At 38.6% G+C, this 256,466-nt stretch overlaps 3 protein-coding genes, 1 long non-coding RNA gene and 3 pseudogenes across 17 annotated transcripts; 4 read left to right on the top strand and 3 right to left on the bottom strand.

Annotated features, from left to right (window-relative positions):
- Positions 1 to 46,678: 46,678 nt before the first annotated feature.
- LOC144580634 (uncharacterized) lies at positions 46,679 to 111,085 on the bottom strand. The gene is made up of 3 exons (XR_013530553.1): positions 110,948 to 111,085; positions 96,798 to 96,838; positions 46,679 to 46,806 (listed from the first exon to the last, which is right to left on the bottom strand). It is a non-coding gene; the product is annotated as an uncharacterized LOC144580634 (long non-coding RNA).
- LOC100399901 (THUMP domain-containing protein 1 pseudogene) lies at positions 97,765 to 99,404 on the top strand (annotated as a pseudogene).
- A 3,795-nt stretch (positions 111,086 to 114,880) lies between the features above and the next one.
- Positions 114,881 to 119,039, top strand: LOC118149974 (L-lactate dehydrogenase A chain pseudogene; annotated as a pseudogene). Its single transcript, XR_013530594.1, has 2 exons — positions 114,881 to 114,934; positions 116,065 to 119,039. The product of XR_013530594.1 is annotated as an L-lactate dehydrogenase A chain pseudogene (transcript).
- Positions 119,040 to 119,645: 606 nt separating this feature from the next.
- On the top strand, positions 119,646 to 121,021 carry LOC100895554 (60 kDa heat shock protein, mitochondrial pseudogene; annotated as a pseudogene).
- Positions 121,022 to 126,922: 5,901 nt separating this feature from the next.
- On the top strand, positions 126,923 to 156,975 carry HEMK2 (HemK methyltransferase 2, ETF1 glutamine and histone H4 lysine). 5 transcript variants are annotated; one of them, XM_017967167.4, is made up of 6 exons: positions 126,923 to 127,076; positions 129,235 to 129,321; positions 130,073 to 130,163; positions 132,458 to 132,541; positions 137,265 to 137,406; positions 156,684 to 156,975. In XM_017967167.4, exons 1-6 carry the CDS (start codon positions 126,943 to 126,945, stop codon positions 156,842 to 156,844), a joined length of 699 nt encoding a protein of 232 aa, XP_017822656.4. In that variant the 5' UTR covers positions 126,923 to 126,942; the 3' UTR covers positions 156,845 to 156,975. The 5 variants fall into 5 exon arrangements, with proteins under 5 accessions (XP_017822656.4, XP_002761379.1, XP_078214557.1 ...); XM_002761333.7 differs by lacking the exon at positions 156,684 to 156,975 and adding an exon at positions 138,565 to 144,173; XM_078358431.1 differs by lacking the exon at positions 156,684 to 156,975 and adding an exon at positions 138,565 to 139,005 and having other exon boundaries at positions 132,458 to 132,560.
- Positions 156,976 to 167,768: 10,793 nt separating this feature from the next.
- Positions 167,769 to 233,488, bottom strand: LTN1 (listerin E3 ubiquitin protein ligase 1). 6 transcript variants are annotated; one of them, XR_013530551.1, is made up of 32 exons: positions 233,375 to 233,488; positions 228,984 to 229,100; positions 227,870 to 228,073; positions 226,671 to 226,769; positions 225,233 to 225,463; positions 222,498 to 222,550; positions 221,603 to 221,783; positions 211,767 to 211,940; positions 210,975 to 211,165; positions 209,872 to 210,007; positions 207,089 to 207,913; positions 206,279 to 206,320; positions 200,254 to 200,446; positions 199,224 to 199,463; positions 198,157 to 198,310; positions 197,111 to 197,255; positions 196,531 to 196,717; positions 192,973 to 193,132; positions 191,613 to 191,717; positions 187,358 to 187,500; positions 185,800 to 185,935; positions 185,456 to 185,600; positions 184,040 to 184,253; positions 183,327 to 183,564; positions 182,923 to 182,997; positions 180,768 to 180,954; positions 175,814 to 175,985; positions 174,713 to 174,933; positions 172,117 to 172,311; positions 170,791 to 170,958; positions 170,021 to 170,173; positions 167,769 to 169,732 (listed from the first exon to the last, which is right to left on the bottom strand). XR_013530551.1 is itself a non-coding variant. In XM_054248949.2 (31 exons), exons 1-31 carry the CDS (start codon positions 233,414 to 233,416, stop codon positions 170,111 to 170,113), a joined length of 5,436 nt encoding a protein of 1,811 aa, XP_054104924.2. In that variant the 5' UTR covers positions 233,417 to 233,488; the 3' UTR covers positions 167,769 to 170,110. The 6 variants fall into 6 exon arrangements, 4 of the variants coding, with proteins under 4 accessions (XP_054104924.2, XP_008984783.2, XP_078214550.1 ...); XR_013530552.1 differs by lacking the exon at positions 228,984 to 229,100; XM_054248949.2 differs by having other exon boundaries at positions 167,769 to 170,173.
- Positions 233,489 to 242,449: 8,961 nt separating this feature from the next.
- RWDD2B (RWD domain containing 2B) lies at positions 242,450 to 251,615 on the bottom strand. Of its 4 annotated transcripts, none has more exons than XM_054248952.2 (6): positions 251,466 to 251,615; positions 246,424 to 246,541; positions 244,691 to 244,917; positions 244,527 to 244,594; positions 244,047 to 244,409; positions 242,450 to 242,958 (listed from the first exon to the last, which is right to left on the bottom strand). In XM_054248952.2, exons 3-6 carry the CDS (start codon positions 244,895 to 244,897, stop codon positions 242,724 to 242,726), a joined length of 873 nt encoding a protein of 290 aa, XP_054104927.1. In that variant the 5' UTR covers positions 244,898 to 244,917; positions 246,424 to 246,541; positions 251,466 to 251,615; the 3' UTR covers positions 242,450 to 242,723. The 4 variants fall into 4 exon arrangements, with proteins under 4 accessions (XP_054104927.1, XP_035139027.1, XP_054104926.1 ...); XM_035283136.3 differs by having other exon boundaries at positions 246,424 to 246,561; XM_054248951.2 differs by having other exon boundaries at positions 246,424 to 246,565.
- Between the last annotated feature and the right edge of the window lie 4,851 nt (positions 251,616 to 256,466).

Genomic DNA, 256,466 nt, shown 5'->3' on the forward strand with positions numbered 1-256,466 from the left:
ACTGCTTGGCGAAGGTCAGGAATAATGGAATTGTTTGCATAGATTTTTCTGGCATAGCCCAAGGCCACCACATAAACAGACACCATTATAAGGGAGGATAAAGGCTTAGAAGTTACCTCCAGAGCCAGGGTCAACCTTTCTTTGGATTGTGCAAGGTGTGGACAATCTGCTGAAATGATCCTTTACTATACAGTTTCACGGGGACCACCTAGAATTCTTAATACAAAAACTACTTCGTTCAAGATACAAAAATTGCTTAATCATTAACATAAGCATGTATCACATTGTAGCCATTCTCCCCTTTGACTTTTCAAAATTGAATAGTCTTAATCTTTGCAGCATGTTCCCAAGTGACAGTGACTTTATTCCTTTGGTTATTTACCTTCTTTATTTTGATTAGTTGACACATAGAGAACAGAACTGCACCCAGAAGTCAAGGTGCACCTAATACTATAATATACACATCATGTTAGGAAAATATATTGTGCCCAAAATATTTCCGTTTGATTCTCAACGTTTATAGGCACTCTAGGCCAAAGGAATGGACCTATATCTTCACAGAACAATCAAAGCCTAGATTCCTCTCCTGGCTAAATGCAATAAATCCAGTACATTCAGTATATACATATAGTTCAAAAAAGTTATCTATAAATACACTATCTTGTGCTTTCACTAACCCACAAATTATACCTACTCAATTATACCTATTCAAAAGGAAAATATAGTTAAATAAAAATTAAACCTTCTTCATGTCATTGAAGGAGACATGAATAATCAAAAAAAAACCTTAAGTAATAATCATAACATATGTAATAGGGAAAAGTTTTAATATCCTTCATATATAAAGAACCCATGAAAAGAAAACTGTTGAATGTTTAAATGTTTAAGTAAGCATGGGGATAAACAGAGAGTGACTGCTAATGAGTATGGGGTTTCTTTTTGGGGTGATAAAAAATGTTCTAAAAATGACTGTACTGATTGTTGCACAACTCTGTGAATATACTAAAATCTACTGAACTGTACAGTTTAGTGATTTGTATGATACTTGAATTATCTAAATAATTGTATACCAGTAGTTATATCTCAATAAAACTACTCTTTTTAAATGGTCAGTCACTCTGTCAACTAAATTAACAGCCAATATGTAAAATGTTATTTCTTTCCAAGTACTGGTAACAATGTAAAATAATGATCTCTTTCATACAGACAGCCCTGACACAGATTGAATATCCCTTATCCAAAATGCTTGGGACAGGAAGTATTTTGGATTTGGGATTTTTTTCAGATTTTGAAATATTTGCATGTATATAATAAGCAATCTTGGGGATGGGACCCAAATCTAAACACCTTATATACATAGCCTAAAAGAATTTTTTTTTTTTGAGATAGAGTCTCACTCTGTTGCTCAGGCTAGAGTGCAATGGTGCAATTTCAGCTCACTGCAACCTCTGCCTCCCAGGTTCAAGCAATTCACCTGCCTCAGCCTCCTGAGTACCTGGGATTATAGGCACCCACCACCACACCTAGCTAATTTTTGTATCTTTAGTAGAGATGGAGTTTTACCATGTTGGTCAGGGTGGTCTCCAATTCCTGACCTCAAGTGATCAGGAATCACCTAGCCTCCCAAAGTGCTGGGATTACAGGCATGAGCCACTGTGCCACTTTAAAGAATGTTTTTAATAATTTTATGCATAAAACAAAGTTTTGACTGCAACCTGTCACATAAGGTCAGGTGTGAAATCATCCACTTGTGGCATCATCTTGTTACTCAAAAATTTCAAACTTTATGATTTCAAATTTTTTAATTAGGGATGCTTAACCTGTAATATAAATTGGTACTTTTCAGGAAGACAATACAGCAGTAAGTATCAAACTTCAAAATTAGGCATGTTCTTTAACACAGCAATTTTACTGCTCACATTTACCCCACGATAAATTACAAATATGTTCCCATTTCTTTACTTTTACTTATATCCACAACATTTGCCATGTAACATTATGTATATTATCACTTTGATTCTTTCTATAGTCTTGTAACTTCTTGAAGCAATGAGATATTAGCAAATGTTACACAAAAAGAGGATTAAAAAGGTACATATTTCTGCTTACATTCTTACACCTCAGTCATCACTATGTGAATATGCCCAGGCTAGCCCGCTGGAGAATACAGGAAAATAGAGGAAGTCAAATCATCTTCATAGCCCCAGCCAACAGCTAGTCACTCCCTATACATAAGCAAGCCCAAATGAGACCAGAAGAACCACCCCCCTGAGCCCAGCCTAAATTGCTGACTCAAAATTTATGACCTTCTCCTGTATACACCATATTCCTTACGATGAGCATATTTTAGTCCTTCTAAAAGGACAGCCCATTAAAAATTTCATCAGTCAACTCATACTCATGCCTTATTTGATCTGAGAAAACTTTAAAGCTGAATTTTAAGATACTGTTTATAATCCTTGTTCACACTTTCCTTGTGGTCTTACATACTTGTTGTACCCATCTACCTTTAGACAACAAATTCATTATGGACAAGAACTTTGCATTATCTTTGATTCCTGGTACAAAACCCAGTGACTAGATGCTTGTTAAATGTCTGTCATATGAATAACTGAATGGGAATAAGATTAGGACCAAGAGCTCTAAGTTCCGGTTCTGGTTTCACCACTAGCAAATCACACCTCCATGTTTCAGTCTTCTCAACCTGTGAAATGGTAGAATATCATCGTATCTCTCAGCCTCACAGATTGTTGCAAAAACAAAATGATCTAATTTTTAAGTGCTTTGTAAAGTCTAAAATATTTTTCATCCATAGGTCAGATTAGTTATTGCCATTAAAATTTAATCTAATACCCCATTAAGGAATTATAATTCTTGGGTTGAATTATGGTGGTTCATGCCTGTAATCCCAGCACTTTGGGAGGCTGTGCCAGGCATTACCTGAGGTCAGGAGTTCTAGACCAGCCTGGCCAACATGGTGAAACCCCGTCTCATCCAGAAATGCAAAAATTAGCTGGGTGTGGTGGCACACACCTGTAATCCCAGCTACTTGGGAGGCTGAAGCATGAGAATCACTTGAACCCAGGAGACAGAGGTTGTAGTGAGCCAAGATTGTGCCACTGCACTTCAGCCTGGGTGATAAAGTGAGACTTGTATCTTTAAAAAAAAAGAAATTGTAATTCTTTAGAAATAGTGATATTCTCTGTTGCCAGATACATTAATGTAAGAAAGACTGATGATATTATTAAAATCAATTTTCAAAACTTTTCTGTATAGATAATAGTAATAACAGTACTTTTCTAAAAAAATGAAAGTCTTATAATACTTTCAGCTGTTGATATAAGTCTGGATAACACAAAGAAAAAAGCATAATATTAAAATACATTGGGTATTTCTACAGATTTCTCTTGATGCTGTATCTATCCCATTTAGAATGGGAAACAATACAAAATTAGAAAAACAATTCTTTCCAAAATAGAATTTGAAAAAGCTGATGACCTAATCTTTTAAAAGTTATCATCATGAAAAGGTTAAGAAGTGAATTTCCCAAAACAGATAACATGGACACAGATTTACAGAAGCAAAGAAGAAGAGAATAACTGCTGTTAGAACCATCATTTACAATCTTGCTATAAGAAGTCAAGATTTCTTTCTGTCTGTAATTTGAGGCTGTTCCTAGTGAAGGAACCATAGTGATGTTCATGACTCGATATGAGAGCATGGTCAATCTTAAGAGGATTTCTGGAAGCCAAAATCATGACTCTAAACCTCTTTAAGAAGGTTGATCAACTACAGGTGGAGCTGGGGGAAGGGGTGGCTCTTTATCTCTTTTCTTAAGAAAACAAAAACTCAAATAAAATCTATGAGAAAGGAAAACAAAGCATTTCCTGGAAAATGAACTGTAAAACTGGCCATGGTTTTGGTAATGGGATGTATTGATCAAACTTATAAGGAGAAAGAACATTCAATCCAAAATAAATGGATTTGATCTGGAATTTTCCTAGGGGGCCTAGAATTTAAATTTGTTCTGCTTGAAGGGAACCAAGTTAGGCTGGGCTTGGTGGTTCATGCCTGTAATCCCAGCACTTTGGGAGGCTGAGGCAGGAGGATCACTTAAGCCTGGGAGTTTGAGACCAGCTTGGGCAATGTAGGGAGACTCCAGCGCTACAAAATAAAAATAAATAAATTAGCTGAGGATGGTGGCACACGTGTGTGTTCCCAGCTACTTAGGAGGCTGAAGTGGAAAGATTGCTTGAGCCCAGGAGGTCAAGGTTGCAGTAAGTCATGATCACACCACTGCACTCCAGCCTGGGCGATAGAGTGAGACTCTGTCCCCAAATCTCTGCCAAAAAAAAGTGGAGGGTGGGGAACCAAGTTAACAACCAGATGAATTTGCAGTGCTGTTTTCTCTAAAAGTAAACTAATAAAAATTTCAAAGTGTACCAAGTTTAAAAATTGAGGAGCACATATGTAATTCAATGATAGAAGAGAGAGGAAGAACTCAAAGAAGTCTTCCATTGTCTTTGGGATCTAAATAGAAATCTAAATAACATAATTAAGACCCACAAATAAAATAACTCAGAATCACTCAAGACCAAGATCATTACAAGGAGTATACGACAATGGAAAGAGGAAGAAATGGGGTAAAATCAAGAGTGTGTGTTACAGGCTGGACATTATATCATCAGTGCAATAATGATCACTTACCAGTGGAAGGGAAAGAAATAATTTGAAAAACAAGAAAATGTGTTCTCAGAACTATCTAGCCAAGAAGGAATCCCGCTCTAGTTTTCAGGAAGACACAACATTGTCTGAAGTGGAAAAGGAAAGAGAACTTACTTTAATTGGACTGCTACATGGGCTAGACACAGAGCTCAGCATCTACATATGTTCTCTAGCAACAACCTGGTGGTAGGTATTACCCATTCCATTTCACAATGGGTAACAATTTAATGAGTGTTTCTTGTGTGTCAGAAACTACACTAAAGTCTTAGTACAAATGATCTCATTTAATTGTTTCCTCCAAATTATCCCATTTAATGTGGTTGGGAGTCAAAAAGAAAAAAGAGCATTATCTCATTTAAGCCTCACAATTCTGAGTGCCAACATTATCCCATTTTAAAGAAGCTCAGAATGTTTAGGTCATTAGTCTATGATTATACAGACATTCATAGTACAACTGGGATTTCAAGAACCCTGGGCTTCTTCCTAGCACATAGCTTATCTTCCCACTATACTAAACGAAAATTTCAAATGAGAATGAACTATAGAAAGCAGATAGAGACTGACCCAGGCAAGGTTTCTCATCCCATAAAGGAGAGGCACTGAAGGGAAGTTACTATAAAAGGCTCCTAATAACTTCTTTTGGTAATAATCGGATGGCCAGTTGATATATGATGTAATGCCCAATCCCTTTCACTAGGATGCATCAAACTGCCCAGCCCTGAGCCATCCCAAGGCAGCTTGGTTTAGGCCTCATACACTACTTCCTTCCTCTGCTTGGATGTAGGCAGAAATCATTGAATGAGTACATTCAAATAAAGAAGCAAAATGTCAATCTGTCTTGAGAATCATCAAGATGTTCATGGATGATTTGTATAAAGTAAGGAATATTCATAGAACAGAGATCTGAGTCACCATAATTAATTCCATAGCCATAGTGCACCCATCAAGTGTAAGTTGTGTACATCCTCATGGAGGTTACTCAGCATGGAAGTAGACATTTAATAAATAATTATAAGATAATAAATGCCATGCCTGAGAAGTGTTAGAGAACATGGAGGCTTAATATAAACTGGGGCCAGGACCAGGGCATCCATAAAGGCTTCCCTGAGGAAATTATGTTTAAGATATAACCTGAAGGGTGAGAGGGTGAGCAGAGGTTACTAAAGTTCGTGTGTGTGTGTGTGTGTGTCTGTGTGTGTGAGAGAGAGAGAGAGAGAGAGAGAGAGAGAGAGAGAGAGTGTGTGTGTGTGTGTGTGTGTGTGTGTGTGTGTGTAATCAGGGGTAGGGCTAGACAGAGAACATCCTTGAAAAAGGAAACAGCATTTCAGTATATACACAGGAAATAAAGAGCACAGGACATACAAGAAATTTTTTTAAAATTCAGGTAACTGGAAGAAAAGGGACAATGGGGAAGAGGCCAGGAGAGGCTGGAAAAATAGGCAAAGTCATTCTGACTTCATTTCTCAGCCTCTTGAGCTGATTTAACAAGTCTTCTTAGGAGAGATCAATCTGCTCTCAGTGTTCTGCCAAAATCCATTTTAAGAGCCTGCATGACAGAAGACCAGGTCAAACCTTAAGATCTCCCAAGACAATGATGCTGCCATCTTGGCCTTACGGAAAACAACCCACCAGTCCTTAATACCCAGACGATATTATGGTTCTGCCACATAGCTAGAAAAGCATAGTTTGACTTTCAAAATCAACATACAAACAAAAGAATTCTTCATGCTAATTTCTGAAGAATCGATATTTTTTATTCATTTTGGTAGGAATCTCAATATCTACTTGTTGCTGGGATTTTACACATTCACTATATACCCACCTCTTTAACCAAAATTTGTATTGTAATTGATCAACAGTTCCTTTCTTCCAAAACCCAATCAATAGGATTCTTGCAGAGATTTAGAGCATGCCAAGGTTGCAATTTCTGTATCTCTTGTATCAACGCATTAAAGAACAGTAATTGATAATATAATTTAACTTAGCAATTCTGCATATGTTTATGTTAAGCTCACATAAGAATTTTACAGAATATCACTTAATGAGATCTGGACCAAAAGTCCTCTTTTACAAGAAAAGCTTATAAAAACCTTAGACTCAAGCTTATTCTTGGTGCCCTGCCAAAATGTCTGAAACAAGTCTGAAAAATAAGTTGCCATGTCTAACGATTACAATTTCCATTTCTGCAGACAATTCCAGAAGCAGATGTGCCTGCTTCCATGTTTAAAATTTTTCTACATTTTACCAAATATCCTGTGTTAATCACTGAAAAAGTGAATTTAAGATTGCTATCTAATATCCAGATCTTGGGTGTGTATAGAAAAAGCACCCAATTAGTTTTCTAATTGGATTTTACAATTTATAGTTTTGTATCACCGGATGCATCCGAATAAATGCAGACAGTCAGAAAGATAAGGTCAAGGCAGAGCAGGAGACTGAAAACCACTGGTGAGAGGGGCTTGCAAAGATGAGACTCAGTCCATGTACAGAGGGAATATTCCTTGGGGCATGTTCTTGCATTTTACAAGACCCAGGTTAGGCTAAAAGTGACCAATTTTCACCAGAGTTTGATAAGGGGAAAATATATAAAACCATAACCCATGGGTACTAAACATAAAACTATTAAAAAGCAAATCCTTAGCTCAGGATAAATGTTAATGATAATCATCTGCTCTTAACTCTAGAAGATTGAGTAGTAGGAGATCAGAAAGGCTTTTGAAAATGACTGCTAGGGTTCCCCAGTAAAAGGCAATTTCAAGGAATTTCAGCATCATGGTGGATGGAAGGCAGGACTAGATTGCAGCTCTGGAAAGAGCACTATACAAAGGCTTGCATTGTGAATTTTAGCTCCAGCTTGACTGCAAGAACAAACCAGAAATCCTGAAAAGACCCACAAACCCTCTGAAGGAAGAAGACTGCTCCTGAAGGACCGGGGAGACATCCCAAATACTGTGAGTGCCCACCTGTGGAAGTGTGAAAGGGATACCCTCTTCTGAATACACACCCCCACTGGAGAAGCTGGAGGTCTGCTTGTGGAAGAAGTTTCTGACTTTTGCTGGAGGTGAGCCAAGTTGGAGAGCAGAGCTGAGTGAAATACAGGGGTAGAAGAAGCAACAGGAAGGCCCTGGGAGCTCATGGGTCCCCAAGCAGCCCATTCCTCCCTGACAACAGTGATCCATCAGGAGGGTGGCCAGAGGAGCAGTGGGTAAAACTCTATAAGGAAAAGGAATTCTGCAGCTGAACTTTGTAACAATTTGAATAGGGCGAGAAGCCTCCTGGCCAGAACTCGGAAGAGGGTGTGAATCTGGCATGCAGACTTTACAGGCTAGGGGGAAAATTAAAGCCTTTTTCTTTCATGGCTAGGAGGTGGAGCCCCGCCCCGACCTGAAGGTCCTTTCCTATCCACCCTGGTAGCAGAAGACAAAGGACATATAAACTTGGGAGTTCTAGGACCCCGCCAACTGCCTGTCCCTCTCCACATGACTACAGCCGGTGTTTTCTGGAAAGTGCCACCTCTTTGCAGGAGGCCAGCCAGCACAAAAACAGAGCATTAAACCACCAAAGCTAAGAACCCTTATGGAGTCCATTGCATGCTTTGCCATCTCCACCAGAACAGGCACTGGTATTCATGGCTGAGAGACCCATCAATGGTTCACATCACAAGACTCTGTGCAAACAACCCCTACTATCAGCTGGGAGCCAGGTAGACTGGCTGGGTGGCCAGACTCAGAAGACAGACAACAATCATTGCAGTTTGGCTGACAGGAAGTCACATCTACAAGAAAAGAGGGAGGCTACTACAGTAAGGGAACACCCCACAGGACAAAAAACAAATAAACAAAATTTAAAAAACAGCCTTCAGCCCTGGACCTTTCCTCTGACAGAGGCTACCCAAATGAGAAGAAACCAGGAAACCAACCCTGGTAATATGACAAAACAAGGCTCTTTAACACCCCTGAAAAATCACACTCGTTCAGAAGCAATTAATTAAAATAAGCGAAATCCCTGATTTATATGAAAAAGAATTCAGGAGGTTAGTTATTAAGCAAATCAGGGAATTATAAGAGAAAGGCAAAGCCCAGTGAAAGGAAATCCAAAAAATAATACAAGACATGAAGGGAGAAATCCTCAAGGAAATAGATAGCTTTAAAGAAATCAAAAATTCAGGAAACTTCGTGCACATTTTTAGAAATGCAAAGGTTTTGGAAAGTCTCAGCAATAGAATTGAACAAGTAGAAGAAAGAAATTCAGAGCTCAATGACAAGCGCTTCAAATTAACCCAATCCAAAAAAGAAAAAAGAATAAGAAAATATAAACAAAGTCTCCAAAAAGTACGGAAAACATATTTGTGGGAATAATAGAGGAAAACTTCCCTGGCCTTGCTAGAGACCTAGGAATGCAAATACAAGAAGAACAAAGAGCACCTGGGAAATTCATAGCAAAAAGATAGGCACACTATCATCAAGTTATCCAAAGTTAACACGAACAAAAGGATCTTAAGAGCTGTGAGACAGAAGCACCACACAACCTATAAAGAAAAATTTATCAAATTAACAGCAGATTTCTCAGCAGAAACCCTACAAGCTAGAAAGGATTGGGGCCCTATGTTTAGCCTCCTCAAACAAAACAATTATTAGCCAAGAATTTTGTATCCAGCGAAACTAGGCATCATATATGAAGGAAAGATACAAAACAAATGCTGAGAGAACTCACTACTACCAAGCCACCACCACAACAACTACTAAAAGGAGCTCCCAATCCTGAAACAAATCCCAGAAACCCATCAAAACAGAACCTCTTTAACGCATAAATCACAAAGAACCTATAAAGCAAAAATATAAGTTAAAAAGCAAAAACAAAAATAAAAAAACTAAAGTTCACAGACAACAAAGAGCAGGATGAATGCAATGGTACCTCAACTTTTAATACTAACATTGAATGTAAATGGCCTAAATGCTCCAGTTGAAAGATATAGAACCACTGAATTAATAAGGACTCACCAATCATCTCCTGCCTTCAGCAGAGTCACCTAACAGATAAGGGCTTACATACACTTAAAGTAAAAGGGTGGAAAAAGGTATTTCATGCAAATGGACACCAAAAGTGAGCAGGGGTAGCTATTCTTATACCAGACAAAAGAAACTTTAAAGCAACAGCAATTAAAAGAGACAAAAAGGGACATTATATAATGGTAAAAGGCCTTGTCCAACAGGAAAATATCCCAATCTTAAACATATATGCACCTAACACTGAAGATCCCAAATTTATAAAACAATTACTAATAGACCTAAGAAATGAGAAAACAGCAACATAATACTAGTGAGGGGCTTCAATACTCCACTGACAGCACTAGACAGGTCATCAAGGCAGAAAGTTAACAAATAAACAATGGACTTTAACTATACCTTGGAACAAATGACATATACAAAAGATATATACAGAACATTTCATTCAACAACCACAGAATACACGTTCTATTCAACAGCGCATGGAAATTTCTCCAAGACAGATCATGTGATAAGCCACAAAATGATTCTCAGTAAATTTAAGAAAATTGAAATTATATCAAGCACTCTCTCAGACCACAGTAAAATGAAAAATCAACTCCAAAAGGAACCTTCAAAACTATGCAAATACATGGAAATTAAATAAGCTGCTCCTGAATAAGCACTGGGTCAAAAAAATTAAGATGGAAATTAAAGAATTCTTCAAACTGAATGACAATAATGACACAAGCTATCAAAATTTCTGAAATACTGCAAAGTGCTAAGAGGAAAGTTCAGAGTCCTAAACACCTACATCGAAAAGTCTGAAAGGGCACAAACGGAAAATCTAACATCACACCTCAAGGAACTAGAGAAACAAGAACAAACCAAACCCAGACCTAGCAGAAGAAAGAAAATAACCAAGAGTAGAGCAGAACTAAGTGAAATTGAAACAAAAATTACAAAAGACAAATGAAAAGCCTGGTTCTTTGAAAAGATAAATAACATTGATAGATCATTAGCAGGATTAACCAAGAAAAGAGAAAGAATATCTAATAACCTCACTAAGAAATGAAGTGGGAGATATTACAACTGACGCTGAAATACAGAAGATTATTCAAGGCTACTATGAACACCTTTATATACATAAACTAGATAACCTAAAAGAGATGAATATATTCCTGGAAAAATACAACCTTCCTAGCTTAAATCAGGAAGAATTAGATATCTAAGCAGATAAGCGGCAAGACTGAAATCATGTTTTGACACTATTCCACAAGATACAGAAAGAAGGAACCCTCCCTAATTCTATAAAGCCAGCATCACCCTAATACCAAAACCAGGCAACAACATAGCCAAAAAGGAAAAGTACAGACCCTTATTTTTGATGAGCATAAATGCTAAAATTCTTAACAGAGTACTAGTTAACCAAATCCAACAACATATCAAAAAGATAATCCACCATGATCGAATGGGTTTCATACCAGTGATGCAGGGATGCTTTAACATATACAAGTCAATAAATGTGATATACCACATAAGCAGAATTGAAAACAAATATTACATGATTATCTCGATAGATGCAGAAAAAGCATTTGACAAAACCCAGCATCCCTTTACGATTAAAACTCTCAACAAAATTGGCATACAAAGGACAAACCTTAATATAATAAAAGCCATCTACGACAAACCACAGTCAACATAATACTGAATTTGGAAAGGTTGAAAGCATTCCTTTGGAGACTAGGGACAAGACAAGGATGCCCACTCTCACAACTTCTCTTCAACATAGTACTGTAAGTCCTACCCAGAGCAATCAGGCAAGAGAAAGAAATAAAGGGAATCCAAAGTGGTAAAGATGAAGTCAAACTCATTGTTTGCTGACAATATGATTGTTTACCTTGAAAACCCTAAGGACCCGTCCAGAAAGCTCCTAGAACTGATAAAGGAATTCAGCAAAGTTTTTGATTACTAATTAATGTACACAAATCAGTAGCCCTTCTATACACCAACAGCAATGAACTACATTATAAAACATCTCTGAAATCTCTTTGAATGTCAGTTTTCAAAACAAAAACTCGGAAATGTGATTCCATTTTGATGATAAACACCTGCAATAAACTAGGAATATTTTTCCAACCCACTGTCCTGGTTCCATTACACATCAAAGTGCTATTTGGTTAGGCGGGAAGGAGGGTGTTAATTGTTGTTAATGATTTTTATTATTCAGAAAAAATTTAAATCAGTGAAACATGCATTTGTCAAACATCAAGTGTCTTGCAGACTGCCACAGAGAGTACCAAAGTTCAGGTGTTTTGCTGATCCTTTGTTTTATACATTATGTGACTGTTCTAAGTACAACAGTTTCCATTTGGCATTAACCATGAATGACAGAGCAGAAGATTACCCCAGGGCTGGTGTGAGAAAAACACAACAGGAGTATCTGATAGAATAATTCCGGGCACAGAGTGAGGGATCCATCCATAGTCATTGAATGAATAAAGATTTCTATAGCTTTAGGATAAAATACTAAGGAAGGAAAAATGAATTCTGGGTTCATTGAGAACCTTTTGGAAATAGTTTAAATTATATTGTACATGTGTGTATTCTAAATGCATTTTTTGTATTTTCTAAAGAATATTTTGCAAACAAGGTAAAAGAAATGCCCCTGATGATAGTGTCCCCTTTGTGAGCCAGTGGTTGGACACAGAAAATGATGGATTAGGGAGAGCAGGTAGATCAAGAGTTCCCAACCTTGGCTGCATGTTAATATTACCTCAGTTGCTTTTTCAGAATCCCAACTCCCAGGTAACATCACACACTCATGAAATCAAAATCTGTGTGGGTAGAACACAGGCATCAATATTTTAAAAAGTGATTTCGTTATGCAATCAAGATTGAGAATAACAGACATAGACTCTAATTCTCTTCTTCTCCCATGGAATAGTGTGCAGAAAGCTACATTTGAGAAGAGGAATGGATGAAAACTCCCCCTGTATTTCTGAGACGGTGGGGCATTGTCCCTCCTGGGATAAGAAACTTTCACCTTTTTCTACAGTGTGTTCCCAAGAAGGAGGTGAATAAGGCAGAAATGAAAAATAAACATAATTCAAAAAAGGGCGGGGAGAGTGGGGCTAAGGGAAGCTGAGTGTTCTGTTTCCTTTTCCAATGAGATTCCTCTTATCGTGCTCTATTTGACATAATTGTACAAAAGTTAATGTTTAATAGAAACATAAAAATAATTTTAAGAAATCTGTAATAACATTTAGTGTCAGGGAAGGTCAAAGTTGAGAACCACTACTCTGGTGTCTTCTGTTTCTGGATTTATTTGTGCCTGGGTTGACCATGAGAGTCACTGGCAACTTTAAGCAGCAATAGGAGGATTGGCCAATCCACTGTGCTCAAATTACCAGAGTGACTCCATCTTTATGTGTATATATATAATATACACATATATATAATATATATACATTATATATATACACATATATAGGTATATATACATGTATATGTAATTATATATATACACATATATGTATATATACATAATATATATACACATATATGTATATATATTATGTATATATACATATATATTATGTATATATGTATATATATTATATATAATATATAAATATATTGCACTTTAGGTTCTGGGATACATGTGAAGAACATGCAGGATCTTTGCACAGGTACATACATGGCAATGTGGTTTGCTGCCTCTATCCCCATCACCTATATCTGGCATCACTCCCCATGTTATCCCTCTCCAACTCCCTACCCCCCACTGCCCCTCCCCTAGTCCCCCCCAACAGACCTCAGTGTGTGATGCTCCCCTCCCTGTGTCCATGTGTCCTCATTGTTCAACACCTGCCTATGAGTGAGAACATGCCGTGTTTGATTTTCTGTTCTTGTGTCAGTTTGCTGAGAGTGATGGTTTCCAGGTTCATCCTGACTCCATCTTGAATAAATGAGGATGAGAACTGCTGGTCTGTGTTCTCAGGTTAGGCATTCTTAGTCACAGGAAAAGACAGGAGGTTAGCAGGACTAGTATCACAAGATACAGATCATAAAGACCTTGCTGATAAAACAGAATGCAGAGGGAAAAAAGAAAAGCCCACCAAAACCAAGATGGCAATAAAAGTGATCTTTGGACATCTCCACTGTTCATCATATGCTAATTATAATGCATTAGCATGCTAAAAGACACTTCTCCCAATGCCAGGACAGTTTACAAATGCCATGGCAACATCTGGAAATTATCCTATATGGTCTGAAAGGGGAGGAATGTTCAGTCCTAGGAAATGCCTGGCCCTTTCCTGGAAAACTCATGAATAATCCACCTCTTGTTTAGCACATGATCAAAAAATAACCATCAAAATGTCAACCAGCAGCCCTTAGGGCTGTTCTGCCTACAGAGTAGGCAATCTTTTGTTTCTTTGCTTCCCTAATAAACTCACTTTCACTTTACTCTGGATTTGTTCCAAATTCTTTCTTGTTAGAGATCAGAGACCCCTCTCTTGGGATCTGGATCAGAACCCCTTTCTGATAACAAAATATTTTAAGCCCCCACAATGGGAAGGATGAGACTTACAAGCAAAAGCTCAGGGATTCCAGACTATTCAATGGAAGGTCCTTTGTGCCCTGCTCTCATGATTCTAAGAAACAGCAAACAGCATCCTTCAAGCTATCTCAAGTGATGAGGTCTTTCCAGGTGAACACTTGGTACAATAAGAGAAATGTGACTTTCACAGGAATCCCCAAATTTTGAAACGGTCTAACTCAGCAATAGCTATGTATTGAACCTCTCTGCCCCTAGGGTGGCATGGCAATGCTTCCTGTCTTGGTTTCTATCTGCTCAGCAACTGCTGAGCTTATCAACACTGTGTCTTTTCTACCTCACTATACCCGTTTTTTTCAGAGTACAGCTTCCTATGCCTTCCTAGGGCCCTCATTGTTTTCATCTCCATCTGGATCTTTTCAGTATTTGCTCCCAATGCTCAGGTAAATCAGAATCTCTCACAGGGCACCTGGGCATTGGTATCTTCTAAAGATCCCCAGAGGATTCAATGTGCAACCAAGCAGAGAACACCTGCACCAAAAAATAGCGGGTACAGGTAAGGCAACTTGGATTTATAATTACTGCCTTAGCCCAAAAGGAAGAAAACTGGAGAAGGTAACTCATGATGATTTCCATAATGCCTGGGAATTCTGTTCTCCTTGCATTTTGTTTTAATGCAATGTCTTGTTTCTCTTTCTATAGAGCACACATTTATTCATGTGGAATTTAGTATTTTAACTGTGTTATACTTAAAGGAAAGCAAACATGCCTTCTGAAGTGTTGATGGTCTCTGAGCCACTAGTCACAAGATTGGGGCTCTCTAATGAGCCAAGACTCCCATCTAGTGGTAACTACTGCTGAATTGCAAATACAAGTTTTCTCAACTTTTATTAATAACAAAACTTTTGGGGAAATGTCTGGTCAATTTCAATAACTCATTTGCCTAAAACAAAATCAACCTATTTGTCAAAACAACTTTGCCACTTTCAAACTGCGTGTGTAAATAACCCCAGGATAAGTTATTGCTATTTAATGGAACTTCTTGGAAATACACCTTCTTGATTCTGTCAAATAAGTGTGCTTTAGTGAATTCAGAGGGTGTGTGACTGATAAAAGTGGTTGTCATGAAATAGTTCATATACACCCAAAGTGAAATGACTAGTGATAAAGGATTAGAGGATGCTGTGGGTTGAGTGGTGGCTCCTGAAAAAATATGTCCACATCCCAATCCCCAAAACCTGTGAATGTGACCTTACTTGGAAAGTGGCCTTGGCCCACAAAATTATTGTGTTATGTAAAGGATCGTGAAACCAGATCATCCTGGATTATCCAGGCAGGCCCTAAATCTAACACAGTGTCTTTATAAAAGGCAGAGAGAAGAAGAGAAGAAACAGGGAGACGGAGTCAAAGGCAATGTGAAAACGACAGCAGAGACTGGAATCAATGCCACCAGAAGCCAAGAGGACATCTGAAACCACCAGAAGCTGAAAGAGGCAAGAAATCTCCACTAGAGCCCTCCAAGAGAACATGGCCCTCCTTACACCTTCATTTCAGACTTCCGGCCTATAGAACTTTGAGAAAATAATTTTCTGTTGTTTTAAGTCATCCACTTTGTGGTAATTTGTTATAGCAGAGCTTAGGAAACTAGTATGGTTTTCTCTTCCTTTCTTTTCAGTATACTTCAGAAAACAAGAATTGCATATTTGGAAATAACCTAGGTACCTAAAGATTTTTTTAATAATATACACGTAAATGCATTGCTCTACAATACTATAGGATGGCATTCAATCAACAGCATAAATACTTCACTGTCTACCTACAATTTTCAAAGGCATTTTGGATATCAAAATTTTCATTTCAGAAGTTTTTCACTACAAATACCTTAACTAAAAGACTAATCAATTAAAATTCTTCTTTCTAAGATAGAATATGAAGCAACAAGAGTTTTGCCTAAATATGGATGTGTGTAATGAGAATAACTCAAATGTCACGTCCAGCTGGGACTGCAGAGTCAATTCAACAGGAATGTTCCTGGGTTGTTTATCATGTGAAGTATTTGGAAGGTATGCGAACACTGTAAACAACAATGTCAATACAATTAAATGAAGGCATTCATAAAACTGTCGTTCAGATCAGCAGGTCATCTTGTAACTGCATATTTGAAAATTGTGGGGAAGGAGATGTACAAATAATCAAAAGCAGCAAATTCCCTCAGGAAATGTGGTATCCACATATTGTATGACAGGCTTACTTTTACTGAATAATGCATGAACATGTCTGTTTTAAATCATTCACTGACTACAAAGCTGACAAGTAACCACTGGAGAACAATGGGATTGGGCACCAGACGCCTCTATTTTATATCTGACTCCGTAAAGGCTGTTTCTTTCCTAAGAAACCAGGAGTTCCATGTAAAACGAGACTCAAGCAAAAAGTGTGGACTCTGTGGTATGCTAATAGGATGGTTCCAGTAAATGTGCTGATAGAATTCTGCAGCCCAAGAGTTTACAAAAGGGTGCCATTAAAGTCCAGACCTAGTGTCGTAGCACTTTGATGTGTCAAAGGGTTAGGTTCTGCCATTTTTCTGAACAAACACATTCAAATAGAACACTACATAAAAATTTAAAGGGTCTTGTAAGCCAAATGCAAGTTTAAGCAGATAATGAATATCCCTATGAGATGAAAGTGCTGTCTTTGTTGAATCAATTCCATTATTTTTTATACTTATTGTTTTTAAAATAATTAATAGATACACTGAGAAAGAAGGAAAGAAAGAGAGTTACTCTGATAATGATGGCTCTCATTTATAAATCCATGAAAAGTAATATCAATTTTCTCCCTTAATAGATGAGAAATCTAAAACTCAGAATGGGTAAGGAACTTGCCTCAATATGACAGAGCCAATAACTAAGGTCCTTCTCTCCCAGAGCCTGTGCTACTTTCTGGTTGATGCCAAAATGCTGCCTAATAAGGATGTCAAAAGAAAATCTTTCTATCAACTGACCACTGGTCAAGTGCCTCCCTTCTCCAGTTGCAACAGACTCTGCTGGAGTCACAAAGGACAAGGAACCTTGTCTCTTCATCTCTTTATCTGCAATACCTACCATGGTGATCATTCATAAGAAAGTACTCAATATGTGTTTACTTGGTGAATAGAAGATAAAAGGTACAGAAAAAAAGGAAAGAGCTCAGGAAAAATGACATGGAACATTTCAGAAGTATTTGCCATTTCCATGTGGAAATGTCAATCATAGATCAATATCCCAATCATGATGATTCATAAAATATATTAAAAGGAGCCCAGTGTCCAGGAAATGAAAACTATCTGCAGTGTGAGTTTGGAGCATAGGTTTGACAACTCCGAGGCTAATTAAAAAGGAAATTTGGTTTAGGATTTTGCAATTATCAGGTATATGACTATAATTAGTTATCCTAAAGCAATATTGAAGACCTTGGACTGAGTCTGATGATAATATTAGAAATCTGAGTGAGGAAATGATTAGCAGTTTGACCGTTTAAAGGTTGGTTCGTTGTTCCTTTTCTTTTAAAACTGAATCTTACTCTGTCACCCAAGCAGGAATGCAATGGTGCAATCACAGTTCACTGCAGCCTCTACTTCTTGGGCTCAAGTGATCCTCCCACCCCAGCCTCCTAAGTAGCTGGGACAACAGGTGCATGCCACTATACTCAGCTAATTTTTATTTATTTATTTTGTAGAGATGGGAGTCCCCCTACGTTTCCCAGACTGGTCTCAAACTCCTAGGCTCAAGTGATCCTCTCACCTTACCCTCCCAAAGTGCTGGGATTACAGGTATGAACCACTGCAACTGGCCTTTTGGTTGTTTCTTTAGATGTAACAATTAATATTAAAGGCACTTCAATTTAAACTTCAAATTGTAATTCAAGTTTTTTCCAGGGTCACTATTTTATATTTTTATATTTTTAGTTTATTCTAGGTTTGGTTGGTAACATACAAGTATTCCCTAGGCTGTTGGTTGCTCCTTCTGACAGTTTCTAGGACTGAAAATGTATCTTTCTCCCAATAGAGATGAGGACTTGGTAAACTGCCTTGGATGCCAAGATATTCTTGTTTTATGTACTCTCGGCAGAAGTCATCCACAACAATCTACAGACACTAACTCTTCACCAGGGCCCATGGCCAGCCCCACTGTCGGATGTACATTGCACTCCTGTTCTGAAGGAACAAAGGAAGGACAGGAAATGAGTGAAGCCAGTGAGGAAAAGTTTTCAAGGTAAGTTTCAAAAAGAAAAATGAAGGCTGGGACCTGTGGCCCATGCCTATAATCCTAGCACTTTGGGAGGCTAAGGTGAATGGACTGCTTGAGCACAGGAGATGGAGACCAGCCTAGGAAATATGGTGAAACCCTTTCTCTACCAAAAATACAAAACAAATTAGCTGGGCACAGTGATGCACACCTATAGTCCCAGCTGCTCAGGAGGCTGAGGTGGAAGAATCGCTTGAACCTGGGGGTGTGGAGGTTGCAGTGAGTGGAGATTGTGCTACTACATTCTAGCCTTGGTGACAGTGCAAGACTCAGTCCCAAAAAATAAAAATAAAGAAAAAGAGAAACATAGAGACTGAAGAATCCAATTCTCAATATGAAAAGATGGGAAAAAATAACTTAGATGAGAGCTATTAGCTTGAAATAGATACAAGATAATAAAACCCAAAATCAAAATAATGAGGAAAACTGGCTTGTGTAAAATAGGAGATGACAGTTAGAAGATTAAAAAGGTCTTGCCTCTTGTTGCTAAAAGGTAAAAATAAGGGATTCTGTGATATGTGGGTGCAAAAGGAGCTACTGAGAGGCTTAAAGGAGCATTTGGAGCTGATAAAGATAATCAAAGTTTCTATTGATTCTTATCTGCATGGCTGGACTTATTGATGACACCAAACATTCTTCCCTCGTGCTCCATGAGTTTCAATCCTTTAACTTCTAACTGGAATACCACACACCCTGCCTCCTTTTAGGCTTAATTTCTGCCAACAGCCAGTCCTGAGGCTCCAGGCAAGTGACCCTGTGTTATCATTCTGCTCTCCCTTCCTGAGGATGCCTCACCTTCATTCATCAAGCAGCAGCTGCTACTTTCAGTGCTTCTCTGCACAGGGAGTATAAACGGGTTCTGAACATGTGAAGCTCAGCTCGGGGTTTGGGGCGGGTGTTTAAAATCACTACCTCCATGCCTCTTGGCACTTCCAGATGAAATTCAAGAACAATCAAAATATAAACAGAACAGCAATGAACTTTGCAGACCTACTTTTTTTCACATGGTAACCTTGTGGCCTGGGGCAATTTAACTGATCTCTCTGTGCTCAGTTTACTCATCTTAAGATGAGCATATAGGTGCACCCACCCAATAGAGTTTCTGTGGAGAATAAAATGAGATGCTGCATGTTCAGCAGTCACTCTGTGCTAGACACTATGCTAAAAACTGAATAAGTGAGCCCAACGGTTTTTGTTTATTTATCATTGTTCTATTTATCACTCATAAAGTTTGGAACTCTAGAGCTTAAGTGGAAACTAAATAAGGGATGTCTGGCCACTCATTTTGTCTTTTTGATCCCTGTCCTGTGTACTTTGGCAGCCTGGACAGGAAAAGAAATGGTAGCATCAGAACTGTCAGTTAATACAGATGAATAGCAGTTGTGGTGGGGATCATAGCAGAAATTGTGCCACTAGTAGTAGAAGCTGTAGTAATAGCTAATACAGCTAATATTTTGTGATGAGTTTGTGCAAAAGACTGTGCTAAGGACACAAATCTCGATGCATTGCTCATTGCCACTACTCTTACAGCCAGAGATGTATGCGGCCTTGGGGCCGTTACATCTCCTGCAGCAAAAAGCATCCCTATCCCTCGCCAGTAATTTGAGATTTCTGTGCCTTCCTAAGATCTTTCAGGATGCTCTTTCAACGTGATGGAATCTTAATTTGAGTGCTGTCCTAGACAGTAAACTGACACTGAACTGGTGGTTTTCCAACTGCACACTGCATACCACAGATATTTCCAAATTCCACAGCACCTCCCTAGGACTGCCAGGGCCAGTGGCATGATCAACAATTTGGCTTCTGTATTAGTCCATTTTATGCTGCTGATAAAGACATACCCAAGACTGGGCAATTTACAAAAGAAAGAAGTTTAATGGACTCACAGTTCCACATGGCTAGGGAGGCCTCACAATCATGGTGGAAGGTGAAGGCACGTCTCACATGGTGGCAGACAAGAGAAGAGAGCTTGTGCAGGAAAATTCCCCTTTTTAAAACCATCAGATCTCATGAGACTTATTCACTATCATGAGAACAGCACAAGACCCGCCCCCATGATTCAATCACCTCCCACCAGGTCCCTCCCATAACATGTAGGATGAGATTTGGGTGGGAACACAGCCAAACCCTATCAGGGTCCAAGACTCAAACCCTCTTCACCCAGAGTGAGTCTGCATTCATCTATTTCTATGTTGTCCTCTCCTCATCATCACCTCATCGTAAAAACTTTGTAGAGAAAGAACTCACAGTTTTCAAATGACTGTGAAAGCCAATGCACTAAATTTGGTATTCTTCTATAAAATCACAATTCTAAACCCTCTGCACGATTTCATCAACCATATCAGTGCTTAACTCCGGAAGGTTTAGAGAGTCCTATGATATTTTCAAAAATGCTCCCTATGTGAATACAAAATATTAGTTTTAATTTGTCCTCTCATTTTTCTATCTGTATCTTTATTTTTGCAAAACTGTCCATATTTTTGATCAGGTAAAATGTTTGGCATGTCCAAATTTGGAATCTTAGTTTATGGTTTCATTTTTTTATGTAGTTCAGTGATGAGAAGGCCCAGCTTCAAGCACATAACCAGATACTCATTTTTCATCTCTCCAAGTGAGAGCATTTTCCAAGAACACTCAAGCCTAGCAGCATACACCCTGAAACTCACACTGCAGCTTTGGCAATCCTGTTTTACGCACATGATGCTGCAGTTTATGTGCAATCGTGCTTTTCAAGACAGTGAAACTCCTTGAATGGCTATGTCCATCAGTCCAGATCTACATTGCTTGGGAAATCAAAACACTGTCACCATGACTGAGTTATCTGTCCCTTGCTCCCAAGTGGGCCCCTTTGTTTTAAGCAGTGGTGCTTAAAGAGACGGACTGATCTCATGCTTACGTACATGTGAAACCCTTGCACTACACAATCTTGGATTGCTTCATATTGTAACAGAAAAACCAATCCAACCATTAATAAATCCAGTTAAAACAATGCTTTAAATGTAGTCTTTTTTAATACAGTCGAATTGAGGATAGAACATGAGAGCTCTATGTTCAGGACCCTTTCAGACCACACCCTGTGTTTCTTTGCATTGGCAGGTCCTGATCTGTACCCTTTATATTAAAAGTGTAATTATAAGTACATGTACATATATCTGTTTATCCACATTATATACAAATGTATATATATTTATCATAAGTATGTATGTTGTAGGTGTATAGATGTATCTATATGTATGTAAACATATGTGGGTATATGTGTATGCCTATGTGTGTATATATCCATAAATCTATGCATATGTGTGTGTATAGTAGAGGATTGTGAGAACTTACAGATTGCTAAATAATTAAATAATGCCTGTATTTTTTAAAAGGAGCTGTTTTTCAACATATAGAGTAACAATGTCAATTCCTGGATTAATACTCTTTTAGAAAAGGCTGGTTTTCAATGATTTCAAGCAGCTTATGTTATTCAGTAACAGCCCCAGCCTTCAAAAGTAGCCAAAAGAAAAGCAGAATAAATGGTCTCCTAAATAAAATGACCTGTGGGCCCATCATTGACGAAGTAGCCTTTTTTCTCATCTCATACAGTCTCTTCCTAATAAAAATGAAGTAGCATCATGAGAATGGTAGAAAGAAAGGGTGCACACAGAGGTTTATGGGGCAGGACAGGGTACCAGGGTTAGAAGAGATACCAGGAAAGAGAAAAAGAGCACACTGTGGAAGAAAAAAGAGCACCAGCTTCACACCTGTTCCTCAGGCCAGCTTTGCCAAAGTGTTCTGAGTACATGAGGTGTCCTCTAAACATTTATTAACTAAATGCACAGAGGGGCATGTTGACAGGGACTTAGTGTATGATGAAGGTGGCATCTCAAACCCGTGGGGGAAAGGTGCTACTCAGTAAATGGTTTGGGGACAACTGGGAGCCAACTAGAAAGAATAAAACTGGATTTATACCTCATATTTTATACCAGGACAAATTACAAATGGATCAATTATTTTATAGTAAAAAATATAACTATAAATATTCTTTTTTAAAAGGGATAACTTTGGGCTGGGCGCGGTGGCTCAAGCCTGTAATCCCAGCACTTTGGGAGGCCGAGGCGGGTGGATCACGAGGTCAAGAGATCGAGACCATCCTGGTCAACATGGTGAAACCCCATCTCTACCAAAAATACAAAAAATTAGCTTGGCATGGTGGTATGTGCCTGTAATCCCAGCTACTCAGGAGGCTGAGGCAGAAGAATTGCCTGAACCCGGGAGGCGGAGGTTGCGGTGAGCTGAGATTGCGCCATTGCACTCCAGCCTGGGTAACAACAGCGAAACTCTGTCTGAAAAAAAAAAAAGGGATAACTTCTTTGTAATCTTGGAGTTATAAAAATAAAGTATAATTTTGGACTAGGGGAGATCTTTCTAACTATAATTCAAAATCTATAAATAATAAAAGAAAAAATGATAATTTGATGACAAAACTTCTTCATGCACAGAAACTTTAAAAACCAATAAATAGGAAAATTTGGAAAAAATTTTTGAAATTTATATCACAAAAGGCTACTCTCCCTGATACACAAAGATCACCTAGAAATCAAGAAGAAAAAGACCAATACAATGTATAGCAAACGATATAAACAGACAATTCAGAGAAAAAGAGTGTAAGATTAGTTTAAATCATATAAAACTGATTGTTCAAAAGATTTGAAAATTGGCAATTTTAAATGATTTAAACAAATAGCTGTGAAACATATGAAAGAATGTTCAATAACACTTACAAGAAGAGAAAGGCAAATTAAAGCATCACTGTTGGATTAACAAAAAGAAATCCAAAAATTTGGAAACTCACTATTTGGTGAACTATGGGAAAACAGACCTTATCATTGGTATAAATCAACTTATCTTTGGGGACCAATTTAGCATATCTACTGAAATTATGCACACACACACACACACACACACACAAGCTTTGGCTAAGCAATTCTACTTTGGAGGTGTCCTGTATATATACGTGAGCAAAATGGTGAGTACACAATGTTACTCATTTCAGCCTTGTTTATAATAGCAAAAGAGTGGGAACACATAAGCAAGTGTCTAGCAATAGGGACCAGTTGAAAACATAATGAGTCACTGGTACAATGACTTTCTACACAGCTTGTAAAAAAGTAAGAGGAAGTTCCATATGTACAGCATATCTGTAAGATCTCCAAGAAACATTAAGTGGAAAAATTAAATACAGAACACCGTGTGTTGTATGTTACCCTCTGTGTAAAATAAGAGGTAGATAAATAAGACTCTACCTTCATATTTCTTTTCTATGCATAAATAAATTCTGGAAGGAGACAACATAAAAAACTAATAATGCCAGTTACATGGAGAGGAAGCTGGAATGGGGAACAGAAATGGCAGCTAGGCCAGGCATGGTGGCTCAGGCCTGTAATCCCAGCACTTTGGGAGGCTGAGACTAGTGGATCACTTGGGGTCAGGAATCCAAGACCAGCCTGGCCAAAATGGTGAAACCCCATCTCTACTAAAAAAAATAATAATAATAATACAAAAACTAGCTAGGCATGGTGGTGTGAGCCTGTAGTCCCAGCTACTTGGCAGGCTGAGGCAGGGGAGTCACCTGAACCCAGGATGGGGAGGTTGCAGTAAGCTGAGATCACATCACTGCACTCCAGCCTGGGTGACAGAGTGAGACTCCATCTCAAAAATAAATAAATACATAAGAAATGACAAATATATTTTCTGGTCAACCTTTTAATAACTTTAGCATTTTCAACCAGGTGAATGCATTACCTCTTCAAAACAATTTTATCTTAAAAATAAATAAGTGAGTCTTGTGACTGATTAATAAAGGATTTGGAGTAGATGTTTGATGATATCATTGACACACTAGATCATCTACATAAGTTGTAGGACTCGAAGAAAATTAAAACAGGAGGTCCCTTGTTATAAACTTTTTAAGAACTCCAAGATGGCAGCAGCAGATCATTAAGCCAATCATTGGGGCCTTTCTAAGAATGGGCTGGGAACCCACGAAATTAGCCATGGCTGCATACAACTGTACTCATCAGAATATAAATTCAGAATACTGAAGTGGTTCCCAAAGGGAAGCAACTGGCTTCTCAAAAATCCATGCAGCAGAAGTCTTAGAAAAAATCATTTCCCTTGATTTCACATATACTTCATGTTCTGTTGGTTCCTAAGCAATTAACCTGAATATATATGGGTGTTGATCTCAAGGGATTAACACATACATCCAAAAACCTCAAGCTTTGGAGACTAATCATCTTGGATTACAAATTTGTGATCATGCAAAAATCATAGAATCTTAACAAATGGTCTTTGTATACATAGTCATTTTTTGAAATAATAAGTTTTAATTTTATTACATTCAATTAAATTGTGAGACCCAAACAAATCCTGGACCACGGTGAGGCCAAATCTCAGCCTACTGCTACAGTGAAAGAATCACAGCTTAGCAGCCAGAAAGCAATCACAGCTTAGCAGCCAGAAAGGTTTTTTTTCAGGCTCTTAAGAAAATGCCAAAGAAGAAAATATATTCTTAATGCCCAGAAAAACATCTTTTAAACTCTCTCTCATCACTACTTCTATCAGATTCCTCCATAAAGCTATTAATAGCTGCTTCCCAAAACTCTCTCCTCTCCTTTACACCTCACCCTCAACCATACAGATTTTCTGTTCCTTACACCATTTCTTTCTACCTCTATTGCTCTTCCCTCTTCTCACTTGTTCAAATGTGAACCATCCATTCCTATTTCTTGGGTACCCCAATTAGAGTAATTGTCTGAATAATAGGGTTGGGTTGAGGGAGGCAGAACTTCAGAGCAATGCCAGCATTGTCTTTCATGGGCAAGAAGTTATACATACTTACAAATAATTTCTGTCCCTGTTGCAACTGCAATTATCAACATTGTACTGCTAATAGAATTTTTTTGAAAATGACTGTAGCATATTCCTTAGGAAATTCACAACAAAAGATTGTTTTGGAATGAAGAAATGAAGCACAAGTACTCTATCAATGTCTAAAAAATGAAGCCAAATTCTAAATGATCTTGTTCAATTAACATATGGTATTTATTAGCTTTATTTCCAGAAGATAAAGGCCACCTTCTTACGAAAAAGCTTTTTCCCATATCTTCTAGAATCAGGAAGTTCAGACAAATTTACTTGACTTTCTTGTTGTTCCAAGTAGCCCAAGAATTACTATCTGCAACTTTAGTACTGCTTATGTTTATCTAGAGTTGCTCCATTTCTTGAAAAAGTGCAAAACAAGATTTGAACATTTTGTAATTCAAAATAAAGACAAGAACAGCCAGATTTTCTTTTTAGCTGTCAACAGAAAAATTCCAGCAATCAGTTTGAATATGTCATATAATTAAATGTTGAGGCCAGGCACAGTTTGCTCACAACTGTAATCTCAGTACTTTGGGAAGCTGAGGCAAGAGGATCGCTTTAGCCCAGGAGTTCAAGACCACCCTGGGCAACACAGGGAGACTCCATCTCTGCAAATAACTTAAAAATAAAATAAAATAATAAGTAAATGTTGAAATCATTTTTAAAGGTAATACATATGCCCCTAAAATGGTCTCTCTGTGGTAAAGAGACAATGGCACCTGGTAGACTGATGGATCACAAACCAAAATCCTATCCAAAAGCTTTCACACTCAGAATACTTTATAGTCTGACATTAGACAGACCACAAGACATGCACACATTTTTTTTTATTCCTGCACACACAATATGGGAAGGGCTGGGAAGAAAACCAGCATTTATTGAGTGACAATTATGCTACATACCCTATTCTAGGCACTTTACATACTGTTTGTAATTCGTGTGTCTCAAAGTACCCTGAGAGTTTGATAAATCTACAGAAACCTGGGTGTCATTAAATATACAGCTTGCCAGGCCCCACCCCTGAAAATTCTGATTCACTTGGGCTAGGGTGGGTCCCAGGAATCTGTGTTTTAATAAAATGTACTCTTCATTGCAATGTTATAAAATTATTTTCCTTGTTTTTGACTTGCAGAAGCAAGGAAACTGTGAGAATTAAACAATTTATCAGGGCACCAAGATGACACAGGAAGAGTTGGGTATTTAACCTCAAGCAGGTTGCCTCTAAAGCTGACTTTATCACTGGGCCATGCGAAAGCCCAGTAAAACTCCATTTGCACTCTGTGACTGTAATAGTGGCTTCAGTTTCCCATCTATTACAGTTCTAGCTTCTCACAGCCTGTTTTCCCTCCCACCACCTGCCCATAAAATCCAGTACCATATTGGCTCTTAAATTATATTATTGGTCATTATATGACAAAAATTTACATTGCAACTTCAGCAAAAAGAGAAACTAATGAAGATCATATCCTATTTTCTATTTGTCTCAAACCATACCTTTATAAAGTAAAAAGCATTGGTTGAAACCAAAATGTTTGGGAATTACAACAAGCTATTCCTAATCGACACAACTTGTCAGAAATTTGGAGGCTGCCATCAGCTGAGTTGCTTCTCAAACAAAGCAGTTTCAGAGTGTGTTTTGAGTCCCTGATTCTTTTGGCTGGGCAGAGGATTCCATACAACTTTACACTGTTTTATTTAAAAGTTCTGCTGTCTTTTCTCTGAAACTAGTGTATTTATAGGTGCTATATGCTTTAAAAGTATACAACTATGAAAAATGATGTAACACTGAAACAAGCAAAACCTTGACGGAAAGCTGAAATTGAGATTGTCCAAAAACTCAGCCAGTACATAGTGTTTCTGCCTACTCTGATTTTTCAGCAGTTTTGTGATATCTTTTCCCTTGTTTGTTTTTGAGTACACACATCAGTATGTCCCATGGCGTAGTGTCTGTTTTCCAAAAGTCCAGAAACATGAGTCAGCTGTTCAACTATTATATACAAATTTGGTAAAATACCGTATTCATGGAATCTGAGTGTGTTTTCCAGGAATTACGTCTCCAGTGGCCCCACGTGACTGCCTGATCGGCCTGTGATGCCTCTGAAGTGTTCTGCACCTACTTTCTGAGGAAAATGTTGTCACAGTAGATGATTATGGGATTATGGGCTTTTAGTTATTCAGAATAAATCTACAAGGCAATGGTTTAATGAATTTAATATCTTGGGTCATGTAAAATGTATGCCATATGTAACATGACTATAACTTAAGAATATTCTTTTAACTCAGTAAACTTGGTAGAAAATCCTTGTATGAACCTGATATGGGTTAAATTGTATTCTCTCAAAAAAAAAAGTACATTGAAGTCCTAACCCCCAATAACTCACCATGTCACCTTATTTAGAAATAGGGCAATTGTAGATGTAATTAGTTAACATGAGGAACATGTAAAATCCAAATCCAATATGACTGTGGTACTTATAAAAAGGGGGTATTGGGTAGTCCCACAGAGGCTGCGCTGTCTGGCTGGTGCATCTTTTCTGTTCGGCAAAAGACAAAAAATTAAAATTACAAAGGGAAACTGGGACAGACATAGACATGTAGAGAGAAAAGGTTATGTGAAGAGACATCCAGGGAGAAAATGGACAAATGAAGATGGAAGCAGAGATTCAAGCTATGCTGCCACACACCAAAGAATGCCTGGGTTCACCAGAAGCTAAGAAAGGACAATGAAGGATGCTCCCCAGATGCTTCAGAGTGACCATGGCCTTACCAACCTCTTGATTTCAGACCTCCAGCCTCCATAACTGTGAGGCTAAATTTCTACTGTTCTTAAGCAACTCGGTTTGTGTCACTTCTTTATGGCAGCTCTGGGAAACTAAGAAAGAGCCCTTGCATGTACTTTTAGCTGAGAAATGTCAGAGGAAGGCAGGATTAAACTGAGGTTCCTGCTTAAGTGAATTTATTCAGCACAGAACTTTAAATGCTATTCAAATCGTATGACTTCCAAAGATATTACCTACAGTCATGACCACTTCCTGAGCTCCAGAATCGAATCTGCAACTACCCAAGGGTAGCTCCTCTTGCCTAACAGCAAGCATCTCAAAGTTAGCACAACCAAAGAAGGACTTTGCCTGCCCATACTTCTCCTAGTCTACTGCATCTAAGTAAAGGCATCACCATCCACTAAGTTATTTAAAGAAAAACCAGAAGTCATCCTGATACCTTCCCACCATATCCAGTCCATCTGTGTGTCCTCTAAATTCTATCTCCAGGTCAGTACCCTGGAAGACATACTCTGAGGTAGAGCTTAGCATACCGAATTGTTATTAGGGATTGCCCTCAGAATCAATACCCAGAGACAAAGGGAGAAGCTGCAATGCAATGCCGTGACCACACAGACCTCAGTTCATCCTACAAAGAACTCTGAAGCTGCGAGGGCCCCTACCTTGAGTCATCTTTACCCCCACTCAACTGACCAGTTAGTGAGTGCAGGTCATCCCTGAGAAGGGAATGTGGCCTTGGCTGATGTGGCTCTTTTGGCAGAGAGCAATTCCTGGAGAGAGTCCTTGGTGGAGAGTCATCAGCCTCCAAATTTTTCAACAGCTAAGGTAATAAGTACCTTGGTTCGCAAAAAGATCCGGATAGCATACCACCATATCTGGTACACTAGAAGGGAAAGAAGAAATATCCTGACCAGCTAAATCCTGTAAAACTAAATACCTGTGAAAATTCAGGAAAACTAATGACTAACTTTTTTTTCTGTCCATCCCCTCCATTTTCCAACTCAGCCAGTCTGTGTCCTTAATTTCAGGAAGTAGACATGAAAGAGTTCTTTAGAATGCATTTCCATCAGCCGGATCTTTCCAGAATGCTAACAAAACTTTAGGTTTATAAAGTAAGTTTGAGCAAAACAGAGAGCTAGAGCAAAGGACCTGAAGAGAGTACAGTGCATCTCCCAAAACCTTGAAACAAGACTGCCCCCAAGATGAAGAAACAGGAGACACAAGGAAGATGATGAGAGCAGAGAACTCGTGGGCCCCAACAAAAGGGCAGAATCTAAATTGGGCCACATGGGCAGTGACAAGGGCAAACACCTCAACAAAAACTCCTGTGAGGAGTACTGTTCCAGTGCTGTTTATGTTTCAAACCTCATTTCAGTGCCACATTACCTCGTTTACTGTAACTTTATAGTAAGTCTTGAAGTCAGGTAATGTAATTCATCCAACTTTGTTCTTCTTTTCCAATATTTTTGGAATGTTCTAGATCCCTTGCATTTTCCATATATATTTTTTAATTAGTTTGTCAAATTCTGCCCTTCCAAAAACAGCCTGCTGGAAATATGATGAGGATTGCATTGAATCGGTAGATCAATTTGATGATAATTAACATCTCAACAATATTGAATGTTTCAATCCACAAACATGGTATGTCTCCTTTTATTTGGGTCTTTTAAATTTTTCATCAGCATTGGTTTCTGGTTTTCAGCATAGAGAGCTTATATATTTATTTATAAATACATTATACTTTTTATATTATTATAAATGCAGTTGTTCTTTTATTTCATTTTTCAATTATGTACTGCTAGTATATGAAATAAAATCGATCTTTTATATTAACATTGTATACTGTGATTTTGCTAAATTCACTTATGAGTACGAGTTCTTGTGGTTGTAGATCTCTTAGAATTATTTATGTAAATAACCATGTCATTTGTTAATAAAGACAATTTTACTTTTTCCTGTCTGATCTTTATATTATTATTTAACAAAATACATTTCAACTTATTCAAATTTAATAGTTTTAATTAAGAGAATGATATTATTAATGTTCATTAAGGTAATCCATTTTTCAAAGTACTCAAGAACAACAGATCAAAACTGTCATTGCAGTCATCAAGCTGTATATACTCTTTTGTTTGTTTTTGCATAGAGAGTGGCAATAAAACAGAATAAAATTTTATCTTTAATGAATTGTGCCAGAGGAATTTACAATTACTGTATAGAGGTTATGTATTCATCACAACTTCAAATAATGAGAGGGATTGCAGATTAGCAGTATAAATTGGAGAAAACTTTTTGGAGAACAAGATATCTCAGCTAGCCTTTGAAGAAAGTTTAGGCAGTCAAATTAATGGTAGGAAAGATAGAGGCATAGAATAAGCAAAGGTAAAGAGAAAAATTGATGAAACAAGATCCAAATGCAGAGGCAAAGAACAAATCAGATTGTTATGAGAAATACTGATACCTAATAACAGAGGGTCTCAAATTATAAGCTACTGAGTTTATATTTTATGGTCCATTTATGTAAAGGTTTTTAAGTAGTGAAGAATTACAAGAGGAAATCTTCCAACTAGACCATAGCCAAAGAAAGCTTGAGCTCTGAGAGGAGATAATAGATATAAATACTTCTATAGTTAACAGTTCACCTAAGAGCTGAACAGTTTTCCCATACCAGTGTTTATGGAAAGCCAAATAAATAATTTACATTCTTGAAGATGGCTAATAACTTCATTTAAACTGCAACAGCTGGAAGTCCTCATGTCGAATCCTATAAGGATGGCTTAATACAAGGCTGATACATATTTAACATTCTGAAATGAGGAAGCAATTTCTGCTATGTGGATGAAATTATCCAAGACAAAAAAAATTGCATTATAGTGATTTTAAATGCTTTGATATACTGTGCTAAACACTCACAATAAATATATTAATTACAAAGTAGAATTCATAGACAGTTGGATCTATCTTCAATGCCATCCAAAGGGAGTATCACCTCTAAAATATTCAAGGAAATGCTTCAAAGAATGAGTAGCAGTTGATCCAAACCTTGTAACATTAACAATTTCTGGGCATAAGTTTCCTTGTATTCTCTCATTGCCTTACTCTTCTATATAACATCATGGTCTACAAGGTATTGAAATGGTATAAAACAAAACCATACTAGTCTGAATGACGGCAGCCTCCAGGGCCATGGAATATTCATAGATTCCCTCATCCCAGTGCCAATGCACTGCTCTGCCAGAAATGTGCTTCTCTCCATGTGGCAGTATCTATGTATTTAGTTGTTGGGGAAACTATCTCTGGTACAGTGCAAGATTAGAATACCCCAACAGGACACAAATTTTTTCTGTCCATTCAAAAAGTAGTCATTTCCATTTGGTCATTCAGCTTTCCATCAGGAAAACTGAAGCCACTCTAAGTATTTCAGTCAGTAATAATTTAATAGAAGGACTCGGGGATTTATAAAACTGTTGAAAGGACTGAGAGAGAAACAGTCATGGAAGCTTTCATTTACAGACAATAAATCAAAAATGGCATGAATTTGAAGAAATATCTGCTGGTACCAGAGTGGCCAAGCTCTCAGGAGCTCACTCAGTAACCATTTGCAAACCTCATTTCTGTCACCTGCCTCCTGGTGCAACTAAAGATCAGTGGCTCCTCTTTCATTTCTGATTTTCTGGATTCACAAATGTGCCTCACATTGGGATAATCTAGACTGGACCTTGCTGATGAAATAAACTGAGACCCAGAAGGCAGAGGTTGCAGTGAGCCCAGATCATGCCATTGCACTCCAGTCTGCATGACAGAGTAAGACTCCATCTCAAAAAAAAAAAAAAAAGACTTAAACTTAAGACCTAATATCATAAAGACCCTAGAAGAAAACCTAGCAATAACATTCAGGACATAAGATGGGCAAAGCCTACAAGACAAAAACACCAAAAGCAATGGAAACAAAAGCCAAAATTGACAAATAAGATCTAATTAAACTAAAGAACTTCTGTACAGTGAAAGAAACTATCAACCCAGTGAACAGGCAACCTACAGAATGGGAGAAAAATTTTGCAATCTATCAATCTGACAAAAGGCTAATATTCAGAATCCACAAGGAACTTAAACAAATTTACAAGAAAAAAACAAACATCCCCATCAAAAAGTGGGCAAAGAATATGAACAGACATTTCTCACAAAAAGATATTTGTGCAGCCAATCAACATATGAAAAAAAGCTCATCATCACTAGTTAATAGAGAAATGCAAATTAAAACCACAGGGGATAACATCTCATGCCAGTGATCATTAAAAATTTAGGAAAGGGGGATGATCCAACATGACCAAATAGGGACAGCTTTGGAGTGCAGTTCCCAGCGAGAATGCAGAGGTGAGTGACCACCGCATTTCCAAACGAGTTTTTACTGCCCACAGACCAGGAGATTCCCAGGTGGAAAAGTGCCACGAGTCTCCAGCATGTCTGTTTCAGCCAGCATGGTGGGTCTCTGCACAAAAACTCATACAAATCTGGGCAGCCATTTCAACTGGCACTTGGAACACCTGAGAGACAGAGTCGCCCGTTCAACTGAAAAAAGGGGGCTGAAACAGGAAGCCAGGTGATCTGGCTGAGCGGGTCCCACCCTGACAAAGACCAGGAATCTGAAATGCTCTGGATTAAGAGCTTCACAGCAAGCACAGCTGGATGCCGGATGGTCCAGCTCTGTGGGGGTAAGGGCATCTGCCATTACCAAGGCAATCCACCATTATTGAGGCAGTCCGCCATTAATGAGGCAGTCCACCATTACCAAGGCAGTCCGCCATTACCAAGGCAGTCCACCATTACAGAGGCAGTCTGCCATTACTGAGGCAGACTGCCATTACTGAGGCAGTTCTAATTATACCTCTATAAACAAAACTGCAAGGAAGTTCACACAGCAGCTGGGCAGAGCCCATGACAGCTCAGTAATGCCTCTGCTGGCAGACTGTGACTAGGCTACCTCCTCACTGGGCAGGACATCTCTGAAAATAGGCAGCAGCACATCAGGAACTTATAAATAAAGCCCCACCTTCCCAGGACAGAGCATCTGTGAAAAAAAGGAGGGGCATTCATGAGTTATGTTGCAGCAGACTTAAACATACCTGCTCAGCAGCTCTGAATGGAACAATGGAGGTCACAGCTCAACACTTGAGCTCCTATAAGGTACAGACTGTCTCCTCAAGCAACTCCCCAACCCACATATGTCAAAAGAGACACCTCATAAAAGAGAGCTCAGGGTGACATCTGGCGGGTGTCCTTCTGGAACAAAGATAATGGGAGAAGAAACTGGCAGCAACCCTTACTGTTCTGCAGCCACTGCAGGTTATCCCCAGGCCAGAAGGGTCTGGAGTGGACCTCCAGCAGTCCTACAGCAGAGACTGTTAAAAGGAAAACTAAAAAACAGAAAGAAATAACTTCATCATCAACAAAAAGGATGTCCACTCAGAGACCACATCAGAAATTCACGAACTACAAAGACCACAGATAGATAAATCCACAAACATGGGAAGAAAGCAGCACAAAAGGATTAAAACACCCAAAAACAGAACATCTCTCCTCCTCCAAGGGATCACAACTCCTCATCAGCAAGAAAACAAAACTGGATGGAGAATGAGTTTGATGAATTGACAGAAAGAGGCTTCAGAAAGTGGGTAATAACAAACTTCTCTGAGCTAAAAGAACATGTTCTAAGCCAATTCAAAGAAATTAAGAACCTTGAAAAAGGATTTGACAAAATGCTAGCAAAAATAAACAGATTAGAGAACAATATAAATGATCTGATGGAGTGAAAAACACAACATGAGAACTTCGCAAAGCATACACAAGTTTCGACAGCCAAATTGGCCAAGTGGAAGAAAGGATATCAGAGCTTGAAGATCGACTCAATGAAATAAAACAAGAAGTCAGCATTAGAGAAAAAAAAAAAAGAAGAAATGATCAAAGTCTCCAAGAAATATGGGATTATGTGAAAAGATCTAATCTATGTTTGATAGATGTATCTGAATGTGACAGAGAGAATGAATCCAAGCTGAGAAATGCTCTTCAGGATGTTATCCAGGACAGCTTCCCAAAACGACCAAGACAGGCCAATATTCAAGTCCAGGAAATACAGAGAACACCACAAAGATATTCCTCAAGAAGAGCAACCCCAAGGCATATAATCATCAGATTCACCAGGGTTGAAATGAAGGAAAAAATACCAAGGGTAGCCAGAGAGAAAGGTCGGGTTACCCACAAAGGGAAGCCCACCAGACTCACAGCAGATCTCTCAGCAGAAACCCTACATGCCAGAAGAGAGTGGGGGCCAATATTCAATATCCTTAAAGAACTTTCAACCCAGAATTTCATATCCAGCCAAACTAATTTTTATAAGTGAAGGAGAAATAAAATCCTTTATGAACAAGCAATTGCTAAGAGATTTTGTCACCACAAGGCCTGCCTTACAAGAACTCTTGAAAGAAGCACTAAATATAGAAAGGAACAACCAGTACCAGCCACCACAAAAATATACCAAGTGGTAAAGACCATCATCAACACAATGGAGAAACGGCATCAACTAGTGGGCAAAACAACCAGCCACCATCAAAAAGGCACACATAACAATATTAACCCTGAATGTAAATGGGCTAAATGCCCCAATCAAAAGACACAGACAGGCAAATTGGATAAAAAGTAAAAACCCATTGGTGTGCTGTATCCAAGAATCCCATCTCATGTGCAAGGATACACATAAGGCTCAAAATAAAGGGATGGAGGAAGATTTACCAGGCAAATGGAAAGCAAAAAAAAAAAAAAAAAAAAAAGCAGAAATTGCCATTGTAGACTCTGATAAAATAGACTTTAAACCAACAAAGATCAAAAGAGACAAAGAAAAGCATTACATAATGGTAAAAGATCAATGCAACAAGAAGAGCTAACTATCCTAAATATATATGCACCCAGTACAGGAGCACCCAGATATATGAAGCAAGTTATTTTTTTTTTATTTTATTTTTTTGAGACAGAGTTTCACTGCTGTTACCCAGGCTGGAGCGCAATGGCGCGATCTCGGCTCACCGCAACCTCCGCCTCCTGGGTTCAGGTAATTCTGCCTCAGCCTCCTGAGTAGCTGGGATTACAGGCACACACCACCATGCCCAGCTAATTTTTTGTATTTTTAGTAGAGATGGGGTTTCACCATGTTGACCAGGATGGTCTCAATCTCTTGACCTCGTGATCCACCCACCTCGGCCTCCCAAAGTGCTCAGATTACAGACTTGAGCCACCACGCCCAGCCTATAAAGCAAGTTATTAATAACCTACAAAGAGTTTCAGACTCCCAAAAAATAATAGTGGGAGACTTTAACACTCCACTGTCAATGTAAACAGATCAATGAGACAGAAAATTAACAAGGATATCCAGGACTTGAACTCAGATCTGGACCAAGCAAGCCTAATAGACATTTACAGAACTCTCCACCCGAAATCCACAGAATATACATTCTTCTCAGCACGACATCTAAAACTGACCACACAATTGGAAGTAAATCACTCCTCAGTAAATCACTCCTCAGCACCTACTCTAAAACTGACCACACAATTGGAAGTAAATCACTCCTCAGTAAATCACTCCTCAGCACCTACTCTAAAACTGACCACACAATTGGAAGTAAATCACTCCTCAACAAATGCAAAAGAACAGAAATCATAACAAACAGTCTCTCAGACCACAGTGCAATCAAATTAGAACTCAGGATTAAGAAACAAACTCAAAACCGCACAACTTCATGGAAACTGAACAACAAGCTCTTGAATGTTGATTGGATAAACAATGAAATGAAGGCAGAAATAAAGATGTTCTTAAACCAATGAGAATGAAGGTGCAATGTACCAGAATCTCTGGGACACATTTAAAGCAGTGACTAGAGGAAAAATTATAGTAAAAAATGCCCACATGAGAAGCAAGGAAAGATCTAAAATCGACACCCTATCATCAAAATAGGAAAGAGCTAGAGGAACAATATCAAAAAAAATTCAAAAGCTAGCAGAAGAAAAGAAATAACTAAGATCAGAGCAGGAGTGAAGGAGATAAAGACCCAAAAAACCATCCAAAAGATTAAAAAATCCAGGAGCTAGTTTTTTGAAAAGAACAAAATAGACAGACCATTAGCCAAATTAATAAAAAAGAAAAGAGAGCAGAATCAAAAAGATGCAATAAAAAATGATAAAGGTGATATCACCACAGATTCCACAGAAATACAAACGACCATCAGAGATTACTATAAACTCTATGCACATAAACCAGTAAGCCCAGAAGAAATGAATAAATTCCTGGACACCTGCATCCTCCCAAGCCTAAACCAGGAAGAAGTCAAAACTCCGAATAGACCAATAACAAGGGCTGAAGTTGAAGCAGCAATTAAGAGCCTGCCAATCAAAAAAAGCCCAGGTCCAGAAGGGTTCACAGCTGAATTCTACCAGACATACAAAGAAAAGCTGGTACCACTCCTTTTGAAACTATTCCAAAAATCCAAAAAGAGGGAATCCTTCCCAAATCATTTTATGAGACCAATATCATCCTGACACCAAAACCCAGCAGAGACTCAACAAAAAAAGAAAACGTCAAGCCAATATCCATGATGAACATAGATGCAAAACTCTTCAATAAAATACTGGCAAACCAATTGCAACAGCACATCAAAAAGCTTATTCATCACGATCAAGTAGGCTTCATCGCGGGGTTTAACATACACAAGTCTTTAACATAATTCACGAAATAAGCAGAACTAAAGACAAAAACCACAGGATTATCTCAATAGATACAGAGAAGGCCTTTGACAAAATTTAATAGCCCTTTATACTAAAAACTCTCAATAAACTAGGTATCGACAAAACATACCTCAAAATAATAAAAGCTATTTATGAAAAACCCACAGCCAATATCATACTGAATGGGCAAAAACTGGAAGCATTCCCTTTGAAATCTGGCACTAGACAAGGATGCCCTCTCTCACCACTTCTATTCAATATAGTACTGGAAGTTCTAGCCAGAGCAATCAGCCAAGAAAAAGAAATAAAGGATATTCAACTAGAAAAGCTGAAAGTCAAATTGTCTCTATTTGTAGATGACATGATTTTATATTTAGAAGACCCCATAGTCTTAGCCCAGAATCTCCTTAGACTGATAAGCAACTTCAGCAAAGTCTCAGGATACAAAATCAATGTGTAAAAACCACAAGCAGTCCAGTTCACCAATAAAAGACTTAAAGAGAGCCATATCAACAACGAACTGCCATTCACAATTGCTACAAAGAGAATAAAATACCTAGGAATACAACTAACAAAGGATGCAAAGGACCTCTTCAAGCAGAACTACAAACCACTGCTCAAGGAAATAAGAGAAGACACAAACAAATGGAAAAACATTCCATACTCATGATTAGGAAGAATTAATATAGTGAAAATGACCATACTGCCCAAAGTAATTCATAGATTCAATGCTATCCCCATCTGCCACACATCTACAACCATCTGATCTTTGACAAACCCAACAAAAACAAGCAATGGGGGAAGGATTCCCTGTTTAATAAATGGTGTTGGGAAAACTGGCTAGTCATGTGCAGAAAGCAGAAACTGGACCCCGTCCTGATATCTTTCACTAAAATTAACTCCAGATGGATTGAAGACTTAAACATAAGACATAACACCATAAAAACCCTAGAAGAAAACCTAGGCAAAACCATTCAGGACATAGGCATAGGCAATGACTTCATGACCAAAACACCAAAGCATTGGCAACAAAAGCCAAAATAGACAAGTGGGATCCTATTAAACTCCAGAGCTTCTGCACAGCAAAAGAACCCATCATCAGAGTGAACTGGCAACCAACAAAATGGGGAAAAATATTTGTAATCTACCCATCAGACAAAGGGCTAATATCCAGAATCTACAAAGAACTAAAGCAGATTTACAAGAAAAAAACAAACCCATTCAAAAGTGGGCAAAGGATATGAACAGACACTTTTCAAAAGAAGATATATATGAGGCCAACAAACATATGAAGAAATGCTCATCATCACTGGTCATTAGGGAAATGCATATCAAAACCACATTGAGATACCACCTCACACCAGTTAGAATGGCGATCATTAAAAAATCTGGAGACAACAGATGCTGGAGTGGATGTGGAGAAATAGAAACATTTTTACATTGTTGGTGGGAGTGTAAATTAGTTCAACCATTATGGAAGACAGTGCGGCGATTCCTCAAGGACCTAGAAATAGAAATTCCATTTGACCCAGCAATCCCATTACTGGGTATACGTCCAAAGGATTATAAATTGTTCTATTATAAAAACACATACACATGTATGTTCATTGTGGCACTGTTTACAATAGCAAAGACCTGGAACCAATCCAAATGCCCATCAACAATCGACTGGACACGGAAAATGTGGCATATATACACCATGGAATACTACACAGCCACAAAAAAATATGAGTTTGTGTCCTTTGTAGGGACATGGATGAATCTGGAAACCATTATTCTCAGCAAACTGCCACAAGAATAGAAAAATAAACACCACGTGTTCTCACTCATAGGTAAGTGTTGAACAATGAGAACACATGGATGCAGGGAGGGGAGCATCACACACAGGGGTCTGTTGCGGGGGACTAGGGGAGGGATAGCCGGCAGGAGGGGTTTGGGGAGGGATAACATGGGGAGAAATGTCAGATATAGGTGACAGGGATGGATGCAGCAAACCACATTGCCATGTATGTACCTATGCAACAATCCTGCCTGTACTATACATGTACCCCAGAACCTAAAGTGCAATAAGATATATTTTTTTAAAAAAGTTAGGAAAGAACAGATGCTGGAGAGGATTTGGAGAAATGGGAACGCTTTTACCCTGTTGGGGGGAGTATAATTTAGTTCAACCATTGTGGAAGACAGTGTGGTGACTGGTGATTCCTCAAGGATCTACAACCAGAAATACCTTTTGACACAGTAATCCCATTACTGGGTATATACCTGAATGATTTTAAGTCATTCTGATATAAAGACACTTGCACACATATGTTTATTGTGGCACTATTCACAGTAGCAAAGACTTGTAACAAACCCAAATACCCATCAATGATAGGCTGGATAAAGAAACTGTGGCAAATATACACCATGGGATGCTATGCAGCCATAAAAAGGATGAGTTCGTGTTCTTTGCAGGAACATGAATGAAGCTGGAAACCATCATTCTCAGCAAACTGACACAGGAATGGAACACCAGATATGCATGTTCTAAACCGTAAGTGGGAGTTGAGCAGTGAGAATACATGGACATATGGAGGGGAACATCACACACTGGGGCCTATCTAGGTGTTGCAGCAAGGGGAGGGATAGCATTAGGAGAAATACCTAATGTAGTTGAGGGTTGATGGGTGCAGCAAACCACCATGGCACGTATATAGCTACGTTACAAACCTACACATTCTGAACATGTATTACAGAACTTAAAATATAATAAAAATATATATTGATATAAAAATTTTAAAGGGGCAAATATATATATTAATTATAAATATATATAATGTATTTCAGAACTTAAAGTATAATAAAAAAATATAAAAATTTAAAGGGGCAAATATATGTATTTATTTACTATATTAATACTTATATATTTACCCCTTTTTAAATTTTATTTTATATATGTATAATCACTCCTATCCCAAATTACATAAAAAGCCAAAGAAAAGAAAACGCTTCAAAAAAATTCAGAACCATGTTAAAAGAAAAGAAATCTGAAGACATTTTGAGAAATTTCTGAAAGGTAGTGAGAAAACAAATTTTTATCTTCAGAATCATAAAACTAAAGAAGTCTCAGCATAAAATACATGCAGGAGAAAGCTACTTGCAACGTAGGAAGTCCCAGAGTCAATATATTTTTTAAAAAATAGGGAAGGGGCTGGGTGTGGCGGCTCATGCCTGTAATCCCAGGACTTTAGGAGGGCAAGGCAGGAGGATTACCTGAGGTCAGAGGTTCAAGACAAGCCTGGTCAACATGGTGAAATTCCTTCTTTACTAAAAATACAAAAGTTAGCCAGGCATGGTGGCACACACCTGTAGTCCCAGCTAACTGGGAAGTTGAGGCAGGAGAATCACTTGAACCCGGGAGGTGGAGGTTACATTGAGCCAAGATTGTGCCACTGCACTCCAGCATGGGTGACAGAGCAACACTCCATCTCAAAAAAATAAAATAGGGAAGACTCTGAAGGCAGCTTTGAAGATGCTAAGCTGGATAGTCTCTCCCACATCCTACAAACAGCTGTCACAAAAAATGGCAACTGGAGTAAAGCACCAATATTAGCTTCAGAGCCCCAAAACACAGGTGGTGTCTAGGTAAAAAACGACCCAGGGAGGAAGAGGGTAACGCCTTACATGGCATTTTTCACCAACAGGACATTCCACGCTTTCAACACATTCACTGAAGGAGAGCTACAGTTACCACAATCAGCATCTTCAAGCATGTGACAAAAATGAGCAAAACAAAAATGAAAATTACCAAATATTTGAGAAAAACCAACACCATCAAAAGTAGCACCAAATCTAACCAACTGAATAGATGACATCTGAGAAAACAGAATTAATAGAAGAATTGAGGGAGGGAGGTTTCTACAGTAAAACATACATATAGTTGTTATGGATGAATTATTATTTCCCCCAGAATTTATATATTGAAGCTGTAAGCCCTAGTACCTCAAAATGTGATTTTATTTTGAAATAGGACCTTTGAAGAGTTAATTAAGGTAAAATGAGGCTGTTAGTGTGGACTATAACCCAATATGACTGAAGATTAAGGCACACAAAGAGACACCAGACATGTGTACATCCAGAGGAAAGATCAAGTGAAAGGGCAGCAAAAGATGGCATCTGAAGCCAAGAAGAGAGGCCTCAGGGGAAATTAATTGTGCTGGCACCTTGATCTTGGGCTTCTAGCCTACTGAACTAGGAGAAAATAAATTTCCGTTATTTCAGCCACCCAGCCTGTGATACTTTGTTCCTAGCAAACTAATACAACAGTGATATTCTCAGAAAGAAGTTAGGAGAATATTACCAGGAAAACAAACTAAATAATTTGGAAATTTAGAATGTGATTGTTAAAATTAATTTGTGTCAGGATCTATATCCCAGATAAAAAATTTAAAATTTTTTAAAGTTATCCAGCTGGACACAGTGGCTCATGCCTGTAATCTCAGCACTTTGAAAGTCTGAGGTGGGAAGGTTATTTGAAGCCAGAAGTTCAAGAGCAGCCTGGGCCACAAAGCGAGACACTGTCTTTACAAAAAGAAAAAAGAAAATGAAAAATTTGCCATGTATGGTGGCACACGCTTATAGTCCCAGCTACTTGAGAGGGTGATGCAGGAGGATGGCTTGAGCCCAGGAGTTGGAGGCTGCATTGAAATATAAGCACCACTGCACTACAGCCTGGGAGTCAGAGTGAGCTTGTCTCTTAAAAAAAAAATTAAAAGTTACCTAAGAGAAGATATATAGCTGAAGAATAAATTAGCGAGCTGGGTGATCAAGTAAGCAATTCTCCCAAAATGCTGTGCAAAGAAAGTGAGGTAGAAAGCGTGGAGGAAGAGAAGGCATGGAGAATGCACCCAGGAATTTCAGCAGTGCCTGGTAAGTGTTCCAGAGTGAAAACAGACATAATAGAAGACATGAGACGATAACTTAAAAGTCACTGAAGAAATTTCCTCAGAGCTGAAGAAACACATAAATCTTTTCGTTGGAATGGACCATCAAATGTCATGCAGAGTGAATAAAAGAACCACAGCAAAACATCACATGAAAGTTCAAAATCCAATAAAAAAGAAAATGCTAAATACTTCTGTGGGGGCTGATTATAAACTCATGAATGAAAATTAGATTACTATGTGTAATCACAACAGCAACACCGGGTGCTAAGAAATGTTGGAATATTATATTTGAAATTCTCAAAAAAAAAAATCACATTGAACCTAGAATCTCATTCCCAGCCCAATTTTGAACACAAAGTAAAGACATTTTCTGATATGCAAGGACTCAGAAAGCCTATTTGTTTACCCTTTTGGAAATAGTTTCTCAAGGATGTACTCCAAAAAAATTAAAGATAAAATACAATGAAGAGGAAGATATGGAATACAATAAATTGTAGAAAACAAAGTAAAAGTAGCTATTTCAAAATTTAGTGATGTACTATTTTTATTTAATAAGCTTTTATAATCCAAATCACAAGTGATCTCACTATGATAAGTGTAGGATTGGGCAAAGAGGACAAAAATGGGATCAACTTCTCTTATTTGGGAATCCTGTTTATTAACTCAGATTTTAACTGAAAAACATAAGCTTAAGTATTTATTTTTGAGAAATAGATACCCTTTTAAAGTCATTAAGAAAGGAAAATGAAAGATTTCTTTGAGAGTAGTAATTATACCACATAGCTGCTAATAAATGTCTGATGGAGTGAAGAAAATTTGTCTATAAAAGTAGCAGGGAGCCATGACCCTTCTCAACTGCCCATCCTATCTCTTGGCCATTACTGTTGGGAGACAGTACAGTAATCAAAAACATAGATGGGGCTCAGGTCCCAACTTCCCATTTACTAGCTGTGTGTCCTTAGTCACGATAGTTACTATCTTGGAGTTCTGGTGTATCCATTGTTAAAGTGAAATTAGTACCATCTTGTAAAACTGCTGTGTAGATAAATAAGTCAAGTCTCTCTTGGTGACCAACCATCTGCATGTAAGGACAATGTGATGGTTAATATTGTCAACTTGATTGGACTGAAGGATGCAAAGTATTGTTCTTAGGTGTGTCTGTGTGGGTGTTGCCAAAAGAGATTAACATTTGAGTCAGTGAACTGGGAAAGGCAGATCCACCCTCAGTCTGGGTGGGCATAATCTAATCAGCAGCCAGTGTGGCCACAGAAAAACCAGGAAGAAGAACATGAAAGGATTAGAATGGCTGAGACTTCTGGCCTCCATCTTTCTCCCGTGCTGGATGCTTCCTGCCCTCAAACATCAAACTCCAAGTTCTTAAACTTTGGGACTCTTGGATCTTCTACCACAGACTGAAGGCTGCACTGTTGGCTTCCCTACTTTTGCGGTTTGGGGACTTGGATTGGCTTCCTTGCTCCTGAGCTTGTAGATGGCCTATCATGGGACTTCACCTTATGATCATGTGAGTTAATATTCATGAATAAACTCATGTGTGTGTGTGTGCATGTATATATATATATATATATACACACATACACGTGTGTGTGCATGTATATATATATACACACATACACATGTGTGTGTACATATATATGTATGTGTATATATATGTGTGTGTGTATATACATATATATATCCTATTAGTTCTGTCCCTCTAGAGAACCCTAACACAGACAGGAATATAGAGTAATGTCTAGACAAAGCCTGAGACCCTCCTCACCTCCAAAGCACCTTCTGTTTTTCTCTCCTTCCCCTTCTTTGCCCGACCTCTCCAAAGGAATTTTCAGCCAATCCATACTCTGGGAAAGCTGCAGGGAGAAGTTGGCCTGATAGGCTTGCCACAATTGGACCCCACTGCAGTTTCCTTGGAGCCTCACAGGACTGCACCACAGTCCATGGGGCTCAATATTAAGCTCTGTCAGCATCAGCTTAGTTTCACCATTAATTGCTACCACATTGAGGCAAATGACTATGGTTTTCATGGCCTCCCCGAATCATGTCAGCTCATTCCTACAAAAAAAGTGGACCAAAAAGAAAGAAAGTAGGATTCATTTCTTAGTGCCAAAAGTAACATAATTACAGAGGAATGTTCTGGCTGATTTAAAAGTTGCTTTTTGGTATGTTGACCTAAGATCTATATTTGCTGTTTTGTTTTCAATGTTCTTCCTCACATGTCCAGTCTTTACCATTTCCAGGGCTAAGAATTGTGGGTTATCTATAATCAGTCATTAATGTTTTCGTTACCCTCAGTTGGTGAATACTTAAGAAACTGGAAATTCTCGAAGCTCTGGTAGTTGCTCAAGGAAAAGCCAACAAATAATAGGGTATAGAAAAGCCTCAAGTAAAACTAGATGGGTATTGTTGGATACCCATGACGTAAAGATATACAAAGTCTTCTGTGTTGCTGAGTCAAAATGTGCCATCAAGCTACACAACAACCATGCAGTTTATTAGCTTTAAAAAAAAAAAGGCCCTGGTCACTTAAATCCCTGCCATTCATGTGCATATACATATTTTTATATGCTTTATGTAGGAAGACTTTTAACTTTTTTTATTTAAGCATAGGTAAATGTTATATAACCAAAAAATTCAATTAACTCAAATACATGAGAATATTTGGGCAATATTTTGATTTATTGAATTTCTAGTTAGTGGAGGATTTACCAAAGAGTTCCTTTAGCTTTCCACCTTTATTTTCTAATGATTTCTTTACTAAGTTTTCCCAGGTCCTTTGCTCAATAGCTTTATCTCACTTAAGGTACATAACTTTTTAACCAATTAGTTCTTACTGTAAAAGCCTCAGAAATATCATTCTGGCTGCCAGTTTATTAAGTGATATGAATTCAGGGGGTGACAATTTATGTCATTTTCATAAAAAGTTAAATGTACAAGAAAATTTCCAGATTTCATCAGGATATACAAATGCTTTAAAGTATGGAGTTCAGGGAACTTGACCCCACAATATGGTTCCCTGGAATAATGAATATTTTGAACTAAAGGCCTTTAGAGATCAACGGATTTTAGAAGAGACTTTTTCCCTATCTACATAAAGACCAGACAGGCCCATAAGGAGAAGGATTGTTTTCCTCTCGTACCTCTTGCCTCTCAATCCTCTGCGTCTCCCCAACAAAAGCTAAAGTTCCCTTGTCTGCCTTAAGTCTGGACATACTAAAGAAGAAAACAATGGCCTTTGGTCCCTTCCCTGAGTTTTCATTAACTGAACTCATATTGCAGGAAGGAAGACTAAAAGTTGTCAACAAACATCGACAGACTTTTGTCACAAACTATTGTCCACTCTGTGGGCCCAAAAGACCACTGTATGTTCTTCAAGCCCACAGATTTCCCCTAAAAATCATTTACTATCACCCTCAAATCATCCACCTTTCCCCATTTCCCTTCCTTCTAAGACGTAGAGTATATAAGCACCTGTGTCCCATTTGAGTATTGGACAATCACCCTGCAATTCCCTTCATGCACATAATAGTAATAAATCTGTGTGCCTTTTTGTTTATTAATCTTTTCGTGAGTTGGATCTTTTAGCAAACCTTTCAAGCTTTCCCTTCACCCCTACAAAAAGTGTGTAGCTTTTGGGTTACTGTATTTCTGGCTCTTATTTTTGAATGTCTTCCATAAAGGGGTTTTCTGTGTCTTATAAAATGTGGGGAAACTGAAATGCAGGGAATCTGAAGCAATCATGCGTTTTTGTTTGACCTCCTATGTGAAATACACAAGTAAGGTGGTTTCTCAACACATACATCAAGGGCTGAATTCCAAAAGGTATCCCAATTGTCTGAGCACTCTCCACTAACAATTAGTGCATTCCTTTCCTCTTACTTTTCCATAAACCAAATGTTTTCATTTCTTATATTTACAATTCTATGACTCCTAAGAAAGACAGTAAAGCATAAACAGTAAATTTCTGAAATGTCATTTTTGTCTGACTTTGGACTTATTCCATTGTTCCGTTTTCCTTGAAGATCCTCCCTGCCAACCTTCCACTCTACCCACCATCACCCCACCCTGGCCCCCTCCATTTGGTTCACTAACACCTTCCAAAACCTACTTCAACGTCTAGCACTAATTATACTGCACCATAGAAGAAGAGGGTGTGGGCTCCAGAATAGACAACCTCAGTCTGAGTCTCTGCTGCCCCACTGAGGGATTCTTAACTTCTCTGAGCCTGTATTTCTTCATCTGTAAAAGTGGAGATAATAGCAAAACTGGGTAATCTTCTGGAAATATTTAAATGAGTTGACCTTTGTGAAAGAAGCTGACTCATAATAGATGCTCAGTAAATTCTAGTTTCTCTTCCCCAGTTTGAGGAATTTGGAAGGAAGAATAACAATGATTGTGTCTATAAACTCATACCACTTTTCCACCACATACCTTTAACTTAACAATATAAATGAAAGTTCAGTGGCAGAGTGCCAAAGAAAAGAAGCTGACATGTTTATCCAAAAAAATCAGTAGAGACTTCTGCCAAGTTTCCAGTCTCAGAAAACCCAAGAATACTCTTCCCAAGAATTTCCAGTGCCCCTCCCCCAATTGCTAATAATAGGACCAACAATTTTGACATCTGTTTGCTGCTATAATATATTAGTGACTCAATCTTCAAAGATAAATTTAATATAATAAAATATATTCAAATTAAAGTATAATTTAGAAGGTTTTTGTACAGATCAGAAGGTACTTCGAGACCTTGCCTTTCCTCTGCTTGTTGATGGCAACACTTACTAGTTCCAGTTGTTTTCACCGTCCACGTCTTTGGATCTGGATTCTGGAAGTTTACTTCAGTAATACCTCCTGGAGGACCAGAAAGTGAGATAAACACAAATATTAGCATAATCGAATGAGGCAATATGGACAAACGACTGCAAAGAAGAGAGATGCTCTATTATGTAGACTATCACCTTCTCTGTTCCCCTTTTATGGATATTTCATGCTGCTACAGAATTCCAATCGCCAGTTTAGCCACACTCTGAAAAGTCATTTTCCTTTTTGACTTATAGTGGAGCCAATCGGTTCACAAGCATTCAGGGAGGTACACGCTGGGACAAAGAAAATAAAGTATTTTTTCATTTCCTTAGCAATTACGAATTTACCTAATGATACCATTCCAAACTGAGCAGAATATAAGGTTCAGTTATTTTAATCATTTGGCAATTGTGGCCTAAGTCCTATTACAATATTAAGATACCCACAATTTAAATCGCAAAGCATATGAAATAGTAATTTGCTTTAAAAATGCTGAATTTCTTAGCCCATGTTCTAAAAAGATATCGTAAGAGACCAATTGTAACAAAAAATTTATAGAACATGTGTGGAATAAAACATGTAAGGAATTTCTCCAGTTTATTTCCTTAAATGAGCCACACCATAAAAGTGGCTACAATGCCCTCTTATTTATATATATATATAAATAAATACACACACACACACACACACACACACACACACACACACATATATGTGTGTGTATCCCTGAGCCCTAGTAATTGTTGGATTGCTGGACTAGCTTTGCTGTGAAAAAGTTGAGGAACTCCAGCTGGAGCCATTCCTTTCCCCAGTTATCACTGAAGGTTATATTTAATTATCTAGCTGCGTGGCTATAATTAGCATCAACAAAGCTCTGTCCCATAATGACTTGATATATAAACTTTTGGGAAGCCTATTACAATTTAGAGGAACCATCTGAAATATATTCCACCCAACAGCTAATCCCAGAAATTAATGTCCATTCAATTTCCATTCTCCCCCACTTCTAATGTGTTTGTGTACTGCTTGCTGACAACTGTAATATGTTTGTAGTACAAACAGTACTTTGAATTTTTGAATTTGGGGTTTAAATCTGTTCAGGCTCTCTCATGTGGCTGGAATGTTGGCATGGCTCAGAAAACAAAAGTCAACTGAAAAAAAAAAAAGTTGGTTCCTCCAGGAAGAGAGATGGCTATCAAGTTTGACGAATGTACTGTAATGTGAACAGGGCAGCAGGGCTCGTTCTGGTAAGTGATTGCTATAAGCTTTTGCTTGTCTTGGACTTTTGGCCTTTTGCTGCAAACAGGGTGGGCCTTGTTAAACTGCCAAGTTGACATCCAAAGGCTTTTGACAATTTTATATCCAAGGCTTTGCTTTTCTGTTGTGATTTTTCAACAGGAAAGCTCAAAGTGCTCTGGGGATTTTCATTTCTGAGGCCATGATAACACTTAGAAAACTCCATGGATCATTATTGGCTGAATCCATGCCTAGAAATTAGGTTTTAAGAGAAAGAAAAATAACTGAACAAAAACATAGATTCGGATATCACAGTGTGCTCTGCTAATTTCTTTTGGCTGGTTCTTTGTTTTTTTTAAGTTTACATGGGATCTTTGTTTCCACTGAACCATCTCAGACATGGAAGCACAAAGCTAGGTTACAACCTAATCCACGATGTGGGGTTATCTTCCCACTGTTGGGGCATTTTCCAACTGGTTAAGCATCTGAGTGAGCACTATAGAGATGTATACTGAGCTCTTCTATTACCTTGTCTGTATCAGGCTTAACTGAGACACAGATAATTTTAAAAGTAGCCTGCAAATCCTAGGAGCTAGCGCTCTACAATGTAAGAGCTAAAATCATTGTCTCTTGGACATAAATCAGCAGACTTCATTCAGCACATGTTAAGGACCTGCCATATGTTAACCCTCTACTAACCATGTGTTATATACTGTGGAAAAAAAAAGTTGGCAGGATGCGGTGGCTCATGCCTGTAATCCCAGCACTTTGCAAGACCGAGGCAAGCAGATCATGAGGTCAGGAGTTCAAGATCAGCCTGACCAACCTGGTGAAATCCTGTCTCTACTAATAATACAAAAAGTAGCCAGGCATGGTGGTGCACACCTGTAATCTGAGCTACTCAGGAGGCTGAGGCAGGAGAATCTCTTGAACCCAAGAGAGACGAGATCATGCCACTGCAACCCAGCCTGGGCAACAGAGTCAGACTCTGTCTCAAAACAAAACAAAACAAAAGTCAGAGTTGAAGGTTTCTAAAAGTTACCTGATCTGCCAATCATCTCCATCAGAACCCTCAGGTAAGCCTGTGTATTAAGCAGATTCCTGACTCCCACCCCAGATCTACTTGAATGGAGAAGGGGGCTAATTTTGCATTTTTATAAGTTTCTCCCAAATGATGCTTACGAGTAATGTTTTATAACTATTCTAGACTCATGATTCTCAAACATGGCTGCACATTTGAATCACCTGGTGAATTTAAGACCACCAATGATGAAGTACCACAGCAAATCAAGTAGACCAGACCCTCTGGGGTGAGGGGAGCCTGGGCATCAGTCATTGTTGTTGCTGTTGTTGTTAAGTCCCCACGTGACTCTAATGGGCATTCAAGGCTGCAAACCATGGTTCTAGACTTTAGGCCCTATCAGAATTTATAACAGGAAGAAATCACTTCTATCTGAAGTGGTCAGATACTACTTTTCATTTCCTCTCATATCTTGCAAAAGACTTCACGTTCTCTTGGAAAAGTGTGTGTGTATGAGTTGGTTATTATTTTTAAATTGTAGCACCCATCCAAGAAACAACTTTTATAAATACCACTTAATTTTATTTATCCTCAATTCATCTGCTGTAATTAAATTAGAAGAAAAATTTATTAGTATTCCAATTACAGATAAAGCAAAAGATTACTACTTTGCCTAAGATCACACAATTCTGACTCCTTTGGAGTTGCTTCCCAGAAATAAAAAGAGAGAGAGAGAGAGAGAGAGAGAGATTCTTTGAACAGTCATAGTTGAAATGTAACCTATTCAATACTAAAAATTGTTCAAATAATTAGTCCATCTATATTCCATAATGGACAGTCTTCCTTTTGGCTTTTTTGTTGTTATAAAGAAGGGCATATCCAAAAGGGTCAATAATTCTCCTTCTATTTCTCTATTTTTCTGTCTCCATAAGGCAACATCACTGAATGTATTCATAGGCTTGCTCAGTTAGGGTTTTTAATGCCTCCCTCTTTGCCCAGAATGTTCTGTTTTAGTACTGAAAGTTCTGTGTCCAGTTAACCCCTGTCTTGGGCAAACCTGGACAGTCCCTATCAGCAGTGGAAAAAACAGTGCTTTGCAGATCTCTGTAAGAATGGGAGTTTAAGGTTGGTTAGGAAGATCAGCCAGACCAGCAATGGGCCTGAGAGTGAGACAATAAAGATTCATGAAGGTGAGTAGACTTGGCTTCAGGCTTTGAAGTCTAGCTGGGGAGGCACAGTGCACAACCTAGGGAAGAGGCTCTCCAACTTGAGTGTGCATTACTATCCCCAGGAGGTCTTGTTAAAACACAAATTGCTGGGCACAATCTCCAGAGTTCCTGATTCAGTAGGTCTGGAGAAGAGCCTAGAATTTGCATTTCTAACACATTCCCAGGTCATGCTGATGCTGTTGGTCCCAGGATCACACCTTGAGAATCACTGCTGTGGGTGCTAGTCTAGACTTTCAGTTGAGTATAAGAAATAAGTGTGAAGGTAATGTCTTGGCACCAGGGAGCTAGCAGCCCACATTAGGTAGAGATACAAGCTAAGAACCGAAGGCAGGACTGAAAGCACTGAGCCAATCTGAGCTAACATGGGAGGACCAGGCTAAGAGGATATGGAGTACTAAGCAGATCAACAAAACAGAAGCTCCATCTTAAAGAAGTATGACCAAGATCTTTCTATTGGATGTGGGTGTAAGGTGGGGTGTTGGCCTTAGGAACGAGGCAAAATTCAATGCGTAAGCAATCATTCAGGAGCGTAGACTTAATGACCAGTCACTGGAGCTTCTGGATTAGGAATTTTTAAGATCCCCTGACAACCATAAAAGTTAGGTAAACTATCCTAGTTTTCTCAGGAATTTCCTGACTTTAGCACTGAAAGTACAGGGCCTGAAAACCCTCAGTCCTGAGACATCTGGTCACCCTAATTGTGCTCTCAGGAGACTGGAGCCTAGATCCACCTACATTTCTGGGTCAGATGGCTCCAGCCATAAGAAAAGAAAGCACATATGAGAAGAGGAGGGGCCAGTTGAAGAATGAGGGAGAGACCCAGTATGCTCATTGCAACCTACAGCCTTCAAGAGAGGATGAAAGGGCACCCAGAAATATGGTCTATAAATGCTGAAATGCATTTGCTTTAAATGGGCAAAACACGTTAAATGACTCCACAGGCCTGCAGTTTTTCTAAACTCATGAAAGTGGAAAAGTTCAGCACAAACAGAACCATCCAGACACCCCGTAGATGGAAGTCTCCCTCACTGCCTTTTGACAACCATCACACACACTTAAGATCTCATTGTAAGTATAGCCTTAAAGAGCCCTGATAAGTACACAACAGTAAGGGAACAAAAAAAATTGTAAATATTAGCAGAGTATCCCATGTTCTTTTGGTTTCCTTCACACACAAAAATAAACTAAGCAGAATGAACACATAGTTCAAAATAATTAAAACACTAAAGAATATTTAAATCTGGGGAAAAAATCTCTCTGTTGGGAATGTGGATTTCACCTAAGATCCTTAGTGCCATTCCCAGCATGCCAGAGTTATTTCAAATCTCTTTCATAACCAAATACTAATATTCCACCAGAATGGGGTGCATGAGGGAGGGCCACTATTGACAGTAACACAGCCTACTAATCATGAGAACTCTTTTAAATGTTCTTTACTAACGTTTCCCACAAACTGTAAAAAATTATAACAGAAAACATTTAACAGTAACAAAAATCATCACCAGGGAAAGTACCTAAACCATCGCAAAATCCAAAAGCAAACATTGAACTAATCCATCCTCCCAGCAACTAACTCCTGCAAAATGCTGCTTATGTGGAAATAATCTTCTCAATCACACTTAAAATATTCACGATGATAATGAACTTTAGCCTTGGTGGATTGAGTGTTGCAATGTGCTGAGACTTCATGATCAAGGAGAATCTGGCATAACCAGCATCTTCAAAATGCAAGTACCCTATATCCTTCTGGAATGAGCCATGTCATCCAGTAAGTAGGTTGAAACAGAGATCCAACGAGAAGACCATCCCAGAGCTGAAGTGGGAGTTCAGAGCAGACTGGAGAAGACTGAAAATCTCCTAGATAACCTGGGAGAATATGCCAGAAGAAACAGGAATTTGCCCACCCGTTCAATCTTTCATTCAGCAGATAGCTATGATGTGCCATCACAATGCCAGACCCCATGCTAGGCAGAAAGGCTACAAAGTATAGCGGGACTGCTTTCTAGACATTTATAATCACATAGGGCAAGCAGACAAATTAACAAACAATTACAGTACCTCTAAGATGTTTTATAATAAAAGGATATATGCAACCTCAGAGAAACAAAGGAGAGAATTTTCCCCAACCTTTGTATTGTTCAGTGCAACTGTTTTTGATACCTGAGAGTTAAGCCCTTCCTTCTCTGAGGCTTATTATTTGAGTCACTTTTGGGAAAAAATAATTTTTCTGCTTCTCTGAGAGATCAGAGTCTCATCAAATGTTATTGTGATTCTAAGACTGTCAACAGCTACTATTTAGCAAACACTTATTATGTGCCAGGCACTACACTGGGTGTTTTACACACATTACTGCACTCAATCCTCAGTCCTGCGTGACAGGCAGCATGCTCTTTCCACTTTAGAAATCAAGGGGAAATGAATCACAATGGGATTAACTAGGTTGCCCTGGTCTGTCAATGATGGGGCCAGGAAGTGAACACAGACAGTCCACTTCATTTTCAAGATCTTAACCACTATGTTAAAATCACTTATGTAGTGAACTATTAGAATTTCTATATTGATTATTGGTTTTCTATGGTTATAATTGCATGTGTCTAGTTTTTGCTTTGATGAGTTCTTGCGAGAAATTGCATGCTGCTTTTAATACTTCCTTGAGTTTATAATTTGCAACCACTTTATTTAAACTAATCTCCGTGGGCCTTAACCACAATAGCTGCAATTTATTGAAAACTTGCTCTGAGCCAGTATATATCATCTCTATTGAGTCTCATAGTTCTCTTTCTCTGAGGGGTATGTATATAGGTATGTGTGTATACTTATATTTTTATATGTGTATATATAATGTAGAGCATCAGGTAACTTACCCCTGGTGGCTTAGGCTACAGGTCCTTCACTAGCATAGGCTTTTACAAAATTCTAGAAAGCGTCCTTAGAAACACATTTGCACAGTCATACATTTTCTTATCTATTTTTTAAAGAGTATTTCAAAACTTGTGTAAAGGTAATACCCACAAAGCCTGATCCAACCCTGCAGGCCACAGGTGGTGGAACAGGATTTGTGTGCAGGTGTGCCCAACTCTAAGGGTTGAAACCCCAAAACACAGTAAGTAGGGAGGAAGGGTTGGAGCAGCAGGATTTAGATGTACATGTTGAGCATCATGACAGATTCCAACCTAAGGAAAGAGGGAAGTTGATTTAAGGGGCTTTTCTCCTCTAAAGTGTCCTTGAAGTCCTCGTTTTAATGCTTCATGTACCGACAAGAAGTAGAGAATGTAGGTAACTCTGATACCAATGAGGCTCAAAGAACTACTGGCGAACACTCACAATAGTGGCACCGGTTCTAAACAACACATGTGTAAATAAACTGAAGCAGCCTTCAGCTTTTTCCAAACTGAGAAGCTACTAGATACCAAGCAGATCAAGCAGACTAAAAGCTGACTATAAGGCACTTAGCTTAGGTAGCCTTTGGACCATAAATCCATCATTATCTGAAAGTTCAGCATTGACCAACCGCTGTCAGAAAATGTTTCCTTTCTTCCAGAAATTTTATGCTGCTCACCTTCCAAAAGTTTCCAGGGGGCTTGTTGCTCTTTCACCCAAATAACCAACACTTTGGAAATATCCATCTCTGTAAAGAAACCCACTCAGCCGCAACCTGGTTTTCTTTTTAATTCATTAAGCCTTAGAATAACATCTTTCTTGGTTAATTATAATTGCAATATTTGATAAAATATATACACAGTGATTATTATAAGCAAGGAGAGGAAAGGCTGAAAATGAGTGATTTTAACAAGAGCTTTAACAATTTTTAATAGACCTGCATTCCTTTACATTCCTGGTGTTTCTCAAACTTTAGTGGGTTTAAAGTTCATCTGGGGATTTATAAAAATTGCTGACTTCAAGAGTTCCTCTCAAAATTTCTAATTCTGAAGGCCTGGAGGGATCCTCAACAATCTACATTTCTAACAATGATTTTGATGAAGATGGACTGCAGCTGCCTCTTGAGAAATGCTTCCTTACAACATGCAAAATTGCTAATTACACAGTAAGCACTTAGGCATCTACCATTACCCAAGTCTTGCTAGTTGTGAGTTGCCTCTTGGTATCTGCTAAGGTTTGAACATGTCCTTCAGAAAGCATATGTTGGAAACTTGACCTCCAATCCAACAGTGTTTGTTGGGAAGTAGGTCCTAATAAGAGGTAATTAGGCCATAAGGGCTCTGCTCTCATGGATAGATTAATGCCATCAATTCGGGAGTAGGTTCCTTACAAAAGAACAAGGTCAGCCACCTTTCCTCTCTCTCATCCTCTTTTTGCCCCTCTGATGTCTGATGCCTTCTGCCATGAGATGACACAGCAAGAAGGTCCCTGCTGCCAGTGCCACCATCTTGAACTTCCCAAGTCAGGAACTATAAATCAATAAATTTCTGCTTATTATAAATTATCCAGTCTCAGGTATTGTGTTACAGCTGCACAAAACAGACTAAGACAATATCCCATTCTCAGCAGCAGCAATTCTTTTTAAGACAAAGCTCCATGAATTTGAAGACATCTGGGTAGAGAGAGTTAATTATGTCTTCTCAAAAAGGTATTCTCCCTAGACCAATTAGTTTACAAGAACATACACTCTCTACCTGTTTCTAAAACTTTGGAAAACAAAGATGTGGTTCACATCAGAGTGAAAGTTTCACTGATACTGATTATAATGAAATATGTTTCATTTTGGCCAACTGCCATGAAATGTCCTGCTCACTTGGAGAAAATTACTGGAAAAATGGTAAGCAGAGGTCCCAACTCCCAATATAGACTCTTAAGGGGCAGAAGAACTGTCTGCTCCCTGTCAGAGGGTGGGCTTTTCCTACACTAAGATCTTAGCCACACTTTGCCCCCCTGAATCTTTGCCAGAGACTAGTCCTCCAGGCTGGGAGTTATCCCATACAGGTTCTTTTTTTCATCCCAAGTAAACTGGAGTCCAATTATGTTATCTAAAACTGAGAACCCTGGGTATGGTACATCCAGATACTTACAGCAGAAAATATCTGATACAGTTTGGTTCTGTGTCCCCACCCAAATCTCATGTCGAATTGTAATTCCCAATGTTGGGGGAGGGATCTGGTGGGAGGTGACTGGATCATGGGGGCAGATTTCCCCCTTGCTGTTCTTGTGATAGTAAGTTCTCACCAGATTTGATAAATGTTTAAAAGGGTGTGGCACTTTCCCCCTTCACTCTCTCTTTCCACCATGGTAAAACATGCTTGCTTCCCTTCACCTTCTGCCATGACTGTAAGTTTCCTGAGGCCTTCCAGCCATGTTTCCTATAGTCTATGAAACTGAGTCAATTAAACCTCTTTCTTCACATATTATCCAGGTCAGGCAGTTCTTTATAGCAGTGTGAGAAAAGACTACAATATCTTCAAAACGTTTTTTATTTTTTAAAAATGTAGATGGGTAGCAGAAAGAAAAGAATAGAAGGGGAAAGGCAGAAAGAAAATGGACAATTAGTATTCTATCCATCTGTGGAAAACTTTTAAAAATCTGTATTGTCTTCTATCGTGATTTCTTTTGGATTCAGCTTTGTAGATTTATGAGCCCATGGCTCCTGATATTCAGTAAATGAGTAGAAATCAATTTCTAGGGACAGGAGGGATGCCACGTGTCATAGCTACACAAACAGAAGAAACTTAGTGATTAAAAGGTCACAAAGAACAGTATCAGCCAGAAGCAGTGGCTCAAGCCTGTAATCCCAGAACTTTGGGAGGCCAAGGTGGTCAGATCACCTGAGGTCAGGAGTTTGAGGCCAGCATGGGTAACATGGCAAAATGCTGTCTCTACTAAAAATACAAAAATTAGCAAGGTATGGTGGCAGATGCTTGCAATCCCAGCTACTCAGGAGGCTGAGGCAGCAGAATCACTTGAACCTGGAAGGTGGAGGTTGCAGTGAGCCAAGATCACGCCACTGCACTCCAGCCTGGGTGACAGAGCAAGACTGTGTCTAAAGAAAAAAAAAAATAACAGTGTCACCTTTCAAACAGTGATGGATTCCTAATACCTATAGGTTGAGTATTGTCACACTGATGTCCCACAGCTGTCTGTATTCTGTGTCATTTTTACTATATGTACACAAGAGAGAAAACAAAAACAAAAAAACACTATTTAATTCAGATTTTGTAATGTATATAGTATAATTGTTTACCAAAATATCATATTTGTAGGAGGTGGAAAGTTTAATATACTAGCAAACTGCTAAAGAGAATTTACTATTCTTTTAACAAGGAATGTATATGTATGCAGCACTCTCGGACTTTAAAAGCACCATTACTATACATAAAGCTTTTTGATTTGCAGTTTTTCATCATAAACCCAACATAGCAAAGCCCAGACACCAGGCATTTTTCCCTGGAGTCACTCTGCCTTATTATCAGGACTGGACTTAAGTATCCTTCCCTGGAAAGTGCACAAGATTTCACATCGTAGGGCACACATGCTGGAGGCAGTACAAAGAGGCACAGTCATGTTTCAGGATGTGGTTTTAGCCAAAGGTGATACAATCACAAAGCTGGATTGAGAGAGGAAATAACAATCAGGAGCTGTCTTGAGTGTGTCCCGGTTACCTGGAGTCTTCTTGTTCTTCTCTCTACCTCTCCAAGAGTCTCCATTACCACTGATGTAAATAATTAGTAACAAGAGCCGGAAGCAAAAATGTTGAAATACTTGAGCTCGTTTGGTCACAAATTTAATAGCAGTAGTAAACTAACAAATGAATCATTGAATTGAGGGCAGATTCTGCCGCAACAAAGAACTTGTATCATGATATAAATTGAGAAGATTGTTCTGAGCTAGCTCCTCCTATATTCAGAGTTAAAACTCCCTCTAAACACCATATTCCACCTAAGAACCATTAACTCTTCCATTCTCACATCCTCGGTGACAAATACTCACACTCTAAATATTTGGCTTATCTCACTTATCCATTGCTAGAGGATTTAATATATAAGTGTTACATATACATATAGACTACTAAGTTAACCATAACCATTCATGAGTTGATTCGTATGTTTAAACAGCAATGACGAATTGAGTGCCTGCTCTGAGGGAGCGCAAATTCAGATTCAGCTGATATTTTTGGAGTAACACCCATGTACTAGATATTGAGCTAAAGACTTTATTTTACGTAGGTGCCTATCATGTGCTTGGTACTGAACTAGTTACTTTAACACATTATCTCATTTGGTCTTAGTAACAAAAATTCGCATTTTTATTTTACAGATAGGAAACTAAGACTCAGAAAAGGTAAGTGGCTTGCCTGAAGTCATAAATTAATCAATACTTAAAACTGGCTTTTTGGTCCTGAGTCTTCTCTCTGGCTCTTTCCAGTTGGTAATATTTTCTGTACTCCAGCCTGGGCAACAAGAGTGAAACTCTGCCTCAAAAAAAAAAAAAAGATAATCCACCCATGATAAACTGGGCTTCAGATCAGGGATGTAGGGATGGTTTAACAAATGCAAGTCAATAATATCTGGTGTGATACACCAGATAAACAGAATTAAAAACAAAAATCACATGATCATTTCAATACATACATACATTCAACAAAATCCAGCATCCCTTTATGGTTAAAACTCTCAACAAAAATCAGCATGCAAGGGACATACCTTAATATAATAAAAGCCATTTATGACAAACGCACAACCAACTGAATACAGAATGGTAAAAGTGGAAAGCATTCCCTCTGAGAATGGGAACAAGACAATGATGCCCACTCTCAGCACTCCTCTTCAACATAGTACTGGAAGTCCTAGCTAGAGTAAGCAGACAAGAGAAAGAAGTAAAGGGCATCCAAATCAGTAAAGAGGAAGTCAAACTGTCACTGTTTGCTAACAGTATGATCATTTACCTTGAAAACCCTAAGGACTCCTCCAGAAAGCTTCTAGAACTGATAAAAGAATTCAGCAAAGTTTCTGGATACAAGATTAATGTACCCAAATCAGTGGCTCTTCTATACACCAGCAGTAACCAAGCAGAGAATCAAATCAAGAACACAACCACTTTTACAAAGCTGTAAAAAAAAAATAATAAAATACTTAGGAATATACCTAACAAAGGAGTAGAAAGACCTCTACAAGGAAAACTACAAAACACTGCTAAAATGAATCATAGACAACATGAAAAAATGGAACCACATCTCATGTTCATGAATAGGTAGAATCAATATTGTGAAAATGACCTTACTGCAAAAAGCAATCTACAAATTTAATGCAATCCCCATCAAACTACCACGAACATTCTTTACAGAATTAGAAAAACAATTCTAAAATTCATATGGAACCATAAAATAGCCTGCAGAGCCAAAGCAAGACTCAGCAAAAACAATAAATCTGGAGGCATCACACTACCTAATTTCAAACTATACTATAAAGCCATAGTCACCAAAAGAGCATGGTGCAGATACAAAAATAGGCACATAGACCAATGGAACAGAAGAGAGAACCTAGAAATAAACCGAGATACTTACAGACAACTGATATTCAACAAAGTAAACAAAATCGTAAAGTGGGGAAAGGGCATTCTTTCAACAAACAGTGCTAGGATAACTGGCTAGCCACATGTAGGAGAATGAAACTGGATCCTCATCTCTCACTTAACACAAAATCAACTCAAGTTGGATTAGGCCCTTAAACCTAAGAGCTGAAACTATAAAAATTCTAGAAGATAACATTGGAAAAACCCTTCTAGACATTGGCTTAGGCAAGGATTTCATGACCAAGAACCCAAAAGCAAAATAAAAACAAAGATGAATATCTGGCACCTAATTAAACTAAAGAGCTTTTGTGGGCAAAAAGAATAGTCAGCAGAGTAAACAGAACCCACAAGTGGGAGAAAAATCTTCACAATCTATATATCTGTCAAAGGACTAATATTCAGAATCTACAATGAACTCAAACAAATCACCAAGAAAAAAAAATGTTATCAAAAAGTGGGATAAAGACATGAATAGCCAATTCTCAAAAGAAGATAAACAAATGACCAACAAACATGAAAAAATGCTCAACATTACTAATGATCAGAGAAATGAAAATCAAAACCGCAATGCAATACCATCTCACTCCTACAAGAATGGCCGTAATTAAAAAACAATAGATGTTGGGATGGATGCAGTGAAGAGGAACCCTTCTACACTGTTGGTGGGAATGTAAACTCGTACAGCTGTTACGGGTAACAGTGTGGAGATTCCTTAAAGAACTAAAGCAGAACTACCATTTGAGTCAGCAATTCCACTACTGGATATCTACCCAGAGGAAAAGAAGTCATTATTCAAAAAAGACATTTGCACAAGCATGTTTATAGCAGCACAATTTACAATTGCAAAATCATAGAACCACTCCAAATGCCCATCAATCAGCGAGTGGATAAAGAAACCAACGTATATATTCTATATATATGTTATATATAAATTATATATATTATATTATATATTATATACATTTTATATATATTATATATTTTTATATATATTCTATATATTTATATATATATAGAAAAGAAACTGTGATATACATCATATATTCCACATATTTATATGATGGAATGCTATGCAGCCATAAAAAGGATGAATTAACAGCATCCAGAGTGACCTGGATGAAAACGGAGACTATTATTCTAAGTGAAGTAATTCAGGAATGGAAAACCAAACATTGTATATTCTCACTGGTATGTAGTAGCTAAGCTATGAGGACACAAAGGCGTAAGAATGATACAATGGACTTCGGGGTGTTGCAGGGGAAGAGTGGGAGGGGGTGAGGGATAAACAACAAGAAATACGGTGCAGTGTACACTGCGCAGGTGATGGGTGCACCAAAATCTCACAAATCACAACTGAAGAACTTATTCATGTAACCAAATACCACCTGTATCCCAATAACTTATGGAAAAATAAAAAACCCTAGACTCCTAGGCTATGAGGGCTTTGCTGACAGACAACATTTTACACTTGTTTCAACTCGTTGCTGGAGGAATTAGGCACGTTCTGTGCAACTCCACTTGGAGTGGTCTCTTGGAAACTTGAGGCTGGTTTCCTTTGGATTTAGTCCCATGTGCCTATTCCATTTGCTGATTTTGCTGTACATCCTTTAACTACAATAAACTTTAATTGTAAGCATTACAACTTCTGAGTTCTGTGAGTTCTTCTAGAAAGTCACTGAACCTGAGCGTGGTCTTAGGGATAGACACCTAACACAGTATCTCAAAAAATAATTATGAAAATTAAACAGTAGCATACATATCAACTATTTGACATAATGGCTAGCCCAAAGTGTTCAGTGGGTGTTATTAGTATTATTATTATATATTACATTATTTATTCATGTATAATTATATCTTATTATATCACATATATAACTAACTCAGTTTTCTATACATTCTTAATAAAAGATTGAGATAATTCTTTCTTGTCTTATTGTTCCTTAAACATTGATTTATCTCTCTCACCCTTTGTTGGTTTTGCTGTATTTCTACTGACTACATGAACTAATATCCTAACTTCTGAGACTATCAACAGATGCTATGAAATAACTGGATGCTTGTTAGCACTTGGCCTGATAGCATTTGATTGTGCTTTCTACTGTTCCTTCCTGATGACTTGTAGAGAATAGAACCAGGTGGTATCTGGAAAGTATTTGCTCATGTGGCAGTCACTGTTGATTGCCTACCCAAAGCCATTACCTCCTCTCCCTGCCTAACAGAAGCTGAGTTTTGTTCAGCAACAATGTGCCTAGTCCCAGAGGATAAATCTTGGCTAGGCTAAACTAGTGCTTTTAGTAGCATTTCCTTTTGCCAATGATTTATTTTAGGCGATCATAGGACCTGGTTATGAATGAGGAGACAAAGGTAGAATATCCTAGTAAGCAACAGGGAAAGATTTCCTCCTCTGTTTATGTACAGAGAATCAGGTAGATATTAGAAGGGTCCATTTGCTCCTCTAGTTGCCCAGGTTTGGAGAGGAATATGTGAAGACCTGCTGCTAAGTGTGCAGTTGTTATCCCAAGTCTACAATGAGAGATAGCATCAAATTACTGGAGATAGAAGAAGGGAAGATAGACAGTTTTGTCTCGATACAATTGTTGAATTATAACTTCGTAACTACTTATATTTAGACTTCCTTTAAATGAGAAAAGGTAAGGCTCATTTTGTCTTGTCACTGTTGGCTGAGTCTTCTCTTACATGAGACTAATAGTATCCTCATGTACTTGAAACACATGCAGTTTCCACATGTGTTTTGTGAAGACAAATTATGCACAGCCCTGTATTAGTCCATTTTCACACTGCTATAAAGATACTACCTAAGACTGGGCAATTTGTAAAGGAGAGAGATTTACTTGACTCACAGTTCTGCATGGCCAGGGAGGCCTCAGGGAACTTACAATCATGGCAAAAGGCAAAGGGGAAGCAAGGCAGTCTTCTCATGGTGGCAGAAGAGAGAGAGAAGAGGGAACCATCAGACATATCATGAGAACTCACTCACTATCCTGAGAACAGTATGGGGGGAAACAACCCCCATGATCCAATTACCTCCCACCAGGTCTCTCCTTTGACATGTGGTGATTACAATTCAGATTACAATCCAAAATCATATTAAGCCTTTATCTGGGAATTCTGAAAAGGTAGCACATGTGCAATTCAAATTTAATGATCTTCCAAAAAAGACATACTCAATAATAACTAACTTCAATCAGAACCCAATAATTTTTGTGAAGAAAGGTAAGAAGATAGAACCAGAAAGTTACTTTCTCTCCTAAGGCATGTCATGGTCTCCTTTCAGGTTAAAGATCTTGATTAAACATGAGTTTTTCTATGCAAATAAGCCATTTCTCTGGATGTGAACTCTGAGGAGTATATTTTATGTTTATATTGTGGATATTACTATTCACAGTTGGGAAATGAGAAATGAACATTATTTTACATGCCATTTTCCTTTGCCAATTTCTCTGAAGGGCATCGTGCTTCACATAGTAGTAAAATGTGTAATTTGGGACTGGGAAGCCACATAATATGAAATGATTGTTTTTAAGAAATTTTAAGGAAATTTGAATTTTTAAAATGCTCAAAAATAAAACATAAATCATATATTTATATGCAGTATTAAAAGGTATTATGATGTGATTGTTTTTAAATCAAAGTTTTAATAATCTATTGCTTATTTATGGGTTATATAATACTGACTTCCAATATGTAAAGCAATAAGAAAAATGACAGGGAACGATCCAAGATGGCTGATCGCTAAAATCAAGGGATTGCAGCTCCCAGTGAAACCTCAGAGAACGAGAGGACGCCACACTTTCAGACAAATTTTGGTTGCTTACGGAGCAGAAGATTCCCAGTGGAGGAGCTCCACGGGTTGCCAGGGCAACTCTTGTGGCTGGCACAGTGGTTTTGCTGGCACCTCGGCGAAGCAGCTCTCTATGCAGAGTAAACGGGACTGGTTCCCCTTCTGACCAACGTTTGGAGGAGCCACACGAGTCACCAGCGCGACTCTTGTGGCTGGCGCAGTGGTTGTGCTGGCACTCCTGCGCGGCAGGTCTTGGTGCAGAGTAAACGGGACTGGTTCCCCTTCTGACCGAGGTTTGGAGCTCCGGGAAGGCAGAGTCGCCTATTACAGACTCAGGAAGGAAGCCAGACTGGAGATTCCCAGGCAGAAAAGCACATCAGTCTTAATACCGCTTTGGCCGGAGCAGTGGGTTGCTCATATTTTGGCCCTGGGAATTAACAACTTGGATGTCCACTCAGAGACCTAATTTGAAAGTTGGTAATTAGAAAGATGAGAGGTGGATAAATTTACAATGATGGGAAGAAACCAGTGTAAAAAGGCTGAGAATACTCAAAATCAGAACTCCTCTCCCTCTAAAGAGGTTCACAGTTCCTCATCAACAAAGAACAAGACTTGATGGAGAACGAGTGTGTTCCAGTAACAGAATTAGGCTTCAGAAGATGGATAATAAGAAAATTCTGTGAGTTAAAAGAAGATGTTGCAGCCAATGTAAAGAAACTAAGAACTTTGATAAAAGGTTTGACGAAATCCTAATGAGAATAGACAACTTAGAGAGGAATATAAGTGAATTTATGGAACTGAAGAATACAATGCAGGAATGCCGAGAAGTATGCACAGGTTTAAATACTTGAATTGTTCCTTCAGAAGAAAGGATATCAGAGGTAGAAGTCCAACTTAATGAAATAAAATTGGAAGACAAGATTAGAGAAAAAAGGATAAAAAGGAATGAGCAAAGTCTCCAAGAAATGTGGGACTATGTGAAAAGACCAAATTTACATTTGATAGGTGTACCTGAATGCGAGGGAGAGAATGAATCCAAGCTGGAAAATATTCTTCAGGATATTATTCAGGAAAATTTTCCTAAACTAGCAGAGCAGGACAATATTCAACCCCAGGTAATACAGAGAACACCACAAAGATATTCCTCAAGAAGAGCAATCCCAAGGCACATAATCGTTAGATTCACCAGGGTTGAAACGAAGGAGAAATTACTAAGGGCAGTCAGAGAGAAAGGTCAGGTTAATTACAAAGGGAAGCCTGTCAGACTTACAGCAGATCTCTCAGCAGAAACTCTACATGCCAGAAGAGAGTGGGGGCTAATATTCAACATCCTTAAAGAACAGAACTTTCAGCCCAGAATTTCATATCCAGCCAAACTAAGCTTCACAACTGAAGGAAAAATAAAATCTTTTATGAACAAGCAAGTACTCAGAGATTTTATTACCACCAGGCCTGCTTTACAAGAGCTTCTGAAAGAAGAATTACACATAGAAAGAAACACCAGTATTAGCCTTTCTAAAAATATACCAAAAAGTAAAGAGCATCAACATAAAGAAGAATTTACATCAATGAATGGATAAAACAGCCAGTTAACATCAAATGGCAGTAATCCTAAATTTAAATCAACTAAATCCCCCAATCAAAAGATACAGCCAAAACCCAATGGCATGTTACATCCAGACCCATTTCACATGCAAGGATACACAAAGACTCAATCAAAGGGATGGAGAAAGATTTACCAAGCAAATGGAGAGCAAAAATAAATAAATAAATAAATAAATAGCAGGAGTTGCAATTCTTGTATCTGATAAAATAGATTTTAAAGCAACAAAGATATAGTGGTAAAAGGATCAATGCAACAACAAGAGCTAATGATCCTAATACCCAGGTACATAGAGCCTTAGACTCAATGAGACAGAAAATTAATAAGAATTTCAAGGACTCGAACTCAGATCCAGAACAAGTAAACTTAATAAATATTTATAGAGCTCTCCACTTTAAATACATAAAATATACATTATTGTCAATACCACATCACACCTACTCATAGGTTTAAATGAAACATTGATCGGCCATTATTAATACCCATTTTTTTTAGAATAAAGCATTTCCATTCTCTCGCCCTCTTTTTCTTCCTCTTTCTTCCTCTCCTTCACTCCTTTTTTTGTTCTTTCCTTCTCTCAAAATAGGAAAAAAAAGAAATCAACTTGTAGACCCCTAGATCCAGGTCAGCAATGCCTCTCTCATTACTTGATTTCCTTCCTTCCCTTCTCTCCCTCCCTCCCTCCCTCCCTTCCTCCCTCCCTTCCTCCTTTCCTCCCTTCCTGCCTTCCTGTGTATATATATATACACACACACACACATACACACAAATATCAAGCACCCATATCCTCCATAGTGGTCAACTTGATAAGCTTTAATTGTTTGAATTTCTTATTAGAAATTTTATTCACAGTCAATAGCATCTGATTTTAAATATCCTCAACAGTGGCTGATGGTCATTCTTTTGAAGTGAAGAAGCTATCCATCTGCTTTTTTCTCCACTCTTCACATTAGCCTAATCCATACTTCTTTCCATGACCATGTAATCCCACATAGAAATTGCATGTAATCCACACAAGTGTTCATTGCAGCACTATTTACAATAGCAAAGACCTGGAACCAACCCAAATGCCCATCAATGGACAGGGAAAATGTAGCACATATACACCATGGAATATTATGCAGCCATCAAAAACGATGAGTTTGTGTCCTTCGTCGGGACATGGATGAACCTGGAGACCATCATTCTCAGCAAATTGACACAGGAACAGAAAATGAAATACCGCATGTTCTCACTCATAGGTGGGTGTTGAACAATGAGAACACATAGACACAGGGAGGGGAGCACTACACACTGGGGTCTGTTGGGGGGAATGGGGAGGGACAGTGGGGGGTGGGGAATTGGGGAGAGATAGCATGGGGAGAAATGCCAGATATATATAAATGTGATGGGGAGGAAAGCAGCAAATCACACTGCCACGTGTGTACCTATGCAACTATCTTGCATGTTCTTCACATGTACCCCCAAACCTAAAATGCAATAAATAAAAATAAAAATAAAAGAAATGTGCATGTGAGTCTACATATATAAGTATTATTGTTTATTTTACAAAAAGGGATCTTAAAATTTGAACATCTTGTTTCCTCATACTTTTGTGTGGAACACTTCAAATACATGGCCTTACATATGAATACTACAATACTATATATATATACACACATACTTTTGTGTGGAATACTACAAATACATGGGCTTACATATGAAAATTTTTCTTTCTATGAAATAGAGCCCAAATACTGGAATTGCTGGGCCAAGAAGCACACATATATTTTAAATTTTAATAGATGTTGGCAAATGGCTTTCCCAAAACCTATAACACCTCATATTTTTCCCAGCCATGAGACTAATCCTTTCCCTAAATCACCAACAGTAATATTTATTATAACTCTTCCATTTTTGTCTTGATTGATGTAAAATTACAGTTTCTTTTACTTTAATTTACATTTTCCTTACTAGCAACAAACTTGAGAATCCTTTTACATGTCTTTTGGCCATTTGGATTCACAACTCTTTGAGCATTTTTAAAAATTGGATTGTGTTATTCTGGCCAAATGTTCAGCTATTTGAAAAAATTAGTTACAAATATTTGTTATAAATTGAATGTCTACTGTTTTGTTTATGATATCCTTTGTGATATCAAGGTTCAAATATGTCTATCTCTTCTTTTACAGCTTCTGGAAAAGATGCTCTCAGTTCATACCTTTTTATACATTCTATTTTCTAGATCTTCTTGCAAGGTTTTTACAGTTTTATTTTGACCATGTGAGCTTCTCAGCCATCTGGAATTTATATTTAAAGGTAGAATAAAATGGTAATCCTCTTTTCCTTTCTTCCAGATGGATTATCAGTTGTCCAAACATCATTTATTAAATAATTGACTCATTCCCCACTAAAACGAACTACTACTTTGGAAATATATTAAACTCATCTATACTGGGTGCTATTTCCGCAATGTATTTTATTCCTTTGCCAATACCACATGATTATGATGCGGTAGTTTTACTATTTATACTAATATCCAGTCAGACAAGACCTCTCACTATTCTTCCTTTGCATATATTCTCAGCTATTCTGAAGCATTTATTCTTCAGTATAAACTTTAATCTTCTTTGGCCAATCATCCCTCCAAAGAAAGCCAATTCTAATTTGAGTGCCTTACATTTATACGCTCATTAGGTGTGTGTATTTAATGCTTCTGTTATTAAGTATTTCTACTCAACGTGATCTGCCTTTTCATTTGTTCAAATCTTATTTCTTTCAGTAAGATTTTATATTTTTCTTTACATAGTTACTTTTCTTGTTCAATTTATTACTATTTTATATTTTTCCAATACTTGTAAATAGAAATTTTTTTCTCACTTCTATTTCTAAATATTTTGTTAAAACAGAGAAAACCTGTTGCTTTTTAAAAATGTATTGGCTATTAATCTCCTTACCAAATTCTTCTGTTTTCCTTAAAACTTGTATTTTAAGTTCAAGTGGTATATGTGCAGATTTGTTACATGGGTAAATTATGTGTCATGGGGTTTCACGTATAGATAATTTTGTCACCCAGACAACCAGCATAATATCCAATAAATAGTTTTTGAATCCTCACCCTCCTCCCACCCTCTGCCCTTAAGTAAGCCCAATGTTTATTGCTCCCTTCTTTGTGTCCGTTTATACTTCAATGTTTAGCTCCTACTTATAAGTCAGAACATGTGGTATTTAGTTTTCTATTCCTGCATTAGTTTGCTTCAGATAATGGCCTCCAGCTCCATCCATATTGCTACAAAGAACATAATATTATTCTTTTTTTTTATTTTTTATTGGATTTTAGGTTTTGGGGTACATGAGCAGAGCATGCAAGACAGTTGCATAGGTACACACATGGCAGTGTGCTTTGCTTTCCTTTTCCCCTTCACCCACGTTTGGCATTTCTCCCCAGGCTATCCCTCCCCACCTCCCCCTCCCACTGGCCCTCCCCTTTTCCCCCCAGTAGACCCCAGTGTTTAGTACTCCCCTTTCTGTGTCCATGTGTTCTCATTTTTCATCACCCGCCTATGAGTGAGAATATGCGTTGTTTCATTTTCTGTTCTTGTGTCAGTTTGCTGAGGATGATGTTTTCCAGATTCATCCATGTCCCTACAAATGACACAAACTCATCATTTCTGATTGCTGCATAATATTCCATGGTGTATATGTGCCACATTTTTCCAATTCAGTCTATTATCAGTGGGCATTTGGGTTGATTCCAGGTCTTTGCTATTGTAAACAGTGCTGCAATGAACATTCGTGTACATGTGTCCTTATAGTAGAACGATAGCAAAGACATGGAATCAACTTAGATGCCCATCAGTGGTGGACTGGATAAAGAAAATGTGGCACATGTATACCATGGAATACCATGCAGCCATAAAAAAGAATAATATACTGGGTATATATCCAAAAGACTATATTATTAAAAGAATAATATACTGGGTACATATCCAAAAGACTATATTATTAAAAGAATAATATACTGGGTACATATCCAAAAGACTATATTATTCTTTTTTATGGCTGCATGGTATTCCAGGGTAAACATGTGCCACATTTTTTTTATCCAGTCCACCACTGATGGGCATCTAAGTTGATTCCATGTCTTTGCTATTGTGAATAGTGCTGCAATAAACATAGGAATGCATGTGCCTTTATGATAGAAATGATTTCTATTCCTTTGAATATATACCCCAGTAATGGTATTGCTGGATCAACTGGTAGTTCTGTTTTAAATTCTTTGAGAAATCTCCACATTGCTTTCCACAATGGCTAAACTAATTGACATTTCCACCAGCAATATGTAAGTGTTCCTTTTCTCTGCAACCTTGCCAGCATCAGCTATTTTTGACTTTTTAGCAATAGCCATTCTAACTAGTGTGCGATGGTATCCTGCTGAGGTTTCAATTTACATTTCCCTAATGATTAGTAATATGGAGCATTTTTTCATATGTTTGTTAGACACATATATGTCTTCGTTGTTTTTTTTTTTTTTTTTTTTTTTTGATGAAGTTTCACTCTAGTTACTGAGGCTGGAGTGCAATGGCACAACCTCGGCTCACCGCAACCTCCGCCTCCTGGGTTCAGGCAATTCTCCTGCCTCAGCCTCCTGAGTAGCTGGGATTACAGGCACACGCCACCATGCCCAGCTAATTTTTTGTATTTTTAGTAGAGACGGGGTTTCACCATGTTAATCAGGATGGTCTCGATCTCTTGACCTCGTGATCCACCCGCCTTGGCCTCCCAAAGTGCTGGGATTACAGGTGTGTCTTGTTTTAAGAAGTGTCTGTTCATGCTCTTTGCCAATTCTTGTTTTACTTTTATTTTAGGTTCAAGGGTACATGTGCAGGTTTGTTATACAGGTAAATTGTGTGTGGCAAGGGTTTGGTATGCAGATTATTTCATCGTCCAGGTAGTAAGCATAATATCTACTAGGTAATTTTTGAATCCTTGGCCTCCTCCCACCGTCTACCCTTAAGTAAGCTCCAGTGTCTGTTGTTCACATCTTCATGTCCATTTGTACTCAATGTTAGCTCCCACTTATAAGCAATAATATATGGTATTTGGTTTCCTGCTCCTGAATTAGTTCACTTAGAATAATGGCCTCCAACTTCATGCGTGTTGCTGCGAAGAGCATTATCTTTTTTATGGCTACGTAATATTCCATGATAAATATGTACCACATTTTCTTCATCAAGTCCACCATTGATTAGCATCTTCATCAAGTCCACCATTGATTAGACATGATTGATTCCATGTCTTTGCTATTGTGAAGAGTGCTGTGATGAACATATGGATGCATGTATTTTTGTGGACAATTTATATTACTTCAGGTATATAACTTGTGATGGGATTGGTATTTCTGTTTATGTTCTCTGAGAAATCTCCAGACTGCTTTCCACAGTGGCTGAATTAATTTATATTCCCATCATCAATGTATAAGCATTCCCTTTTCTCTGCAACCTCACCAGCATCATTTATTTCTTGGCATTTAGTAACAGCCATTCCGACTGGTGTGAGATGGCATCTCATTGTGGTTTTTATTTGCATTTCCCTAATGATTAGCAATGTGGAGCATATTTTCATATGCTTGTTAGCCATGGGTATGTTTTCTTTTGAAAAATGTCTGTTCGTGTTCTTTACCCACCTTTTAACAAAGTTGTTTGTTTTTTACTTATTAAGATCCTTATAAACTCTGTATATTCGATATTTTTTGGACATATAGTTTGCAAATATTTTCTCCTTTTCTGTAGGTTGTTTGTTTACTTTGTTAAAAGTTTCTTTTGCTGTGCAGATGCTCTTTCATTTAATTAGGTCCCATTTGTCATTTTTGTTTTTGTTGCAATTGCTTTTGGCATCTTCATCACAAAGTCTTTGCCATGGCCAATGTGCAGAATGTTATTTCCTAGATTTTCTTCTAGGAATTTTATAGTTTTAGGTTTTACATTTAAGTCTTTAATCCACCTTGACTTGACTTTTGTGTATGGGAAAAGGTAGAAGTCCAGTTTCGGTTTTCTGCGTGTGGCTAGCCAGTCATCCCAGCACCATTTACAGAATACAGCGAGTCGTTTCCCCATTGCTTGCTACTGTTGACTTTGTCAAAGTCATAGATGTGAAAGTTTATTTCTGCGTTCTCTAACCTGTTCCATTGATCTGCGTGTCTGTTTTTGTACTAGTACCATGCTGTCTTAGTTACTGTAGCCTTATAGTAGTTTGAAGTCAGGTAGTGTGATGCCTCCACCTTTGTTCTTTTGGCTTAGGATTGCTTTGGCTATTCAAGCTCTTTTTTTGGTTCCAAATGAGTTTTAGAACAGTGTTTTCTACTTCTATGAAAAATGTCATTGATAGTTTGACAGGAATAGAATACAATCTATAAATTACTTTAGCAGTATGGCCATTTTAATAATATTAATTCTTCCTATCCATTAGCATGGAATGTTTTTTCATTTGTTCAGGTTGTCTCTAATTTCTTTTAGCCATGTTTTGCAATTCTCACTGTAGGAAAATTCTTATTTTTAAATCTAGTATTATTTACCATGGTTTCTTGACTTTTCTAGGCATACAATATTATCATCAAAAAGAGAATTATTTGATCCCTTTGTTTTAAGGTTATATCAGTAATTTTTTTTATTCTCTTATCTTACTGCATTCAGTAGCCCTTCTGAGGTAATGTTAAATAGAATGATAATGAGTGTCCTCCTCTAGTAACTAATTTAATTAAAATAGTTTTAGAATTTTAAAATTTTAAGTATTTTATGAATGGCTTTATATATTCTAGTTTCATTATATTCTATTTTACTTAGCAATTTTATTAGAAATGATTCATTTCTTTCAAACTCCTTTAGGCATCTATTGATAAAATTACAGTCTTCCTTCAATGTGTTGTTATAATAGATTATGTTGATAAAATTTCCCAATATTCAACACCTGAAAATCTAAAAGAAAAATCTGCTCTGTGAAATGCATTATTCTACCCACTGATTGCTACTGTTGACATACCTGACACCACAAACTATGAATACACACATGGAGGTCCACCCCAGTCACTGCTAGTGTGAGTACAAGCACAGACACCAGCAACCCTGCCCCTGCCTGCACCCTGCCACTGGTACAGGTGCACACAGGAACTCTGCAGCCCCACTCCCACCAGTACCCCACCCCAGGTGACACACATGCACCCCACTCTGCTGCCCCAGCTACTGGCATGTATGAGTTAGCACAGATCCTACAGCCATCACCCAGACAATGTACTTTGGCCAGCACCACCCAGCAGAGTGTTTGGGCCAGTGGACCAGGAAGACCTCAACCCCTCCATCATAGAAGGTTCCTAACTTTGAGGGGCAAGAGAACAAAGCCAGGGGCCCAATACCAGCCCCCCGACTCCCACTCCCGAGTTACAGTATGTAGAACAGGAATGCTGAGCTGAGGTTTGGCTCCCTGGTATCTTCCAGGGAAAAAAAAGTCAATTGAACCCACATTATACCACAATCAAACTCCCAGAGCATCAAAGAAGGTAAAAGAAAAAACAAAAGAAAAAAGCCATCCAAAGGATATCAGCTTCAAAGACTGAAGGAACATCAGGCCACACAGATGAGAAAAAAATAGAGCAAGAATTCTGGAAACTCAAAAAGCCAGAGTGTCTTCTCACCTCCAAATGTCTGCACTAGTTCCCTAGCAGTGATTTTTAACGAAGCTTAAATGGCTGACAGAAATAGAATTTAGAATATGGTTAGGAGAAAAGATCATTGACATCCAAGAGACAGTCAAAACCCAATCCAAGGAACCTAAGGGATGCAATAAAATGATACAAGAGATAAAACATGAAATTGCCATTTTAAGAAAAATAAAACTGATCTGATACAGCTGAAAAACTCGCTTCAAAAATGTCATAATACAATAGTAAGTACCGACAGCAGAATAAACCAAGCTGATGAAAGAATGCCAGAGGCCGAAGACCAGTTCTCCAAAATAACTTAGACAAAAACAAGGAAACAATAAAGAAGAATGAATAAAACCTCCCAGAAATATGGGATTATGTAAGGGACCAAATCTGTGACCATTGGCATCCCTGAAAGAGAGAGAGAAAGCAAGCAACTTGGAAAACATATTTGAGGATATCATCCATGAAAATTTTCCTGTCCTAACTAAAGAGGAAACATTCAAATTAAAGAAAGGCACAGAACCCCTGTGAGATACTGTGCAAGACAATGATCCCCAAGACACATACTCATCACATTCCTCAAGGTCAAAATGAAAGAAAAAATGTTGAAGACAGCTAGAAAGAAAGGGCAGGTCACCTACAAAGGAAATCCTGTCAGACTAACAGCCAGCTTTGCAGCAGAAACCCTACAAGCCAAATGAGACTGGCTACCTATATTCAGCATTCTTAAAGAAAAGAAATTCTAACCAAGAATTTTACATCCAGCCAAACTAAGCTTCAGAAGAGAAAGGGAAATAAAATCCTTTTCAAACAAGCCAATGCTAAGGTAATTTCTTACCACCAGAACTACCTTACAAAAGGTCCTTAAGGGAGTGCTAATTATTGGAACAAAAAACAATTACTGGCCACCACAAAAACACACTTAAGTACATAGACCATTCTATTAGTCAGGGTTCTCTAGAGGGACAGAACTAATAGGACAGACATATCTATAAAAGGGAGTTTACTAAGGGGAGTTTATTAACGAGGCCCTTATCTTCTCTTCCTCTATCAATTGATTATAGGAAACTCCCCATGAAGCTATCAGTGCAGGCTTGGAAAGAGAAGGGGAGAAAAGGCAAGGTGGCAGGACTGGAGACCATGGGCATTTGAGCCACTTGCTCATGGAACTTACTTGTGCCCTCTTGACCTGCTCAAGCCCAGTCACGTATATTCAACTTCCATTTGATAATGGAATGCTGCTGGGCACACCTTACCTATGGCTGGATGGATCAGAAAACACCCAGATCGTGATAGGCAGTTTAAGTCACATGGTGACTTGATGACCCAGAGTCAAACATTCAGTTTCTACCAAATCCCAGTAACAGGCAAAGCTGTTTCTTAAAAGGAGAGTAGTTATCTGCAGAAAATGGCAGGGCCTTACTCCAAATCCTAGAGGCCTCCACTGTGATTCACCTATGGGGGCCTGCCAAAGGCTCCCAACAGCATCCCTATCTGCTGCTGACACCTCAAGCACCATTGGATCTGCTGGGTCATATGGCCCAAGTGGAAGAACAGCTGGCACAGCAGCCTGGACCTGTTGCAGAGCCTTCTCTTATTCTGAACCTCACTCAAAAATGGCAGCCTTTCAGGTCACTCAATAAATCAGCCAGTGTAACACACTCAAATAAAGAATGTGTTGCCTCCAAAATCCAAGTAGGCCACTAGGAGTTGTGTCTCTTTCTTGGTTGTAAGAGGGGCCAAATGCAGCAACTTACGCTTCACCTTAGAAGGAATATCTCGACAGGCCCCCACATCACTGAACCCCTAGGCATTTTGCTGAGGTAGAAAGTTCCTGAATTTTAGTAGGATTTATTTTCCATCCTGTGGCATGCAAATGTGTCACCAATAAGTGCAGTGTGTCTGCTTCTCACTCACTGGATCCAATCAGCATAATGTCATTACATAATGTCATCAATGTAACACACCAGTGTTATAGCTTGTGCAAGGGAAAAGTGATCAAGGGCTCTCTGAATAAGATTATGACACAAAGCCGGAGAGTTAATATGCCCCAATGTAGGACAGTAAAGATATATTGCTTGCCTTGCCAGCTGAAGGGAAATTGCTTCTGATGGGTCTTATGAACAGGAATGGGGAAAAAGGCATTTGCCAAGTTAATAGATACACACCAGGTATCGGTTGTGTTAAGTTGCTCAAGCAATGAAACCACATCTGGTACAGCAACTGCGATTGACTTTAACACCACGATTTCTCAAATAACTCAGTAGATAAAATTAAGATAAGGATGGTCATTATTGACATCTGCATTGGTAAACTGAATGATCAGGTGCAAAGACTAGCTCAAAGCACAAATAAAAATGTAGGCAACTTGAATGCAAGATTTGAGGATCCTTACCATAAAAATAACTGGAGATTCTTAAGGGGAAAAAAAAGCAGAGGGAAGATAGGCAATCATTAAATACTGAAAAACAATTTATCTAAAGTAAATACAGTTACGAGACCTTAGCATGAAGATCTTTCCAAGTTGAGGGCTTTAATGATAAGATACACACCAGACATGTCCTGAGGGAATTCTGGAACTTTCATAGTGAAGAGAATATTATAGGCTTCTAGGCAGGAATAACACATAACTAACAAAGGAATATATGAACAAAACATTGGACAATGGAATCCTCTGTTATTTTTTAATTAATACTGAAAGCTGACTGATACTGAAAGAACATAAATTAAAGAATTACAACCTAGGCCAGGTGCTGTGGCTCACGCCTGTAATCCCAGCTCTTAGGGAGACAAAGGCAGGAGGCAAGCTTTAGCCCAGAAATTCAAGACCTGCCTGAGCAATATAGTGAGACCCTATTCTCCAAAAACAAAGAAGAATTGCAACCCAAAGTATTCTCAAAAAGATGATTGACCTGTCAGAGTGAAAGAGAGATATGTCGGGATAAATAAAAATTCATAGAGTATGTCAGCCATTTACCTCTTGATTTTATTTTGTTTTGTTTTTATGTTTTAGAGAGTTGCTCAGACACCCAGGTTGGAGTGCAGTGGTGCGATCATAGCTCCCTGTGACAATGAACCCCTGGCATGATCCCTTTTAAAAAATTTCTTGAGAAAAGACTCTGAGCAATAAATGAATCACAGCAGAATGGAGAAAACAAAGAGCCGTTCCCTTCCCTTCCTTTCCCCTCTTCCTGTCTTCCTTCCTGTTTTCATCTGTACATCTATCTGAATAAGAACATAGTATCTCAAAATGTGATCTATTAGCAAGTCTCTTGAAAGAGGAATGATAAGACATTTCTAATATGTACTATACAAATTCAGAAAACTTAGCAGCTGGTGATTGAGGGCACAATGGAAAGTAGAAGCATCCCAAGGTTCTCATTGGTGCAGAGAATGAAGCTGGGGAGGAGAGAGGTGAAGTGAAGGTAATCTATAGGCTTCAACTTATTGGAGTTAAGGAAGAAGTAGAGGTGAAGTAGGGCATCCTGGTGGGGAAAAACAGTGGTTAGGGACATAGTTGACAGAGATTGTCATAGCTATTTGCTATGTACAAGAGGATAAAGCCTCACTTAAGCAGTGTTACAGGCTGAAATTGAGAATTGAGCAATGAGATATGAGACATATTCAAATAAAAAGAAAGGTGGAACCTTGCGGCTGTTTTGTTGTTAAGTCACATAAAGATAAAACCAAGGACAGAAGATCTTTACTGTAGGTTTTAGGCTGAGTGGGTCAGCATGACCTATGAAACAAGAGGCCCGTTCCTGTTGAAAAGTCAAGCCAACCACAGCACCTGATGCAGTCTGGACAGTGTCTGTATGAACAGTGGGCCGTGCAGGAACTCTGTTCTTAAAACATAAATACCTTTGTGACATACGTGTGTGCCAGTCAAACAGTATAAAGACTTAACATAGAGTAGCTCACAGAATCTCTTTTCCTAAAGGAGGAAAATCTTTGGTTATTCTTAATAAGACCCAGAACATCTATGTTCTGACAGGACTGCAGGTAATTTTATGTAACAAATGGCAATATCAATAACAGACAAGGTGAAATGTAAAGTTAAATGCACTGAAGAGGTTTATATAATAATGAAAGAAACACTTTATGAAGAGTATATTACATGTATAAATCTGTTTCTATTAAGTGACACAGCAGCGAACTACATGAATAAAATTTTAGAAAATAAAACTATCACAAGAGACAAATTATTTCTCTTTCAGAATTGCACAGGTCTAGTTAAAAACAAGCCAAAAAAAAAGTCATACAGAAAAGAATCATACAATCAATAAACTTTGTTTAATCGATGTACATTAAACTTTACATCCTTCCAACGAAGAATCTTTCTTGTATATGTTTGTGGAACATTTTCAAAATAGGTTTTGTACTTGTATGGTGCTTAGTCTCAGGAAAACCTCAACAATTTTAAGGTAGAAATTTGTAGTCTATGTTTTTTTAATCAAATTCAATAAAATTAAAGAACAAATTCAATAAAATAAAGAACTTTATACAAAGTTTGCTAAAAAGTTTAATCTCCTTGGAAATTAATAAGCATATTTCTATATAACTCTTGGATTAAGCCAAATTTAAAATGGAAACTATAAACTGTGTAAAACAGTGAAAAGGAGGATACTTCTGAAACCACTGGGAGCCATTCAAAGGTAACTTGGAGGAAAAGTTTTAGCTTTAAATGCCATCATTATTAGAAACAAAAACCAAATAGAAAAATGACTCCACTTAGTAAATCATAAAATTTAAAAAAAAAAGCCAGAAGAGTTGAGTTATAAGAAGTAAAATCTAAAATTGATGAATAAAAAGTGGAAAAATAATAAACATTTCCAAAATTTACTTTTTAAATACCTATAAAATAGTTGAGCACATTATGGTCCTGATTAAGAAAAAGAGAAAAATAATAAAGATTAAGAATGAAAAAAGTATCTGTAATCTCAGCATTTTGGGAGGCAGAGGCAGGAGGATCACTTGAGCCCAGGAGTTCAAGACCAGCCTGGGTAACATAGTGAGATCTCATCTATTAAAAAGAACGAAAATATAACTATGTAACAAACCTGCACATTCAGTACATGTATCCCAGAACTTAAGATTTAAAAAAAAGACTAAACACATATACACACAAGATGAAAAGAGATACATAATCACAGATAAGGGTTTAAAATTATTATTATAAGATAAAAATGACTCAAGATGGATGAAAGACTTAAATCTAAGACCTGAAACCATAAAAATTCTAGAAGATAACAGCGGAAAAACTCTTTTGGACATTGGCTTAGGCAAAGAGTTCATGAGCAAGAACCCAAAAGCAAATGCAACAAAAACAAAGATAAATAAATGTGAATTAACTAAACTACAAAGCTTCTGCATAACAAAAGAAATAATCAGCAGAATAAACAGACAACCCACAGAATGGGAGAAAACTTGCAAACTATCCATCCAACGCAGGGCTAACATCCAGGTCCTGCAAGGAACTCAAACAAATCAGCAAGAAAGAAAAACAAATAATCTCCTTAAAAAGTGGGCTAAGGACATGAATAGACACTTCTCAAAAGAAGATATACAAATGGGCAACAAACATATGAATAAATGCTCAACATCACTAATTATTAGAGAAATGGAAATCAAGACCACAATGTGATACCACCTTACCCCTGCAAAAAATGGCCATAATTTAAAAATCAAAAAATAATAGATGTGGGCAAGAATGTGGTGAAAAGGGAACACGTTTACACTGCGGGTGGGAATGTAAACTAGTACAACCATTATGGAAAATAGTATGGCGATTCATTAAGAACTAATGGTAAATCTGTTTGATTCAGCAATCCCACTCCTGGGTATCTAGCCAGAGGAAAAGAAGTCACTCTACAAAAAAGATATTTGCAGGCCGGGCGCGGTGGCTCAAGCCTGTAATCCCAGCACTTTGGGAGGCCAAGGAGGGTGGATCATGAGGTCAAGAGATCAAGACCAACCTGGTCAACATGGTGAAACCCCGTCTCTACTAAAAATACAAAAAATTAGCTGGGCATGGTGGCGCGTGCCTGTAATACCAGCTACTCGGGAGCCTGAGGCAGGAGAATTGCCTGAACCCAGGAGGCGGAGGTTGTGGTGAGCCGAGATCGCGCCATTGCACTCCAGCCTGGGTAACAAGAGCGAAACTCCGTCTCAAAAAATATATATATATATTTGCACACGTTTACAGCAGCACAATTCACAATTGCAAAAAATATGGAACCAGCCCAAATGCCCATCAACAAATAGATGTTTTAAAATGTGGCGTCTATATATGCCACGTGGAATACTCTTCAGTCATTAAAAAGAATAAAATAATGACATTTGCAGCAACCTACTCTAAATGAAGTAACTCAGGAATGGTAAACCAAACATCATATGTTCTCACATATCAGTGGGAGTTAAACTATGAGGAGGCAAAGGCATAAGAATTATATAATAAACTTTGGGGACTCAGGGAGAAGGGGAGAAGGGTAGGAGCGGGTAAAGGATTAGAGACTGCACATTGCTTTTGTCCGTCATCCAAGCAGACTGCAAGTATACACAGCTTGGTTGATGGGTACACCAAAATCTTGGATATCAGCACTAAAGAACTTATTCATGTAACTAAACGCCACTTGTTTCCCCAAAACCTACTGAAGTAAAAAGAAAAAAGAAAAAGAAATGCATGCAACTCTAGGGTAACATATTTGAAACCTAGAAAAAATAATTTCATTCACAAAGGCGGAAGTTGGCCAGGCATGGTGGCTCATGCCTGCAATTCCAGCACTTTGGGAGTTCAAGGTGGGTGGATAGCTTGAGCCTAAAAGTTAGAGACCAGCCTGGGCAACATAGTGAGACCCCATCTCTACAAAAAATACCCAGATTAACTGGGTGTGTCGGCGCATGCCTGTAGTCCTAGCAACTCAGGAGGCTGAGGTGGGAGGACACTTGAGCTAGGACCGCACCACTGCAGTCCAGCCTGGGTGACAGAGTGTGACTGTCTCAAAACAAAAAACAAACAAACAAAGAAACAACCCCTCCCCCAAACACAAAAAAGAAAAGAAAAATTACTAAAACTGACTTATGAGTAGATTAATTCATAAAGGTAAAGGAAAGGTGATCATAAATTTAATTGAAGGTGCCATGATCAAATGTTTTTATAACTGAGATTTAGCTATTCTTTAAAGAGTAACATAATATTATTTGAACTGTTAAAGAAAAAAATATTTCAAAAGAAGTTTTTTAATTAAAACTTTTTTTTCTTCAACTTCCACTTTAAGTTCCAGGATACACGTGCAGGATGTGCAGGTCTGTTACATAGCTAAGTGTGTGCCATGGTGGTTTGCTGCACATATCAACCCATCACTTAGATATCAAGTCCAGCATCCATTAGCTAATATTCCCGATGCTCTCCCTCTTCCCACCCCTGACAGGCCCCAGTGTGTGTTGTTCCCCTGAATGTGTCCATGTGTTCTCATCATTCAGCTCCCACTTATAAGTGAGAACATGTGGTGCTTGGTTTTCTGTTCCTGTGTTAGTTTGCTGAGTATAACAGGTTCCAGCTCCATCCATGTTCCTGCAAAGGACATGATCTCATTCATTTTTATGGCTGCATAGTATTTCATAGTGAATATGTACCACATTTTCTTTATCCAGTCTATCAGTGATGGGCATTTGGATTGATTCTATGTCTGTTATTGTGAATAGTGCTGCAATGAACATACATGTGCATATATCTTTATAATAGAATGATTTATATTCCTTTAGTGTATACCCAGTGATGGGATTGCTGGGTCAGATGGTATTTCTGCTTCTAGATATTTAAGGAATCAGCACACTGTCTTCCACAATGTTTGAACTAATTTACATTCCCACCGACAGTGTAAAAGTGTTCCTTCTTCTCTGCAACTTTGCCAGCATCTGTTGTTTCTTGACTTTTTAATAATTGTCATTCTAATGGGCTTAAGATGGTATCTCATTGTGATTTAGACTGACATTTCTCTAATATCAGGGATATTGAGCTTTTTTTCATGTTTCTTGGCCACATGAATGTCTACTGTTGAGAAGCGTATGCTCATGTCCTTTGCCTGCTTCTTGATGGGGTTGTGTTTTCTTGTAAATGTAAGTTCATTGTAGACTCTGGATATTAGACCTTTGTTAGATGGATAGACTACAAAAAGTTTCTCCCATTCTATAGGTTGCCTGTTTACTCTGATGATAGTTTACTTTTCTGTGCAGAAGCTCTTTAATTTGTCAATTTTTGCTTTTGTTGCAATTGCTTTTGACATTTTTGTCATGAAATCTTTGCACATGCCCATATCCTGAATGATATTGCCTAGATTTTCTTAGAGGTTTTTTATAGTTTTGAGTTTCATATTTAAGCATTTAATATATCTTGAGTTATTTTTTGTGTAAGCTGTAAGGAAGTGGTCCAGTTTTAGTTTTCTGCATAGGCTAGCCTGTTCTCCCAGCATCATTTCTTAAATAGGGAATCTTTTCCCCGTGGTTGTTTTTGGTGGGGTTGTCAAACATCAGATGGTTGTAGGCATGCAGTTTTATTTCCGAGTTCTCTATTCTGTTCCATTTGTCTATGTGTCTGTTTTCATATTAGTAGCATCCTGTTTTGATTACTGCAGCCTTGCAGTATAGTTTCAAGTTGGGTAGTGTGATGCTTCCAGCTTTATTCTTTTATCTTAAGATTGTCTTGGCTATATTGGCTCTTTTTTGGTCCCATATGAATTTTTAAATAGTTTGTCTAATTCTGTGAAGAATGTAATGGTAGTTTAATGGGAATAGCATTGAATCTATAAATTACATTGGGCATTATGGCCATTTTTATGATATTGGTTCTTCCGATTTATGAACACAGAATGTTTTTTCCATTTTTTTGTGTCCTCTCTGATTTCCTTGAGCAGTAATTTGTAGTTCTCCTTGAAGAGATCCTTTACTTCCTTTGCTAGCTGTATTCCTAGGTATTTTCTTCTCTTTGTCACAATTGTGAATGAGAGTTCATTCATGATTTGGCCGTCTGCTTGTCTGTCGTTAGTGACAGAAATGGTAGAAATTTTTGCACATTGATTTTGTATTCTGAAACTTTGCTGAAGTTACCTATCAGCTTAAGAAGCTCATGGGCTGAGTCAATGGGGTTTTCTAGATATAGGATCATGTCATCTGCAAACCAAGATAATTTGACTTCCTCTCTTTCTATTTGAATACACTTTATTTTTTTCCCTTGCCTGATTGCCCTGACCAGAACTTCCAATACTACGTTGAATAGAAATGATGAGAAAAGACATCCTTGTCTTGTGCTGGTTTTCAAGGGGAATACTTCCAGCTTTTGCCCATTCAATATTATATTGGCTGTGGGTTTGTCATACATGGCTTTTATTATTTTGAGGTATATTCCTTCGATACCTAGTTTCTTGAGTTTTTAACCTGAAAGGATGTTGAATTTTCTGCGTCTATTAAGATAATCATGTTTTTCGTTTTTCTTTTTTTCTTTTGTTTTCTTTTCTTTTCTTTTTTTTCTTTTTTTGAGAAGGAGTCTCGATCTGTTGCCCAGATTGGAGTTCAGTGGCACATTCTCCACTCATGGCAATCTTTGCCTCCCAGGTTCAAGTAATAATCATGTGGTTTTTGTCTTTCATTCTGTTTATGTGAGGAATTGCATTTATTGATTTGTGTATGTTGAGCCAACCTTGCATCCTGGGGATGAAGCCAATTTAATAGTGGTGGATAAGCTTTTTGATGCACTGCTGTATTTGGTTTGCCAATATTTTATTGAGGATTTTTGCATCAATGTTCATCCGGGATATTGGCCTGACATTTTATTTGTTGTTGCTGTTGTATCTCTGCCAGGTTTTGGTATCAGGGTAATGCTGGCCTCATAAAATGAGTTAGGGAAGAGTGTCTCCTTTTCAGCTGTTTGAAATAGTTTCAGAAGAAATGATACATTTAGGGACTCAATTTCTTCCTGGTTCAGTCTTGGAAGGATGTATGAGTCTAGGAACTTATCTATTTCTTCTAGCTTTTCTAGTTTATGTGCTAGAGATGTTTATAATGTACTCTGATGGTTGTTTGTATTTCTGTGGGGTCAGTGATGATATCCCCCTCATTTCTATTTGTGGGGATTGTGTCTATTTGATTCTTCTCCCCTTTTTTTATTAGTCTAACTAGTTATCTATATATTTTTTTAACCAGCTCCTGGATTTGTTGATTGTTTGAAGGGATTTTTATGTCTCTGTCTTCTTCAGTTCCACTCTCATCTTGGCTACTTCTTGTCTTCTGCTAGCTCTGTCGTTAGCTTCCTCTTGGTTCTCTAGTCCTTTTAGCTGTGATGTCAGATTGTCAATTTGAGATCTTTCTAGCTTTTTGATGTGGGCATTTAGTGCTATAAATTCCCTCTTCACACTGCTTTAGCTGTGTCCCAGAAATTCTAGTAACATTGTCTCTTTGTTCTCATTAGTTTCAAAGAACTTCTTGGTTTCTGCCTTAAGTTTATTATTTACCCAGGAGCCATTCCGGAGCAGGTTGTCCAACTTCCATGTAGTTGTGTGGTTTTGAGTTAGTTTCTTAACCTTGAGTTCTAATTTGATTGTGCTGTAGTCTGAAAGACTGTTATGATTCTAGTTTTTTTTGCATTTGCCAAGAAATATTTTACTTCCAATTATGTGACCAATTTTAGAGTAAGTGCCATTGGTAATAAGAAGAATGTATATTCTGTTGGTTTTGGGTGTAGAGTTCTGTAGATATCTATCAGGTCCACTTTATCCAGAGCTGAGTTCAGGTCCTGAGCATCTTTGTAAATTTCCTGTCTCAGTGATCTGCCTAATACTGCCTAATATTGTCAGTGGTGTATTAAAATTTCCGAGTATTGTGTAAGAGTCTAAGTCTCTTTGTAGGTATCAGAGAACTTGATTGATGAGTCTGGGTGGTCCTGTATTGGGTGCACATAGATTTGGGAAGGTTAGCTCTTCTTGATGATTTGAACTATTTATCATTATTTAATGATCTTCCTTGTTATTCTTAGACCTTTGGTAGTTTAAAGTCTGTTTTGTTGGAAACTAGGATTGTAACCCCTGCTTTTGTCTGTTTTCCATTTGCTTGGTAAATTTTCCTCCATCCCTGTATTTTGAGCTACGTACATCTTTGCACATGAGATGAGTCCCTTGAAGATAGCATACTGATAAGTCTTGACTCTATCCAGGTTGCCATTCTGTGTCTTTCAACTGCAGCATTTAACCTGTTTACATTTAAGGTTAATATTATTATGTGTGAATTTGATCCTGTCATCATGATGCTAACTGGTTATTTTGCAGATGTGTTTATGTAGTTGCTTCATAGTGTCACTGGTCTACGCATTTCAGTGTGTTTTTAGTGGCTGATAATTGTTTTTCCTTTAGCGCTTCCTTCTGGAGCTCTTGCTAGGCAGGCCTTGTGGTGATGAATTCCCTCATTTGCTTGACTGAAAAGGATCTTATTGTTCCTGTGCTTATGAAGCTTAGTATGCTAGATATGAAAATCTGGTTAGAAATCCTTCTCTTTAAAAATGTTGAATATTATCCAGGAGCTGGTTTTTTGAAAAGATTAACAAAGTAGACAGACAGATAGCCAGATTAATAAAAAAGAAAAGAGAGCAGAATCAAACAGATGCAGTTTAAAAATGATAAAGGGGATATCACCACAGATTCCACAAAAATACAAACTACCATCAGAGATTACTACAAACAACTATATGCAAATAAACCAGTAAACCTGAAAGAAATGGATAAACTCCTGGACACTTGCATCCTCCAAAGCCTAAACCAGGAAGAAGCTGAAACCCTGAACAGAACAATAACAAGGGCTGAGGCTGAGGCAGCAATTAGTAGCCTACCAACCAAAAAAAGTTCAAGACCAGATGGGTTCACAGCTGAATTCTACCAGACATACAAAAGGGAGCTGGTACCACTCCTTCTGAAACTATTCCAAACTTTCATTCACAACACAAAAAGAGGGAATCCTTCCCAAATCATTTTATGAGACCAACATCATCCTGATACCAAAACCTGGCATAGACTTGACAAAAAAAAGAAAACTTCAGGCCAATATCCATGATGAACATAGATGCAAAAATCTTCAATAAAATACTGGCAAACTGATTCCAACTGTACATCAAAAAGCTTATCCATCACTATCAAGTAGGCTTCATCTGGGGATGCAAGGCTGGTTCAAAATACACAAGTCTATAAATGTAATCAACCACATAAACAGAACCAAAGACAAAGACCATATGATTATCTCAATAGATGCAAATAAGACCTTCAACAAAATTCAACAGCTCTTTATGCTAAAAACTCTCAATAAACTAGATACCCAAGGAACGTCTCAAAATAATAAAAGCTATTTATGACAAACCCATAGCCAATATCATACTGAATGGGCAAAAACTGGAAGTATTCCCTTTGAAATATGGTGCTAGACAAGGATGCCTTCTCTCACCACTCCTATGGTATTGGAAGTTCTAGACAGAGCAATCAGGCAAGAAAAAGAAATAAAGGGTATTCAATTGGGATAAAAGAAAGTCAAATTGTCTCTATTTGCAGATGACATGATCGTATATTTAGAAGACCCCATGGTCTCATCTCAAAATCTCCTTAAACTGACAAGCAACTTCAGCAAAGTCTCAGGGAACAAAAGCAATGTGCAGAAATCACAAGCATTCCTATACACTAATAACAGACTAACACAGAGCCAAATCAAGAGTGAACTTTCATTCACAATTGCTACAAAAAGAATAAAATACCTAGGCATACAACTAACAAAAAACGTAAAGAACATCATTTAAAGGATGTAGTTTAAGGGAGAACTACAAACCACTGCTCAAGGAAATAAGAGAGGACACAAAAAGATGGAAAAACATTCCATGCTCATGGTTAGGAAGAATCAATATCATGAAAATGGCCACACTGCCCAAAATAATTTATAGATTCAATGCTAACCCCATTAAGCTAAAAATGACCTTCTTCACAGAACTGGAAAAAAAAACCTTAAACTTCATATGGAGCCAAAAGAGAGCCTGCATAGCCAAGACAGTCCTAAGCAAAAGGAACAAAGCTGGAGGCATAATGTTACCTGACTTCAAACTATACTACGAGGCTACAGTAATCAAAACAGCATGGTACTGGTACCAAAACAGAGATATAAACCAATGGAACATAACAGAGGCCTCAGAGGCAACACCACACATCTACAACCATCTGATCTTTCAAAACCCTGACAAAAACAAGCAATGGGGAAAGGATTCCCTGTTTAATAAATGGTGTTAGGAAAGCTGGCTAGCCATGTGCAGAAAGTGGAAGCTGGACCCCTTCCTGATACCTTACACTAAAATTAACTCCAGATGGATTAAAGACTTAAACATAAGACCAAATACCATTAAAAACCCTAAAAGAAAACCTAGGCAAAACCATTCAGCACATAGGCATAGGGAAGGACTTCATGACTAAAACACCAAAAGCATTGGCAACAAAAGCCAAAATAGACAAATGGGATCTAATTAAACCCCAGAGCTTCTGTACAGAAAAAACAAAAAACAAACAAAAAAAAAACGCCATTAGAGTGAACCAGCAACCAACAGAATGGCAAAATATTTTTGCAATCTACCCATCTGATAAAGAGCTGATATCAAGAATCTACAAAGAACTACAACAGATTTACAAGAAAAAAACAAACAAATCCATTCAAAAGTGGGTGAAGGATATGAACAGACACTTTTAGAAAAAAGATATATTTGAGGGCAACAAACATATAAAAAAATGCTCATCATCACTGGTCATTAGAGAAATGTTAATCAAAACCACATTGAGATACCATCTCACGCCAGTTAGAATGGCGATCATTAAAAAATCTGGAGACAACAGATGCTGGAGAGTATGTGGAGAAAAAGGAACACTTTTACACTGTTGGTGGGAGTGTAAATTAGTTCAACCATTATGGAAGACAGGGTGACAATTCCTCGAGGACCTATAAATAGAAATTCCATTTGATACAGCAATCCCATTACTGATTATATATCCAAAGGATTATAAATCATTCTATTATAAAGATACATACACACATATGTTCATTGCGGCACTGTTTACAATAGCAAAGACCTGGAACCAACCCAAATGCCCACTGATGATACATTGGACAGGGAAAATGTGGCACATATACACCATGGAATACTATGCAGCCATAAAAAATGATGAGTTTGTGTCCTTTGTAGGGACATGGATGAATCTGGAAGCCATCATTCTCAGCAAACTGACACAAGAACAGAAAATGAAATACCACGTGTTCTCACCCATAGGCGGGTGTTGAACAATGAGAACACATGGACATAGGGAGGGGAGCATCAGACACTGAAGTCTGTTGGGGGGACTAGGAGAGGGACAGCAGGGGGTAGGGTGTAAGGAAGGGATAACATTGGGAGAAATGTCAGATGTAGGTGACGGGGATGGAGGCAGCAAACCACATTGCCATGTATGTACTTATGCAACAATCCTGCATGTTCTTCACATGTACCCCAGAACCTAAAGTGTAATTTTTAAAAATGTATATATATAAGGAAAGAAAATTGCTTCTAACACCCATATACCTTGGTGTAATTACCAAAATAAGAATAATACCTGTATCACATAAATTAATGAGCTATATATAAATTTATTTTAATTTGGGGGTAGAATATTCTGAAAAAAATAGAAACTGAGATCAAAGGATCATTGATTTTGGCTCTCACCTTTTAGGAGGTAAGTGATTATATCACATTTAAGCTTAATTTCTTCCTTAGAGGCCCATCTCCAAATACAGACACATTGAAGGAATTAGGGCTTCTGGGTATGAATTTTGGAGAGATACATTCAGTTCATAACACACAACTTAATTTTTTTAAGTCTGAACGTAAATGATGGAAATAGCTAAAACATGCTAAATATAAATGCAAAAAAACCTGCCGGGCGTGGTGGCTCAAGCCTGTAATCCCAGCACTTTGGGAGGCCGAGGCAGGTGGATCACGAGGTCAAGAGATCGAGACCATCTTGGTCAACTTGGTGAAACCCCATCTCTACTAAAAATACAAAAATTAGCTGGGCATGGTGGCGCGCGCCTGTAATCCCAGCTACTCAGGAGCCTGAGGCAGGAGAATTGCCTGAACCCAGGAGGCGGAGGTTGCCGTGAGCCGAGATCGCGCCATTGCACACTCCAGCCTGGGTAACAAGAGCGAAACTCCATCTCAAGAAAAAAAAAAAAAAAAAAACCTAATGTTATAGACTGAAATTTGTTCCTGCAAAATCAATATGTTTAAATCCTAGTCCCCAGTGTGATGGTATGAGGAGGTGGGTCTTTCGTAGGCAAGCACATGAATGTGGAATGCTCATAAACAGAATGCATGCCTTTATCAAAGGATCCAAGAAAGCTCTCCAGCTCTCTTTCTGCCATGTGAGGATACAACGGGAAGATGGTAGCCTGTAACCTGGAAGAGAGCCCTCACTCCAACCCAAATGCTGGCACCCTGAACTCAGACTTCCAGCCTCCAGAACTATAAATCATAAATATCTGTTACTTATAAGTCACTCAGTCTATTGTACTTTGTTATAGCAGACCAAACTGACTCAGGATGTACCTACTAAACTTATACTGTCACACAAAATAGGTGTTCAGGTAAAAAGCTTTGCTAACGATAAAAAGGAACATTTCCACAATGATAAAAATTCAATTCACCAGGAAGATATCATTATTCTGAAGTTGGTGACCTACTAGCATAAGTTTGAATTCTATAATGCAAAAATGGAAACCACTAAAAAAAAAATAGAATTATCTACCAATCATAGTGGGAAACTTCAACACACCTCTCTCTGTAACTGATAGAACAAGCAGACAAAAAATAGATAAGTAAGGGCATAGAAATTTTAAACAATGTGAAAGTCATCTTTAAAGTGCTAGGACCAAAACAAAGAAAAAGATAATATATGTCCTTATATATTATAGGGCAGTAGCTGTAGAGGCATACATTATCTTTATTCTCAGTTTCAATTTTGTTTTACAAAAGAAGAAACCAAGGCTCAAAGAGGTGAAATAACCTTACACAGTCCAAGTGGTAGAGCCAGAAAATTCACTGTTTTTAAAAGTTTAGTAGAACTCACCAGTTAGTTTCTTATCAAATGAAGGATAATATATGCCCCTACAGCTACTGATATTGGGGCAAAGATAAGTCTATCAATGTTTTTGAATTTGACTTAAGGAAATAGATATTAGGTCTTGCAGGCATGAGAAAGGTTTCTTAACATGATGAAATCCAGAGAAATCCAGCTACTCAGGAGGCTGAGACAGGAGAGTCACTTGAACCCGTGAGGTGGAGGCTGCAGTGCGTGATCGCACCACTGCACACCTAGTGACTCAGAATTATTCTAGAAAATATAAGCAAAAGATGTGAGATAGCAGTGAGGAAGAGAACAAAGTGACATAAAGCCCACATTAAATTATTTAGTGCAAGGAAAATAAGGGCATTGAAAAACATAAGAACTCAATCGAAGAAAATAAATATGGCCAGGCATAGTGGCTCATGCCTGTAATCCCAGCACTTTGGGAGGCCGAGCCCAGTGGATCACCAGAAGTCAGGAGTTCAAGACCAGCCTGGCCAACATGACAAAACTGTTTCTAATAAAAATACAAAACAAGGCAGGAGAATTTCCTGAACCTGGCAGGCAGAGGCTGCAGTGAGCCAAGATCACCTCACTGTACTCCAGCCTGGGTGACAGAGTGAGACTCCATCTCAAAAATAAATAAGCCCAGAAAAAAAATTCGATCTATCCAATTAAAAGTGGGAAATTCCATGTGTGTACCTATGCAACTGTCTTGCATGCTCTGCTCATGTACCCCAAAACCTAAAATCCAATAAAAATTTTAAAAAAGAAAAAAAAAAGTGGGAAATTAAAATGATAGTCAAAAACTTCCCTTCTCAAAAAAAGCACATCCAGGTGGTTTCACGGGTGAGTTCTACCAAAATTTTAAGAAACAATGTATTTTCTGGCTCTACCACTTGGACTGTGTAAGGTTATTTCAACCTCTCTCAGCCTTGGTTTTGTCACTGAAAATAAAGTGCTTAGCACAGTGCCTGGGTAGAAAGCATTCAGTAAATACTATCATTTCTATGATTTTTACTACTTTTACTACTATTACGATTGCTATTTCTACTACTATTATTTCTGTATCCTTAGAGCCTCCTGAGTCCCCGATAGCTACTGATATTGGGGCAGAGATAAGTCCATATATATTTTTAGAGCCAGAGTCTCACACTATCACCCAGGCTGTAGTGCATTGGCATGATCTCAGCTCACTGCAACCTCTGCCTCCGGGTTCAAGCAACTCTCCTGCCTCAGCCTCCCAAGTAGCTGGGACTACAGGTGTGTGCCACCACTCCCAGCTAATTTTTTGTATTTTAGTAGAGACGAGGTTTCACCATGTTGGCCAGGAAGGTCTCAATATCCTGACCTCATGATCCACCCACCTCTGCCTCCCAAAGTGCGGGGATTACAGGCGTCAGCCACCGTGCCCAGCCCCATCAATATTTTTTAATTTGACTTGTAGAAATAGATATTAGGTCTTGCAGGCATGAGAAATGTTTCTTAGCATGATAAAATCTGAAGAAAAAAGTTTGAATTAATTCCAAAGTAAATCAGAAGTAGTATTTGGTGGCACTACTAATGGAGCTGAATGCATTAGAAAATGTCAGTTATAAAAACTGACTGATCTGGATGTAAGAGTAAAATTCTTACAGAATTACAGTAAGTTAGAAAGAGAAACAGGGTGGGAAGAGTTCATTCTGGTCAGTGATCGTGTTCATACTGGCAGGAACAAGGAAGGACATTGCTAACAACATGACTACTCCAAGCCCCGACATCTTTGCTTCTGTTCAGTAGAAAGCAAATTTCAATTGGAAGTTTGGCTTTGCATACAGTCACTGCTCAAAAAACGTTTATCAATTTTGGTTTGTCAATTTAGCAATTTCAATAGCTTTGTCAACTTATCAATTAGGTCATTCAGGATTTGTCACTCTTCTTCGGATAGCCATCATTTCCAAAACTGACTTGTTTACTAATATCAGATCCTCAGACTGTAAAGACTCTACGAACAAAGTGAAATTCACAGCAGGGGTTTGTGTTCCTTGTTATGAACAAAGAAAAGAAAATTTGCATTATAATCATTCTCTACAAAGACATGGTGACCAAACTACCTTTCCAGAAGCTTGACTTGAAAATGTAGTAGGGTATTTATTGAGAACAAGAGAGATGAACACCTGGACAGGCTGGAAAACATATGAGGATAAATGCCTGAGTTCATAGCAAAATGGTTGGCAAGAGAAAGAAGGTTACTGGGAAATACACAGAAAATTCGGTTACAAATGTTCCCACCAAAGTTTCACTTCAAAAAACAAACAGTGCAGACTAGTCAATGTTTCAGAATGGAAAAAGAGTGTACCTTAGGAACTAATTTAGGAGGATATTTTAGTTCTCTTGCTTTGTTTTTTCAATCAATCATGTGACTATTTTGTATATTTCCTTTCCTTGGGGAAATATTCTAACTCTGATCCAAGGTTTTTAAAGCTATTATATCATTTGTAAAATATCTTTGGTTTGTGAATTCACAAAATGTTCTTAACCTCAGAGAAAATAAATAAGTTAGAGAAAATTAAAATAAGTCCAAATCATTAAGTACATTTTTTGAAATCCCTCAAGTGTAGGAAGAATGTAGGTGGAACAGAACAACAGTCAGGCTTGGGCCAGAACCTGGAGAAATCTCCGAAGATGTCAAAAATGATTTCATATGAAGAGTTGTGTTCTTTTTTTCTTTAGAACTTCTACAAAAGCAGAGGAAGAGTTGGAAAAAAACATAAAGAAGGAAAGCTTATCAGAATTCAAGTTTTGGCAAGAATACTTTCCAAAGCCCATCCTACTTGCCATCAACAATAATTTAATTTCAATCAAATCAAAGAGAAGGTGCCATGCTGGGTGCTGAGCTTATATAGACATATGAACAAGACTGTATTCTCACCCACACAAGCTGTTTAAGATGATGAAGCTGGGTTAAAGATGAAAAATTATACTATAATATGTTATGAGATTATAACATTGTAGAGAGGATTTTCAAGCCATCTTCTCCCAGAAGTCTAAGTGAGAGGAGCTCTACCTCTCACCTGTTTAAGGCCTTCCTATTCCTCAAGGGCAGCTTTAGTCCCGCATCTGGTTCAGACCCTCCAAAACTTTCCAGCCCATTGTTGTTTACATCACAGATGTGACACCATTGTAAACACCTCTGGATTTGGGTTATAAAAACAGGTAAGGAGTGCATGTTACTCTGAGGGAGAAGACAGCATAGTACGCAGAGGCAACAGAACAAAGCGGCCAAGAGCATGGATTCCAGGGACAGCTGACTTTGCTACAAATCCCAGGATCACCACTGGGCAACACTGAAAAAGTTACTTAATCTTTCTAAGCCTTAGTTTCCCCATTTGCGAAATGGGAATGTTAATAGTTTCTACCTCATGGAATTGTGAGGATCAAATGAGGCAGCAATTGTACTTAAAATAGTAGGAGGCAGGCCAGGCGTGGTAGCTCACACCTGTTATCTCAGCACTTTGGGAGGCTGAGGTGGATGGATCACTTGAGGTCAGGAGTTCAAGACCACCCTGGCCAATATGGTGAAACCCTGTCTCTACTAAAAATACAAAAAATAGCTGAGTGTGGTGGTGCATGCTTGTAATCCCAGCTACTCAGGTGGCTGAGGCAGGAGAATCACTGCAACCCGGGAGGTGGAGTCTGCAGTGAGCTGTGATCGTGCCACTGTACTCTAGCCTGGGCAACAGAGTGAGACTCTGTCTTAAAAAACAAAAATACTAGGGGGCACAGTCAAGCACTGTGGCACATGCCTGTAATCCCACTTACTTGGAAGGCCAAGGTGGGAAGATCAGCTTAGCCCAAGAGTTTGAGTCCACACTGAGCAACATAGAAAGAACCTGTCTCTAAAGAAAAAATGAGAGAGACAGAGGATGGATATTACACATATAAATGTTTGTTAGTTATGACTAATGTTCATTCATGCATTCCACAAATGTTTCTTAGGTGCATTTTCTCTGCAAGATGCTGTTCTAGGCACTAGATCCCAACAGTGGATAAAACAGACAAAATTCCAGACTTCATGGAGTCTCCATTCATATAGCAACCAGAAAACAAGCTCTATTGGGTAAGAGAGCATATAAAATATCATTTTGTATTTCCCATGGTGCTTTACACAAAATAGACAACAAGAGTCTGTGAAGGAATTCGAAGTAGAAGAAGGAAGACATGCTTGGAAAATCTTATACTCCTGGGCAAAGAAGAAAAACAATTATGTGAACAAACCAATTGTATCCCATGAAGGTCTTCTAGAATCTAGTCCTTAAATATTTCATAAAATTCAACTCCTTGGCAATTTAAGATAGAACGAATTACACAAAGTTTCCACTGCACCATGACACACTTTGCTCACGTGGCAGAGGAGTGCATAGCATGGAATACACTTCTGGATTGTGACGTTCAGCCAGGTGAGCTCAAGTAACTTGTGTTTCATGGCCTTTCAGTCTGGAACAAGACTGGCTCCTTGATCTTAGAGCTACAGGTTGATCTCAGAGCTCCTTGATCTTGGAGCTGCAGGAGGCCAGGGAGGCTTGGGGATGCCTAGCTAAGGAGTTTCACTTCTTTAAGACTTGGGTTACTATTAAAACACATTCTTCTAGGATAGTTCATAATTTGGGCTATTAACAGTTATTCAGTCTTCACAGAAATAAGGACCAGATATATTCTTTTTTAAAAAAAAGAACTTTGGCTGGGCACGGTGGTTCATGCCTATAATCCCAGCATTTTGGGAGGCCAAGGAAGGCAGATCACTTGAGGTCAGGAGTTCGAGACCAGACTGACCAACATGGTGAAACACCCTCTCTAGCAAAAAAAAAAAAAAAAAAAATTAGCCAGGCATGGTGGCATATACCTGTAGTCTCAGCTACTCGGGGAGACTGAGGCAGGAGAATAGCTTGAACCCAGGAGGCACAGGTTGCAGTGAGCTGAGATCATGCCACTGCACTCTAGCCTGGGCAATAGAGCAAGACTCCATCCCAAAAAAGAAAAAAAAAAAGAAACAAAGAAATTCCGCCTAATAGTAAAAATAGTTTTGTTCATTGTAGGCAACTGGAAGCTACAACTTCGCACACATCTAGAGTCTTAACAGCAAGTTTTTAGAATTGTAGAAAAACTTAGACGTAGCTTGAAAAAATACTAGCCTAGGAGGTCGAGAGACCTGGGTTCTAGTTTTGACTAAGTAAGCTGACTGAACTTAAACAACAAAAATAATTCTCAGGCCCTAGTTCCCACAACTATAAAATGTGAGTTCTTAGGTATTCCTTTCATCTTTATTTTAAGTATTTATGAAATAATTATCCATCATATGCCCACCTCTTTCAGACAATATTTAGAACAACAACCTTGTATGATAGTGTCTTCATCTTTTTGTTCTACTACCACAAAAGATCTGAAACTGGGTAATTTATAAAAAACAGTATTTTATTTTCTCACAGTTCTAGGGACTGGGAAGTCCAAGAGCAATGCATCAGCATTTGGTGTCTGGTGAGGGCTTTTCTGCTGTTTTCTTATATGAGGAAAGTCAGAAGGTCAAGAGAGACTAACTCCCTCCATCAAGTTCTAGTTTGATGGCATTAATCTATTTATAAGGGCAAAGCCCTCACGACCCAAACACCTCCCAAAGGGACTCACCTTTCAGCACTGTTGCATTGGGGATTGAGTTTTCAATACATGAATTTGGGGAAAACATTCAACCATGGTAGATAGTTATATCTGGCATTGAGGAGATTAAAGCTCAAAGAAGCTCATTTATTTACCCAAGTCTATGAAATATGGGGCAAAGGTATGATTTAAGGTTATCTGCCAACTAAGTCACATCCTCTTCCTCCCAAAGTAAAGGTGCCTTCAATTTGCTAGTATATAAAACGACTCTGGGTTTTAAAAGAAAGAATGACAATTACAAAAACTCTCATTGCTTACTTGACCATTTTGCTTAAGATTCACTCAGCTCTGTCACTTACCTATGGGGCAATTTCTTTATGGTTATATTTCTGAGGTGAATAGTTACAAAGTTGTCTTACCTAGAGAGGGTATCTGAGTTTCATTGAATGGAAATTCAGAAGTTTTGCTCTCAAATAAAGGGAACCTTTATCTTCCTTCCACTTGTGTCCCAATGATTATGAAGAAGTATAATCAGAAAGTAGGATGGCATGCAGATCTAACTTATCCATAACAAACTCTCAAGGTCTGTCATATCATTCAGTGTGCCAGTCACACCTTAGCAAAAGGAACCTGTCTACCCATTCCCTCACTGAAGGAAGGGTAGCCTTCTTTTCTTCTTCCTTTTTTTTTTTTTTTAGATGGTGTTTTGCTCTTGTTGCCCGGGCTGGAGTGCAATGGCGCGATCTCAGCTCACTGCAACCACCGCCTCCTGGGTTCAAGCAATTCTTCTGCCTCAGCCTCCTGAGTAGCTGGGATTACAGGCATGTGCCACCACACCCAGCTAATTTTTCATACCTGTAGTAAAGATAGGGTTTCTCCATGTTGGTCAGGCTGGTCTCGAACTCCTGACCTCAGGTGATCCTCCCGCCTTGGCCTCCCAAAGTGCTGGATTACAGGCATGAGCCACCATGCCCAGCCAAGGGTAGCCTTCTTAATTAACATCTTTAATTAGATTAGGAGTAAAGGCCTGTCTGTTCCATCACCAGCCAATCCATAAACTAGTCGCTGGGCTAAATGTGACCTGGCCAATAAGTCTGTCCCCAAACTGGCCTGTTCCAGGAGTCTCAATTATAAAATACAGAAAACACAAGTCCTTTGGTAGCCAAGGGAGCACAGAGAAGACAAGAGATGTACAGTGTCTTCATATTAAAATTGGATGCTCAGAGTAAAATTAATGGACTTCTACATCTGCGGATCCCAGACTTGTCTTGGGTTCCAAATCATTTCCCCCTTTCTGTTCCATTTCCACGGAAGTTGTTCTATTACAAATCTTGCTCTTGGATTTTTAAGAGATAATCTTTCTCACCAATGTGTGTGTGCATGTGTGTGTGTGTGTGTGTATCATAATGATATGCTAAAATTCTTTTAATTGTTGGAATAGATGACTATTCTTTAAAACCAAAAGAACTAAATAAAACTCTGTACAACTATTTTGTTAACTATATACTGTAACTCTACTCTGTTAAATAACACTGAAATTAATAGGGATTTTGTACCTGGTCTGCCAATTCCAAGGCCTGATTTATAATTCCTGCATTATACCACCTGAATTTTTTTTCCACTCCCGCTGGCTCAATTATAATCATTTAGATCAGAATTCGGTAGGACCTTCCAGTAAGAGACATCTAGTACCCAACTTATGTCTCAGCCCAAAGACTACCATCTTCTAAGACCAATTCCATCTTCTTGGGGTTGAATTTTAAGCATTTTGTTTTAATCTATCTATAATTGCTGTACCACTAAGAAACCGAAATATTTTAAGTCTGATAAAACTATATGTAAAGATACGTGGTGCTGATCATTTATAAAAGCAATGACTGCTCTTCCAGTAGGGCAAACAGGCTTCTCTTTACAGAATTCTTTGCTCACATAAAGAAAATTGACCAATAAAGTTGAGCCGGAGGGTTTCTAACCTCTGACTTATTCAAGGCACTCAGCCTTGTTGATTTTGCTTCCATCAACAGTAATGAGTTCTACATACCTTAGAAAAAAACAAAGCACTTGGTTATTTCCCAGATTCTCACTCTCAATGTTTCTACCCCTCCTGGCTCATCTGATGCTTGGAGGAATCCTTCTTTACATTTTCTAATTTAATGTTAGTATTTCCTTCTTTGGCTCATTAACTGCCCTCTGGTGCAGGTTAACCAATGACCCTAAAAGAGGTCTCCAGTTACTCTGCAAGGGTGATGAGCAATTCTCACCCTGCACTTCGGCCAACAAAAATGTTGTGCCGTTTTACAAGCAGCAGAAGTCCCAGAAGGCCACACAGTTCCATGGCCTGATATATGCAGAGGAATAATAAAAAATTTTGTGGCTCTGAGGAAACCAATCAATCCCAGGAGTGCCTCAAGGCAGGTAAAGCTGGTGTGTCCTCACTCAGCCTCCTGCCTTGACAACTTTAACTGGGAACACTTAAACTTGAAGCGCATGGTCTGTAAATATAAAAACAGTCCTGGATTTGAGATAAACACATGCACCAGATTCTACCTGTATGCATTCATAAGTAACTGTATCTTATCTTAGAAATCAGGGGAATTGTTTATTCAAGCTAAGTTAATGAATGGGATTTTTTTATATTCTTGCAAAGCCAAGAAATATATACTCTGTTACCCATTGGGAAAAAAGGACATTTGCTAATGGAAGTCCAGTTAGGATGTTATCCTCTAATAGCTGACTTCCATCCTATCCAAGTGCTCTTTCAAAAGTATTCCCTATTCCTGATAACTTTTCTTTTTTTCTCTCTCCTTTTGAGACGGTCTAACTCTGTCTCTCAGGCTGAAGTGCAGTGGCATGACCATGGCTCACTACAGCCTCAACTTCCTAATCAATCAATCAGTCCTCCCACCTCACTTCCCAAGTAGCTGGGACTACAAGCACACACCATCACATCCTGCTAATTTTTTTGTATTTTTTATAGAGACAGAGTTTTACCATGTTGCCCCGGCTGGTCTCAAACTCCTGGGCTCAAGTGATCCACCTGGCCCTGATAACTTTTCTGTATATATACCACAATGATAAATGTACACAGGGATTTGTCAGGAAGTGGGGAAACATTTCAGAGGTTACTATTTCATTAAAACACCTTAAGTGGTCAATACTTACACCAATTAGTAGACACAGACCATAGATGCATGTGGCAGTCCCTACAAAATAAAGTAAAAATCTGGTTATGGGTCGGGGGGGGATAATCCAAATAAGTTAAAGAGAAATCCTTCCACTAATAATCATTTATGACACTTATTTACTTACTGAAATTATAAACTTTGTATAAGTTTTCTTTTTTTTTTTTTTTTTTGGAGACAGAGTCTTGCTCGATCTCCCAGGCTGGTGTACAGTGGTAATGATCTCAGCTCACTGCAACCTCTGTCTCCTGGGCTCAAGTAATCCTCCTCCCTCAGCCTCCCAAGTAGCTGAGATTACAGGCATGCACCACCACACCCAGTTAATTTTTGTACTTTTAGTAAAGACAGGGTTTCAACATGTTGGCCAAGCTGATCTCGAACTCCTCACCTCAAGCCTCACCCACCTCAACCTCCCAAAGTGCCAGGAATTACAGGTGTGAACCACCATGCCAGTCTAAATTTTCTTAATAGATATTTTTTCATGCTGAGTGTCAAACCATGAGTCTTATGTCCTAAGTGATATTTAGCATTCCCTAAATGGTATGGAGTGCCCAGAAGGCAATTTTTTTGGCTTTTACAAAATATTCATCACTTTACTATATGTGTGTGCATGTGTGTGTGTGTATATATATGCCCCATCAGTGAGAGCCAGGGCTACAGGGCATCCTCATCAACTGCAACGTGAACGAGCACAAGTGTGTGGAGGCCCTACAGTCTGCTCAATGCATACGGCGACAACATGCATAAACCATGTATATACACACATATATATACACATATATAGTAAAGTGATGAATGTTTTGTAAAAGACATATATATATACACACACACATGCCTAATATACACATATATGGTTTTTTCCACATCGAACTCTAAGGTAATCACCACACAAAGGAAATTGCTTTTGGATCCTGTTTAGTTTCCTGAGATTTCGTGATCATACAAACATGAATCTGATCCAGGAAACTGCACTGGCTAGATGCCTTCATAAAACACTAACAGGATTTCAGAAGAAATTTGTTTCTTCGAAAAGAGAAAGATATGATGTCCACGAAACCTTTGTGAGAAGACAAAAACACTTAAGTGATTCAAAACTACCCTTATGGTTTGGAGGTAAAAAGGCCTGCTGCAGTGGCTCACGTCTGTAATCCCAGCATTTTGGGAGGCCAAGGTGGGCAGATCACCTGAGGTCAGGAATTCGAGACCAACCTGGTCAACATGGCAAGACCCTGTCTCTACTAAAAAATACAATAATTAGCTGGCATGGTGCGTGCCTGTAATCCCAGCTACTCAGGGAGGCTGAGGCAGGAGAATTGCTTGAACCCGGAAGGCAGAGGTTTCAGTTAGCCGAGATTGCGCCACAGCACTCCAGCCTGGGCGACAGAGCAAGATTCCGTCTCAAAAAAAAAGGCATATGTATCCCAAATGTCGAAGCCATCATGCTTCTTCTGTTCATACTCCTAAACCATATAGAAGTTCGCAGGGAGGTGAGGATGCCACAGCAACAGAGAAACGTTTCTCTTTCCTCTCAGCTCGCACACACCATGGCGGCCCCCAGTCCTGCAGCCTACTCAGCCTGGCTACAGGAAGCGCGAAGACAAGGCTCAATTTGTGCTGGCCAAGCGGGCTGGGTGCTGCAACACCAGCGGGACCCATCAGTGAGAGCCGGGGCTACAGGGCATGCTCATCACCTGCAACTTGAACGAGCACAGGTGCGTGGAGGCCTGCAGTCTGCTCGACGCATACGGCGACATATATAGACCAGAAAAGTTTACAGACAAGGATCGTCCCTCTGGACGTGAGGGAGAAGATGATGTGGAGGCTGCCTTAAAGAAAGAAGTTGGTGACACTAAGGCATCTACAGAGATGAGGCAAAGAAGATGCCAGTCAATGGAAAGTGGAGCAAATAACATCTTCATCAAGACACTTGGGATAGAAGCTGAGAAATTGGTACATCATATTCTCCAGGATATGTACAAAACCAAGAAGAAGACTCAAGTTATTCTATGAATGTTACCCATCTCAGGCACATGCAAAGCTTTTTTAGAAGATATGAGAAAATATGGAGAAATGTGTTTGGAACCCTGGTTTAAAGCTCCAAACAAAGGGCATTTCAGATTATGTACAAATCTCTAAATAATAGTCACACAAATAAAGAAGAAGTTATCAGAAAATTGGCAGGAATCGTGTGCACCTTATTCAGAACATAAAGTGAGTTGCACTAATCCACAGTACATAGTGGTAGTAGAAATAATCAAAGCTGTCTGTTGTCTGAGCATTGTGAAAGATTATATGTTGTTTAGAAAATACAATTTCCGTGAGGTGGTGAAGAGTCCAAAGGATCCATCACAGCTTAACTGAAACCAGAGATATGGGAAAGAAGCTAACCTGGAATCTACTGATAAATCAGATCAAAACAACACAGCAGAAGTTAAAAAATAACCAGCAGGTACCAGAGAATACTGAGGAGCTGGGGCGGACAAAACCAATGTCTACTCTGCAGGTGGTGAATGAGGGAGGAGCCAAACCTGAACTTGCAAGTCAAGCCACAGAAGGATCCAAGTCAAATGAAAATGACCTCTCCTAGGAGATCATTTGGTGTTGGAGGTGGGTTTCTCAATGGGGGTCCTAAGAGATGTTGCTGGAGAAATTGTGACTACAAAGTTTTTTATTTGTGTGCTGCATGACGCTGTTCTCACAGTAGTGAACAATGATTGTGCAGCCCTGTTAACCATTTTCTTAGGGATCTTTCAGCCCTTTTGGTATTATGTATAGGCAGACCCATGTGCTACTATTGCAGAGGGAAGGATGGGAGGAGGGGGACATCGGCTTCTCCCAGGCTCCTCTTATGCAGTGTCAGCTGACTTATGGCGTGAACTGACTGTGAAGTAGAAAATCAGAGTGAAGTTTTCATTCTAAGGAAGGAGTTTTTACATGCCACAACTCAGCTGTCCCTCAGCCACTTTGTTGTAAACATTGCAAAAATGTGGATCATGGGGGTTAGAAGTGAATTCTTTGGTGAAGTTTTTGTACTTTTCTGATTTTCTTGTTTGGTTATGTCTGTTTTTATATTTTATTAACATTTGTGTGTAACAAAACTGAAAGTCCAGTGCTGCAATTTTGGAAGGCAAGATGTGAGAAAGAAGAGAACCATTTTAGGTATAGAGCTACAGACATTTCTGAAAAGGTTGGTGATGAAGAATTTCAGTCTTCAGAGCATAGCTCAGTACACTAGTGCAACAAGGGACACAAAGAAATTCTGTCTCTATAATGAAAGCTACTTCTCAAGCGTTTTATATGGACTCGGTCCAGGTTGTCCTATCCCATTGTGCACTGTCAGTGGCATGCAACTTACAAAACTAGCAATCATAACTATAAATCACAGCCACTCTACAAGAAAGGAAATTCACTATTTTCAAATGGCTTTTGGACTATAAAAACAGTAAGGCTTTTGTTCAAAAATCATGTTTAGTCAAAAGGTTTAGGAAGCAAATTATTTAGCAGCAGAAATTAGCAAAGGAAAATATGCATAGTTGGTGAGAATCTAATAATAACATTCAAATGCTGGGGCAAGATGCAGTGCAAAATTTAAAAGACTTTATTTATTGAAAAGACTTGATTTATTGATGATATCTCATATGATCCTAAAAAGGTTTTGTGTCATTAACTGAAAAGCAGCAGCTTTTCTATCCAGAATGATGAATCAACAAATCTCACTAATATTTGTCATGCTGTCACTAATAAGACTTGCAAATGATGAATTTACAAAATGAAGGCCAATGTATAATGTTGTAACAACGTATCTGATAACCAGAGGTCTGCTATCTACACTCCAGGTGCTCCATCAGTGGTTGTCTCCATAAGTCATTTTCCATCATTATAAAAATAGGAAAGAGGAAAAGATCCAAGACGGCCCTTTCAGGAGCAGCTCAGGATTGCAGCTCCCAGTTAAAGTGCAGAGGGTGAGTGGACGCCGCCTTTCCAGATGGATCTTTAAGGCCCACAGACCAGGAGATTCCTAGGCAGAGGAGCCCTACAGGTCGCCAGCAGGGCTGTTTTGGCCAGCACGGCTGTTTTAGCCTGCACCGCTGTTTTGCCAACTCCACAGTGCGGCGGCTCTCTCTGGTTGCCCTTTAAGCTGGCCAGGAGATCCCCGGGCAGCACCATTATTTCAGCCAGCGCAGTGGGTCGCCACACGGGAAATCACACAGATCCCGGCGCCTTTTCAGCAGATGACTGGAACTCCTAGGAGAGAGTCAACAGTTCAACTTAAAAAAAAAAAAAAAGGTTCTGAGGCAGGGAGCCAGGTGACCAGGCTCGGTGGGTCCCACCCCCACAAAAACAAACAAAAAAAACAGCAATTGGAAATGCTTGGGGTAGAGAGTTTCAAGGCAAGCAAAGCTGAACCCAGGATGGTGCAGCTTGGTAGGGGAGGGGTGTCAGCCATTACCGAGGCACTCCACTCCTATGGAGGTAGTCCGCCATTGCTGAGGCAGCTTGCCATTGCCGAGGCAACCCGCCATAACAGAGAGAGTCTGCCATTACAGAGGCGGGCCACCATTGCCAAGGCAGTTCTAACCACACCCATGGAGTTTACAGGACTACAGGGAAGCTCAACAGCAGCAGGGCAGAGCTCAGCAAAGCCTCTGCAGCCAGACAGAGACTAGGCTGCCTCCTTGCTGAGCAGGGCAGCCCTGAAAAAAAAAAAAAAAAGGCAGCAGCATGACGGACACTCATAAATAAAGCCCTAACTCCCCGGGACAGAGCACCTGGGGAAAAAAAGGTGGTTTATGAGTTCTTCTGCAGCAGACTTAAATGTACCCGCCTGGCAGCTCTGAAAGAACAATGGAGCTCACAGCTCAACCCTTGAGCTCCTATAAAGAACAGACTATCTCCTCAAGCAGCTCCCTGACCCCCGTATATCCAAAGAGTCACCTCACAAAAGACTGATCAGACTGATATTTGGTGGGCATCATTCTGGGACAAAGACAGCAGAAGAAGAAACTGGTAGCAACCCTTACTGCTCTGCAGCTGCTGCAGGTGATCCACAGGCAAGCAGGGCCTGGAGTGGACCTCAGCAGTCCTACAGCAGAGGGGCCAGACTCTTAGAAGGAAAACTAAGAAACAGTAATAACTTCACCATCAACAACCTGGACGTTCACTCAGAGACCCAATCTGAAAATCAGCAACTACACAGACGACAGGTGGATAAATCTACAAAGATGGGATGAACCAGCACAAAAAGGAGGAAAACATCTGAAACCATAACACCTCTCCTCCTACTTGGGATCACACCTCCTCACCAGCAAGGGAACAAAGCTGGATGGAGAATGAGTGTGATGAAATGACAGAATCAGAATTCAGAAGGTGGGTAGTGAGAAACTTCTGTGAGCTAAAGGAATATGTTCTAACTCAATGCAAAGAAACTAAGAACCATGAAAAAAGATTTGAGGAAATGATAACAAGAATGGACAACTTAGAGAGGAAAATGAGTGAATTAATAGAGCTGAAAAACACAACATGAGAACTTCGCGAAGCATGCACAAGTTTCAACAGCCAAATTGACCAAGCAGAATAAAGGATATCAGAGGTCAAAGATCAACTCAATGAAATAAAATGAGAAGGCAAGATTAGAGAAAAAAGCACAAGAAGAAATGAACAAAGTCTTAAAGAAATGTGGGATTATGTGAAGAGACCTAATCTACGTTTGATAGGTGTACCTGAATGTGATGAAGAGAATGAATCCAAGCTGGAAAATACTCTTCAAGATATTATCCAGGAAAACTTCCCAACCTAGCAAGGCAGGACAATATTCAAGTCCAGGAAATACAGAGAACACCACAAAGATATTCCACAAGAAGAGCAACCCCAAGGCACATAATCGTCAGATTCAACAGGGTTGAAATGAAGGAGAAAATGCTAAGGGCAGCCAGAGAGAAAGGTCGGGTTACCCACAAAGGGAAGCCCATCAGACTCACAGCAGATCTCTCAGCAGAAACCCTACATGCCAGAAGAGAGTAGGGGACAATATTCAACATCCTTAAGGAAAAGAACTTTCAACCCAGAATTTCATATCCAGCCAAACTGAGCTTCATAAGTGAGGAAAAATAAAATCCTTTGTGAACAAGCAAGTACTCAGAGATTTTGTCACCACCAGGCCTGCTTTACAAGAGCTCCTGAAAGAGGCACTACACATAGAAAGGAACAACCAGTATCAGCCACTCCAAAAACATACCAAATGTTAAAGAGCATCAACAAAATGAAGAATCTGCATCAACTAACGGGCAAAACAGCCAGCTAGCATCAAAATGGCAGGATCAAATTCACACATAACAATATTAACCCTAAATGTAAATGGACTAAATGAACCAATCAAAAGACAGAGACTGGCAAATTGGATAAAAAGCCAAAACCCATCGGTGTGCTGTATCCAGGAAACCCATCTCACATGCAAAGATACACAAAGGCTCAAAATAAAGGGACGGAGGAAGATTTACCAAGCAAATGGAGAGAAAAAAAAAAAAAAAAAAAGCAGGAGTTGCAATTCTCATCTCTGATAAAAAATATTTCAAAGCAACAAAGATCAAAAGAGACAAAGAAGGCCATTACATAATGGTAAAAGAATCGATACAACAAGAAGAGCTAACCATCCTAAACATATATGGACCCAATACAGGAGCATCCAATACATAACGCAAGTTCTTAATGACTTACAAACAGACTTAGACTCCCACACAATAATAGTGGGAGACTTTAACACTCCACTATGAATATTAGACAGATCAACCAGACAGAAAATTAACAAGGATATCCAGGACCTGAACTCAGACCTGGAACAAGCAGATCTGATAGACATTTGCAGAACTCTCCACCGCAAATCCACAGAATATACACTATTCTCAGCACCACATCACACCTACTCTAAAATTGACCACATAATTGGAAGTAAATCACGCAAATGCAAAAGAACGGAAATTATAACAAACAGTCTCTCAGACTAAAGTGCAATCAAGTTAGAACTCTGAATTCAGAAACTAACTCAGAACCACACAGCTTCATGGAAACTGAATAACTGGCTCTTGAATGTTGACTGGATAAACAATGAAATGAAGGCAGAAATAAAGAAGTTCTTCCAAACCAATGAAAATGAAGACGCAACATACAAGAATCTCTGGGACACATTTAAAGTAGTCTCTAGAGGAAAATATATAGCAATAAGTGCCCACATGAGAAGAGTGGAGAGATCCAAAATTGACACCCTATCATCAAAATTGAAAGAGCTAGAGGAGCAAGATCAAAAAAACTCAAAACCCAGCAGAAGACAAGAAATAACTAAGATCAGAGCAGAACTGAAGGAGATAGAGACACAAAAAACCCTTCAAAATTTCAATAAATCCAGGAGCTGGTTTTTCGAAAATATCAATAAAATAGACCACTAGCCAGATTAATTTAAAAAAAAAGAGAGAATAACCAAACAGATGCAATAAAAAACGATAAAGGGGAAATCACCACAGATTCCACAGAAATTCAAACCATCATCAGAGTATATTACAAACAACTCTATGCACATAAACTGGTAAACCTGGAAGAAATGGATAAATTCCTGGACACTTGCTTCCCCCCAAGCCTAAACCAGGAAGAAGTCGAAATCATGAATAGACCAATAACAAGATCTGAAGTTGAGGCAGCAATTAAGAGCCTACCACACTAAAAAGCCTGAGTCCAGATGGGTTCACAGCCGAATTCTACCAGACACACAAAGAGGAACTGTTACCATACCTCCTGAAACTATTCCAAATAATCCAAAAAGAAGGAATCCTTCCCAAGTCATTTTATGAGAACAACGTCATTCTGATACCAAAACCTGGCACAGACTCAACAAGAAAAGAAAATTTCAGGCCAATATCCATGATGAACATAGATGCAAAAATCTTCAATAAAATACTGGCAAGCCAATTGCAACAGCAAATCAAAAAGCTTATCCACCATGATCAAGTGGGATTCATCCCGGGGATTCAAGGCTGGTTCAACAGAGGCAAGTCTATAAACGTCATTCACCACATAAACAGAACCAAAAACAAAAACCACATGATTATCCCAATTGATGCAGAGAAGGCCTTTGACAAAATTCAACAGCCCTTTATGCTAAAAACCCTCAATAAACTCAGTATTGATGGAACATATCTCAAAATAATAAAAGCTATTTATGACAAACTGACAGCCAATATCAGACTGAATGGGCAAAAACTGGAGGCATTCCCTTTGAAATCTGGCACTAGACAAGGATGCCCTCTCTCACCACTCCTATTTAATATAGTACTGGGATTTCTAGCCAGAGCAATCAGGCAAGAAAAAGAAATAAAGGGTATTCAAATAGGAAAGGAGGAAGCCAAATTGTCTCTTTTGCAGACGACATGATAGTATATCTAGAAGACATCATCGTCTCAGCCCAAAATCTCCTGAAACTGATAAGCAACTTCAACAAAGTCTCAGGATATAAAATCAATGTGCAAAAATCACAAGCATTCCTATACATCAATGACAGACTTAAAGAAAGCCAAATCAAGAACGAACTGCCATTCACAATTGCTACAAAGAGAATAAAATACCTAGAAATACAACTACCAAGGAATGTAAATGACCTCTTCAAGGAGAACTACAAACCACTGCTCAATGAAATAAGAGAGGACACAAACAGATGGAGAAACATTCCATGTTTATGGTTAGAAAGAATCAATGTTGTGAAAATGGCCATACTGCCCTAAGTAATTTACAGATTCAATGCTATCCCCATAAAGCTACCAATGACCTTCTTCACAGAACTGGAAAAAACTACCTTAAACTTCATATGGAACCAAAAGAGAGCCCACATAGCTAAGTCAATTCTAAGTAAAAAGAACACAGTGGGAGGCATCACACTATTGGAATTAAAACTATACTACAAGGCTACAGTAATCAAAACAGCATGGTACTGGTACCAAAACAGAGATATAGACCAATGGAACAGAACAGAGGCATCAGAGGCAACACAACATTTCTACAACCATACAATCTTTGATAAACCTGACAAAAACAAGCAATGGGGAAAGGATTCCCTGTTTAATAAATGGTGTTGGGAAGACTGGCTAGCTATGTGCAGAAAGCAGAAACTGGACCCCTTCCTGACACCTTACACTAAAATTAACTCCAGATGGATTAAAAACTTAAACATAAGACCTAACACCATAAAAACCCGAGAAGAAAATCTAGGCAAAACCATTCAGGACATAGGAGTAGGCAAGGACTTCATGACCAAAACACCAAAAGCATTGGCAACAAAAGCCAAAATAGACAAATGGGACCTAATCAAACTCCACAGCTTCTGCACAGCAAAAGAAATAGTCATTAGAGTGAATCTGCAACCAACAGAATGGAAAAAAAAATTTTGCAGTTTACCCATCTGGGCTGATACCCAGAATTTACAAAGAACTAAAACAGATTTACAAGAAAAAAACAAATAAGCCCATTCAAAAGTGGGCAAAGGATATGAACAGACACTTTACAAAAGAAGACATCCATGAGGCCAACAAACATATGAAAAAATGCTCATCATCACTGGTCATTAGAGAAATGTAAATCAAAACTATATTAGAATGGCAATCATTAAAAAATCTGGAGACAACAGATGCTGGAGAGGATGTGGTGAAATAGGACTTTTACACTGCTGGTGGGAGTGTAAATTAGTTCAACCATTGTGGAAGACAATGTGGCGATTCCTCAAGGACCTAGAAATAAAAATTCCATTTGACCCAGCAATCCCATTACAATCGGTATATATCCGAAGGATTATAAATCGTTCTAGTATAAGGACACATGCACACGAATGTTCATTGCAGCACTGTTTACAATAGCAAAGACCTGGAATCAACCCAAATGCTCATCGATGATAGACTGGACAGGGAAAATGTGGCACATATACACCATGGAATATTATGCAGCAATCAAAAACGATAAGTTTGTGTCCTTTGTAGAGACATGGATGAACCTGGAGAACATCATTCTCAGCAAACTGACACAAACAGAAAATGAAATACCACACGTTCTCACTCATAGGTTGGTGTTGAACAATGAGAACACATGGACACAGGGAGGGGAGCACTACACATTGGGGTCTGTTGGGGGGAATAGGGGAGGGACAGCATGGGGTGGGGAGTTGGGGAGAGATAGCATGGGGAGAAATGCTAGATATAGGTGAAGGGGAGGAAAACAGCAAATCACACTGCCACGTGTGTACCTATGCAACTATCTTGCATGTTCTTCACATGTACCCCAAAACCTACAATGCAATAAAAAAAAAGGAAAGAAATCCTGGTGTTGATGTTACAGCACACTGCTTTCTTCACAGAGATGCTGATATCAAAAACTTGAAGATACAGTGACATCCTGAACACTCCTACAAAACGGGTTACCTGTATCAAAGACCCATTTATGCAAAAAATGTTTTAAAAAATGCCCCAAACAAAAGCCTGGGCGAACAGCACATAAGCCTCCTGCACCATGCAGACATCCAGTGGCTCATCAGAGGAAGAGTTCTCTACAGGATATTTGAGTTGAAAGGTGAATTGCCAGAATACCCATAAGAAAACAGCAAACTTTTACTGAGTGCTTTGGAAATGAAAAATCGCTACAGAAACGAGCCTATTTAGCAGATGTTTTTCATCACATGAACAAATGAACAAGTCTCTGAAAGGTTCTGGAGAAAATATGTTGTCTTAAAGTGAAAAGAGTCTTAGATCTAAAAGGAAACTGACTTGCCACCTTGCCAGAGAAGTTCTTGAAATTTTTCTGTGACACTTGGACTTGAAAATGAAGGGTACAACTCTCAAATCTTGCTATAACCCAACTGGAGGAACCACAAAGCCCAATTAAATAGTATCTTCTCTCCTTTTTCCAGCACTAGTGTATGACTGTATGAGGAACCCTTTCTCTAAATCTACTCAGCTTGAAACTTTATCTCTGAAGGAAGAGAATGAACTCAGCCCTAGACTGACAGTCCTAGATTTCTGTGAAATAATATTCTTCAACTTAGTGTTCATACTCACATACCATAAGGGTTCCCTGCAGGGGTTTCCTAAAATTGAAAGTTATTTCAGGCATATTTTGGGGTAAAACAATTGAAAAAGGCAGACACCCACAAAGTCTGCAAAGTAAATTGTCCAGATTAAAAATATTAAGGAGCTGTAAAGTTAGCTTGTGGAAATGGGCTTATCCTTAAGTTTTAAAAAGTTAGGAAGTAGTAAAAATGTTAGGCTTCCTGCACAAGTGGCTACGTTTATTTTATACCCAGTGAATATGGAACTATATTTTTATCCTCCTAGCTAGTGCTTCTGTTTGGTAAACCAGACGAGAATGATTTGAGAGAGACAAAGAGAATAGGCAGTACCTTCTTTCTATAGCCTTACATATTTAGAATGTTAATTCTTCTTCTTTTTTTTTTTTTTTTTTTGAGACAGAGTTTTGCTCTTTTGTTACCCAGGCTGGAGTGCAATGGTGCGATCTCGGCTCACTGCAACCTCCGCCTCCTGGGTTCAGGCAATTCTCCTGCCTCAGCCTCCTGAGTAACTGGGATTACAGGTACGCGCCACCATGCCCAGCTAATTTATTGTATTTTTAGTAGAGATGGGGTTTCACCATGTTGAGCAGGATGGTCTCGATCTCTTGACCTCGTTATCCACCCCCCTCGGCCTCCCAAAATGCTGGGATTACAGGCTTGAGCCACCGCGCCCGGCCTAGAATGTTAATTCTTAATGACATTGAAGTTACCTGGAAAGGATTGATAAGAGGATTATTAATATCATTTAGGGGAATAGGGAGGATAGGATTTTGGTGCCTTCTTCAGCAGACTTGCTCCAAGACAAGGATTCTTTTATTTTTATAGTGCAAGACAAAAGGTTTGGGAAAAAATTGGCCATCTGCCTAAGGAACATACAACCCTGTGGAACTAAGCTCTTTTTCCTTTCTGAAAGCTGCTACTCTATAGAAAAATTTTGATTTCATAGTTTGTTTTTCATTGCCTTTTATATTTATCTGTATTTGGTAAAGCTTGGTTGTCATACAGTCTGTTCTTTCCCAGTTACAAAATCCTGTGCTCAGTGGTAACCTTAACTCATTGGAAGACTTGTTTTCACTGACATTTGAGCATGTTACTTTATACATGACAGGATTCCAGGGTAGCAAGTGAGTGCTTTTTATTCTCCTTTATTTTTTTTTTTTTTTCTTTTTAAAAAATTATGTCAGTTTAAAAAAAAAGGAAACTGCAATCTTGGGGTTTAGAAAACTTGTTTCACTCTATAGAGGCAGGAATGCTGAACTGCGTATTTTAAAACATGTCTCTCTAAGGTCAAACACGGGTTCAAATGTTATTTTCACTTGTGTTTTGCTTTTGGTACAGCCCAATATTGAGCTTGTTTTTCCATGGCTCCTGATATTTCCAGAAAAATCCAAATAAATGTGTTCCCCCCTACCGCCCCAAAAAAGAAGTTTGCCAGTGGTCGAGGAAGCTCTAACCTAATCATTCCTTTGGTAGCATATTCTATTCCTAACCAGATACACTTGTTAATGAAACCACAAGTTTTAGGTTTTTCCTAATGGCTTCAACTGGGTGATTTTTATCCAAGCAAGCTGCCTTCTGTTTTTTAATTCTATGTCTTCCCTGTAAGTATTCTTATACTATAGGGAAAAAATATGTTTTTCATTTTGCCAAAAAAAAAAATAAATACCTAAATTGAGGTTTTTATAGTAACAATGTCTTCATAGTTACAGACTACCTTTCCTTCCTTTTTTTAAAAAAAAAAAAAGGCAACAAAACGTGTGCAAAGATCACTTTCCCCTACCACGGAAAACCCTGCGTCTCCCCATCCAAAAACGCCACCTTTGAGCTGCCAACAGGATTTCTCACAATCCCTTAGGCTTTCCTCCAGATAAGTTTTGCAAAGTCTGACTTAACTCACCACAGTTTAACTTAATATTTGTAGAGGTCAGACTCTAGCAGAATATGTCTACAAAAAAGGGAGGTACTAGTGGTTAAAATGCTTAAAATATATATAAATAAATCCATTAACTCTCTCAACTGCAGCAGTCTAATCATTAATCAATAATCTATCAATTGACGTAACCTAGGTTATATTAATTTCATCATTACATAGAATTCATCTGTTTAGAACAACGTTGTCCAATAGAAATAAAATATGACCCACATATGTAATTTAAGTTTTCTGTAACAGCATTCATAAAGTTTAAAAAGTTAAAATTAAATTAAAAATTTTTTAAGTTAAAATTAAAATTAAATTAAATTAATTTTTATTTTATTTAACCCAATATAGCCAAACTAGGATCATTTCAACATGTGATCAATATTTTAAAATTATCGCCAGGCTCAGTGGCTCACACCTGTACTCCTAGTACTTTGGGAGGTGGAGGCAGGTGAATCACTTGAGGTCAGAAGTTTAAGACCAGCCTGGGAAACATAGTGAAATGCTGTCTCTACTAAAAATATAAAAATTAGCCAGGCATGGATGTGTGTGCCTGTAGTCGCAGTTACTTGGGAGGCTGAGGCAGGAGAATTGCTTGAATCCAGGAGGAGGAGGTTGCAGTGAACAGACATGGTACCACTACACACCAGCCTAGGTAGCGGAGAGAGACTCTGTCTCAAAAAAAAAAAAAAAATTAAATCATGAAGGTATTTTGCACTCTTCTCTGCAAAATCCATAGTGTATCTTACACTTGCTGCACATCTCATTATATTCTATTTCCGGGGCACAGTAGCTCCAAGTTGGGTGGAGAGTGCGGGTCTAGAGGGAGCAGGGTTAAAGGATTAGATGAACGCTCTGTGAACACTACCAGTTCTACCAGCCTTCGATGTGCCAACAGATGTCAGAAGGTTAAATTCGTCTCTTACATCCACTTATGTTTGTCTCTTTAGAGATTTGACAACTATGTGTAAAGTTTAAATTGCTTTTAAATTGGTATTAGTTAAGAAAATAAATTCGTTAAGAAAAAAATCCATTGATTTGCTGTATTCGTCTCCTACTGCTACTATAACAAATTATCACAAATTCATTGGCTTAAAACAACACATATTGACAATCTTACAGTTCAGGTGATCAGAAGTCTAAAATGGGTTGGCACAGCGGCGTTCCTCTGGAGGCTCTGGGGGGAATCCATTTCCATGCCTTTTCCAGCTCCTAGAGGTGGCCTGCATTCCCTGGCTCAGGGCCCCTTCATCCATCTTCAAAACAAAACCAGCAGCATATCATCTTCAACTCTCTTTCTCTCTCCATCTCTCTCTCCCCCATCTCTCTCTCTCTCTCCCCCCCCGCCCCCCCAACATCATACTCCTATCCTATTTCTGACTCTCTTCCTCCTTCATAGGAGGAGGCTTCTGATAACATTGAACCCACCTGCTTAAGCCAGGACACCCTCCCCATTTCAAGATCCTTATCTTAATCATGTGTGCAAACTCTTTTGCCTAAGGTATCATATTCACAGGTTCTGGGGATTAGGATGTGAATATCTTTGGAGGGCCACAACAGACAGAACTGTCTACCACAATGAAATAGGCTCATATGCTCAGCTCAGATGTACAGGGGAGATTTTGTAACATCTATAGTTATAGCTATGGCAAAGACCAGCTATGCCCCAGATCAGTGGTCCCCAGCCTTTTTAGCACCAAGGACCAGTTTTGTAGTTTTGTGAGAGACAATTTGTCCATGCTCAGGAGGTGGAGGGGATAGTTTCAGGACAAAACCGTTCCACTTCAAGTCATCAGGGATTAATCAGAATCTCATAAGGAGCACACCACCTACATCCCTCGCATGCACAATTCACCACAGGGTTCGTGCTCTTATGAGAATCTAACGCAGCCGTAGATCTGACAGGAGGCAGAGCTCAGGCAGTAATACCCATTCACCTGCCACTCACCTCCTGCTGTCCAGCCCAGTTATTAACAGGCCACAGAGTAATACCGGTCCATGGTCCAGGGGTTCTGGACCCCTATCCTGGGTGACTCTTTGTTTCAAGGAATATTTCATAAAAATTAACATGTAGAATAATAAATATTAGACACATGCTTGGCATTTGTGTTTAGTAAATGAATGTCACAGTTTCTTCAATTAAAATATATATGCTTAGGGAAAGTCAAGATAGTAGGCATATGAGTTGAATCTGGAAAGAAAGACTCTTTAGCTGTGTGTTACCTATTTTTTAAGCTGCTGTTCCAAATTTGCCAGGAAAAATCTTCACCTTCACACTCAAGTAATTAGCATGGAGTGTAATTTCTCACAAGGATTTGATAAAGTCTTTTAGAAGAATTTACTCTTTGCTAAATATATGTGATGAGGTAAAAAGCATCTTAAATCAATAAATATTCAGTAAGAGTATTATAAGGCACAGTGCCCAGTTCAACATGTACCATAACTTAAACTATAAATTTAACTTTCTTAAGAATGACGAGTACTTTTTAAATTTCTCTTACTTAGCAAATCAGTGCAAGCAAACAGGTAATTTTACTTACAAACTGTTCATTGATTCCACTCGAATACTGCCCTTTAATGCTTTCTCTTCCATTTAACCTTATTGGGAGGTTCTATTTACACACTGAAAGAGAAAATTGAGGCCACAATTCCAATTTGAAAACGTGTCCCCAAACTGCCTGGGCCAGCATCTGAGTTTGCACCACCCCTGTGTGCTCAGGTTCCAAGTCTCTTGTCCTAGGAGAATGGACAGATGCACCTTGACTTGTGATGAGGTTATGTCACAATAAACTAGTTATAAATTGAAAATATATTAAGTTTAAAATGCACTTAACACACCGAATCTACAGAATATTGTAGTTTAGACTAACCTTCTTGAAATGTGCTCAAAATATTTACATTAGCCTACAGATGGGCAACATCACCTAACAGAAAGTGTATTTTATAATAAAGTGTTGAATATCTCATGTAATTTTTTGAATACTATACTGAAAGTAAAAAGATGACTAGGATGACTATATGCGTACTCAAATTACAGTTTCTACTGAATGCTTTTCACTTTTGCACCATCAGAAAGTCAAAAAAAGCATAAGTGGAACCATTGTTAAGTTGAGGACCATTTCTATTCCTCAGCTCATGCTGCCATAACGCAGTACCATAGACTGCGTGGCTTAAACAACAGACATTTATTTCCACAGTTATGGAGCCTGGAAGTCTGAGATTAAGACACCAGCATGGTTAGAGCTACGTCCCTCTTTCTGGCTTTCAGATGGCCGCCTTCTCACTAAGTCCTCACAGTGGCAGAAAGAGACACAGCAAGCTCTCCAATGTCCCTCAAGAGTACTAATCCCATGATGAGGGCATGGTGTCACGACCTCATCTAAACTTAGTTATCTCCCAAAGGTCCCATCTACAAATACAAATACCATGACATTGGGGGTTAAATCTTCAAAATATTAATTTTACAGGGTTGTAATTCAGTCCATAGCATGGAATATGCAGGACCTAGGCAAAAAGGGGCTCAGGGCAGTGGAACTAATCTGACAAACTGGATCAAACTCAGCCCTTTTCTCATCCTCCAGCTTTCCTGGTGGCTGTGGGGAGAAGAGTAAATATGATTACTGCTGAAAGCTCATTTCTCAGGTTCTCTAAATACATGTTCAATGCGCAACCCTCAAAGGGAATTTTCTACCCAAAACTGTAGCTTTGTAGCTTAACAATTATATTTCTGAAATGATGCCTAGGGAGACTGAGTTTTCTTAAGTAACACCTCTACAGAGCAACCAAAAGCCTAGCTAGCAAGATGACTTTCTTGCCTAATTTTACTTTTTAAAATATTTTTCCTTTTCTTGAAATAGTACTAAATAGGGTGTAGTTTCACAAGCCAGGGGGAAGAGTCACTTACCGATTCTTGAACTAAAATAGCACTGTGCCAAAAAGAGAAGTAGATGATGAGTATTTATCACAACTACTTTAATGAAACTCAATTCTAGAAAGACACTAAATTTCATTCATTGTTTGTCTAAAGAGAAAGTGCAATGTTCATTGCAGCACTGTTTACAACAGCAAAGACCTGGAACCAACCCAAATGCCCATCAATGGACAGGGAAAATGTGGCACATATACACCATGGAATACTATACAGCCATCAAAAACGACGAGTTTGTGTCCTTTGTAAGGACAGGGATGAACCTGGAAACCATCATTATCAGCAAACTGACACAAGAACAGAAAATCAAACACCTCATGTTCTCACTCATAGGTGGGTGTTGAACAATGAAAACACATGGACACAGGGAGGGAGCATCACACACTGGGGTCTGTTGGGGGGAAATAGGGGAGGGACAGCAGAGGGTGGGGAGTTTGGAAGAGATAGCATTGGGAGAAATGCCAGATATAGGTGATGGGGAGGAAGGCAGCAAACCACATTGCCATGTATGGACCTATTCAACAATCCTGCATGTTCTTCATATGTACCACAAAACCTAAAACACAATAAAATAAAAAATTAAAATTAAAATTAAAAAAAAGAGAAAGTGCAAGCATAGTAATTAACGGGCAAGACGGCCAAAAAGTAACTGTGCTAGTGCTTTGTTCCAGATAAACGCAGTGTAATTATTATTCTTGTGAATTTCAGTAAAGCATGATTTAATACTACAGCAAGGGTGCCATTAAAACGTGGGTATTAACTTTCCAATAATTTCTAGAAATTGAAATGGAATCTGTTTGGCAATAACATGACATTTTAACACCAATGAAAATATTTTATGTAGTTATGTAAGTGATAAAAATAAATGCTTTATAAAAATTTATCCAGAAGGACTTATAACTAGGAAAAACAATCATAATTAACAAGATGTTGTGAAGTGTGCAGCAGCCAAAGACAACTTTTAGACCAGCTGAAGGTGATGAGGTCATTTCTGGTCCTAAGTTCATAGGATCTGACCACCTGTAGAGATTTTTTTTTTAAAGCACTTAAAAGAATTAATTTTCCAAATATGGAGAAGCTGAGAGAGTCTCCCTCTTTTACGTGACTTTCTATTGTGCCAATGTAATGGAATCAAATGCACACTTCAGCTTGTTAAGCAGCTGTTCCTATGGAGCAGGAGTAAATGTGTAAACTCTACCAGTACCAGCTGGAAAAAAGAACGTGAATCTATTATTTCCTAATGTATTATGAAGCCTAGATTTTGTTTCCAGGATAGAATGTATCCAAAGCAAGCAAATTAAGAGAAGGATTGTGAAATTATCCAGTGGATTAGGAACCATCTTGACATTTCAACTGGCTGATACAAAACAAAGCTATACAGGCAGGTAACCATGCCTCTTGCTGCATTAGCTGTGCAGAGTCCACTACGATATTGAAGAGATTCTTTTTACTATTTTTAACTGAAATCATTATAGCACAAGACTCTTAACCACAGTAACAGCAAAGGAACAAGAGGCGATTTTATTAAGTATATGTCTTTTTTTCAATATGAACATTACTGATCTCTAAATTCATAATGTCTACTGAGGATTTCTAAGTCAAATAATAATAACTATGATAATAGTAATAATAGAAGATATTTCATCAAAACATGTATATATTTTGACTCTACTTTTACATAAAATTTTAATAAAATTATACTTCTAAGTATTACCAAATAAGGACAGAATGTTTTAGTGTATTGTAGCGTTTTTCAAAACAAAACTTATTGTTTAGAGAAGTTTTAGGTTCACATCAAAATTGAATACAAAGTACAGAGAGTTCCCATCTATACCCTGCAATCCCTGACAGACACACATAGCCTCCCCAACTATCAGTGCCATATATGAGAGTGGTACATTTGTTACAATCAACAAACCTACATTTATACATGTTTATCACCCAAAATCCATAGCTTACATTAGAGTTCATTCTTGATGTTGTATATTCTATGGCTTTGGAAAAACGTATAATGACATGTATCTAAAAAATATAGTATCATAAACAATCGTTTCACTCACTGTTCTAAAAAATCCTCTATGTTCTACCTAGTTATATCTCACTCCTCCTTAACCCCTGGCAAGGACTGTTCTTTTTACTGCCTCTATAGTTCTGCATTTTCCAGAATGTCATATAGTTCAAATAGTATAGTATATGGCCTTTTAAGATTGGCTTCTTTCGCTGGAGCAGCTGCTGCTGAGTGCTGATCCCATTGCTGTGCACCCCCAACGCCTGCCTGACTTGCATTCCTGGTTCCTTTTGGTTCCAAGTCCAAAACGTCAACTCTCAAGGATCAGCTGATTCATAATCTTCTAAAGGAAGAACAGACCCCCCCCACACACAGAATAAGATTACAGTTGTTGGGGTTGGTGCTGTTGGTATGGCCTGTGCCATCAGTATCTTAATGAAGGACTTGGCATGTGAACTTGCTCTTGTTGATGTCAAATTGAAGACAAATTGAAGGGAGAGATGATGGCTCTCCAACATGGCAGCCTTTTCCTTAGAACACCAAAGATTGTCTCTGGCAAAGACTATAATGTAACTGCAAACTCCAAGCTGGTTGTTATTACGGCTGGGGCACATCAGCAAGAGGGAGAAAGGCATCTTAATTTGGTCCAGTGTAACGTGAACATGTTTAAACTCATCATTCCTAATGTTGTAAAATACAGCCCGAACTGCAAGTTGCTTATTGTTTCAAATCCAGTGGATATCTTGACATACGTGGCTTGGAAGATAAGTGGCTTTCCCAAAAACCATGTTATTGGAAGTCATTGCGATCTGGATTCAGCCCGATTCCATTACCTGATGGGGGAAAGGCTGGGAGTTCACCCATTAAGCTGTCATGGGTGGGTCCTTGGGGAACATGGAGATTCCAGTGTGCCTGTAGGAATGGAGTGAATGTTGCTGGTGTTTCCCTGAAGACTCTGCACCCAGATTTAGGGACTGATACAGACAAGGAACAGTGGAAAGAGGTTCACAAGCAGGTGGTTGAGAGTGCTTACGAGGTGATCAAACTCAAAGGCTACACATCCTGCGCCATTGGACTCTCTGTGGCAGATTTAGCAGAGACTATAATGAAGAATGTTAGGCAGGTGCACCCAATTTCCACCATGATTAAGGGTCTCTGTGGAATAAAGGATGATGTCTTCCTTAGTGTTCTTTGCATCTTGGGACAGAATGGAATCTCAGACATTATGAAGGTGACTCTGACTCCTGAGGAAGAGGCTCGTTTGAAGAAGAGTGTGGATATACTTCAGGGGATCCAAAAAGAGCTGCAATTTGAAAGTCTTCTGATGTCACACCATTTCACTGTCTAGGCTGCAACAGGATTTTAGTTGGAGGTTGTGCATGTTGTCCTTTTTATCTGATCTGTGATGAAAGCAGTCATATTTTAAGATGGATTGGGAAAAACATCAATTCCAGAAGTTATAAATAGGAATGGTTTGTAAAGTCCTACAGCTATATTCTGATGCTGGATGGTGGTAACCTTGTGTAGTCCTAAACTGGTTAGTGTGAAATAGTGCTGCCACCTCTGAGGCACCACTGCCAATGCTGCACATGCTGCAGTTGCCCCTTGAGCCAGAGAGATGTTCATTTGTTATATAACTTCCTGGCTCCTTCACTGAACATGCCTAGTCCAACAATTTTGCCCAGTCAGTCACATCCTGGCATTCAGTGTATTGATCCAATATTGCATGTCTTGTTCCAAAGGATCTTATTTTGTAAACTATATATATCAGTAGTGTACATTACCACACAATGTAAAAAGAGCTACATATAAACAGTGCAACCAACTATCCAAGTGTTACACCAACAAAAACCCCCAATAAACCTTGAACAGTGAAAAAAAGAAGATTGGCTTCTTTCACTTAGCAACATGCATTTCAGTTTTCCCCGTGTCTTTTTGTGGATTGATAGCTTATTTCATTTCTTTTTAGTTTTAAATAATGTTCCATCTTTTGGCTGTACCACAGTTTATTTACTCATTCACCTAGAGAAGGACATCTTGATTGCTTCCAAATTTTGGCAATTATGAACAAAGCTGTTATAAATATCAATATGCAGGTTATTGTGTGGACACACATTTTCAACTCATTTGAGTAAATACCAAAGAACACTATTGTTGGAGTGTAGGGTAAAAGTATGATTGGTTTTGTAAGAAATTGCCCAGCTGTCTTCCAAAGTAGCTGTACCATTTTGCATTCCCATCAGCAATGAATGGGAATTCTTATTACACATTCTCATCAGCATTTGTTGTCAGTGTTTTAGATTTTGGCCATTATAATAAGCGTGTAACAATATCTCAGTGTGGCTTTAATTTGCAATTTTCTAATGCCACATTATTTGCATCATCTTTACACAGGCACATTTGCCATCCACATCTCTTCTTTGGTGAAGTGTCTATCCACGTCTTTTGCCTGTTTTTTAATGGGGTTGTTCCTTTTCTTATTGTTGAGTTCTAATACTTTACATATTTTGAATAGCTGTTCTTTATCAGATATGACTTTTGCAAATATTTTCTCCTACTCTTTCATAGTGGTTTTTTTTTTTTTTTTTTTTTGAGACGGAGTATCGCTGTTGTCACCCGGGCCGGAGTGCAATGGTGCGATCTCAGCTCACTGCAACCTCCGCCTCCTGGGTTCACGCAATTATCCTGCCTCAGCCTCCTGAGTAGCTGGGATTACAGGCACGTGCCACCATGCCCAGCTAATTTTTTGTATTTTTAGTAGAGACGGGGTTTCATCATGTTGACCAGGATGGTCTCGATCTCTTGACCTCGTGATCCACCCACCTCAGCCTCCCAAAGTGCTGGGATTATGTCATAGTGTTTTAAGTGTTGGTCAACCTTGAGGCTTTAGAGAAACAAAAAACAATTTGAACAAATTATGTGGTTGTAAAACTTTAGAACCATTCTTGAAGATGCCTTTAAAATGATCTATGGGCTGGGTGCAACGGCTCATGCCTATAATGCTAACACTTTTGGAGGCCAAGACAGGAAAATTGCTTGAGCACAGGAGTTTAAAACCAGCCTGAGCAACATAGAGAGACTCCATCTCTACAAAAAAAATTAAAAATTAACTGGGTGCAATGGCATGTGCTGGTAGTCCCAGCTACTTGGGTGACTGAGATGAAAGGATTGCTTGAGCTAAGGTGTGGAGGCTGGAGTGAGCTGTGATGGCACCACTGCACTCCACCCTAGGTGACAGAATGAGACCCGGTCTCAAAAGAAAAAATAAAAATAAATAAAAAATTTATCTATGTTAGATTATTATTTCACTAACTATACTGTGAAAGTTGTCAGAATCAAAATGGAGTCGCTAATGATAAAAAAAAATAAAACCACACATGTAAACCTGACATACCAAAACCAGACAAGGACACACACACACACACACACACACACACAAACTATAAGCCAATATCCTTGATGAACATAGATGCAAAAATCCTCAATGGAATATTAGCAAACTGAATGCAACAACACATTAAAAACATCATTCACCATGATCAAGTGGGATTCATCCCAGGGATACAAGGATGGTTCAGCACGTACAAATCAATAACAAACGTGATATATCATGTTAACAGAACCAAGAACAAAAGCCATGTAATCATTTCAATAGATGCTGAAAAAGCATTCAATAAAATTCAACATTCCTTTATGATAAAAATGCTCAACTTGTTGTGGGTAAAAATACACAGAAACTGGGTACATATGACAAACCCACAGCTAACATCATACTCAACAAGGAAAAGCTGAAAGCCCTTTCTTTCAGAACTAGAAAAAGCCCCCTCACTCGCCACCGACAACCTGCCTCACCTGTGCAAACCCTGCTGCCATCCCACAGAAATGCTTCAATTACCCACAGGCTTTTGACAGATGAGACCAGTGTCAAGGGTCCTGGGTCCTTATCTCACTCAGGTTTATGCCAAAGATGTAAAATTTGGTGCAGACGCCCGAGTCTTAATGCTAAAGGTATAGACCTTTTAGCCAATGCCATAGCTGTTACAATCAGGCCAAAGGGAAAAACAGCGGTTATTGAGCAGAACTGGGGAGGTCCCAAAGTAACAAAAGATGGAGTGATTGTTGCAAAGTCAATTGACTTAAAGAATAAATATAAAAATATTGGAGCTAAACTTGTTTAAGATGCTGCCAATAACACAAATGAAGAGGCTGGGGATGGGCATGCTTAATTGCCAAGGAAGTCTTCAAGATTACCAAAGGTGCTAATCCCGTGGAAATCAAGAGAAGTGTGATGTTAGCTGTGGATGCTGTAATTGCTGCACTTAAAAAACAGTCTAAACCTGTGACCACCCCTGAAGAAGCTGCTCAGGTTGCTACAATTTTTGCAAATGGAGACAAAGAAATTGACAACATCATTTCTGATGCAATGAAAAAGGTCAGAAGAAAGGCATGGTGGTGGGCACTACTTGGGAGGCTGAGACCACAGAATCACTGGAACCTGGGAGGTGGAGGCTGCAATGAGCTGAGATCATGCCACTGCACTGCAGCCTGGGAGACAAAGCAGGACTCGATCTCAAAAAAAAAAAAGATGAATTTGTGCCTTCTATCTGAAAAAGTAGGATCTGCCCTAGGCTGGGTTTTTTCAAGAATGCAGGGGAGAACATGAGGTCAGGCTCCCAGGGCCAGAGCCATGGCCAGGCAGGTATAAACTGGACATGGGCCAGACATGAGCCACCAGGGCATCTGCCAATACAAACAAGCTTCCTCTGCAAGGGACACCCTGGTCAAGTCAGACAGGCAGGCATTAGGCCATTTGCCTGGTAAAGGAAGTATCCTGAGAAAGGCACACTGTAAACACCACATCCAGCTCCCTCCACTTTTGGTTAGGGCAGGGTTGCTAGCCACTCTGTACCAGACCCCCAGTTTAGCTGGGGACTTTGAAAGCGCTATTCCCTGCTTCTCAACACTCATGAAGCCAGAGACCCAGCAGTGAGGAGCCTCAACATCACAGCCGTTTGGAAAAAACAACTTTGTTAGCAGAAATAGTGGAGGCAGAAGAAGTCAGCCTCTACTCCCGGAGTGTTCCGCTTCTGCCCTCCAAAACTCATATGGCTGTAAGTGATAGATGCGACCCTAAATCCCATCTAAAAGCCGAGCTTCAAGGGCATCTAAAACATGTAGCTTTGAGGGTTCCAGCCTCAGTCATTCAGGCAGGCGTGCGCAGAAGGAGAGTAGAAAAGATACCGAGTGAGGTGATGTAGGCTCCCACCCATCCTGAAGAGAGCGCAGAAAGGATATGACTCTCAGAGGGAAGCAAGAGTGATTCCAGGAGAACTCCAAGTGTCAAGGCCTGTGGACACAAGGATCTCCAGGTAGACTTGGAGCCACCACCAGGGTGACTGACTCTATCAACGTTAGAGCAGTAGGCTGCCCGAACTCCCCTCTTTGAATGGAGAACAAAGACAGAACTGAACAATTGGTTATGAATGTTGGGTGAGAGGCCATGATTCAGAGGAATAGAAACTCCTTCTCTAAGAGAAGCTGGTGGTATGTCCTCCATGGCAGCAAAACACCCCCTTGTCTGAAATCACTGGAAGCTGAGCGTGGTCTGCATACCACCTTCCTATGCAGGCCAATAGAGCCTCAACGACGAAGGGAGCATGCAGCCAGGAATCACACATCTGAAGTAGACAGACACCAAGAAAGAGAGATACACAACTTAATGAACAAAGCAAATCACTTCACACAGTAGCATTTATGCAGCAGACAAATGAGAACTTTGAACAGGTATAAAAACTTAGAGATACAAGAACAGATACAGCATCCACGAAACAAGATATTTTTAAATATTAGAAAAAATGTACTTACCAAATAAAAATCCCAATAAATAATCCAAAAAGTAGCGTATACTCAGCTGATGAGAGGACATGCTAGCTGAAAGCCTGAATTTCCCTCAAAATGGAAGAGAGGATAATGGGTGCTTTGGTGTGCCACTCAGAGCCCCCTCTAGGGACCAAGGCACTCATTCTACCATCTATTGGCTGTTGACGGGTCACATCTAACTCCCTCTCTAGGAATTCTCCTCAGGAAAGAAAGCTTCTTTTCCCAGATAATATCCCCTCCCAAAAGTATACTTCACTTGGATTTAGCACAATCTGAAGTGTCAGCCCAAGTCCAAAGCTCCCAGCAGGGTCAGCTGAGGTCTTTGTTGCGATTGTGTCTCAGGTCAACTTCTCCCTCTACCTCCTACCCGACTTTTCTCTCCACTGGCTGCATTCAAGTGTCCATTTGAGAGTCTGTTTCTGGGTAACCCATCTATCTAAGATAGACAGAAAGAACAAAAACAAAAAGACCTGAAGACATCTAGATATTTGTCCTTCTGTCTAATTGGATTTCTAGGAGACAAGAACAGAGAATGGAGGGAAGGGAAAACCAAAAGTTATCAAAGTAGATTTTCCATGAATGAAAGAGACTGATCAGATTAAAGAGGTTCACCAACTGTTTGACAAGATGAAAAGAAAAAATATATGTATGCATATACGTGTTGTATTAGTCAGTGTTCTCCAGAGAGACAGAACCAACAGGATGTGTGCATGTACAGAAAGAGATGTATTTTCAGGGATTGGCTAAGATGATTATGGAGGCTGACAAGTCTCAAGATCTTCGGGGGCGGGGAGGCAGCAGGATGGAGGCAGAGGAAAAGCCACTGTTGCAGATCAAACCCAAAGGCCATGTGCTGCAGAATTCCCTCCTGCTCGGGGAAAGTCATACTTTTGTTCTACCTAGACCTCCAAGTGATTGGATGAGGCCCTCTCACATTATAGAGTGAAATCTGCTTTCAAGTTCACTAATTTGAATGTTAATCTCATCTAAAAACACCCTAAAACATCCAGAATAATGTTTGACCACATAGCCGAGAGATGTGGCCCAATCAAGTCAACGCATAAAATTAACCATCACACATATACATCTACTATGAGACTTTCAGAAGACCAAAAATAAACACTTCCAGGGTTAAATAAATAAATAATCGACAAACAAATAAGACTGAATTGCCATGATATCTCATTGATACAGAAGGGCTGGGGTCCTGGCTAAAAACCTCACCCTTACGCTTGGAACTTGGCCCTAAGTGAAAGCAGCTGATCTTGTTTTTCTGCCCAAATGTTGCCTTTTTGGCACAGCACACCCCAATCCTGTGCCCATAAAAAGACTTCAGCTGGCAGAACAACACAAGCGGCTGAGCAGCAGGGATACAAGTGGCTGAGTGGCGAGCAGAGAAGGAGCTGAGTATCAGAGACTACAGATGCGGCTAACTTCAGACAGTGCAGCTTCCGGGAAAGTTCATCTTCCTCCCACACCATTCCATTTCTAACTCCCCATCCTGCTTCCCATCTGAGAGCCATTTTCATCGTCTAATAAAATCCTGGGGGGAATAGGGGACAGTGGGGTGGGGAGATGCTGGGGAGGGATAGCATGGGGAGAAATGCCAGGTGTGGGTGAAGGGGAGGAAGGCAGCAAATCACACTGCCACGTGTGTACCTATGCAACTATCTTGCATGTTCTGCACATGTACCCCAAAACCTAAAATGCAATAAAAAAAAAATCCTCCGCATACACTACCCTTCGATCTGTTCATGTGACCTGATTCTTCCTGGACACCAGATGAGAACCCAGGTTCCGAGAGGGAAGGGGGTTGGATGCTGCTGTGGGGCCCGCACAGAACCTACTCTCGCCAGAGAGGAGTGACCAGCCAGTTCCAGTGTGCATTCCCTCTGGTTCCCACACTCACTTGCGCTCCCTCTCGCAAAAAGTGGCCAGCAGCAGGCTGAGTGAAACAAGCCACGCCAATTCCTGCCCACGAAGGGGGTCAAGGGAACCATCTCTTCTGATCATCAGCAACATTGAATGTTAGGAAAACACTGGAGAGTTATCTTCAAAGTTATGAGGGAAAATTATTTTCTACCTAGAATCCTTAATATATAAAAACTGTTTCTTAGGTTGAGGACCGAAATAAAGACATTTGGGATGTTACTCTGGAAACAATTAGCAGAGGATGTATGCCAACTAAATATAAGTCATAAGAAAAAAATACGGTATACTATAAAAGTGTGGATCAGAGAACTATTAAAATATGTAGTTTTTTTTAAAGCCAGTTTCATGCCCATAATTCAGGAGACTTGAGAGACTGCGGTGGGAGGATCCGTTGAGGCAAAGAGTTTGAGACCAGCCTAAGCAACTTAACAAGAACCCATTTCTAAAAAAATTAAAGAATAAAATAACATATGTAGTTAAATCACTGTTAGTTGTTTTTAAAACTTAATAAGTATCTCCAAAATTTTCAGATGATCTAAACATGGGAGGGGGGGTTAAGGGACACTGGAAAAAAAAGAAAAGCATGCCAGAATTTGTATCTTTATTAAGAGAAGATGTGACGCTTACCAATGGCAACACTGAGAAAAATGTGTGTGTGGTGGCTCCTAAATGCACTGACTGGTGTCCTTACAAGGAGAGAAAGCCTTGGAGACACAAAGACACAGGAGAGAAAGCTAAAGAAAGATGAAGGAGCGATGGGAGCTCCGCTGCCACAAGCTGAAGGTGGCCAGGGATTGCTGGAAACCACCAGAAGCTGAAAGACCAAAAGAAGGATTCTTCCCTTCATCAAGGGGCATGGTCCTGCCAACACCTTCATTTCAGACTTCTAATCTACAGGACCAGTAAGAATAAATTTCCTTATTTGTTTACCCAGTTTGTGGTAATTTGTTACCACAGCCCAAGAAACTAATAGAGTAGATAATTAACTTCGAGGAAGAGCAAAAAGGTGTGCAAGAAAGCAAACATACCTGGTATAACACACGGGTCAGATTTCAGTAGCATTTATATAAGCAAAATAATGTTAAAATCAAAATACAATTTTTTTTGAGATAGAGTCTCCATCTGTTATCCAGGCTGGAATACAGCGGTGTAATCTCAACTAACTGTAACCTCCACCTTCCAGGTTCAAGCAATTCTTGTGCCTCAGCTTCCTGAGTAGCTGGGATTTCAGGCACCTGCCACTACACCAGGCTACTTTTTGTATTTTTAGTGAAGACGGGGTTTCACCATGTTGACCAGACTGGTCTTGAACTCTTGACCTCAAGTGATGCACTCTTCTTGGCCTCCCAAAGAGCTAGAATTACAGACATGAGCCACCGTGCCAAGAAATTTTTTTTAAAACCATGGTACCGGCCGGGCTTGGTGGCTCATGCCTATAATCCCAGCACTTTGGGAGGCCAAGGCGGGTGGATCACGAGGTCAAGAGATCCAGACCATCCTCGTCAACAAGGTGAAACCCCGTCTCTACTAAAAATACAAAAATTAGCTGGGCATGGTGGCGCGTGTCTGTAGTCCCAGCTACTCGGGAGGCTGAGGCAGGAGAATTGCTTGAACCCAGGAGGCAGAGGTTGCAGTGAGCCGAGATGGTGCCATTGCACTCCAGCCTGGGTAACAAGAGCGAAACTCCATCTCAAAAAAAACAAACCATGGTACCATGGTTGTGAAGAAAGGGAGCAGGGGACTGGCAACTGTACGTGTTTATTAGAGACAGGAGAATTATTCTTACTTCCAGTCATAGAAACTCTATAGATAATGCTTAATGTTTAAATATGAAGTACTATTATAAGGTTAGTATACAGAGATATGGAAATGAATGACAAAAGAAACAGATAAAAGTTGAAGGTGGTCTTCTGAAGAGAAATTGGATGTTGGGTGCTAGAAAATGCTGCTTTTTCACAGTAAATTACGTAGAACTATTTGCCCTATTAAACTATTTATCAACTTTCACAAACTAAAGACAAAACTTAAGGTAAAATAATCAAAAATGAATAATTTACAAAGAAAGAAACAAATGAACACATTCCTAACATTAAATAGCAATGAGACCGATTTAAAATAAACAAGTAGAGAAAGAACACTGATTTCATTTGTAATATTTTAGTTCTTGTATTTAAAAAATATTTTGAGAAAGCATGATAAAATACTGTCATTTCTGGGTTTAAAACTCAGGGTTTTAAAATTTGTAACCTGGCTGGGCACATTACAGGCTCACGCCTTGTAATCCCAGCACTTTGGGAGACTGGGGCAGGTGGATCACCTGAAGTCAGGAGTTTGAGACCAGTCTGGCCAACATGGAGAAACCCCGTCTCTACTAAAAATACAAAAATGAGCGCGGTGTGGAGGCAGGTGCTACTCGGGAGGCTGAGGCAGGAGAATTGCTTGAACCTGGGAAGCAGAGGTTGCAGTGAGCCAAGATCGCCACTGAACTCCAGACTGAGGGGATAGAACAAGAGTCTGTCTCCAAATAAATAAATTAAATTAAATTTGTGACCCAAATACTTTTCTGTATTTTTATTTCTCAAATGTAAAAAACTAGCTGTAAAAATGTTTCATTGGAACAAACCAGAAACCGACTCAAAAAGAATGCAAATACCTGAATAGTCTAATAACTTATAGAAGATGTTCCAACACATCAAAGATCCATCCATTCAAAAGGCACCAAGCCCAGCCAGTTTTATGGTTTTTTACCTAATGTTCCAGAAACAGTGTCCTAACTAATACAATGAGGATAGCATAATCGTGATAAAAAAATCAGAGCCAGATTATTAACCTCCCAAATTCAGCAGTGTATTAAACCACATCATCTTGCTTGAGTGAGGTTTATAAAAGGAGTGCATTCATGATTCCTCAGGAAGGCAATTTATATAAAGTACAGTAAAAAATCAAATGAGAAAAGTCTTCATCTGTATAGTGTAAAGCTTAAAGTTCAGCTGACAAAAAAAAAAAATAGTAAAATTTATTATATATTTTTTCAAATCCTTGTAAACTAGGAATAAAACAGAATTTCCAAACATCATTAGAATGAAGAAAGAACATTCACCTTAGTCAAAAACAACTCAGAATGTACACTATCAGGTTCTAGTTCACAGAATAAAATTTAAATGTTCAAAAAAGGAATGCAAATGTCAATGGTAATAGATTATACAACTGTCTACTTAGAAATTTCAAGGAGGGCCACAGACAAATTTAGAATTAACACTCAAGAACACACTGGTCCCCCGGAACCCCACCCCGCTTCCCAGGCCTGTGACCGAAGGCGTGCGCATGCGCGAGCCTGGCGCAGGCTCGTGGGACGCACCGCAGGAAGATGGCAGCCCTGAGTTTCCCCACGCCATTGCACGGACACGTGGGCCGCGGCACCTTCAGCGACGTGTACGAGCCCGCGGAGGACACGTTCCTGCTTTTGGACGTGCTCGAGGCAGCGGCTGCCGAGCTGGCAGGGTGCGAGGAGGGATGGGGCTCTGACGGGAGAGGGCTGGGGCGTTCTGAAGAAGTGGCGATGGCGGAGGACTGGGACGGTGGTTGTCGCCGCCCTGAGCCGGAGGAGGCGGGGTCCACTTGCAGATGATTGACAGCAGGACGCCCTAACTGAGTATTTTCCTGTGGATACAAGTAATGAGTGTGCCGAGGACACATCTCCTTTGCCAGGCAGCTGCTCTGGTTTCGAGCTCCCGATACCATGCAAAGACGTACCTTTTCCTGTCACATGTTAATCTGAAGAACACCAGTCCCTGAGAGAAGCGGTAGTGTAACACGTTTGGAAACAAAGTGTTCTGAAAACATTGCTTATTGATATTAATTTTTAAAGCATTAAATATTGAAATTTCGTGGTATTGAGTTACTCAGCACATAGAAAGCACCCTCTAGCAATGGAAGGACCCAAACATGAAAGAAAGTTATGTTACTGGAGTGGGGAAATATTTTTAAACCCATCGAATAGCATAGTCTATCACCAGCCAGTCCTCACATGTGGCTACAGAGCACTTGAAGTGTGGCTAGTGATAATGAGGAATTTTTCATTTAATTGTTACCAAAAAAATTTAAAAAGTTACATGCTGCTAGCAGATCATAGTCTACCCTAGCACTTTACAACGATTTCAATGGATTTGTTGAAGTGATCGCCATCTATTTTAAATCAATAGCAGAAAGAATGAATACTGACGTTGTGATTTTTAAATCCAAGGAATTTGAGTTGTTAGATTTGTTTGAAGATAAGACTTGAACTGGATTTCCTCAGCATGGAACAAACAGCTGTCAGGTTTCAAAGATCTATATTGTATTTATTTATCCCTCTTAAATTTGGTCCTATTTTTCCACGTATAAAATGCCCCAGCTCTTATTAAACTTGTCTTTCATTGTAGATGATGGAACGTTTGGATTTACTGGAATACAGAGTGGAACAGGACTGTTTTATAACTTGTCTTTTTTTCTCTAGATAGCCCAGAAAGATTTACGAGCACAAACTGCACTGCAAAATATGCTGTAAAAGGAACCGATTTGGTTATAAAGCCTTGGGTTATTTCTAGTCCTGGAATTCTAATTATTTATGAGACCATGATAGTTATTTTCAAAGAGAAGCCACCTGGTGAGATTCACAGACCTTACTACCACCTAGTAAAGACTTGTCAGATGTGCAGACTGGTTCCAAAAGTTTAAAACCTCTGGAGCTTGTTGCTGGGTAGTTATTTGGGGAGTTTAGTGCTAAAAATTTCCCTAAATGCCATCAAGCTGATCTTGTAATGGGGATAATTTATGCTTTTGATGCATGTATAACATTATACAGGCCTGGCACTGTGGTTGTCCTAACTACTTGGGAGGCTGAGGTGGGAGGATCACTTGAGCCCAGGAGTTAAAGGCTGCAGTAAGCTATGGTGGCACCACTACACTCTAGCCTAGGTGACAGAGCAAGAGGCTGTCTCTAAAAAAGAAACAACTTCCAAGATTATAGTCAAGAAAATAAATTTAATGGAAAGATAAAATACAGTAGAATGAAGATTTTATAGTTAACAGCATTCTAAGATGGTTAACATTTGAAAAGCAGCAGATACAATTTTCCCAATTAGCATATAGCTGTACAGAAAAGGAATTCTTGTCCTGCTCTAAGTCTATTATTAGGGGACATTTTAATTCTCTAGGATATACGGCTCTATGAATGTTAGGTATTAAAAGATAGAGGTACTTTTTTCAAAAATAAATTTTGTAATAATACAAACCCTACCATTTTAGGAAATACTAAGCTAAGAGCTTATTGTGTGAAGGAATGATGTCTTTCATATTAATATTTCCAACCCTAGAGTAACATTTTTCAATACTTTTTAATGTAATGATTTGTTGAAATTAACTGAAAGCCATGTTTGGTAATATATAACTTTTATGGACTTAATATAACATACTCAAAATAGTAATAATTTTGAGTTACACAATATTAAGTACAAAGTAGTTGTCAGAGCTTATGAATTTCCTTTCTGTTTTTGTATATTTGCAAGTGAGTGATGATGCTAGAGAAATATACATGCTAGAAATAAAACTAGCACAAGAGTTTTCTGTTAAGAGTATTTTGATTCTACTGTAATAATATTTATTTTGGTTTTTTTTTTAGAGTGGAAATATGCCTGGAAGTAGGGGCAGGGTCTGGTGTAGTTTCTGCATTCCTAGCCTCTATGATAGGTCCTCAGGCTTTGTACATGTAAGTATATCATATTCATGTAGATCTTCCACTGACAGGTTAACTATGATAACTCGAATGAAATAATTTTTAAGTAAACACTATGTATCTTATAGTATTTAAGTGTAGTAAGAACCCAGATTACAGATTATGCTTCTCTAAAGATTATTACTTTATGTTTCAAACTGCTCCATCATACAGCATAATTATAGAAGCAGCATAATTTTAGATCATCTCTAAATTTGATTTGTTTCTTAGGTAAATAATTTGATAATTATAAGAAATTTAAAGTTGCTTAAATTTATTTATAGAAAAATTAGAGAATATAGAAAAGTATAAAGAAGAAAATTAAAATCACCTGTAAATTTTACCATACATAGTCCAACTGTGTTTCCTTCTTTTTTTTTTTCATTTCCTATGTTTTTAATTTAATTTTCTCTAATAAGCATTTTCCTATCAAAAATTCCTTTCAAATTTCATTTTTGGTGACTACATATTACTCCTTCATTGGATGTATCAGAATTTCATAAATTCCTTCAGATGTGTGTGCATGTATCTGCATTCTTCTACTCTTGGACATTGTATCAGTATAGCAGTCTTTTTCATCAATTGAACAAATCCTTGTTCTCTTTTTCTTTGCCATTATTGAAAGCATTCTATTTTTTTTCTAAATCTCTTCTGGGTAGAATTAATGGAGCATCCCTTGAAATTATTCAGTAACAGATTTGCCTTGTGGACATAGGATATAGTTTCCTTCCATTTCTGTTTATAGGTGCACTGATGTCAACCCTGAGGCAGCAGCTTGTACCCTAGAGACAGCACGCTGTAACGGAGTCCACATTCAACCAGTTATTACAGATTTGGTAAGCTATTAATCTTTGTCCAATGATAATTTTATGTTCAAATAAGGTTAAGATGTTTTAGGACAAAGATACTTTGGTAAGTAATTAACTTTTGACCCACTAAAAAGTATACCCCATACCCCATACAATGTAATTCTTCATTGATGTAATCCATCTTTTCCACAATTCAAAAGGAATTTATATTAACTTATGTGAATCAGGCTTCTTTAGTCAGAAGTGACAGTGAACCCAGTTCAAACTGACGTAAATACAAAAAGTTAGTCCAGGTGTAGGCTCATGCCTTTAATCCCAGCACTCTGGGATGCCAAGGCAGGACAATTGCTTGAGCCCAGGAGTTCAAGACCAGCATGTACAATATAGTAAGACCTCATTTCTACAAAAAATAAAAATTAAAAAAAACACCTGGGTGTGGTTGTGCACACCTGTGGTGCCAGCTACTTGGGAGGCTGAGGTGGGAGGATCGCTTGAGCCTGGGAAGTCGAGGCTGCCATAAGCCATGAGCCATGATCATGCCTCTGCACTCCAGCCTGGGGGACAGAACAAGGCCTTGTCTCAAAAAAAAAAAAAAGAAAAGAAAAGAAAAGAAAATGATGGCTTCAGCACAGCTACTTCCAGGAATTCAAATAATGTTGTAGACATCTTTTTCTTATCTCTGAACTTCTTTCTGGTGGTTCTATTCCTAGGCAGTCTTTCCCTTCATGGTAACAAGATGTTTGCATATCTATATCTTATTTCTCAGCGACTTCCCAAGGAAAGAATCCCTTTCTATTCAGTTACTCTGGAAGAGGCCCCAGATGAGTATTATTTGGATCAACTTGGATTATGTGCCTATCTCTCAACCTTTTGCTGTGGCCAAAGGAGATTTGAGTATGGAGATGATTGGCTTCAACCTGGCTCACAGTCCCATCCCAGGAGCTGGGTTGGGATAAACCCTGCTCAGGCCACTTAGATCAAGAATGATGGGAGGTAGAGCTTCCCTAACAAAAGTCAAGGAAATTAAATCAGAAGAAAGGGGCAGTGGGTCCTCAGTAGAAAGGGGCAGTGGGTCCTCAGTAGAAAGGGGCAGTGGGTCCTCAGTAGAACTGCACAACCATCATTGTAAGAAGTTAACATCACACATTTTCAAGCGGCAGTTGTTAAAATATTTTATATAAGTAAGTTAATTTTAAATTTGTGGGTTTTTAATTTATATGTGTGATATACCTTTTTATAGGCAAAAATAATAATAGCATGCATCAGGTAGACATATGAAATACAAAATACTTCTGTGTTCCTTAACCTGCACTTTTCTTATGATGAGGGTAGCTTTCCTGTTTTTTTTTTTTTTAATTTACAAATGATTTTGTACCTTAGAAGGAATTACACTAAAGAGATAAGAAATTATTTTCATATTATTATAAGTTGTTACTGCTAATAAAAACTAGAGAATCAAGACAGGCACTCCAGTGATTTACATGAGATTCATGGGGTGATTTTTTTTTAATTTTAAAAATTTCTTTCTTTTTTTTTTTCTTTGAGACAGAGTCTCACTCTGTCACCCAGGCTGAAGTGTAGTGGCAAAATCTCAGCTCACTGCAACCTCTGCCTCCTGGGTTGAAGCAGTTCTCCTGCCTCAGCCTCCCAGGATTACAGGCACCCACCACTGCGCCTGGCTAGTTTTTGTATTTTTAGTAGAGACTGGGTTCCATCATGTTGGCCATGGTTGGCCAGGCTGGTCTCAAACTCTTGACCTCAGGTGATCCACCCACCTCAGCCTCCCAGAGTGCTGGGATTACAGGGGTGAGCCACCAAGCCTGGCCTAAAATGTCTTTAATGTGTCCATAATTAGTATTAAGTGTTTTTGATAGAATGGTGAAACACCAGGGATAGAAGAAATTATAGAACAATATCCAGTAAATTATAGTAGGTATATGTAGAGACATGGGAAAATTGTGAAAATATTAGCAAATATACTTGCAAACTTGTATCCAGGTCTATATTGATTATACAGAATTAGAGTTTGCTTCCTTATTTCATCTTCTAAACGTGAACCCAGAGTATAAATATATATGCTGTTGAGGAGTACAGGCTTTTTATATTCATTCTGATAAATAGTCTAATTTTCATATTTTTATTTAATTGCATATATTATTTATCTGAGTGAAAATTTAAAAATATTTAACTTCATTTCTCTCCACAAGTGCAGCCCCAACACATTATTTTCCCAAAAATATGGGAGATGATTTTTAAAGATTGATTTATCAATTATTTAATTCAGAGTTTAATGTAAAATTCTCACTGTTGAATACATTTAGGTTAAAGGCTTGCTACCAAGATTGAAGGAAAAAGTTGATCTTCTGGTGTTTAACCCCCCCTATGTAGTGACTCCGTCTGAAGAGGTAAAACATACAACAAAATGTAATTATTAATATTTTCAATTATTTTGTTTGTAAAATCAAATGAATGACAGTCTATGACGTCAGTCAGCTGCTACTATCACAGACTACTCTGATTTTACTCCTAATTGTCAGCAATTGGGTCCTATTAATAGACCGAGGAAAGGAACCTTTGATGGAAATACAAACTATGATACATATTTATCATTAAAAATCACATTCAAATCAGGCCATGGAGTTTATATTCATATATTTGACTATATATGTACATATATATTATATCCTTTATCATGAATAAAAAAATTTACAAAACAAAATGTTTTAACTGGCTGGGTGTGGTGGTTCACACCTGTAATCCCAGCACTTTGGGAGGCCAAAGCGGGCAGATTACCTGAGGTCAAGAGTTCAAGACCATCCTGGCCAACATGGTGAAACCCCGTCTCTACTAAAATTATAAAAATTAGCCAGGCGTGGTGGCACACACCTGGAATCCCAGCTACTTAGGAGGCTGAGGCAGGAGAATTTCTTGCGCCTGGGAGACGGAGGTTACAGTGAGCCAAGACTGGCCACTGCTCTCCAGCCTGGCTGGCAGAGTGAGACTCCGTCTCAAAAAAAAAAAAATGTTTTAACCAACGTTAAATTCACGTGGGAATTCCTTCTGAACGTTTCAGGTTTCCTACTTTCTCAGGTATTTCTAAAAAGTGGAAGAGTGGAACCAATTCTCATTTCAGATAGGGAAAAGAAATAATCTTGAAATATATTAATTTTTTAAATCTCAGTGATGAAGAGGTAAACAACATTAATCTTTTCCCAGGAATGGTCAAAGTTTAATAATGGGCTAAGACTCGCTTTCCTTTCATTATTATGTTTTTTATTCTTTGATAATTATTCCCTGGCAAGGCTGGTAAACATTACATTCACCTCAACACCAAGATGGGAAAGATTCATTTGACTACTGTTGCTACTGATGGCAGTTAAACAGTGAAGAAGCTATTGCTCTGCTGCTGATGAACTCATATGACAAGGAAGTCATAAGGTGAACAGCAGTTGAGGGAAATGCAGCTTAATGAAGCTCTTTAGAAAAGCATTATCAAACTGGTGGGAAGACTAATCAATGAAAAGGAGATTCTGGGAACATGGTGACCTGAATGGGTTTCCTTTCTTCCATGTTTCTAGCCCAGTGCTTCTGAGCCTTACAGATACTGGGACATATAGATGATTGAGTGTAGGCAGTGCCTTGGGCTTTTCTGCTGTTCCAAAGGAGTGAAAAACTGTCATATTCTCATGAGCTGCGCAATTAGCTAGAAAGCAGGATCAAAATACAACACAGCAAAGATGTCTTGGAGCTTCAAAATATGTTTTATACAGTAAAACATTAGGCAGTAAATTAAAAAAGAATGTGATCACTGTGAAGACCTGAATCAGTGGTCTGGAAACCCAATGAAAGAAAGATTTCAGTGCACAGAGCATGAAAATATGGAGAAGAATTCAAAAAGGTAAAAGAGACTCAGAGATTAGATCCAGGAAACATTATATACAAATAATAAGAGTTTGTGTTTATAACAAGCTGTGGCTATACTTACTAATATATCCAGAAACATGAAATTAGATGCTGTTGATTTGTGCCAGCAGCACAAATAGGGAGTTTAGCCCAGGAGAAAAGCAGAGAGAATGCCAGGAAGAGGAAGTTTTCAGATGGAAAGTCTTAAAGAAAAACAGAGGAAATGATACATTTCCTAATATGATTCACTTTGTGGAAAATTGTATTGAGAAGCTTATGATAGGTGTGGGAATAATCAGAGTCAAAAAAAATTAAGCAAATGGACCTAGTGAATGCCCCTTAACAGCCAACTAAGATGTAACTTTTCTCCTGGAAAATATTATATAGCTCTTAAAAGAATGAATTTACAGTAGAGACAGGGTTTCATCACATTGGCCAGGCTGGTCTTGAACTCCTGACCTCAAGTTATCCACCTGCTTTGGCCTCCCAATGTGCTGGGATTACAGGTGTGAGCCTCCACACCCGGCCTCGATTCACTTATGAATTTTCTGTAGTCATAAAAACAGGGTTTTGAAACATTGAAGATGATCTGGCCATGATCTTTAATCTTCAGAATCTTTGTTGATGTCATCAGCATTGACAAGAAGGGAGAGAATTTCCATCTGATCTGTGACACCAAGGGTCGCTTTGCTGTACATCATATTACACCTGAGAAGGCCAAGTACAAGTTTTGCAAAGGGAGAAAAATCTTTGTGGGCACAAAGGGAATCCCTCATCTGGTGACACATGATGCTTACACCATCTGCTACCCTGATCCCCTCATCAAGGTGAATGATACCATTCAGATTGATTTAGAGACTGGCAAGATTACTCATTTCATCAAGTTTGATGTGGTAACCTGTGCATGGTGACTGGAGGTGCTAACCTGGGAAGAATTGATGTGGTCACCAACAGAGAGAGGCACCCTGGATCTTTTGACATGGTTTACATGAAACATGTTAATGCCAACAGCTTTGCCACTTGACTTTCCAGTGTTTTTGTTATTGGCAAGAGCAGCAAACCATGGATTTCTCTTAAACCGAAGTAAGAGTATCCACTTCACCATTGCCGAAGAGAGAGACAAGGCTGGCGGCCAAACAGAGCAGTGGGTGAAATGGTCCCTGGGTGACATTAGATCTTTGTACATAATTAAAAATAATGTGGCATGATTAATAGCAAAAAAGAAAAAAGAATGAGTTAGAACTATAGCAAACGATAGAAGATTTATAAAGCACTGGTGAATGAGAAAAGCTAGATGCTAGTAAGTGTACATCCTGTCTTTGTAAAACATGGCAAAAAAGAAAAACCTATGTGTGTAGTAGAAGATAGGGGAAAGGCAGACAGACAAAACAGTAAAATCAAAACGTGGCATTTTTTTCTTCAAGCTCTGTTCAACTTACAGATGTGGCTTTTTAAAAGCAGGTATGTAAACATTTCTCTTCATAAAGGTATACGTGTATAAGGTTTAGCTATAAAGGAATTATTTTTAATAAGGAAATATATGCTATATTAAATGAATAAATAGAAGGCACTATTGTGTAAAAATAATTTAAATTAAAATATGGACATAGGACCCAAGAGAAAATGTTGTGTTAGGGTTAAAGTAACTTCTGAGTGACACCTTCAAAACATTCTTTAATCTTGAAAATAATATACAAGGCCAGGCGCAGTGGCTCACACCTGTAATTTCAGCACTTTGGGAGGCCGAGGCAGATGGATCATGAGGTCAAGAGATCAAGACCATCCTGGTCAACATGGTGAAACCCCGTCTCTACTAAAAATACAAAAAATTAGCTGGGCATGGTGGCACGTGCCTATAATCCCAGCTACTCAGGAGGCTGAGGCAGGAGAATTGCCTGAACCCAGGAGGCGGAGGTTGCGGTGGGCTGAGATCGCGCCATTGCACTCCAGCCTGGGTAACAAGAGCGAAACTCCGTCTCCAAAAAAAAAAAGAGTTTGAGACCAGCCTGGCCAACATGGTGAAACCTCACCTCTACTAAAAATACAAAAATTAGCTGGGTGTGGTGGCACATGCCTGTAATCTCAGCTGGCTACTCAGGAGGCTGAGGCAGGAGAATCTCTTGAACCTGGGAGGCAGAGGTTGCAGTGAGCTGAGATCATGCCATTGCACTCCAGCCTGGGTGACAAAGCAAGACTCCATCTCAAAAAAAGAAAAAGGAAGAAAAAAAGAAAATAATACACAATAGAGCAGTCATGGTGGTGGCTCATGTCTAATAACCCAACACTTAGAGAGGTTGACCTAGGAGGATCACTTGAGGCCAGAAATTCTTGACCAACCTGGGCAACATAGTGAGAGCCCCATTTCTACAAAAAAATTTAGAAATTAGCCAGGCATGTTGGCTTGTACCTGTAGTCCTAGATACTTGGAAAGCTGAAGTGGGAAGATCACTTGAGCCCAGGAGGTGGAAGCTGCAGTGAGCCATGATCATATCACTGCATTCCAGTCTAGGTGACAGATGAGACAGACAGACAGAAAAAAGAAAGAAAAAGAGAGAGAGAGAGAGAAAGAGAAAGCAAACATACAATGATAAGGATCTAAATACTGTATAAACTCTCATGGATTTTGTTTCTAAAATATAATTAGATTGTTAGAGGAAACATGCTTCAGTATGCCTTTATATAATGTATAATAAGAAATGGGTTCCTTAGAAAAGGTCTATGTGTTTCACACTTTAATCTACAAGAGGGCCAAATGCATTGGGACACTTTGAAACTTTGTTTCTGTACAGTAGGTCTCTTATAATACAAGCTCTTCCTTCTAGCTTCTTTCTATATTAAATATAAAAGCTACTCAAATCTCTCAATTTAAGCATTGTATTAACAGTAATAACTATTACTAAGCCCTTGATATATGCAGGGCAGTGTTCTAAAAACTTTAAATATACTTCTTCATTTATTCCTAACAGTGGATAAAAATCTTTTATTATTTTTCTGATTGTACATATGGAACTATTTTATTTTCTAATTTTACAGATAAAGGAGGAAAGTAATTCACAAACACGATTACTAATTTATCCATGGTTACACGCTAGAAAATGATGAAACTTAGATTCAACTTTACTGCTCCTTAGTCAGCAGTAAAATGCAAAATATATACTTGTTTGGTGATATTACTTGTCAAGAAGATTCAGTTTGTGCTCTAAATCAAACTCTAATTGTTCACAGGTAGGAAGTCACGGAATAGAAGCAGCTTGGGCTGGTGGCAGACATGGTCGGGAAGTCATGGACAGGTTTTTTCCCCTGGTTTCAGATCTCCTTTCACCAAGAGGATTATTCTATTTAGTTACCATTAAACAAAACAACCCAGGTAATACAGACCAGTTTATTGTCTAAGTATTTACGTTGCTGAAATCAAAACTTATTAATGTGAAATACTATAATTTATAAGATAACATGGCATGTTAATGAATCACTTAAAACAGTTAATCACTGACAGTAGCCAATACAGATGTAAATTCATGTTGAAAGAGAAAAGAGGTTTTTAGAAGTAAATTTTTCTGATTTTAAAAAGTATTGTCTTCTCTTTTCCCCATTAATAACCAAATATTCAAGTACAAAAATCTCTAATTTTTCTTCAAATACCTCTCACTGTCAGTATTATGAATTTTCTCTCTACCTTCTAGTCTTAATGCCCTTGACAATGTGCTGTACTCTTTAGTTCGTCTGGAGTTTTATCATGAAAGCTATTTTATTGTATAGGTTTTTATATCTTTGTTTCATATTGCTTTATAACTAAATTTACGATAATTTTTCTTTTTCTGTACACCTCGTTTGATTTTTAGATTATACTAGAAATCCTCAGCCTTTCAAATCACATGATTGCTAGTTTTCTCTTGCTTGCATTTCTTTCTCTTTCCTTCCTTCCTTCTCTCCCTCCCTCCCTCCCTTCCTCTTTCTTCCTTTTCTTTTCTTCTTTCTTTCTTCATTTTCTTAGTTCAGTCTTCTTAGTTTTATTTATTTATAAAAGGAAGAAAGATCTTAGCTTTATTTATTTATAAAAGGAAGAAAGATCTTCGTAGTTTTATTTATTTAAAAAAGGAAGAAAGAAATAAGCTACTACTTTCACTCTCATTGTGCAATGTCACTATTCAGTTTGTCCACACTTTCACTGGCTTTTGTCATCCAAAGAGAAAGATATAGGGCAGAGATTGGAGCCAAGCAACTAAAAAAACTGATCACTTGCTATAACAACAAGGACGATTAACGTTTCCGCTGGGCCTAAAATAGGCCATGATTGCAAAGCAAGCCATTCATTCTGATTACAATTACCAGCAACACTTGGAAAATACAAAGTGCTCCCATCTAGCTGAAGACCATGTTAGCTTTACTAGACATTTATCTGATACACGTTGTTTTGTCAGATGAATACAGCTTACAAATCATCTGTGTTTATCATCTTATTAATTGCTTAGTGATCATGCACACTACCAAATGACTTAATGGATTTTACCTTTTGATATTTTAGAAGAAATTTTGAAAATAATGAAGACAAAAGGTCTACAAGGAACCACTGCACTTTCCAGACAAGCAGGCCAAGAAATTCTTTCAGTCCTCAAGTTCACCAGGTCCTAGCATACAATGTGTGCCCAGAGCCACTGGAAACTGAATACATTTAGCATATTTTGACACTGACGTCATTCATTAGTTAACAAGGAATTTTGCCAGAAATTTCTCATTAAAACAAGGTACAAAGGTGAAACATTCCTTTTTACTCTCTATAGAGTTATTTGCACAAGTACAATTAAATATGTATATTTATAATATGCATTTGAAATATGAGTTATGTATGAAATATTTCAGCATTATTTAGTAGGCAATGGAATTGACCTGGCAAATGTCTTTTTTTGTCATACCAGTCAATAAAGGCAGTTTGCTTTCAGAAGGCAGAGCCAGCAATACACCTTAATTGTCCTATCTCCAGCATGTCAGTTCTCCAACCCTGCGTCATAATTCAGTTCAGGAGGATCCCGATTGCCTTTCCCTTCCACAGACTATTACACTGATTTGTTACATGATGACATTATGCTGATTGGACCTAGTGAGCAAGAAGTAGAAACTACACTAGACATAGGAGAAAGACATTGGCATCAGAGGGTAGGAAATAAATATGACTAAAATTCAAGGACCTTCTAGCTTAGTGAAATTGGTAGGGATCCAGTGACATGGAGCACGTTGAGATATTTCCTCTATGGTGAAGGATAAGTAGTTGTATCTTGCTGCTCCTGCAGCTAAAAAACAGGCACAATACTTAGTGGGCCTGTTTTGGTTTTAGAGGCATCATTTTCCAGTTTCGTTAGGTTACTCTGGTCCATTTACCAAATGACTCAAAACGCTGCTAGTTTTGACTAGGGCCCAGAACAAGAAAATTCTCTGCAACAGGTCCAGGCTGCTGTGCAAGCTGCTCTGCCCCTTGGACCATATGATCCAGCAGATCCAGTGGTGTGTAAGTGGCAGTGGCAGATACGGATGCTGTTTGAAGCTTCTGTAGGTTTCTATAGGTGAATCATGGTTTAGGATTTTAGAGCAAAGCCCTGCTATTACCCACAGATAAGTAGTCTCTTTTTGAGAAACAGCTCTTGGCCCGCTATTAGGCCTTAGTAGAGACTGATACTTTATGAGTCACCAAGTTACCATGCAACCTGAGCTGCCCATCATGAACTGGATGTCATGTGGCCCACCAACACACAAAGTTGGATGAGCACAGCAACACTCCATCATCAGATGGAAATGGTATACACATGACTGGGCCCGAGCAGGGCCTGAGCAGGCCCTGAAGGCACATGTAAGTTACATGAAGAAGTAGCTCAAATTTCCATAGTCCCCACTTAGGCTCCCTGCAGAACGTTCTCTCTTTCAGCCTGCATCTGTGGCTTCATAGGGACTTCCCTATGATCAGCTGACAGAGAAAGAGAAGACTTAGGCCTGGTTTACAGAGGGTTCTATATGATATGTAGCTACCACCCAAAAGTGGACAACTGCAGCACTACAGCTCATCTCTGGGCCATCTTTAAGGACAGTGATGAAGGGAAATCCTCCCAGTGGACAGAACTTTGAGCAGCCCCCCTGGTTGTTGACTTTGCTTACAAGGAAAGATGGCCAGATATTCAATTATATGCCAATTCATGGGCTGCGGCCAATAGTTTTGTTGGATGGTCAGGGAGTTGAACATAACTGAAAAGTTGGTGACAAATTTGGGATGAGGTATGTGGATAGACACTGAATGGGCAAAAAGAGTGAAGGTATTTGTGCCCCATGTAAATGCTCACCAAAGGGTTAGCAAAGAAGGATTTTAATGAAGTAGACAAGATGACCTATTCTGTGGATACCAGTAGGCCTCTTTCTCCAGCCACCCGTCACCACCCAATTGTCTCATGAGCAAAGTAGCCATGGTGACGAGGATAGAGGTTATGCATGGGCTCAGCAACACAGACTTCTATTCACAAGGCTGACCTGGCCAAGGCTACCTCTGAGTGCCCAGTGTGCCAGCAAAAGACCAACACTGAGCCCTTGATATGACACCATTCCCCAGAGTCATCAGTCAGCTGCCTGGTGGCAGGTTAATTACATTGATCCACTTCCACTGTTGAAGGGATAGTTTTGTCCTTACTGAAATAGAACTTATCTGGATACAGATTCGCTTTTCCTTCATGCGATGCTTCTAAAACTACCATCCATGGACTTACAGAATGCCTCATCTAAGACCATGGTATTCCACACAGCATTGCAAGGAACTCACTTTGCAGCATAAGTGTGGCAATGAGCCCATGCTCGTGGAATTAACTGGTCTTACCATGTTCCCTACTATCTTGAATCAGCGGGCTACATAGAGCAGTGGAATAGCATTTTGAAGACAGTACTGGCACCAGCTATATAGCAGTGTCTTGTAGGGCTGGGACAAGGTTCTCTAGAAGGCTGTCTGTGCTCTGAATCAGCATCCAGTACATGATGCGTTTCTCTTATGACCGGGATTCACAGGTCCAGGAATCAAGGGGTCAAAATAGAAGGGTCACCATTAGTCCTACTGACCCACTAGCAAAATTTTTGCTTCCTCTTCCTATGACTTATGCTCTGCTGGCCTAGAAGTCTTACCTAGGGTGGAATGTTTTCCACCAAGAGACACAATAATGATTTAATTGAACTGGAAATTTAAGACTGCTCCTCAGCGAATTTGGGCTTCTTAATGTCTCTAACTCAATAGACAAAGGAGTTATAGTGCTGGCTGGGTAATTGTTCCTGATTACCAGGTAGAAACTGGACTGCCACCCTAGTAGTGGCAAGGAAAGGTATGTCAGGAATACAGGAGATTCCTTAGGGCATCTCTTAGTGTTACCATGCCCTGTGATTAAGGTCAGTGGAAAACTACAGCCTAATCCAGACAGAACTGCTGATGACCCAGGCCTTTCAGAAATCAAGGTTTGGGTCACCACCGGGTAAGTACCATGACCAGATGAGGTGCTTGCTGAAGGCAAAGAGAATACAGAATAAGTGGTGGAAGAAATACCAGCTTTGATCATATAACCAGTCACAGAAACACAGATTGTGATTGTGAAAAAAAGTCCTCCATATTTTGCTATGACATTTTGTGTGTATAGCTGTCTTCTTTCTTATCATTTCCTTATTCTGTAACATAAGATGCATTGATTTTATATCATAGTGTTTAAATATTGTTAATTTTTTAAATTGGCTCCAATGCTCAACCTTGATTAATTTTATATCATAGTATTTAAGTTATGGGATATCAAAGAGAGAGTAAACATCACACGAAGACTTTACCTCCTCTTCTGGGAAATGGGTTAGTGTGTCTTGGGTAGAATGCTGGATTGTTAATCCTGTTAGATGGAATTATGACCTTGTTATTATCTTTATGTGCCAATTAAGTATGGTATAAGGAGATGTGTATGGGTGCCAAATTGACAAGGGCAGACTTGTGATGGTTAATTTTATATGTCGACTTGAATAGTCACAGGGTGCCAGATATCTGTTTAAACATTATTCCGGAGTGTCTTGAGTGTGTTTACAAAGAAGATTCACATTTGAATTGGGGGACCCAGTAAAGGAGATTGCCATCCCCAAGGTGGATGGGCATCATCCAGTTTGTTGAGGGTCTAAATAGAATAAAAAGCAGAGGAAGGAAGAATTCACCCTTTTTTTTCCTTCCTGCCTCACTGTTTGAGCTGTGACATCTCATCTCCTGCCCTCAGATGGATTTATATCATTGGCTCCCCTCGTCCTCATGCCTTTGGACTCACACTGAATTATACCACAGACCTTCCTGGGTCTCCAGCTAATAGATGACAGATCATGGGACCACTTAGCCTCCATAATCATGTAAGCCACTTTCTTGTAGTACTGGTAAAAGATATATTAGACCAATCTATAAAATGGATAGCTGTGAAAGAGAAGGGAGACAGCCATATTCCTAGGCAAATAGGGAAGAGTCCCCAGAACCTCCAACTTGCCCAGGTCATTGTGCACAGGTGGCTTGCCTAAACATGCCCAATGTGGAAAATTCCATTTCTCAACACATGTGCAATAAGGGAAATAAATCAATGTGGACTGGCTTAGACTAAGCACCTGCACATGCACTGGAAGAATGGGATGGAGCCACAAGGAATTTGTGCCTTATGCAAGGAAGAAGCCATGCCTCTTCAGCGCCTGAGAGAGGCCTGGCATTCCATTTGTGAGGTGGAAAACCTGCAAGAAGGACCCATTTTTTTGTGGAGAGCTTACATAGGGTGGAATGTTTTATACTAAGTGACTCAATAATGATTTAACTGAACTGAAAGTTTAAGACTGCTCCTCAGCCACTTTGGGCTTTTCATGCCTCTAACTCAGTAGACAAAGGAGTTACAATGCTGGCTGGGTGATTGTTCTCGACTACCAAGTAGAAACAACTACCAAGTAGAAACTTTCACTTAATAAATTCTGCCCTCCTCGTCTTTCAGTGTGTACGCATGCCTAATTTTTCCTCATTGGGTGACAAGAACTCCAATTTAACTGAACTAAGGAGCAAGATATCCTGCATCAGCTACATTAATAGTTGATTGTACTGGATAGAGTAGTATCCCCCCCGACAAAATTTGTGTCCAGATGAAACCTGTGAATATATAATCTTATTTAGAATTAGGGGCTTTGGAGATGTAATCAAGTTAAAACAAGGTCATACTGGATTAGGGTAGGCCCTAAATCCAGTATCACTTGTGTCCTTATAAGAACAGGAAAATCTGAACACAGTAACAGAGACATAGGGAGGATGCCATATGAAGACAGAGGCAGAGGCTGGAGTGATGAGTCAACAAGTGAAGGAAAGCTGAGGGTTTCTAGAAACTACTAGAAGCCAGAAGAGCAAGTGAGGATTCTTTCTTCAAGCCTTCAGAGGGAGCATGTCCAGCCCACACCTTTATTTCAGATACCTAGCCTCAAGAACTGTGAGAGAATACATTTGTTTTAAGCCACCCAGTTGTTGGCTCTGTTACAGTAGCTCTCAGAAATGAATACGCTGAGTACAAACTTAAAAGCATGATTAAGAATACACATGGTTTGGATTTGTGTCCCCACTCAGATCTCATGTTGAATTTTAATCCCCTAATTTTGGAGGAGGGGCCTGGCGAGAGGTGACTGGATGGGGGTAGACTTCCTCCTTGCTGTTCTCGTGATAGTGCATTCCTACGAGATCTAGTTGTTTAACGGGGAAGGGAGTACTAAACACTGGGGTCTATTGGGGGGAATAGGGGAGGGACAGCGGGGCGGGGGAGCTGGGGAGGGATAGCCTGGGGAGAAATGCCAAATGTGGGTGAAGGGGAGGAAGGCAGCAAAACACACTGCCATGTGTGTACCTATGCAACTGTCTTGCATGTTCTGCACATGTACCCCAAAACCTAAAATGCAATAAAAAAGAAAAAAAAAGGGGGTGTAACACCTCTCTCTTCTCTCTTCCTCCTACTCCAACCATATGGACCTGCCTCCTTCCTTGCCTTCTGTCATGATTTTAAGTTACCTGAGGCCTGCCCAGCCATGTTTCCCATACAACCTGTGGAACTGTGAGCCAATTAAACCTCTTTTCTTTATAAATTACCCAGTCTCAGGTAATTCTTTATAGCAATGTGACAACAGACTAATACACTAAAGAATGATAAATGTTTATACTTCTTCAAGTAGATACAATTCTAAACTTTACTACAACTTGTAAAATTGCTTCAAAGAGAAATACGAGAATAAATTTGCAAGTTGATTATACAGGAAGATTTTAAATAGTCTGTCTCAATTACTACTACATCAAGGAGACCAAAAAGACAAGAGGAGATTTGAACAATAGCAGTGAGTTTGGCATCATAACTAATATAGAACTCTGAAACTAACAATCGGGAAATACATATTCTTTTTCAAGCACTCATGGGATATTTATAAACATAATTACATACTACACCAAAGTAAGTCCCTATAAAATTTTAAAAATCAGTATGATATAGCTAGTCTTCTCTGACTATAAAGTATTTAGGTTATAAATTGATAACAAAAATAAAATTAAAACTCCTCATACATTTACAAAATTTAAAACAGGCTTCTAAACAATTCATATGTCAAAGAAGAAATATGACATTTTAGGCCAGGCGCAATGACTCATGCCTATAATCCCAGCACTTTAGGAGGCTGAGGAAGGCAGATCGCCTGAGGTCAGGAGTTTGAGACCAGCCTGGCCAACATGATTAAACCCCATCTCTACTAAAAATATAAAAATTAGCTGGGCATGGTGGCATGCACCTATAATCCCAGCTACCTGGGAGACTGAGGCAGGAGAATCACTTGAGCAGGAGAGGCAGAGATGGCAATGAGCTGAGATCGCGCCATTGCAGTCCAGCCTGGGCAACAAGAGCAAGACTCTGTCTCAAAAAAAAAATCAAATGACATTTTGAAAATTACTGAACAGAAAGTGAACTAATGTAAACTGTGAACTGTAGTAATAATCTATCATAATACATTATTTGCATCTTGCATTACTGTGGTACATCTAAAAAATAATGCAAGATGAAAATAATTGCGGGGAACTGTGCGTGTGTTTGTAGTCAGGGAGAGGAGGTTCGTGCAAACTCTGTTTTTTAACATGCGTCTACAATAAAACTCTCTGTACTTTCTTACCAGTTTTCCTGGAAAACTAAAACTGTTCTAAAAAATATTTAAAAGTAAGAGAAAAAACAAAGCAAACAAAAAGGCAACATAATGATAAACAAAAACTTCAGGCTAGTGCTAACCAATGGGATGAGAGGAGGTAAAGATGGCTGGGAGAAACGCTAGAGGAGAACCAGGCACCCAGCTAAACACCGTAAAGGGACTGCAATGTCCCAGTTCTGAAGTTGGAGCAGAGGGTTTTTTGGGTGTGAGTCTTATTATTTTAAATTTATGTGAACTGGGCCATGCACAGAGGTTCAACTGGTGTACCAAGTTCCTTAGTAGTGACACAAAAAGTTTATTGCTTATGCATTTTGTAATCTAATGTGCTTTGTCCAGGGGACAGAAAGTGTTGTATTAGGTTTAGTTATTCAGACACTCAGGATCCTTCTGTTTTGTGCCACCGTCACATTCAGCCTGTTACCTCTAAGTTAAGATCCTGCATGAGAGATTTTTGAGCCAGTCCTAGAAGTAGCATAAGTGACTTCAAATGCCAGTGGCCAGGACTCATTCAGATGATTCCAATATAGTTAAACTGTATCCCCAAGAAGAAGAAGTAATTCTTGTAATTCTTTCCCCTAAATAATTCTATTAGACAAGTAAAACCTTAACAACAAAACCAGATAAGGGTTATATAAGAAAGGAAACTGTTGGGCCAATCACATTCACATAGAGGAAAAAAAGAATAAAACTTCAACAAACTAAATCTAGCAGTATATATAAAACAGATGACACACTATGAGCAAGTTGAGTTTATCCCAGGAATATAACCATGGTTTAATAGAAAAATCTATAAATTCCATTTATCATTCTAATAGGTTAAAAGGAATAAAATAACACATTATCACCTCAACAGATGTGGACACACATTTGTTGAAATTCAATGTACCTGGCAAACTGGAAGAGAAGGAACTTTCTTAACCCAATATGCTCTGTATACAAGAAACTGGCAAATACTCTGAAAGCAGAAATACTGGAAGTATTCCCTGTAAAAATCAAACACAAGAGAAAATTGCCACCTATCACCACTCCTATTCAACATTTTCACTGGAAGTCCTAGCCAGCAAAATAAGAAAAGAAAAATGAAAGGGAAAAGAATAGAAAAATATGAACAAAATTGTCAATACAGATGATAGTATTTACCAAGAAAACATTTTAAAACCACTGACTTATTAATCATAATAAAAGCGCTTAGGAAAGTGGTTGCCTATAATAAAAATATTCAAAAATCATTTGTATTTCTATACATTAGTCCCCCAAAGTAGGAAAAAATAATAATACCACTAAAATGATAAACAATAAGGCATCATGGAATAAACATAACATGTACAGGACTAACATGCAATTAGATAAAAAAACTTTTTTTTTTTTTATACAAGGTCTTGCTCTGTCACCCAGGCTGGAGTACAGTGGCATGAACTTGGCTCACTGCAACCTCCAACCCCCAAGCTTAGGTAGTGCTCCCACCTTAGTCTCTTGGGTTGCTGAAACCACAGGTGTGCACCACTACAACCATATAATTTTTTGTATTTTTAGTAGAGACGGGGGTCTCTCCATGTTGCCCAGGCTGGTCTTGAATTCCTAAGCTCAAGTGATCCACCTGCCTTGGCCTCCCAAAGTGCTGAGATTACAGGTATGACCCACCACGCCCAGCCTAAAAAACATTTTAAATACCTAAGTAAATGGAAAATTACTTAAATTACTTCCTGTTTATGACTAGGAAGACTCATTATAAAGATACCAATTGTTCCTATACTTAACAGTAAAATTCCAGTCAAAGTCCCAAAAGCGTTTTTCATAAAACCTGAGCAAATGACCAAGAACGGCCTAGACACTCCTAGATAATAGGAGGAGCATGAGAGAGCTTGAAGTACTCAGAAGCCAAATACTTATTATTAAACAACAGTAATTAAGTCAGTTTTATACTGACCCAAAGATAAACTGAAACAGAATGAAAAGTCCATCTAGAAACATGTACCTATATAGAAATGTATGAATGATGAAATGGAACTGCAGAAATGGAATAGTGCTGTACAAGCGATTATATTCAAAGGGAAACAATAAAATTAGATTATTACCTCACACCATATATAAAAGTTCACTTAAATGGATTAAGTTATAAATAAAAAGCTTGAATTTTAAATTTGGAAAAAATATAGGAGAATATTTTTATGACAATGGAATGGGAAAGTATATATATACAACCAGGAAGAATCACAGATCCCAAAGACTGATAAATCCAGTTACAGTAAAGAGTTTCATTCATCAAAAGCATCATAAAGAAAATTGAGGCTGGGTGTGATGTAATCCCTGTGCTGTGGGATGCCAAGGAGGTTGGATCCAGCCCAGCCCATCCATGTTGCCCCCCTAAGACTTGAGGCAAGGGGAAACTGATGAAACATGCTGTTGCTCATGCTAACTATTGTATTAATACTATGAGTAATTAAGCTCCTTGTCTCTGACACAAACGCTTTGTCTTTTTCTGCCAACAGTGAAACTGTGGCAGACTTAATTTGTCAGGTTGCAAGTAGAGTAAAATCTCAGGTCCTTTACATTTCTCGACAGTGCAGTGTCCTGCAATTTTCCCTTGCAGAACTTCCTTTAGTTCTGCCTTACTGGAGTCAATGATTTTTCACTTGCCCTTGGTGATGGCACATTTGGAATTTTAATAGATGATAAAAATATTTTTATAAATGTCCCAAACTGAGTTTTCTGCTTAATAGTTTTGTGCAGTTTCTCCATGTTCATGAGTTATTCACTCATTTTCACTGTTATATTCCACTGTTCATTTATTCATTCTTTGGTCAACGAATTTTAGCTTGTTTCCAGTTTTCCCTATTATGAATAATGTTTCTATAAACATCTCTGTACATGTCTGTTGGTACTCTAGTATCAATACCTAGAAGTGGAATTTCTAAATCATACACTACAGTTACATTTCAATTTACCCGATAATGCCAAATTGTTCTCCAGAAAGGTGCCAGTTTACTTGCCAGCAGTGTCTATGAGTTTCTGTAGCACCATATCCTCACCAATATTTGGGACTGTTACACTTCTTAGATTTTTCCAATCCAGTAGATATAATATTGATTTATATTTTCCTAATGAATAATATGGTTGAATTTTTCATGTTTGTTAGCCATTTAGATATTTCTGCTGTATTGTCATTTAAGCATTTTTGTATCAGATTTCTGTTGTCTTTTTACTTGCTGATTTGTAAGAACTAATTCTTCATATATTCTGGCTACTAATCTCTATATTTTACAAACATTTTCTTTTTTTTTTTTTTTGAGATGGAGTTTCGCTCTTGTTACCCAGGCTGGAGTGTGCAATGGCGCGATCTCGGCTCACTGCAACCTCCGCCCCCTGGGTTCAGGCAATTCTCCCGCCTCAGCCTCCTGAGTAGCTGGGATTACAGGCACACGCCACCGTGCCCAGCTAATTTTTTGTAATTTTTAGTAGAGACGGGGTTTCACCATGTTGACCAGGATGGTCTCGATCTGCCGACCTCGTGATCCACCCGCCTCGGCCTCCCAAAGTGCTGGGATTACAGGCTTGAGCCACCGCGCCCGGCCTTTACAAACATTTTGTATTCAAATCAATTGTCTCAATTTTCATTTGTTTTTTTGAGACAGCATCTTGTTCTGTCACCCAGGCTGGAGTGCAGTGACTCAATCTTGGCTCACTGCAAAATCTGCCTCCAGGTTTCAAGCAATTCTCATGCCTCAGCCTCCCAAGTAGCTATGATTATAGGAATGTGCTACCACACAAGCCTCCGGAATAGCTTGGACCACAGGTATGCATCACCACAACCAGCTAATTTTTGTGTTTTTAGTAGAGATGGGATTTTCACCATGTGAAACTAATGCTTATTAGATTGTAGAGAAGAATGCATGCTCTTTAGCTATTTATTTTTTTGAGATGGGAGTCTCACTCTGTTGCCCAGGCTGGAGTGCAGTGACATGATCTTGGCTCACTGCAGCCTCCACCTCCTGAGTTTAAGCAATTCTCCTGACTCAGCCTCCCGAGTAGCTAGGATTACAGGCATGTACCACCATGCCTGAGTAATTTTTGTATATTTAGTAGAGACAGGGTTTTGCCAAGTTGGCCAGGCTGGTCTCAAACTCCTGACCTCAAGTAATCTGCCCACCGTGGCCTCCCAAAGTGCTGGGATTACACACATGAGCCACCATGACAGCCTGTTTTTTGATTTAAATGTGCCTTCTCTTTGCATTGAAATATGTTCACTGTGCAGGCATTTTTAACATATAGTCCAGAACAAAAAGAAGTTAGTGCCTCACTTTCAAGACATGGAGAAACACAAAGAGATTTATGGAGAATTGCCTTCCAGTGGACTCAGCTCAGAGACAAAGGACTGAGCGCAGTGATACATGTGAACAGGGCCTTTAGGTGACTATCACAACTGTGTGGCAAGAGTCCCAGAGACCAGGTCCTCAAGCTCAAAGGTCACTTTCCCCATTATGAACCTGCCACAGTAGGATAATGGTGGGGATTCTGGCAGAAGGGTAGGGCCTATTAGTCCAGTCTATTCTTAAAGATAAATGGCACCACACCTAGGCCTATGCCAAGCATCTAGTTTCAAATAGGTGAAGATTAGGAAAACCGAACCACTTATCATTTCCAGAACTCAGGACACATTAGTGAGACTCCTGCAGCTTGGTGGCCCTGCCCTAACCTATTGTAGCTTCAAGATGTCATTCATGTTGTGTTGATCTAGTCTGCAGGCAGGCAAACTGCATCTGATAGGCCAAATCTAGACCACAACCTGTCTTTGTAAATAAAACTGTACTGGACTACAGTCACACTCATATTCACTTTTGTCATACAATGGCAGAGTTGAGTACCAGTCCATAATATCTAAAATATTTATTATCTGGCCCTTCACAGCAAAAGTTTGCTAGCCCATGTTCTAGTTAATCAGGAAGAAAACAGAACAATGGTTCTCCTAAATGTTGGCTACACATTCTAATTGCCTGACTATATTTCAAAATATGTTGATGCCAGGAACTCCACCATATATCACTGAATCAGAATATCAGAGTGAGGGCTGGGAACTGGTATCCTTTCCATCCCCCCCGACTCTAAAATGCAGCCAGGTTTGATAACCATGGGAATAGAGGCTTTATGACAAGAGGCCTGAACCCTTTACAAGTGTAGTGATGGCTGTAGAAATCTGAATCTTACTCCCTCATCTCAGAGTAAGGGAGAAGGAGAGGCTTACACTGGCAGTGCCTGGGCTAGCCCTGACCTAACCCCATGGATACAAACATTGGCCTGAGAAAGAAGAGTGCCCGAGCCAAAGGCCATTTGATCCCTTGCTTTGGCACTAGCTGAGAATACTGCCACAATAGTTCATACAAAAGTCAGAGAATTAACAGGTGGTGTCAATTTCTATTCTCAGAAGGGAGGCATAACCTGTATTGATGGGTCAAGTCAGTCCTTGAGCACTTAGTGGGCCTATTCCATTGAAGGTGCAGATAATCATTAGTGAAGTATGCTCAAATAGAGGGTTCAAGATGCAGTGGCTGGCATATGTGACATGGTACTAGTGCAGAGTGGGAGTTAACATACTACAGTTATGAGTAATAGAGAATCCCAGCTGATGATTCAGACTTTGAGAATAGGTCGTAAAAGGCATTACAAGCTGGGCATGGTGGTGCACCTGTAGTCCCAACTACTCCAGAAGCTAGGGTGAGAGGATTACTTGAGACCAGGAGTTTGAAACTGCAATGGCTGCATCTGTGAATAGCCACTGCACTCCAGCCTGTGCAACATAGCAAGACCCCGTCTTTAAAAAGAAAAAAAAAGTCTTTACTGCATGTTGCATGTGTCTTCACTGTCTTAAAGCCACTCATTGTGGCAGAAACCAAATGCCATGTCTTGGAGGACATTCAAGCAGCCATGTGGTGAGGGACCATAGTCTCCCACTTACAGCCATGTGCATGAGCCATTTTAGAAGTGGATCCTCCATCCCCAGTCAAGCCTTCAGATGACTGTAGATACAGCTGGTATCTTGACCTCACATTTGTGGCAAATCCAAATAGAAAACCACCCAGTTAAGCCATCCTCAATTTCCCAAATTTCTGTCCCACTATGTCAGATAATAAATGTTTACTGTTATTGTAATCTGCTAAACTAGTAATAGATAATTAATACAACCATCAGAAATAGCTATTTAATATTGGGCTTTTTAACTTAACTTTTAACATGGGGCATAATATTATCAGATGTTTCACCTTCAAAATAAAATTTTCAAAGGGAAATTTTACACTTGAGTGTGAGCTGGACTTAGTGGTTCATTTCCAAGGAATAGAGTATGGAAGGGAGAAAACGATTTCTTTTGACATATCTGACATCGATATAAAACTGGGATCAAGTAACTGCAAAATTCTGCTAATTAAATGCATCAACAGTAATTGCTTTTCATATGTGATATAAAATTGTTAGAAAATAATTTTAGAATAATTATCTTAGTGAAGAATCATGCTTCACCATACGTAAGTGTACCTTTTGCAGTAGCATGTGATAAATCACTCTTTGAGCACAGTCACCTTTGAATAATTATGAATTTTTGAAGTAGATGAGACTGTTCATTTTGTAAAATTTGCTAAGTACTGGTATCTCCCTGACTCCTTCCCCTGATATATGGTAAGTGTTTTCTTTCTTTCACAATTTTCCATTGAGTTTAGACAAAATAAAACCAAAACTTAGGAGTTGTTAGAAAAGGTTTGATGTTGTGACAGGACACTTACAGTCAATTACAACATAGGCTCAAGAAGGCTCAAGTATATTTAAAACCTAATTTATGACAAGCAGCAAAGCGAAAAATAATGTTACTTTGCTGAAGCATATTTTTTGTTTTAATAGCCTGTTTTAATTGTTCTGTAGTTCTATTAGTATGAAATGTGTGTGTAAGTTGATAACTACAAAGCCATTTTGATTGACTGAATATCAGACTTTGGGTAAAATCATAAATTATATGGGCATCAAAATCAATTTCAGATTCATTTTGGCATCATAGCTTTCTTAAGTTAGAAAGAACACTCTATTTAGCATATAATCTGTACATGGATTACCTGCATTGTGGGGGTTTTAAGCATGTCCACTCATTCTTTGACATTTCTCTGTCCAAAAAGCGAAGTCTGCTTCTCTAGCACTTGAGTGTGAGCTGGACTAAGTGGTTCATTTCCAAGGAACAGAAGAGGAAAGGGCGAAAACAATAACCACATGAAGTACATGTACATTTATTTCAAAAAATGACAAAAACCAAAAGAAAATTATAAAATTGAAAATTAATCTCACTTATGAATACACAGAACAAGATTATCATAATTTATTTGTAAATGAAGATTCAAAATGTGAAAATAAAATATTTTAAATCCACAAGTATATTATTAGTAATACTACTGATCATGACCAATTTGGTTTTATGCCAGGATGCAAGGATGGCTCAAAATTATGTAATCCACCATAATAGAGAAGTGGGAGTGGGGAACTACTTGCCATCTTAATATATGTAGGAAAAGTATTTTGTAAAACTCATCATCCACTCAGGACTTAAAAATATTAGCAAATAGAAACTTCCTAACCTAATATAGTGGAAGTAGCTAAAAGCTGGGGATATCACATTTAATGACTTAAAATATTCCATTTTAAAGTCAATCAAAAGACAAAGGTAACTGCTAAGAAGTCTTGCCAGCTAAGAAAACAAAGTAAGATGTGAAATTCATAGGCACTGTTTTCAAAACTTAGGCAGACTATGACAGTTCATTTTTTGCAGGCATGAGAGGGAGTATGTATTGGGATAAAGGAAGGTTAAATGAAGGGAAGTAATTTCCAATAAATGTAACTACTTAATTATAATCTTGTGACAAACAACTACAAACTATTTTTAATAATGCATTCTTTCCATGACAGAAAATGTAACCTTTTCACTTTGTAAAAGCTGTCAGTTCAATTACTAGGGAAGAATTAGGCTTTGATTACATAGAATTTCTATTTCATTTCTTCCTTTTTTCCAGCAACGGCTAGATTCCCAGCAACAGAGTCTCTGGAAGATCTTACCCAAGGAGGAAGGCAGTTTTTTCCAACATTTCTAGCATTATGACTTGGTTGGCTCACCTGCAAGACAGTGTCACATGCTGTTCAGATTTCTTAACACCAAATCTAAAGTTGAGAGAGAGTTGTGTTGTTTTTTGCTGAGACAGAGTCTCGCTCTGTCACCAGGTGCCATGCTGGAGTGCAATGGTGCGATCTCAGCTCACTGCAACCTCCGCCTCCTGGGTTCAAGCAATTCTCCTGCCTCAGCCTCCCGAGTAGCTGGGACTACAGGCGCACGCCACCCCCCCGGCTACTTTTTGTATTTTTAGTAGAGACTGGGTTTTCACCATGTTGGCCAGGATGGTGTCGATCTCTTGACCTTGTGATCCGTCTGCCTCGGCCTCCCAAAGTGCTGGGATTACAGGCGTGAGCCACTGCCCCTGGCCGAGAGATAGTTTTTAATTTCTATAAACCTGTCAATAAAGATTGGCTGGTATGTTTAACTCTGGTCTGGGACCCTGCTAGCTAACCTTTCACTTACCGAATTTGCCAGAAGAGTATCTTCAAACTTTATCACCTACATATGGATAAATAAAATTTAGGAAAGTATGTACACTTTCATGTATTTTTAAGTTGATAACTAACATTCATCATCATCAATTTAATTAAGTGCAAATAAGATACTTTCCAGTGGTATACTGTAAATACTTCCATTTTCAAAAATAAAAACTTTTATGTCTTTCTTTTAAGTGTAATAGAATCTAAGTACCATAGCAATTTGATTCCCACCATTATCAACGTAATAAACAAGCTCTTTAATAGTCAGACATTAAACATCATTCATTGGATCTTTGTTTACATTTTGCTTTCCTCGCAGAATTATAGTATATTTTAGTGCTTCAAATATTTATCTCGTAAGGTACTTCTCTGCAACAAATATGAATAGAAATTAAAACAATTTAATTTCCTATGACTAAAAGGCTGTATTAAAAACTTTTATCTAAATTATTACAATAACTATTAGAACACAGTAGATAATATCACAAATAGGAAAAATTTTATACATAAATATTAAACATAATAATCTTAATGAAAATTCATCTGAGAATCAAGACCAATTTGTAGTGTTTTTCAAGACCATCTTTCCACGAGTATATATTAATTATAACTAGAATATGGTATCAGCCAACATAAATTATATTCCCATTTTTCCTATCTATAGATGAAATCACTTTTAATGTAAAACAAATAGATGAGAAGGAAGTTTTGTTCTAACTTTTAATTTTCATGGGTACATAGGTATATATATTTATGAGGTACATGAGATGTTTTGATACAGGTAAGCATGTATAATCATCACATCATGTAAAATGGAGTATCCATCCCCACATGCATTTATCATTTGTGTTACAAACAATCCAATTATATTCCTCTAGTTATTTCCTCTTTTTGAGGTGGAGTTTCGCTCCCGTTACCCAGGCTGGAGTGCAATGTCGCGATCTCAGCTCACCGCAACGTCCACCTCCTGTGTTCAAGCAATTCTGCCTCAGCCTCCTGAGTAGCTGGGATTACAGGCATGTGCCACCATGCCCAGCTAACTTTTTGTATTTTTAGTAGAAACAGGGTTTCACCATGTTGACCAGGATGGTCTCGATCTCTTGACCTCGTGATCTACCCGCCTCGGCCTCCCAAAGTGCTGGGATTACAGGCTTGAACCACCGTGCCCGGCCTCCTCAAGTTCCTTTAACTTGTGCAATTAAATTATTGACACAGTCACTTTATTTTGCTCTCAAATGCTCAGTTTTATTCATTCTACTTTTTGTACCCATTAGTCATCCCCACGTCCACCCCCTACCTCGTCTCCTGTCCCATTACCCTGAGTCTCTGGTAACCATCCTTCTACTCTCTATCTCCATGAGTTCAATTGTTTTAATTTTTAGATCCCACAAATAAGTGAGAACATGCAGTTTGTCTTTCTGTGCTGGCTTATTTCACTTAGCATAATAACATCCAGTTCCATCCATATTGTTGCAAAGGACAGAATCTCATTCTTTTTAATGGCTGAGTAGTACTCCACTGTGTATAAGTACCACATTTTCTTTATACAGAGAATGAGGATTTGTAATAACTCAGTCCTTTGTCACTCAGTGCCACTGCATCCATCAATTTTTTAGTTCTATGTCCAAAATGAAATAAACTTTAATGATTTATGGCTGACAGCCTGACTAGGCTTTTCTTTAATTTTATTGAAAGCAAATAACTGAAAAAACCAGTGAGTGGCAAAAAAGGGTGTTAGCCATTATTGGAGTCTCTTTCGTAACACATTTCAAATGACCTGTATAGACTCCAAGGAGTTTGTTTTGCTTTTCCCATCTTGACAATTATGAAACTGAGACAGATGGGTGAAAATTATGCCTTTCTTTAAAAAAAAAAGAAAAAAGAAAGGACATATGTGAAAGGGGAAGGTGGGAAGAGAGAACCAGTCTGAGACAGGTATATAAATGGGAAGATCAAATTTTGGGAAGAGTACAGAGGAAATGAGAATGGATTAAAATTCTCCTTGCACAAGAGCCTCTTGAAAAGTCTGCGTGTGCACTATTGGGCTAACCCCTGTTTTAGATATAAGGGTACACACTATATCTGGGATTTCAGAATGAATATATATCAATTAGTATTTCTGTTAATGAATTAAGGTGCACTCACTTGTGCACACTGGCTGAAGTTAAACTGATGAACTTATCTGGAGAATGGAGGGGTGTACAGTGAAGTGAAAGGCAATCATTACTTAGTCAAGAAGCCCTTTTAAAGGGTGTCCTAGTCTTAACGATAAAGACACTGGTGAGGATTTGGCCAAGGAAAAACTTTAGCCCATGGATTGACTTGTTTGTATGTTTTCTTACCTTGCAATAAATTGAATATTATAATGTCTCTTAAGGTGAGTCTCTTTTGTTAATTAAAATTGTCATAAATCTATCAATGTATACAAGTTAAAAAAAAAAAAAGTTAAATTCAAACTAAAGTGCACAGTGAGTTTCTGAACCAAGCCAGATGGTATCCTGGTTTGAAGAGATCAGATAAAAAGGGAATGTGCGATCCACAGCTGACTTCACCAGTGCTTTCACATTCCAGCCTCTGTCCAACTAAGCATGAGAGGGCGGGCGAATGCATATAACAGCTCATGAAAGGAAAATAAATCTTGGGACCCCAAAATCACTAAGCTAAAGGGAAAAGTCAAGCTGGGAAGTGCTTAGGGCAAACCTGCCTCTCATTCTATTCAAAGTCATCCCTCTGAGGCTCACCTAAGATAAATCCATATCTGATTGCTTCCTCTCTCCTACTGTTTATGTGAAAATGCAGATTCACCGAACCAGACTAAATTGTATATTCAGTGGAAGGCTGATCAAAGACTCAAGAATGCAATCTTTTGCCTCTTACCTACTTCTAACGTGGAAGCCCCGACTTTAAGTTGTCCTGACTTACCAGACCGAACTAATGCACATCTTACACATACTGATTGATGCCTCATGTCTCCCTAAAATGTATAAAAGCAAAATGTACCCCTGACCACCTTGGGCACACGTCTCAGGACTTCCTGAGGCTGTACCATGGGCACATTCTTAACTTTGGCAAAATAAACTTCCTAAATTGACTGAGGCTTGTCTCAGATATTTTGTGTTCACAAGCTCTACATGGATTTAAGGCATAGAAGGTAGAGGTTTCCCAAAAGTGCTCAAGCAGGGACACAAAAATATTGTATGTGCATATATGATTGCTATAAAGGTTATACTTATGTATAAATGTTATAAAAGCAAAGACAAAGAACGGAATTGACATTCTAAGACTAACTAGGTAACTGCTTCTCTCTAGTGGGAGCGTTTGTCATTAAACAAATTGTGGGGACTTCTCTGATTTAGAATATACTTTTGTCAGGCCAGCTACTTTACTTAAAAATTAGATACACTTACAGATATAGACACATAGATGAGGATATCTGCTTAAACAAGAGAGCCACCAAGGCAGTAAGAAATTGAAGGGTCAAGACCATGTCCAAAAGGGAAGTGCAAAGGTGAGAATGACATTTAGCACCTATTTTCCCCTGAGGCAACTCAAAAAAAAAAAATTGAGGCAATTCATAAACAGTAGCCTAAGGTTAAGAAGCTAAAAAGTGGGACAAAATGAGCAAAAGAATGAGGCCCAGAAGTTTAAAAGGTAAGCAGAATTTTAGGCTGTCTTACATGTCTGGGAATACAAAAAGAAAACCAGCAATCTGAAATGCTCTGGACTGAGAGTTCAACAGCAAGCATAGCTGGACCCAGGACGGCCCAGCTCTGGCGGAGGGAAGGTCATCTGCCATTACCGAGGCAGTCCACCACTACCGAGGCAGTCCACTATTACCGAGGCAATCCACCATTACTGAAGCCATTAATGAGGCAGACTGCCATTACCGAGGCAGTTCTAATTATACTTCTATAAATAAAACTGCAAGGAAGTTCGCACAGCAGCTCAGCAACGCCTCTGCTGGCAGACTGTGACTAGGCTACCTCCTCACTGGACAGGGCATCTCTGGAAAAAGGCAGCGGCACATTAGGAACTTATAAATAAAGCCCCACCTTCCCAGGAAAGAGCATCTGGGAAAAAAAGGGAGTTATGAGTTCTGCTGCAGCAGCCTTAAGCGCACCTGCCCAGCAGCTCTGAACAGAACAATAGATCTCACAGCACAGCACTTGAGATCCTATAAGGGACAGACTGTCTCCTCAAACAGCTCACCAACCCCCATATATCCAAAGAGACACCTCATAAAGGAGAGCTCAGGCTGACATCTGGTGGATATCCTTCTGGGACAAAGATAACAGAAGAAGAAACTGGCAACAACCCTTACTGTTATGCAGCCACCACAGGTGATCCCCAAGCAAGCGGTTTCTGGAGTGGACCTCCAGCAGTCCTACAGCAGAGGTGCCTGACTGTTAGAAAGAAAACTAAAAAACAGAAAGAAAGAACTGAAAAAAAGGGGGCTGAAATAGGGAGTCAGGTGATCTGACCCGCTGAGCCAGATCACTATAACACCTCTCCTCCTCTAAGGGATCACAACTCCTCACCAGCAAGAGAACAAAGGTGGATCAAGAATGGGTCTGATGAACTGACAGAAAGAGGCTTCATAAAGTAGGTAATAAGAAACTTCTTTGAGCTAAAAGAGCATGTTCTAATCCAATGCAAAGAAACTAAGAACCTTGAAAAAAAGGTTTGACAAAATGCTAACGAGAATAAACAGCTTAAAGAAGAATATAAATGAATTGATGGAGGTGAAAAACACAAGAACTTCACAAAGCTTACACAAGTTTCAATAGCTGACTCAACAGAACAGAAGAAAGGATATCAGAGGTTGAAGATCAACTCAATGAAGTAAAATGAGGACCGGGCGCGGTGGCTCACGCCTGTAATCCCAGCACTTTGGGAGGCCGAGGCGGGTGGATCACGAGGTCAAGAGATTGAGACCATCCTGGTTAACATGGTGAAACCCCGTCTCTACTAAAAATACAAAAAATTAGCTGGGCACGGTGGCGCGTGCCTGTAATCCCAGCTATTCAGGAGGCTGAGGCAGGAGAACAGCCTGAACCCAGGAGGCGGAGGTTGCGGTGAGCCGAGATTGCGCCATTGCACTCCAGCCTGGGTAACAAGAGCGAAACTCCATCTCAAAAAAAAAAAAGAAAGAAAGAAAATGAGAAGGCAAGATTAGAGAAAAAAGTGTAAAAATAAGTGAACAAAGCTTACACAAGTTTCAATAGCCGAATTGACCAAGCAGAAGAAAGGATATCAGAGATTGAAGATCAGCTCAACGAAATAAAACAAGATTAGAGAAAAAAGTGTAAAAAGAAATGAACAAAGCTTCCAAGAAATATGGGATTATGTGAAAAAACCTAATCTAATAGGTGTACCTGAATGTGACAGAGACAATGAATCCAAGCTGGAAAACACTCTTCAGGATATTATCCAGGAGAACTTCCCTAACGCAGCAAGGTAGGCCAATATTCAAGTCTAGGAAATACAGAGACCACAACAAAGATATTCTGCAAGAAGAGCAACCCCAAGGCACATAATCATCAGAATCTCCAGGGTTGAAATGAAGGAAAAAATGCTAAGGGCAGCCAGAGAGAAAGGTCAGGTTACCCATAAAGGGAAGCCCATCAGACTCACAGTGGATCTCTCAGCAGAAACTCTACAAGACAGAAGAGAGTGAGGGCCAATATTCAACATCCTTAAGGAAAAGAACTTTCAAACTAGAATTTAATATCCAGCCAAACTAAGCTTCATAAGTGAAGGAGAAATAAAATCCTTTACAAACAAGCAATTGCTCAGAGATTTTGTCACCACCAGGTATGCCTTACAAGAGCTACTGAAAAAAGCGCTAAACATAGAAAGGAACAACCAGTACCAGCCACTCCAAAAAACATCCCAAATGGTGAAGAAACTGTGTCAACGAATGGGCAAAACAACCAGCTAGCATCAAATTGGCAGGATCTAATTCACACACAGCAATATTAACCTTAAATGTAAATGGGCTAAACGTCCCAATCAAAAGACACAGACAGGCAAACTGGATAAAAAGCCAAAACACATCAGTGTGTTGTATCCAGGAAACCCATCTCACATGCAAGGACACACATAGGCTCAAAATAAAGGGATGGAAGATTTATCAAGCAAATGGAGAGCAAAAAAAGAAAAAGCAGGAGTTGTAATCCTAGTCTCTGATAAAATAGACTTTAAAACAACAAAGATCAAAAGAGACAAAGCACATTACATAATGGTAAAAGGATAAATGCAACAAGAAGAGCTAACGATCCTATATATATATATGAACCCAATACAGGAGGACACAGATACATAAAGCAAGTTCTTAACCACCTACAAAGAGACTCAGACTCCCACACAGTAATAGTGGGAGACTTTAACACTCCACTGTCAATATTAGACAGATCAACAAGACAGAAAATTAATAAGGATATCCAGGACCTGACCTCAGATCTGGACCAAGAAAACCTAATAGATATTTACAGAACTCTCCACCCCAAATCCACAGAATGTACATTCTTCTCAGAACATCACACCCACTCTAAAACTGACCACATAATTGGAAGTAAATCACTCCTCAGCAAATGCAAAAGAACAGTCTCTCAGACCACAGTGCGATCAAATTAGAACTAAAAATTCAGAACCTAACTCAGAACTGCACAACTTCATGGAGACTGAACAACTGGCTCTTGAATGTTGACTGGATAAACAATGAAATGAAGGCAGAAATAAAGATGTTCTTTGAAACCAACAATAATGAAGACACAATGTACCAGAATCTCTGGGACACATTTACAGCAGTGTCTAGAGGAAAATTTATAGCAATAAATGCCCACGTGAGAAGCAAGGAAAGATCTAAAATCGACACCCTATCATCAAAATTGAAAGACCTAGAGGAGCAAGATCAAAAAAATTCAAAAGCTAGCAGTAAGATCAGAGCAGAACTGAAGGAGATAGAGACATAAAAACACCTTTCCAAAAAATCAATAAATCCAGGAGCTTTTTTCAAAGATCAACAAAATAGACTGTTAGCCAGACTAATAAAAAAGGAGAGAAGAATCAAATAGATGCAATAAAAAACAATAAAGGAGATACCACCACCATTTCCACAGAAATACAAACGACCATCAGAGATTACTACAAACAACTATATGCACGTAAACCAGTAAACCTGGAAGAAATGGGTAAGTTTCTGGACACTTGTACCCTCCCAAGCCTAAACCAGAAAGAAGTTAAAACCCTGAATTAACCAATAACAAGGGCTGAAGTTGAGGCAGCAATTAATAGCCTACAACCAAAAAAAGCCCAGGTCCAGATGGGTTCACAGCCAACTTCTACCAGACATACAAAGAGGAGCTGGTGCCAATCCTTCTGAAACTATTCCAAACAATCCAAAAAGAGTGAATCCTTCCCATATCATTTTATGAGACCAACATCATCCTGATACCAAAACCCGGCAGAGACTGAACAAAAAAATAAAACTTCAGGCCAATATCCATGATGAACATAGATGCAAAAATCTTCAATAAAATACTGGCAAACCAGTATTTTGACTGCAATAGCACATCAAAAAGCTTATCCATCACAATCAAGTAGGCTTGATCCCAGGGATGTAAGGCTGGTTCAACATATGCAAGTCTATAAATGTAATTCACCACATAAACAGAAGCAAAGACAAAAATCATATGATTATCTCAATAGATAGAGAGGGCCTTCAACAAAATTCAACAACAGATTTTTATGCTAAAAAACTCTCAATAAACAAGGTATTGATAGAACATATCTCAAAATAATAAAGGCTATTTATGACAAACCCACAGCCAATATCATACTGAATGGGCAAAAACTGGAAGCATTCCTTTGAAATCTGGCACTAGACAAGGATGCCTTCTCTCACAACCTCTAATCAATACAGTATTGGAACTTCTAGCCACAGCAATCAGGCAAGAAAAAGAAATAAAGGGTATTCAAATAGGAAAGGAGGAAGTCAAATTGTTTCTATTTGCAGATGACATGATTGTATATTTAGAAGACCCCATTGTCTCAGCCCAAAATCTCCTGAACTGATAAGCAACTTCAGCAAAGTCTCAGCATACAAAATCAATGTACAGAAATGTCAAGCATTCCTATACACCAATAACAGACTTAAAGAGAGCCAAACCAAAAATGAACTGCCATTCACAACTGCTACAAACAGAATAAAATACCTAGGAATACAACTAACAAAGGATGTAAAAGACCTCCTCAAGGAGAACTACAAACCACTGCTCAAGGAAATAAGAAGACACAAGCAGGAAGATGGCCAATCACTAACATCTCAGGATTGAGCTCCCAGCGAAAGCTCAGACAACTAGAGGACGCCACACTTTCAGACAAATTTTGGTCGCTCACAAAGCAGAAGATTCCCAGTGGAGGAGCTCCACGGGTCACCAGCGCAACTCTTGTGGCTGGCGCGGCAGTTTCATTGGCACCTCAGCGCGGCAGCTCTCAGTGCAGAGTAAACGGGACTGGTTCCCCTTCTGACCGAGGTTTGGAGGAGCCACATGGGTCGCCAGCGCGACTCTTGTGGCCGGCGCAGCAGTTGTGCCAGCACCTCAGTGCGGCAACACTCGGTGCAGAGTAAACAGGACTGGTTTCCCTTCTGACCGAGGTTTGGAGGAGCCACACAGGTCGCCAGCGTGACTCTTGTGGCTGGCGCAGTGTTTGTGCTGGCACCTCGGCATGGCAGCTCTTGGTGCAGAGTAAATGGGACGGGTTCCCCTTCTGACCGAGGTTTGGAGCTCCGGGAAGGCAGAGTCGCCTATTACGGACTCAAGAAGGAAGCCAGACTGGAGATTCCCAGGCAGAAAAGCACTATCAGTCTTAACGTCGCTGTTTTGGCCGCCGCAGTGGGTTGCTCATATTTCGGCCCTGGGAATTAACAACTTGGACGTCCACTCAGAGACCTAATTTGAAAGTTGGTAATTACAAAGACGACAGGTGGATAAATTTAGAATGATGGGAAGAAACCAGCATAAAAAGGCTGAGAATACTCAAAATCAGAACACCTCTCCCTCTAAAGAGGATCACAGTTCCTCATCAACAAGGGAACAAGACTTCATTGAGAACAAGCGCATCCTATTAACAGAATCAGGCTTCCAAAGATGGATAATAAGAAACTTCTGTGAGTTAAAAGAACATGTTGTAGCCCAATATAAAGAAACTAAGAACTTTGAAAAAAGGTTTTGATGAAATCCTAATGAGAATAGACAACTTAGAGACGAATATAAGTGAATTAATGGAACTGAAGAATACAATGCAGGAACTCCGAGAAGTATGCACAGGTTTAAACACTTCAAATTGTTGAAGCAGAAGAAAGGATATCAGAGGTAGAAGTCTAACTTAATGAAATAAAACAAGAAGACAAGATTAGAGAAAAAAGGATAAAAAGAAATGAACAAAGTCTCCAAGAAATGTGGGACTATGTGAAAAGACCAAATTTACGTTTGATAGGTGTACCTGAATGCGATGGAGAGAATGAATCCAAGCTGGAAAATATTCTTCAGGATATTATTCAGGAAAATTTTCCTAAACTAGCAAAGCAGGACAATATTCAACCCCAGGTAATACAGAGAACACCACAAAGATATTCCTCAAGAAGAGCAATCCCAAGGCAGATAATCGTTAGATTCACCAGGGTTGAAACGAAGGAGAAATTACTAAGGGCAGCCAGAGAGAAAGGTCAGGTTAATTACAAAGGGAAGCCTATCAGACTTACAGCAGATCTCTCAGCAGAAACTCTACATGCCAGAAGAGAGTGGGGGCCAATATTCAACATCCTTAAAGAACAGAACTTTCAGCCCAGAATTTCATATCCAGCCAAACTAAGCTTCACAACTGAAGGAAAAATAAAATCTTTTATGAACAAGCAAGTACTCAGAGATTTTATTACCACCAGGCCTACTTTACAAGAGCTCTGAAAGAAGCATTACACATAGAAAGAAACAACCAGTATTAGCCTTTCTAAAAATATACCAAAAAGTAAAGAGCATCAACATAAAGAAGAATTTACATCAACGATTGGATAAAACAGCCAGTTAACATCAAATGGCAGTAATCCTAAATTTAAATTGACTAAATCCCCCAATCAAAAGATGCAGCCAAAACCCAATGGCATGTTACATCCAGACCCATTTTCACATGCAAGGATACACAAAGACTCAAACAAAGGGATGGAAAAAGATTTATCAACCAAATGGAAAGCAAAAATAAATAAATAAATAAAAAGCAGGAGTTGCAATTCTCATATCTGATAAAATAGATTTTAAAGCAACAAAGATATAGTGGTAAAAGGATCAATGCAACAACAAGAGCTAACGATCCTAATACCCAGATACATAGAGACTTAGACTCACTCAATGAGACAGAAAATTAATAAGGATATCAAGGACTCGAACTTGGATCCAGAACAAGTAAACTTAATAAATATTTATAGAGCTCTCCACTTTAAATACACAAAATATACATTCTTGTCAATACCTACTCATAGGTTTAAATGAAACATTGATTGGCCATTATTAATACCCTTTTTTTTTTTAGAATAAAGCAACATTTCCCTTCTCTCTCTCTCTTTTTCTTCCTCTCCTTCACTCCTTTTTTTTCTTTCCTTCTCTCAAAAAAAGAAAAAAAAAGAAATCAACTTGTAGACCTCTAGATCCAGGTCAGCAATGTCTCTCTCATTGCTCGATTTCCTTCCTTCCCTTCTCTCCCTCCCTCCCTCCCTCCCTCCCTCCCTCCCTCCCTTCCTTCCTCCCTCCCTTCCTCCTTTCCTCCCTTCCTGCCTTCCTCTCTTCCTAAAAAACAAAAAATAAATAAAAAAAAGAAGACACAAGCAGATGGAAAAACATTCCATGCTCATGGTTAGGAAGAATTAATATTGTGAAAATGGCCATACTGCCCAAAGTAATATACAGATTCAATGCTATCCCCATCAAGCTACCTATGACCCTCTTCACAGAACTGGAAAAAAGCACCTTAAACTTCATATGGAACCAAAAGAGAGCCCGCATAGCCAAGTCAATTCTAAGCAAAAAGAATAAAGCTAGAGGCATCATGCTACCTGACTTCAAACTATACTACAAGGTTACAAAATAGATGGGAAAATTAGAAAATTAATTATAAACTATCTTAGTAATTACATTATATAAATTAAGTAAATGGTACAATTAAGAAGAAAAATTGTCACACTGGATAGAACAGATTATACATTTTAAAGGCATGCTTTAGAAAATTGTGGTCCTCAGTGGAACAGAACAGAAACCTCATAAATAACACCACACATCTATAACCATCTGATCTTCGACAAACAGAACAAAAGCAATGGAGAAAGGATTCCCTATTTAATAAATGGTGCTGGGAGATAGCTAGCCATATGCAGAAAACTGAAACTGGACCCCTTCCTTACAGCTTATACAAAAATTACCTCAAAATAGATTAAAGATTTAAATGTAAAACCCAAAGGCATCAAAACCCTAGAAGAAAACCTAGGCAATACCATTCAGGACATAAGCATGGGCAAAGACTTCAAGACGAAAACGCCAAAAGCAATGGCACAAAAGTTAAAATTGACAAATGGGATCTAGTTTAACCAAAGAGCTTCTGCACAACGAAAGAAACTTTCATCAGAGTGAACAGGTAACCTATGAATGTGAGAATCGTTTTGCAAGCTACTCATCTGACAAAGGTCTAATATGCAGAATCTACAAGAAACTTAAATTTACAAGAAAAAACAATCCCATCAGAAAGTGGGCAAAGGATATGAACAAACACTTCTCAAAAGAAGAAATTTATGTGGCCAACACACATATTTAAAAAAGCTCAACATCACTGATCATCAGAGAAACGCAAATCAAAACCACAATAAGATACCATCTCATGCCAGTCAGAAGGGTGATTAAAAAGTCAAGAAACAATAGGTGCTAGCAAAGCTGTGGAGAAATAGGAAAGCTTTTACATTGTTGGTGGGAACATAAATTAGCTCAACCACTGTAGAAGACAATGTGGCGATTCCTCAAGGATCTAAAACCAGAAATACCGTTTGACCCAGAAATCCCACTACTAGGTATATACCCAAAGGATTATAAACCATTCCACTATAAAGACACATGCTATGTTTATTGCAGTAATATTTACAATAGCAAAGACTTGGAACCAACCCAAATGCCCATCAATGATAGACTACATAAGGAAAATGTGGCACATATTTCCATGTGCCATGGAATATGACACAGCCAGAAAAAAGAATGAGTTCATGTTCTTTGCAGGGACATGGATGAAACTGGAAGCCATCATTCTCAGCACACTAACACAGGAACAGAAAACCAGACACCACATTTTCTCATTCATAAGTGGGAACCAAACAATGAGAACACATGGATACAGGGAGGGGAAACATCACACACTGGGACCTGTTTGGGGGTGGGGGACAAGGGGAGGGAGCGCATTGGGACAAATACCTAATGCATGTGGGGCTTAAAACCTAGATGACGGGTTGATAGGTGTAGCAAACCACCATGGCACATGTATACCTGCATGTTCTACACATGTATCTCAGAACTTAAAGTAAAATGTAAAAAAAATTAATTCCAGGAACATTAAGCATATTTTGAAATTTAAAAGGTTTAACAAAATATAATGGAATTTTTTAAACCTCAGTTAAGTAACAAATTTTTAAAACCTAACATAAAAAAGGCTCAATCATAAAAGAAAAAATTATCTGATTAGATGTAACTGAAAAATTCTGTGAGATTAGAGACAGTCACAGAAAATGTTAAGCCACATATTAGATGTCCTATGAGATAAGGCATTATAATCAGTAAGAATATAAGTAATCCAGCAGAAAAATAGGCATGGATAATGGACAAAAACCTGTCAAACAATGACCAACAAATATATGAAATGTAAGTAGGCTTCTTAATGAAATATAAGTTAAAACAAAGAGCTACCATCTCATAGCTTTCAGACTGCAGAATTTAAAAATTCCAATAAGACGAAGTATTGGTGACAAGACAGGAAAACCAGAATGCTCTTAAACTGAGTTTGAGAGAGCAAACTTGCATAACACTTCAGAGGGCAACTTGATAACATCTAAAGTGACAGCGCATACACATCCTACTACCCGAAATTCCATTTTTTTAAATGTATGTATGTATGTGTATATATACGTATATATTTTCAGACAGAGTCTTGCTCTGTCGTCTAAGCTACAGTGCAGTGACAAGGTCTGGGCTCACTGCAACCTCTGCCTCCCGGGTTCAGGTAATTCTCCTGCCTCAGCCTCCCTAATATCTGGGATTACAGGCGTGAACCACCAAGCCTAGCTGATTTTTTTTGTATTTTTAGTAGAGATGGGATTTCATCATGTTGGCCAGGCTGGTCTCGAATTCCTGACCTCAGGTGATCCTACTGCCTCAACCTCCCAAAGTGCTGGAATTACAGCTATGAGCCACCATGCCGGGCTGAAATTCCATTTGTAAACGAGTATCTAGCACATCTGCATGAGGTGACATGATCAAGAATGTAGACTTGCAGCACTGTTCAAAATGGCAAAAAAATAACAATTTAGACAACCATTAATTTTTCACTTAATATGTTGTTTAGTGTCATATCATTTATTGTAAGTAAACTGATATAATACTAAACAACATATTAAGTGAAAAAGGTTACAAAAGATTACATACAGTAAAACACCATTAATATAACTTTTGTTAATTATTATATATTGCTTCTAAATAAAAACACATGGTAAAGAATAAAATCTTAAATAGGAAGGAGTCGCACCAACTTCAGAATAGTAGGTTTGCTCTACAGAGAAAAGGAGGAGGATGGCACCAGGGAGAAGTACAAAAGAGTAACATTTTATTTCTTTAAAAATCAGAAGCAAATATGGCAAAATAGTATGTGAAGAGTACAAGGGCATTTATATTATTTTTCTGTATATTTGAAATTTTCTTAATTAAAAAGAATTTTAATGGGCACATATGGTATAACAATCAAATAATAACATTAATTACTTGCACCACAAAAATGGATCAAATAAAAACATATTATTTAAGCTACAGAAACTTAGGTACATACATTAGAGCATGTGATAAGAGTAAAAAATAAATTTTAAAATTTGCAATTTACTTTGGGTTTTAAATTAACAATTTTGCTAATGTTGCTAATCTCATGCAATTTTAAAATGTCCTTATACACTAAAAGTTTAAGGGCTGCTATCCTTTTGTTAGAGTTGTCAAAGCTATACAGATACAACTTTAATGTGGTATCCTGAATTTCAGTCTCATTTTGGAAAGCTTTTCCTTTAGCATATAAACAGTTAACAAGCTTGACAACTATACTTACAAGTCTTAAAGAAATGTATTAAGAGTCCTAAGTATGAAGAGCAGTTATTTAATTATAACTACTTAATTATAGTATTTCACCAAGAATCTGATGCTCTAATACTGACATGGAAAAACAATGCTCCATTATTCCATTTTCTTTTCTGCTTGGAGTTTGAGTCAAAAGCCAAGATGTACCAATACTGGAAAGGTTTTAAACAGTCTTATTATAAAACCATTTTTAAAGGAAAAGTATATAACTTTCACAGGGAAGTAAAACAATTGTTTGGGACTGCTATGTCAGAGAGAGACATAGAAAGACAGAGAATATTAAAGAAAGGGGTTAACGAGGTAGTAAAATTTTGCTATCTGTACTTCACTTACTAACTCTCAGAGCCTCAGGGCTAGAAGTAATAAATATTTTACAGAAAAATGTAGGAGGCAAACAAAACTGGGCAGGACACTGCATCTATAAATACAACTCAAGAGATCTATAACTCACACATAGTACTTCACTCTCAACTATAATCCTCTGATCACATTCATACTATTTCAACAGTCATTTTACCCAGTAGATGGAAAGCAGTTAATTTTATTTTTCATGAATTGTTTTTGCCAATTAAACATATGCAATAGAGAAGATTAGCTGAGCTCTCAAGTAACCTAGATATGCAATATGCTATTTCCATGTAATGGAAGACTGCAATCAAATTATTCCAAGTTCTGAGCTTCCACACTTTTATATTTTGGGCACAATTTTTAAGAGTGTCAAAAGACAGCTTTTCACTTATTCCACTTCAGCCTATTATACTGAATTTTACTTAGTGCTAAAATCCTTTTCTTTCATTTTTGAAGGCTGAAAACATTTGCTCCCCAAATCTCTTATTTAGTGTAACTTTGCTTACAAAATTAAAAGCCTCCTGCAATATTTTAAATGTTTTGTTTTTTCCACTGATTTTTTTCCTTAATTCCCTATCCAGTAACGGCTATAAGCAATTTTCCACTGATTTTTAAGTTTCAGCAATACTCATTTATTTCTCCCCCTCAATAGAAGCATAACTGCCATGCTGCTTCATGAATGAAATAATAAACTGCCATTTCTCTCAAATTCTCACCCTCTAGAGACTCACTCAAACTGAGCAATAAATTACTGACAAGTTTACAATTCAAATTCCTATATAGAAATAATTCTTCCACAAGCAAAAGGTCAGCATCAAGAATTTAATTTTCTGAATTTCACAACCCTTGATGAATGGAGGCACCTTAAAGTTCAGTTTACACTCTTTTATACAGGATTTCAGAGCATGCTTCCAAATAGCTTAAGACAAGCTATATTAATAGTTTAGTGTCACTTTATCATTAAAATAATCTACAAATATCAGAATACTACTAATTTATTGTCATGACTAATAAATAACTCTTAAAATACCTATAGATGTAAATCAGCTCTCTCAGTTCATTTTGCTTCACTTGGACTATCTGAAAACACAGATCAACAAACAGAATGGGTTTATCAATAATATAGTTGTACAATCTTTCACAAATTCCAATTCTGTAATTTAGGGGGTTTTCTTATTTATTTTTAAATATACAAAGAGATTAATCCATTAATATAAATATTTTCTCTCAAATATGTAATATTCTTTTGTAAAAGAAAGTTCCCAAACATTTACAAAGCAATCTAAAGTTAAGTAAACCTGATTTTAAGATTATTATGCTAACCAAAATACTTTTTCAGAGAAGGTCCTATTTAAAAGTAATGCTCACTGGCTTCCCCACATCCACACTTTAAGACGGATCCAAATCCAATGCCTTTGCTCGACATACTTCAGGGATCACCTCCAATGAAAAAACATCTTAGAAAAACGTCTCACGACAGAGTGGACAAGTAGATTTGTTGCTGGATGTAAACCATTTGTACTGAAAAAGAAAAGGTTTTAAGTATTAGAAGAACTTTTTAAAGTTCTCCTCTTATATATATCAAAAAGTACATATACATTTAAAGTAACCTTTGAATGATAAAGTAAAAAGGGAAGAATACTAACATTTTTGCTCTTTCTGTTAATCTCCAAAATCAACACAAATGAGTATTACTTCTGAAGGCTATACTAAGTTCTTTCTACTTAGGCTTATGTACACAACCACTAAGATATAAGGAAGATCTCCTGTGAAACAAATGAACAAATGGCAACTTTTTTTTCAGTAAGTTTAAAAAGAGCACAGGGCTCTGATGCCAGATGGCTTCTAGTACCAATTCCTGTAGTCTCCTTCATGGTATAGATCTCATAAGACCTTCTACTTCTTGAGTGGTAAGAGGTCACTGGAAACACCCATTTATTAGAGGTCCTTGATTCTACCAGTCTCAGCAAATTGCAAATTATCTTTTATAGGTTTTTAAAAATCACTTTTTAGTATATCTCTTATTAGCTACAATTAAGTTTAACATATATTTTCTCTACCAAAGTTAGACATTGTGTGTGCGTGTGTGTGTATAAAACACATCAAATATAAGTGCATTAATTTATCTTTAGACTTACCAAGCAGGCTGAATGGAATTTTTTCTTGCATGTTCTACAGGCTTTTTTAGGAAGGGAATAGTTGAAACCGTGAATGACCGAGAAACAGATCATGCAATCTTCAACACCCTCAAAACGTTTGTCTACATTATTTTTCCATAAAGCTAAGCCTTCCATAATACTTCCATTCTGTTAACAAGAAGAAAAATAAGTCAGTATACATTGATGACCACCAATTTTATTTTTATTCAATTTTGCAAATTTTAAGGTTGAATTATAATTCTGAAAGAAGAGAATCTGCTTGGCTATGTTCATATTTCCTTTCATGAATGTTGGTTTTTAAAATAACCTCCCAAGTTTTAGGAAGCAGATGTAATTTTTCTCCATTAAAGACATACTTTAAAGGCTTCCAGACCAATATTTACAGTGTTATAGTCTCAGCTCATTGCTTGATAAAACTCTCTCAATAATTAAATAATTTAGGTTAGTTCTTCTAATGTTGAACTGAAAATGATGAAATTATCTGATTTCAAACGATTTGTTCCAGTTCTACAATATTGATGAGCACATTTGTTTTAAAATAGTTTTTCCTGGCTGGGTGTGGTAGCTCACACCTGTAATCCCAGCACTTTGGGAGGCCAAGGCAAGTGGATCACCTGAGGTCAGGAGTTGGTTGACTACCATGACTAACATGGTGAAATGCCATCTCGACTAAAAATACAAAAAATAAGCCAGGTGTGGTGGTGGGTGCCTGTAATCCCAGTTACTCGGGAAGCTGAGGCAGGAGAATCGCTTGAACCAGGAGCAGAGGTTGCAGTGAGCCAAGATTGTGCCATTGCACTTCAGCTTGGGCAACCAAAGCGAAACTCCCGTCTCAAAAAAACCCAGTTTTTATTACTGTAGAATGCCTGAGATACAGTATGCAAACAGAACTGAAGATTTAAAATGTGTTTAGAGGTCAAAAGGTTTTCAGAGTACTGGGACTTCTCTAACCAAAGAAGAGTTGAAATGTAAGAATTAAAGTTAAAGTAGCTCAGAAGGCATTCATCTCCAGTATTTTTCAGAAGATCCTCTCTCAATTTCCTTAATATCACATATTGTTCTACATCTTCTACAATGTTAATGAAATAAAGTCAATCCCTCTCAAACACCAGAAAATAAATTACAGAACCGTAAAAAGTAAAACAGAAGGGCAGGTTTAATCCATTTAGGGATATGTCTATGTTTAAGGAAATTTAGTATCGGTTTTTATCGTAAGCAGAAAAGATATACTTTATGTTTAAATGCCCTTTTAAGTTGATCATCTTTTTCGAGTTTGTAAAGCCAAATGTGTGAACAGGAACTTACCTGATGGGTTAGGTAAGTGCTTAACTGCAGCATCCAGTTCCGCCACTGCTGAACGGCCACTCCCACTCTTTTCCCACTTTCTACAGTTATTGAACCCAGTGGATAATTTGAGGGCAGTTGTATTATAAGTTCAATAACTATGTCTTCAATAGTGTAAGTAGCCATTACCTCTCGAGTAGTAGCTCGAGCTTTAACCTACAACACAACAAAGGATATTTTGTTTGCTAAATTCCTTTCTTTCATCCAGAAAACATTTTTTGTTTTCGAGATGGAGTTTCACTCCTGTTACCCAGGCTGGAGTGCAATGGCGCAATCTCAGCTCACCGCAACCTCCACCTCCTGGGTTCAGGCAATTCTCCTGCCTCAGCCTCCTGAGTAGCTGGGATTACAGGCATGCGCCACCATGCCCAGCTAATTTTTTGTATTTTTAGTAGAGACGGGGTTTCACCACGTTGACCAGGATGGTCTCGATCTCTTGACCTCGTGATCCACCCGCCTCGGCCGCCCAAAGTGCTGGGATTACAGGCGTGAACCACCACGCCCGGCCCCAGAAAACATTTTGAGAGGTTGACTATTAAAAGCTGAGCCTTCTTTCAAGGACAATGCGAGTAAACACATCCACTTATCTGACATGAGATAATTAAGAAATAGGTTTAAATATCTGCCTGGTATGTTTTCACAGCGATTTCATGATATTCAAAGTTTGTTTTAAAAGCAATTAATTGCTCATTTTAAAAAGGTTTTATTATATTAGGTTTGTCACATAATAGCTCAATAATCTTTGAATAGATAAATGACAGAATGGGTTATTATCCCTTCTCTTCCACACCCACAGTATCAAATGTCACTTCTCTAACAAGTCTTTCTCTACCATATTATTCTCCTGAGCATTGAAGCCAACCATCAACTGCCAGAACATTTATAGTTATTTGTTTGGTTTTCAAATATTGCAAACTCAACATAAAACAAACACATTATCATCCTTTACAAACTTTGTCTTCTGAATTTCCTACTCCCAGGCTAAAAATCATCATAGCATCATTTTAAATTTCTGCTTCTACCTTAGCCTAGATATTAACTAATGGTAAGTTTGGCTAAATCACTAGCACAAAATCTCTCACATCCCTCTCTTTTACATTCCCACTGATACTGCCTCAGTCAGGTCCTAGTCCTTGGCTCCTAATGTCCACCCCAAGTCTCCTCTAACCATTCATTTGAATCCAAACTGTCTGCCAACAGCTCATGCTATAGACAGTGGTCGGAGCAATTTCACAGATTATAACTCTGACCATGCTACTGCCTGAATGAAAAATGTTCAGTGGCTGAACTGTACCACTTTTGACTGTTTTTTGAGGCCCTTCCCAACACACCTCTAATTCACTGTTGAATAGTCTATTCACCTTTTGGGACTCCTACTCATTATCTGGGTTGGAATACTGCATTATTTCTTGGACAATCACTGAAATGACATTCTCATTTCTGTGCTCTTTGCTTTTGCAATAGCATTTCCTCTATATTGCCTTTCCCTTCATTTTCCCTATAACAAAATCCTGCCCACCTCAATGTGATTTTCTTCCATAAAATCTCACCCAATCCCCCTCAGCCAGATGAATCTGTCCCACTCAGATCATGAAGCATTCTCTCTTAATATGCTACTTTCCAATGCAAAAATCATTATCAGTATTGCTCTTTTCCCTTTATTAAACAGAATCTGGTCCTACTAAACTTCATTTCCCTAGTGAGCGGTACACAGTGCTTGGCATCTATAAGTATTCCAATACAGATTTTGAATGAACTAATGAATGCTTAAAAACTATTTGGTGGCTGAAATGGTTTGGAGCTGCATCCCCGCCTGAATCTCATGTTGAATTGTAATCCCAAATGTTGGAGGTGGGACCTAGTAGGAAGTGACTGGATCATGGGGGTGGATTTCCCGTGGGTGCTAGTCTGGTAATAGTGAGTTGTCATGAAATATGGTTGTTTAAAAGTGTGTGACACCTCCCACCTCTCTCTCCTGCTCTGGCCATGTGATGTGCTGACTCCTGTTTGCCTTCTGCCATGATTGTAAATTTCTGAGTAACTGGGATTACAGGCACCCACCACCACACCTGGCTAACTTTTGTATTTTTTTAGTAGAGGCACGGTTTCACCATGTTGCCCAGGCTGGTTTCAAACTCCTGACCTCAAGTGATCCACCCACCTCAGCCTCCCAAAGTGCTGGGATTATAAGCATGAGTCATTGCACCCGGCCTAAACCTCTTTTCTTTATACATTACCCAATCTCAGGCATTCCTTTATAGCAATGTGAGAATAGACTAGTATGTAATAAAATTATATCACAGTCTCAATCCACGCATGAAGTAATGTTGAGATTTGATACACAAATGAGAAAATAAAATAGGCTGGTCTTGAACTCCTGGGCTCAAGTGATCTTCCCACCTTGGCCTCCCAAGTGTTGGGATCACAGGAATGAGCCACCACTCCTGGCCACCAATTTCTATAAATTGAGTCAAGAACTACAGTCTGTTATGATATTCATGATAGACATACCCAATATTAAAATAACTTTTCTAGAGAAAGTCAAGACAATACTAACCGTCATGCCATTAAATAGTTGTGTACTTGTCTGTACAGAAGATATTTCTTGAAAAGAAAGTACATTGCTGACATACTTGCTTGTAAATCTATCCACAATATTGAAAACACGCTTCTCACTGCTATTCCACCACAACCTAACCATAGCAGGCAAGTCTTTTAATGTCATATGATAGACTGAACAAGCCAAGTGTGGAATGTGGTATGGGAGAGTTGCAGTTTCTGAGGAAGAAAGCAAATTCTTGGTTAGTAACATATATTTCTTATAAACAAACTAATATTAGTATTTTCCTTAGAAAGTGATCCTTACTTCCTCAATAATAGTGCTATAGCTCATAAAACAAAACCAGAGAAACCAGAACTCTAGAGTATGAGCATCCTTTCACACATTCAAAATTAACCATAAGAATGCCAAATTAATTTTTTTAGAAAGTGAAAATCCCAATTAACCCTGAAAAATCTACCTAGAAACAGAATTCTATATTTACCATGAAAGACCACAAATCAAACAGAATACACATATTTTAAAAAGAAGGAAAAATTAAAGACGCCTGGTGTTATAAATTATGAAAAGGAGTTTGGCCTCCTTTATTTTCCCCAGAGTTTGCTGAGCTGCTGTACAGAAGTCTTGGAATACCCAACTCAATACTCACAAGATACAGTCCATCCTAGGATCTCCAAGGCATTTAAAAAATTCATATTCTTAGTAAATTGTTTTCAATAGTGTAGTACAACCAGATACATGCATATCTATCCTCTCAGCTAAAATGTGAGCTCCCAGAATGAAATAAATTTTATTCATCTTAATTTCCCTTTTTATATGCCTATAAAATTTTATTACATAACAAATATTTGTTTACAGAGTAAAAAGTTAATAGTCTCACCACACTAAGCTTCAAAAATGTATTAATGGCCTCATAGTCTTACAGGTAAAATCTAATTATTTGTCCTATTTAGAACAATATGGAAAATGACGAATTTCAACACTCTCATAGCCAGGACTCACTTCTGGGGTTATTCTCCACATTCCCAGGGAAAAGTTTAATTCAACCTAGTCTGAATCTAGTGTCCAACAAAAAACATAAACACATATCTTACTGACCTCTAATGCTCAGCTGCAGCTCCTCAGTAAAGAATGTTTTAGGGTCTTTATTTGGGACCTCAATTGCTGTCTCTGCATAGGTTGGATTTTCTGGCATAAGCCTGAACAGGTGATAGAGCAATTTATTCAAACTCTTTGTTTTCCGAAGATACATTGAATACAGAGCCCGAAGCTAGTGGAGAGCAATGAATCTGTTAGTAAACCAAATACACCAAGATAATTGGTATAAAGAACAAATCAAAGTATAACAAATTTCCCTTCCTTATAAACTAGCAGACATTCTCCCTATTCCCACATTATTATAACATATGTTTCTAATACCTCTCTCAAAGTGTCTCCCTGTATCACAATACACTCACCTTGGTTTAAAGTATCTTAGACAAAGAAATCTATTCAGCATTCCCACAGATGGCTCGCTCACTCTCCTCCCAAGTCTTCCACACATTCCTTCCACACCATTGTCCTTAACATTTCAAATTTCTATTTAAAACTAATCCCATTTTTGTGGCTGACCTCACCCTGTATCAAAAACTCCGATGACCCTTTAGGACAGAGAGCACAAACTAGTAGTCCAAAAGGTCTTGGGGGTCTTCTCAGAGTTGTTTTTTCAATCAGGAAATTGCACATAAAAATATGGATTTCTGGTTTCTCTTTTAAAAACAGGAAAACGAGCCGCTCCTGGAAGCATGACAGGTAGCTATGTGAGGCCTGTGCTTTACAACTCCTGCTTTCCCCCAATAGCACAGCTTGCATTTTTCACATTCACTTTGCAGTTCTTTGGTATCTGTATTGGTTTTAAAATGATTTCTTCTACTTTATCACATATCTCCTCATGGTACAAAGACACTATTTTCTTTTTTAAAATTTTGTATTTTTCATTTTTGTGGGTACACAGTAGATATTTATGGGGCATATGAGGTATTTTATAGGCATATAATATGTAATAGTTAAGTGGGGTGTTCATCACCTCAAGTATTTATCCTTTCTTTGCGTAAAATACACCATTTTCTGAACACTATGAATACTTAAATACGAGGATCAAGTCATAGGATTTCAAATTGATTTTTAAAATATGTTGACCAAAGTACCCTTACCATCAAACTGAATGTCACCACTGAAGGATGAACATCCCAAATCTGAAAATCCAAAATCCAAAATGCTCCATAATCTAAAACTTGTTGAGCACCAACATGATGTTTAAAGGAAATGCTCCCAGAGCATTTCAGATTTTCGGATCTGAGATACTATATCAGTACATGTAACAAAAATATTCCAAAATCTGAAATCAGAAACACTACTGTCCCAAGCATTTTGGATAAGGGATACTCAACCTGTAAAATAATACAATAACATTATATGGCTCCTGAGATAAGACACTGAGAAGACATAACAACTTGTGAAGTGAGTACTCTTGCTGAAAATTAACCAGAATCTAATGAGGAGACAATCAGACAAATTCAAATTGTATGACAGGCTAAAAGCAGCTGGCCAAAACAATGACAAGAAAGAAAAGAAAGGTATAGGAATTATAGGTTAAAGAAATTTAAAAAATATGGCAAACAACAAACATGAACAGAGAAGAAAATAAAACTATAAAGATATTACTGGGACAACTGAAAGTATCTAAATAAAACTTAGGTATTATTGCATCAAAATAAATTTTTTGAGTATAAAAATTATATTATGCTTATATAGAAACATATCCTTGATCTTAGGATGTATATGCTTAAATACTTTTGGTAAAGCATCATAATGTCTGCAACTTACTTTCAAGTAGGTCAGCAGAAAAAAAGTAAATACAGTAAAGTATGTGCAAATGTACCAATACGTTAAAAATGTGCTGATCTAAAAGTCTATGTGACTTTTCATTGAATTATTCTTCCAATTTCATTGTAAGTTTAATTTTTTTCAAAATAAAAGTTGGAGATTTTTAAAAAATTAATCAGCAATATCAATGGACTTTAAGAAACACACATATATGACCCAACAATTCCACTCCAAGATATACAGCCCAAGTGAAATGAAAACATATTTCAACACAAAAGCTTATACATGAATGCAGCTTTATTCACAATAGCCAAAAAATGGAAACAAACCTAAATGTCCATTAATAAACAGATAAACAAAATATGGTATATCTATAAAACAGAGTATTATTCAGCCACGAAAGGAAACGCAATACTTATGATACATGCTACAGTTTGACAAAAATTGAAAACAATATACTAAGTGAAATAAAAGCCAGACACTAAAGACCAGATATGTGAAATATCCAGAACAGGCAGATGCATAGAAACAGAACACAGTTTAATGGTTTTCAGGAGCTGTGGGGTTTGAAGGGAAATGGGAAGCGATTGCTATCAAGTACAATGAAATTTTGAAAATGCTCTTAAATAATGTAGTGGTAATAGCTGCACAACTTTGTGAATACAGTCAGCCCTCCATATTCATGGGTTTCACATCTGAAAATTCAACCAACCGCAGATTGAAAATATTCGAGGGTCAAAAAAGTGATTTTTAAAAATCTAGTACAACAATAAAAACACCACAAATTTCAAAAATGCAGTATAACAACTATTTCAATAGCATTTACATTGTATCAGTGATAACTAATCTGGAGATGATTTTAAGTAGTATACAGGAGGATGTGCATAGGTTAGATGCTATTTTATATAAAGAACTAGGGTATTCACTGGGGTGGTGGACATGGGAGGGAGCCTGGAAATAATCCCCTGCAGGTATCAAGGAATGACTGTATACTAAAAACACCAAATTCTATGTGCTAGGTGGGTACATTTTATGGTATGTGCAGTATCTCAGTAAAGCTTTATAAAACAGTCACAAAAACATACACATGTATATGTACAACATTTTTTCAGTTCAAGCTGATTTGCTAGGAGCTTTTTTTTTTTTTTTTAGAAAAAAAGTTAACCCATGATTTAGGAACATTTAAAGTTTTCTGAAGAAAAATTCTGTTTATTTCAGGACTCTTCTAATTAGTATTATTTAGCAGGATATTCTGGTTTATCTGCCCACAGCTCAGTTCAAGTTTCAGACGCAGTAATCATAAATGCTGCTGTATAATTCTGCACCCTAACCCAATCCCAGCTTAACAGAAAAGGCAAAGCAAGGCCATTTTCCTAACTTCTGAATCTAAAATAAGAACAAAACTCTTAAACACAAAAGCCCGAATCTGCTGCAATTTTTTAGAGATTAACAATATTTTAAGAAATTAATGTAAAAGCCCAATAAGGAGCTCTTGAAATATATCATCAGCAAATAAAACTAGCTTAAGTCATAAAAATAAGTGACAGTCCTGAAGAGAAAACTAATCAGTTTAACAACTAGATCAATGCTGCCTCTGTGATTTGATTTTTCCCCTTAGATATACAAATACAAAGATGCAAAAATTGGTATCTTTGTACCAAGGTATAGGTGACAAACAACAACATAATTTATGATTTTAAAATTCTGAAAAAGTTTCATTGGAAATGAATGCCATAAATACTTCATCACACTAAGTGATAAACCACATCTCTTTGTATTGACCTACCAAAGAAGGCACATATTTTACTAGGTTGATTCAATGAAAGATTGATGGAAATTTGGATCTTTCTTGTTCTTTTTGAGACAGGGTCTGCCTCTGTCGCCAGGTTTGAGTGCAGTGGCATAATCTCAGCTCACTGCAACCTCTGCTTCCTGGACTCAAGCTATCCTCAAGTGGGATCTTTCTAAAAGAAATAAAAACTAGAGAGAGAGCTTTCCAGTTTCTTCTTGGACAAGGTCTTACTTTCTAAACTTGAGACAACAGAGACATCTAGTGGCTACTAGAATAATTTGGGCAAAATATTTTAGGTATTTTCCCCATTTAGATAACAGTCTGAATTATTACATGGGTTATGTTTCACAGATCTTTCTCCAAACAGTGATTTTTCAAGTAATGTAAATTTCCAATGACGTATTAAGTGAAATCTCTACAACCGAGTGAAAAACTGACACCCCCAAAAAAAAAACAGAAAAAACACAAGACCCAATCCTTTTAAAATCATTACTATGATAGTACAGAATTAAATTATATAAATCTTATTTCCTGGCCGGGCGCGGTGGCTCATGCCTGTAATCCCAGCACTTTGGGAGGCCAAGGCGGGCAGATCATGAGGTCAAGAGATCAAGACCATCCTGGCCAACATGGTGAAACCCCGTCTCTACTAAAAATACAAAAATTAGCTGGGCATGGTGGTGCATGCCTGTAGTCCCAGCTACTCAGGAGACTGAGGCAGGAGAATTGCTTGAACCCAGGAGATGGAGGTTGCAGTGAGCCAAAATCACACCACTGCACTCCAGCCTGGCACCTGGCAACACAGTAAGACCCTGTCTCAAAAAAAAAAAAAAAAATCTTATTTCCTGAAATAAAAGAACCCGGTGACTATTCAGTTAGAAAAAAACTGATCTGGCCACATATCAGACAAAGTAAATACTTTTGCTGGGAGGGGTGAGGCATAAGGGACAGGAGTAAACTTACTAAGCAGATTATCTGAAGGTAGCTGGATAAAATGAGATTAGGTTGGGCGCAGTGGCTCCTGCCTGTAGGTCAAGGTGGTTAGATCGCTTGAGCTCAGGAGTTTGAGACCAGTCTGGGCAACATGGTAAAACCCCATCTCTATAAAAAATATAAAAATTAGCCAGGCATGGTGGGTCACACATGTAATCCCAGCTACTTAGTGAGAAGATCACTTGAGCCCAGGAGGCAGAGGTTGCAGTGAGCCAAGATCATGCCACTGCACTCCAGCATGGACAACAGAGTGAGACCCTGCCTCAATTAAAAAAAAAAAAGATAAGATTAAAACATAAGGCACTTCCCTTTTATTAAGTTGAAGGGAAGGAAGGTATTTAGAACAGTGTCAGAGAAGCATATTAGGACAGAACTATTGAAAGTTGTCACATATTTATTTACCTGTGATGAAGCAGCTTTGAAGAAAGTTAGTATTAATTTCCAAGTGAGAAGGTATCCCAGAACATAACAGAAGTCTTCACTCAGTGGTTTAATAGTAACTATCTGTCCAACGGGAATACACCCCAAAACATTTTCTAATAAATCCTCTTGAGTGCTAAGAAGAGACATCAGTGCTGCTGGTGGTGACCTAAGAATCAATGATTAAACACCCGAAGTTTTCTTTATAACTCATTCCTTAACAAATTGACAGTATTTGTAGACTTCAAGTATTTTAGAAAAATTTCTCTATTTTCCAAAAACCTTCTACAAATTTTCCTCTATTGATCCAATTTTAACTTCCAATCTCATATAACAGTAAAATCAAAAAGACATATTACAGCACTTGAAGGAAAGACATTTTTAGAAAACATCTATTTCAATTTTCTGTTTTATAAGTGAAAAAAGAAAAAAAAAAACCACACACTCAAGGAAGCCAAATGATTAGTCCAAAGTCCCTCCGTTAGTCGGGGAAACTGTTACGGATTCAAAAATCCTACCAAGCCTTTTATCATCCTTTATAAAAGATAAAGTGAAGATTAAGACTTCAAACTTTATCACTTCATCCTAGTTTCCATTTTATTGCATATTATCTACTTATTTAGCACTATTAAGAGATGTCACAATCACATAATTAATCAGAATGATAAACACAGAAAATAATTATGTGCCTATTTAAAAACTCATGATTACATCTCTTTTTAGGAAAATAAATGTATCATTCAGATTAATTCACAATAATGTAAGTTAATTTTCTTCTTTACTGAACTACTCTACTCATTTATACTTTCAGGTGAACTTATGAGATTTTCAAAAAGTAAAATACGTAACTCCCTTCTCTATGAAACTCTAGCCTGGTTCTCTCCTTTTACTTCCATGATCGTTCTTCCCTTGTGGGTTCCTTCTCCCAGCCCAGAAGTACAGGCCTTCTCCAAGCTTCTGCCCTTGGGTCTTTTCCTTCAATACCTCCATCTCACGTATCAAGCCTCTATATTCCATACTGATACTCACTACATCTTCTAAAATACCAGCTTTGAAACCTCTCCACTTTTCACACTGCCCTCCGTGCATTGTTATTTAACTTCTGGAATCACCTCCACCTCTGCTTGCTTCTTTTTACAATTCATCTTTCACATTGATGTCAGAATCAGCTGGTGGTGTCCTATTTCCTAACAAATAATGCCCAAATCTTCCCGGAAAAGTCATTTTTAAGGTCATTCATTATTGGGCCTCTTTAACTACCCTTCCAGCTTTATCTTCCATTATACCCTGCCTACTTTATACTCACTGATTCATTTATTCTTTCATTCAACATACTACTCATGATATCTGCTATGGGCCAGGAAGCATTCTGTCCTAAAGCATTCTGGCCGATTTCTCTCTCAGAAATAAGAGACAGAAATTCTTGCCCTCACAGAATTTATATTCCAGTAAAGAAAGACAGTGTCAATAAAAGTATACATTAAGCGGTAACTACTCAATATTCCCCAAGTACATCCTCACATTCACGATTCAGTGACTTTGTACATAATGTTCTCTCAACTTATATTATCTTTCCTGTCCTGGAGAAGTGCTACCTAACCTTAAAGGTCCAGTTTAAATGCCTCTTCCTCAAAAGAAAGTCTTCCTTTCCTGATGTACATTAATTGTGCCCTCACAACATGCTATCTTACATAGGCCTAACTGACATGAAAAAAAAAAAGTTATCTTTTTTTTTTTTTAGCACTTATCATATACTATATTTTCTATAAAATGGTATCATCTGTATAGGATTAATCCCCTAAGAAAAAGAAAGTGCTCACTAAACACTGTATTAATACTATCCACAAAGTGGATGCTCAACAGATATTTGAACTGATACACTCTTTCCAGAGCCATTATATGGCCAAAGAAAGTTTTACTAAACAGTAGCAAATGGAACATGTGATTTAAGAATAATTAAGAGAGAGAAACAATCTTTGGGTGAAATCTAGATTTCATTTATATCTTACAAATAACAAAAAAGATCTGTCTGTAGAATGAATATAACTCTAATTTACAGCTTTTGTGCTGCTTTAGTCTTCTAAAGACATTATAAGTGAGAAGGATTATAAGAATTTTTAAAAAAGAAAAACCTTACAGGGCTGGTTCTTCTTCTTCATCTCCATATGACTTTAGATTATCCTGATCATACTGTGGTAATTCAGGCATCAATCTAGAAATAAGAACATTATTTTTAAATATGTGATATTAAATTGTTTACTAAGTCATGTTCAAGAACAGAAAAGTCAATTCTTATTTTATAATGAGTAAATGTTTAAATACGTTTTCTCTAAAATAACTACTATAGCCAGGACTATTTAAATATAAATTGTGTATAGAGAATGATAACCTAAAAGATCAAGCAACTTAGGTGTCACTACAAGTGAAACAGTCAGATCTCCTTCTTTTAAAAATTTTACTTCTTAATTAAAAGTAAAACCTAAGCATATATTCTATTTTTTTAGACCACTGTAACATTGATTCAATTGGATGAATTCTTACTTGTATAGCATACGATAAACAGCAATTTGCACAGGCCTAGCTCTGAAGAGGAGTAATGGGGCCAACGTATTTAACAAAGTCTGGAGATATTCTGGTAAGTTTGTTTTTTGGTCCGCAACTAATCTCGCAGGAAGTTTGTGACTCAGTAGCTGCTCCTTTGAGATATATGTTAATGTTTCACACATGGGTTTCAGCATTGCATTCTGAAAGGATGTTTCAGACATATCTTTGTTTTCTCCTAATGACAAAAAGGAAAGACATGCATGTCCCAGAAAAAAGTTAGTATAACATAACTGATTCACAATCAAATGTCATTTTAGAAAATGAAATAAAAACTAGACATAAACAATAAAGCAGTCTTAACTAGAAACATGAACTGAATATGTATTTCAGTTCATCTCAACTATTTTAATGACTTTCATCTGATCCTTTTCTAAAAAGAAAGCAAATGGTCAATAGTGAGGTTCTATTCACATAATCTATTCATGTTATCTGAATTATTATTATTTTAATTTGCAACAGTCATTGGATACCTTGCCATTTTTTTCAACTCTTGTCTGTAAAGTAGAAGCATATATGACGCTTCTGAGATGCCAAGCTTTCTCTTCTGGCTTTTTCTTTTACTATTTAGTATTATTTGATTTTTGGTTTTGAATTTTTCAGTGAGTCATTTCCAATGAATCAATCTCATTATTATTCCCCTTTTCACTTGCCTGTAACAGTCACCAAAATAGGTAAAAGCAAACTGTGGATGCCTTGGGAAAAAAATTCTTTCCATTCACTGATCAGATTTATAGGAAGGCTGCCACTGGTATCCAGAGTTGTGGAATCAAAAAAAGCACTGAGGTCACAGGCCAAATCACAGCTGACACAGGCAAACAGTTGCACAAGTGGAACAGAATACAATGCCTGATTCTCACTGGTTGTCTGAAAAGCAATCAAAATGAAACAGGGAAACAGACTTCTACCAGAACACTACAAATAAGCCAATAAAGAAAAGCCCCTCTTTCGTTTCTTTGAATTTTAAAATGAAAAGCAGTTGAAGTGTGTAGTCTCAGGAGAAATATAAATATTTTACATCAAACTTTTTTTCTTCAAAATTAAATACCATGAATTAGAACCATTAATAAACAATTTATTCTGAAATGCCCTTTTTAACTTCTAAACTATGGAAGAAAATGCTAAGTCAGATACATTAAATACACATTTCTAATCTTCTCAGAAGCCCTACAAGTTGTGAGTTATTATTTTAAAATAAGAAAATTGGCCACATGCAGTGGCTTATGCCTGGAATCCCAGCACTTTGGGAGGCTGAGGTGGGTGGATCACATGAGGCCAGGAGCTTGAGAGTAGCCTGGCCAACATGGTGAAACCCCATCTCTACTAAAAAAATAAAAATTAGTCAGGCATGCTGGTGGGCACCTGTAATCCTACTACTCGGGAAACTGAGGCACAAGAATTGCTTGAACCCAGGAGGCGGAGGTTGCAGTGAGCCAAAATCACACCACTGCACTTCAGCCTAAGTGACAGAGTGAGACTCTGTCTCAAATTGAAAAGAAAAGAAAAGGAAAGAAAGAAAACTGAGGCTCAATAGTTCAAGTTTAAAACTCTAAGTCACATAGCTAATAGCAAGCAAAGCAGAGATTCAGACAATTCAACCCTGACTGACTTGCTACCTTGGAGCCCACAAGTAGTATACCTCTGGCTGCTCTGTGTCATAAAATTACACTAATTACCTCTGAATTTGCTAATATTTAATGCATTATTCTCGTAATACTCACATAGTACATTTTAGAAATAATCTAATTATAACCAAAAAAGACCAAAACAATTGTCATTAAAAGATAAAACCGGAAAGGGCTGTGCTGCAAATATTATGAGAAGCTAAAGGAGAAGGCATTTTAATAACAGGAGATTTGGTCACTGAATGATGCTAGTAGTCATTAAAAATCTATCATTTTACTAGTCTGTGAAATAGTAGCTGGTGAGGATAACATCTATAAAGTGTTTTAAATTATGCGAAGGAGCTAATTACAATCATCACTTAAAGAATGAGATCAGTAAATCGTTCTGATGCAAAAGTATGCACAAAGACCCACAAGAGGTGATGACACATCAGGTTAATTTACCTCCAACCAAGCCAACATGGAGCACATGATGAAGTCCCATTCACTCTCTGCCAAAGGGGATGTGCAATATTTCAGAAACAGGGAAAGAAACCGGATTATTTCTATATTTACACCCAGTACCTCTGGACTTGCTTCTGATAGATTACTGTGTTAAAGATAAAAACAAATGATAACAAAAGAATAATTATATTGGCATGCAATTAGAAAATATTCTACTTTAAATCTTATATACTTATAAATAACTGACTCAAATGTCTACCATAATTGCTCTACCAAATTGTGATACAGATATATAACCTCTGTGTGACTTGTATACTGAAGGAAAAACATAAAGTATTACCTACCAACTGAAAAGAAAAATATCTTCATGCTCTTTCTTCCAGGACATTATGATTTTTAATATTCCATGTAATAGCTCTCCATCATCTATACTTTTGGTCTGTAGACAAGAATTGAAAATGGCAAGATGTCCAAAACCTCCTAAAATAAAATTCAAAATGAAAATTAAAAAACTTTAATAACAACATCTACTAATAAAGCCCACTTTAAGAAGTAAAAAAACTTTCTTTTAAAAATTTTACTCAGGTTAAGAATTCTAAAAATGGCTCTTATGTAAGAGTCAAAAAATGAACTTATAAGCTCCAAAGGCCAGAGACCCTGTCTCCATACCTAGCACCTAGCACACAATAGAGAATTTGGGGAGGGGAAATTAAGTAAATGATACTGTAATTTAAACTGACTTATGCTGTTTTTTGTTTTGGTTTCTTAAGTGTAGGACATATTCAGTAAACTCATTGTTCAAATAAAAAAAAGACTACAGCTATAGAGTAGCTGGAAATAGAAAATGGAAAATAGAACTTACTGTTTCATAATTTATACATTCATTCCTCAGTAAGCAGCTAGTGTATGTGGTAAACTCTGATGAAGACCCACTCTTCATAATCTCTACCATTCCTCAAACTCCATCCACTGGTGTACCTTAACACCCTCTGCCCCCAACCTTCTATCTTAAATACCAGCGAAAATGAACAATCGGTACCCTTGTATGTTTTTGTGTACCTGGAATGCCCTTCCCCAACTGTGTCCATATAGAAAACAACTTATCCTTCAGCATTCAGTAAAAATATTTCTCTTTGTGAAAACGCCACTGACACCCGCAAAGCAGAGTGGAAACTCCTTCCTTTCTGCCACTTCTATACACAGTACATCTTCTTGCTACATCAGTTATCACATGATAAAACTTTATTTATGTTTGTCTTCTCTACAACAGTAACTATCATGTAGCTGGTGCTCATAAATGTTATTAATTAACAAATGACAGTGCAGTGTTTTAAATACAACAGAAGCTATTTCTGCCTTTTTTTTTTTGAGATGGAGTTTCGCTCTTGTTACCCAGGCTGGAGTGCAATGGCGCAATCTCAGCTCACCGCAACCTCCGCCTCCTGGGTTCAGGCAATTCTCCTGCCTCAGCCTCCTGAGTAGCTGGGATTACAGGCACGTGCCACCATGCCCAGCTAATTTTTTGTATTTTTAGTAGAGACGGGGTTTCACCACGTTGACCAGGATGGTCTTGATCTCTTGACCTTTTATAAAGGTATTTCTGCCTTTATATGTTCAATCTCTGGTTGACTAGGGAGAAATGAGGCACAGCTTTAAAAAGCTATCGAGAGATAAAAAATGGTTAGGCAGTATTTCTGGGTGTGAGTCTTCCCCTAAGGCCAGAGCATTTTTGTACTGCAAAATGGTAACAGCCACTGTCTAACGACACTCATCCATATAATCTCAGAACAAATCTGGTATAATTCAATTTACTTCTGTTAAATATGGTCTTATATATTAGAAACAGTTCGTACTCTCAAGCAATAATTAAGTTAATAAAATATTTATTATCAAGCAACTAACCATTAGTACTGCAAAGATCTTTCTTAGTCCAGGCAAAAAGAGCAGGTATACATTGAGCACTAAATTCTTTCTTTTCTTCTTTTGACAAAAATGGACAAAGACTTTGAATGGTATGCAAATTGCCTTCAGTTAGTGGAAAAAAACTGTTTAAAGAAAAAAAACAATTAGATTTCTTCCAAATATACGGTTATTTCATTATATTCCTTTTATTTAGACTATTCAAAAAGATGAATAATTCTATCATATAAAATAACTACATGGAAAAAAGAAACCTATGATAGATTTAACAAGTGCTGGCTGGCTGAAATTTTTTTTTTTTTTTGCCCTTTTCTCTTTTCTGCATATTTCTGATTTTTAAAATGAACATATATAACTTTTCCCCATATATGATTTTTAAAAATTACACTAGCCACATGACATTATGTTCTCTTTTTAAAAAAAGAGTCAATTGATTCAATTAAAATAGTTGTGTGTCCTTTTTGTTGTTGTTGTTGAGACAAGAGTTTCGCTCTGTTGCCCAGGCTGGAGTGCAGTGGCACAATCTCAGCTCACCGCAACCTCCACCTCCTAGATACAAGTGATTCTCCTGCCTCGGCCTCTCAAGTGGCTCAGATTACAGGCATGTACCACCACATCTGGCTAATTTTTTTTGTATTTAGTAGAGACAGGGTTTCACTATATTAGTCAGACTGGTCACAAACTCCTGACCTCAGGTGATTTACCCACCTCAGCTTCCCAGAGTGCTGGGATTACAGGTATAAGTCACCTTGCCCAGCTTGTCTTGTCCTTTCCTTGAACTGATATTTGTATTTGTGCATATATATAGTCAGGTTTTAGTCACATAAAAGGGATGACATTAAATATATTGTTCTATTATTTACCACTTATATATATTTTCTGTCAGAACGTATATTCTGTTTTAAAGCTACATAACAAAAATGAACAAAGTCTACCTAACACTCCATACTATGGATGTATCATTATTTAACTATTTCCCTGTCAGTGAACATTTAGGTTCCCCCCACCAATTTTTGCTCTCATACATAATGCTGCAATAAATATCCTAAAGACAATATTATTCTGCATATGTATAAATACTTTAGACTAAATTCCTAGAAGTGAAATTGTAAGCTCAAAGGAAGTGAATGTATTATATGTTAGTAATTTCAAATTGCTTTATGAAAACGTGTAATCAATTTACACTTTCACCAAAAATGTACAGATGTGACTCTTTAGCTGCACACAGTGAATCTTTTTGATTCTTGGCCATACAGTGGATAAAACTACTGCTTTTAATTTGTACTTCTGTCATTATTAGTAAGGCAAATCCTTTCATATTTCACATTTCAGTATTGAACTACCTTTGACCATTTTATGTATGAATTGACCCTTCAAGTCTTTGTTAAATTTTTCAATTTGGAAGGTTTTACTGATTTATACAAACTATCACATTTTACAGATCTTTTTTGTTGATTTGCAAATGTCTTCTCCCATTTTCTCATTTGTCCCTGTAATCTTTATATTTCGTATTTTGTCGCAAAGTCTTCATCTTTCAAAAATACTATATAAAAAATTCTGTCATAAAATACACATGAAATTTATGTATTAACCATTTTTAAGTGTAGAGTTCTGCAGTGTTAAGTACCTTCACACAGTTGTGCAACTAATCTCCAGAGCTCTTCGTTCTGCAAAACTGAAACTCTACCTACTAAACAAGAATGCTCCATTCCTCTCTCACCCTCAGCCCCAGATAACCACTTTCTTTCTACTTTCTATCCCTATGAATCTGACTACTCTATTAAAGGAATCATAGAGTATCTGTCTTTTTGTAACTGGGTTATTTTGCTCAGCGTAATGTCCTCAAGGTTCATACAGACTGTAGCATGTCAGAATTTCTTTTCTTCTTAAGGCTGAATAATATTTCATTATATGGATATACCACACTTTTATTTATCCATGCACCCACTGGTGAGTGCTTAGGTTGCAAGAAGTTTTCATTTTTACAAAATCAAATATATGTATATATCTACATATAATGTAAAGGAGAAGTTCTCAGTACTTTTTTCAAAACACATGTCCAATTTTCTATCATTATTATTTACTCACCACACTGATTTGAAATGCCAAATCTTAAAAACCAAATTCACATACATGTGTGGATAGCTTTCTGGACTCTATCCACTGATTTGTCTACTCTTCAATTTCACACTGCTTAATTACTATAATTCAATAATATAGTTCATATTTGGTATGCAGTCTCTTTCACTTTTTTCAAAATTTCTTATTTTTGAGCACTTTTGCCTTCAAATGTATACTATGTTCAGAACAGTTTACTAAGTTTTTCAAAAACTGCTGAAATTTTGATTGAGATTGCACTGAAATTACAGATTGACACAACCACTTGCACAATTTATCTTCCCACCTTCTTTTGTGATCTTTATCCAAGTTTTATAAATGTAATTGTTTTGTTAAATTTATTTCTAAGTATTTAGTTTTTGTTGTCATTATGAATAGAATCTCATTTTTTTCCCCATACTATTTTTAAAATTACTATGGGTGAATAAGAAAGCTACTGATTTTTGTGTGTCAAATATACATCCATCTCTTAGTAATTAGTTCTAATAATTCTTTAGCTAATTACATATTCCTTTTATAATCAGAAAAAAATTTTAATTGTGCAAACTAAAAAAGCTAATGTCAAAAAGTTACATACTGTATGATTCGATTTATATAATATTGTTTTTTGTGTTTCTTGTTGTTGTTTTTTGAAACTGGGTCTCACTCTATCACCCAGGCTGGAGGGCAGTGGTGTAATCTCTGTTTACTGCCACCTCTGCTTCCTAGGCTCAAGCAATCCCCCCCACCTCAGCCTCCTGAGTAGCTGGAACTACAGGTACACATCACCACACTGGGCTAATTTTTGTATTTTTTTTTGTAGAGATATTATATATTCTTAATGACATAATTAAATATTCTTAAATGACATAATTACAAAGATAGAGAACAGATTAGTGGTTGCTAGGGATTAGGACAATGGGAAGGGAGGTGGCTGAAGCTACAGATGAATAACCCAAGGGATCCTGAAAATGAAACTGTTCTGTACTTAACTGTGGTGGTGGTCACAGATGTGAGCTACACAGAATACACACACACTCTTTCTATCTGTCTCTCACACACACAAACATGTGCATGTAAACTAAGTCAATGGACCGTATCTGCCTTTTCCTTGGTTGTAATATTATGCTAAAGTTATGCAAAACAGTACCACTGGGTAGATGTATGACTTTTATTCTTTATATTACTTCTTACACATTCAGGTGAATCTGCAATACCTCAAAAAAAAAAGTTTTTTAAAACTTTCAAGTGAGATAAAAAACTGGCAAAATTTAATTTAGAATTCTAGTATGCCTGAACACATATCTATCATTTCAGAATTCTTGGTAAATCAGTGAATTCAAAATGCCTCTTAGTAAATCTCAGCTAAGTATGAATTGGAATACGGAACTTCACCAGTATGCCCAAACCCGTAATCTACTTCTTTGTCTTAAGAACAGAACACGTTACATTTCTAGAACATTCTTCAATAGGATGATGTTATTTAAGAGAATTTCCCTATCACTTCCATATAGCAAATAAAGTGATGGAAAAAGAGGAAACAGCAAAAGTAAAGATTTCTATCAGATTTCTGGGGTAAAGAAAACAAATTTATGAAATGTTATTAGCTTAAAAAAAAAAGTACAGTATAAACTTCTACAACAAAAGGTTATAGAGTTAAAACTACTTACTTAAAAAAAAGGTGTGGGCCACGCACGGTGGCTGACACCTGTAATTCCAGGCCTTTCAGAGGCTGAGGCAGCAGGACTCCTTGAGCCCAACAGTTCAAGACCAGCCTGAGCATCATGGCGATACCCCATTCCTACAAAATTTAAAAATGAGCAAGGTGTGGCAGTGCACACCTGTGGTCCCAGTTACTCAGGATGGTGAGGTAGGAGGATCACTTGACCACAGGAGGTTGAGGCTACAGTGAGCCATGTTTGTGCCACTGCACTCCAGCCTGGACAACAGAGGGAGACCTTGTCTCAAAAAAACAACAAAGTACATCCCTCACCTAAAACAATTTAATTTGCCTTGAAGTCTTTAACTTCATTTTCTAAACCTGTTTTCATAATTTGTTAGAGATTATTCATTAATTAGGGATTGCCAATGTGACCAATTACAGTAAATTACAAAGTAGAAACATTTTAAATAAGAATACCCTTCTTTTCTCTTATAATGTGGTTTTACTTCATCAGATGAAATGCTTCGGGAAAGGATCAACTTAGCAATAATAAGAGACCACAATGTGCCATGTTCTCTGGACCTAAAAAAGGAAAAAAAAATTATATTCCATTTCAAAACTGTACTTAATAAAATTTTTAAACACTGGCTAGCTGAATTCCTTTTACAGAATGAAATAAAGCACCTTGTGATAGCATCAATTCACCTAAGTCTTTGCACCCAAGCAACTGCCAGTAACTATCCAAAGAGTTGGGAGTTTAGGCTTTCAACACTCCTTCACAGCTGGTACGAAGCTCTCATCCCTAGGCAACTCCAAAGTCTCTTCAGTCCCAATAGGGGAGATGATCTTAGAGATTAGGCTTGAAGACCAGAGGCTGCAGCTGGAAAAAAAGACATCTCCCAGAGGACACTAAGCTGGCTTAAGTTGAACAATCAAAGAGGTTTTTTGGTTCTGAGGAAAGCTGTGAATGTCAACTAACTAGAATGGGATTGGAAGGGAGCCTGGGTCCTCTGATACAGCAATGCTCAAAGTACTATCAGCAAGTAATAAACTCTTAAAGAGAAGGCAGTTCAACACAGCAATTTCAAAAAGCTAAACATCTTACTCCTATAACCTCTACAGGGACTCTGTTTTCACACCTACCTTCCTCATCTAGGGGAGAGAGCTTTGTGGTCATAACATTAAGACACACCTATAACATGTAAGATAAAGAATGAATCTGAAAGTACTGGGAGATTGGGTAACAGAAAAAACAACTTCCACAAGCTTTTACTTCTTTTTTGTCATCTGACCCCTAAATGTATTTATGGATTTAATAAGACAGGCAGAGTACAAATATCTTCCCCTGAAAAGGTTAAATCAAGTATTTAGAATTCATAAACTATTTATCATTAAGAATAGCAATTATTAGATCAATCCTCTGACTGAAACATTAGCATGAAGTAGGGTTACATCTTATAGAAGGCAAAGCCATAAAGAAATAGCATAGTCATAGCTGGGCGCGGTGGCTCTCGCCGGTAATCCCAGCACTTTGGGAGGCCGAGGCAGATGGATCAGGAGGTCAAAAGATCAAGACCATCCTGGTCAACATGGTGAAACCCCCGTCTCTACCAAAAATACAAAAATTAGCTGGGTGTGGTGGTGTGAGCCTGTAGTCGCAGCTACTCGGGAGGCTGAGGCAGGAGAATTGCTTGAACCCAGAAGGTGGAGGTTGCAATGAGCCGAGATCGCGCCATGGCACTCCAGCCTGGGTAACAAGAGCGAAACTCCATCTCAAAAAAAAAAAAAAAGTAATAGCATAGTCATTTAAAAAACAGAAATTGGAAGAGATTCTTACCTGTTAAATAACAGCTGCAAAAGGCCAGAAGTATTACCAAGTACACGTAAATTATCATACGTAATATTCATTTTTTGAAGCATTTCACAAAATCCAGTTAGAAAAACAGGTGGGTTATCTAATTCTTCACACCACTGCAGTGAATAAAGCAGTTCTCCAACTAAAAGAAGAGACCAAATTATCAAAAGTACTTTGTGAACAAACACTTCAATTATTTTCACTTCTCTGCCTTGTTTTATAACACTGTTGTACCCACTCATCTCAAAACACCTATGAACTGATTTTCAAATCTACTTTGAGATGTTCAAAGATAACGAAAACTGAGAACATTTGTCTGATATAAAATGCCACCCCTTTCCCAAATTTTACTTAGTCCATTTTCTAATTAGTTAAGAATGTGACAAGAACCTAAGTTACTAGAGATACTGAAAGAATCTTCCTACCATTTTGGCACAATTGATAAAAAGTTGTATACAGGAAAAACAACTAAGGGACCCAAGACCTAAGGTGAGAAGTTCATGCAAAACAGGAGAAAGGGGAGACAGTATGATACAGGAAAAGGGCATGGGCCTCAGTTACAGATTGGGATAGATTCAAATCTACATCTCTCTCAAACTATATAAATAGTTATCAATTAGGACTGACAGGACTGTTGAGAGAATTAAATGACCAAGTATCTATTATGAAGTCTGGCATGTCTTAGGTTTCTAATACACTGTCACAACTCCCTTTTATAAAGCCATGTTTAGATTTTGGAGTCAGAAGTGTTGTGGCCTGGTTCAAAACATAATCCTACCTTACCAGTTAAGCAATTCTAATCAAGTTATGGCAACAAAAACAATAATAATATCTGACTGATGAGGTTGCTAAGATTAAAGAAATAATATTACCAGTTTGTAATTAGTAAAAGAAAAAATCATTACTCCTCTTACTAGTTTTGTGTTTGCACAGATTCACTCTGTGATCAATATAAACAACAGGCTTATTTCCCTGCCCTTACTCAATGTGAAGCTGGCTGACCAAAAGAGGTGTTTCAACTTTCTTCCACAGAGCATATATTCCCGCCATTCTAGTAACTGTGTTACAGCTGAGGGCTTACAAACAAGACTGATACTGGGTTTCTGCAAATCTTGTACCTTTAATACCATCTTGTAAAGTAACACCACTACCTGTAATTCTAAACCATTTGTTCAAATAAGGAAATTTGCCGAGGCCCTAAGTCCTCTTAGGATTCAACATTTGAATGTCCAGTTGCCAGAAAAAAAATTAGATCTGATGAAAAATACTGATGAACCACAAAAGTATTTCACTATACTAGAATCAAAACAGCATGGTATTTATATAAAAAAAAGACGCACAGACCAATGGAACAGAACTAAAGAACCCAGAAATAAATCCATATTTGTAGCCAACTGACCAAGTCTTCAACAAAAATGCCAAGAACATATATTGGGGAAAGGACATCCTCTTCAATAAATGGCACCAGGAAAGCTGAATTATTTATATATGGAAAAGTGAAAATAGACCTCTCTCACCATCTAAAAAAATCAACCCAAAATGGATTAAAGACTTAAACATAAAAACTAAAACCATATAAAACAACTAGAAAGCATCAAGGAACACTAAGGACATTGGTCTAGGCAATCATTTTTATGGTTATAGGCAAACATTGTTATGGCTAAGACTTAAAAGCAAAGACAGCAAAAATAGGCAAATAGGACTATATTAAACTAAAAGCCTTCAGCACAGCAAAAGAAACAATCAACAAAGTGAAGAGACAATCTGCAGAATGGGAGAAAATATTTGCAAACTACTCATCCAACAAGGGACTAACAGAGAATATATAAGAAACTCAACTCAAAGGCAAGAAAGGGAAAAAAAAAATCCCATGTTCGATATTAGTAATCATCAGGGAAATGCAAATCAAAATGAGATATCATCTCACCCCAGTTAAAATGGCTATTGTCAAAAAGGTAAGAAATAAGCTGGGCATGGTGGCACTGCCTGTAATCACAGCACTTTGGGAGGCTGAGGCAGGAGGATTGCTTGAGCCCAGGAATTAAAGACCAGTCTGGGCAACACAGTGACATCCCATCTCTTAAAAAATGACAGAAAGGCTGGGCACGGTGGCTCACGCCTACAATCCCAGCACTTTGGGAGGCTGCGGCGGGTGGATCACAAGGTCAAGAGATCGAGACCATCCTGGTCAACAAAGTGAAACCCCGTCTCTACTAAAAATACAAAAATTAGCTGGGCCTGTAGTCCCATTGCTTGAACCCAGGAGGCAGAGGTTGCAGTGAGCCGAGATCATGCCATTGCACTCCAGCCTGGGTAACAACAGTGAAACTCCGTCTCAAAAGAAAAAAAAAAAAGACAGAAAATAACAAATGCTGGCTGGCAAGAATGCAGAGAAACAGGGACTTTTACACACTATTGGTAGGAATGCAAATTAGTACAGCCATTTTGGAAAAGGATGCGAAAGTGTCTCAAAAGACTAAAAATAGAACTATCATACAATACAGCAGGTATCCAGAAAAACAGAATATCAAAGGTATATCTGCACGCCCATATTTACTGCAGCACTATTCACAATAGCCAAGAGGTATGAAATCAACCTAAGTGTCCATCAACAAATGAATGGATATGTAAAATATGGTACATATACACAATGGAATACTATTCAGCCATTAAAAAAAGAATGAAATCCTATCACTTGCAGCAACATGAATGAAACTGGACATCATGCTAAGTGGGAAAAAAAACATACATAGAAAGACAAACATTACATGTTCTTATTTGTATATGGGAGCTAAAACAGTGGATCTCACGAAGATAAAGTTGACTGGTGGTTACCCTGAGAAGGGTAAGGGAGAGTGGAGGATGAAGAGAGGTGGGTGAATGGGTATCAAAATACAGTCAAAGAGAAGAGATGAGATCTAGTATTCAATAACACAGTAGGATGACCATAGTTAAAAGTCATTTATTATATATTTCAAAATAACTAGAAAACAAGATTTGAACTGTTCTCAACACAAAGAAATGATAAATGTTTCAGGTGATGGCTATCCTACTTAACCTGATTTGATCACTATACACTGTATATATGTTTCAAAATATCACATGTACCCCATAAATATGTACAATTATCAGGTATCAATTTTTTCTTTAATCGACAGAAAATTCTGAATCCTTGATAAACAATTATCAGGTATCAATTTTTTCTTTAATCGACAGAAAATTCTGAATCCTTGATAAAACACCAAAGCCTCACCCATTTTCTTTAGGGTATGTGCCACAGGATCTGTTTATATTGATGTCATGACAGCCTGAGTAGCTAACACCAACTATGATCCACAGTTAAGATTATAGCAAGATGCCAACATGCTTCCATCTAATTCGCAATTTAACATGCACCACTCAAGGTTCTCAACATTAAAATAGGAAAAAGAAAGCTGAAGATTCTTGAATTCAAGATCTAAATTGCAGTGTAATCAAAATTATTTCAAAACTGTATTTATTCATGCATCATGTTATATGTAAATGCTCATATATACTTACTTATTTTCTCAAGCTCATTATTTTCTAAGACTATTTTCTTTCTCAGTGCAATTAAGACCATTTTGCTCAATAATGCTGAAGTACACAAATGGCTGGGAAGTGTCTTTATGTCCTGCTCCTTAAAATCTGTTTTGAAACATTCATAATTCAAACTCAATCTTCCCTCTAAAAGAGGTCTATGTAACCACTGTGAAAAAAAAAACACATTATATATAAAATTATTTATTACCTAAGCAATTCAGACTGAACAAAAAATGAAGCTGTGAGAATATTTAATTTATTAGCAAAACCACAGGAACCTAAAAGTTTGGTTTCTATTACAGGAAATTAACATGTGTATTTCTTTAAGACTTTTTAAGTACAGAACTAGATCTTAAGTCTTTGTACCACGGCCACTGCCACAGTCAAATTGTGTCTTACAAAAAGCAAACATCCGGTACACGAGCATACAAAAACATAAAAGCAAAGCAAAATACTCATTTTATTTATTTTTTCTCCCCCAAAATGAAATAAAAATATTCAAGCTTGCACGAAATCCAAACTTCAAAATGAAATATGCACTCTCCAATTTCAAAAATACCTGCATAGGAAGAGACTGCCTCATCTTTTCCCATTCATTGTTGCTTGGCATTACACTTCCAATATACACACCCATAAGATAAGAATCTTCACTCTCTAGAAGCGTATTTAGCAAATCATCAACAGCAGACAAGAGGACTTGGAGACTAAAAATAATGCAAAGAATTTAACTGTTGCAGTTATGCCATGACTAGTTTGAATACCCGAGTATGTGTTAAGTACCCTATAATAGCTTACCTGAACAAAAAGAAATGATGAAAATAAAAAGAGGTAAGTGATGCTCCTCAACCAACAACACATCAACATAACACAGTCAAACTGGGCAGGTAATACAATATTTATCATTTGAAATCTAGTGTCGCTTCCTACCTATCTCAGAACCAATGAGACCTGACCTATTTCAGACCAGGTGTTTTTCGAAATATAGCTATCTTATGAAATTCAACATCATTTTACCTAACCCCAATAGCCTCTAAATGCACTCTCTCCTTTATTCTATGGATTTAACTATGAGATGTAAAATATACTTATAATTCCGTACCTTAAAACAGTGCCTACCTGTCCCCCAAAAATAAACCAGAACTATCAGTACATGTGGTGACCATGACAGGCTACAACGCACACCAGCCTATGACAAAGGATAGTATCACTATCACTTTACTGTCTGTAAGTTATAAGTCCAGCAGGTATGGTATAGCAAATTATCCTTCAATTAATTGGCAGCTTAAACGGATGGTCATTGAAACAAAATGGTTTTGGAAAAATCTGTTTGGATCTTTTCTTAGAGTCCTATAGATTTATTACCAGCAAGTCGTTTTTCATTTTTCCTTTTTTAAAGAGACGGCATTTCACTATGTTGCTCAGCCTGGTCTTGAACTCCTGAAGGCCTCAACTGATCCTCCCACCTCAGCCTACTGAGCAGCTGGAATTATAGGCATGAGCCCTACAAGTCATTTTTCATAGGCACTCACATTGATGATGGAATCTTATTTAAGGACACTGATCAAGTATAACAGAGACAATGAAACCAAGCTCAAATGAGGTCACCTGTTGATATCCAAAGATGAAGCCTGAACTTGGTTCTTCAGCCACAGAGCAGACAAATGTAGGAAGGTACTCTCTTTATATGTACTGTCAGTTTGATGAACCAATAAATTTACACCAGAAAGCCAAGTATTTTTCAGTTTACAGATAAGAAAATCTGAAATCAAGATGTCAACAGGAATTTATCATCTCACTGAAATGTCTGAAACAATTCTGCAGAGCTGAGATTTTTAATTTTTAAAAATTTTTAAAATTTTAAAAGAAAAATTTTAAATTCAATTGCCATTCAAAATTCAATTGCCAAACAAAGCAACTGTGTCATTAACATGCAATAATACAAGCTAGCTTGTATCATAAAAATGTAAAATGATAAATATTTTTAAAGTTACATTTTTTCTGCTTGAACTTATTTACAAGACTTTTCCTTTTGGATTTATTAAAAAAATTGTTACAGCTTTTTCTAATACAGAAGTTAGTATTACAGAAAGGGTTGGTAGCCAATGATTGGCAGAAAAAAAGAGGGAGAGGAAAAGGAAAGAAAAAAAGAGAGAACACAGAGTTAGAGAATAGCTCTCTATAGGTAGTATTTTTTTAAATTCCTTTCACAAATAAGTCTGAATTAGCATATAAGACAAGAATATAGTCCTTAAAAAGATAATCTCATAAAGCAGGAATATAGTCCTTAAAATGATAATCTCAATTCTATTTTGATATACACTAAAGATTGAATGCTTTTACTATAATAAAGGGATATTATCCCCCTGTTACAAATGAGGAAACTGAAGCACCAAGAAATTAAGCAGCATGCCAGACTGCTGAGTAGACTAAGATTCTAACTAATCAATTATGGCTTATTCCAAATTTCTTTGAATATCAAGTGAGAACTTTAGAAATAACGTCTTTAACTTGGTTTCTAAAGCTGAAAGTGTATATGACTGTAGTCCTTTACTCAAAATGCTTTAAACTTTCAAATACATTATGATTCAATTAATAAAGCCTGGGCACTTACACTCACTATGAAGGTCAGAGCCGGAGATTCCCAACAAAACATTTGAGCAGTAGGCTATTACCTGGCATATGTGTTTTTTCTTTGCTCTGAGCACATAACTGAAAGAGAGTTAATAATAAATCTTCAGATGATGGCATTAGCAAGCATCCTTTTGCTGAGCTGAAATAGTTATAGGCCACATCACAGATAAAAGACACTGATGAGTCACTATTTTCAGCTTCTGATAATTTCTTTGTTTTGAATAAAGTTTCATGAAGTTTAACAATAATTCTTTCAACATATACGTCTCCAATCAAGTAATCTAGAGAAAAAAGGTTCAAACAGACAAAAAAATAAAAATATTAACGTGCACTTTTAAATATCTTACTTTGGGTTAATAATCTTATGGGTGCTTCCATGGATTTTTAAATGGTGTTTATGTATTAGACAAAATTTTAACAAATCAACACAGTCTCTCACATATAAAGGCTCTCAGGTAAAAAGGTAGTTTTAAATTAAGTAGAAAACAGAAACGGCCTACACGATTAGGGTGAGCAACTTTGCTACACTCAAACTCTTTAAGTCATGAGTCAACTTTATATGAGTTAAAAAAAAACCTTTAGGACATAAAACTAAAAATATTAAATATCTTCCAAGTCATGGCATGAAGATTAATAAACATTTGGGGTACTTAGAATATTAAGACAGGTAAATGGACCAGGTGCAGCAGCTCAGTGAGCTTGTAATCAAAGCACTTTGGGAGGCTAAGGCGGGCAGATCACCTGAGGTCAGGACCAGCCTGGCCAACACAGTGAAACCCCGACTCTACGAAAAATACAAAAATTAGCCAGGCATGGTGGCATGCAACCGTAGTCCCAACTACCTGAAAAGCTGAGGCACAAGAATCACTTGAACCCAGATGCAACGAGCCAAGATCACACCACTACACTCCAGCCTGGATGACGAGCGAGACTCAGTCTCAAAAAAAAAAAAAGATATTTGAATAAGTCTTGTTATTTTCAACCAATAATATGTAAGCTGAGTCCTATGTAATTCCCCACAAGGTGAAATGAATTATTCCCTTACAGAAAAAAAAGTCATATTTTTCCTACCATTTTTAACATGCTGGGATAAGACCAAACTTAGAAGAGTCCATCTTTCTGAGAAGTGAGATTCTGAAGATACTCGAGATTTCAAGTCCTTATTATTACAAAGACGATCTGCTAAGTCGACCAATTTCTCACCAAGGATATCACCTTCTAGCCAAGGAGTTACTAAAGCATGTTTATCTGAACTAGAACAAGCCTAAAACCACAAAATTAAAGCAAAGGTTAACAGCAAGATCAAATACTCTTATCTATCCAAAATATTACTTGTACCCTTCATTATCATGGCTCCAATTTTATCCCCCACTCCTCCTCCTCCTCCTGAAGTTCTAGGAAGTTCTAGGAAGACTGGTATCCTCCCTGTTTCCCACTAAGGCTGGATGATGTTCACTTCCATGCTTTGCTCATGCTACCTTCCCAGCCATGAACATTATTTTTTGTTTTACTTAAAATCCCATCCATTCTTTGAAAATCAATACAAATCCCACCTACTTTATGGAGTCTCCCCATCCACTCCAGCCCACAATGATCACTGCTTTTCTCTGAATTTCTAAAGCACTTACTGGATTATATAATTATTTAAATGTTTCATCTGTGTATATCTTGTCTTTGCAATGAGATTGTAAGTTCCTTGAGAGTAGAGAGTGTCTTAAACTTCTTTGATACCTGCTATCAACACTGTAGATATGTTCAATGAATAATGGATAAACTTTGAAAATAGATTTATAAATGCTCTATAAATAGTAAACTTTTGTTCATTAATTTTGCTAAAATTAAAGAATTAATGTATAATAATGGTAAATTAATTCAATTATGAACAATGGGATTTATCTCCCCAAATTCTCTGATATAGAGTCACTAAGGCCAGGTATCTGACAGCAACTTGTTTATTTTCATGAGGTGGGGAAGAAAAAAAAACTGTTCATCCACCCCCAAAGCATGCTGATCCATGTTCCCAGAGCTTCTTTTGCTTTAAGGGCTGAGAAGAAAGGAATTTGCAACTTGGTTCATTTCAAAGCAATCTGGAAGAAAAAAAAAAAATCCAAGTGCACATTGGGTAGTGCATGGAAAACTTTATCCTTTTATTTAAAAATTGTAGGTAACCAGAGCTTATATTTTATTCCAAGCTTTAGCACTAAACTAGCCTATGACCTTGGACAAATCTTTTAATCAACATAGGCCTATCTCCTAATTTGAAAATTGAGAAGATTAACTTAGAAAATTTCTAAGGTCCTTTCCTGGTTCCAAAACTCAGATCTGTTTTTTAATTTTTTTTTAAAAGATTGTTTTAAGACCAGCCTGACCAAGCAACATGATGAAACCCTATCTCTACTAAAAATACAAGTCAGCCAGGCATGGTGGCAGGTGCCTGTAATCCCATATACACTGGAGGCTGAGGCGGCAGAATCACTTGAACCCAGGAGGCAGAGTTTGCAGTGAGCCGAGATTGTGTGACTGCACTTCAGCCTGGACAACAGAGTGAGACTCCCTCTCAAAATCAAAAAAGATGATTTTAAGACTCTGTTCAACAAGTATTAAGGTTCTGTAAAACAAGAAAAACTACTTTAGAGTTTAGATGGCAATGATGCCGGCTTTCCCAGTGTAGTTTGCCAAGTAAAACCAATCTATTCTGCAGAATCCCGGTAAACAAACTTCTGAATAAAATACCTCTCCAATTAGCAAGGTTAGAAGTTCAACTTAATGTACAGGCATACCTCATTTTATTGGGCTTCCTTTTATTGTGCTTTGCAAATGTTTCAATTTTAAAAATTGAGTATTTGTGGCAACCCTGCATTGAGAAAGTTGATTGGCACGATTTTACAACAATACATGCTCATTTTGTGTCTCTGTGTCACATTTTGGTAATTCTCACAATATTTCAAACTTTTTCATTAATATATCTGTTAGGGTGATCTGCAATCAGTGATCTTTGATGTTACGATTTTAATGTCTGAGGGCGCTACAAACCATTGCCATGTAAGAGTGCAAACAAGAAATACTGTGTGTGTCTGGGTGTGTGTTCTGACTGCCCCACTGACCAACCATTCCCTAATATTTCTTCTCTGGCTTTGGGCTTCCTTATTCCTTTAGACACAACAATGCTGAAATTGGGCCAATTAATAACACTACAATGGCCTCTAAATGTTCAAGTGGAAGAAAAGTCACACATCTCTCACTTTAAATCAAAAGCTAGAAATGATGAAGCTTAGCAAGGAAGGCATGTTGAAAGCCAAGAGAGGTAGAAAGCTAAGCCCTCTTGAGCCAAACAGCCAAGTTGTGAATACAAAGGAAAAGTTCATGAAGGAAATTAAATGTGCTACTCCTGGGCCGGGCGCCATGGCTCACGCCTGTAATCCCAGCACTTTGGGAAGCTGAGGCGGGTGGATCACGAGGTCAAGAGATTGAGACCATCCTGGTCAACATGGTGAAACCCCGTCTCTACTAAAAATACTGGGCATGGTGGCAAGTGCCTGTAATGCCAGCTACTCAGGAGGCTGAGGCAGGAGAATTGCTTGAACCCAGGAGGCAGAGGTTGAGGTGAGCCAAGATCGCACCATTGCACTCCAGCCTGGGTAACAACAGCGAAACTCGGTCTCAAAAATAAAATAAAATAAATGTGCTACTCCTGTGAGGCCAGGAGTAACAGTAGCACAGACTTACTGCTGATATACACAAAGTTTTAGTGGCCTAGACAGAAGATCAAACAGCCACAACGTTCCCTTAAGCCAAAACTTAATTCAGAGCAAGACCCTAATTCTCTTCAATTCTATGAAGGCTGAGAGTTGAGGAAGCTAAACAAGAAAAGTCTGATGCTAGCAAAGGGTGGTGTATAAGGTTTAAGATACCATCTCCACAATTCAAAAGTACAAGGTGAAGCAGCAACCACTGAAACAGAAGCTGCAGCATGTTATACAGAAGATCTAGCTCAGATCAATAATGAACGTGGCTACACTAAACAGATTTTCACAGGAGATTAAACAGTCATATGTTAGAAAAAGATGCCATCTAAGACTCTCATAGTTAGCAAGAAGTCAATGTCTGGCTTCCAAGTTTCAAAGGACAACCTGATTCTGGTTAGGGGCTAATCACTTTAAGTTGAAGCCAATGCTCATTTCTCATTAAAAAAAATCCTAGGGCTCTTAAGCTTAGCTAAATCTATTTTGCCTGTGCTCTAAGTGGAATAACAAAGACGAAATTACAGCACATGTTTATAGCATGGTTTATTGAATATCTTAAGCCCACTGTTGGAAAAATGAAGGAAAAAACATTCCTTTCAAAATAGTACTGCTCATTGACAATGAACCTGGGTAACCCAAGACCTCCGATGGAGATCTAGATGGAGATGTATAAGGAAATTAATGTTGTTCTCATGCCTGCTAACCCAACATCCATTCTGCAGTCCATGAATCAAAGAGTAATTTCTACTTTAAAGTCTTATTATTTAAAGAAATATATTTCATTAAGCTATAGCAGCCATAGACAGTGATTCCTCTAATGGATCTGGGCAAAGTCCACTGAAAACCTTCTGGAAAGGCCACGCATGGTGGCTCACGTCTGTAATCCCAGCACTTTGGGAGACCAAGGTGGGTGGTTCACAAGGTCAGGAGATAAAGACCACCCTGGCCAACATGGTGAAACTCCATCTCTACAAAAGACAAACAAAAAACCCTCCTGGAAAAAACTCACCGCCATTAAGACATTCAAGAACCATGGGAAAAGGCGAAGTCACATTAATAGGAGTTGGGAAGAAGTTGATTCCAACCCTCATGGATGACGTTGAGAGGTTCAAGACTTTAGTGTAGGAAGTAACTGCAGATATGGAGGAAAGAGGCAAAGAACTAAAATGATGCATGAAGCCTGAAAATGTGACTGAAATGCTGCAATCCCATAATAAAATGTGGATGGATGAGGAGTTACTTCTTAAGAAAGTGGTTTCTTGAGATGGAATCTACTTCTGGTGAAATGCTGTGAACACGCTGACATGATCACAAAGGATTTAAAGAATATTACATAAACTTAGATGAAACAGCAGTGGCAGGGTTTGAAAGAATTGACTCCAATTCTGAAAGAGGTTGTTCTGTGGGTAAAATGCTATCAAACAGCACTGCATGCTAAAGAGAAATCTATCATGAAAGGAAGAGTTAATCAGTGCAGCAAACTGCACAAGAAACTGCCACAGCCACTCCAGCCTTCAGTAACCACCACCCTGATCAGTCAGCAGCCAGGATCGAGGCAAGATTCTCCATCAGCAAAATGATTACAACTCGCTGAAGGCTCAGATGATCATTAGCACTGTTTAGCAATAAAATAATTTTAAAATATGTACATTGGTTTTTACATACAATGTTATTGCACACTTAATATAGTGTAAACAGAACTTTTATATGCACTGGCAATCCAAAAAAATTGTGTGACTTGCTTTATTACCATGGTTTGGAACTGAACTTATGATATCTCTGAGGTATGCCTGTATGAACATTTCTTTTTTTTTTTTTTTTTTGAGATGGAGTTTCACTCTTGTTACCCAGGCTGGAGTGTGCAATGGCGCGATCTCGGCTCACCGCAACCTCCGCCTCCTGGGTTCAGGCAATTCTCCTGCCTCAGCCTCCTGAGTAGCTGGGATTACAGGCACGCGCCACCATGCCCAGCTAATTTTTTGTATTTTTAGTAGAGACGGGGTTTCACCATGTTGACCAGGATGGTCTCGATCTCTTGACCTCATGATTCACCCGCCTCGGCCTCCCAAAGTGCTGGGATTACAAGCTTGAGCCACCGCGCCCGGCCCTGTATGAACATTTCTAATGAAAGAAGCTGCCTAGCTTTAAGGAGATGAGGAGGCTAGTGAGTCATGGAAGCACAGGCAGCAAACACTGGCTAGGAAGTTTCAATCACAGCTCAGGAAAAGGATATTCTTCTACACCGGTGTGAGTATTTGCATTTCATGACAGGTATATTCCTAAGTTGGAAATGGATACATTAGTCCACTCTTATCAAAGTATTTACATCCCCTGCTCTGATTCAAGATTTATCAAGGAGCTTTCTGATAATTCTGTAACTTGGCTACAGGGAGAGAAGGCACTGGATAAAATAATGTGAACAGTGTACCTGTGTCATATTCCTCACTGAAAAATAAATATTCTGTATTTATTTTGTAAAAATTAAACTATGGGGAAAATGAGGGGTTACTGTTTAATGGACACAGGGTTTCAGTTTGGCAAGATGAATTAAGTTATGGAAACTGCACCACAATGTAAATATACTTGATACTACCGAACTGTACATTTAGAAATGGTTAAGATGGTAAATGTCATGCTATTTGTTTACTACAATTTTCTTACTAAATAATAGAAAAAACTTGCAAATTCAAGAGTTAGCTATGAAAACAGAAAAATAATTTGAAAATGCCTTAAAAAGGAGTAAGAATTTTAGGTAACTAGTCATAACAACACTTATATAGTTGAAAAAGTGTTAGTTAAAACATTTACATCCTCATTAGGAAAGAACACAAGTTGTTTTGTGAAAACTTGTAAATTGTTTTCATTATTTGATTTCTTTTCATTATTCTTCCCAATAATTTTCTTAGTCAGTGACAATCACAAAAAGACTGGAAGATTTTTATTCACCTAGTGTTCCCAAGTAGAGAAAACTTAATTTCCTGATGTGTTCTAGCCAAAGCTAGAACCACACCAATCCATTTCCACAGCAGAAAAAGCAACTAAGAGCAGAAAGGTGTAGCCTTAATTAAAAGATAATAAAATGTTTTAATCTGCCTTTTTTACCCTCTAGGAAAGAAAGAAATGATTTTCCATAGCCTGTTCCTTTTTCCCTAATATTACTAATCAGAAAAATACTACTACAGAAAAGGAAAAGAACAAATATCTTCCCACATTAGAGGAAGAAAGTCACAATAACAAGGAGGTTCTCTAACACAGAACCTGACTGCCTGACCATATTTATTGTATGAATAAGACTATGATTTTAATATTTCTATTCCCATAAATATTTAAAAAAAGAAAAATCCCTAAGATACCTTTTCAATAATCTTAAGAAGAGAATTCCACTTCAGGTCCACCTGAAAAAAGAAAAAGAGTTAGAAACAATCTGCTAGAAAAACTTTTTGTTTGAGACGTGGTTTTGCTATGTTGCCCAGGCTAGTCTAGAACTCCTGGGCTCAAGCCATCCTCTCACCTCAACTTCCCGAGTAGGTAGGATGACTACATGCATGCACCAACATGTCCACCTAAAACTTTTAAAAAGTAAATGAAGGCTGGGCGCAGTGGCTCACGCCTATAATGCCAGCACTTTGGGAAGTCAAGGCAGGCGAATCATGAGTTCAGGAGATAGAGATCATCTGCCAACATGGTGAAACCCTGTCTCTACTAAAATACAGAAAACTAGCAGGCATAGTATTCCACTTCTATAGTCACAGCTACTTGGGAGGCTGAAGCAGGAGAATTGCTTGAACTCAGGAGGTAGAGGTTGCAATGAGCTGAGATCAAGCCACTGCACTCTAGCCTGGGTGACAGAGGAAGACTCCGTATCAAAAAAAAAAAAAAGTAAATGAAGTGCCCATGTAACCAATACAAAACTAAAACATTCTTATCCAACTTTTTAAATGTATGGATTAGAAGAATTCACCTTTTAATTACCAAGTATCTATCACCCCGGTACTGCTGAACATCTACTCAGCAGCCTTAGATACTTCCCAAATCATGATCAAGAATATATTGCTTATCACCAAATTGACAATCACAGTGAAGAAACAACCAGAAAACAATACGCAGGCTCATTCTACTCATCTATTATTGAAATAGCTTAAAAAGATATACAAGAGGAATACCTTGGTTAGATCATCCAAGACTTTTTTTCTTTCCATATCATTGTCACAGCACCTGAGAGCACTGTACAAAATGTCCACCAGGAAACCAGAATCCTTCCTTTGATCTTCATTTAGCCAACCTATCAGTTTCTGGTATAAAAACTGCACCGCAGGATTTTTTTGTGCAAGCTTGGCTATTTCAGGAGGTTTGGCTTGGCCAATACTCTGTTTTTCATCACCAAGTAGCATTTTAAATACTTGGCTTGAAGAAAAGGAGTCAAGCAGAGTAGAAAGAAACCTCAGATGTTGCTCTGACTTTTGTTCATTGACATAATTAATGCTCATCTCTGCCAGTTTACAGACTAAGACTTCCAAAGGTTTTTTCCTTAGAGGAGATAAAAAGTCTTCAGACTTTGAGTCTTCAGAATTATGAGTGAGAGAAGGTTCAGTTGATAATTCCCAGCCTTCAATGTTCTCTCCTTCTGAAGATACACATTTTTCACTCCCTTTATTACTTTCAGGTGTCTCATCAGCAAATCTAACCTTACCATTTTTTTTCTTATTTGACTTCAATGAGCTCTCTGGCTTCTGAAGCACCTGTAATAGGTTAGATACACCCAAAACGGACTCAGCATTAGCTTCTGGCTCATTGATTTTTGCGATACAGATCTCTGACAGTCTTTCCCAGAAATGTATCAGTACATTCTCCAAGTTGTGAGCTGTTTTTTCATCTTTTTCCGTGTCTGCTTTGGCTTCCCAGGAACTTAAAGTTTCTGCTAAATGGTTAAATAGCTGCCCATGTTGCAACCTTGGGTCTTTGAGAACTGCATCAATAAAAGGGATCAACTGAAAGAAAAGGTATAATATAAAATACACATTTGGTCTTCAACCCCCATCCCCTGGCACACAACTCTAAAATCCCTGGAATCTCCAAAGTGATAACATTTTGTAAGCTAATGGGTTGATTGGTGGCTGGAAGCACCTATATAGCAGGATGGGAACCTGTCATCAGAAAGATCAAGGCAGGATTAAAGGGCTAGAACTTTCCATATCACCCCAACCTCCAGGGATACAGAGGCAGCTGAAGGTTAAGCTGATCACCAGTGGCAATTACTTAATCATTTATGCCTAGTAGTGAAACCTCCATAAAAATGCAAAAAAGACAGCATTCAGGGAGCTTCCAGATAACTGAACATGGGGAGGTTCCTGGAGGGTAGCACACCCAGGGAGGGCATGGAAGTTCTTCGACCCCTCCCATATCTCACCCTATGCATTTCTTCATCTGTATCCTTTGTAATATCATTTATAATAAACTGGTAAATTGTTTTTCTGAGTTCTGTGAGCCACTCTAGCAAATTAAGCAAACCCCAGGAGGGGCCATGGGATCCCTGATTCATAGCTGGTTGGTCAGAAGCCCAGGTAAAATAGCCTGGGGCTTAAGATTGGCATCAGAAGTGACGACCAGTCTTGCGGGACTAAGTCCTAAACCAGTGAGATCTGACACCATCTCCAGGTAGATCGTCAGAACTCAATTAGAGAACACATAGCTGGTGTCTGCTACAGAACTGACTGCTTGCTTGGTGGGCAAAAATCCCCACATACTTGGTCACAGAACTCTTCTGTGTTGATTACTATAGTGTCAAAGTAAAGGAAAAACTGCTTTTTCCATTCACAGAAGGTAAAAAATATAAAAGTTCAATTTTCTTTCAACAAAAATAAAATTTAAACAAAGTATTTGTAAAACACTATAAAATTTCATATTTAACAACTGAAAAACATAAATTTTCCCCTAGAATTATGAAAAAAGCTACCTTGATCACTTTCATATCATATACGAGCTTAATTATTTCACCTGAATTATTCCTTTTTCATGATATAACTGACTGGGATTCTTGGTCATTAACAATCCAGTTTTCTTTGCATCTTCTGGACTTGAGTGTTTTGCTTTTCTGCCTTAATTATAGGCAAATCTAAGATATGAGACTACAAGCCAATATTAAAGATACCTAGGACCCACAAGAGTGCAGAGTCCTATTTCCTAAATTACAAAACTAAGGGAAGTTAACTGAGACATCCTAGAATGTGGGCTTCTGTAATCTCACTAAGTTCCTACCGTAAAGAACCATATTCCATAACCTTCTCTTATCTCTGGTTCTAAAAGCGAACCCAAACTTTCACAAAGCATAATTTGAGTATTTTAGAATTAACAGATGATTATTTCATGATTTAAACTTACTATAAAAGATCACAAATAGCATCTTCAAAATTCTGTTTTGCATTACATCTTTCTAAAACAGGGGTTTTACAGGCCAGGTGCAGTGGCTCATGCCTGTAATCCCAGCACTTTGGGAGTCGAAGCAGGTGAATCACCTGAGGTCAGGAGTTCACAACTAGCCTGATCAACATGGTGAAACCCTGTCTCTACTAAAAATACAAAAATTAGCTGGGCATGGTGTGGGCACCTGTAATCCCAGCTACTTGGGAGGCTGAGGCAGGAGAATCACTTGAACCCAGGAGGCAAAGGTTGCACCATTGCACTCCAGCCTGGGCAACAAGAAGTGAAACTCTGTCTCAAAAAACAAACAAAAAAGAAACAGGGTTTATACATCCAGACACTGATCAGTTTCTTAGGTATCACACCATGCTACCAACTGACAGCAGAAATACACATTACTCAATTGGCAAATTATAAAAATAAAATTTTTACAAGGAAGGCTTATTACTGAAAATGGCAACAAGACACATGAGCTTGATCCTATATAATCAGTATGCAAAGACACTGACGACTTTTACATTACAGATACCTGATCATTGACGAGCATCTGTTCAATCTCTTCCTCACCTAAGTTTTGCTGCATTATAAAGCGTAAGCATTCAAAAAAAGCAGATATTACTGCCGAGGACTCTGAAGAGCTGGTTTTAGTTTTCTCTGTGGATAGCCTAAGAAATAATTAATAACTGGATTACTCTTTCATGAAGAAGAAAATAAGAACTCAGAATTATCAAAATAAAGATCTCAAATGGGTATCAATCAGAAGAAAAATTTTTAAAGCAGTTTCTTAAACTACAAATTAAATACCAATAAAAATACGTATAGCCCAATGAGAATATGAACTTAAAAAACTTTGAAAAAATATTTCAAAAAACATATCAGCAAAAAGTAAAAGAATATTTCCTTTAGCTTCTTCTTTTTTAGAGATAGGGTCTGCTATCTTGACCAGGCTGGTCTTGAATTCCTGACCTCAAACAATCCTCCCACCTTAGCTTTGGCCTGTGCTAGGATTACAGCTGTGAGCCACCATGCCCAGCCGAGATATTACTTTTCTATTCATGGACCAATCCACTGCAATTTCAAGATAACATTAACCAAATAAAGATAATGGTGTAGTAAAAAAAAAATCTGCAATCATTAACAAAACGGTGTATATTCTAAGTTCATCAAATGTACTGAAATCGTTTTTTAAAGTGTGAATTTAAACACCTATAGTAGTTAAATTTGTGGACGTTATAAAAATTTCACTGGCAAAGTTACTGCATTTAGGCATTTGTATTTATCAACATGAAAAATAAAACAGTTACATGTCTCTGTAGCACAACTGGTTAGCACATTCTGCTGTTAAAAAATGGCTAATTTAAAATATAGCCTAGGTGACCTATTTCCAACTAGGAGCTTTACCTTATTTATCTAACTTTCCGCTGTGTTCTACCACTGAAGCCTTGAATATACTCAAGAAAAAAATACCAATTGTAATTCTCTTTTGAAAAAAATACCAAATGTAATTCATTAAGTAATTAAAAGTACTTAATGAATAGTAAAACAAGCTGGAGAAATTTAAGAAATAAAATAATGAGTATAAAAACAAGAAAACCTGTTTTGCTTTAAAAATCAAAAATTTAAATTTCTTACCCAGCAACTACAGATGTGAGGAAATTTTTGAAGAAATCCAACTTTGGATCTGTGATGGACTGAGGGAGTTTGCTGATGAATGGCAGAAGGTAAGGATATATGACAGTAGCTAGACCCCGACCACCTTCACGAATAACAGTTGACAGCTTGGGAAACACACTCTTTTTTGCATTTACATGAAGCCAACAGTCCTAACCAAAGAAAAGATCATAGTAGTAATTAGAGATCATAAACACACTTTTCCCAATTAAAAGAGAAAACATATAGGCTCTCAAAAAGAAAAACAGTATTTTACCTAAAAAAAAAAAGCTAAAATCTTAAGGTGAAGATTTAAAAAAAAAAAGCTAAAATCTCTCACCACCATTAAAAACTAAGACTGAAATTATAAACGTAGTTACATATAATGATCATATATTCGACATACTTACAGGACATTATTGATTAGAAATAATTATTTAACTTCTATTTCTAAAAAAGCTGCTTTCTAAAAGGGACAATTATATTTCAATCTTAATTATATTTCATCTTAAATATAAAATTCAGATATGGTGACTGCACTAGGCCACATAAGGTTTAAAGAATAATACTGGCTAAACAAAATAAAATAAAAACTCTATGCCATTTTAGTCAGTTGAAGATTTATGCCAAGTTTATTTTATTTTCAAGAAAGCATTTTTCCAATAAATTTTAGATATTCTTATCTCACAGGCTGTCAAACGATACCTAAGGGTTCTAAAATACAATTAAAAGACAACTATTCCTCAGTGTACTAAATGTGCCTTTCTTACCTACCTGAATAGTTGTAAGTGTATAGAGTACAGCTTCCCAGAGAGCAGGGCAGACAATTGGGTCACTGTCATCAATGCTAAGTAGAACTGATGGGCTCACTTTGGATGCTTCTTCTTTCATCAACTGTGGAATGCGCTGGCACAATGCAGAAACTAACTCAAAATAAGCCGAGCGGATCTAAAAGAATGCAAAGCTGAATTAAATTAAAACCTAGTAAAACAATAAGATTTGTAATTTATGGTAATAGATTATTCACACTAACCCTCCCACTAAGAAAACTAAAATAGCTAAAAAAAAATACTTTTTAAAATCTTAAAAGAGTATGAAATGGCTGAAAAGGCATAAGGAATTACCAAGGCAAAAGTGAAGGCTGAAAGAATTAATTCAACTTTCTTTTTCTTTGACTGAAGCAAACACAAATCCTCTTTAGTAGCAGAAGCCTTCATTTGGGGCCTCCAATATAGCCAAACAAACAGAAAACAAGACACCATGAGCCACAATCAGCAGAAATAAAAGATCTGAGACTTTAAATCTTAGAATGATCAGTCACTAATTCTATAATACAATGTTTATTATATTTAAAGGAACAAAAGTTTTTTAAAACTTGTAGGAAAAAAGGATCCTGGAGTAGGATCCTCTTTTCAGAGTAGATCTGAAAAGATCAAGCACAATTACTAAACTAAGAATAATTAAAATTTAAAGCTCAACTCATAGTTTAAGAACAGTGCAAGGGTCTGAATGTCTCCCTCCAAAATTAATTTGTTGAAACTTAATCACCAGTGTGATAGTATTAAGAAGTGAGAACTTTAGGAGATGATTAGGTCTTGAGGGCACTACCCTCAAGAATGGGATTAGAGTGCCCTTATAAAAGGGTGTGAAAGACCACATTTACTCCTTCTGCCACATGGGGACACAACAAAAAGGAGACACCTTTGAAACAGAGAAAGCAACCCTCACCAGACACTTAATCTGATGGCACCTTGATCTTGGAATTTCCAGCCTATAGAACCATGAGAAATAAGTTTCTATTGTTTACAAATTACTCAGTCTAAGGTACAGTTCAGCCCTTGGTACCTGCAGGGAATTAGTTCCAGGACACTCCACCTTCCTACCTCCACACATGTACTAAATGCCCATGAATTACATAAAATGGCATAATACAGTCGGCCCTTCATAGCCACAGGTTCATCTACAGTTGATTGAATCCACATATGTAGAACCTGCAGATATGGAGAGCTGACTGTATTTTGTTAAAGTAGCCTCAATGGCCTAAGACAGCAGATTAGATAGAAATAAGAGAATCAGTGAATTAGAAGACTGAGCAAAGAAATTATCCACAAAGCAGCACAGAGAGACAAAAACACAAAAACAACAAAGGAAAGCAAAACTGACGTAGAGGATACAGTATCTATTTCAATATCTATTTCATAAGAATCCCAAAACAAGAATGAGGCAAAGGAAACACCTATAAATAATAGCTGAGAATTTTGCAGAGCCAATGAAATACATCAAGTCAAAGATTTAAAAGCCCAACAAATCCCAAGCAGGATACATAAGGGAAATCCACACCAAAACACATTATGGTGCAACTGGAAAAACACATGGAAAAAATCTTAAAAGTAGCCCAAGGAGAAAGATAAACTACCTTTAAAAGAAGGATAATCAGACTGATAGTTGACTTTGACAGCAATAATTTATTTGTTTATTTTTAAATTATTTTTTTAATTGCATTTTAGGTTTTGGGGTACATGTGAAGAATATGCAAGATTGTTGCATAGGTACACACGTGGCAGTGTGATTTGCTGCCTACCTCTCCATCACCTATATCTGGCATTTCTCCCCATGCTATCTCTCCCCAACTCCCCACACCCCGCTGTCCCTCCTCAGTTCCCCCAACAGACCCCAGTGTGTAGTGGACAGCAATAATTTAAATGAGAAGACATGGAACAGTATTTCCAACACAAAAATAAATACCAACATACAATCCCGTACTCAGCAAATGTCTTTCAAGAATGAGGGTGGCAAAAAAAATTATGAGAACAAAATAAAAACACCTGTGACACAAGCAACAAATACATAGGCAAATCTAAACAAAGATTGAGAGTATAATATTTTGTGAGATTTAAAAATACACACATATTTAACACCACAAAATACATATATTTTATTTAAGTGAGTAGTTTTAAGAGATGACATTTATAAAGACAGCAAGTTCTAGCTATGCTGAAAAACTCTGATCATATATACATCAGAAAAATCGAGAAAATTTTGATTTGCTTTGACATCAAGCATTCATTCATGATGGAAACAAAAACCATAAAGACTGAGGAGATTATAAAACATTATTTTATGATGGAAAAGACCTAAGATAACCAAAAGAATTTCGAAAAAGAACAAAGTTGGAAGTTCTCAACACAGTATAAAACATTAATAATCAAGAGTATGGTATTGGTTGTAAGGATAGACATACAGATCAATGGAGCTGAACAGAGTCTAAAATTAAAGTTGTACACATACAGTCAAGTGACTTCTGACAAAGTTGTCAGAATAAGGATGGGATATTCTTTCAGAAACTAAATATAACATAACCAAAAAATCAATTTTGACTCTCACCTTCAATTTATATGCAAAAATAAACTCTAAATGCACTACATGGAGCTAAAGTATAAACTTCTAAAATAAAATATAGAAAATCTTTGCAAACTTAGGCAAAGATTTCTTAGATAAGACATCAATCTAGTAACTGGCCACTGAAGTAATAAAAATAAAAAATAGTGCATCAAAAGCACAACCATAAAAGAAAATGATCAATTAGCCTTTATCAAAATTAAAGTATCTACTCTTCAAAAACACTAATGAAATGAAAAGGCATGCCACATATTGGAAGAAACCATTCACATACTTTTATCTGACAAAATACTTCTACTCAGGATAAATACAGCATACTTGCAACACAAAAATAACCAAACTGCAATTTTTAAAACCATAAAACATGGATGAGTGAGAGCCGAATATACCAATCCTCCTAAAAGATCAGGTATAGGCTCTGTGGATAAAACACAAAAAAACAACTACCTGAAAGCTCTGGAGACTGAAATACATATGCATTTTAGAGGAGAATCAAACTGGGAGTAAGTGATCCATGTAGATTGGATCCCAATTTTTGCAGCTCTTCCCAAACATGGCTGTGGTCACCATCACAAAGGCAAAGGACCAGCTACAACTTCAGTAGGAAGACTGACTTCTTTCTGGCCAAAGGAAATAGAAGAACCAGGAAAGAAGGCCAGGATCACATGGGATGATGCAGGAGAGTGAGAGGGGACTCTAGGAAGGAGAGGGCCACAGAAAGAAACCCCTATATTCTGTATTTGAACAGCCTAATCTACAACCCATCTCTGAATCATGCATGTGCACTCCGCCATGCCCAGCTAATTTTTAAAAATTTTTTAGAGATGCTGGGCATGATGGCTCATGCCTGTAATCCCAGCACTTTGGGAGGCTGAGGCAAGTGGATCACCTGAGGTCTGGAGTTCAAGAGCAGCCTGACAAATATGATGAAACCCAATCTTTTTAAAAAATTTAAATTTCTTAGAGATATGAGTCTAACTATGTTGTGCAGGCTGGTCTTGAACTCCTGGCCTCAAGTAAAGTAGAAGCAGCTTAAAGCTAAAACAAGAAATGAACTGAGAACTAAGGCATTTCCCACCACAGGCATAATGGTTTAGTATGGGTCTAATCAAGTTAACTGCCAGCTAACAAAAATAATACCTTTTGGATAAAAATAGAATAATCCAGTCTCCAAAACATAACATTCAGAATGTCAACTATATAATCTTAAATTATTCAACATACCAATAGCCAGAAAAATGTGGTCTCATCTTAAGAGATAAGACAGTTAACTGATAGCAACTCCAAGATGACCCGGATATTATCAGACATGGATTTTAAAAAGCTATTAAAACTATACTCAGTAAGGTAAAGGAAAATATGATGAGGATGAAAAAAAAACAGACAATTTCATCAAAGAAATAGAAAATATAAAAAACCAAGCAGAAGTTCTAGGAGTAATCGTTTCTCGGCCTTTTGGCTAAGACCAAGTGTAAAAGTTCTAGGAATAAAAAATATATGAATTAAAAAATAAGCAAAAAATTAGAACAGACGCCTCCAAAAAGAAGATATAGAAACGGCCCACAAACACATTAAAAGATGTTCAACGTAATTAGTCATCAGGGAAATGTAAATTAACATCTCAATGAGAAACCTCCATTCCAGAGGTCAGTAAACATCTTCTATAAAGGGACGGAGAGTAAATATATTAAGGTTTGCGGGAGAAGTAGTCTTTGTTGCAACCACTTAGCTCTGATTTGTAGCAGTAAAGGCAGTAAAGTAACTACAGATAATACATAAAACTATTTACAAAAATAGATGTTTCCCTCGTGTCCATGGGGATGGGAAAAAAAAAACAAAAACCCAGATGTGCCAGATTTGACACGTGAGCTATTGCAATCCCTGATCTCATACCCAGGAGAATGACCTAAATTAAAACTGCTGACAATATGAAACATGAGGATATGGAGCAATTAAAAAATGTCACACATTCCTGGTAAGAGTACTACAACTTTAGAAAACATCTTGGTAGCTTCCTAAAGAGATTTACTTACCATATGACACATCAATTCCTCTCCTTAAGAAAGACAAAAACATATGTTCACACAAAAACTATATTAAACAATAAAATGAACTACGGTTACATGCAACAACACAAATAAATCTTAAAACATTACACTAAGCAAAAGAAGCTAGATACAAAGTAATGTCTAGCTCCATTTATATGAAAGCACAGAAAAGACAAATCTAATCTGTAGTGATGAAAGGCAAATCAATGACTGCCTGGGGTAAAGGTGGACGATGACTTGGAAGGACAAAAGGAAAACATTCTGGGTAAAAAAAAAAAAAATGTTCTATTTCTTTATTGTAGTGGTTATATGGGTATATATATCTGTCAAAAATTAAACTGTAAAAATGGCCGCATTTTACAGGACTGTGTGCAAATTATACTTCAATAAGTTAATTTTTTAGAATTATTGTAGATTTTTTTTTTTTTTTTGAGATGGAGTTTCGCTGTTGTTACCCAGGCTGGAGTGCAATGGCGTGATCATGGCTCACCGCAGCCTCTGCTTCCTGGGTTCAAGCAATTCTGGTACTTTAGCCTCCTGAGTAGCTGGGATTACAGGCGCGTGCCACCATGCCCTGCTAATTTTTGTATTTTTAGTAGAGACAGGGTTTCACCTCGTTGACCAGGATGATCTCAATCTCTTGACCTCGTGATCCGCCCACCTCAGCCTCCCAAAGTGCTGGGATTTATAGGCGTGAGCCACCACGCCCCGCCCTATTGTAGAATATTTTAAAGTACCCAAATTAATTGAGAGAGGGCGGGCATGGTGGCTCACACCTGTATTCCTAGCACTTTGAGAGGCCAAGGCAGATGGACCATTTGAGGTCAGGAGTTTGAAACCAGCTTGGCCAACATGGTGAGAAATTGTCTCTACTAAAAATATATAAATTAGCTGGGCATGGTAGCATATGTAATTCCAGCTACTCAAGAGGATGAAGCAGGAGAATCACTTGAACCCAGGAGGCAGAGGTTGCAGTGAGCCAAGATCACACCACAACACTCCACCATGGGTGACAGAGTGAGATTCCATCTCAAAAAAAAAAAAATTGAGAGATGAGAACTCCATGGATAGAAGATTCAATAACATAAAGAAAGCAAGTCTCTCCATATTGGTCTATAAATTGAGCACAACCCCAATTAAAATTCTACTTAGAGTTTGAGAAATTCAATAAATGTACTGGAATTTGTTTTTTTGAGGCAGGGTCTCACTCTATTGCCTAGGCTGAAGTACAGTGGCAGTGCAATCATAGTTCACTGCAGCCTCAATCTCCCAGGCTCAGATGATCCTCTGAGCACAACTTCCCAAGTACCTACGACTACTAGCACTCCCCACTAGCACTCCCCACTGTGTCCAGCTAATTTTTTAATATTTTTCAGATGGGGTCTAACTATGTTGTGAAGGCTGGTCTCAAACTCCTGGCCTCAAATAATCCTCCTGCCTTGGCCTCCCAAAGGTCTGGAATTACAGGTGTGAGCCACCACACCCAGCCCAAATTTACCGAAATTTTTATGAAAGAATAAAGTGCTGGCCAGGGGGAAAAAAAAAAAAAAAAAGAATTTAATGTCTTGTAATTTAGTGGCTTACGCCTGTAATCCCAGCACTTTGAGAGGCCAAGGCAGGTGGATCACCTATGGTCAGGAGTTTGAGACCAGCCTGGCCAACATGATTAAGCTCTGTTTCTACTAAAAATACATAAATTATCTTGGCATGGAGGCAGGTGCCTGTAATCCCAGCTATTTGGGAGGCTGAAGCAGGAGAATGGCTTGAACCCAGGACACAGATGTTGCAGTGAGTCCAGACTGTGCCACTACACTCCAGCCTGAGTGACAGAGCAAATCTCTGTCTCAAAAAAAACAGCCTAGCCAAGATGATTTCATCTCTACTAAAAATACAAAAATTAGCCGGGTGTGGTGGCGGGCACCTGCAATCCCAGCTACTCAGGAGGCTGAGGCAGGTGAATCACTTGAATGCAGGAGGCAGAGGGTGCAGTGAGCTGAGATCATGCCATGGCACTCCAGCCTGGTAGACAGAGTGAGACTGCCTTAAAAAAATAAAAATAAAAAAACATATCATAATGTCTTACTGACAATGGCACTGGTACAAGAAGAAACAGAGACCAATGCATCAGAACATAGGTTAGAGGCAAATTTATGATTGTATGATTTTTTTTTTTTTTTTTTTTTTTTGTGAAAGGGTCCCACCCCCAGGCTGGAGTGCAGTGGCACAACCACGGCTTGCTGGAGCCTCAACTTCCTGGGATTAAGCAATCCTTCCGCCACAGCCTCCAAGTAGCTGGGACAATAGGGGTGTGCCGCTACACCCGGCTAATTTTTTTATTTTTATTTTTTGTAGAGACAGGGTCTTGCCATGTTATCCAGGCTGATTTGGAACTCCTGGGCTCAAGTGACCCACCTGCCTTGGTCTCCCAAAGTTCTGGAATTACTGGCATGAGCCACTGTGTCCCACAATATATAAGAATTTAGGCTGGGCGCGGTGGCTCATACCTATAATCCCAGCACTTTGGGAGGCCAAGGTGGGTGGATCACGAGGTCAAGAGATCGAGACCATCCTGGTCAACAAGGTGAAACCCCGTCTCTACTAAAAATACAAAAATTAGCTGGGCATGGTGGTGCGCGCCTATAGTCCTAGCTATTCGGGAGGTTTAGGCAGGAGAATAGCTTGAACCCAGGAGGCGGAGGTTGCAGTGAGCAGAGATCGTGCCATTGCACTCCAGTCTGGGTAACAAGAGCAAAACTCCGTCTCAAAAAAAAAAAAGAATTTAATGTCTTGTAATGACAAGATGACAGATCAGTTTACTAGGTAATGTTAGGAAAATTGACTCACCATATATGTAGAAAAATGTAACAAGATCCATACTTAACACCAAATGAAAAGGTAGATTATTGATTAAAGATTTTATATGAAAGTTAAAATTGCATATAAAACCTACAACTATAAAGCTAAAAAATTTAAAAATATAAGAATATCTGTATGATTCAAATATAAGAATGGCCTTCATAAGGCAGAAAACAGTGACTCTGATCACATCAAAATTAATATTTCTTTCTGACATAAGACACATGGGAGAGATGACAGAATGGGAGCTTTTTTGCATTGCCTAAAATGACAAAAGATACTCTGTCACGAGACTAGAATTTTTTAAAAAGACAAAAAGACTAATATTTAGATTACAGAAGAAAGTCTTACATAAAAGAACTCCAATAGAAAAAAAAAAGGAAAAATTAACAAGAAGAAACACAAAAATGAATAGATGCTAAAAATGCTTGAAGAGACGCTATGAAGAGTTGCTAAAAAATCACCAATAAAGAAGGTAATTCAAGTTAAAGAGAGATATCACCTGAATTCCTATTAGGCTGATCAAAAATGAAGCAGCAAATGCTGCATAGTGATGGCTAGAACATAAGGTAATGCAGTGTAAGAGTCACCGTGTATTAATGGTTGAGTCTAGAGTGATGCAGCCATTCAGGAGAGCAATCTGGCGCTATTTCAGGAAATTAGGTATGCACACCCTCTACTGACTCTGAAATTCAGATAATTTCACATGAATGAAGATGTTCATTGCTGCATTACTTGTGAAGGCAAGGAGTTGGAAGCAATCAGGATCTATCACTGGAGGAATGGGCAGGTTAAATGGATAGGTATGTGCAAACTTCTGAATACTACAAGGCAGGCAGAAGTCATAGATCAGATGTACATATAGAAAAATGAGAGATCTTTTTTTAAAGCAATAAATAAAAAGTAATAAATGCAATAAAATATAACACAGTACCATTTATGTGAATTAAAAACGCAAGCACAAACTAAAGCACATTTTACAAAAATACAGTCAATCCTCACAAATCCCGTATTTGCTAATTCACCTACTTGCTAAAATTTATTTGTAACCCCAAAATCAAAACTTGCAGCATCTTAGGCTAGGCAGGGCGGCTCACGCCTGTAATCCCAGCACTTTGGTAGGCTGAGGTGGGTGGATCACCTGAGGTCAGGAGTTTGAGACCAGCCCAGTCAACATGGTGAAACCCCATCTCTATTAAAAATACAAAAAAAATTAGCCAGGTATGGTGGCAGGCACCTGTAATCCAAGCTATTTGGGAGGCTGAGGCAGAGAATCACTTCAGCCCAGGAGGTGGAGGCTGCAATGACCTAGATTGCACCATTGCACTCCAGCCTGGGTGACAAGCGCAAAACTCCATCTGGATTAAAAAAAAAAAAAAAAACTTGCAGTGTCTTGCAGCCATTTATGGACATGCATAGAATGGCGAAAAATCTAAGTCACCCCCATGCACATTCTCAGCTGAGACTGAACAAGGCGACAGACACTCCTTTATTTCAACTCTCATACTGTAAACAAGTGTCCTTTTCACAGTATTTTTTCAAATTTTTGTGCTTTTGATTGGTGATTTCATGTTTTAAATGGCCTCCAAGCAGCAGCACTGAAGTGCTGTCTATTGTGTCTAAGCACAAGAATGCTGTGATGTGCATTACAAAGAAAATACGTGGTAGATACATTTTATCCAGGCATGAGTTTTAGTGCTGTTGGCCATGAATTCAATGCTAATGAATCAACGATAGCTACGAAATAAGCTCTTTAAGCAGAAACATAAAGGTTATGTGATGGCTATGTCAGTTATGAGCTGACAAAAATGCTGTGACTAGAGGCTCACAAGAACCTAACCCTGTATTTCCGGTAAGAACAATCCCTCAGTATTCACTAAGTCAGTATTCAAGATGAGCTTATAGAACGTAATTACTATGAATGATGAGAATCAACCGCACAAACAAAAGGACATATATTAAACATAGCAGACCAGTGAGCCAGTGAAAGTGGAGAATGGAGACATGGAAAAAAGGGAAAAAATAAATACATTAAATGAGAAGAGGCTTGCACACACCAATTTTAAGGTGCTATCAACAAAGGAGTATGGTAATTCATACTGATAATTCTGAATCTGAGGCCAAAACTAAATAAAAAGGTAAAAACACAGTAACATTATAGTAAGAGAGGTAATTCAGTAAATGAATGGCCTACCACAGAGATGTGCTTGCAGAGTTCTAAATATAAACAATAAACCTAAAACATACACTAAGATGATGCAGTTAAGGAATCAGAGAAATGTCTTAAGGTAAAAAAGATTAACATACCTGAGGTACACTGTGTTTTCCATATTTCCAAAACTTATTCTGTGATAAAAGAGACTTAATTTTCTCCTCCAGAGAATGAAGCTCATTATCAGGTAAGAGGCAAAGCAATTTCTTTAACGCCAATAAGGAACAAGTTACAACCCGATAGAATTTAGCTTCTCTTTCTTCCTCTGGAACAGTTCTTAATATAAAACAAAATAATATATTAAAAAATTTGGAATAAGCCAAACTACATAACTGGTACTTCTATTTTAAGTTTTTATCATTAAATATCTACCAAAGTTGCTTTATTTCTATCTATTTCCCCTATGTCAATGACCCTCAAAGTATAAACATACAAAGAAATTTAATCACACTTTACTCCTAATACTAGGTGAAAGAAGATGAAAGGCCAAGGCTTGAAATAAGTGAGCAAGTATAATGCTGTCAGTAGCATGTACAAGGGTGATCCCAGGGAATGGATATCAAGCCATCTAAGACTATTTTCCCTCAAGGACTCTTAAAACTTTAATTAGAATTTAAAAGTAAACAAGGCTGGGCACGGTGGCTCACACCTGTAATTCCAGCATTTTGGGATGCCGAGATAGGCAGGTTATCTGAGGTCAGGAGTTTGAGACCAGCTTGACCAACATGGTGAAACCCTATCTCTACTGAAAATACAAAAAAAAATTAGCCAGGTGTGGTGGCAGGTGCCTGTAATCTCAGCTACTCAGGAGGCTGAGGCAGAGTTGCTTGAAGGAGGTGGAGGTTGCAACAAGCTGAGATCGTGCCACTGTACTCCGGCCTGGGCAAAAAGAGTTCATCTTAAAAAAAAAAAAGTCACATTGACATCATCCGATTACTTATGAGTGAAACAAATCCTTAACATGAGTTACAAAGAACCAATACAACTTACTGCGGGTCACTGAGTGTATCAGGTGTTTCTTTTAAAAGATGATCCTGCAGCACCTACAAAGAGGGGAAAATATCAAAGCCTTTGGTTTTACTGAACTGTCAATGGTGAACAGACAAAGCCTAGTTTAATAAAATCCATTTTTAAAAATCCCCATAAACCTCATCTTACCTAAGAGCAGAATCAAATAGCAAAACTAAAAGGTTTGAATTTTATCAATTTTTCTTTTTCTATCAATCCCCAACATTAGCTACTGTTAGAATAAGGATAGGCCAGGCGTGGTGGCTCACGCCTGTAATCCCAGCACTTTGGGAGGCCGAGGCCGGTGGATCACAAGGTCAAGAGATTGAGACCATCCTGGTCAACATGGTGAAACCCCGTCTCTACTAAAAATACAAAAAATTAGCTGGGCATGGTGGCGTGTGTCTGTAATCCCAGCTACCCGGGAGGCTGAGGCAGGAGAACTGCCTGAACCCAGAAGGCGGAGGTTGCAGCGAGCCGAGATCACGCCATTGCACTCCAGCCTGGGTAACAAGAGCGAAACTCCGACTCAATTAAAAAAAAAAAAGAATAAGAAGGATAGATACTTCTTCCCTCTGCGCCTATAAATACTCCTGACCACTTGTTCCTCCATTTCTCTTGCACACAGCAATGAAATGAACTTGTGAATCTGGGAGAGAAATTGGGCTCTGCTTTCCCTTCTTTTTGTAAGCCTGCTTGCCTACAAAGAACACCACGTTGTGCTCTGCTCCAACAGAGGAAGGTATGAGGTTTTCACACATGGGGAAGTCTGTTTCCTTCTGGGGTGTGGTGCAAGGGAGTCCATCCATTGTTCCAGTAACTACTTTATCAGCAATGAAAATAACATTTATTGAGCTTTTATATGTGCCAGGTATTGCTTTGAACACATATTAGGCGTTAACTAAATTAATCCTCACAAAAACTCCATGAAGTACAAGTTAATTCCTGCTTTACAGATTACAAAATGAAGGCACAGAAACTTGCCCAGGGTCACACACCTAGTTGATACCTGATGGCAGAGTGGGACTAGAACTAATGGTGTGACCTAGAGACATTTATCGTAATGTTTTATAGACAGTATGATATTCTATCTATAATGTTGACATTTTGATTTTCATTTGTCTATCTCCTAATACATGGGTTTGGAATTTGAGACAGTTCAATGCCAATAGCTGAACTGTGGCATAGCCAACTAAAGGGAAAATAAAATAGAAGAATGAACATATGGATAACAGAACCCATATGTTCATTCTGTTACCATCCATGACAAAGCCAAGAACAAATTTATTTTTTTAAAGCCTATGAAGAGCCAAATTAGTTGTCTCAAAATCCATTTCCTAAAACTCTTAATGTCCAAACTCACGACACTTCACTCTCATAACATTTATCGCTTGGCATTTTAAATCAACCAAAAATTCTCAAGTTACAGATGGGCTAGAGAACTCCATTTGAGCATATGATTAAAGCTACAAGCCTTCTCCCTAGAAAAACAAGCTTGGTACACCTGAGAAATGAAAAATGGAAGAACCTAAATGGGGAACTAGAATCAAGTAATGTGGTGGGAAGTGTTCGGTGAAGAGATTAGACAGGTAAGCAGGGACCAGATCGTGCAGAAATTTGCCTTATATTACACCATAAGACAAGTGTATGTGAAGACAAGACATTTGAATTGATAGTGTAATGGAGAGCCACAGCAGGATGGCTAATTGAAAGGAGAAAGGAAAATAGAGAGAGAGGGTCAGACAGAAATGTTTAAGTAGGGTTATACGCAGGGTGTTGTGGAAACATAGGAGTACTAAATAAGGGAATAAATGCAAGCATGGACTTTTTTTTTTTAATTATCAAGTCCCTCCTCACTCCTACTTCATCTACTTTATTTCTCCATATAATTCTAACAACTCTGTTGTCTCGTTTTTCAAGGCCATATATTGGGAACAGCAAATAAAGGGGGAAGAAATAAGATACTACTAGAAACAGACACACTGAAAGCCACAAACAGGTATGGCTGGTAACTTTTTATGAAAAAGTTATGGCAAAAGTGTTGGCCCAGTGTGAAGAAACTTTATCTGATAATGGGAGTATAAATTTGTTTGGCCTTCTGAAGGGCCAGTTATCATTTTTTATAAAAATTTTTAATGTTCTTATCCTTTGGCCCAACAAATGCTTACTACAAGTTCTAGTATGTATCACTCCCACAAGCGTATGAAGAGTTCTACTCAAGAATGTTTACTGAAGTAGCATTTGTTATGATAAAAAATTAGAAAAAAATTCAAATGTATATTAATATAAAAAGAGTTAAACTATAGTACATTCAAGTAAAGTTACACCAGAAAGCCAACAAAAAGAGACTAAGGTAGATCTGTATATATGTACTGAAATGGAAATATCAGAGAAAATAATTTAGATTTATTCTTAGATACATTCTTTGTTTAGATTACACATTATAAAACATATCTACTTTTTTAAAAAATAAAGACTTCAAAACTAAAATGAAAAATAGAAATACTGCAGAAAGATCCAATCCAAATGTTAAATTGTTACAGATCCAAATTAGTCAACTTTACTAAACAGAATCTTAAAATGGCAATCTTCAGTTGGAAATATTATACTTACTCATTCCCCTGCAATCCTAAGTAAAAGAGCTGTCATTATGGTATGCTTATAACCTGAAACACTTAAAAAAAAAAAAAAAAATTCAGAATGATTCCAGAACTTACACTTGTAATTTCATCTTTACAAAATGCTATGGCTTCAGGTTGCTTGCTTGGAGGAAAAGCCGCTTCAAATGCATCTTTTGCCGCAAAAGCAGCTGGTGTGTAAGTATCACACTGAGCCATTAGCCAATATCCCATTAAACTTTTTAAGTAGGGAGCCAACTGTTTCTTTACTTTAAGGATAAGTTTTTCAAAAGCTTGCTGTGTGGCTTCTCGGACCCGACGATCATGATCCTATTAAAAATATAAATGTGATTTAAAATAGCTCTAGTCCAGAAAAACAGTCACAGACATTTCCAAATATGCTATAATGACCCATTACCAAGAATTCACCTATGTATTGAGCCAAACTGAAATCAATTTTTTAAATCAATAATTTAGAGGTTTTTTAAATCAGAAATTATGTAAAATAATTAATTTTTCTTTCTCCCCTTTTCCCAATGATAGGATTATATTCAAAACAGATTCAAAGTTGAGCCTTGAGGCTGAGCACGGTGGCTCACACCTATAATCCCAGCACTTTGGGAGGCCAAAGTGGGCTGATCATTTACAGACAGGAGTTTGAGACCAGCCTGGCCAACATGGTAAAACCCCCATCTCTAATAAAAAATACAAAAAATTAGCAAGGCATGGTGGCACACACCTGTAATCCCAGCTACTCAGGAGGCTGAGGCAGGAGAATCACTTGAACCCTGGAAACAGAGGTTACAGTGAGCAGAGATTGTGCCACTGCACTCCAGCCTGGGTGACAGAGCAAGACTCCGTCTCAATTTAAAAAAAAAAAAGTTGGGCCTTGAATAATTAAGCAACTCACTCTCATTCTTCTGCAGCAAATTTACAGGGAATAAAATAATTGTCAAAATGTATTAAAACTGGAAAGCACCTGGGTAATTCTCTAGTAACAACCTTATTTCTGAAAACAGATTTCCTCAATGTTCTTCATAACCCAACACAATCCAGTAATTTTCTTTTTTTTTTTTTTTTAAAGACGTTGTCTCTCTCTGTTGTCCAGGCTAGAGTGCACTGATGAGATCTTGACTCACTGCAACATCCGCCTCCTGGGTTCAAGGGATTCTCCTGCCTCAGGCTCCCAAGTAGCTGGGATTACAGACATCCGCCACCATGCCTGGCTAATTTTGGTATTTTTAGTAGAGACAGGGTTTCACCATATTAGTCAGGCTGGTCTCAAACTCCTGACCTAAAGTGATCTGCCCAACTCAGCCTTCCAAAGTGCTGGGATTATAGGTATGAGCCATCGTACCTGGCCCCAATCTTTTTTATTTCTACACTCTTCTCCAGTGTTAAAAATTCAATCTGTATAACAAGACTAATCTAACATTTAATAACCCTCACCAAAAATCAACCTTACAAATTTGAGAGTCTCCATGACTCCAACCAAAAACATACAACAGAAATAAACTAGCAAAGTTTGAATACTTACAAGTGAAATTTTGCAAAAAATTCTTGGCCAATATGGAAGAACTCCTTTCACAGTTTCTGTGTCTCTCTCTGTACACATGGTTCCAAATTCCTGCATAGCCTAAAATTAAGTTATTAACATAATTAAGGATTAACAACTATACTACTGGCTATTATTACTCTGTTCTGGAAGCTTTGTCTATTGTATGTAGCAGGAGAATACACCATTTCTGTTTACGCCATAGGGGACTAGTCTGAAGAGCTCCTTCACAGGCTACTATGGGAGAAACTCCACAGTTGTTTTTTAAAAAATAAAACATCTACAAAGAAAAAAACCTCAATTTAAAGTTACACGGTCAAAGTTAACATTTCCTAATGGGAAAAACTGTACAGCCAAAATTCCAAAGCAGTTCAAAAAAGTTTTGTGTAGCAAACTAACTTACAATTTAGAAAATAAATATCAAGTTTAAGACTGTGTATCAGAAAAAAGTACAATTGTAGGCTGGGCACAGTGGCTCACACCTATAATCCCAGCACTTTGGGAGGCAGGCAGATCACGAGGTCAAGAGATCGAGGCCATCCTGGTCAACAAGGTGAAACCCCGTCTTGAAAAAAAAGGCCAGTCGCGGTGGGTCACGCCTATAATCCCAGCACTTTGGGAGGCCGAGGCGGGTGGATCACAAGGTCAAGAGATCAAGACTATCCTGGTCAACAAGGTGAAACTCCGTCTCTACTAAAAATACAAAAATTAGCTGGGCATGGTGGTGCACGCCTGTAGTCCCAGCTACTCAGGAGGCTGAAGCAGGAGAATTGCTTGAACCCACAAGGCGGAGGTTGCGGTGAGCCGAGATCGCGCCTTGCACTCCAGTCTGGGTAACAACAGCGTAACTCCGTCTCAAAAAAAAAAAAAATACAAAAATTAGCTGGGCGTGCTGGCACGCGCCTGTAGTCCCAGCTACTTAGGAGGCTGAGGCAGGACAATTGCTTGAACCCAGGAGGCGGAGGTTGCAGTGAGCTGAGATTGCGCCACTGCACTCCAGCCTGGCGCATGGCAACAAAGCAAGACTCTGTCTCAAAAAAAGAAAGAAAGAAGAAAGTACAATTGTAAAAGAGCTTAGCAATAAATTATTGTTCATGTTTCTTTACATAAGATACGCTAATGACATTTCATTTTAACAAAGGGATTTTCCTGATAACTTTTATGAAAACAAGGAAACTTGCTTTTAATTTTGTGGTGACATCTTTCTTTGAAAGTTTCCGCAGCACCATTCGGAAATCAGAATCTACAAGACTGTCAATTTCTTCAGCTCCTTGAATAGCAGGAACGTAACCCAGGTCATTGTGAGATGTTCCAAAACCAATAAATCCAGGCACTGTTCCCTGTTCTTTGGCAAGTAGTTCTGCAGCTCGGCCACTGTTTGAAGGCTGATAAGAAAATTATGGAGAAAAGAAGTGAGAGTCCGGAAAGGGCTCAAAACTAGACTTTATAATTCCTTGGCTACTCCCATGGTCAGAATGAGCTTTTACTCTAATATATTTTCTTTTTTCCTAGCCTAAAATTTCATCCATTGCAAAGTTCCCCAAAGACTAATGGTTTTGTTGCCGCCAAGAATCCATCGATACTGATCCTAGGAATTATTCCATTTCCTAAATATTAGAATGTTTTGTAAACCATGGATACAATCCGTTATTGGCTCATAATATCAATATAATGGACCATGACAGAATTTTAAAGAAATTGATAATTTTTAAAATCACAATGTATCATGTGGTAAAATTTTCACAAATGCTGTTTTACGAATTTTATTTCCAACTTTCATATAAATAGTATGTATACACTCTCATATACTGTGTAATGCTGTAAAATTAACTCATAAATAGAACCCATCTTTTCATTCATTCATAAACTGAACAAGTATTTATGAAGCAATCACAATGGCCCAGGTCTCTTGATAGCTGCTGCTAGACTGGGAGTTCCTTGAGGGTGGATACACTCATTTCCACATACTCAAAGCTTACCCTAACCTCCTTCGGCTAAAATTACATTATTATGGCCAATAAAAATCAATACAGTGGTCAATCTGTAAGACAGACTCCTTTGTTTTGAATCATACTCAGTGATTTGTCTGACTGATACACAATATAGTAGTCTTCAATTAAAAGATAGGAGGTTGATACAAAGAAATATTTGAATTGCTGAAAGAAATTAACTTATTGTCATCTAAAGAGAAAATGTTTCAGACATCCACAATCCATGTAAACTCATCTATTTCTTATTTCTCTATAAAGATGTTTGCCAACAGTTATCCGAATGTGTGATTCAAATTGCTCATACCAGCGGAGCAGGGTGGCTCATGCCTGTAATCCCAACACTTTTGAGAGGCCAAGGCGGGTAGATCACTTGAGCCCTAAAGTTCAAGACCAGCCTGGGCAACATGGCAAAACCCCGTCTCTACAAAAAAAACACAAAAATTAGCCAGGTATGGTGGTGGATGCCTATAATCCCAGCTACTCAGAAGACTGAGGTACAAGGATCACTTGAACCTGGGAGGCTGAGGTTGCAGTGAGCCAAGATCGTGCCACTGCACTCCCCCCAGGCAACAGAGTAAGACTCTGTCTCAAAAAAAAAAAAAACTTGCTAATACCTAGCAAAAGTGCGTTTGGAAAATTCATTTGGCAAGGAATAATCTGGCCTACTTTCTACACTGAATTAAGTGACCAGAAAAGAAAATGATGGCCCGCATTACATTTTTTTCTTCAATCTGTAGCATTTAAAACTAAGTGAAAGCAAGTCTATTAAGAAAATAGGTCAGGCACAGTGGTTCATTCCTGTAATCCCAGCACTCTGGAAGGCCAAGGAGAGTAGATCACCCAAAGTCAGGAGTTCGAGACCACCTTGGCTAACATGGTAAAATCCCATCTCTACTAAAAATAAGAAAATCAGCCGGGCTTGGTGGAGCATGCCTTTAATCCCAGCTACCTGGGAGACTGAGGCAGGAGAACTGCTTGAACCCAGGAGGCGGAGGTTGCAGTATGTCAAGATTGCAGCATTTGCACTCCAGCCTGGGCAAAAAGAGTAAAACTCCATTTCAAAAACAAAAAGAGAAAAGAATAAAAGAATGGCTACTCCACAGGCAAAGCAGTGGTTCTCTATTTTTTAAGTTTACTAAAATGAATTAATATTGGTAATTCAATTCACCTTTCTCAATACTGGTACATGAATAAAGAGCTACAAAGGAAGTAGTTAGTGAATCATAATTCTAAAAACTAAATATGATGACTTTAGGGTATCATGTAAACAACCCAAGTTACTTTTAAATGCACTAATTATCTTTCTTTCAATGTCTACTTTGAATTTAAAAGTTATTCTTATGACCTTTGTACATTAAGTGCTATACCCATAGTTTAATAAAAATTAAGAAACAATTCTATTTATGACTTTTATTTTTTCTTATACTATGACTACTTCTGTCTACGTTCTTTTGGGCCTAGCTTCTAGAGGTATTTGAGGTGGCAATTCTGAGTCTACAGTTTACAGACCAAACCAAGGAAGACTTACAAGATCTTTTACCATCTAAACTCAACTTTTCACTGTCTTACCTCCTGCCACTATTTCCTTCCCTTGTCCCACCTCCTTCTCTAATTATGCTGCCATCATTCCTGCTCTAGTACCAAACTGAATTCAACGTTCTCTGAGGCAGGGCATGGCGGCTCATGTCTGTAATCCTAGCATTTTGGAAGGCTGAGATGGGCAGATCACTTCAGGCCAGGAATTTGAGACCAGCCTGGCCAACATGGCAAAATCCCATCTCTACTAAAAATACAAAAAATTAGCCAGGTATGGTGGAGCATGCCTGTAATCTCAGCTACTCAAGAGGCTGAGGCAAGAGAATTGCTTGAACCAGGGAGGTGGAGGTTGCAGTGAACCAAGACACTGTCTCAAATAAAAAAAAAAAAGGTTATCTATGTGATGCCCTTTCACAATTTGATCTTTATATACTCTTTTCTCTCTACCTGAAAATGTTTCCTTTCTTTTCACTCCCTGACAAACTCCTATTCATCCTTCAAACTCGTATTTGCAACACTTGCCTTCCCTCATTCTTTTTTATTCTCCCACATTCTTTCTTCTAATACCTGCATCATGCTTTAATATAATATTTGCTTACATATGTGCCTGTTTCATCAAACTAGCAGTTCAAGAACAGCAGACATCTGTCTATTATCTCTGAATATCTGACATCCAGTATCAAAGTCTTCTATTGAAGACTTTGCCACATTAAAGTTAAAATCCCAACTCCACAACTTCCTGGCTACATGAGCTCATGCAAGCTAATTTCTCTAAACCTCAGTTTCATCACATTTAAAATGATATATGAGTAATTAATTCATTACTTGGGTTGTTTTCATGATTAAACATAAGTTTTCAAATCACTATAGTAATAAATGATTCCAGGGTACTCAAAACATTAGGTGAAAGTTTGTGGAAGGATAGGACATTCACAGTTTCAAACTAACATATTATTTGTCACTGACAAATGGAAAAAGATAACTTTATAATGGACAACACCTTAACCAAGTGGTTAAACAAATACCACCAATAAGGGGACAAGCAGGTGCAAAGTGCCCCTGGTGTGATGCACAGAGAAAGCTTTATCATCTATGAAAGATTCCTTCTAAAAATTGTTTAGCCTGAATCTAATCATAAGGAAACAATGAGATCAATCTGAATTAATTAAACAAATGGCCCAGACTCTTCCAAATTTTGTTTAAAATACACTCCTCTCCCTGCTTAAACAGCACTGAGAAATTCTGGATCAAAGAAACCCAAATGGTAACTAAATGGAATGAGTGATCCTTGACTGGATCTCAAATGTTAAAATCATTTATCTTTTAAAAAGAAAAGAAAAGCCCCAGACTGGTGACATGGCAAAATTCTGTCTGTATAAAAAAAAAATACAAAAATTAGCTGGCTGTGATGGCCTATGCCTGTAGTCCCAGCTACTGGAAAGGCTGAGGTGAGAGGATCACTTGAACCCGAGAGGCAGAAGTTTGCAGTGAGCCGAGATCATGCCTCAGCATTCCAGCCTGCATAACAGAGAGAGATCCTGTCCCGAAAAAAATACATATATTAGCCAGGAGTCCTAGCTACTGGGGAGGCTGAAGTGGAAGGACCACTTCTTGAGCCCAAGAAATCAACACTGCTATGGGCATTATCATAGCACTGTACTCCAGGCTGGGAGACAGAGTGAACCTGCCTAACCAAAAAAAAAAAAAGTCTGTAGAGAACATTATTGGGATAACTACATAAGTCTAAATACAAGGCTGTATACTGGTACAGTATTACACAAAAGTCAGAGTTTCTGCATGCTATACTCATTACTGTAATTGCTACAGGCTAGAAGAATGGCATTGTCTTTAGAAGATTCATGCTGACGTATTTAGAAGTTAAGAGTCCCGACTTCTGCAACTAACTCTCATACAGTTCAGCAAAATACATAAAGTAAGAGAAAGAAAGTAAATGCAACCAAGTATTAACAACTGGTGAATCTAGGTAAAGAGTATATGGGATGTCACTCTAATATTCTTGCAACTTTTCCTCCTAAGAACTTTTCAAATATATTGAGAAAATTTGTTAAAAAAAAAAACATTAAATGAGGATGCAAGTGCTTAGCAGAGTAACATAGTAGGTTGCTAGAATTGCTAATACTGTTACTATCTTCCAAAACAGATTAAGTGACTGATTTGAGAAAATGTGACATTGAAATCACTAGAATTAACTATATTAGAAACAGGGAAAAAGTATTCTTATAAAATTGGACTGTAATATAACAAATTTAACGACATAAAAAAATACCATTATAACACCGCTCATTGCATAGTTTTACACGAATCCACTTTAAGGTCTTCTTTAAACAAGTACTTAGTGAGCGCCTATTAGGTGCTAGTCTCTGTTTTATTCGAGGATAAAAACATTTGCTTTCAAAATACTTACATCCTAGTGAAGCAAGACACTAAATGCCATATTATGTTAAAAAGTTATAAATACGGCGGAGTAAAATAAAGCAGGAAGAACAGGGAGTGGGGAAGGGCTACAAGAGGGTGATCATGGGAAAGTTTGGAGGCACCTAACTGAAAAGCGTTGGGAGCGGGCCAGGTTAAGGTCAAGGCACAGTGAAGAGATGAGTATGGCTGGATGAAGTAAGCCAAGAGGAGGGAGTTGAAGATGGGGTTGCAGATGGAAAGGGGTAACAGGCAGACCAGAAACCAAATATACCATCCAAAGAGCTCTGGTTTAGCAGCAGTCACTGTAGGTAGCAAAGGAGAGGCACGATCAGCGGTAACCTCCACAATGGGTTCACTTTAACATCCTCCCAACTCTCCTCCTTCCTAGCGCCGCCCTCCCCCAACTAAATCGCTACCTCCGCCAGATAGCCTTCCACTGAAGCTGACACACAATCATTTCTCCATGAATATTGTGGGTGTGTGCTTGGATGGGGACAGGTCTGGCAGGGAACATCTCTTCTCTCACAATTCCCCAGTCTGCTCAGAGATAACCCAAACCGCCCTCAGGGACGCACACAACGGAGAGGTCACACTCGACACTCAAACACACGCCTCCCTACAACCGCGCTCCACACACCCTCCTGCCACACACTGGTACCACTACCAGCTGCCTCGAAGCGAGGCTCCCCGGTCGGCCGAGCCACCCCCCCACCCCCCACTCACCCTCAGGTTCCCTTTAGTTCGCTGCTTGTTCTTCCCGCCCATGGTCGCGGTTGCAGCTGTACTCTGAGCCCTCAGACCCAGGTTGACACGTCCTGGCGACAACTTCCGGCCTCTGGCGCCGGAAGAGGACTCCCTGTAATAACTTCCCCCGAACCGCGCTTTCCGCCACCTGCCCAGTTCTTCTGCTGCCCCACTTCCGCTCCCGCCTCCCGCCTCCCGCTGTGTCACTGACCATTCGCCGCCTTAGACGTCACAGTTAAAGCCACGCCTGTATTAGTGACGTCATTCATGGCCAATAGGAAACCAAGCATTGGATTCGTGGCGCCAAATCCTGTCTTCGGCGCTTTCAGAAGCAACATTTGTCCCTCGCTTAGCGGGTAGGGAACTGGCGTGAATCACAAGAGGGGCAGTTTCACATGAGGGTAGCAATAGGATGTTATGGTAGAGGCTGTGGGAAGATGGGAATGGGTTAGACTTCCAAAGGGATGCAATCATCAGTATCACCTGGGCGTTTGTTTGAATGGCCAATTCGGGCCCCTCCGAACTCCTGAATCAGATCTTGCATTTTGACAGTATTCCCAAATCTTCTTAAAATGTGATTACTGCTGTAGACAATATTCTTTCTAAATCTCTGCCCCCCCGTCCCCTTTTATCCATATTGAAAGTGTTATATGCAGTTTAGAAAAGGAGTTTAACGGCCGAGCGTGGTGGCTCACTCCTGTAATCCAAGCACTTTGGAGACCAAGGTGGGCGGATCACCTGAGGACGGGAATTCAAGACCAGCCTGAAGAACATGGTGAAACCCCGTCTTTATTAAAAAAAGAAAAGAAAGAAAGAAAAAGAGAAGGAATTTAACGTGAGAGTCTCTATTAAAATTTGAAATGTACAAATCCTGTAACTTAGTGATTTTGCGACTCGGAATCACACTAGAGAAACAAGTAAATGTGTGGTGGTTATTGTTTCTCGTTCACGCAGTCACCCTTTTATACTCAACTCCATGTTACTGGGGCGCCCCTGCTGGATTCCACCAACAGGGCAACAAAGGCAAGAGGAAGAAGGGACTTGCTCCATTCTGTGAGCATCCTCTCAGCAGCAGCTGCCTTTTACTGTGGCAGGAGCAATTGCTTTAGCCAGCAGGTGGTTTTAATCTCCATCCTTTTTCCAACAATCACAGAATCAGCCTTATTGCACCCCTCAAAGATAACAGCAGCAATCAGTGCTCTCCTCAGAGATCTGAATTCCAGTTTCATGGGGCCTTTCCCCTGAGCTCCTGAGATAATAGCCAATGTTTGAGCCCCAACACCGTGGGATCTCTTCTTTTAGCTCCAGAGGTCCAGCAACAGCCAGCCATCACCCTCTCTTCATTCTTCAAAGGCCTGAACTAAGGTATACATCTTCATCTCCGTCTCAAAAGTAATAATAATGTTTAATTTTTTCAAAATGTAAATATTTATGTCAAGAAATGTCAGCCGAGTGCAATAGTTCATGCCTGTAATCCCAGCACTTTGGGAAGTCAAGGTGGGAAGATCACCTGAGGTCAGGAGTTTGAGACCAGCCTGGCCAACATGGTGAAACCCCATCTCTACTAAAAATATAAAAGTTAACTAGGCACTTTGGCACATGCCTGTAATCCCAGCTACTTGGGAGGCTGAGACAGGAGAATCACTTGAATCCATAAGGCAGAGGTTGTCTTGAGCTGAAATCACACCACTGTACTCCAGCCTGGGTGACAGAGCAAGCAAGACTCTGTCTCAAAAAAAAAAAAAAGAAAGAAATGTTTCAATACTTTTAAGACTGCAAAAATCAGATTGGGAGTTAAAAAAAAAAACAAGATTTGAAACTCTTCTTCATTCATGATTATTAAGATTAGAAATTCTTGTTTTCACAGATTGAGTTTTACATCAGAATTATAGCCTTTTGCCCTAAGTAAATATTGAGCATGTCTTACAGAAGTCTGATGTTAAAATAATCTTACCCATCCAGACAACTTTGTGAGGAGGAAAATCAGATCTCAAGTACTTAAAAATATATTTCCACAGGCTGGGCACGGTGGTTCATGCCTGTAATCCCAGCAGTTTGGGATCCACACCAGCAGCTGTCCGTTGATCCCCTTCATGGAGATGATATACAGGTTTTTGGCTCCTGTGTTGTCAGCACAATTGATCACAGCTCCTACTGGAAGATGCAAGGAAATCTGAACTTCCACACCAGAGGACCCACCACATCCTCACTTCCACATCTTGAACTCCAGAAAGAAGGAAAAAAGTATGTTTTTATTTTTTTCAGCAAACTTCTTATTTAAATAGCAGCAACACGGCCAGGTGCGGTGGCTCACGCCTATAATCCCAGCACTTTGGGAGGCCAAGGTGGGTGGATCACAAGGTCAAGAGATCGAGACCATCCTGGTCAACAAGGTGAAACCCCGTCTCTACTAAAAATACAAAAATTAGCTGGGCATGGTGGTGCGCGCCTGTAGTCCCAGCTACTCGGGAGGCTGAGGCAGGAGAATTGCTTGAACCCAGAAGGCGGAGGTTGCGGTGAGCCAAGATCATTCCATTGCACTCCAGCCTGGGTAACAACAGCAAAACTCCATCTCAAAAAAATAATAATAATAAATAAATAAATAGCAGCAACACTACATAAGTAGTATATGCCAGGAGAACATTTGTTTGTCAGCTGGGATCCCTAGAGAGTCAACTGAACAAATAAGATCTAATAGTTTGATAACATTACAAAATAAATGTACAATAAGAATAATTTCAGTATATATCAACTATAACTTATCACAATTCAGCATGAGATTTGAGCAGAGACAAGCATCCAAACTATATCAGAGGGATTTAAAAGAAAAGAAAATAACCATAATAGTAATACAGGAATATATAGGTGAATTTCCAGTTCAAAATAGCATCTGTTAGCAGCCTCTCCCAAATTCGGACACACACAAAAAAAATTGATGAAAACATTGAGGAAGACAAAAATAGCATAACTAAAACTAAAACTGATGAAAAACACATTTCCAGAATCTAGAAGGAAACTGTAATATTGAGTCTGGACTCATGAAGTCAATAAGGCAGGAAGGAGATACAGATACATGTATACATATTTCCCTACCACATAAAACTATGTCCTTTCATGCTGGTCTAACCCCTACTCCCATCTGCCCTAAAAGCCCTTCCTTCCCACATACTTTTTGGAATTGCAGCTCCATGACTAACCAATATTCACCCTCAACACTTGTTCCCAGTTTGGCTAACGACAGTGCTTCCCCAGAAGCCTCTGGTAAGTGATGTTTATTGTCTAAAATCCCACCTATCTCAGGGGTCTGCAGATAAGAACAGGATCCTCTTTGCTTCCACTTTCCTTAAAAAAATAAATTATTATTTTCAGGATGCTGTCAACAGAATATACATTCTGACATCCGTCCTCTTACCAGCCTCCTGGTCACTCCCTTTTAGTCTCTAAAGACTTTAGCACTTGGCTCTCCAACCTCATTCCAAACATCATCCTGGATGGCTTTTTAAAGTCCGAATTAGGTGCATGCGGAATATCTGTCCACTGCTTGCCCTCTCAGAACATTTGTTTGTCAACTGGGATCCTTAGAAAGTCAACTGAACAAATAAAATGTAATAGTTCGATAACATCACAAAATAAACCTACATAAGGATAATGTCAGTATATATCAGCTATAACTTATCACAATTCAACGTGAGATTTGATCTTCATATCTCATATCATTTTCCCCCATTCCACTTCATCTACCATACCACAGTCATATCCTGATATTACTCTTGTACCAGAGTGACTAAAGAAAACCAACATCAAGACCAAAGTATGCCAAATTGCAGGGTCTTTATTGCCGGTGGCCACAGAGAACTCACGTCTCTCCAACCCGTGGCCCTGAGCTCAGGGGGAGCAAGGTATTTAAGTTGCTAAACCATATCCTTGTTTCGGGGGGCTCCGGGTTGCACAAGGCAAGCTGTTTGTACAGAAGCTAAAGTCAGCGGTTTGTTGCAAGGGAAGGGGGGTAGCAGTGGAAATTTTTAACCTTAGAAAGTAACACTTCTGAGCATTGCAACACAATATCAGTTCTGAGAACTATAACTCTGCTCAGGGCCCAGGTGGTTTTCTATAAGATGGCAGTGCTTACGCTTTCTGTTTTAGCCCCTATCTCATTACTACTTACATTTTCCCAATTTGTTGGGAAATGTTGAACACTACCAGGAAAACAAACAATTTAGTCAACAGAACCTTGAGACCACTAAGCATTAATGATTCCAAGCCTTAGTTTTGTCTTCATTACAGCCCTAAAAATGTACCATACTTCTGTAATTTTCCCAATTTCACCCCACTCTTGGGTCACAATCCCCTCTTGCCAGATTCCTCATTTAACTGTTTCCACCTAGACATTCTTCAAGGAAATCTTGACCTTGCATTGTGCCCCGAACTCCAAGGACTCTTCTCTCTTTACTCCCTTCATTGTTGACTTTAGATTTCATGATCTTTTGTATCAATTACTCTCTTGCCAATAACAATAAGTCTCTTGTTCATCTACTCTTTCAGCCTATTCATCCTGAGAAACCAAACACTACACAAAGCCAGTTATTTGTTTTCAGCTGTTTTTTTTTCTTACCAGAGAAATGTTGAACACTACCAGGAAAACAATTTAGTCAACAGAAGCTTGAGACCACTAAGCATTAATGATTCCAAGCCTTAGTTTTGTCTTCATTACAGCCCAAAAAATGTACCATACTTCTGTAATTTTCTAGGACTCCCTACAAATAATTATTTGAACAGTTCTTCAAAACTCTCACCATTCTACCTTCCTCCCTGACTTCAACAGATGACTTTTCCTCCCATTTCACAGGACAAGAATAGGATCAGATTATATACCATATCTTTCCGACAGCAAACATGTAAATTGGGCTGATGATGATAATTATTTTTTTTTCTGAGACGGAGTCTCACACTGTCGCCCAGGCAGTAGTGCAGTGGCGCAATCTTGGCTCACTACAACCTCTGCCTCCTGAGTTCAAGCAATTCTCCTGCCTCAGCATCCCAAGTAGCTGGGACTACAGGTGTGGACGACCACACCCAACTAATTTTTTTGTATTTTTAGTAGAAACAGGGTTTCACCATGTTGGCCAGGATGGTCTCAATCTTCCGACCTCGTGATCTACCCGCCTCGGCCTCCGAAAGTGCTGGGATTACAGGTATGAACCACTGCACCCAGCTGGCTGATGATTATTTTACACTGTTTAACTGAATGGTTGCTAAAATAGTAAAATTCTCCTATACCCTCTGAAATATTCTTTCATTGCCCTTGCCATTTCCCTAGGACTTCTCTGACCTCCCCTTGATTCCTGACTAAAGTGTTAATTGCAGATTTATGAGGAGGCTTCTAAAATCCCATTCCAGCCCCAGACGTGTGACTATTCCAATGGATGGTGACCGCGTCATATTGGTTGTTGAGTACGTTGAATATCATCCCTTCCCACAAACCTTCCTTCCATCTTCAACTATAGTCCTTCCATAATTCTGTTTAAAAAGAAGTGTCAAAGATGGGGAAAAAAAATAAATGCACAAGGCTAGTCATTGCTGCACCACTTCAAAGTCAAAATGAAGGAACAGAACAACACAAATATCCATCAACTGGATGCCAGTTGAAAAAATATGGTGCAACTACATAATGTAATATTATATAGCTATTAAAGGAAATGAGAAATATGTCTATATACTGCTCTGGAGTGAGCCTCACAGTCTTTTTGGTTATTTGGTTTGCTTGTTTTTCTGTTTATGGAGACAGAGTCTCACTCTGTTGCCCAGGTTGGAGTGCAGTGGTGCCATTACAGCTCACTGCAGTCTTGACTCGGGCTCAAGTGATTCTCCCACCTTAGCCTCTCAAGTGTCTGGGATCAAAGGCATGCACCACCATGCCCGGCCAATTTTTTTCTTTTTTTGTAGAGATGAGGTCTCGCCATCTTGCCCAGCCTGGTCTCAACTACTCAGGCTCAGGTTATCGCCTAGCCTCAGCTTCCCAAATGCTGGGATTATAGGTGTGAACCACTATACCAGCCTCATCCCGCCAGGCTTTAAAATGTGAGGTATTGCCATAGAGATCTGTAGTGTTGGTTAGGAATAAACAGTATGTGGATTGTCATTCAATACCAAGTGCTGTAAGGGGCATGAAGCAACTGGAAGTCTTTTTTTTTGAGATGGAGTTTCACTCTTGTTACCCAGGCTGGAGTGCAATGGCGCGATCTCGGCTCACCGCAACCTCCGCCTCCTGGGTTCAAGCAATTCTCCCGCCTCAGCCTCCTGAGTAGCTGGGATTACAGGCACGCACCACCATGCCCAGCTAATTTTTTGTATTTTTAGTAGAGACGAGGGTTTCACCATGTTGACCAGGATGGTCTCGATCTCTTGACCTTGCGATCCACCCGCCTCGGCCTCCCAAAGTGCTGGGATTATAGGTGTGAGCCACCGCGCCCGGCCTACAGTATTTTTTTTTTTTTTTTAAAGAAAACCCCACATAGACACACATGCAAAAATAAGATACTAGAAAATAAAATGTAAAACCAAGATTTAGGCTGGGTGTGGTAGATCATGCCACAGCACTGGAGCCTGGATGACAGAGCCAGACTGTCTCCAAACAAACAAACAAAAAACAAAACGAAACCTAAGAAAGCTATATTGCTTAAACTCTAACATTTAACTACATTTATCCGTTCTCAAAAGAACTTGCTAATCACAAGACTGGAAAAATCTGTCCTTCCCTGGCTTACTATGACTTAATCATAAATGTCTAAATTTGACAGGTGTTCCAGGAGAGAAAACTTAACAAAACTATTCTGTTGCATTTTGTTTATGTGACATTTGAGATCTGCATGTTATATATAGTAATCTAGTTTTTTTTTTTTTTTTTTTTTTTTTTAAAAGATGGGGTTTCACCATGATGGCCAGGCTGGTCTTGAACTCTTGACCTCAGGTGATCCACCCACCTCGGCCTCCCACAGTGCTAGGTGTGAGCCACCGTACCCTGCAGTAATCTAGTTTTTAGTAATATATACAAAGACTGAAAACGTTTTAGCAGTAGCTGCTACTTTAGCTGCTTAAAGTAATATATGCATCCTCTGCCCCTTTGGTGGTACAGGTGTCAGATTCCATTCTCCGTAGATATTTCATACAAATATGCTAGTTGCTGGAGGAATCGGAAACTGGACACATGGCTAGTCCATCTAGCTGTCTGATGGCAGCAGAGGAAGAACTGGATTTCCAGGGCAACTGACAGGGTGATAGGACTGGGCAGCAGGGAGGAAATCTAGGGAGGTACGTAATATGTAGCTCCAATACAAACACTGTGCTTTAAATACCATTCTCATTCTCATTTGTGTTTAATCACCTTTATATTTAATATCTATCCATATTGCCTTCTTCCATTTTATTCCTCTAGATTTCTACATTGTATTACATAACATATGCTATCTGTTACTTACTGGTTCATTTTATGATGAGCATAGTCCAGTGTTTTTACTAACTTAATGCATCGTCTCTCACCCCAACTAAGTCTGACTGGTCAAGAATAATCCAGGCCAGGCGTGGTGGCTCACGCCTGTAATCCTAGCACTTTAGGAGGCCAAGGCGGGTGGATCACAAGATCAGGAGTTCAAGACCAGCCTGGCCAAGAGAGAGAAACCCTGTTTCTACTAAAAATGCAAAAAAAGTTAGCTGGGCGTGGTGGTGGGCACCTGTAAGCCCGGCTACTCAGGAGGCTAAGGCAGAGAATTGCTTGAACCTGGGAGGCAGAGGAGGTTGCAATGAGCCAAGATAGCACCACTGCACTCCAGCCTGGGCAAAAGAGTGAGACTCCATCTCAAAAAAAAAAAAAATTATCCAACACCTGGTGCCAACCTGAGTGCTAGTATTATTCGTAAATAATGAATGCTATTTATTATGCTAAGTGCTATTTGTCAGTAAATAATAAATGCTTTTGGAGCTGATTTATAGAGGGCCTCAAAAACCAGGTAGTGTGTTTATTTAAATCTAGGTCAATTTAGCAAAAATAAATGCACAGAAAGCCATTTCCAAAACAAAAGAATGTCAGAATACAATTTGCTAAATTTTCTAAATTACTAATTTGATGAATTGTTGAGACTTGTTAAAAAAAGTTCGGGCCTGCCGGGCGCGGTAGCTCACGCCTATAATCCCAGCACTTTGGGAGGCCGAGGCGGGTGGATCACAAGGTCAAGAGATCAAGACCATCCTGGTCAACATGGTGAAACCCCGCCTCTACTAAAAATACAAGAATTAGCTGGGCATGGTGGCGCACGCTTGTAGTCCCAGCTACTCGGGAGGCTGAGGCAGGAGAATTGCTTGAACCCAGGAGGCGGAGGTTGCGGTGAGCCGAGATCATGCCATTGCACTCCAGCCTGGGTAACAAGAGCGAAACTCCATCTCAAAAAAAAAAAAAAAAAGTTCGGGCCCTACTTATGCCTCAGCCTTGTGTAAGGGAAGCCCAGGAGCGGGGCACAGCATGAGTATACAAAAATAGAGATGAAATGCAAACTCCACTTCAGAAAAACTTCACCTATTTGTGTATCAAAAGGCTGGGGTAAATGCAAAACTAAATCTCTGAAAAACTGTTTGACAAACTAGCTTTCAACTGCTAGTAAAAAAAGCCTAGAAATTAAAACTGGTTTTATTTCATAAGACATCTAGAGATAGGCAGCCGCTGATATTGGGTCAGCAGCTCAACAATGTGGCAACCAGCATGTTCTTGGTTCTCTTCGCCCTTCCTTCTGCTGTGTTTCAAAGAACTCCTCCAGCTCCAGCCGTCACTTTGGTTTATGGCATCAAGAAGGGGAAGAGGAGGCCTAGCTGCATATATATCTCTAATCAGGAAGCAGAAGTTTTCCCAGAAATCCCAAGGCCAAAGCTGTTTTCTGAGGCCACTGATAGTTGCTAGTTGCAACAGAGGCTGAAAGGGGGCAGTTAGCTTTTCTGGGTTCTTCAGTGGAGGCAGGTAAGGGAAGAGTGGGTTGGGAATGGCTGGCAAATTGGAGCACCAACATTACCTTTGTGGATAATAAATTTATTTTCAAAATGGGCAACTGATATGTGAAGAAATACCTAACAACAATTTTAAGGTTAGAATTTGAAACTCAGTTTTGCTTTCAATCATGACATTTTTAACAGATGCATTTCAGCTATACTGCTTTTTCCTTGTCCGTCACTCCCCAACATTCTAGAATGGATCTAAAATAAAATTACTTAATCTTTCAAGAAAAGCCAGGAGCGGGGGAAGCTAAAGGTCAACAATGACAAGATCGTTTCAACTACTCTTTTGCTGTCATTGTCCTTCTACACCAAAGAACATCTGGAAAACATCCCCACATGCTTTGGCATTTAAGAACTGATACAGCTGACCGAAGTCCATGTGGTTTCCCCTGGCTCCATTAACACTGAACACTTTTTCTTCAAAAATGGAAAATTTCCTTTGTCTTTCCATTTCATCATTTGTACCATCAAAAGGAATGTCTTCTCGATGGCGAACTAAAATTCTCTTCCAGTTTAATTTTCTGAGTCTGAAAAGAAATTTCCAAAGTAAACATTTCAAAATGTATATTCTAAGGCACTTAAAACAGAAGTTACAAAACAGACTTATCTATGCCTTTTCTTGGAAGTAGTCTACTTTTTACTTTTTTCTAAAATAACTTTATTTATTTATTTAAAAGAGACAGGTCTTGCTATATTGCCTACACTGGTTTCAAACTCCTGGCTGCAAGTGATACTCCTGCCTCAGCCTCTAAAAAATGCTGGGATAACAGGTGTGAGTCATCGCGCCCTGCCAAGAAGTCTACTTTTATCTCAGAGGGATTTATTTTAATCATATATGATTCTGGTCATAATCCCATCCCCAAACTTATTTGTTGCCATTACTATGGCCTTGTATCAGTATTTTAGAAATGTGGGAATTACCAAATCCCAAACTACTAATGGACCTTTTCAGAAATTCATTTAGAATATCAGTAAAGAAATGAGAAGACTAGTGGCAATTCTAATGCTTCTAGAAAGCACCTTACTTCATAGGGTATCCAGTTTGAAGCATCACTAAGATGAAGGGAGAACCAGATCCATGGAAGTGGATGGGGTCACAGTGTCTTGGGCAGGGGCTCAATTCATTCAGTATATAATTACAGAATGTCTCCTACAGGCACTTGTCAGGTGAGGGGCAAAATGCTGACTACATGTGATTTCTGCTGTATCCACCAACTTGAGAATGAATCCCATACTTATATCCACATCTTTAATACAGTCATGTGTTGCTTAACAACAGGGAGACATTCTGAGACATGCATCTTCAGGCTATTTTGTTGTTGTACCACCACGATAGAGTGAACTCACACAAACCTAGATGGTACTTTTTTTTAATTTATATTTTTTCATGTGGAAAACCAAATGTCCCAGCACCATTACTGAATATCACTCTGATATTCAACAGTGGGAAGATCAAGTGCCATATATCAGGTTTCTATAGTGCTCCATTATAATCTTATGGTACCACTGTTTTATGTGTGGTCCGTTGTGACCAAAATGTCACTAGGCAGCACATGACTGTATCTTTAGTATTAAAATTATTAACATGACTTTACACATGTATGTGAAAGCAAACCTTGACCAGAATTCTTCACAGGCACTTTGTGGGCCTTCCACACAAACAACACCAGGTTTTCCCGGCATGCTAAACCCAGACAGGGAAAGCTCCTTTGCCCACTCTAGAATATTCTTTCTTTTGCATTTGTTGTAGATATGATGGCTGTAGATCCAGAGTCTCGTGAAGGTGAGGTCGATGGACTGGACTGGACTTCCTGTGGTGGGTGAAGATGAAGAATCTCTGCTGACATAGCCAGCAGCGTGTTCTCTAACCCACTCTGTGGCATTCAGTATACAAACGTCTCCATGACAATGTTTTTGCAAGAATGCAGTCAGATCTGTGTTCAGCTGAGTCTGCTGGGATCGACTCAATAATGCTGATCTAACAGAAAAGGTATAAGAAAAAAAATTATTTTGGAACAGAAAACAAAGTCAAGAATTGATTTTATTCTCAGATTAATTTTGACCTCTAAAGTTGGCCAGAACTTCTGTAACGTACCTGACAGTAACGTCAGGCAGAACTGTCGGGTATTTAAAGGGAAGAAGACAGGCCAGAGAAAACATCGCCTGATTAAAGAGAAGAAGAAATAGTGCACTAACCAATGTTTGAAGTCTCAACACGTTTCAATCCTTTCAATAGCAAAATTGGCAAAATTGAATTACCATTGTTTCCTCAGATACATCCAGGTTCATATTGACAGTAAAGTAAACTTTTGAAGATCGCCCCTCCATTGTCTTCTTTTCAATACAATCTTTCAGTTCTGCTACAGCCAGCTGGTCATTCACTATGAGCTCATTCTCACCAGGGAACATACTGGCTAGCAGCTCTAACTCAGCAAGCTGGGCCTCCGCCTGCTCTATCTCAATCATTTTTGGACATCTGTAAGTTTCTAAGGAGGTAAAGATATCAGAGACAATTTACATAAGCAATCTTGGAAGAATTCAATAGATCAATATACGTACTAAAATTATATTTGATTTCTTCATAAATTGTACAACTTAATTAGTCTCTTTCCCCTTTACTCTACTTTCAGATATAATATGCTAAGTCCTATGCTAAGATCAGCCTGGGCAACATATTGAGACCATCTCTATAAAAAAACAAAAACAAAAAACCTCTTAATACTAAGTAGACACCACATTCCTCTGTGTCTAGTTGAGAGGACATTTTGAGCCACCATAATGGTCAATGTCATCAAAATAAACCAATTATGTAGTCAAAAAGCTGTATAGATAATGTAGCCAGAAGAGGGGATATGACTGGTTACGCTGGAAAACTAGAATGAACAGAATAAGTCAGAGAGTGGTTATGTGGATGGTCAATTTCTTTTTAAGTATATATTAATGTTTATTAGTTTTTTTTTTTTTTTTTTGAGACAGGGTCTACCTCTGTCACCCCAGTTGTAGTCCAGTGGCATGATCACAGCTCACTGCAGCCTTAACTTCCCACACTCAAGCAATCCTTCCACCTCAGACTTCTGAGTAGCTAGGACCACAGGTAGGCACTGCCAGCTACATTTTTTATTTGTAGAAACAAGGTCTTGCTATGTTGACCAGGCTGGTCTCAACCTCCTCGACTCAAGCAATTCTTCCACCTTAGCCTCCCAAAGTGCTAGCATTACAGGCGTCAGCCACTGTGCCTGACATTTATTCGTTTTTAAGAAGCAGAAGAACATAAAGAGAAAATAAAGGCGAATTGTCCTGTAGCTTAAGTAACACTTGTTAACATGAAAACATTTTGGGCATTATACATATATGTATATGGGAAATGCTGGTATAATGTATAAATATATACAATGTGAGATAATATTACAGTATATATATATATTTAAAATGTATCCGAAGGGTATATGATGCACTTTTTCTTCCTATTTCCTATCTCCCTCTCCACCAAATATATTTTGTAGATCTATTCACTGTCAACATATCATTCTTTGTAATTGTTGCCTGTTATACTGAATCATGTAGATATGCCATAACTTATTTCTTTACCTATTGATGGGCATTTGGGTTGTTTCCATATTTTTACTAATATGAACAATTCCATAACGCAAGTTCTTTTTATATATACAGTATGATAAACTGAATACTGTGTATTCAAGAATAAACTTATAGAGATGGACTGTTGGAGCGACAGGTACATTTTAAATTTTGACAGATACTGCCAAGTTGCTTTCCAGAAAGTTGCCATACATAAGTTTAAAACTGTACCCAGTCCCCTGCTTTTCTTTAAAAATTCTTAATACATAGTTCCTTTTGGCCTAGCACAGTGGTTCACACCTATAATCTCAGCACTTTGGGAGACTGAGGAAGGTGGATAGCTTGAGTCCAGTTCAAAACCAGCCTGGGCAACATAGCGAAACCCTGTCTCTACTAAAAAATACAAAAAAAATTACCTGGGTGTGGTGGTACATGCCGGTAGTTCCAGCTACTTGAGAGGCTGACATGAGAGCATTGCTTGAGCCTGGGAGGTGGAAGTTGCAGTGAGCTGAAATCACATCACCGCACTCCAGCCTGGGTGGCAGAGCAAGACTCTGTCTCAAAAAACAAACAAACACAAAAGACCCTAAACCATAGCTCCTTTTATCAATCTCTTCTTTTACAGATTTCAAGCTGTATGTCTTTTTTTTTTTGAGACAGAGTCTTGCCTTGTCACCCAGGCTGGAGTGCAGTGGTGCGATCTCAGCTCACTGCAACCTGTGCCTTCCAGACTCAAACAATTCTCCTGCCCGAGCCTCCCAAGTATCTGGGATTACAGGCACAGGCCACCATGCCCAGATAATTTTTTGTATTTTTAGTAGAGGGTGGAGGCAGGATATCATGTTAGCCAGGCTGGTCTTAAACTCCTGACAGGTGATCTACCCGTCTTGGCCTCCCAAAGTGCTAGGATTACAGGTGTGAGCCACTGTGTCGGGCCACAACTGGTTTAGTATTTATCCTAGACAAAAGCAATCCTAATTGGGTGATAGATTATATGGGCACAATTCTTTTGTTTTTTTTTTTTTTTTTGAGATGGAGTCTGATTCTGTCATCCAGACTGGAGTGCAGTGGTGTGATCTCGGCTCACTGCAATCTCCACCTCCTGGGTTCAAGCGATTCTCTGCCTCAGCCATCCAAGTACCTGAGATTATAGACAGGGTACTTGGCCAAGCTGGTCTTGAACTCCTGACCTCATGATCCACCTGCCTTGGCTTCCCAAAGTGCTGAACATGATTTTCCAGGCCAAATGACATTAGCCCTTTACTCCACAGAACAGAGCAGAATCCCTTGCTTTGCCATGTAGTCACCTGATTTTAAGTAGTTTAAATATAAGCATCTTCATAGAAAATGGGGGGTAGTTTTGGTAATATTCATACAAATATTAACATATATTGACTAATATTTCTACTAATGTTTCATTTGAAGTTTTCCTTTTATAATAACTGCAACATTGGAACTGCAACATTCCTCCTTTCTTTAATCACAATGTTTTTTCTTTGAGACGGAGTTTCGCTCTTGTTACCCAGGCTGGAGTCTCGGCTCACCGCAACCTCCACCTCCTGGGTTCAGGCAATTCTCCTCCCTCAGCCTCCTGAGTAGCTGGGACTACAGGCACGCGCCACCATGCCCAGCTAATTTTTTTGTATTTTTGATAGAGACGGGGTTTCACCATATTGACCAGGATGGTCTCGATCTCTTGACCTCGTGATCCACCCTCCTCGGCCTCCCAAAGTGCTGGGATTACAGGCGTGAGCCACCGCGCCCGGCTTTTTTTTCTTTTTGAGACAGAGTTTTGCTCTTGTTGCCCAGGCTGCAGTGAAATGGTGTAATCTCGGCTCACTGCAACCTCTGCCTCCCAGGTTTAAGCGATTCTCCTGCCTCAGCCTCCCAAGTAGCTAGGGTTACAGGCACACACCACCACACCCAGCTAATTTTTTGTATTTAGTACAGATGGGGTTTCACCATGTTAGTCAGGCTGGTCTCGAACTCCTGCCTCAGGTGATCCACCCACCTCAGCCTCCCAGAATGCTGGGATTACAGGCATGAGCCACTGTCCCCAGCCTAATCACAATTGACTTTATATAATTTTATATCCCACTTTTGTAACTTGGTATCATAAGAAACATTTGGTAGGTTTTTTTTTTTTTTTTTTTGAGATGGAGTTTCACTCTTGTTACCCAGACTGGAGTGCAATGTCACGATCTTGTCTCACTGCAACCTCCGCCTTCTGGGTTCAAGCAATTCTCCTGCCTCAGCCTCCTGAGTAGCTGGGATTACAGGCACGCGCCACCGTGCCCAGCTAATTTTTGTATTTTTAGTAGAGACCGGGTTTCACCTTGTTAACCAGGATGGTCTCGATCTCTTGACCTTGTGATCCACCCGCCTCGGCCTCCCAAAGTGCTAGGATTATAGGCGTGAGCCACTGCACCCAGCCATTGTTTTTTTTTTTTTTAAACAAAATTCTCATAATTTAAATCCCTGGGCTTACTGGAATTCCATGTACATATTTGCTTTTCTGTTTTGGAGCTGAGAAACATAGGAAACAACTCCTTAGGTGGTTATTAGAGAAAGTGCATTTACTTTGTTTTTTATTGGAGTGGCTCTGTTACCAGTGTTTGGATTCTATTACCAGATTGCCAAGGTGTAACTCCTGGCTCTGCCACTTATGAACTGCGTGACCTTAGGCAAGTGGCTTAATTCATCTGTGCTGTAGTCTCCCCAGTTCCATAACTGGGATGACAGGTTGCTGTGAGGATTAGAAGATAATCTGTGGAAAGTGCCTGGCAATAAAGTACTTTTTATATGTGTGCTTGCTACTATTTACTAGAGTAAATTTTAAATAAGTGCTTGCTACTATTATAATTATTAATTAAAAAAAAAATTTTTTTTTTTTGAGACCGGGTCTAGCCAGAGTGCAGTGGCACGATCTCGGCTCACTACAACCTCCGCTTCCTGGGTTCACCTGATTCTCCCACCTCAGCCTCCTGAGTAGCTGGGATTACAGGTGTGCACCACCACGCCAAGCTTATTATTGTATTTTTAGTAGAGACAGGGTTTCACCATATTGGCCAGGCTAGTCTCGAACTCCTGACCTCAGGTGATCTACCTGCCTCAGCCTCCCAAAGTGCTGGGATTACAGGCATGAGCCACTGTGTTGGGCTGCTTGTTACCATTATTATTATCAATCATCATTTCAACAAATGTTTCTCAAGCACTTCTTATGTTCAAGCATTGGCACTAAGATAACAATGAATGAAAGTAACAAAACAGCTCTACCTGTGGAAGGATACCGTGACATCAAAAAAACATAATTTATATGCCCAGTCAAGGTGCTGTGGCTTATGCCTGTAATCCTGGCACTTTGGGAGGATGAGGTGGGCAGATCACCTGCGGTCAGGAGTTTGAGACCAGCCTGGCCAACATTGTGAAACACTGTCTCTGCTGAAAATACAAAAATTAGCCAAGTGCAGTGAAGCACGTCTGTAGTCCCAGCTACTCAGGAGGCTGAGGCAGGAGACTCACTTGAACTGGGGAGGTGGAGGCTGCAGTGAGCTAAGATCACACCAACTGCACTCCAGCCTGAGCAACAGACTGAGATTGTCTCAAAAAAAAAAAAAAAAGTATTTATATGCCCAGTGAATAACCATTATGAAAAAGTCTGAGGAAGAAAACAAGTTAAAGGGAAACAATGGGGCAGCAAAAGGTGAGACTGCACATGGGGTTGTCAGGAAAGACCTTTCTCCTAAGGGGACTGTAGTGAAGACTTCAAGGAACTGAAAAAAAAGGCCCTGTGTTTTTCTTGGCCAAGAGTGTTCGAGGGAAAGGGCATGTTCAAAGGCCTTGAGGCAGGCGGGTGCTAGAGCAGCTGGCCAGGGCAGAGTGAGCTGGAAACAGGGGACAGAAGAGTTTAGTAAGGAAATGTGGAGCAGTTTATGTTGGGACTACTACAGCATGGCCAGAATTCTGAATTTTATCCTGACACCTAAGAGCCACCCTGAGAGGTCTGACTTAAACACACTTGCTGCTATGGAGAATAGTGAAGGGAAAAGTGGGGTGACAAGAGAGACACTGCAATAACTAGGGAGAGAGGATGGTGGCTTGGATAGGATTATAGTGGTCAAGACAGTAAGCTTCAGCTTCTGGATATATGGAAAGAGCAGAGGCAACAGTATTTACCGATGAATTATATGAGACGTGTAACAATGACTCCAAGGCTTTAAGCTACCGGAAGCATGGATCTGCAATTTATTTAGACTGTGATGCTCACGGGGATATGAAGCTTGGTTTTAGACGCAAGTAATGAAGTGCCTACTAAGACACCTGTTAAATAGAGATGTCTAGCAGGCAGTTAGACATACAATTTTGGAGTGTATGAGACTCAGCTGGAGATATAATTTTGGGAGTCAACACTTATTTAGACCTACGTATTTGTTTAAAAGTCTCCCGAGTAAGTAAAGTTGGGAGAAGGTCCTACTGAATTTGGGATATCGAAGTTGGAATTAGCAAAGTAGTACGCGATGCAGGGACACTTGAATGGACAAGTAGGGGAGTGACGTCACAAGTCATTTATCTGCCAAATTATTTTCGCTGAAGAGATTTAAGTACTTCCAGAAAACCCTCAAGATAATTTTATGACTCAAGATTTCAACGAATGTTTTAAGAAAATAGACTGTGGCCGGATGCGGTGGCTCACGCCTGTAATCCTAGCATTTTGGGAGGCAGAGGAAGAGGGATCGTTTGAGCCCATGAGTTCAAGACCAGCCTGGGTAACATAGGGAGACCTCGCGCCTAACTATTTTTTTAAAATAAAATATATTCAAGGCCAGGTGCAGTGGCTTACGCCTGTAATCCCAGCACTTTGGGAGGCCGAGGCGGGCGGATCACGAGGTCAAGAGATCGAGACCATCCTGGCCAACATGGTGAAACCCGGCCTCTACTAAAAATAACAAAAAAATTAGCTGGGCGTGGTAGCGCGCTCCTGTAGTCCCAATTACTCGGGAGGCTGAGGCAGGAGAATTGCTTGAACCCGGGAGGCGGAGGTTGCAGTGAGCCAAGATTGTGCCACTGCACTCCAGTCTGGCACCTGGTGACGGAGTGAGACTCTGTCTCAAAAAAAGATAATAAATAAATAAAATAAAATATATTTAAGAGAACGTAGACTGAAACTTGAGATTTCTGCGTGGAATAATTTATTTTCCTTGCAGATTTGTTTTGAAGAACAGAATACAGTACTCCGCAACTCAAGCCGCGATGCTCTCAGGAAGAATGCCCAGCATGCAGCCGCCCCCGCACTCAGACTGTGCCTTGGGCGAGGTCCCCTGCTGCAGCGGGGAGCCAAGGCCAAAAGCCGAGCCCACCGATGGGCGCATGCGCACCCTGTCAAACAATTTCGGAAAGAGTTGCAGCGTGGGAAAGCCCTGTGGCACTCACCACTGGCGCTAGCTGAAGCGAGACTTACCTTGAGCCGTGGCCCCTTCACTGCTGTACTCCGGGTTCCTTGGCTGGACGGACAGCTCAATTTTTATCAGGAGGGAACCTCAAAATTCTAGCATACTGCGACCCCAAACTTACAAACCGCCTCAGTCGACGACCCGCTGGAAAAGAGGGCGCGCCCTCGGCTGGCGCATGCGCGCGCAAGACCGCGGGCCGGAAGCTGGTGCTGGCCTGTCTGGCGCGGTGTCCGCCAGTGTTTGTCTCTGGAGTTGGAAGGACGGAGGGAATGCTTTGTCCCTGCTCAGTTGCAGTTTTCTCCTTCTTCTTCTTCTTTTTTTTTTTTTTTTTTTGAGACGGAGTCTCGCTCTGTAGCGCAGGCTGGTGTGCAGTGGCGCGATCTCGGCTCACCGTAGCCTCCGCCTCCCGGTTCAAACGATTCTCCTGCCTCAGCCTCCTGAGTAGCTGGGATTACAGGCGCGCACCACCATGCCCAGATAATTTTTGTATTTTTTAGTAGAGACGAGGTTTCACCATGTTGGTCAGGCTGGTCTCGAACCCCTAACCTCCGGTGATCCGTCTGCCTCGGCCCCCCAAAGTGCTAGGATTACGGGCCTGAGCCATCACGCCCGGCTAATACCGCTACATGCCAGCCCCGTTTTCATTTCACAGTGGCTGTCACTGTCGTATAGCGGGCACTTTTCAGGGATAAGGTATTGGTCCGTTAATGCTCCTCAAACTCCAAGGTGCCTAGGAATAGTTTGGGGATTCTGTTGAAATGCAGATCAGGGTTCCGTAGGTAGGGGTAGGGTTCTAAATTCTGCATGTCTAATATCTTCCCACACCATGGTGATCCTCCTTGTCCCTGAACCATGGAGGAGAAGGGCAGTTAGGGAGATGGGAGCCCAGATGCAGGTAGCCTTGTCTATCTTATGTGTTCTTGCCCAGTAACCAAGCTGGGAGGATCTGTGTGAATGCTTATTTATTTATCCCTGTTAATAAAAGGATAGTTTGTAGGAAGATGCTGACAGGAGAGTAATTGGAAATGTTTTTCTTCCCAATCCAACTATATGCAATATGCTTCTAATATTCATTTGAGAAATGTCATAGATAAGATTTGCAAATCTTATTCAGCAATACTAGATATCACTGCTAGCTCTTCCCCACCCCTTTTTAAAAACAAATAGATGCTAGTATGTAGGTCTTCATAAACTACATCTGCACGGTGTTTCATAAGCGTTTTTCAATGTCACCATTTATTTTTTCCTCCAACATTATGGAAAAAATTCAAGTGTTAAGCAAAGTCGAGAGAATTTTACCGTGGAGCAGATCTCAAGAGAAGGGGAAGGAAGGATTTAGCAGTGTCTGAAGACATTTTGGGTAGTCACAACTGGAAGGATGCTATTGGTATGAGGTAGGTAGAGCCCAGGGATGCTGCTCAACTTCCTACAATGAACAGGACATCCCCCAACAACTACGAATTTGCTGGTCCAAAATGTTGATAGTGTTGAGGTTGAAAAACACTGACCTGGAGGTATAGAATTTAATCTACCAGCTTTGTCACATATCTCATCAATCTATCTGTTTTCTTTTCTTCTTTTTTTTTTTTTTTTTTTTTTTTTTTTGAGAGGGAGTCTCACTCTTTCGCCAGGCTGCAGCGCAATGGCGCAATCTTGGCTCACTGCAAACTCCTCCTCCCAGGTTCAAGCGATTCGCCTGCCTCAGCCTCCCGAGTAGCTGGGATTACAGGCGCATGCCACCACGCCCAGATAATTTTTACATTTTTAGTACAGAAGGGGTTTCACCATGTTGGCCAGGATGGTCTTGATCTTTTGACCTCATGATCCACCCGCTTCAGCCTCCCGAAGTGCTAGGATTACAGGCGTGAGCCACTGCGCCTGTTCAATCTATCTGTTTTCATACATTTCAAAGTAAATTGCAGACAATACACTTCTAAGTACCTCTAATGCACAGCGCTGGAGTTCGAATTAGGAATTTATTTATTATTTTTTTCAAATTCGGTATTTAATGAAATGCATACCTTAAATACACGTGAGTTTTTAACAAATGCATATACCTATGGAACTCAAACCATATTAACTATAGAACATTACCATCACCCCAGAAAGGTCTTTCATGCCCTTACTCAGTCCACACCCAGTTCTCCCAAAAGGGAACCACTGTCTTGATTTTTTTATCCACCATACTTATTTTTCCCCTTCTAGAACTTCATTTGGTTGTAGTCATGCAATAGGTATTTTTGTGTAAGGCTTCTTTCACTCAAGGTAATATTTTAAAGATTTGTCTGTTACGTGTATCAGTTTCTTCTGATTTCTTGGTAGTATTCTATCATGAATATACCAATTCCATTCTTGTTTTGATAGAAACCTGGGTTGTTTTCAGTTTTTTGGCTATTATAAATAAAGCTGCTATGAACATTCTTATACAGCATTTTATTTCTCATGATTGTATCTTTTTAATAAATATTTACTGATCACTTACTATATTCCAGATACTTCCAGGTACTAATTATAGCCAAGAACAAGACAAAGATGTCCCATCTCTCAAAGAGCTTACATTTGCAAATTTCTGTGTCTGTATGAAGAGGGATAAACATAAAGGTAAAAATAAAAAAATTATGGCTGGGTGTGGTAGCTCATGCCTGTAATCCCAGCACTCTGGGAGGCCAAGGAGGACTGCTTGAGCCCAGTGTTTGAGACCAGCTTGGGCAACACAGAGAGACCGCTACAAAAAATACAAAAGTTAGCCAGGTGAGGGGGCGTGTGCCTGTAGGCCTATACTCCTAGCTACTCAGGAGGGTGAGGTGGGAGGATGGCTTGAACTTGGGAGGTTAAGGCTGTAGTGAGCTGTAACTGCACCACTACACTCCAGCCTGGGTGACAGAGTCTCTGTCTCAAAAAAAAATTACCAGATAGTGGTGGATAATTGATGGGCAGAGAAGTAAAGTAATGTGATGTGAGTAAAAGATGACTCCGTTACCTAGGTTGCCCTGTAACTGCGAGGAAGTGACTTTTAAGGCATGTTAGAGGCTGGATGTGGTGACTCACACCTGGAATCCTAGTGCTTTGGGAGGCTGGGGCTGGAGTATCGCTTGATTTCAGGAGTTTGAGACCAGCTTTTGTAGAAACACGGTCACTTCAAAAAATAAAAAAGCCAATGGTGTGGTACCCACTTGCAGTACCAGCTATGGGAGCCTGAGGCGTGAGGATCACTTGAGCACAGGAATTCAAGGTTAACTATGATTGCTCTTCAGCCTGGGCTACAAAGCCAGACCCTGTCTCTAAAATAAGTAAATAAAAATAAGGTGTGAACAGAATAACAGCAAGATACCAACTCCGGAAGATCAAAGGGAAGAGCCTTTCAGACAGGAAGCAGGTGGTACAATGACCCCAAAGCTCTGTTTTAAAATGGGTGGGGGCAAAAAGCCTGCACTTATGGAGCTTGGAGAAGAAAACCTTTTAAACATTACCTGATCCCTTGGCTGGGTGTGGTGGCTCACGCCTGTAATCCAAGCATTTTGGAGGCCAAGGCGGGCGGATCACCTGAGGTCGGGAGTTCAAGACCAGCCTGACTAACATGGTGAAACCCCGTCTAAATAAATAAATAACCTCATCCCACTCCTGTTGTTTCTTGCTTGAGAGCTGGAGCCTTTGCCCTACCACACATCCCTGGATATGGCCAGGATTTGATTTGGGCTTTCAAACTTTGCACAGTAGCTACTACTGACTTTTTGAGATATACCTTCCTGGGCTCAGTCCTGCCTCATCTAAATCACCAGAGACCAAACAAGGACCAGCCCAATATCTCTTGGACTTTAATGTCATAATGTTGTCAGAATAAAGAGAAAGATGAAACTAGGCCAGGCGTGGTGGCTTATACTCCTGTGATCCCTGCACTTTGGGAGGCCGAGACAGGTGGATTATGTGAGGCCAGGAGTTTGAAACCAGCCTGGACAACATGCTGAAACCTCATCTCTATCAAAAATTACAAAAGTTAGCCAGGTGTGGTGGCGTGTGCCTATAATCCCAGCCACTCAGGAGGCTCAGGCAGGAGAATTGCTTGAATCCGGGAGGTGGAGGTTTCGGTGAGCTGAGATCGTGCCATTGCACTCCAGCCTAGGCAACAGAGTGAGACCATGTCTCAAAAAAAATTTGTTTTTAAATTATCTCAGCAGTAAAATGCAAGAGAACTAATTTTTCCCCAAATTTGACCAAATGTTACTCTGATTATTAGTATGCCACCATCTTAAACTCCTTTTATCTGACTAGTAAGGATGGGCATTCATTTTGTGACCGATTGTTCTTTTGTGGTGAATTACCTAATTACATTCTTTGACTATTTTTCTATAGACATCTGCATCCCCCCACCTCTGCCCCCTTGATAGTGATTACTATCTTCTCTACTAAACTAAGACTCCAGGACAGAGAGGCCTGTTTAATTCATTTGAGGGAAGGCTTGGCACAAAGTGTGCACTTACATATTTTCTTTTCTTTTTGAGATGGAGTTTCGCTCTTGTCCAGACAGGCCTGCAATGGCGTGATCTCTGTTCACTGCCACCTCCGCCTCCAGGGTTCAAGCGATTCTCCTGCCTCAGCCTCCCAAGTATCTGGGATTACAGATGCCCGCCACCACACCCGACTAATTTTTTGTACTTTTCTTTTCAGACGTTGTCTCACTCTGTCGGTGGCACGATCTGCAACCTCTACCTCCCGGGTTCAAGCGATTCTCTTACCTCAGCCTCCGGAGAAGCTGGGACTACAGGCGTCCACCACCACGCCCGGCTAATTTTTGTATTTTTTAGTAGAAACGAGGTTTCACCAAATTGGACAGGCTGATCTCGAACTCCTGTCCTCGTGATCTGCCCGCCTCGGCCTTCTACAGTGCTGGGATTACAAGCGTGAGCCACCGTGCCCGGCCAATTTTTTTTTTTTTTTTTTTTTTGTATTTTTAGTAGAGATGGGATTTCCCCATCTTGGCCAGGCTGGTCTCGAACTCCTGACCTCAGGTG

Source organism: Callithrix jacchus, chromosome 21 (assembly GCF_049354715.1).
Source record: "Callithrix jacchus isolate 240 chromosome 21, calJac240_pri, whole genome shotgun sequence".
Lineage (NCBI taxonomy): Eukaryota > Metazoa > Chordata > Mammalia > Primates > Cebidae > Callithrix > Callithrix jacchus.

Bases quoted from the DNA above. Each gene is read 5' to 3' on its own strand.
- LTN1 (XM_054248949.2), bottom strand. From the start codon at position 233,416: ATGGGCGGGAAGAACAAGCAGCGAACTAAAGGGAACCTGAGG. The intron at 199,464-200,253 runs GTAGGAAAAATA...TTTTTTCTCTAG, and splicing joins ATCCCAGCATGTTAAAAATG to ATTACTTGATTGGAGACGTA. The intron at 180,955-182,922 runs GTAAGGTTTTTC...ATTGATTCTTAG, and splicing joins GAAGAAGAAGAACCAGCCCT to GTCACCACCAGCAGCACTGA.
- HEMK2 (XM_017967167.4), top strand. From the start codon at position 126,943: ATGGCAGCCCTGAGTTTCCCCACGCCATTGCACGGACACGTGGGCCGC. The intron at 129,322-130,072 runs GTAAGTATATCA...TTCTGTTTATAG, and splicing joins GGTCCTCAGGCTTTGTACAT to GTGCACTGATGTCAACCCTG. The intron at 132,542-137,264 runs GTAAAACATACA...AATTGTTCACAG, and splicing joins TAGTGACTCCGTCTGAAGAG to GTAGGAAGTCACGGAATAGA.
- RWDD2B (XM_078358430.1), bottom strand. From the start codon at position 244,897: ATGATTGAGATAGAGCAGGCGGAGGCCCAGCTTGCTGAGTTAGAGCTG. The intron at 244,595-244,690 runs GTAATTCAATTT...CTCTTTAATCAG, and splicing joins ATGTATCTGAGGAAACAATG to GCGATGTTTTCTCTGGCCTG. The intron at 242,959-244,046 runs GTTTGCTTTCAC...ATTTCTTTTCAG, and splicing joins TGTGAAGAATTCTGGTCAAG to ACTCAGAAAATTAAACTGGA.